At 47.3% G+C, this 282,835-nt stretch overlaps 12 protein-coding genes, 5 long non-coding RNA genes and 5 other non-coding genes across 48 annotated transcripts in view; 11 read left to right on the forward strand and 11 right to left on the reverse strand.

Moving 5' to 3' along the window:
- Nucleotides 1-2,430: 2,430 nt before the first annotated feature.
- Nucleotides 2,431-16,937, reverse strand: LOC125717103 (espin-like protein). The gene is made up of 10 exons (XM_048990082.1): nt 16,644-16,937; nt 16,377-16,567; nt 12,883-13,069; nt 12,145-12,327; nt 11,924-12,055; nt 5,980-6,129; nt 5,439-5,541; nt 5,189-5,298; nt 4,932-5,099; nt 2,431-4,762 (listed from the first exon to the last, which is right to left on the reverse strand). The coding sequence occupies exons 1-10, from the start codon at nt 16,935-16,937 to the stop codon at nt 3,176-3,178; spliced, it is 3,105 nt and encodes a 1,034-aa protein (XP_048846039.1). The 3' UTR covers nt 2,431-3,175.
- A 1,552-nt stretch (nt 16,938-18,489) lies between these two features.
- On the reverse strand, nt 18,490-67,212 carry LOC125716751 (kinesin-like protein KIF1A). Of its 12 annotated transcripts, none has more exons than XM_048989408.1 (49): nt 66,917-67,212; nt 64,379-64,547; nt 55,653-55,726; nt 55,234-55,413; nt 54,630-54,698; nt 54,349-54,527; nt 53,735-53,846; nt 51,861-51,938; nt 51,681-51,746; nt 51,261-51,278; nt 49,724-49,802; nt 49,518-49,596; nt 49,127-49,269; nt 48,589-48,627; nt 45,288-45,490; nt 44,772-44,851; nt 44,580-44,655; nt 43,655-43,734; nt 43,429-43,535; nt 42,782-42,865; nt 42,477-42,657; nt 42,257-42,329; nt 42,073-42,166; nt 41,777-41,925; nt 41,465-41,643; nt 41,075-41,212; nt 39,082-39,378; nt 35,653-35,771; nt 35,344-35,429; nt 35,113-35,248; nt 34,855-35,017; nt 34,473-34,563; nt 34,268-34,386; nt 34,114-34,169; nt 31,780-31,888; nt 31,228-31,294; nt 30,946-31,030; nt 30,733-30,838; nt 26,659-26,773; nt 26,445-26,578; nt 26,250-26,311; nt 26,018-26,163; nt 25,531-25,725; nt 25,371-25,442; nt 24,676-24,794; nt 24,416-24,559; nt 23,537-23,729; nt 22,485-22,603; nt 18,490-22,237 (listed from the first exon to the last, which is right to left on the reverse strand). In XM_048989408.1, exons 2-49 carry the CDS (start codon nt 64,482-64,484, stop codon nt 22,195-22,197), a joined length of 5,442 nt encoding a protein of 1,813 aa, XP_048845365.1. In that variant the 5' UTR covers nt 64,485-64,547; nt 66,917-67,212; the 3' UTR covers nt 18,490-22,194. The 12 variants fall into 12 exon arrangements, with proteins under 12 accessions (XP_048845365.1, XP_048845364.1, XP_048845375.1 ...); XM_048989407.1 differs by having other exon boundaries at nt 25,359-25,442; XM_048989418.1 differs by lacking the exon at nt 48,589-48,627.
- Nucleotides 67,213-73,614: 6,402 nt separating this feature from the next.
- LOC125716901 (alanine--glyoxylate aminotransferase-like) lies at nt 73,615-77,600 on the forward strand. The gene is made up of 11 exons (XM_048989729.1): nt 73,615-73,931; nt 74,399-74,591; nt 74,693-74,757; nt 75,201-75,301; nt 75,388-75,458; nt 75,565-75,649; nt 75,918-76,016; nt 76,098-76,167; nt 76,513-76,608; nt 76,893-77,021; nt 77,254-77,600. Exons 1-11 carry the CDS (start codon nt 73,680-73,682, stop codon nt 77,359-77,361), a joined length of 1,269 nt encoding a protein of 422 aa, XP_048845686.1. The 5' UTR covers nt 73,615-73,679; the 3' UTR covers nt 77,362-77,600.
- Nucleotides 77,601-77,842: 242 nt separating this feature from the next.
- On the forward strand, nt 77,843-80,616 carry dtymk (deoxythymidylate kinase (thymidylate kinase)). The gene is made up of 5 exons (XM_048989738.1): nt 77,843-78,285; nt 78,532-78,640; nt 79,053-79,143; nt 79,573-79,770; nt 80,090-80,616. Exons 1-5 carry the CDS (start codon nt 78,156-78,158, stop codon nt 80,219-80,221), a joined length of 660 nt encoding a protein of 219 aa, XP_048845695.1. The 5' UTR covers nt 77,843-78,155; the 3' UTR covers nt 80,222-80,616.
- LOC125716908 (uncharacterized) lies at nt 79,573-80,141 on the reverse strand. The gene is made up of 2 exons (XR_007384432.1): nt 80,006-80,141; nt 79,573-79,907 (listed from the first exon to the last, which is right to left on the reverse strand). It is a non-coding gene; the product is annotated as an uncharacterized LOC125716908 (long non-coding RNA).
- Nucleotides 80,617-81,117: 501 nt separating the features above from the next.
- On the reverse strand, nt 81,118-85,793 carry atg4b (autophagy related 4B, cysteine peptidase). 3 transcript variants are annotated; one of them, XM_048989734.1, is made up of 13 exons: nt 85,692-85,793; nt 84,640-84,741; nt 84,443-84,514; nt 84,103-84,201; nt 83,632-83,733; nt 83,433-83,505; nt 83,156-83,235; nt 82,793-83,025; nt 82,483-82,561; nt 82,267-82,412; nt 81,827-81,883; nt 81,531-81,624; nt 81,118-81,266 (listed from the first exon to the last, which is right to left on the reverse strand). In XM_048989734.1, the coding sequence occupies exons 1-13, from the start codon at nt 85,699-85,701 to the stop codon at nt 81,193-81,195; spliced, it is 1,221 nt and encodes a 406-aa protein (XP_048845691.1). In that variant the 5' UTR covers nt 85,702-85,793; the 3' UTR covers nt 81,118-81,192. The 3 variants fall into 3 exon arrangements, with proteins under 3 accessions (XP_048845691.1, XP_048845694.1, XP_048845693.1); XM_048989737.1 differs by having other exon boundaries at nt 82,793-82,998; nt 85,692-85,792; XM_048989736.1 differs by lacking the exon at nt 85,692-85,793 and adding an exon at nt 85,092-85,684.
- Nucleotides 85,794-86,528: 735 nt separating this feature from the next.
- On the forward strand, nt 86,529-90,574 carry thap4 (THAP domain containing 4). 4 transcript variants are annotated; one of them, XM_048989732.1, is made up of 7 exons: nt 86,531-86,730; nt 87,322-87,628; nt 87,731-88,025; nt 88,959-89,115; nt 89,212-89,321; nt 89,813-89,916; nt 89,999-90,574. In XM_048989732.1, exons 1-7 carry the CDS (start codon nt 86,654-86,656, stop codon nt 90,113-90,115), a joined length of 1,167 nt encoding a protein of 388 aa, XP_048845689.1. In that variant the 5' UTR covers nt 86,531-86,653; the 3' UTR covers nt 90,116-90,574. The 4 variants fall into 4 exon arrangements, with proteins under 4 accessions (XP_048845687.1, XP_048845688.1, XP_048845689.1 ...); XM_048989730.1 differs by having other exon boundaries at nt 86,529-86,730; nt 87,322-88,025; XM_048989731.1 differs by having other exon boundaries at nt 86,530-86,730; nt 87,415-88,025.
- On the reverse strand, nt 90,339-99,359 carry LOC125716906 (bcl-2-related ovarian killer protein homolog A-like). The gene is made up of 5 exons (XM_048989739.1): nt 98,965-99,359; nt 98,105-98,470; nt 96,673-96,801; nt 93,030-93,193; nt 90,339-91,463 (listed from the first exon to the last, which is right to left on the reverse strand). The coding sequence occupies exons 2-5, from the start codon at nt 98,325-98,327 to the stop codon at nt 91,338-91,340; spliced, it is 642 nt and encodes a 213-aa protein (XP_048845696.1). The 5' UTR covers nt 98,328-98,470; nt 98,965-99,359; the 3' UTR covers nt 90,339-91,337.
- Nucleotides 99,360-103,347: 3,988 nt separating this feature from the next.
- On the forward strand, nt 103,348-110,676 carry LOC125716900 (serine/threonine-protein kinase 25-like). The gene is made up of 11 exons (XM_048989728.1): nt 103,348-103,736; nt 107,569-107,799; nt 107,983-108,039; nt 108,240-108,348; nt 108,445-108,602; nt 108,795-108,980; nt 109,065-109,210; nt 109,313-109,421; nt 109,532-109,603; nt 110,123-110,259; nt 110,408-110,676. The coding sequence occupies exons 1-11, from the start codon at nt 103,707-103,709 to the stop codon at nt 110,445-110,447; spliced, it is 1,275 nt and encodes a 424-aa protein (XP_048845685.1). The 5' UTR covers nt 103,348-103,706; the 3' UTR covers nt 110,448-110,676.
- LOC125716907 (uncharacterized) lies at nt 103,377-104,089 on the reverse strand. Its single transcript, XR_007384431.1, has 2 exons — nt 103,915-104,089; nt 103,377-103,824 (listed from the first exon to the last, which is right to left on the reverse strand). It is a non-coding gene; the product is annotated as an uncharacterized LOC125716907 (long non-coding RNA).
- Nucleotides 110,677-110,725: 49 nt separating the features above from the next.
- farp2 (FERM, RhoGEF and pleckstrin domain protein 2) lies at nt 110,726-144,225 on the reverse strand. The gene is given in 30 exon segments (XM_048990086.1): nt 110,726-113,623; nt 113,732-113,883; nt 114,219-114,326; nt 116,078-116,241; nt 117,037-117,155; nt 117,267-117,349; nt 117,770-117,790; nt 118,719-118,808; nt 118,921-118,989; nt 119,131-119,261; nt 119,604-119,841; nt 120,020-120,101; nt 120,189-120,322; nt 120,421-120,510; nt 121,395-121,588; nt 128,305-128,461; nt 128,558-128,615; nt 128,719-128,787; nt 129,090-129,253; nt 129,328-129,423; nt 129,518-129,547; nt 129,549-129,673; nt 131,404-131,514; nt 131,834-131,931; nt 132,047-132,086; nt 132,089-132,124; nt 132,337-132,379; nt 132,711-132,815; nt 141,455-141,662; nt 144,110-144,225. Coding segments are annotated over 29 exon segments (3,081 nt in total). The 5' UTR covers nt 141,638-141,662; nt 144,110-144,225; the 3' UTR covers nt 110,726-113,532.
- Nucleotides 144,226-146,372: 2,147 nt separating this feature from the next.
- Nucleotides 146,373-156,969, reverse strand: septin2 (septin 2). 4 transcript variants are annotated; one of them, XM_048988426.1, is made up of 13 exons: nt 156,804-156,969; nt 155,323-155,362; nt 154,476-154,587; nt 153,435-153,521; nt 153,021-153,144; nt 151,888-152,022; nt 151,235-151,352; nt 150,341-150,442; nt 150,121-150,266; nt 149,841-149,963; nt 148,647-148,707; nt 148,221-148,316; nt 146,373-147,695 (listed from the first exon to the last, which is right to left on the reverse strand). In XM_048988426.1, the coding sequence occupies exons 2-12, from the start codon at nt 155,344-155,346 to the stop codon at nt 148,230-148,232; spliced, it is 1,119 nt and encodes a 372-aa protein (XP_048844383.1). In that variant the 5' UTR covers nt 155,347-155,362; nt 156,804-156,969; the 3' UTR covers nt 146,373-147,695; nt 148,221-148,229. The 4 variants fall into 4 exon arrangements, with proteins under 4 accessions (XP_048844383.1, XP_048844382.1, XP_048844385.1 ...); XM_048988425.1 differs by having other exon boundaries at nt 154,476-154,590; nt 156,804-156,968; XM_048988428.1 differs by having other exon boundaries at nt 149,880-149,963; nt 156,804-156,965.
- Nucleotides 156,970-159,240: 2,271 nt separating this feature from the next.
- On the forward strand, nt 159,241-173,406 carry hdlbpa (high density lipoprotein binding protein a). Its single transcript, XM_048988424.1, has 28 exons — nt 159,241-159,389; nt 161,436-161,506; nt 164,085-164,199; nt 164,309-164,466; nt 164,557-164,772; nt 165,459-165,665; nt 165,923-166,138; nt 166,271-166,477; nt 166,568-166,675; nt 166,749-166,853; nt 167,025-167,103; nt 167,238-167,377; nt 167,493-167,597; nt 167,688-167,801; nt 167,925-168,011; nt 168,093-168,224; nt 168,318-168,536; nt 168,632-168,853; nt 168,949-169,167; nt 169,267-169,405; nt 169,607-169,749; nt 169,862-169,966; nt 170,136-170,270; nt 170,552-170,695; nt 170,781-170,960; nt 171,325-171,441; nt 171,525-171,665; nt 172,328-173,406. Exons 3-28 carry the CDS (start codon nt 164,124-164,126, stop codon nt 172,415-172,417), a joined length of 3,804 nt encoding a protein of 1,267 aa, XP_048844381.1. The 5' UTR covers nt 159,241-159,389; nt 161,436-161,506; nt 164,085-164,123; the 3' UTR covers nt 172,418-173,406.
- Nucleotides 173,407-174,121: 715 nt separating this feature from the next.
- Nucleotides 174,122-175,958, forward strand: LOC125716298 (uncharacterized). The gene is made up of 2 exons (XR_007384310.1): nt 174,122-175,186; nt 175,729-175,958. It is a non-coding gene; the product is annotated as an uncharacterized LOC125716298 (long non-coding RNA).
- Nucleotides 175,959-176,508: 550 nt separating this feature from the next.
- On the forward strand, nt 176,509-176,580 carry trnag-ucc (transfer RNA glycine (anticodon UCC)). The gene has a single exon. It is a non-coding gene; the product is annotated as a tRNA-Gly (tRNA).
- An 87-nt stretch (nt 176,581-176,667) lies between these two features.
- On the forward strand, nt 176,668-176,739 carry trnap-ugg (transfer RNA proline (anticodon UGG)). Its single transcript has one exon. It is a non-coding gene; the product is annotated as a tRNA-Pro (tRNA).
- A 173-nt stretch (nt 176,740-176,912) lies between these two features.
- trnai-aau (transfer RNA isoleucine (anticodon AAU)) lies at nt 176,913-176,986 on the reverse strand. Its single transcript has one exon. It is a non-coding gene; the product is annotated as a tRNA-Ile (tRNA).
- A 265-nt stretch (nt 176,987-177,251) lies between these two features.
- On the forward strand, nt 177,252-177,323 carry trnap-agg (transfer RNA proline (anticodon AGG)). The gene has a single exon. It is a non-coding gene; the product is annotated as a tRNA-Pro (tRNA).
- A 2,078-nt stretch (nt 177,324-179,401) lies between these two features.
- LOC125716752 (kyphoscoliosis peptidase-like) lies at nt 179,402-184,775 on the forward strand. Of its 3 annotated transcripts, XM_048989421.1 has the most exons (13): nt 179,402-179,437; nt 179,736-179,843; nt 180,342-180,401; nt 180,717-180,968; nt 181,058-181,123; nt 181,294-181,335; nt 181,512-181,562; nt 181,659-181,741; nt 181,833-181,941; nt 182,030-182,147; nt 182,920-183,108; nt 183,371-183,561; nt 183,762-184,775. In XM_048989421.1, the coding sequence occupies exons 2-13, from the start codon at nt 179,753-179,755 to the stop codon at nt 184,667-184,669; spliced, it is 2,160 nt and encodes a 719-aa protein (XP_048845378.1). In that variant the 5' UTR covers nt 179,402-179,437; nt 179,736-179,752; the 3' UTR covers nt 184,670-184,775. The 3 variants fall into 3 exon arrangements, with proteins under 3 accessions (XP_048845378.1, XP_048845379.1, XP_048845377.1); XM_048989422.1 differs by lacking the exons at nt 179,402-179,437; nt 179,736-179,843 and having other exon boundaries at nt 180,169-180,401; nt 180,717-180,815; nt 180,918-180,968; XM_048989420.1 differs by lacking the exons at nt 179,402-179,437; nt 179,736-179,843 and having other exon boundaries at nt 180,169-180,401.
- Nucleotides 184,776-184,966: 191 nt separating this feature from the next.
- Nucleotides 184,967-185,048, reverse strand: trnal-aag (transfer RNA leucine (anticodon AAG)). Its single transcript has one exon. It is a non-coding gene; the product is annotated as a tRNA-Leu (tRNA).
- Nucleotides 185,049-273,330: 88,282 nt separating this feature from the next.
- LOC125717034 (uncharacterized) lies at nt 273,331-275,409 on the forward strand. 6 transcript variants are annotated; one of them, XR_007384458.1, is made up of 4 exons: nt 274,553-274,780; nt 274,812-275,059; nt 275,091-275,245; nt 275,277-275,409. It is a non-coding gene; the product is annotated as an uncharacterized LOC125717034 (long non-coding RNA). The 6 variants fall into 6 exon arrangements; XR_007384457.1 differs by lacking the exons at nt 274,553-274,780; nt 275,277-275,409 and adding an exon at nt 273,331-274,168 and having other exon boundaries at nt 275,091-275,215; XR_007384460.1 differs by lacking the exon at nt 275,091-275,245 and having other exon boundaries at nt 275,246-275,358.
- Nucleotides 275,410-275,605: 196 nt separating this feature from the next.
- Nucleotides 275,606-282,835, reverse strand: part of LOC125717035 (uncharacterized) — an 18,513-nt gene continuing 11,283 nt past the window's right edge. The window contains exons 2-3 of the long non-coding RNA XR_007384462.1: nt 279,791-279,993; nt 275,606-275,709 (exon numbers count right to left, since the gene is read on the reverse strand). This is a non-coding gene — a long non-coding RNA (uncharacterized LOC125717035). The remainder of the gene's footprint in view (nt 275,710-279,790; nt 279,994-282,835) is intronic.

The raw sequence follows: 282,835 nt of genomic DNA on the forward strand, positions 1-282,835 counted from the left end.
GGAGATATTGCGCTGCACTTAACTCCGTAAATAACATATTTTTGTAGCCTCTGCACCTACTCGGAAAAAAAGTTTATCAACAGCCAGCAAATTTGTCGTATATAGGAGAATGTAGTTGTAACTTCGATCAGGCACAAGGAATCTGTCATAGCTCGTGTAGAGCACGAGGTAGGGATACATCCTGAAACTAACGCTAGTCCATCGTAAGGCACAGTCAGGAGGTATGGGTAATCAATAAAATTCCTTTTGCATAACTTAATTTCTGTACGACAGTATTAAATAAGATTTCTGGAGAACATCTGTTCAACACAGATAGGTCGCTGACGTGGGGGGCTAATTTGGACAGGTGTAAAACGATTCCTTAAAAAGTGACGTGGTCGGTAAATAACTGACGTGGTTTCCAAAGTTTGTTTGCCATTGGTCGCAGGAGGCTTTTCCCATTGCACCCAGGAGGTTTGCTATTGGTCCGAGGAGGTTTGCTATTAGCCCCAGGAGGTTTGCTATTGGTCCGAGGAGTTTATTAGCCCCAGGAGGTTTGCTATTGGTCCGAGGAGGTTTGCTATTGGCCCCAGGCGGAGTCCTTGCTGTATCATGGAGTAAAGTGCGCTACTCCTCTGCATATCTAATGGTCGAAATGGGTGTAATTCCAAGTATCTTCAACAAAAATAACTCTTGTTAAAAGCGAATAAACCATAACTAACTAGAAACTAATCCATCTAATCCCTACTCCTCACACACTCCCCAACCTGTACTATTTGTAGAAGTACTGGATGGGTCAACTGGAAATGTGAAAGCCGGTAAGTGTGTTTTACCCAAATGCACCGAGTCCTTGTTGTGACACGAACTGCTGAAGCGACACCCATCCATTTATTGCAGATCCCAATATTCTAATTTGTGGAATCCTTCCCCACCATCCAGGTGGTTACGTTTATGTTTATTTTAATGTCTTACAATAAGACCTGTAACGGATACACTAATGGTGCTGCACTTGATAGCTTCTGTGACTGCCGCAGATTCTACCATGACCAAATGAATTGCCCATCTGGGTAATACAATAAACAACCGTCACTTAAACATTAAATTTGTACAGCGCCTGTCCCTGTGTCACTGATTCCTTTTCAGCAGGACATGCCCTGTGAGCAGTAAAACCCAACAGCTGCTGACAGGCCTGATCCTCTGCCTGTGCACTCATTGGCTGGAAATTCAGCACATTCCATTGGCTGGCACAACCAGCATAACATTTCCAGCCAATTGACTTGGCTGTTGCTACAGGATCGGGACTTACTTATGATCCTCATGAACTACAAATAGAAACATAAGAGATATTTCTGCTGTTTGAAACACTGTTATTACAGGCAGGCAGAACTCTGCTATTTCTTAGGAGGTGTTTAAAAAAAATCTTGGAGACCACAATAAAATAAAGAATTTAAAAGTGAAGGGAAGACGAGGACACTGCAGTGGAAACAACAGAATTTTCCCTGGAAGGTCTGAATCAGGGCGGCCCAGTTAAGACGGAAGCCCGCGTTTTCAGAGGAAGGACAGCTGGAATAGATGCCAAAAGATGAATGCAAAAGTGAAGATCTCCCTTTGTCGCTGGGTGGTCCTTCCAGCAGGTGCAGCTGCTCTCCATGTGCTCACCATGGCAGTGTTTGGCCCCTAGGGGGCAGCAAAATAAAAAACTGCATCCTTGGTAGTGTGCCTGAACCATGAAGAGAAAATCATGGGCCGACTTAGAGACAACTAATTCACTTATTTAAAAATTCTAAAAGAATAAATTCAACAAAAATGCTATGTAAGACACATGCTGCATACAGTACTTGAATTAAAAGTTACTGTTCTATAGATTTAATATTTTATAGTAGATGTTAAAGCCCCCCCCCCATGTGATTCTGAACAATCTGTTTTTATAAAGCAGCCAGCACTGCAAGACACCAAATACGGGTTCTCCTAAAGGCTGCTGACATAATTCTGGGTGGTTGCTATGGAAATAGAAGGTTAGCCCAACCGTTTCCATGGTGAACCAAGACCGGGCAGAGAAGTGTTCTGTCATTTCCTCCAGAGGGAACTGCAGGATGGCAGAACAGGGAAATATACAACCATCTCCTCTCTATTAAGCTTCCTGACAGTGAAACTGCTTGGATGAGCTTTTCTGTGACTCCCAGGGTCCACTGGGGTCTGTGAACAGGAGCCTGATTGTTTCTCGGACGGAGGGCGACAGCCTTCAAGCACCTGTAATTCACAGCCGGTTCCTAAAGGCCATGTAAATCATTTACAGTAAACATAAAATAAAGATACATTTTTCCACTTTTCAGCTGGTGCATATACATAGAAGCCCCCCCACAACATTATCCTCCTAACCCCCCCCCCAAAAAAAATGCAGTAAAGCAGTCATTTTTTGCAGAAGAACATTCAATGCTGCATTACACAATTTATTTGTAGTCATTTTCACATGTAACTTTCCCTAGTAAGTGATATATAAAATATTAACCTTGGTAGAATTTGGAGATAGATAAAAGGAAGCCGTGTTTAAGTGGCAAAGCAGCCAGAAAATGCTCATCACTACACCACAGATCTCCAGTGTTTCTGCTCGACGGCTGGAAATCACGCTTTTTGTGACAAACGGAAGGACGTCTACAATCCATCTATCACCTCCCCCAAGTCTGTTATCAATAATTCAGCTGCCATTGCTTTTAGTAGCATTTTACATGAGACTCGTGACGATTCAGAACATCTGCTTATCCTTCTCCTTATTCCGTCAGAATCTGCAGTTGAGCAAATTCCATTCTGACCCCAAAACAACCCATATATACACATATCTGCAGCAAATACATTTACTAAATACTCTGTTATTGTTGCGGCCTTATGTTTTGTCGTTCTTCCGGCCAGCTTGACTTCAATCACGCACATATCCAATCCCCACACGGGCACACGGCTGCAGACATATCATAAAAAAAGTGTAATAATAATGTGGTATCTACAGGCTCAGCTACAGTATTAGTATTGTTAAAACAGGTCGCTAAATGCTAAGCAAACCGGCACACAAACTCAAACCATATTCAAACTAGGCATCCTGTCGTTTCACCTGTGACACATTCAGTCAAGGTTTGCAAAGCACTGGAGAGGCTAAGTTATCATAAAAAAAATTATCAAAAAGACAGGAAGAGAAGTCAATCGACTACTGCTCAAAATCAAAGAGTTCTGCCTCTTTCTCCTTCCAGAAGGCAAAACTACGATCAATGTACTTGCAAATCTCATCATTGCTGAAACAAGAAATGTCTAAATGACTGCCTATCAGGTCATTCTCGTCTGGGGTGGCCGTCTGCACGATGACCTTGGGTAGCTCTCTTGGTTCTGGCAGTTCAGGTTTACTCGGCTCAGACAATAGCTCTAACTGTCTTGGCGCATTCCCGAAAAACGTGGCCTTGATGTCCTCAAAGCCGTCCCTCCACTCTCTCCTGCCAGCCTCGATATCTTGGAGGACCGCCCGATGGAACTCCCGCACTGTCTCCCAGCTGAACCGGCCAACGTGGTCGAAGACCTCAAAGCAGAGCAGATGCCTCATCTTCCTCTCCTCTGCCGACAACTCCTGCTCCAGGATGTGAAAGTAACCTAGCATGAAGAGGTCAAGGGTCAGGCTGTTGTAGTCCACAGGCATCCCACCCACACATGGCAGGAACTGCTCAGGAGAATAAGTGACTTTCTGCTGATGTAGGCGATGGAGCTGTCTGGATGGAACACTGGAGATAAGGCTCCTCCAGTTGCCAATCATCTTATTGATGGTGGTCCTTTGCCTGAAGAGGTGGCTCAAGGAGCCCTTCTCCATGGTTCTTGTGGGCTGTGGCTCTTGAGATGTTTGCTCTTTTTCGGTTTCCTCTGCCCCTTCCGTTGTGTCTTTACAAGTCAATCCCAGTTTTCCTCTGCTTCTCAGGCTAATGGCATATGCCGACTTTTTCCAGTGACCCAGGAACAAGAGTACAATCCGTTCTTTGCGCAAGCTGGTGGTCTCTATTACTGCCCCAGGGTCATCTGGATGTGTCTCCTCACTGCTTATCCCCGAATCGCTGGTACGGTCTGCTTCCTTGAGCTGGCCGACCTCTTCAACAGCCATGTGAGTCCAATTGTTTACATCGTTTTCCCGCTTTTCCGTACGCTTGTTAAAGCCATCCTCCTGGTTGGCCGTTTGGTTCCTAACTTGGTTCCTGTGTTTCTTTGACGTATGTGATTCATTATTAATGCTCCCCCCTAGCTGACTCTCAAAGTTGGACCTCAGGTTCCGTACTGAAACTCCAAACTGCTGAATCTCCTTTTCAATCTTTACCCTCTGTCCCCTAGAGGAATTAGGCCTTTCGAGCTTTTGGGAGAAAACAGATGCCAGCTCAGTGTTGGGCATTTTACCGATGGTCCCATCTTTCTCTTTGTCTGTGTGGTTAGTCAGGAGAAGAGTCATGCTTTTCACGATCCCTGAGATGCGGTTACACCACACAGGCAAAGGCACCTGGTCGCCCACGTCGGGTTGCCAGAACTGTGTGTTGACCGTAATGTTCACGATGGGCGCCGGAAGGATGGCTCTCAGTTCTTCGGCTAGACGAGCCAACTCCATCTCGTAGGCTTCACACCTCTTCTGCATGGAGACGTTCTCGATCTGCTTCTCCAGGTACACCAAATCGTCCTCGGTCAACAGCTCCCCAAATGGGCCAAGAATAGCATTAAGAGTCTGCGAGTATCTCCAGCTGTCCATCTCAGTACACTTGCTTCCATTTTCCTGGCGAATAAAAGAAGAATTTAGCGTTTCAAATTCCAAGTCCCAAAATCATTCAAAGCCATTTGTTAAATTGCCTCAATGCATAAAATGGATTCCTTTGATATTAAGGCTAAATTTTGTTGAGCTCTGATTGTTATGGTTGCATGAGCAAAAGCTTGGTAACAGATACCTTAATCCTCTGATCCTCTTCATCCTGCAGGCGAGCTTGCAGTTTTCGTACCATAACTTGTCGTTTCCATTCTGCAATGGGCTGGCCTTTCTCATCATGGGTCGGTACCAGGGAGTCAATATCGATCAGGTTGGTCTCCACTATGGGGAGAAGCCCCAGATTGTCCACCTTTTGTGAGGGTAAAGGGAACGGTCATCAGGAACAGGACCGCAACACCCCCCTCATTACACACGCCCCCATCTCAGCCGACCACTCACTGCTTGTCCTTTGAAGACTGCAGTCAATCCTGCATGTTTCAAAGACTTAATGGACAGCATTTGACTCTTCTCCTCCTCTGAAGACTTCATCACGTTTAAAGATGACATGACTGCAACACAAGATGAATAACAAACAAAAGAAAGACTATCAAAGACTATCAAAGACTATCAAAGACTATCAAAGACTATCAAAGACTATCAAAAATGCCAAAAACAGGTCACAACGCAGTCAAAATGTACTGAAACCCACCAGTAGATGCCAGTTGCAGATGCCGTGATGTTACTGCTGATTTCTGAAGCCGGGGAGAGGTTGAGGTCAAAGGTGAAGCTGGTGATGAAGGTAAAGACCGAGGCTGGGGGGGGACATATACATTTATTTATTCAGCAGCTGCTTTTTTCCCCAAAGCAACGTACAAGAGAGGGAGGCTTGGAGAAACGTCTGAGGATCACATTGGTCTTGATGACATCACTGCATTAATTAAAAGTAGCAAGGTGCAGAGATTTCTAAAGTACCCATCTTATTGTGTTTGCCTTCAATGAGGCTTGAACCAGCAATCTTCCAATCACAGGCAAAGAAGATTAGCCCACTGAACCATACACGGCTCCTACCATAATGACCGATGTAGTGATGTCATATGCTGATGACTGGTGATTGGTTAAAGAAGTGAGCAAGCCCTTCCCTTGTTGACCCAGGGACACATCGGACTTGACAAAATCAGAATGTCCAACCCTGATAATCTGCAAAAAGCTTTTTAAACATGGCAGGATGGATCAGGCAGTGTGCTGGTCACCTTGCCGATCTCCATGCTGCTACAGGGGTCCTGCTCGTCCAGGCAGTAGTCAGCAACGCTGGGACTCCAGGACACTTTTGGCTTCCTTTTCCTCCCTGCCTCAGTGGGGTGGAGCTCTGGTTGACTACTGTCCTTAGCAGACAGCTGGAACTGAGAGCAGAGCATCTTACTGTTCAATATGCAAACGCGGCATCTGGTAGGTTTATAGAGGAGATTGGAAAAGTGTTGCAGCTCACAGCATTTTTACGGAGGCATGTTGGTTAGGCCGAGTTTAGAAGCCAAGGAAGTGACGTTAAGATAGATGCGAAAGGAGCATCTTCAGAGGGAAGCACATGAAATCCTACAACTTACAGTTCGACACTTAATTCATCTGGAAGCAGTTCAGGTCACATCAGCGATGCTCAGCATCACTGCAGGGCTAAACTAATACTCACAGTGTTTGTTATCTCTTTTAAATAAGCACTAACAAGGCTAAATAGAACAAAGCCTTTCTTTTACATAACTGCTAATTTCTCGCAGGCTCATTTGTTCGTCGATGTTTAATTAGATCCAGCAAATGTGGGACATCTGGATTCCATTATCGCCCCTGCAATCACAGCCCTGGTCCTCAAGCTAAATAAAGTAACGAAGTGGAACACTGCGCCGTGGTCGAATGCTGTAATCTCTTTAAATGGCTGGACACTCTTCCAGCTGCGAAGGACCGCCCACGCTCCTGGGTGGCATGACCTCCAGTGAGACACATGACACTAGAATTTGATCAGTAGAGCAAAGTGCCTCATGGGTAGTCTGGTCAAGCCAGCTCAGAGAAACTGGAGTAGCCCTTAGCAAAAGGAAATTGTCTTGGCATAAAACAACAAAATTGAGACAGAGAGATCTCTGCTAGTCTGAATGTAGGACCCCGCTGAGTGTACCAGAGTAGAGAGGAAGTTTAACAGATTGTCACCTGATAGCGCAAGTCAGGTGGCACTAGCCTAAAGTTACGGATATTCACGTAATTCCCATTCAGGTCCTGCAGAGGAACCCAGAGTGGTTTTCTCCTTGGGGTAAATATCAGCACCCGTAAGATCGACGCGGAGGCGCTTCTGTAAGCTCCAAAGAAGAGTGAGGAAGCTCTTGATGCAGAAGAAAACAAGGTGTAGAAGGTGGTCCAGCAAAAACAAACCGAGTTCATTGGCTGCTTCAACTGAATTTGTTACAGGATGCCTAGCTGGAACGATCTAAGCTTAAGTGTGTGCAGATTAGCTATTAATACCGTCGTTAAGACTGGATACATCATGTTATTGTGGCATTGTTTTATGATGCGGCTCTTGTCGGGCTGTCTGTCACCCTGCCTTTTAGCCCTGTAATACCTGGCTCCAGTGATTGAGGTGATTCTGCAGCATTTACAGTCTCTGATCTCAGGCATTGTCCTTAGACCGTCAAAGACCCAGATACAATGTAAATGCAGTTTCCCTGCGTTACACACATCGGTAAACAGTGTAAAAGCCCACAAACTGACCAGTGCTGACCTATAAGAGACTCTGAGTGACCCGAGTAGCATCGTAAGTCTCACACCAGCATCCATGACACCAAGCACCAGTAAAATGTTCTCAGCAGACATGACGCAAGACCGGAAATATCTGCAGAAAAATCGACCCGTCAGACCCGATGGTGCTGCCACACAGAACTGAAATACTATCTTTATAATATATTTGTCTTCTACTGTATGGGCTTCATTTGCTGAGCACCTGTATTTGATCACATGCATGTCTTGGTAAATCAGCACAGTCAGAATTAAGGTACAATTTTCCATCAGACACAAATGACCGAGCATGTGCTTCTTCCCCCCATACAATTTTTCCTGAAACAAATCAAGAGAAGATTCGAACTTCTGAAGGCGAACAGAAGGTGACAAATCAGAAGGAGAAACAGAAAAGCGGGAAGATCAATTCATAGTCAAAAACTATGAATAAAGCCATAAAACGGCCCTTTCTGTCTATAAATTTCCCCCGGTGCTTTTCCTCAGCTTTATAAGCACTTTGCCTCCCGTTCAGTAACGCTGGCAGGAGATGGGATTCCCGGGGAAAGAGGAAAGATTTACTTACAGTGGCTACAGCAGTTGAGTCTCAGCGCATGTCCGCTGCTGGAGGTCTGTGCTTGTGAGGACCACAATGCGGGAACCTACCACTCTGCCTTTGCCACCCCGTCCGCATGCCAGCCCGAGGCTGCGAGCCCAAGGACCGGTAGACAATAAACAATAAGCTCAAATGGGGGCCTTCTCAGAAAGGTTTTAATAATTGAGGGAGGGGGATTGGGTTGCCGGTAATGGCGGAGCAGACCGATGTGGACGCGTGCACGCTTGTTGGGAGAAGCGCGGTGGGGAAGGGTGGGGGCTAGCTGCTGGGGGGTGTCCTTGTCAGGCCACATGGAAAGGGGACATGGTATCCTGCTCGCTCGGCTGCGCCCCTGTCCTCCAGCAATGAGCGCGGTGGCTAGCTAAAGTAACAGCGGATCCAGGTCTGTCCACCTGTAGTCATGAAGCAGACCTTGGCACCGTGACCTGGAAACAGATCTGCGCAGTCAAGCGGCACGAGCCCAACAAAAGGACAGGTACTCCTGTAACCCGGCGAAACTGATTTACACTGGGCGGACTCCTCGGCGGCACGGATAAGCAGCGTCTCCTGATTAACGGCTGCGGCCCAAGCCCGCATTGCGACATCCAGCCTGCGTGTTACTATGGTTTCAAGGTGTATAGCTGGCTTCCGTAACCCCCCGAGGACAGACAGGGGCAAGAGTCACATCATCATAAAGCAGCGAAGACAAAAGTTCCACCTTAGTTAACAGTCAGGGACCACAGTTCCACCTTAAACGAGGATTTTGGGAAGACCTTCCAGTTAGTCATGCTTGGAATATGGAACAGTGCGTGAGTCCACTGTCTTCCATTGGCTTTTCTTTTGATTTACAATGTTAAGTGTTGAGTGGTATTTAAGATCAATTAAGATCACGCATATCTACGATATCACAGTGAACTTTTCTATTAAATAGTAACGTTTACATATTTAAGGGCAGTTTCTGGCGCCATCTAGTGTTTACGTTCAAGTACAGCATGGTGTCTGGTTTCTGCACGGTAAAGAACACTGTCGCGCTGTTACCGCTACAGATAGCAACCACTTTTCAGCGGAGTAAACAATGTTCTTCTTTACATTTAAATATTTAAAACCACACAAGTCTGACATTCTCGCTCTAATATTTCCGTTCCGTTTTCCTCTCTCTTGCCTATATCGCGACAATTGTCACCAGTATTATGTACCAACTGCACACGTGTTGCTTTTGAAAGGGAAAAAAAATAATAATTAATTTGGATGGATTAATTAATTAATCCGTCATGTACTGAAATAAGCAAGTCGGTGGGAAGTTTAGTGAACCTCACAAACAATGTGTGCATTTTTGTCTACCACAGCTACATATGTGTTTATACATGTTTATATCATTCCTTATATAATATTATGTTAAATGTGTGTGACCGCAGGGGCAGCACGGAGGCGCGGTGCCTTCAATCCATATCTTTCAGGATAGACTCCAGAAACCTGTCATCCTGAATGGGACAAGTGATTACAGACGATGGAGAGATGTTTGACCACACTGAGCACTGCATGCATGCTCATAATACGAGTATATAAGCAATTTCAAATATGCTATATTTATCTTTCAGAAGCAGTTCATGCTCTGCACCCATTTAAAGCCCAAAAGCTGACTAAATGCATGCTAAAAAGACGATAGGAGAAGTGGTGTTAGGCTGATCAGTCTGCACTTTTTCCTGCTATATTGTTTATATGGACTGATCGGCTGGTCTTCCAATGCATCGTTATGTTAGCGGCTAGGTGCGGGACCCAGAATGCAATATTCAAAGACACATTTTTAAGAAGCTACTCTCAGCAAATATGTCCGAGCAGATTTTATGATTTTGATTACAGCATTTTCCTTGTTTAAAAGTTCATCGGACAGCTTGACTGCTCACAACAATCAAACCTCTGGGGGGGGGGGGGGGCTTTGCCAGCCCCAAAAAATGGAGCCGAAATCCCTTGAAGGTGTACATCTGAAAAACCGCCAACAAACGGCAACATGACACTAAACATACGGACCCAGTTTTAAGCTTCGGGTTTTTGACGGAACTGAGACACTTTTCCGAAAACATAGTTTCTGGAAAACTACTTTCGTAGTTGGAATCACGCGACCGATTGGGTCCAACTATGCAAGAAGTTCACATTAGCAACTGGCATAGTTGGAAATGTTCAGTTGCATGGTTCCAATTATGTAAATTGCTAACGCTGGTAGCAAATACGCTTTTGGGACAAGAATCCCTGGTCGGCTTTTCGGGCCTTTTGCTCCGGGGAGGGGGGGGGCTGAAGAATACCCCACAGCTAACTCTGAAACCCAAGCCAGGGGAGATGTGGCTGGCCGGGGCCCTACACTCCCGCTAATGACAGTTCCTCTCCAGCCCCCACCACCGGACTCCTCGTCGCCCCATGGCACCTAATTAGCCCCTTTTGTTGAGGGAGGGAAGGTCACACCCTGTCCACGGGGACACGGGCACCACCCCCTGACTTCGTTTACTCATAGCGCATTAAGCCGCCATCTTCTGTTACTGTCATGCTTACGGTGACTCGCAGACAATGAGCGCGACACGACCGCGTAATTAAAACAGCTGGTTATGACACGGAACTCATTAAGGAGTAAAATATTTACCAGCTCTGTACAAATCCACCACAAATCCACAATAGCTACTTCACGCTCTCTCACTTTTTTTACACCTGAACTGCCTGCCTAAAGCCGCCCCAGTGCTTAGTTATATATTCTATATAATCTGAAATTATCTACTCTGGATACAACTGACTTTGCCAGTCAGTCCTAAAGTATTTCAGCTCTTGGTGGGAGTTTGTCACTTTGTGTTGCACGTCTGTCTGGGAACTGTTAAGATTGTTATAACTTTCTCCGCAGGGTGACGTAGATTGAAAAGGAGCAAGAAATGCATCTTAAATTTAAGATGCTTCCTCAAAAATGGGACGTCAATCTATTTATGGGGAACATCACTGCACTTTCACACCTAAAAAGCTGCTCTCGTGATGCAGTCTACAAGTAAGTAAAATGAACTTGACTTTCAATTGGTGTATGTATGTATATATAAAACAGTTTCAATTCTGGCATTGTGCCTGGTCAGGAAATAATTTCCTTGGGGGGGGGGTCAAACTTCTCATTTTATTACGTGGCTACGTGCCTGATTCGGCTCTCCTGTCTAAAGAGTTCACCAGGACTTAATCCTCTCTCCTCTCACCTACCTGATCCAGTTTCTTAAAAGAGGGACTGGGGAACAGGTGATGGTCCTGAAATATTTATCTGGGGCCTTGGAACATCTTTGCCATGTGAGACACAAAGCAGGATCTCTCCAGTGAGCACAGGGGCCCAGCGGCCCCCTACCCACTGTCCATGACACGTGTGATTCCGGCACTTCCAGCCATAACCTGTCATGTCAGGAACATGTTTTCCAGCGGAACATGGGTCTAACATCTCTGCTGTGAATTTAAGTCGCCGACCCAATCCAACACATGCAATCAAGATCCAAAATATGGACGTACAGACATCGAGCTGCTTGTTAAGGTTACCATAAAATGCAGCCCTTTAATTACCCTACAGATGATAGATCATGGTAGAAGATCACCCAATGAGACGGACTGCCGTTTATGAGTAGAGCTCGTTACCTAGCAACGAATTCATGAATGAACAACGGCAGGAACACTCACCCCAGCTGAAAGCTGATTGGTCCCAGGAGTGTCCCGTTCCCTGCCATGCGCTAATTCAAAACATATTATTGGCTAATGATAAGGCTGGTCCCTGTGTATGAACTATTTCTGGCCCCTCCCATCCACAACGCTGCAGCATCAAATAGAATGTTTGGCCTTGGTCTTACGCATTCCTTGGCAGCCCGAAGGTATTTGGCGCAGTCATGGTGCCCGTTGTATTCTGCCAAATCCACCACCGTAAATCCATCTTTATCCCGGTCGTCGAGGCTCACTCCATGCGCCACCAGAAGCCGACAGCACTGGCGGCAACAGCAGGGGTCAAAGGTCAATCAGCGTACCCCTGACAACGCCAACACAGTCAAACTCCGATGGGCGAGGCGGCACGCACCTCCACCTCCCCGTTTTCAGCCGCGTTGTGCAGAGGGGTCCCGCCCAAGCCGTCCTTCAAGACCGTCGCCCCCATCCGCAATAGTCGCTCAAGGATGCGCTGGTGCCCCCCACTGGCAGCAAAATGCAGTGCAGTGGCCCCTTCCTTGTCTTGGCAGGAGATGTTAACATCTGTAAAGGAGGTCTGAAGAAGACGTGTGATGTTCAACTGCAGCACAGACTAACCCCTGATATTTCCCAGCATTCATACTCACTTAAAAGGTGCATGAGTTTTATTATTTATTTACATTTACTTTTAATTTTTTATCCAATGTGATGTACAACAGTCAGTCTCTGGAGCAACTGAGGATTAAAATTCTTGCTCAGGGGTCCAACAGTGAAGTTATTCAGCTGGCATTCGGACCAGTGACCCAATCACCAGCACAGCATCCTGATATGCTGAGCTACACACCGCCCCCTTCAGGTGGACATCAGCATTATTACTTATTATGTTAATCTGAACTGGTTCAGTCCTGGGATGTCTTCACCAGTAGACCATGGCTACCACAGTGGCAGAGCTGGCCCGAAACATAAGCAAAGTGCTGCTTGGGGTCCTGCGGCCACCAGAGGGCGCCCCATCTGATCAGGCTGTCAGAATGGCAACGCGACTCCCAGGTTAATCACATTCCACTTAGGACCCCGAAGAGGGCATAAACTGTACTATAATATAATGGAGTTTGGTGCTAAAATAGCTACCCACCAGCCAGACGACCAGCGCGTAGTGACCCATATGAGCCGCAGCTTGCAGGGCCGTCATGCCATCGTGGGCCCTCAGGTGGACGTCAGCCCCACAGTCCTTCACCAGATACTCCACCACGTGCAGGTGGCCCGCCTGACAGGCCAGGTAGAGGGGCGTGGCTCCCAGGCATGTCTGCCGGTTCACACACCTGTCCAGTAGGGGGCAGTGGACAGGGCACTGAAGCCACTTTAACAGATATGATTAGTTGGGACAAGATGACTAGAGCACACAGACCTCTGTACATGCAGCTGAAACTGGTGGCGGTCTCCTGAATGTTTTTTTTTTTAAATAAATGACAGTCTGTGAGTCAGTCTGCTTTTATTTGCTCTCACGGAATCGCAATGTGAGAGGAGCTGGCGGTGAGTGACCATCCTCAGCTCCTCCTACCCTCCACGGGGAACAGGCAGTGGGCAGGCGGGAGGGCATACGTAAAGGGGGGGGGGAACAAGGGGTCTAGGGACCAGTACGGCAGGTACGCTTCATTAGAAAAACCCGTGAAATTAAAGAAGTTTGAAAAAGAAACCACAGATCTATATGTAATTACGTTTTACTATACTTCAGAACAGAGCACCATAAAGTCTATTATAAATACCATGGTTCATATTTACGAATGCATGCACTACCTTGTGACACTCATGAAAACATCACGCAGCTTCAGCGGTTCATCAGCTCAAGGTTCAGCATAGTACTGCATGTAGGTACTATTACTATTACTCTGTCGTCATTGTTATTACATGCACTGTATTATTAATACTCTGTTGTTATAGTTATTACATGCAGTGCATTATTATTACTCTGTCGTTATTGTTATTATATGCACTTTATTATTATGAATACTCTGTCATTGTTATTACATGCACTGTATTATTAATACTCTGTTGTTATAGTTATTACATGCAGTGCATTATTATTACTCTGTCGTTATTGTTATATGCACTTTATTATTAATACTCTGTTGTTATAGTTATTACATGCAGTGCATTATTATTAGTCATTATTGTTATTACATGCACTTTATTATTATGAATACTCTGCTGTTATTGCTATTATATGCACTTTATTATTATTAATACTCTGTTGTTATTGTTATTACATGCACTGTATTATTATGAATACTCTGTCGTTATTGTTATTATATGCACTTTATTATTATGAATACTCTGTTGTTATTGTTATTACATGCACTGTATTATTATGAATACTCTGTCGTTATTGTTATTATATGCACTTTATTATTATGAATACTCTGTTGTTATTGTTATTACATGCACTGTATTATTATGAATACTCTGTCGTTATTGTTATTATATGCACTTTATTATTATGAATACTCTGTCGTTATTGTTATTATATGCACTTTATTATTAATACTCTGTCATTGTTATTACATGCACTGTATTATTAATACTCTGTTGTTATAGTTATTATATGCAGTGCATTATTATTACTCGGTCGTTATTCTTATTACATGCACTGTATTATTATTGTTCTGACTTACCTACAAGTTTGACATAAAGACAGACTTAGGTAACAGATGCTGTTCATACCGGAGCACAGCCTGTATCACGTTTAACCCATTAAAGTATACAATGAGGTTGTGGTCTAGCGGTAGATGGTAGTGACATCATTGTCCCCACATCAAGGCTGAAGCATAAAAAAGTACCAATGTAACAGGATTTTGGGTCCAGCGCAGGACACAAGCTGCATTTGCAGTGAATTTCTGACAGGCGGCACTAAGGGCACCCAGGGCCAGCTCAGGGGGGCCTGAACCTCATCTCCCTCACATGTGGCAGGCAGCATCCTCATCAATTATCCATGATGGCCCAAAGCCCCACCAGCGAGCTCATCTGACAACAGCCAGGCCTTTTCAGCTACAAGGAAAATGAAAATCTGCCAAGGGATGATGGCTCTGACACCTGCGCCCCGTCCGGCTTTTATCCACAGCTATCCAAGTGATTCCATCTCAGTTTCAATGTCCTGTATGAGGTTCCATTAAGACCTGGGAGTTTTAAACACACAGGGCCGGACAAATCCTGATGCTTATTGAAAGCCCGTTGTCTCTCTGTTTACCTCAAGCTCTCCTCTCTTATTCCAATGGGCACAAAACCTCTTATGCAGTGTCACCTGAACATGAGGTACATCTAAACATGAGAGATGTCACTGGTGAATGGTTTTTTAGTAGTAAGCTAAAACGTGTACTGGGACAGAATGACAGCCAGGGGGCGGTATTAACCTCATCGCCAGCGTATCCATGACGATCGATCACCAGCGCCAGGTTCACAAATCCATCAGCTAATGAATGCCAGCTGAGCAGCGTTTCGTTGAATCAGAGGTTTAAGCTGTTTAGCGGGAATGTTTGGGTTTGTCTTTTCTTTGTGCTGTCATGTTTAGTAATAAAGTCCTTACATCTCACTGTCCCGCCTCCCATCTTGCTCTGGGGCGCCGATCCACAACATCGCATGATAATAAATCAGCGTAACTGGAAAGGACAACATCATCCGCTGGACACAAACAAGCCTAGTCTGAGCCTCCCTGCACATAATGTACTTATAGAAATTATAGCGGGTTTTTATTTGAATCTTTTCCTAAACCAGGGACCCCCAAATGAAAAGAGAGCAGAGCCAGAGACCCCCCTCCAACCACTAATGTGTGATCACTTAAGTAGCTAGGAATTAAAGGGTGGGGGTAGCTTTAACATTTCATTCTCTGGTATTTTCCAATAATTTCCATTATGAGTGAATATTTCATATTTTGGGGGGGGGGGGGGGTTTACATAAATCGGATGATAATACCGGCATTTTGCCAATTTTTGGAACATCACAATGGACCCCCCAGCACAGCCGTGCTCTGAGTGCCATGGGGAGAGCGGGGTTATATCATTTACATTTTCTGTGTTTCTATACTGAGATATAATTTGCATTCTTGGCCATATTCAAAGAAAACACTGGAGGTTCATATTTTACCGAAAACCCCCAAAAATCTGGAAGAGTACAGGCTGTTGGCTGTTTGTAAACCTGACACTGGTGTCAGAACCGGCTCCCGGCTCCCTTTTACGTCATCCGGCATGTTTAGACACGCCTCCCTGGCTTCCTTGCTGTTTGTTATACCCAGAGAAGGTGTCATCCTACCGGATCTTCTTCACAGAAGGTGGTAAACTATGCACTGTAATCATACATTTCATCATCATAAGCGAGCAAATATTAATGGCAGACCTGAGGTCCTTTCAGTAGGTGCAACTAAGTGGCTTAACAAACTGCAAAAACAATTCTGAGGTGGATAGAAGCTTGTGGAATATTGTGAAATTTGTTTAGCAAAATTCATACAAGAAACATGAATTAAATTCTACAGATTTAATCAAAAGAAATGAATAGCCTTTGGATTTCATTTCAGGAAAGATCGAATTCAGTCATTTAGTCTATCCAGGAGACCTCAGAGGCTTGAGAAGGAGAACTTACTGTGGGGCCTGCTGGAGCAGCAGCTTCAGGCAGGTGAGGTCCCCCTTAGCCGCGGCGTAGTGAGCAGGCAGAGCCCCACAGGCCGTCTCCTGCTCTGCTCCATCCCCAGCCGATAGCAGCCACTGCACCACCGCCGCATGGCCGAAGCGAGCCGCCAGGTGGAGGGCGGTGGCCCCGGAGTCGTCCTGCTCCTGCAATGTGTGCACCTGCCCTCCATCACGTGCTCTCAGGCACCGTCCTGCTCCTCCGGAACCCCAGCCTACTGACCTTAGCATCGCAAACCCCGTGGTGCACCAGCCACTGCAGCTCCGCCACGTGTCCAGTGGCTGCGGCGTCGTGGGCCGGCGTGGCCCCATTCGCCGCCCGCGTGTCTCCGGCGAGACCAGCCTCGTCCACCAGGAAGTGGAGGCTGTCCAGTCTGCCGCACCGGGCGGCGTGATGCACGGCCGTGGCTCCCTGGGGGTCCGTGATCTCCTGGGTCAAGCAGCCTGCAGCCAGGAGCCCCCTCAGGGCTGTCAGGTCACCGTCGCGAGCTGCTTGGATAGCACTGTGCAGCACCATCGTCCCGCAGTGCGTCGGCTCAGTGTGGGAAGCGGCAGCGAGGCCCCGAGCGCTGAAAGGCGACACCCTCGCGGCTGCCGGTAGGTGCGGCTCCCCCAGAAACAGGGGGGAGGGGCAGGCAGGGGGGACAGAGCAGACCATATGGACAATAGAGGCATCAGGCAAGAATGGCCACCATTCAAAAGCCCCCCCCCCGCAATATTCCAAGAAACAGGCGCTGCCTGAGCACCTGCCAGGAGACCAGCGGACCTGTGGAGGGCCAAGTAATAGGAGAAGATATGTCTTAAAGATGAGATGTATAGCAGACAGACAGGGAATACAAGAGGCTCTTTGAAAGTAGGTATCACACGATCTTTAGTGTATTCCTTCAGGAGTATATGGTACAAAAAACAATCGCTTCACAGGATGCACACTGGATTTAGCCATTGTTCTGACCTCGTTGTTTGTATACACCCTTACCAAAGAGTTTCTGTAATCAAAGCAACGCTTCCCAAACTTCCACATTACTTGCGGCACAGATGTCAGCTTTCTAGTTCTGTATTAAAAGAGTTAATATGCTTTGATCTTCTTTGTGGACAGTTTAAAGAGACAGCTGGGAATTCATGCCATAAACAGTTTGTAACTTGCATTCGTTACACTTTAGACATCAATAAAATTACATGTGAGGGTAAATTTGCTTCAAAGAACACATGGAAAGAGACTGTCATTATGTACATCATAGTAAACAATAGGAATATCCTCCCTCAACAATGCACAAAGGACGAAACATTTCCCTTTGGTGATCTACATGAGAGAGCCAGTACGTCTGCGGTGAATGGGATGCATTATTCGTTATACATGCGGTCATTATCTAAAACAGCAGGCCGAAACTCCTTGGGTCCACTGGCCACAAAGTGTTCTGGGTTTAGTCGGATCTTTTGTCCCAGATCTCCGTTTGAAGCCACATCACCAAAGCTCTCCGTTCCGTTAGATATGACGTTTCATAACGGCGTTCTTTGGCCATGCGGAGTAACCTCACATTTCTGTTATTCTTTTATTAAAATTCCCCATCTTATTATACAGGGAGAAGTTTTTATGAAATAATGGGGTCAGAGGAAGTGATATGAGACATGAAACCTGTGCATCTGGTGCCTGTCATAACTGCGGCAAAATGTAACATGGGATTAACTGCAATAGTACAGAAAATAAAACTGACTGACTGGTGAAAGACAGAGAAAAAGTGTGTGTGGGCTTGTCTGGAGAGGATCTCAATCAGCAGGCGTGTATTTCATGTTTGGATGTCTTAGGAAGCTATGGAAAACGTGGCTCCTTAAAATGCTACATCCTTTTTTACGCCGGTCTATTATTGATTATCACAGGTTCGTTATCTTTTCAAGACCCTCAGATTATTAACTTCATGCCGACGCAAAATTCCTTGCGCTTGAGAAATATCCGTAATCACAGACTTCATCGATAGGCTTCGGAAGCGCCGCACAAACGATGGCATTTCTTAGATTGAATTGCGTAAATAAATACAACAGAGGCACACAGCTATGACACGGGAGGCTGGAGCGGTGTTGCATAAGTTTCACATTTATTTAATATCCGACAATGTGTTAAGTGTACACAACATCTGAAGACTCCAACACTCCAACACTCAAATAGTCTGAGACACGGAATAAACTACTGCCCATTCAGGATGGTAGAAACGGGTTAGAGCGATATAATACACAGTCCACAGCAATCATGTTTATATACAGAGCAAAATAAAAATTAAAAAATGAGAAAAATGATAGGAGTATGATGAAGATGCATTTAGTTTACAGAGTTAAGAGAGGAAGAAACCTGTGAGAGAGGCTCGTATAAGGGAGGCACAGAACTACGAGTGGGGCGAAGAGGAAGAGGGGATTTTAAAAAGTGCAGCATCGATACATCTACTGGGGTGCACTAGGACCGAGGCGGAGTCTTCCGGAAAAACCGGGGTGGGAGGGGGGATTGGAGAGCGGCGTCTATGTTGGCCCGACATGCCTGGCACCACCTCCGAGGGGCTCTGGCACCGCCGGAGGGGGGGCCCAACTAAAAAGCGAAACGTTTTCCCTCGAAAATACCTCAGATTGGTCTGAGGGACTATTTCTTACCCGGCTGCTTGAAAAAAGCACGGAACACAAATGGGCCCCATCGCGCCCCCTTTGGGCCACAAGCACTGAGATGCGGGGGGGGGGGAGGGTCGACTGTCCGTCAGGCGCGGCCGCACCCTGTCACGTGACACGCCCAAACAGTCCCCCACCCAAACCGAAGGAGACCACAAGTCTTAGCTCCAAAAAAATACACGCCTGAAAAGAAGCGAGGCCATGTCGTCGGGGTAGAAGGACGTTCCGGGGAGCTGCTCCGAATCCCAGTGTTCCTGACCGGTGCAACAGGTGTAGCTCATTAAATATTACAATCGTGACATAAGCCATCGCGCTTGCTGTAGCAGACCTACACCGGGGCGGGTACTGGCCTGCAAACTAAAACCACTTATTAAGTATTAAGTACTGCAGGTCTCACACCATGTCATTATTCACATAAGTACAGCGAGTCAACTTGAATGCTACCAGTCCATTAAATGAGCTTTTGTGACCATTTAAATACCCACAGCACGCTACTGTACATATATTTCAAAGCAAAAACAAACGTTCAGGCAAATTTGATCTTAAAAATGCGAAAGGTGAGCAGTCTTAACATGATGGTCCAACAACTGAAATCTACCTCTAAATCCAATGGCCTATCCTACCAACACACTGTCTCCCGGCAACTGTAAATTATACAAAAAACGTAAATAAAAACTTATGAATCCTCATCCTTTGGAGAGAAATTTCCCACCAAGTCTTCTGATCATTTCTTATCAATGAACGTCTAGTTTCACACAGGAAAGGTCTAGATAAACGTCCTCCACACATCTGACTGAATACCAGTTATGCTGACTTGGATATCCCATGGTGCAATGCTTTCGGACATCTCTCTAAACATGCTCTGTAGGTTGGCTGGCCCAAGGCATGTCCCAGTGCTGCATGACTCACAGCAGAAGACATCAGTGTCACTATGGAAACATACAGGTAGCAATCCTCAAGACATGCCGATGGTTGGTTGGCCAAGGGCATGTTTGCACAGTAGAATGCAGCCTGTATGCTTGTATGGCCCTTGGGATATCCAAATACACAACATTACTGTCCGAGCTTCCGGGTGAGATCTCGGAAGTCAACAAGATGGGAACGACAATGCCCTTAACCAGTCATTACTCTTTCTCTCAAAGCCCGAATGCTCTTCTAGACCTTCAGAATAAGCAGTTTCCAGTTCTCCTGCCCAGAAGTTCCTGTTGTAGTTTGGACAGGGTAGTCAGGTGATGAAAGGGGCAGACACTGCTAGTGGGTTCTGGTAGACGGCATCTTTCTGGGAAGCTTTCCAAAAAAATAACAAAAAAAAATGGTTCTAAGAACATTCAGCTGGAAGAAGACAACAGAAAAACTCTTCAACGCATTAAAAACTGAAATGGAAAACCAAGACAGACAGGCCACAGAGATTAAGGTGAAGGTGGGAAACATTCTCAGAAGTAAAAATGAGGCTGCGTACAGTACATGAGTTGATGTGTCCCTAGCGTAACACCAGTAAGTAGCTGTCTAGATTTGTAATTGATGCAAGTCACTTTAAGATACGCTAAAATTGCATTTGCAACTCAAAGACTCCAAAGAGGCACAGTTAGTGCATTACATCTACACTATATTTTACAGAAAAAAATGTGTATATTTCTCTATCAAAGAGAAGACAGGCAAGCAGTGGACATCACACCGGCAGAACTTGTAAGGTCCCAAAAGCAATGCTCATGGCGGTGACCAAAAGGGTTGGCGCTACCCAACGGATTTCATACGCAGGTACACTTTTACTCACAGGTTTTTACCAACCTAAATACCTCCATTGTATCTTGTTTTGTGCATGGGGAGAGTAAAGGATGCAACACCACACGATGCTAGTGATCAGTAACAATTACCTGGGGGGGGCCTTTAGTCCGAATAATCGTCGTTAATGTCTGTTTTATCCGAGGTCAAAGAAAGTCAAGCGTTTCAAAACTATTTCTCGGACTATGGACTCATAATTTTGTGAAACAGAACAGCACAATTTAGTTTATGTACTCAGCATAGCAGCCAAAATGATCTTCACTTATTCTACCCTTTTTTGGTTAAGTTAACTTACGGAAAGTCGTGACAGAAAGTGCTATATGCAGAAACCGCTTCATAGATCGATAAAAATATAAACAACTTTCTAAATAAATAAATGCTTATATAAATTAATGCGGTTAAATAAAAATCTGACAACACAAATGAGAGACCAGACTCACGAACGACATAAAGACAGGGGGTGTTGAATTTAACGGATCTTAAAAAAGCTACCATTAAGGATAACGGGATCACCGGAGGTGCTAACTGGTGTCATCATTCATCGGTAACGGAGTAATGAGACACTATTGTATACTAGTGAGCCCAAAAGCAGTTTTGTCAAAAGATACTGATCCTTATGCCTGAGTGAGTTGAGCTGGACAAAACAACACAGGTGTTTCCCAGGCAACGCAACATGTCAAGTACGAAGTCTAACGCCACATTGCCGCAGTGTACCGAGGCTCTTGGGAAATTCAACCGCAAATACTTGATGTTTACCGACTTCAACTTGACAAAAGCACCTATGAAGTTATACATTCTCATGGAGAGAGTGCTTCTGTTTGCACTCTTAAGGTAGCTGAGGTTCCGGTGGTGGGGAAAGACAATCAATTTATCTTAAATTCATCAAATTAACATACGTGCTATTGTGGGGTGAAAAGACACTGGGGCTCATGTCAATACATAATATGCAAAAGTGTGTATCAACTGTTGCACGAGTTCCATGTGGAAAAGACACATTCCATACCAACATCCTTTGCTCCCCTGACTCGGAAGTTTCCTTAACGTAGGGCCTTGAAATCTCCGTAAAGTACGTATAACTGGCCTATTAATGACAGCGCCAGAAGCAATGTACACAGCGAAGATGGAGGCCTTGCATTCAGTCTTGTTTTGACCATCATCAACTGAGCATGTGCGGGTACAGGCAGCTTATAGGTGTGTGTGGGGGAGGGTTGGCTTTGGGAACGTGGGAAGGCTGGGGGGCTGAGATAGCATGGTAATGGGTGTTTAGTCAGGTGATCTATATACATGGTTAGTCTTTATCAATCTGTTCGAGAAAACTCGCTGTGGGCTGATGAAGTAGAGTGACATCACATCCTCATCTGTCCAGATCTTCTTCTGGAAAGTTTTGATCTGGAAACGAAACAAAGAAAGAACATCGCAGTGAGCTGCAGTGACGCACGGGTGACTGTCGAATTTCAGCCATCGGTCGCAAAAATGTTTCTCACGCGAGCTCCAGTGGGATATAGCGACTTCGTACGGGAGAGAAAACATCTACTGTAATTTGAGGCCCATAATTCATAATTATAAAAGTCCATAATTAATGCAACACCATCACATTCTGCCATTCAAACGTCTCATGCAGTGCCGGGTTAATTACCTGATGGATCCGGCGAGGAGAGGGTTAAATGCGTACAACCAGTCATGCATTTCTTTATCGTTGCTGGCCTGAAGCAGTATCCCACGATGCTCGGTGCACACCGCAAATGTATTGGCCGTCTGCGAGAAAAGGCATGTGGTCTGAGTTTATAAGACAGGCACGGTGGTCTTTGTTGAAGCTCGACAAGCAGAAGACCTAACACCAGCACCAGAGGAACCTACGAATCTCTTATCTGGACTGCAAAGGGCAAAACTACCATCTCAGCACACAAGTTCAATGAGCTTCTTTACACTTACAGGCAGGAAGGTTGGAGTCCAGCCATTGACTAATGTCAGTTGTTCTCCTACTGATAAAGGGACCCACTGACCCAAATGGTAATATGGCTAAATCTCTCCAAAGACTTGACCTAGCTGCTCATCTCCTTTCAAGTCCTCTACATTTATTTGCCAGATGCTCTTGTCCAAAGTGCCATTCATGTGAAAGTGAGAATTGCTAACAAGCATTCCACTGTCAAGGAGCTTATTAGGCCAAACTTCCAATGAGTGACCAAGTGCAGAATAACTGAGGCAACAAGAAGCGCAATTTTCCGTGTGGCCGTCTGACAGGGCAGATGCATCAGAACCAGCGATTCTAAGAAGCTGAACATACTAATTAGGAAGCCTGGCACTGTGCTGGTAATGCTCTGGAGCTCCCCCTACAGGTGGCTGTGGAGAGCAGGATGCTGCACAAGCTCCTCAACATCATGGACAATATCGCACACACCCGACACAATCTGCTTTCAGTGTTTTCCTCCGGTTGCTGAACAATAGCACTACCTCCTGCACACATTCACATTTATTTTGCACTTTAAGAGATCGAGTTATACACTAAAGGTGTATCTCAGTCTAAGTTAGTATAGTAGTAGTATAGTAGATTTAGCATATTTGTACATATATAAGGCTGCTCTTGGCCATCCAGGGACTGAAACGAAGGAGAGCTGGTGGAGGCCAGTAGTAGGATGTGGTTAGCTGAGATGTTTCCAGGTGCGATAGGTGTATAATCGGCAAGCTCACCTTCAGCATGGCCTGCTGGTCCTCGCTGTACTCCACTTGTGCAGAGGACAGGTTAAGGATGGCCCTCTCCACGGTGTCCTTCTCCGTGTTGTAGATGTAGACGTAAGGTCGGCGGACCACAACGTAGCGCTTCACCCAGCCGTTCGTGTGGGGCTCCAGGAAGTGCAGGTAACCCTTCTTGGATACGATGGGGCTATGGATCACACAAGGGGTGTTCCTCAACACCAAGAATGCAAAGAGCCTACTTGTGGTATGGCAAGAGCGATCTTGCTAGATTGCCTCCCAAGAGCGAACTTGGGGCGCAATGAATCATGGGATCGGACTCGTTCGGCAAGGATGCAACTAATGCATCCTTGATATCTGAGGCGGGGGCCAAGAATGACATCCGGGGGTTTTTACTGCCCTCTGTACTTGTGTTCTTCAGTATTGGAACTAGTCTTCGGCGATGGAAGATGATGTAACACGGGTACACAAGAACACAAGTACGGACAAGTACGTATATTGGGAAACACCCAAGGCCTTGGTATGGACCAATAATCCCCAACAACCTCTATGAATCTCATTCAGAAAGCAAAAACCTGGAGCAACTTTACCAGAAAAATTCAGGGGAAGTTCCTTTGTAGCCATTATATTATGCTCACTGCGTTATATCCATCGCTTAAGAATACCACAAAAAACATTCACTTTTAGTCTATTTTTGGGTTCTTCTGAAAATCCTCATCTATTTCATTTTTAATTTAATTTGGCAATAAATTCCTGTCTCAAACTAATTAACTCCTTACAGTCTGGTTTTTATACAATGTAACTAAAATACCCATCAATCCACTTTTGTCAGTTTAACATGTTACTCTAAATCATCGCAATAAAAAGTCGCCCAACCTGACTCGGATCTCCTGGATGTCAGGGACAAATGTGCGAACTCTTGTTTTGGCCTCCAAACCACCACTGGGGGATTTCTTCAGATCTCCCTCCAGGAGTGGGTCGAATTCAGGGCTGATAGAACGGGAGTGCAGTTCTGGGGTTCTGGAGCACAGACCGGATCAGACAGCATCAGTACAGCAACCAGAATGACCTCCACACTAGGGCACTTCCACCAAGTGGACCTGCGACTGCACTTTGTCCTTTAGCAGATGACTGACCTGGGCTCAGCATTGCCATAGAGACCATCGACCAGTGACGGGCAGGTAGAGGAAGGCGTCATAGTGCTCAGGCCGGAGGCAGAGGAATCTCTCAGGAGTGTCACCGACATCTCAGACAGCTGAAGATACAAAAAGCATCCCGTCAGGCCTCAGACACGCCACCAGACACAGGCAGCTCAGGATGAGTAACACGTTTCAGTCTAGTTCAAGTATTTCCTAGAAATTTTAGGCAGTCAAACTTTCCATGGCCTGACGAGGCTGGTGACTGGAAGACAAACATTGATTGACAGGACGGTAAAGGTCCATCAAATTATCAGGCATAAATTTTAATATATATATGAGAAAATAAAAGCATGATTCAGCAAACATGAATGTTGAATTATTGGTTGAATGTTGGCTGCGTATTGGATGAATGTTGACTGAATGTTGCCCAAATGTTGGCAGAATGTTCCATGAACATGACCTAAACGATGACTGAACATTGCCTGAACATTGACTGAACATTGACTGAACACTGCCTGAACATTGACTGAATACTGCCTGAACATTGACTGAACACTGCCTGAACATTGACTGAACACTGACTGAACATTGACTGAACACTGACTGAACACTGCCTGAACATTGACTGAACACTGACTGAACATTGGCAGGATTATGCCCAAACAATGGCGTAACGGCACCTGCTGCATCACCTTGCTTTCGCTGGCGCTGACGCACACGTGACTGTAGTCGCGGTTGAAGGTGTGAGTGAGCAGCTTCAGACACTGCGGGGACAGGGGACGGCACAGAGAGGTCAAGGCTCCGCCCACACTGGCCGCATCAGCAGGCCAGGGAGCACCGGTGCACGCTTACCTTGGCGGCCAGCTCCAGCTGCCTCTCGCTGGGGGCGCTGGGAACCAAGCTGGGTCCGGACAAGCTGCTGTCGGCCGAGGACTGCGAGGAGTCGCTCAGGTCGTCACTGCCGCAGGACGACAGGGAGTCCTGGCCCAGCATCAGGCTGCTCTCAAGCTTCTCCCTCAGGAGTAGGTAGTGCCGGGTCTTCTCCACCTGGAACACAGACGCACCTCGCTGTGATCCGCCAGACACGCAAAGTCAGAGGATGAGCCCTTAGCTGTGTTGACATGTAATAATGTCCTTGACAAGCAGTGCTCATTCTAAGAGGGGCCACAATTCATTCAGAGGGGCCAACCTTACCATTAGCCAATAATATGTTTTGAGTCGCTGAGTGACAGGGGAGCGGGCCAATCATCTTTCAGCCTTGCCCTTGTTTACGCCCCTGTGCCTACATACACTGACATTACAGTACACAGAGTGTAACGCTAACGGTAACAGTAATAACCTCCTGCAGCAGACTGAGCTTCTCCAGCTCCCACTGATGGTCCAGGATGAGGCTGTCGCTGCGAGGCCGCCAGCCGGCCAGGTTCTCCTCCCCGCGGACGTAGGCCACAGATGTGTCGAGGACCCTCCTCCGCCTCCTCTGCATGCCTGAGGGAGAGACACAGCTGGTGAGGCAGGAGACGTCGCACCGCTTGCCAGGTGGAATGTGCCGCAGATGGCGTGGAGGTTATCACCTGGGCTCCCGGCATCTGCCAGGTGACACAGGCTGAGCTCGTATACCCCAGTGATACGGTTGCTAGAGGCAGGAATGACAGGAGACAGGTGCTCAGTTACTGGTTCCAGGCATAAAACCCACAAATCATGTATTTTGCACACAAGCTGTTAGGAGGCACGAGCACGTAATGGAGACTTGAATCGCAGGAGCCCACCTCTCAGATGCCTTCAGGCCGCCGCTGCCAAAGAGGTTGCGGATCGACCGAGACGAAGGAAGTTTAGCATCTCGGGAGTAATATACCATGCAGAAATCTTTGGTTACCACTGTGGGCTGGGTGCAGTTCTCCATCTGGATTGGGGAATGACAATCGCAATGTTAGCCAATAGCTGACCAGACAGCCTTCCCCTGACATCCGGCGCGTGAGTCACCTCAAGGTAAGCAGACAGGGTCATGTATATTTTCTCCCCGTAAGGAGTGACGCGGTTCAGCAGCAAGGAGTTGTGCATGGAACTGTCCCAGGCTGCCTCAAAGCGGTAGAAGGTCCTGCAGAACATTGCAAGGAGAGGCTCGTTACGGATGCATCACCGTGGCAACGCTGCCTCGCCAGTCGACCTCCAGTCAGATCCATGGCACATGCTTAGGGCCCGGAGTCACGCGATTCGTCGAGACACCGGTGTTAGAGTGAAGAATGTCACTGAGATTATGGGATAAAAAAATTAAAGATAGATATTTAGATACTATGGTTTTAGAGTATGCTTCGTGTCGCCACATTGAATCTGGCTACAATTTTTCACATGATGCAAACATTCGTTAGATGAGCAAATAAAACCGAATTCAATGTTTAACAGAAACAAAGCACTTCATTATGAGGATGTGAAATGGCCGTTTGCTCCAATTATGGCCGTCGGCAACAAAGCCGTCGCGCATGTCAGAGACACCAATTTCACCAGGAATTTGGACATTTGGTATTCGCTTGGCTAAGCACACCTTAATTAATTAAAAGCAATTACGAAACCTTAATTACCTGTCGAAAACTGCCCGGAATTGTCCGGAATCGAAATCAACAACCAGTCAATCAATTTCGGGAACTTTAAAGCTGCATCGTGGCTTGATTTTCATGAACAACATGCAGTTGTGACAACAGATGGCATGAAAACTGAAGCCGAGATGGCGGTAGCCAGCAGTCACATGCAAAGGCTGTCTACTGGATGACTCTACTGGCAAAAAAACAAAATGGGAAAGAGAGCGCTGCCGCACAAACAGAAGAACGAGGGGAGCGACTGCAGAGAGATGTGGAAGGGAAGGATAGTGATAGATACCTATGGTCAATTCCCAATGAGATGCTGTGGAAGAGAAAGAATCAGCATAAGAATCAAAGCTGAGAGTCAGGAAGTACGTTTGGCTGTAGATACAGTCCTACCGCGTGTACACTTTCTGTTCAAGGTGTCGAAGCACCCTGTGTAGCTCCACATCAGTGCTTCTCCGTCTCGTTCCCGCAGGACTCCCTGCCAGAATGTGTCAACCCTACCTTAATCAGGCTCAGATGGTGCTTAATAGGCTAGTAACGACTGTGCTGGTCTGACCGCAGTGTGGGTTGGAATCCTGGCATGGGGACCACCAGGAACAGGATTGACAAAGACTGGCTGGACATGGAGTGGTCTCCCCATCCTTCTCCCATGTCGCTCTGAGACATGGGAGGACTCACACCTCGCAAAAGATATCCCACACCTGACACGCCATTTATGAAGTGCGACGTCTTTAAACATTTAGCCAGGATCTTCTTGGTCTAAGAAGGTAACAAGGTAGGATTTGGTAATAATCACCATGATGGGTGACGAGGTGGTCAGGAGAACAAGCATCGCCCTGGAAGAACCTGGCTACAGGGATTCATCATCAGCTTCTGCCAGTGAAACACGGCTCTGTGAAGGCGCCCAAAACCCAGAGATCCCTGTACGGTCTGTATTCACCATATGCTCTTCAGATCTACGGCTTTTTCTGATCTTGATGTTACTCTGAGTGACACCATAGAAGCACCACTAGCAGAATGATGGTGACCTTGCACTTGGTGAATGTGCACTTACGTTAATGGAATCAAGACGTTAAGTTATTACATCCGGCAAAGCAGATTAAATAAACTGAAGTGATCTTTGCGCTTCTTAAGTAATTAACACTGTGTTCCACTGCCAAGGAAGTGGACAGTATTCTGTAAGGGATATATTGGAAGTAACGTTTTAGTAGTAAGGATTTATGATGTCTATGAGATTCCCACCAAATGTTCGTCTTTGCTGCAGAAAATAAGATTGTGAATATATAATGTAGTAAATTTTTGGTGAATAATGGCCGTACAGCAAAGGTGTGCTTCTTCATGACTGATCTCCTCCTTCTCTCAGTGCGAATCCCTACTGCTTCTCTGAAAGTAGCCACATGCTAGCCTACTGATGCTCTGCACCTCACATGAATATGACTTTGACTGCGTTCCAATATGCGCCGTGGTCAGATGAATGATAGATGCCACCTGGAATACATTTACATTCACATTTTCAGTGCGAATTAATTCCCAGCTACAGCTGCTGCTTCTCCGTGATGGAATGAGAAGGTCGGCTAGAGGAGCTTAATGAGGCTGGATGCCTACAAGAAAGCAGCCTAAGTGAAAGTGAAACTTTGTATACGTTCATACTAATATACAAGTGACTTAAATGCCCAGTTCGCTTAGCCATATTTCATAATCCATCATTTCAGTGAGATTTGAAGGGTTACAGTTTTAGAGGAAATGCTGTATGCCCACAAAGCTTTGAATATCTTAGGATAAATACTCTCTGCTTGGGTGCTTATAGTTAGATCCACCTTTCAAGTCCAAACAAACCCCAGCTAGTTAGGAAATACACAGGCCTCCTGCAGAAAAGAGCCAGCCAGACCCTCAGTGTACGAAGGCCAAGCACAGCATGCAAGTCAAGTGACCACATTGTGACACAAGTGACAACCAGGGTTCCTGCCCAGCGGTGACACACATCGTACAAAGCAAACATACACAGGCATCCCAAGTTACCGTGGTAAAAACAGTGCCGTGATACATTGAAGGCGATAAGCTAATGGGGGGGCTTAAAACTAAGGTACAAGGGTGGGGCCAAGCAAGAGAGGGAGGAGTGACCAAAGGACCCCAAAGACAGGCAAGAGGAAATGACTTCAGAACCAAAGGCATGGAGATGAAAATAATACCTAGGCGAATCCAAATCAAGAACCTGTCTGTAAAGACACAAAATGACAGTCTGTTAGTGGAAAAAGAGGGGGCATAGAACTGGCCATCTGCCATGGCGCAGGTCTGAGAGGGAACGCGCTCTCATATCCTTCTGGTCAGACGCTGTGACACAGTCTCATTGTTAGAGGCCAATGAGTGTCTGCATGTGGCGAGAGTACATCAGCCGGTCACCAGTGAGGGAGGGGGTGAAGCCGCACAGTAATGGAGGCCTTGGGGATGAGGAAGTCGGATGGACAGAGTGGATGGACCTCGGGAGGGGGTAGCTGTTTAACTAGTGTGTGTGTGTGTGTGTGTGTGTGTGTGTGTGTGTGTGTGTGTGTGGGGAGGGGGGACAGAGCTGACTGGGTAATGGCATCCCTGTTATAAACCTAAGCATAGGTGTCTCTCAACCTCCTAGCCCACACAGATATGCATACTTAGGGTTTGGGCTGCATGACACCACATCACGATATAATCGCGATTAGATGGCAAACGTGCAATAATCACTAGGGCTTTGGATGACAGCCGAAAAGCATTTCTCTGCATGCTGGCTTTTCGGTACTTACGAGCATTAGTAGTACGCCTAAACCATTCATGACAGGCGTATAAATTTAGTGTAACCTTATGTTTATTAAATCTGGTTAGCAGAACACGGCACACGCTACTGTTTCGGTCAATCGTGGAAGCAGTAAATCACGGAAGCTGAAGTGGCGGTGAAGAAAGGGACAGCTCTTTCGAAAGAGGAGATAAACGAGGTAAAAAGGCATCATGGTGTCGCGATACTTTTTGCAGTTTAAAGTCTGACACGTTTATTAAACATAACGATACGCTGAATTTATACCGATTATTAACTTTTGATAGTAACGTGATTTCATGCAGGCCAAGTTAGCATATAATTAATATGATGCTTCTGATTTCTACACAGTGACATGGCTAAAGCACACCACCTGGCTTCATGTCTCATATCCTGGATGAATTTATCAATTCCAATCCAAATCAGGAAGTGGACCTGGAGCTGGAATTTAAATGTCCTTGAAATTTGAATTCAGTTTCATAGTTTGTTGTCCGATCCCAACTGCAGATCCATTTCCTGATTTGGATCAGAACTGATGAATGCATTCCAGAATTCCCAACCCTGTCTGATCGCCATAAAAATGTATCATTCATACTGAGAAGCGTCAGCTTTTTGTAGAATGGCCACTAGATGGCAGCTTTCGAAATGCACTTTTGCATGACAGGCTTGAGGAAATGCGGGCGAGAAACGCACCTGTCATCCTGCTTGGGGCGGATGTAGCCAGCGGAGAGAATGTTGAGGGACAGAATGTTGGGGTCAATGATGGTCTCATCAGCCTCCGGAGTGTTGCGAATGCGTCCTGTGGGAGTGGGGGGGGGCAGATGTTATGGCATGTTTCCCAGAGGCACCAGAGGCACCAGAGGCACAGAGGCGATACATGGGGTGATTCTCCCAGACTCCACTCACCTACAACCAGTTCCCTGACCTCCTTCCACTCGATATCTCTGCCTGACTCATGGACGATGGTCACTGTGATCCTTCTCTGTATGCCCTGCGGGGCGACCAGTGAACAGCCCGTCACGCCTGCTGATCCCCTTTCAGGCTGATCGTTATCACTGGCCGTGTCAGGTTCACAGATAGGGGGCAGCAGTGAAGCACCCCGAGACTTCGCTATCATTAGTGCCTTTCTAGAACCAAGACATTTTCCGTTACCCAAGGCTCACATAAAGCTCCCCAGATCGGCCATACCTGGTGCAGGAGGAAAATGCCGTGGCAGGGCATGCCTGCCCTGTGGTCCACCATGGCGGGGATGTAGCTGAGGATATAACACGCACAGTCACTCACAGCCCAGGGGGCGTCACGCCCCGGTGCTCACACTAAACAGCGGCGCCGCCTCAGCAAGGGTCAGGAATACCACAGGCTGGGCAGGTCACATGGTTTGCACATTCTGATCACAGCTGGCCAGACAGATCACAAGATCCCCAAACACTGAATACTACAGGCTGGGAATATCACATGATTCACAAATACTGATTACTATAGGTTGGAAATATCACATGATTCCCAAACACTGAATACTACAGGCTGGGAATATCACATGATTCACAAATACTGATTACTACAGGTTGGAAATATCACATGATTCCCAAACACGGAATACTACAGGCTAAGAATATCACGTGGTTCCCAAATACTGATCACCACAAGCTGGGCAGATCACACGGTCCCCACACACTGATCACCTCAGGCCGATCACATGGTTCCACACACTGATCACCACATGCCGACGGGATCACTCACTCTCCGTTGGCCTCCAGCTCGCAGATCTCGAAGAACACCATGAGGTCATACTTGCAGTGGCAGGGCCCGGCCGTGGGGCGTGTCAGGTTGCTCAACTTCGTGGCTGGCACTGTGTACAGGGGGGGCATATTAGTGCTGTCATCCAATATCGGGGGGGGGGCTGTCTAAGATACTCTTCATGGGGCCAGTAGGAATCGCCCACAAGCCAGAAGACAGAGGAGACAGTAGAATGACTGGAAAAAACCCAGGACAAAGACCTGGCTTTGCCATTTATATAACAATAAAGCTCAGGGGTGGGCTGCAAGATGGGGGGGGTTGAATTGTTCCCATTAGCCTACATAACGATTCGGCGACAGCACCGTTTCTTCCAAGTACACATCAATCATAGGCTCTCCATTACGGGGGAGGGGCTCCCACTTGGGGGGGGGGGCACAGTAATTAAGACGAGTGCACAGCAACTGTATGACTCACACAGTAATTATTCTAATCACATGCAGCATTGCTGGGGGGGGGGGGGGCGGGCTGGGTATACGCTTAGTGAAAAGGGTCTGATTAAAAGCTGATTAAGCCCCCCCACACACACAAAAGAGGGGCGAAAATTAAATAATTAAATGAACAAACTAAATAGATGCATTTCATTTAGGAGGCTCAGTGGCTGAATGAGGGTCGACCTGAACCCATCCGCGGTGTGATTACAGTCAACCCCCCAGCAGAGAATGTGCATTCGCCTTAACATCGAGAGACTCCAGGTAAGCAGGCAGCGGGAAACGAAGGTGTGAGAGTCACAAGAGAGCAACCGAAACCAGTAACAAACCCCCAAAAAAGTCCACTTCAGAGGGATTCATTTCATGCTTCTAGGCGGAATTATGGGAAGGTTCACACTCAGAGCGCAAAGTTGATGTAAATCAGTCTGATTTCCAAACACAGAAAACTCAGAAGTCTGTAATTCAGCAACCAGAATGAAAAAGTACCATGGGGGTGATAAACCACAGTGCATCAGTAGTATATTATTAAAATATCCACAAATAGTGACAATAACACAACATTTGAATTCAGTTCATTAGCTGACACTTTCACTAGTGCATAAGAAAATATTCTGGCATATTTTGTAGGTTAAGAAGCTGAATTTTCATGGATTATACGGAGTTAATGTCCTTACGCACTTTGGCACCCTGTCGCTTACACCCATCGACGGCGATTAACTAATTATACCATCATTTAAGTGTGGATCATCTAGCTAACTGCACGGTACTTTTTCACACAGGTCCTTGCTCTGAATTTATCATCTGCAAGATGATCTGAGCAAACTCAGCGTGGAGGGGGCTCCTCCTGGTACCACACACAGGATTTACGAACCCGGCTTCTGCGCCTTAATAACCGCACACATAGTGGTGGAGGCGGGGGGCAGCGTGTTAGGCTCCTCCCCATCCAGAAGGAAGGAGACCGCCTTGCCAGCGGCGGACATGGCGCGGCCCGAGAGCGAGTCCATCAGGCGGCCGCTGAGCACGTCGGGCACCAGGAAGCGGATGAGCTCCATGGTCTTCTCGCGGTCGGAGACTGCTTCCGAGTCAGCTGGGTCACATCAACCGACAAAGACTGAGCACACAAAGCTGCAACGCGGCAGGTACCGGAGCGGCCGATGAGGTCGACAGATCACAAGCCAGTGGCTTCCACTGAGTGATAAACAGGGTCTCCAACTTTGATCAGCTGGCTGCAGTGAGATTTTCAAATCGAGACCAGTCTGCACAGGCACGCACACACATTTTGATGTATGTAGCAGTTTCTTTACCTTGTAAATAGCCTGCAAGGTTTGCGAACTACCCCAACGATTTTGACTTAGCTAATTTTATGTTTATTATGGTACAAAATAGATTTGTTGTATGATTTCTTCCGTGTGAGTCTAAAAGCGTGAGTGTCATGCCAGATGCGTGAGGGGTGACGACCTTGGATAAATGACATGCCCGTCGTAGGAAGATATTAACGATAAAGAAAACAGAACGGAAAAGGAAGTGCGTGTTGCACACACGTCCCATTCCTTTTTGCACTACTGCCACCCAGTGGCCATTCTTAGCACTGTGACCTACAACAGTGACTCTCAAACCTAGTGATTGAACACAAAACAGCCGCTGTTTGAAGACCCCAGGACACTGCACAGAACAATGGCGGTCCTATAGCCCCTAAAAAATGTCTCTTTCATTTACAGCAATGTCCCTAATATAGTAGAACTTGGGTTCACACAATGATTTTTACGTGTCAGAAAGATGTTAAATTTCCCCTGTCAAGGTGTAGCAATGTAGGTCAGATGAAGGCCTTCGTGATCCTGGAATAACATACCTGGTTTCGACAACGGCATCACTCTCGGAAACTGTCTCCTTGCTGGTCGCAACGGGCTGCAAAGCGAGAGAGACGGAGGAAAAGCTCAGGAACAAACTTCTTGCTAGGAAAAGAAGGAACGTTCTAATAAGGAGGAACTGAGGTTTGATCAAACCTTGAGGGATCCTTGCAGAGAGGCGGGAAAGGTTGCTTCTGGTAATGACCAAACACTTCAAATACGATGGGCTGGGTCTTGATGTACTCCACAAAAGATTTAGTCACTTCCACTGCAATCTGAAGGACAGAAAAATAACTCATTAGAGTCGAAGAAGACCAGCATCGTAAAATCAATGTTTGATACTTCAGACGACAGTACTTACATTCTGGACATGGTAGAACCCCAGCGGTGGCCCACGGCCCGTATTCTTCAGAGGTTCTGTGGAGAACGCTTCATCATGCCGGTGGATGAAACTGAAAGGAGTCGAGAGATCAGATATTAAATTCAAATTTGACACAACAGATGACACACAATAGACACACGATGAACTATCAAGAATAATAAATGGCTTATTAAGTCAGAATAACCTCACTGCACCACTTTCCTTGACTCGCCAAATTTGTTCCCACTTATTTTACCGTTACAGTTTGTCACCTCTGTCAGATCAAACCAAACTCTAAAAAAAGAATCCAGTCCTGAATACAGCAGCGCAGCCTGTCACTCATCCTGCCAGTTTAGTTAAAATGGCAGCACTGCACACTCACTTGAACTGGCAGAAGATGTCGGCATATTCAGCAGAGATACTGGACGCCTGCAGGACTGTCACTCTGAATGTGAAGACACTGCCAATTCTCAGGTGCTCCAGGAAACCATCTGCTGGTCCATCCTGGTTGGCCTTCATTGGACTCTCCAGCTCATCTTGGTTGGCTAAGGGGGGGGGGGCAGATTGGGATTGGTCACCTCAAGGCACCAGCAAACCTCAGATTCTTTTTAAAGGATGCTTTTGTAGCTTTTGACTTTACCAGCACACGTGTTGTTGTTGACCTCGTCTGCAGAAGGACCTATTTCCGATGCTTGTCCCTGTCCTTCTACAATGCGGAGCTCTTCCTGCGATGTCCCCGAGCGAGACAAGCCCAAGGGACAAGATTCTATCTGGAACTATCCAATAAACATACCTCGTCAGCTGGAACACAGTGATCACGGACCCGAATGCAGAACCGACCCATGGCATCTTCTAGCAATCCACATCCTACCTTCTCAAACTGCTGGTCTTCAAAGGAGATCTTGGCAGTCCCTGACTGCCTCACTCCTGAACCGTAGTCGGGAGCCTCCTCGTCAGCTGGGCGGGGGACACAGAACACAGATAAGGACCTTCTACTTCCTTTTCATTTCTAGCAAAAATAAAATGCACAGATGGGCACCAGTATTTCGTAAAGAGGTCAGTCCAACTTTTTGTGCCCATGTTTGGTGTTCCAAGTCATACCATCACTGGAAATACTCTGGATTTCCAGTACACTGGAATACACTGGAAAATGATAACATGGCCATGAAGGTCCTCTCACCTGAAATGGCCTGCACTGCAACCCTCAGGAAGCCTTTGATGTCTCCCTTCTCACTCACAATGGCTACCCGGTGTACCAAGGGCACGGGGTACAGCAGGTTGCTGAGATACACGAATGCCCTGCGGAGAGAGGTGGGGGAAGAGGCGGGGGTTGAGAGCACACAGAGAGGTCACGAACCGGGAGATGTTCAGGCGCACGGCACTGGACGACACAACACCAAACTGCCAAAGCAAACCAAGCAGAAGCACCATTAGCTCCAGCGGTAGCCTTTACGGTGGATCACATCGGTGCTCTTTTTAAAAACGAAAACAAAAAAAGGAAACAATATTCAATTTTCAAAGGGGGCAGACAAGGGGTGGGGGTGGTGTGGGGAAGCTCGGTGAGGCCAAGGAGCATGGGAACAGAGTAAAACTAACCCCCCCTCGCGAAGAACCATGGCTCATCCCAAGCCTGGACTTCAAAATCCACTCATTAGCCAAAGAATCTGAAATGCACCTTCCAGCAGCTGCAACCAGCTCATCGAGTGTGAGATCATCGTGCCTCAGAATACAATTTTAACAAGATCCACTCAGGAGAACAATGTGAAGCAAAATTTCAGGGAACCACTTCAGGGTTTAAATGTTTCCTGCCCGCATCAGGACTCCATAATTCACGATGTCCTGTTTAGAATATGTTAGAAAATCTAAACTAATTATTCTGTAACATGCTGGTCATCACCCCATTTTCCTATTTGCATGAGGTAAACCTATTAGGTTGTTTTTTTATCGGGCTTTGGCGGAGAGTGTAATAATCGATTCCCCAAAGCCAGAATCTGTGATGGAAGTTATAACAACAAAGCACAGATCTCAAAGTCAAGCTGGTCATTAAGTGAATATTGGGACACTACATTTCACATCTATGATACCTGAGTAATTTCAGTTAATGTTGTACATGTTTAATGATTTTCATTAGTTGCCTATTAAATTTCAATACTTCAGAAATGTTTTGCAGGCCAGATGACTCTTTGTGAGGTCAGTTTACAGTTTGGGTTCAAGATGAGAACTGCTTAAGAACTGAGATGTAAATTCACACAAACTTACACACATAAACAAAATGGCACAGACCCACACGCTACAAACACAAGAATAGAATACTGTACAGAGGTGCCTTCAAACCTTGGCAACAGAAGTGAATCGGAAATTTTGATAAAGTGGCCTAAAAATGGAAGATACCTAGATACTATGGACTGAGACCAAATCACTGCCGACAAGTAGTCAGGCGTGACGACCCCTGACCCCTGATGTCAGGGAGGGAGGATGGATCTGCTGTAACTCCCAGAAACTGGTCCCGAAGCAAAGCCCAGAGCTCTAAAGGTTATAAACCCACTCCTCAGCTCACTGCTGGATGCATGGAGAAGCAAGCAAAGCTGCGAAAGTCAACGTGACCATGAGAAGCAAGCGGGGGACATTAAACGCCTGTTGACGGCCGGCTCACATACGAGGCCAACGTCAAGCAGATAAAACACCTCACTGCGCATTTCCACCATTCTTCATATTCTTCTGTTTTCTTTCTTTTTTTTTTTTTTTAGCTAATTGGCTCTTTGCTTCCCAAGGTCACGGCTTTGGCAGCCCAGGACTACATTTCCCAGGAGCCACTGGGGTAGAAGGGGGGAGGGTAAAGGAGTGGCGGAAGAGGGAGGTAGCGGGAAGGAGCTTACGACAAGATTGGTGAGGTGCAAAAACGGCATGCTTAGAAGGAAATGTGAACGCAAAAAAACACCTCGCTGTGTAATTTTCGCTTGAATTCGGTCGGTTCAGAAATTAAACTGAAAGCAAATGAGGAAAAAAAAAAACTAAACAAACATACAGTACGGAAGCTCAGGCTAAGCCAACAGCGGCACCACCTAAAAATAAACGAAACTGCGAACAAAAGGGGCAACAAAAATGAATATAAGCACACCTGACAGGTCTAGACTCACAGCTGCGAAGTTTTTATGTGCAGGTAGGTGAGAGTGGGAAGCCAATCTAACAAATATATCCATGTGGAATTTGAAAAAAAAAATTAAATTAAACGAAATTAAAATGAGTCTGTGCTCCAGCATGCCTGTGAGAGACAGCTGTGGCAGAAACCAGCTCTTTCATCTTGAGACCCCGGGTCTCCCCAAACACTGCCAGCGTGTAGAGCGACTGGTTTACCGTGGTCGTTCAACGAGAGTCATTGGGATAAGAATGCTAAGGCCTTCAGTCTTCTGCAGTGCAAAGCGGACATTTTAAGAGGGCAGCTATCCAATGATGAGGCAATGAACAAACACCATTTATAATGCCATTCTTTACCACAGGAATAGTACAAATGTGGTCACATGGGCTCAATCAAAAGCACATGGAGCAGCTTTGACAAGAATGTGTACTTTGCAGCACTAGAAATTAAATTTACATGATGGATGACTTGGTTCCAGGAAATAAAATGTTACAAAACATGGACAGTCCTGGTTATCACCTTAAGACTTTTTTTCTGCAGAGATGTCAATTTTTACAACTTTCTCTTCTGTCCAGGGCGTGTTTAACAAGGTATTTTGAAGTAAAAGAAGATTAGTGGCTTAACTGCGGTGGATTGTAAAATGATGAAGTGGCACAAAACTAGTCTTGTCCCCATGGGTCAATATTTTTCATGGTATGAGTGATGCCAAACTAACCATGATTTGCTTTTGACTTGTGGAGATTATTGATGTCAGGCTTCTTCCCCAGAACCCAGAGAGCTGGCTGAGTGAGATAACATTGATTCTGAAACAGGAAGTGACCTCATGCCGAGTGCCAGAACAGACACGTAGCTTAAGGTCAGTCGAGGGACCGAAGAGAGTCCTGCTAGTTTGGTCGTTATCACTTAGCGTCACATCAGCAATTCAATTTGGATCGGACGTGTACGTCAGATTTAAATACTGCTGCGAGACGCATGTTTACTCATCTCGGTGTGACTGGCACTCTCGCAGACTCTCTGGTTCGTAAAAGTGGCACGGGAAATGGGCGGCTGGAAAAGTTAGCAACTCAGAGCACTTGGACAGTGGGAGGGAGCCAGGGAGAGGCATGAACGAGATGTGAGAGCACCTTAAGAAGCTTTGGCTAAAAAGCAGTGAAACTGAGGTCATTTATATGCGAATTTCTGCTGTTCACCAAGCTGCTAATGACTTTGATCATCATCTCTTGATGAAGCCGTTAAAGTAATGAACAACTCATGAAGTCATATTCTTACGCTATTAGATCTCAAACATGATGCTCTTGGGTCAACACCAAGATGGGTTTCCAACATGGCTGCCCACCTCCAGGCACGGTTGACGTTCTGGGTACAGTGTTTCATGGCTGGACGATGGTGTGCACCAGGTGGCCACGAAGGGGCCGTGTCTCAGCGTGAAAGAGCTAGTTTCCTCTGCCAGCATGCTCCTGAGACCTCACCAACCTTCCCACTACACTGAACAGAGGCGAGCGGTCGTAAAAGGGGTCCTGGCCTTCGCTGGAACCCCGGCAGTGCTCGCTCTCATCTGCCCCCAGCTCCGAGCACGGGTCGTCCAAAAAGATCTCATCGTCCAGGTCCTCCAACTGCTCCTCCTCCCCCTCCTCCTCCTCCTCCTCATCCGCCTTCCCATCATGCCGCTCGTCGGCGAGCTCGGTAATGTCAGAGTCGGGGTCGGAGAAGGTGGGGGAGGGGGTGAGATCGGTCATGCGCTCGCTCATGCACGTGTTGAAAATGGGGGTGCTAGTGCAGCCAGAAAGATGGGAACTGGGTTAGTACAACGAGATAAACAAACAGGTTATTCCTACGGACCAGCATCGCCGCACCACAGCACGAACCCAGGCAGCAGGAATCGCTCCGCACTGCTGCAGTGGTCTCAACCCTGAACCTCGGGCTCCAACCCCATACATTTTTACATCCTAAATGTAATTACCCATTTCTGGTGGGCGAGTGAAACACAGAGCAGTCCGTAGTGTTGTCATTAAAACATAATTTGGGATCGGATGTGTTCCGGTTAGCCTGAGATTGAACCAAAGCTACGTCAACATCCGAATGCTTTCAGCCGTTAATCACTCATGGCTGTGGTGAAGATGGTAATAGCCAGTGCTGGGCAGACGATGCCTCTGGTGCCCCTGAAATGGGTGATTATGAGCAGGGCATAAAACCTGCTTCAAAAGTGAACTTGGGGAGGGGGCAGCAATTTGTTTGCTGCTGATGTTTCACCATCCCATTTATCTAACAGGTTAATGCTGTGGGCAGCTGTCAGTGAGGTAGCAAGAGATTGAAGGTACAGACAATGCGAAAATCACAGAGCAGAAAACAGGGATTCGGCCTCCACCGCTGGCTGCCCCTGTTTACTCCTCTGCTTGCATAAGCTTTTTGGAATAAGGCTTAGATTCAGATTTGGAAAGGAATTACGATGAGGAACAGTTTATAATCTCTCATTTTTAATAGCTGAATTTGATTTACTTATAGTACTGAATGCAAAATGGCACCCCTGTGTGTACATAGAAAGTCATTTATTATTAATAGGATCATCTTATGTTCTTTATAATCTCATTTGCTGGATGTTTACTGATTTAATTATTCTGCGTCACAAAAGTACCATACTGTTGGTTTTAAAGGTTGGAAATGAATCCAGGAAGAGGTGGGAGGATAAAGACAGACCTAAAACCAGCTGAATGTCAGGGTGTCCCTGAGATTCAGGCAACAAAAATGCTGCTGCTATAGGAACCATGGATTAAATTTTAACAGCACTACTGTATGTAATAGGCAGTGCAGGTCGACCCAATAGGGGACTCAGGCAGCCGTCTTCTCAGGGGGGCGTCGACTAAGCAAGCCGATGTCACTTAGTGTTGGACACTGGGCACCACAAGGGTTTCAAACTTTACTGATAACAGGGGTCTGTGACTTATGAAGATTTATTAATACAGAATGGTTACACGTTTTGAAGAGGATGTCATCTATTCATAGCTTTTCGTCTTCATCTTTCCTTGCCACTGTCGCCTTTGGCTTTGCTCACTCGGGGCTTTGGGTGCGGATGCTGTAAAGCGCTTTGAGACGATGTAATGTTGTGATAATGCGCTATACAAAAATACATTTGTTGTTTGTTTGTCTTCATTATGGCACGATTTGCTTTAATAAACCTCACTAGTCAGGTAGCCTAGCCTAACTGCACTGTGAAAAAATGCACAAACAACATTAATGTATATACCCAATGGTACAAAAATGTTCTTCCGCGTCTATTTCTGTGCCTTAAAAGGTACATTAACCTACAACTAAGGGTACAATTGGCAGACCAGTGGGGGTGCAGCCCCAGTGACAAGAAATTGCACCCTCAAAGGTACTAATTGGTCCTTTATTTCTGACAGTGTAATTAAGTTAACAGTAAGTCTGTTGATTGGCTCCTCCTCTCTGGCATGTGCTACTGACCACTGACCTGCCCACCAGACGGAACCAGGGGAACCGGTCATAGAACGGGTCTCCGCCTGTCAGCACGTTGTCACAGTCCTCGATGGCGCTGCTGGGAACCTCGGCAGCTCTGTCGTACATCTCCCGCATCAGTTCCAACCTCTGCCTGCAGGGGGCGGTGTAAACCAGTTGTTAGTATCACAGAATTTCAATAGTCTAGAGCATAGAATTATGCTTTAAAATATGTTAAACATTATTTTTTAGTTAGCCAAAACGATCATCATTGTTTTGGATCAATGTTACCCAACCTGATCCTTGGGGACCCATGGGGGTCCGTGTTTTTGCCCCCACCCACCACCGTGGTAACACTGATTTAGATTATATCACAGTGCAGCCCAGACTGCTCTCCTTGGGGTACCTGAGCTTCTCCAAGGTCCAGTAATGAGTGGCACCGTTCTTCTGGTCCTGCACCTCCACCGCCACGATGGTGCGAGGAAAGGGGCGTTTCTCTCTGTCCTTAGCTGCGTCGGGGGGCAGGAGGTCAGGAGGGAGCGGTGAGTATAGCGTGTCTGTGAGCAGGACGAACTGGAACTGGACCTGTAAGGCGCACAAACACAGCATGGAAAGAATGAACGCATCATACTGTCACTCTTTATTACGCACTAAGGAGCAAGTGTGTTAGGAAAGGCGCTATATCGATGTGAACTGAAGAGGCTCCAAATGGAGTCACCTTCTTCTTCAGCTCCACGCTGATGGCATTGGCCTCCTTCAGGAAGATGGCGTTGCCCCACAGCAGATCCCTCAGGGACGTGAACTGGTAGCACTTCCATTTGCGGAAGGCCCAGAGCGCCAGCTCCGTCTCCCGCTCGGTCCATTGAACTGTGGGAGAAGTCGAGGGGAACCCAATCACACTCATCTGCCACATCATTTATTACCCAGGATCATCAACATCAGCCGAAAATAACACTCCCCCCTATATCACGTCAACCTTCCGTCCGCAGTGCACGGCCTTCCATGATTTTTCACCTTCCTCTTCCGGCTCCTCCTCTTCCTCTGTGGTTTCTGGGTAATAGCGCGAGTCCACTTGCTTCTGTAGGGCTTCTAGCTTACTCTCGTAATCCTTAGAAACCAAAACACATCATTGCTTCGTTCCCAATGCTAACACAGCATTTTTTTTATGTAAAATGGATGTCTTTGGGAAAGATCCTACCAGTCTTTGCTGCTCTAACAGATTATTGGCTTCTTCTCTTTCCCTCCGATATTGGTCTTCAAGCTCTTGTAGCCTGTAGAAATATAAATAATGGACATTATAAAGCATCATATAAAGGATGCTTTTAATCATTGTGAAATGGAGACCTCACAACAGCACTTAATAATCGAGTGGGAAAAATGCCTACAAAAGTTGTCTACAGACACATTGTGGGGCCTACCTCTGCTCCATCTCCTGCTTCATGTCGATGCCCTGCTTCTCCAGCAGTTCTCTCTGAGCGAAGGCCCAGTCGACCGGCTCCATCGGCGTCTCCGCGCACGGAGTGCGCTCTCGCTCCTGCCTCGCCTGCTCCGGGTGGTTGAAGCGGAAGACGTGGCTCTTCCCCATGATGATGCGATTTCCTGACAGGGGTACAAGGTTTGGCGTCAGACACCGGCCCAGTGTTTCCCGCTCTCCCAGTGAGGCGTGATCACGGGCAATACATTCACACGGAGGCCCCAGCACACAGCGATGCGACAAACCCACCTGATCGGAGCACAGTGGACTCGCTCACCCTCTTCCCATTGACGTATGTCTCTGCCCCATCGCAAGGCTCGAGAATGACTATTGCTGTGGAAGTAAACATTAAAAAGAGGCTGTATATACTAGAACTACAATATCAGGTAGCTAATTCATAGACAGCTGTTAAACCTGTTATTCTGCATTTGTAACTGGCTAGACATGATCTGCTAAGTCAAACTCTGTACTGTAACTGACTGATTTATGCATGGACCCATTCAGGGCTGCCAACTTTGGTCAGCTGGCCGGGGTGAGATTTTCAATTTGAGAAAGTCTACACACACACACACACACACACACACACAAACACACACATGTGTGCGTTTACATGAATGCAACCATTTCATTACCTTTTAAATAGCCTGTAGGGTTTGCAAACGACCTCGATGCTTTTGACAATTAAATTTAAGGTTATTGTGGGATAACACAGATTTGCCGTAAGAGCTCTTGCGCAAAGCGTGAGAGTCTGAAAGCGGGAGTGTCACCCCAGATGCGTGACAGTTGGCCGCCCTGTCGACTGGAGCTCATTAATTCATGAAGTTCATCCCATCTATGTAGGAGCTCTTAAATTCTGCGTGCTTCTAGTGACCCCTTGACCTGCGATGGATCCTCACCTTCTCCAGTAGGGCTGATGCTGCTGGTGAAGGTGCAATGCTCATCTTTAATAAAGTGTCCACTTAAGACAATGTCCTGGCGACTGGTGGCGTCCTCGCGTCCCACCCTGGACAGAGACAAAGCGTCATTTCACAAAAATTGGCTAAACCTTGGCCGGCTTTCATTGGTCTGTCCACCTAAAAACATGAAAGTTGCGGTAGAGCTGGTTTAACTCTTAATCCTCACCTGGTGATCCCATCTTTGATATAGTAGAGCAGACATTCCGACATCAGGGGGTCCTCGTTAAGGTTCACCAGGTGAGGCGTCTGGGACAGAGTGTGGACAACTAGTTTAGGTGACACAATATTGATAATTCACAAATTTCAAGCACTATCAGATACTCCACTTTAATCCTCAGAAAATACAGTAAGAAAGGAAAAACGTAGTGATGTAATTAAGAGGTTAACCAATCAATGGCAAGAGGAAGAATTTGTTGAAACACAGAGGGCAAACATTGTCAGCTATTCCTATGACTGTATGAGGTACAGAACAAACAGAACAGGGTCTTCCGAAAGCCTTTAGTCTTTGACGAATGCCTTTAATGTGTTTGTTCCTCTGCTGTGTCTAAATGCTAAACTCCTTTCTTTATATAACCCTAAATCCATCCACATTACATGCTTACCCAGTGTGTTAATGACTCTAAATGGAGCAAAGAACCAAGAATGAAGATATTTTGGAGATACCGAAGTGCTCCGATGTCTCAAACACAGTACGGAAAGCGTGCAGTACATCCGTCAAGAGAAACGGATCTTGAAATTCACGGCAAATCTGAGAGACATGCGTAGGGCATTGTAGTAAAGTGAGAATCTCACTACAATGATAGTGAAAGGTGCCACGGCACTGCCCACGAGGGCACACCCCACTGCGACACACCTCGTTGGGGGAAAAGAGCCCGACCGTGTCAATGAAGACCGGCTGGGGTTTGCGTGCCGGCGGCGGCGACTTCAAAACAAAGCAACGTGATCAGCGCTTCTGCGGCCGCGGCGGAACGTCCCCGACATCGTGTACCGGCGCTTCACATCCACGAGCGTGAATTTCCACTCCGCAGACACCTTATGTGTCAATATAAGGCCCCCTTCTTGGGGGAGGGAGGACCAGTGGCATCTCGTACCTTTTTAGGTGAAAAGACTCCCAGGGTACCTCCGTCTTCTCTCATGGCCACGCCCATCTCAGCCAGCAGCGCCTCCCTACAGCCGAACAGGTACACTTGTAGTGGCCATCAAGCTCCTGCGGGGGTCTGTAGCTAATCCCCGAGGGGACTTTAATGACCCCAGCTGCCCTCGGCTGGTCATGCCGGCCTCACCTCTCCATCCTGATGGCCTCGGTACGACGTAGCTTCTCCTCCCAGGTTTCATTGAGCTCTGCAATGATTTTTTCGGTTTCCTGTTGAAGAAATTTAGGTCAGACCATTACGGAAAACCAAGAATCTAAGAGGAGAAATAGAACAGTTGTGTGTTTTATGAGGTCTTATTTTTTTATATACAATCAGAAAGAGGAACGTGATGTTTATGTCGCCACTGTAAACAGTTACAGGATGTGAGAAGAACATGACATGTAGCCCAGAATCAAACAATTGGGTCTTCAGAGGCATCAAAGATGCCAAACCTCATCTTTCAGTCATTAAATGAAAGTTTATCTGCATATTCCTGAGAAGGATCCATTTAAAACCAGCAGACAGCAGAACTTCACTACACAATTCCATATTATTCCTTAACCTGAAACTCTAATTCCAGAGTGTTAATGACCAGCCAAATAGAGAGATGGTCATTCAGGATGAATGGTGGGTGTGAGTCTGAGGACTCAGGCCTCCAGCACCAACCTTGAGACGCTCGATGGCTTCCTCACTGCCTGGAGCAAACATGATGCGGTCGTGCAGGTTGCTGATGGATCCGGCTCGGCTGGACAGGGCGGAGAGTGAGGGGGAGGGGCTCATCCCCGTCATGGCATTGGTCACTGTGGAGAGATCACCCCTTTGATTGACAGCCCGGAGACTACTGTTTTGGTTCTTGTAACCGATCAAGTCTGTCAGAGGGACCATGGGGTGGGATGGGGTGGGGTGGGGTGGGGGGGGTAAGGGCGTGAGGTGGGAAGAACAAGGAGAGAGAGATGGAAAGAAGCAGAGAGCAAAGGACAAAGAGAGAAAGGGAGGAGCAGAAGAGAAGAATAGATAAAAATAAATCCCAGCACACGTATAATACAGACACAGACGTAAAGAGCCAAAGCTTTGGGTGCCGATCTGCATGGAAAGAGGCAGCAGAAGCAGACAGAAGCTTCAAAGCAAAGGGGACATTTTTCATGGTAATTAGTTAGAATTTAAAAAGGGCACATTAGAGACGCTCCCTCGCATTGCTGAGCCAAAGAAGGTGCCGGCAAACAGCTGCTCTGGTGCTATGGCTGAAATGCCTACATTCACTCCAGGTTTTATCGAGTCACGGGCAAAATGACCATATCGGCCGTAACATCTGCATTATCTCTATGAGATCAGCAGCAAGCCGTCAAGGGGGGGGCGATGCGGGTTTCCCGCAAGCCCCCGGCCCTTAGCAGAGACACTCCCCGCTGAGTCTCAGGGGACCTGCATCCCGCGCTACCCAAACGGAGAGCTGAGGGATGGAGGAGCGCTAGCTGTTACCCATGGCCCATGTGGGCGGGTCTGTCTACGTCACTGTTCCTCAACTGGCAAGTCGCGATCCAAAACTGCATGGTGGGACCATTTTCGCTGGGTCAAGGAGAATGTCATTTAAAAATTTCATTTGTTATTACCATTTTCTAACAGTGCCTGGAGGCATTGAGCTACTGCTGTTTGATTTACTCTTTACTATTACTGCACTATTTGTTTGTGAAATAAATTTAGTCAAAAAATTTGGGTCATGACTTAATGACCAAAGAGCCACAGCAATCCTGAAGCTGAACCAGTTGAAAAGCACAGAGAAACGCCATATATCTCGCTGAACAACCCAGCTTGGCTCAACAGACAGGCGTGCAAAACTGCAGGCAGACGCAGCGCTGGCTCTGACCGAGCAACAGCTCCTGGCCTCAACATTCAGCTGCGTCTCCAGGCTCCAGGTTCCTGAGTGCCCTCAGCCACTAATACAGGGATCATGTTGCAGCTAAATGGGCCGGATGTGGGGGTCTTTACAGCGTAACTCTAACAAACCCCATTACCATGCCGCGCACGTCCGTGGTGCTGAATGGAAACGCAGGACCCTCGAGTAGCACCATGTACACTATCCCTGCCGTTCATTCTCAAAAGGATTCATCAAATCAATATATCACACCCCCCCCCACACCCCACTACACTAGGCTATCTGCAAACACAACAGCCAAACTCTGTGTTCTCCAATTTTATGCCTCGACAGCAATGTAATGTCCGCAGTACCAAACTTGACACACATCTCAGCTCATTCGCTCCACATCCCAGAAAAGGAGAATGCTGCTATGGCAACCAGTAGCCGTGGTGACGCTCCCAGGCACTGCGCCAAAACATATGTCACGCTGCCGCGATTTCTGGGACCTTAAATGGCCAGCGTTTCCCCGATTGAACTCATCGGGCACGACGCGATGACACCTGATTGAGTCTCTTTCAGGATGTCTGTGTAACATCACAGAAACGGTATTTTAGCTCTCTGGCATTTATTAAGTCCGTTCTTGTTCATAAACAACAAACAGAAGCTATTACTCATGCCACAAATTCAGCTGAAATGACTTCTCCTCTGTTCCACCTGGTGGCTGCGTATGAGGTTTTAAGAGTTACCAGCCGGAGGCACTACAGCTGACTAGGAAAGGAGCTTTTTAATTGGCACCTTCTGTCCCAATCTGGTCCTTGGGGACCTGCGGACAGTTCACATTTTTGCTCCACCCAGCTGCCTGCCAGACAGTCCACATTTTTGCTCCTCCAAGCTCACTGCCCGACAGTCCACATTTTTGCTCCTCCCAGCTCCCTATCAGACAGTCCACATTTTTGCTCCTCCCAGCTCCCTGCCAGACAGTCCAAATTTTTGCTCCTCCCAGCTGCCTGCAAAACAGTCCACATTCTTGCTCCCTCCCAGCTCCCTATCAGACAGTCCACCTTTTTACTGGGAGCTGGGAGGGAACAAAAACATGAACTGCCTGCGGGTCCCTGAGGACCGGATTGGGAAACACTGATCTATGGAAATCGGGCCTCGCCGCCTCATCGGACAGCTTTTGCGTTGGGTTAAGCAGGGCAGCCCAGCCCAAGCAGACACCTGGAGGCTGGGTCAAATGGAAGCCCATTGGGGGGGGCGGGGGGGGGGGGCACAGCCTCACTGTCATCTGAACGAACAAATGTGGCACGCAGAAGCACGGATCAGTTACAGGTATCAATGTATTTTTTATCGAGGGCCTTTTATAAACAGGTCACCACATCCTTAGCAATTTACCAGGTAATATGATAGTAGTTTGCAGCTTCATATTAAATAAAATATTAATTTTATTTGATTAGAAGCTGGTTTTTGGCTTGATTTTGAAATGGTCAGTTCTGGATTTATACCCTGGGCAATGAAGTCTACTGATAATGAATGAAAACACTTGGTAGCTGTAACTGAACGCGGCTCTTTGTTTCGTTCCGGTCTTTAAAACAAACCACGCAGCTCTCTGAAGCTCTGCTGTGCTAGTGCCACATTCACAGCAAGCCGCACCAGCAGCTTAGCGGACAGCAGCCCCTTGCAGCACCAGAGTGGGCCTGGGGCTCGGCCCCCAAGAGTGGGCCCCTGGGGCTCGGCCCCCGAGAGCGGGCCCCAGGGAGGCCTGGACCCTGGCCACGATGTGATGCTTGCCCCTGCTGCCACCTCCAGGCTCGCCTGCTAATCTTAGCTTACCCATAAGTCCTTGCTTAGTGCTGTACAGCCTTGTTGGGTAGGGAAGGGTATCCTACTAAAGTATCATATCATCTTGTACATTTTCGTGGTGATTGTAATCGGCTCACACTATGGTTCTGCAGTTTCGTTTAACCCTAACAAACGATGACCATGTTCTCGCACACAGGGAGAGAACCAGACTGGGAGCACGTGGACGGCAGTGACTATTCTAGGACAGTCTTTGTTCTCTGGTGCTGCACAAAACGCAAATGAGCAGCGAAGCAGGGGAGAGCTAAAGATACACACGTTTCAGACCAGGGACCTCGGTGTCTGTGCCCCGATATGCTGAGAGAAAGAGACAGGGGACACCGTCAGACACAGACACAGACACAGACACGCACCCAGCACCATCCACAGTGATGAGGACACAGGCCACACCCACTAAGCCACACCCACTAAAGAGAGGGCGGGTGCTTATGAATCCCAGTGTGACCTTTGCCAGTTTCTTTACGCCTTCTCACATGGCTGAGTGCCCGCACGGGCGGGTGCAGTGTTTCTGGTGGCCCACTCAGAAATTTACTACGAGGCCTCCTGCACCCTCACCCAGTGCAGTGACTGCTTGCGGCCAGTAGGGGTGCCCACGTCTCAAGAGCGCCATGTATATGTTTGGTTATGTGGTAGCAAACACTACTGTTGTGTGCTCAATTGTGCAACGGAAGCGAATGCTCAGTCCAATGCACATTCCAAGTTGTGTGAGTGAGTGTGCAGTCTGGTAGCCTCATTCTCAACACCCATGCCCCGCCCCCCAACCCCACCCCCTCCAGCTCCCAGCAAATGAGCTCACTTTCAATGATGTCCCCAAGGCCTTGAGAATACAGCAGCTCCTTCAGCCTGGACACCTCCTCTTTGAGCTCGCGCACCAGCCGGTTGTTGGGGTCCTCATTGATGACGGCATTGCAGCGGATCTGCTTGGCCCGGTCAGCGTACCTGAAGGGGGGGAGATGAACCTACTCAGAGGCATGAGGCAGCTGCCAGTCCGCACACCCGAGCGGCATCAGCCATTTGTGTTGCTGGCATGAGATAGCATTTTGTGCACTGCACCAATACTGCACCGGATAAATTAGGTCAGGGGCTATTTTCAGCAGGTGGCTGACTGCCTTTACCCACTACGCCCACAAGGGGGAGACAGCAGCATTATGCCAGTATCTGCCGCCACTCTTAGGTGTCCCTCCTACCTCAGCGTGCTGAGAGTCTCGTCATAGTTGATGTCCGCGGGACTAAGGGCGGCCACCATTGCAGTTCGAGAGTTTCCCCCTGGGGGAGAGCAGCAGTGGAGGGGGGTGATGTTAACAGTGGAGGACCTCCTGGAGCATATTAAAGGTACACACCATAATTTGAGAATCACAGACCCATCGTAGGCACGGCGTTCCGAGGTCCGTACCTAAGTTCTCCCTGAGCAGCCAGGTCAGCACCGAGTCTCTGTACGGAATAAAACTCTCCACCTTCTTCTTCTTCTTGTTCTGAATATAAAATACATTCCTTTGCTTAAAAAGACTTTTAAAAAATCACATATTGTGGACTGAGCACAAGAGTCAAGATTTTATTTGTCATATTTTGGCATAGTAACCCTGGTACAATTTGCAGTGAAATGTAAATCTGGCTTCTCTTGCTTAAATTTGATTAAATGAGGGAGGAGGCTAAAAACAAAGACTAAATAGAAGATAATGTACAAACAGCAGAGTGCAACAGAGTGCAAACAGCATTACATACAGTGTGCATGGTAAGCAGCTTGCAAACGGCATTATATACAGTGTGCATGGTAAGCAGCTTGCAAACGGCATTATATACAGTGTGTATGGTAAGCAGTTTGCAAACGGCATTATATACAGTGTGTATGGTAAGCAGTTTGCAAACGGCATTATATACAGTGCGCATGGTAAGCAGTGTGCAAACGGCATTATATACAGTGCGCATGGTAAGCAGACTGCAAACGGCATTATATACAGTGTGTATGGTAAGCAGCTTGCAAACGGCATTATATACAGTGTGCATGGTAAGCAGACTGCAAACGGCATTATATACAGTGTGCATGGTAAGCAGAGTGCAAACAGCATTATATACAGTGTGCATGGTAAGCAGTGTGCAAACGGCATTATATACAGTGCGCATGGTAAGCAGACTGCAAACGGCATTATATACAGTGTGTATGGTAAGCAGTGTGCAAACTGAAATACGTAGTGTGCATGGTAAGCAGTGTGCAAACGGCATTATATACAGTGTGCATGGTAAGCAGACTGCAAACGGCATTATATACAGTGTGCATGGTAAGCAGAGTGCAAACAGCATTACATACACTGTGTATGGTAAGCAGTGTGCAAATGGCATTATATACAGTGTGCATGGTAAGCAGTGTGCAAACGGCATTATATACAGTGTGCATGGTAAGCAGACTGCAAACGGCATTATATACAGTGTGCATGGTAAGCAGTGTGCAAACAGCATTATATACAGTGTGCATGGTAAGCAGACTGCAAACGGCATTATATACAGTGTGCATGGTAAGCAGACTGCATACGGCATTACATACAGTGTGCATGGTAAGCAGTGTGCAAACGGCATTATATACAGTGTGTATGGTAAACAGTTTGCAAACGGCATTATATACAGTGTGTATGGTAAGCAGTGTGCAAACGGCATTATATACAGTGTGTATGGTAAGCAGTTTGCAAACGGCATTATATACAGTGTGTATGGTAAACAGTTTGCAAATGGCATTATATACAGTGTGTATGGTAAGCAGTGTGCAAACGGCATTATATACAGTGTGCATGGTAAGCAGTGTGCAAACGGCATTATATACAGTGTGCATGGTAAGCAGACTGCAAACGGCATTATATACAGTGTGCATGGTAAGCAGACTGCAAACGGCATTATATACAGTGTGTATGGCAAGCATGGTATAAACGGCAGCATCCTACCTTGTTTGGTCCTGAATCCTGAAAGGAAATAGGACAAAAGAGCTTTTGTACAGTTATCTGTTTTTTAATTGTGTTAGAAATAACAACCACAATGTATATATAGCTAAATATGCATGATAACATCAGCACTCTAAGATCATCTTACAAAAGTTGTTTGCCAAAGAATACTGAGAAGATGTGTGTTACAGTGAAAACATTTATCCTCGGGAAAAAACAGCGATTCCACAAAACAGAATCTATCGTCTTGAGTCAGACACCAAAGGTCTTTCAGTGGCATCCCAGAATCCGTTTCTGCCAGACTGCTGATGCCTTACACAGAGCTCAGTGACTGACAGACGGACCTGTACCTGACAGACGGATCTATACAGAGCACAGCACATGGATCACAGACTAATTCTGTGAGTGGAGGTGGAAGCTCACCACTTCAGCCAGTGCAGAGATAACTTTTCCCAAGGTAGTCAAGGATTTATTGATATTTGCTCCTTCCTGAAAAAGAGAACCGGAAGGGATGACACATATCAGTGTACATGCGTTCAGTTACCTGTGGTACCTGAACATCTGTATGGAGGTGCCCTTGACAGCAGGAGGAAATGAGCTCACCTTCAGCCGGGTCCCTTTGGCCCCTGTGGAGTCAGCTCTCTCACTCCCAGCCAGGTCCACCAAGCTGATTTTGCTGACCTGTAAGAGACAGTGATGATGCTCTTCACAGCGGTGTCAGGACAGGGCAGGCTGACACACATACACACACACACACACACACGCATGCACATGTCGGGTAAGCATATCTTTATGGGGACCGCTCATTCATTTCTATGGGAAAAAATGCTAACGCTAACTATGACAACCTTAACCCCTACCCAGCCCTAAGCAAAACCATAAGTAACGAAGTGAAATACATTTTTAGCTTTTTCATTGTACTCTCAGATTTTTATTAAATTGAGTTCTCCCTTATGGGGACCAGGTAAAAAAAAAAAAAAAACAGGCATTCATCACATTGTGGGGACATTGTGTCCCCATAAGGTAAGGTATACCCGCTCACACACACACACACACACACACACCTGCATTTCTATTCTTTCATATTTCATTGGCTGTCACTTAAAAGCAATCATCCCTCACCCCCCAAAAATCTCAAAAAATGAAAAATGATAAATAGTTCTGACACACTTAGATTCTCAGTAAAAGTAAATGGCTCAGGAACCCTATTTATTTAACACTTTATTTAAAGCAGTCGTCACAGTGCATTATGAAAACCTTCAAAATGCATTATAATGCATTCACAAAGTACAGTGGTACCTCAGAACTCAAACTTAATCCGTTCAGAACTTGGATTCGAATTATAAAAAGTTCCGATCGAAGTTTCCCCATGAGAAATAATTGAAAACCAATTAATTGGTTCCCAGCCCCCAAAAATTACACCTAAATATGTTTTTTTAGCACAAACATTTTAAACACGAAATCAACAGCATAAACCAAGAAGTGCATTTTTTTAATGGCTTCAAAGCGATAAAGAATGTACCCCAACCCTAACCCCAGTCCTGATTTGGGGATGGTCCGCTCAGCCCGTGTGCCACGCCCCCTCGTTAACCACGTGTGGAATCCCATGTGATCAGCTGTTTCTGGTTGTTGTCATTAGTCCTCTGTATTTAGCCCGCATTCAGTTTGTTTCCCCAGTCCGGTCATTGTAACGTCATTGTGTTGTTCTGCCTGTTCTCAGTTAAACCCCGTGTTTCCCGATCGCTTGAGTTCTGTCCCTGCTTCCCTGGTCCCGGCTCGGCAAATCGTGACAACCCCAAGCCATGCCCCAACACTGCGCCAACACTAGACTATGCGCCATGCGGTCCATTGTTTATTTTTAGTATTACTCTGTATTTGTTAATTTGTTCATAAATCGCAAACTGTTAGGTTGAAACATTTGCACAACTATTGCGTAACTTTTTGGTGAGCAGTGGCTACCAAAATGATATAAAGTGCAGTGTGTTACCTGATATTTTCAATAAAAAAGCCCTATCACCAACAAACGACGCTGTCACAGCGAACGCCAGGCTGAGACTGAAGCGTTACCCTTCGTTTCCGCTGAGAGATGTACCGCGTGACTCATTTTCCCGCGCATGCAAGTTATCTTAGGTCGGCGTTCACGGTTCGACTTCAGAGATTCAGATCGAGTTCTAGGTGGTTTTTTTTTTCTCAAACTGGTTGGTTTGACTTAAGAAATTCGAGTGCTAGTGAGTTCGAGAACTGAGGTACCACTGCGTTATAAACAAAACACATTATAGGCAGGGCCACCCTAACCCTAACCCTAACCAAAACTTGGTTAATCTAGTTCCTATTTGTCATCTCCCTTCCCATTCTGACAGGCTGATCTGATGGGAGCCCCCTGGTGGCCAATGGGCCCTAAGCAGCCGTTGGACCAGCCCCAGATACAGGCACGCTGGGGATGCCTTTCCGAAGCTCCGCGTCCGAGACGACCCTACCTTCTCACTGGTATTATCGGTCTCGGCATCATGTCTTCGCTGGGTGAAGATGATATTGAAGACCGCGTGGGAGCGACTGCTAGTCTCGTTCATGTTGGTGGCAGCCACCGTTCTGAGGGGAAAGAGGACTTCTGGGTCAGCATGTCCCCCTGTGGGCCCTTCGAAACACGTCCGATTTACTCTGGATAAGCATCTGCCTGAACACGAACCAGCCTTCCAACCACCGAATCAGTGTGGCATTAGCTATTAGCCCAGTAGGTTCCCATCGTATGTGATCTACTGTAACGTCCTTCACAGCTGAGCAGATGTTCTTTTCAAAGGGGAAAAAGAACACATGGAAATGATTCTGCCACGTGGGGGTTCCTCCATCAGCCCTGATTAGCCTCAGCTCAGTCCTTGAATTATTGTAACAACAATGAGAGAGTCCTAACTAGGGTGAGTATACAGGATAGTCTCTATACAATCTACCCATTAGGTGACATGGGCAGCAAGTCCAGTGTTAGACATCATCACTACACCTGGCTTATTCATGGACCAGGTTGTCTATACAGGCTATTACAGGCCCAATGGGTAGAGTCATGCTGCCAGATGTTAGCAAAACATTAGCCTGCTACCTGGCTTTGTTGCCGGAGTCCATCAGATCCTGGATGTCATTGTAAGAGGTGACAGCCAGCTTGGATAGGTCCTCCACATAGGGCCCCATCAGAGGGTGCTCCCGCACACGCAGGTTCCCCTTGTTCTTGGGGTTAAGCAGGTCCCGCACACGTTCGCAGTAGATCTCCATGTAGCTGACCTGGCGAAGAACAGAGGGCATCGCATTTTCCTGCCTGACAGTGCAGAGTCATGACATCACTTCCTGTGACAGCCTCAAGCGGGGTAAATGCTTTCTGCTCACCTCTACGGAGTAGGACATATTGTTGTCGTTATTGCTGTCATTGATCTTGGTAAAGAGGTCTTCACACAACTGGGCAAAGAGCAATGGAGATGGGTTAAATTGCACGTTTCCAGGATCCTGCAAAAAACTTTCTAGGCTTCCTAGGTGTATAAGCATCATGATCATCTATACCATGATGTACATTAATGTTTTTACACAAACCAGATGCAATAGTTGGTGTCAGGCTGGGTGGAACATGTACTGAGTGACTATACACATCACTTCATCCATCTATCCATCTATCTATCCATCTATCTATCTAATCTGCAACACATCTATCTATCTATCTATCTATCTATCTATCTATCTAATCTGCAGAGGTGGCAATTTCAGGTCCAGAAAGTAAAAATCCAGACCATGATTTACTTTCAACCAACCAGTCCTCTGTGACTGTGACTCTTTATGCTCAACTGGCTGGTTGAAAGTAAATCATGGTCTGGATTTTTACTTTCTGGACCTGAAATTTCCACCTCTGCTATTCTGCCACACATCCATCCATCCATCCATCCATCAAATCCCTCCCCCTGGATGTCTGCAGCCCAACATCTTCCCAGCGACTCCATACCAGCGGTATGATTCCCTGCTGTGCAGGCTCCTGCTTGCCCATCATGGTGTAGGACTTGCCGGCTCCCGTCTGGCCGTATGCGAAGATGCAGACGTTGTAGCCCTCAAATGCGTGAAGCAGCATCTCCTCACCGATGTCCCGGTACACCTGCTGCTGAGACGCATAGTTGATGTCTTCTGGCTGCAGGACGACAGGAGCGACATTGGATATGCAGTATCACACAAAATGTTTCTCATTATGTATCTCTTTATCTATCTGTACCCATGTTTCAGTGATCATTACTTTCTGTTTAATTGGTCGCCTTATTGTGCTTTTCTGTCTTCCAGGAACCCCAATGGGACAAAAGGACTCAGTTAAAACAGACATCAGATGGGTAACTGGACTACAGGCATGGAAAGATGCAGCTTGAGCCAACTCACCGAGGTATGAGACCAGTAGGAAAAATCAAAGTTGAAGCTCTTGTTTTCCTTGGGCTGCTTGGGGTTGATGATGGCTATAAGACAGGGAGGGGAGTTAGGAAGATGTTAAAGGCTGTGGGCCACAAGCAACAGAGCAGCTCAACAGAGACCTGTGCTAAGAGACCAGCGAGCCGGATCCATCTATGGGACACAAAATCCATCATCAACTGCCTTCACAACCAAGGCCAACATAAGTATTGCCATATATTCACAAATGGCCACATTAGGCATGACACCAGGCTGAAAATAATATATGAAAATCAATCAGTCAATCAATCAATCAATCAATCAAACCTTGATGAGACACTGAATTGTCTATTCAGGACAGATTACTTTGACATACGGGGCACTGCATACCGAAGTATAAAACACAACAGATTCTACCCTTGTTTCCTATGCATTTTTCCTCATTCTTCCACGAGTCAGGGCACTGGCAGAGAAGCCTCCAGAACACGATTCCCGGCAGCAAAAAAAATCAATGGCGGTGTAAATGGCAAGGCCAATTACATTTAGAGACGCGTCTGCAGACCCGCAGGGGGACTGAGGACATCTCGTCTTTATTAATGTTCTCTTCCTGGGGCCCGGACCACCTTCACCACTTTAAAGAGCAGCCGGCGTGATTTGTGAGTTACCCTTTCACATCCATGGATCTGAAGACACGAGCGTCCAAGAGGAGCTCTTTGCAATGCTGACTACAGATTTAACAGACGTGAGTTACAGCCACCCTGGAAATCAGACGAAGGCCCATCTGAGACACCTCAAAGAAGTAACGCTAACGCTGGTTTCCAAAGGTTTTGACAGGTTCTGAGTCTACAGGGACACTGAAGAACAAGGTCCAGAGAGAAGGTACAAGCAGACCTCCGCGTGTCCTTTAAATGGCTCCAAGGTCACTGCTCAATGAAATGACTTTAGGGCGATTCTACAATAACCGCAAATCCAGTGAACACCTCACTTCGAGCACCTGCTGGTCTACCTTCTCAGAAACCCTCCGCCCGGAGAATTCATTTCAAATTACTTTGATTCAGCTTAATTTGCTGCCGAGTGTGAATGACACTGACGCGTCGGCGTTTGGGGGAACTGAAAGGCGTTGAGGGAAAGGAGGGAGGCCGCTTAGCAGAGTCTCTGCGCTTCCAGGGAGGGGAAAAATATGGGGGCTTTTATAAGAGCTCTACAAATAAATCACTGGGGAGGAAATTAAACCAAAGACAACAGAGGCAGCTTCAGTCTGGCTGGCAATAAATACCGAAGTTGAAATATCGACGTGTGGTGCTTCCTCCTTTAAACAGTAGGTATTAAGTTAAGGTTTTATTAAGTTGCCTATCAAGGCAAAGGCCCAAATATCCTTGAGGCCTGTACCTTAGTTTATGGCACCCCAGACCACAGCGTCTCTAACAGCAAAACAAGAGTTTAATGGCGCTATTAAAGGGCTCAGCTGTCCTTATTGCAGGGTGACGTGTTAACCCAGTGTGGCTACATGCTAAGCGTCAAGGTCCCTTCAGGGTGTTATAGGCCCTTCCCATACATGAGCCATTAGTTCGCCTTTGATCCTTTTGCTAAATCAAAGAGATAAACAGCAGCCGAATTTATCGTGAACGACACTCCTCTAATTTTGGGGTGGGAGGGTGTGCAGTCAGCGTGTGGGGAGGGCGTACGCACCCCTAATCTGTCATGGTATGAACCTGCTGCTCGACCTAGACCTGCCACATCAAGGAGCTGCTGCGGAAATGGACCAGAACCGTCTTTGCGCACTTCCTGTTTCTTAGACATCCATGCGCACGAACACACACACACACACAGACACCCACACATACAGGAAGGTACAAGCATACGGTAGGACAGGCTGAGGAGTCCTGGCAGACAGGCTATACTCAGGAAGCCTGATTCCCCCCCCCCCCCCCCCCCCCCGTCACAAGGAGAGGTGACACTTGCTTCCATGGACATCCTGAATAAATGATGAACACTTCCTGCGGGGAGCTTCTGCTGTGCCTCCACATTCTGCTGAACCAGGCCGGGACACCAGGGTTCGCAGTGTAACGAAACTTACAGTCACCTCTAAAACAAGCTGAGGCTACCGTACGAGCAGAGATACCGGATACAACACAGCACTTCCTGTCCTTATTCGCAGGCAAAATGCATTTTACCTGCCGTGAATATAGATAGATAGATCAGTGTTTCCCCCAGGTTTACAGCTTTGGGGGGGGGACACCGACAGGATTAATGCTATTCATGTGTTTCTTTTAATGACAGCAGTCAAAAAAAATGCAGATATTTTTGTCCACTTTTCAGGTGGTTGACGCGACATATTTTACGAGGCGCGCACTCTGTCCGCTGGGGGGAGTGTCGTGTAAATAAGATAAATAACATGAGGCTATTTAGTTTGTTTGATTAAAGGAGAATGTATAGACCTGTTCTATAGGAAAGGTAACCTTACATGAGTTCTGTTGTGACCTGGCGCTATATAGAAAATAAATAAAATTAACTTGGCCTTCAAGGGAGGTGCCGTTGGGGGGGTGGGGCACCACCCTAATATAATAGTAAGGGAAACACTGTAGGACAGACTCACTGTGAGCACGTCCCGTGGAATCTGCCAGTGGGGGCCGGAAGGCCTCATCCCCAGTGCCCTGCATCCTACAACCTCAAGGTGGCCCCGGACTCTCAAACGGCACAGTGTGCAGCAGACGCGTAAAAATACACTTTCTCAGTTCTGAGAGTTCGACCCCTTGCAATGATTCAGGACACATGATCTAGGTCTTGTGTAAGGAGCCTAGAGTCCAACATCACAGACGCAAATCGAGACCATCATGCGGCGTTCAGGGATGATGCCCGTCTAAACGTCCTGCCAGACACATTCACGTTCTCTACGTTTCCCAGGATCGATCAGGAGCATAAACAGCTCTTGGGTGGTTATGATTAAGTGAAGTGAGACAGTTTCCTTCAACGATCTTCATGGCTTCTTGTGTTAAACCACCGATACTGATCCATCGCTGGAAACCAACATCTTTCCGTAGAAGATGCCTGTCGTTCACTCTGGCATGAAGAATGGCTTCATTGATTTAGACAGTAGAGCAGCAATATAAGCGTTATCAAAGCTTTCTCTCAAAATCTACTTTTTATTATCGTCCATTTAAACTGGGAAAATATATCACTGCGAAACTGACTGAATGCAGTTGCGCCGTATTCTTATCTAAACTGAAATCTATAAATTCCACTGAATTCTCTTACAATTAGCCGTATCCATTTTTATCCATGACAGGAAAGCTTCAATGCAGAAAAACCGCGAAAATGGAAACCTTATCGCATCTCAGGCTCATTAAGGCGGAGCCAGTTGTGGACAGAAACCAATGATTTAATAAACATCGAAGAAATGTCATTTTCCCTAAAACATTCCCGGCGATTCCACTAAAATGGTTATTGTCCTGGTTCACCTACGGGTTAGTCCAGTTTCCGTGAAAGCAGAACAGACAGCGATCTCATCGCCAAATCATACACGCCAAGAACAGACAAACGTTTTCCGGACCAGTCAGATGGAATCGAACACCCCCATAGAGAGCAAACCTCCTAAGATATTATACAGAAAATATACAAAATGACAAATTTCACTGTCTATATCTGTCTATATACCTGTAATGAGCATGATAAAATACGGCCTATATATGCACAAAATTACACATAAAAATAATAATATTCTGCAGTAATGTACACATATTAGCAAAACATCATTCCTTCGAGCATAAGCTTCCATATAATTGTAATTCAATATTGTAACATAAACTGCCTTGTCATACAGGAGCACTGTTGCTAGGAGACCAGGTCTTCCTATTGGCTGTGGGAACTGTGTGTGTGTGTGTGTGTGTGTGTGTGTGTGTGTGTGTGCGCGTGTGTGTGTGTGTGTGTGGGTGGGGAGGGGGGGGGTACATCAGGCAGCCTGCAGGCCTGTTTCCAGGGAAATCTGGGGGCTTTTTTCGATGGGACAAGGCTGTGTTTTCGAAAGAGGACAACATGGTGCCCAAAGCAGACGCGGAATGCACCATGACACCCCCACAGGCCTCTCTGCAAGGCTGCCAACTGCTGTTACCCTGCCCTCTTCTTTATAGCGCCCCCTTCCTGCAAGCCCACCCACTCCCCCAATAAAAAAAGCACATTACAGCTCTGGAAAATACGTGAAAGGCCAGGATGGGATTTCAGGCCGGGCCTGGGTCTCCCTCGATTCTCGTCGCCATGGCCACCCAATCTCCAAACTGGCCAATAGCGGCACGGCTCCTAATGCCCCTTGGCAAAGCTAGCCACTAACGGGAGAGTCTCTGGCTGAAGAGGGCTTTGACGAGAAAAACCGGGAAGAGCGACGCTATCCAGCATCACACGCGAGGCAAACAAACACGCAGTCAGCGTAATGACTGAATAAATAACCTTTTTATGTGCCTATAGAGAGGCACGGTCCACAGTTAACAGAGAGGTCTTCCATGTCACCTGCCCCGGTCCTGCTTTAACCCTTACATGTCCTACCCTCGCTGACCCGTCCTATCCTGATTGACCCGTCCTACCCGCATTGCCGTGCCCCCGCCCCAGTGATGTCAGCGACACACGGATGACTTGCTCCAGTCAATAGGAATTTTCTGGTCCATCAGCAGCTCCGACAGCAAAGATGAAACCTCACCCCCCCCCCACCCCGAACCACTAACACAAAGGAGCGGAGGAGCGACGCAGTAGGACTGAACCATGATGGGGCCCAGATGGGGGGGGGGGAGACTGGACAGCACCATCCAGATATTATTCCCGCAACTTTCTGACACCTGCTTCTATCTGCTACGAGTAGACACTGTTACCATGGCGATGCAATTGCTCAAACGCATCACAATTCGCAATATCTGATCAATTTGTTAAATAATCTTCTCTCCATATTTCCCAAGTGCCAAAAAAACAGCAACAAAGCCCAGGGGAAAGAACCAACCCAAATATCCACTGGGTGGCGCTACTGAGTCTCGCGTGCTACTTCCTATCAGGCATTCGCATTCCAGTGGAGGTTTCGCCTCTGGCACGGGGCAAAATAAACCCCTTTCAGGGCTCCCTCGCCTCCTTCCTGCGAACAGCCCGAGCCTGAGGCCCGTCAGCCAATCAGACCAGCGGCCCGCTCCTACCCCGCGATCCGTAACCCTTTCTGTGCCAGAGCCCAGCACAAAGCCGCACCACAGAGACAATGACGGCCTTTTTTTTTTTTTTTTTTAAATGCCCCCAGCTCTGCCCCCACAGCCGAGGCCACAAACATCATGACATCATCCATTCCTGAAAGGCCTGCCTCCCACTGGCCTGCTGCTCCTGTAAGCAGGCAAACAATCGACCATCCACGGAGCCGGGGCAGCTACGACACCGCAAGGCCCTTAATTCTTAAAGGGGAAGTACCGGCGCATCACAGAAATGCGAAGACAATGCCTTCGCTGTGCATGACGTAGTATCATTTAACTTAGTAATAACTTTAAATATTAAACTATGCAGGTAAAAAAGAACTGACCCTCGCATTGATCAAAAAAGGGGATAAATACATATTTTCTGGAAAAACTCCTCCGGACTACGCTGTGCTCCTTTTGTTTGTTTTCAAGCTATAAAGTGTTACTTCGAAGAGGACAGCTTCTGCGTTTCAGGTGGCCTGATGCGGCCCATTATTACCAAGCACCCCCACATTGGGGGCTTTATATCTTGCCCCACTGTCAGTGGGGAATTTGCCTGCTCTTCCCTTGTTGGGCAGATAATCCAGTTTCCTCCTGTCGTCTAATGACAGCTAACTGACATCTCTAAATTCCCCTTGTCCGGGGTGTCCCTCCACCGCGGGTCCCCTCCCATGACCCCCTCCGTGACCCCCGTCCACCGTAAGCGCGCCGAAGATGGATGGGTGTTCCCCTTTCACACTCGGGCATCCTCAGCAGACATGGGTATTTTTGTACACATGCGTGACGCACACTGACACGTCAACAATGCGTGTGGCATTTCACAGAGGGAAAGAAATAAGTGCGGCTTGATCACGGCGCCAAGCGTGAATGAAGGAATCCGTGTCACTGCTCATCATTACTGCAGGAGGAGAAAGGAAAATGGCGGGAACCAATCGGACGTCGATCTCCGTCTAAGGTTACTGGTGCTCGAGGCCCCGGCCGCTTCACTCCGCCATCGCGAGCTCCTCCACGGTGATGGGCGGTTGGCACCCGCTGGCACGGCGGGCAGAGCAGCTCTTTGTGATTTCGGAAGACCTGGCAGCCAAGCTGGAAGCCGTGGAGACCAGCACCAAGGAAGAATGGGGGGTGGGTGCCGCACATTCTGTGAATAAGGTCTGAGGGTCACATGGACTGAATGAGCCTTTCATTTCTTATTCTCCATGGAGTGGGAGAGCGATGTGGAACCACAGCGGAATGGGTGAACACGGCCGCCGGCACAGAACCAGCAAAAGACTTTTCTTCAGAAATTATTTCTGATGTGCGTTTTGTCTTTTTTGATTTTTCGCAGGTATCCGCCAGCGGTTGACAAGTTATCAGTTAGCATTCATCACCACCGAGTCTCGTTAGCGCAGCCTCCTTAACATCAACTTCTCAGGCTTAAGTCAGGCACTCAAAACGGGCCGATTTACTCCGGAAAAAAAAACTAGAAAGAGCCGAATCGAAGGAGACATCGAGGACGTCGAACTGAAAAGCATCAACGGAAAGAGACGCGTTCCATTCGTAACATGAGCTTAACTATGCAAAACACCTCCCGGATAAAGGCCCCTGAAGGAATCCAAGTCGCTGGAAGCTGTCTGGGGGAGGGGGGGGCGCCTAAACTGGGCTCAACGGTAAATATTTCAAAGGCCTCATCCATTATTGACAGAATGGTTTTACGCGTGTGCGGCAGACCAGAAACCAAGTGCCCCCCTCCCCAGTGGCCTCTCCCATGAGGACCCCCACCCAAACCTGCGCTCATGTAAGCCGTCCTTCACGCTGCCTGAAGCAGGCAAGAGGCCTGTCACACTTTCTTCACTCTCCAACTGATAAAAGGCACCGCAGATCCATTTCTCCAGCTGATGGAACGTTATTTCATGCAGACTGAAATCTCCTCACAAGGACACACTGTATACAGGCAGTAAGTGGTCGGTAATTCAATAAAATGGTCGACCAATCAGAAAGACCTCAGCTCAGCAAAGAGCAGACACATTTCCCCCGGGGAAACTTCGGGAGCTTCCAGCAGGCACTGGATTTTCTGGGGAACTGGCGCTGGGGAGATGCTGAGGTGTGGCTGACACATGGGCCAAAGCCAGGGGGCGCGATCGCAGCTGCCGACGCAGCTCACGGCCCGAGCTGCGACTCCCGAGGACAGACGCCAGAGAGGTTCACACTGTCCTTATGGGGACTGCACAGCAGTGATGTCAGAGAGGTTCACACTGTCCTTATGGGGACTGCATAGCAGTGATGTCAGAGAGGTTCACACTGTCCTTATGGGGACTGCACAGCAGTGATGTCAGAGAGGTTCACACTGTCCTTATGGGGACTGCACAGCAGTGATGTCAGAGAGGTTCACACTGTCCTTATGGGGACTGCACAGCAGTGATGTCAGAGAGGTTCACACTGTCCTTATGGGGACTGCACTGCAGTGATGTCAGAGAGGTTAACACTGTCCTTATGGGGACTGCACAGCAGTGATGTCAGAGAGGTTCACACTGTCCTTATGGGGACTGCACAGCAGTGATGTCAGAGAGGTTCACACTGTCCTTATGGGGACTGCACTGCAGTGATGTCAGAGAGTTTCACACTGTCCTTATGGGGACTGCACTGCAGCGATGTCAGATAACGGTGATAAAGATTCATAGCTCAACTTGCACCTGTGTTTCCACAGTGGTAGCAAGACAAACACATCCAGATGCATGAGGTTCATTATTCAGTTCAGTACTGCAGGTGGGAATGTGTACAGCCTGCACTGTACACCCTGAACAGCGACCCCTCCCCCCCTGGATTTGGTGAAGGTCACAGAGCCACATGGTCGGCAGGTTTTGCAGAAAAAGTCCATGCTGCACCAATCCTTACTGTCTAGACCAGGGCTGCCCAGTCCTACACCTGACGCAGATAACCAGGCCCTTAACTTATATCTCAGTATGAGAACCAGCTTAACTTCAACAAAGCCGACTCTAATACTGAGGTGATACTGAAGGACCTGATTATCTGCATCAGGCGTGTTAAATTAGGGCTGCACCTATAAGCTCTGCAGGGTAGTAGCTCTCCAGGGGCAGGACTGGGCAGCCCTGGTCTAGACCATTTCAACTGGGAGGGCAGGACTGGGCAGCCCTGGTCTAGACCATTTCAACTGGGAGGGCAGGACTGGGCAGCCCTGGTCTAGACCATTTCAACTGGGAGGGCAGGACTGGGCAGCCCTGGTCTAGACCATTTCAACTGGGAGGGCAGGACTGGGCAGCCCTGGTCCAGAATCTCTGTTCCTGTGTATCCGATGTACAGAAACACAAGTTCTTCTCCTCACATACAGCTACCCGATGAACCTTCTTTTGTTTTCTGGAATCATATCGATAGTAATACCATTTACTTTTAATATACTGCTTGTTTTCATTAACCCAAAACACTTGCACCATTTCACCAAAACTCCATTCACTTTTATTTAAGCCACAGTCCGGTCGACTCCTAATTAGCTCCAGCAGAGGAGATGTGACCGAGGTTGGTACTCACTGGTGGTGTTCCCCGTCATCTGGATGATGCATTTGCTCTCGCGCCCGATCTCCCGCGAGTTGAAGGGGCGCACGCGCACCGCCACCTTGACCGAGGCGCCTGCCATGGTGCCCCCGCTTTGCAGTCCAGGGGGGGCTGCTGATTGGACGAGGGCCGACGCTGTCGCAACCTGGAAGAGGAAATGGCAAGCCTGGGTCACGGCAAGACGAAATGCAAAACTGAGCCCCCAAGGAACTGAGACACCAATGGCTCCACATTTTACTGGTCAAATGCCCCGCAATGGTACCTTCCAGAATAAAAGTTAACAACTGCGTCATATGCCTGGAAATTTCCATATTAAAAAAATGCGACCAACAGAAATCCTACTCCAAACAGTAATCTATCATGGGGATATTTATGCATTGAAAATAATTTTCAGAGGCATGACTTTATATTTTATTGAATTTCAGTATTATTCTATTTAAGTTAAGAAGTGATGTATTAGGGATATTATATGAGGTGGACAGTGCTCTGACCCCCCTTTGTTCAGAGCCACTTGCCGATGGCTGCAAGGGCACCAAACCCAGGATGGGCGAGTCCAGAGGTGAAATGCCCCCCACCCCCCCCAAGACGCCACACGGCGATGTCCAGACAAGCGGCAACAAAGGAAGTGCAGCCGTGCTTCTGATGGGATCTGATTAGCCACTCCCATCAGGACCACGGAAAAGGCACCGTATCAACACCCCCCCCCCCCACCCCCCGCTTCACCAATTACCAGCCAAAGTTTTTCTGCTGTCACCTCTGCAATAAAACCGTGTTACACCGGCTGATCTGCATAAATGACCCTTGTGAGCCACACAGCTGCCGAGACAGGCTGTATGGGGAGGAGAACATCTCCGCCATCTTCTTTCAGCCACCACATATATTAAACATCAACTCGGCTCACATGACACTTAGAACTCCGCTGTGATTCAGCATCTGTCACAGATCAACAGGGGGGAGCACTAGCCCTTAAGGACACGGAGCCCTTACGTGCCAATCCACCCGAAACCACTAAAATCATTAAAACCAGTAACTTCAAGGCCCGCTGCTGCGGCCATGACACTCCCTGCTTCCTTTGCCCTCCCTGGGCCAAACTACGACTGCCCCACTCAGGCGTGAATCATCAGCCACGACCACAGATGACGTACGTTTCTCGTATTAGAAATTAATATCAAAATGATGCATGTCTTAACATGCGTGCTTTAATACGGTATTGACCAGGATCATTTATTTTGTTTTCTTTTGTTCCCTTCAGACATTTGCCACATTATTATTATTATTATTATTATTATTATTATTATTATTATTATTATTATCTTTAAAAGGATTCCCCTAGCTCTGTTTCGCTCTGCTCCTACCTTAAAATCGGCCGCCTTGTCTATCCGGTAAAATGGGCGACCGTCGCCTTTTTTGTTTTTAATGGCAGCAGACCAGTGCATTCGTATCGGTAGCTGGGAGGGACACGGTCGGCCAAATTCTGACGCCGATATTTCGCAAGTCACTGCCGTTATTTCAGCGGCAGCCGCGCGGACCCGCCCGGGAACGCGCACCGTATAATAAATAATGCACCGGCGGCGGTCATGCGCCTCGCAGCACGACCGCTCTGCGTGGAGATCGCGTCTCAGGGCTGAAACCTTGGGAGGACAACTCAGCATTTTCTGCCGTGATGCCAAACACCATTAAACCTATGTTTTAGTACACGACGATGTACACGAAGCCTGGAAAGACAGCCACAAATCTGAGCGGAAAGCCCCAGAATATCTGTTTATACGCCATTAAAACCCCCGTATTAGTTCCGTCGTTCACCTGCGTGTTACCTGACGCCCGGATCCATGTTTCCTACCGTGGTCAGCGCTTTGAAATCATAATAAATCCTACCAATCTACCTCTCCTATGAATAGGTTCAAGTGCTAAAATAAATGTTTTTTTTTTCTTCAAAAAATGATCAGTTTGTGTTTAGCATTATTTTAAATAAGATGTGTGTGATTTCAGCGTCACTTATTTATCATTGATCCCCGGGGGAATCCAGCAAAAAATGTTACTGCTTAAATTTATGTACACAATGTGTTTCATCATTAACATAATCTGAAGGGTATTATCTCTGTTATATCTATATCATATTTTTATATATTTGTATTTTAGCTACAATGCGGATGTTCCGTTGTCCAATGAAAACCTTCAGATAAGTATATTTGATTTCCCTTTGACATTGTCCCTGAATGACAACGCATTTCTCCAAAACCTCCTCGGATGCCGAAACATTATTCCAGTCTTACAGGAACAAAATAATAATTAAATAATAATTTCAAATAAGCAAAAGCCTTGAGATTCTTGTTTGCCACCCACCAGACAAGCTCTAAGACGTCAACAGCCTCACCCGCACCCCCCCCCCTCACCCCCCACCCATCATAAAAAGAACCATCTTTCATCTTCAGCAATACATTTTCACAAAGCCTAGTCAATACAAAGAGCAATTTTCAATTTTCCAGGGGACGCGGAGCTTGGGGAGCATCTTACCTTTTCGGTGTCGCGTTTCCTCTGTCCCTGCTGCCTCAGCCTCCGTTCAGTCTCCCCTGTTCCTCACGCCCGAGCAGCGGGGGGACCGGCTTACGAGTCGCTGGGAGCGGGTGCGGCCGGATGCGCTGTGGGGCCTGGTACCGACTGCCGTGTCCGAAAGGGGGAGGGGGTCGGGGAGCGGGGGCGACAGGGACCAGCCGCTGCGCTCAGTGATCCACAAGGCAAAATGGCTCTGTTGACCAGCCGAGGCTGAGATGCTAAGCAGCGAGGAGCTATGACATCACCAGCGAGGCAGACAGCAGCATCAATGCAGCACAGGGAGAGGAAGAGAGGGAGAGAAGGAGAGCGAGCGAGCGAGAGAGAGAGAGAGAGAGAAAGGAAAAGGGGAGGGCTGTGTATTTGTGGGGGGAGGTGGAGATGAGGAAGGGGCTAGCATCCCAGGGAGAGCTCCCCCCCCCCCCCCCCCTCAGAAAAAAACAGCCACTCGGTGTTAAGGTCCAAGAAATACTCCGCCTTAGCTTCATGCTACCTGCGAGAATTAGCTTATACATGACAATTCTTAGTCGTGCTTAATTTGGTGAATGGAGCATTTGTAGGTCATGCTGAAACATCCCTCTGTTAAACTGTGGGAAACAATGCAAGTTATTGTTCAGTTAAGCCGAGATGGTCGATTTACTGTCTGGTATTATCATGTATAATAACACTACACAGCACATGGGAGGGAGGGCATTTAGAATGAGCTAATTCTATAACTGCTTATTAAGTCCAAATCATTTGTAAACCATGATCCATAGGGTTGTATGAACTGGCTTCTTGTACTTTTCTCTGTTCCCAGATCAGCATGTCACCATATTCTGGGTGTAAATGTGCACGAAGTAGGATGGATATGCAGAAGCTGGTGTGGCTTTCAAGCCTATAGCTTTTCAATGATTCCTCAATGGACTATTATAACTGTATGGGCCGAGTATGTCAAGCTGCATCATGGTGGAATATGTGATGGACAAATTGGACCAACTACCCATAATGCAAGTGGTATTGTGTCAGCATCTTTAATGTTCACTACTCTGGCGCAAACCCAAGAATGTTTACTAGGCTCCAGCAGCAAGGAAGGATTAGTTACAATACAAAACAACATGTTTTTAAAGTTAATGGAAGGCAGCGAAGCTGATTCCTCGAAATCTCTTTCACTGTGAATGTACCCTCTCTCTGCACTGCCTATACAAACCGTACTGCCACATTCGCACTTGTAATAAGATTCTGAAAATATCACTCCACATGGAGGTGACTCTCGCTTGGCCAGCTTTCCTAGGGACTGGCAGATGTGCACAGATAAGGGCGACTTCCACCCCAAACATTCAGATCTGCATCTGCAAGTCTGGAGAGAAGATGGGTAAGAGTAGCCAGAGCGTCTCAGATTAGCCACCAAACCAGCACCTCTGAGGGGGCGCAGTGCATGCTGGGAGACGCACGGCTTCCTTGGCTGGTGACACTCATTAGACACGGTCATGTGACTCCCGTCATGTGACACGCAGCCGCCCTCTGACAGGGAAGTGTGCTCCGCAGAAGATACCTACTCTGCCTTTAATGCAACGTGACACCGAGGAAAGGGCGTGACAGCCAGCTCAGTATGAAAGATACATGAAGAGAATTACAATCACGCAAAAGGCAGGGAAACACATTCTACCACTGTAAGGTTTTATATTTAATGCAAAATAATACAAGATGAAGACAAAATTCAAATCTGATAGTGCCATATAAATGAAATGGCGCAATATAAAAAAACTATACATGCTGTATATATATATGCTGCATTAACATCAAGAACAAAAAACAGACATATTTCACATAATGAAATGCATTTATACAACACAAATCAGGCAGCTACTGAAATTTTTATTTCTTTCAGCTTCCCCCATTAGAACATTTTTTGGGGGAAACATTTCTCTTTGCGCTCTTTTATGACGTGAAACTCTAAAAAGGATCTCTTTGAGATCAGAATGCAGATGTTTAACCTAAAATGTCCCGAACGGAGTCACATCTGTACCCGGTGCCTGCCCCTTTAAAAAGGGGGTGGCACACAGCCCCCAGGGAATGGCTAAATGATGACACGCTGTCTGTGTAGTGAGATGGGTGGGGCAGCTGGAATCTATTGTTAATGTGGCTCCCTCACAATAGAGAGCACTGGATGGGTCTCGCCTACAGGCCTCCGGAATGTACCATGGTAACTGCAGGATGGGGACGGCTCGCTTTCTGTCCTGGGAAAGCGCAAGAAAACCGCGACCCCTGACCTTCACATAGACACATGGTTCCAGTCCAGCACTGCTGGAAATTGCCATTGTAAAGATTCACAGACAGCCTCACAGACAGCCTCACAGACGGCCTCACAGACGGCCTCACAGACAGCTTCACAGACGGCCTCACAGACAGCTTCACAGACAGCCTCACAGACAGCTTCACAGACAGTCTCACAGACGGCCTCACAGACAGCTTCACAGACGGCCTCACAGACAGCCTCACAGACGGCCTCACAGACGGCCTCACAGACAGCCTCACAGACGGCCTCACAGACAGCCTCACAGACAGCACCACTTCTTCCACTGAAGGGGAGCAGATACCCATAGGCAGGAATTCCGCTAATTCCAATCCAGCATGGCAAAGGGAAACTGGCACTGTGGTTCTGTCAGAAATGTTTGCACCTTCCTGAGTGATCCTGGGCTCAATACCTTCGGGGGGTGGGAACAGGAGGGGAGGGACTTTCTACCAAAGTCCTGTCACAGGATTCGGAGGAGACAGGTCGTCGTGACGTTTCTGTGAGTGGTCGGGCGGCCATCTTGTCTCCACTGAGTGGATCCGGTTGTGAATAATTCATCAGCAGCAAAGGGCACGGCGCCAAGGCCACCACGTTCGATGGGACGCCGCATGGCCCTCTTGTAGAGGACTAGTAAGGTCAGCAGAAGTGACCGACGGCAGACGCCCCCGGTCAGAGCAATCGGGACAGACCCTAGGACTCCTGAGGCAAAAGTGCGTGACACTCACGCCGTGCCAGTTCGCAAGACGATGACTCAGTTACTTCCTGTTTCTACATGATGAGCTTGAACAATTATAGCACCTTGAGGAACAATTATGTATTGTGAATTTATGCATTTTAAAAAGGAATTCAATTTAAACCATACATTGGCACAATCATGAAATATTTTGAGTTTGAACATAAATTTTTAAGGTCGTCAAAAATATCCCCCTTTTCAAAATTATTCTGTTCTTTGGGCTTGAATCTTTCCATTTAATGCAGATTCACTAAACGGACCACGTAGCGACAGTGCTGGGACAGGCATCCAGCCTCAAATCACGCCTCCTGAAAGCTAACTGGCAGCTGCCTCAAGCATTTTTGTGGTCTGAGTCTCTGCCTTCTTAGACCCCTTTTATTTCCAGCTCATTATGTCAGCTGCTCTTCCTGCCGGTTGAGCTGTTGTACATGAGTAGCATCCACCCAAGTGCACAAACAGCACTACTTAAGGTGTAAGAACGGGAGATTTTACATTTTGGTTCTGTGGAAAGAGAGATCAAGTGACAGAGGCCAGCCACTGGCCAGACAGCAGCGATCGAAGCATTCTGTGTGGCAATCACACCCTTCTGGGTTCTTCCCAGACCCAGGAAGAGAGTCGGGTGATGTTCACTTCTGCGATTGTAAAATGAACTCACCGCTCCCTCTGCTGGAAAGAAGCAGTAATAAATTTCACTGGAAAAGGCGGCCAAGCCTGAATTATAAAAAGAGCCATAAATCATTGCTGATTAGCCCTTGGCACCTTTACTCAGCAGCAATCGAACACCACAAGTCAAAGTCACGTGAGATACTAGGTTAATTTCAGAAAATAATAAACAGGACTGATTGGGTCATAACAGCACTTAATACATTCATACAGAGGAGAATCAATCCGTCCAACTTCCAAATGCATCTCCTGGTCATTGCTGCAGCAGAGCCTGGACCCTGAAGCCTGGCACAGGACTCAGGACTGGGGAACCTATGGATGCACTGCTCTACGACCCCAACCAGGATCAGCCGTTACAAGATGGATGATGAATTATTGGTTTTAAAGGGCTGGGCTCTGCACTGTGACGTTCTGCTCCTTTCCTGCTGCCGGTTCCCGTGGCTGATAATGTAAAGTTCTGCAAATCAGTTTGGAGCCATATGGCCTGCAGTTACATCAAAGCTTTTAAGGAGCGACGAGCTTCTATTTCACTTGAAGACAGCACAGATAAGACGATAAGCACCGTACCAAGCAAACCGTTTTCATGCCCTAAATTCAGTATCCAGTGCTATTTTTAAACATTAGCTGCCTCTGCATATTACCATATGTAAATGTGGAATTATGTATCTAAATTCCAAAGCGATTGAGTTTGCAGTACATAAAAAAACATCCTTTTGACATGAGGTAGATTGATTCATTTTAAATTGTACCCTGGTAGAGTAAGTATCCTACCCACAGGAGTGTAAATTAGGAGTGATTGGGGATTAAACTTTTGGGATTGGACCGCTGGAGTATCCACATATCCACGCTCCGAACACACCCTGAGAGTCGTTCACTATTAGGACACTGTCGTGCTGTGATTTCAGACCATTCAAACAAACCCCTTTTACTCTTTGCTAAGTGTTACCTCAGAGCTCATTATCCTTGCCACTGGAGATGCCAAATTTGGGCTTACCGTCGCGCTAACCGCTCTCAGTGGTAGGGGTCCGACTCCGCCACAGTACAAAGGCCAAGCTAAGGGGAATAACAGAGTCGCACATATTTACAGGACAGTCTAATTATTGACTGTCCAGCACCAGAGGTTAAGGAATCCGGCCAAAGTCCTTGCCCTGATGTGTGTCTTATACAGGAAAGAGCAGCTTTTTTCTGAACCGTGTGCTACTTCTATCACCAAACACTGCAATGCCAAGTCCTGCATTTCATTTGCATTTAAAGGCAAACTGCTATAAATATCTTAAATTCAGGTGTATATCACTGCTGAGCTGAAGGATTTCATTTGGTATTTATCGCTCTCATGAGGAAATATTTGCATTATTCCCACTGAGCCGCAAAGTGTAATATACAATATATTTGAACCTGTTTTCAATTGAATTACATTTCACTTGTAAATAGTTTGTATTCCATTTTAAAAGACGCAACATTGAAATAAATATTCCAGCTTCTACTCAATGTTTATGTCACAAACAGTACTTAAATTTAATAGGCTGGGAGTCAGACACGGCGATGTGGACAAAGAGGGAATCTGCTGAGTAGCGGTCTGCTAAAGACGCAATCGGCCATATCGAGTGCTGGCGAAGGCCGGGCGGCGAATGACGTCTTCGTGACGCCCTTCTGGACTCGGTCCAGAGCCTAGAGAGCAGTAATAAGGCTGTAATTTAGACTGAATGGACACAGCGAAGCATTTTGTTACGTAAAGCATCAGAATCAAATCATAACCAGTTTGTATTCATCTCCGGATGGACGTCAGAGAAGATGCTGGTTTCCAGCTCTGATGTGACACTGACAGTCTCCTTATCTCCAAAACAGTCAGTTCTCCCTGGACTGCTCATGGCACTGGACAGAGCAAACAGTGGGTTACACATTACCCCAAAGCTATGAGCTCCCCCATCCCTACATGCACGTTTGAACTTCAATTTCATAAATTGGGCGGCAGATGTCCCAGAAAAAAAAGAAACACTAAAATTAAACTCGAAATATTTGCCAAACGTCAATGTCAGCACATCCTGCAGTGACAAAAGGTCTCACATCAGAATATCTGGAAGAAAAAAGAGAAGTCAACTGGGCGCCGAGCACACGTGCGCACACACCTATAGCCAGCCAATCATGTGCCATTCAGAAGCACAGCCCCCACTCCACCTTCCCTAATACCATGGCGCAAATAAACAGCCCGGTTAGGAAATCGCCTGACCCCCTTGTAAACCACACCTCAGTTACACAGCATGCTGTCAAGGCAAGGACGACGTAAATCTGTCACAGTATTAACAGTGTGACACTGCAACAAGAAAAGCGTGGCAGTGAATAATGTAATAACTGAATGTTGTAAAACCTAACATTCAGCATGGATTTCATTTGTTGCGATAAGGTGATAATTAAGAGGCGCACTGAATCATTTCCGCCATCCATGTTTTGGGGATGAGGTGGCATACGAGTAACACTGACGTCCCACGTTCAAGTTCAAATGCAACATGTGTGCTAAAACCTAACCCTAACCCTAAAACTAATCCTAAACCTTAAGATAATCCTATAGCTTTAACCCTGAGCAAGGGCACGTTAAGGTGGCTGTCCTAATCAGGAGATACTTCTACTATAATTTGTTTTTATATGCCCAAATAAACACTGTGCTTGAAATATACTGTTTACCACATTTCACATCCACAAGTCAGATGGGAAAAAAGGAAATTGTGGGAATATTGTATAGATAAACACCTGCCTGGTTCCATTAATTATTAAAAAGGTTGGGAAAAGCGATTGGAATCAAATAAGATATTTTTTTCTCCTTATATATGTTTTTGTTTTACTATGTGTTTGAAAGACGTTAAGTTACATATATATTTTAATTCCTAAAGCATTTAACTTTTAAGCGTTTTTATATGCCCTTTAAAGACTGCTTCTAAGTGCAAGTGACGTAAATTAGAGGCTAGAGGTCAAAGACCTGCTGGATTTAAATGTTCACAAAAAGCCAATTTTGAAGGCAGTGCGTCCCCAGCTTTGCTACGCGCATCAGCGGGATCCCCAGGATGATGCAGAGGGCGTTAATGCGCAGGGGCGCGCTGGTCGCCCTGCAGGCGGTGGCGGACGGCGCCCTGCCGCCTGTCACCCTCCGCCGCTCCGTGTCCTCCCTCTCCGTCCCGCCGCCGACGTGCCTCCTCAAGCCCTTAGAGGCTCCCTATCGGTACCTCTTCGGACCGGGACCGTCCAACGTACCGCCGCGGGTGATGGCAGCGGGAGGGAGACCGATTATCGGTCACATGCATAAAGAAATGTTCGAGGTAATTTCTTTCTGTGCGTAACTTTAACTGTGAACCAGGGAGCATGAACTGAAGCCGATGAAATCCAGGTTAATAATTTCTGAAACGACATTAAATATGATCATATTTGCCTTATTCATTGATTCATTCAGTGTATGCTGTCTAGAAATAAATTTAATAACTGCCAAATTCAAGGGAAGATGTTACAGCGGCTGTAAACTTATTTGCAAGTACTTACATACAATACAATAGCACTTTCATTATGCATATTTAAAACTTTCATAATTACACCTTGATAAAGTTTGCCGCAGTGCAAAGGTGGCTAAGAAGGTCTGTGAGCTCCGAAACAACAATATATTATAAGCATGGGAAATGACAATGTATAGGCAGTAAATCTGCCTTATCCTTTCAGATCTAATCCCATTGCAGTTATGACATTTTAAAGGTATTTTATCATAGGTGCAGTGCTTCGTCTGTTCCTCCTTCAGATTATGGACGACATCAAGAAGGGGATCCAGTATGCTTTCCAGACACAAAACAACATGACGATCGCGGTGAGCGGCTCCGGTCACACTGCCATGGAGTGCGCCATCTTCAACACCGTGGAGCCGGGCGAGAGCGTTCTGATCGCCATTAACGGGATCTGGGGCGAGCGAGCGGCGGAGATCGCCGAGAGGATAGGTACGCCCTACTGGGGGGCGTCTGCGTTCATTCGGGGGATACGGCACTTCAACTAAAATCTACCTGCTCAGTGTAAAACGCAACCTGCTTCGCTCTAACAGGTGCTCGAGTTAACACTTTGGTAAAAGCTCCAGGCGGGTATTTCACCAATGAAGAAATTAAGCAGGTATTTGTTTTGTTATTGACATTACGAATGATAAATTATGATGTCTTGCTGCTCACCCCATAGTTACAAATCAAAATAATCCTCTTGATTACTCTGGGTGTGATCTATTGCAAACTGATCATCTGTTTTCGTCATACATTCTTTTTTTTCACCGCAAAATCCATCTGAACTCACTAAAAGCTCTCTGGAGAATTTAATAAAGTTCTTTTTTCAGATAAAATCAGGAAAAAGTAACTGGAATAAAGGGTAGCTCACCTAGAGATAACCAATCAGTGCTTGGTGAGACTGATATATTAATTTCTTAAAAAAGTGCTTCCGTTTTCTCAGTGGTTGGTCTGATTTGGTTGCTGTCTTGTAAAAAATGCGCACAGACTGTTACAGTAGCTCTACAGTAGCTGGTGACCTGCTGCATTTCAGTGTGATGGCGGTCCGTCTCTCCGCAGGCTCTGGCCAAACACAAGCCGATCCTCTTCTTCCTCACACACGGAGAGTCGTCCGCCGGGCTGGTCCATCCCATCGACGGAATCGGAGACCTGTGTCGGATGTGAGCCTCCCGTCTCGGCCAGCCCGATACCATCACTGCGGAAGCCACATCATCCCGATAACCCTGGATTTGTTCCTGCTTCTTAGGCACGGATGCCTCTTCTTAGTGGATTCTGTAGCGTCCTTGGGGGGAGCTCCTCTCTTCATGGATAAGCAGAGTGAGTTTGAGATGCCGTGTTCCTGTAACGGGGGGGGGGGGGATGACCTCGAATGTATGTCCTCCCAGTGGTTGGGAGCATGACCGCGTCTCGCTGTGTGTCACAGACATAGACATCCTGTACACCGGCTCACAGAAGGCTTTGAACGCCCCTCCTGGAACGGCACCCCTCTCCTTCAATGACAGAGCTTGGTGAGTGTTGGTCTCTGGCTCTGATTGGGCCATAAACTGCAAACGACTGGACTGTGACATAGACCTATATCAGGGCCACTTCGACCTGGAAGTAGGACTAAACAAGGCAGGCCTCAACAAGACACCTAACCAGTGCTTTTGCACAAGTACCCCTGATTTTCCCTGATTGGTTCGCATCTAACAGGAAGGTTTGTTGGCCTGAAGCTCACACAGATAGCAGGCCGGTGCCTGTCATTATCCTCCTGTCTTTATTCTTACTATCCCACAGCCAAAAGATGTCCAGCAGGAAGACGAAGCCGGTGTCCTACCTCCTGGACATGACATATCTGTCCAACTACTGGGGCTGCGATGGAAAGCCAGCCAGAATGTACGGCTCGCCAACGTCAACTTTTAAACGCAGAAACAGCAGCCCGGCCTAAACAATAAAGCCGCTTTTGTCTGGTTCCAGATACCACCACACTGGCCCTGTGTCTGGCTTCTTTGCACTGAGAGAGAGCCTGGCCATCCTAGCAGAAATGGTGAGAAGACCACTGCGTTTGGGGCTTTCATTGGCCTCATCCTGGACCAACAAGGAATAGTGGGCATTAGATTAATACATATAAATGCATAAATGATGGGTTGGCACCCGTTGCTTCCAGAATGGGCTCCGGACTCTGCAACTCTGCACAGGACAAGCGGGAACAGAAAATAGACGTATGGATGGATTGATGAATGGATGAAAATGCTCTCTGAAATGTGCATATTAGAAGAGACAAACAGAAAACAGAGTAATGAGCGCTAGATTTAACTCGGCACGGTTTCCTTGTACGAATGCGGTGCTTCTGACCGGAGTGCAGCGTGAGCCTGCTGCTTGTGTTCCTCAGGGCCTGGAGAACTCGTGGAGGCTTCACAAGGATGTTTCTGAGTATCTGTACGAGGGTCTGGAAGCCCTGGGCCTCAAGCTCTTTGTGAAAGACAAGGTGAGGATCGAAGCGAAAGAAACAGCCCAGGAACAGATGAAGGGAAGCGGGCACAGGGGGCAGTGACACGCAGGAAGCGTCACTGCGGCTCCCTGCTGAGGAGCATCACCATCAGTCTGTAGGAATTCAGACGCAGAGTCCCGGGCTATATTGTATCCCAGCCTTGTGTACAGCCCGCCCCTCCCCTTCAGTGGCATTTCCCAGCATCCCCCTCACCCTCCTCCATTCCCCAACCGTGGCCCCTGTTGACTGGCATCCACACATGTCTCCAATCTGTCACTCAGAATCTGAGGCTGCCTCCAGTGACCACCATTGCTATTCCTTCGGGGTATGACTGGAGGGACATCACAAACTACGTCATGAAGCACCACCAGATGGAGATCACTGGGGGGCTGGGGCCATCCGTGGGCATGGTGAGTTTTCATGCTGACACCCACATGCAAGATGTACTTAGGCTGGACCTCCATGAGGGGCTCTCTCAGCCAATCAGAAGACAGCTCCAGGAGACTTGTATGTTGACAGCCCAATGAGGAGGATTGATGCTAATTACCCAGAAAACGTCGGTATTCGTACACAGCTGCTCTAGAGTTAAATATGGTAAGGTATGGCAAGAAATCGTAGCAGCATTTTTGTGCCCTTCCCTAGGTACTGCGCGTGGGTCTGATGGGATACAACTGCAGCAAAGGTAACGCTGATAAGGTGTTCGCAGCCCTGGCGGATGCACTGAAGCACTGCCCCAAGAGCAAGGCGTAGCGGTCCTGCGACGCGTCCCCGCACCACCTGCTCCATCAGCCCAATCGAAGAACCGCAGTCTTGGCTGACACTGCACTGCCCAAACCGGACAGAAAGATCAATATAAATGAGCGTGACGCCTGTTCACCGGCACTGACGTATTTAAATTACATGATTAAACAATGAAACTAATTGCAGTCGCCTTGTAAAGAATATGCTTAATGTGTTACAAAAATAAATAAATGAATATGGCTACACAATGTTTCTATCTATTTTCATAGGAAAAAATGAACGTGGACATTCATTTAGGTAACGCTTATAAATATATGGATTAATTAAATATTCTATTGAAATTCTGATGACAACAGATGGCACAGTACGGTGAAGTAAGGCGACACCATTGAACGGCAGATGGCGCATGCGAGTAACAAAAAAATGTATACGTGGAACTGATTTTCCTAACTGAAATCAGGAAATCACTAGGTGCAAACACTGTAGTTTAAAAACGCATCACTCATACAAAACCCTGTAATGCCTGTAAGCTATAGTACCGTTTTAGAACTGTTAAGCTTAAACAACACATCTTATCTTATACTTACACAACACATGAGTAGAAATATTTTATGCGCATATAAAGCCGCATTTACGGCTCGCATACGTCCTTCGTAGGCCGGAGCCCCTCCTCGACGTAACGATGCGACCGACGTTCATCCTATAGCCGTCCTACGTCCGTTATAGAAAAGGCGCGCAATATTAATAGCGCCCAGCTGCCTGAGCAAAGAAAACGAGAGAAAGTGAGTATTTAAACAATAAGAATGACGGGCAGAAGAGGGGCTCTCATCATACTGGAAGGGGTTGACAGGGCTGGCAAAACTACGCAGTGCAAAAAGCTGGTCGAGGCGCTGCAGAAAAATGGTCGGCCGGCTGAAATGATGAGATTTCCAGGTAATTTTTCTCTTTTTGCGTTACCTGTTTTCACTCGCTGTTGCAGGCACCGCTGGCTTAAGGTAGGTGGGCGAGTAGGAGTTTGAAAAGTTAGACGATCGACTCTAATTCAGATAAATAACGCTGCACGTAAATATCAAGATGCAAATGCATGGCGTTAGCTGGGATTTTGTGTTGCCTGTATGGTATGCGGTATTTTACCATTGCAGATGGATGTTTATTTTTTGTACCGTTTGCTTTGCTCAGACCGAACAACTACGATCGGCCAGATGATTAGCTCCTACCTTGAGAAGAAGACCAACCTGGAGGACCACACAGTGCACTTGCTTTTTTCTGCCAACCGCTGGGAACTGGCGTAAGTGTCCGGCTGATGTTCGCTTCTCCTCGCCCAGTGTCCGCTGTGATTTAATACATTACTCCAGTGTGAGCAGATCACATGCATCTTTATGCAGATTGGCTGTTTGGAGAATTACCACTGAGGTAAATGCTTGGCGAATGTAGAAAGGGAAAATACGTACTGCATTTAGTAGGCTACAAAGGTCCTAGTGACTTTATCCTGTTAGTAATGTGGTCACGGTTGCTGTCTGCTGAGATCTCCATAGCTGTTCCCCTGGTAGAGTTTATACATTAAGGTGATTTAGCCTCATTTGAAGGTTAGCGATTTGAGCAAAGCTTCCATTTTGTGCATCGTTGTCGGTGTGAATTAAGTCCGTTGCAGGACTGTCCGAATGCTCCGCACGTCTGACCCCTTTCTCGCAACTTTTAAGGCCTCTGATGAAGGAGAAGCTGCAGCAGGGTGTGAGTCTCGTGGTGGACAGATATGCCTTCTCGGGTGTGGCCTTCACCAGCGCCAAGCCAGTATGTCCAGTCCTCCTCGTGCCATTCATTTGGATTTGAGTCAGATTACCAGGACAGCACTGCCAGGCCTGCAGGACCAGGGCAAAGCCCATGGCTCACCCAGGCCACAGACTTATCCGGTGGCTGCATTCAGCCTCCGTAGCCGTAAAGCCACAATTCTGAAACGTCACTCGTACTGCATTTGCACTTTACACCAATGCTGTGCACACTTCATTACACTCCTACAATCATATGTATTTTATTGCCTTTTCTAATTTTTTTTAAAGGTTATTCCCTTAACTTTTTCCCTGAACAGTGACATTTCACTGTACTGTAGTTGTGCATGAGACAAAAATCTTGAATGTTGGAAATGAAACTATCCACCTGTTTGCTCTGCTATTTCTTAATGGTGTCCGTGGTGATCGAGTCGGGGTCCTTGTTCATCTGCAGGGGTTCTGCTTGGAGTGGTGCAGGAACCCGGATGTGGGGCTGCCCAAACCGGACCTGGTGCTGTTCTTAAAGTTGAGCCCGGACGAGGCAGCAAGTAGGGGTCAGTTTGGGGCCGAGCGCTACGAGACCAGCGACTTCCAGCAAGCTGTGCAGGACAGGTTTAAACAGCTGATGAAGGATCCATCCTTGAACTGGCAGGTGGGGGGGTCTCGCTAATCTGTCCCTTAACTGGCAGGTGGGAGAGGGGTCTCTCTCAGAACGTAAAGACCTGGGTGCCACAGCCCTACCCTGGATTTACCAGCATTCTGAGTTCAATTTAAATGTAGCATGACCTCCTGTAAAGGCGAAAAAGAAAAGCTTAAAGCAAAGGTAATCGGACGATACTGATTCAGCACTCGCAGAAATGGTGACGCTACTGTTGCCCGAATCCTACCTCTTGAGACAAATGTACGGCTGCACGAAAGGCAGCGGGGGGCTTGTGGGGGGGTGTCAGGCCCTTTGCTTGGTTCTTTTTCAGGAGATGAATGCCGCCAAGGACGTGGAGGATTTGCACCAGGAGATCCTGAAGCGGAGCAAAGCTGCGATCGCAGAGGCCGAAAACCAGCCGATTAAAGAGCTGTGGAAGGAAGGAAGTACTGTGCCCTGCTGACTGGCCCTCCAGTCAGGCAGCTGCTACGGTACACAGCTGGACGTGATCCCAAGCTGCACCCCACTGCACAAACGGCTCACTGGCATCTGTCTGGTTGGACACTGCTGATGTTGGGATGAAGATGAGAACCTGAAGCTATTTCTTATAACATATCACCTGCCATAGCACCTCAGAAAAGAACATTTTTGCAGTTCTAGTCTGAAATATATATTTATTACCTATTAGACACAATACATCTGCTATGTTTGTCATTACCCACAAAGTGCGAACCTCAAAACTTTTGATTTTAATGAGTTTTAACTTTATTTCATTTTATGACATTCCTGCAGTATGTTTATACTGCCGGGGTTGCGTTTTAAGTGGCATCCCATAATAAACACAACGGCCGAAGGTAACTACGTACGTTTCAGTGACTGCAATAAGGCTTCTGAACATCGTTTTAGTATTTCTAAAGAGTTTGTGAAGTAGACCTCGCGTTATCCCATCGTATGACTCCGGAGTCAAAGCAAAGAAGCGACACGTCGTCCATGAGTCACTGCGCCGAAGCGACGAGCCAGTTCAGCATCCCCGAGTGCCTGGCCGTGTTGCCAGGCAACGCCAGGACCCCTGAGATTCCACCCTCACTGCCAAGGCCCCGTCTCCATGGCACAGAGCTGCAGCCGGTTGCTTTATGGGGGGACAGTTATGCTGCTGCCTGTCAGTCACAAAAGCTGCACTTTTTTTTGTTTTCTCATTTTATATACAAAATAAATTACTAGGATTTAGTGGCAAACTGTAAACAAAAAAGAAATAAACCAATGATTCTAGTGCCTCTGTAACTGACGTCTTGGGAGCTGAACGTAAGTCTGTAGCTGGTTACAAAGCTGAGCTGACCAGAGGGGCCGGTCCGATTTCTACCCCCCCCCCCAAATCCCTCCCCCACTGCGCCACCCACAAGGTCTCTCCGTACTCGAGTATGGAAACACGCTGCTTCACAGAGACAGGATCTCGAATTCCTCATCCTCGGAGTCAAAGAACCGCTCCAGCCGGTCTGAGTCAGAGAAATCTGTGGGGGGGGGGGGGGGGGGGGGGAGAGAAGGAGGAGGAGGAACGCCATCAGCGGGTCTAGTCTGGGTCAGGGGGCTCCTACACTTAAAGAGGGTGACTCATTTCTAAATGCACACTGAAAAGGCGTGTATGCGAGCTGCAACGTGCGCGGAGGCAGGGCGAGGCCTGGATGCCTCTGTGTTGTGGCTTTCGTTAAGATGTTTGCCGTTTGTGAATATGAAGTATGAGAATGTGAATCTGGGTTGGGGGGAGGAGCACTGACCTGGGGTTAGGTTGAGCACGTCAGCACTGGCATAATGTGATGGCTGACTGTCGACCAGCTCAAACATGGGGAGGGCCTCTCTGCTGCAGGACATCTGGAAGAATCGGGAGCCCTTAGTGCATATACATGGCCAGTGTTTATGAGACATGCAGTCAGTACACCGGGGGAGGGAGCTCACCCAACCCCGCACATACACAATGTGGGGCTACCTCCACCTAGATGGGTGGTAATACTGTTGTACGTTCCCATGCATGACATTAATGTCCAGTGTGACTGACTGGAACCCCCCAGCCTACCTTTCGGATGCGCATACACCAGTCATCAAAGTCCTCCTCCGTCTGACAGAAGAAGCCCTGTTGGGTCCAAACGGAAAAGGAAGCTTTCGGATTCTGGGATGTCCTACTAAACAATCTGCCAAAGTGTGTTTCGCTCATGGTCGACGTTAGCTACAATTAACCATCTCAAATTACATCTGTTATTTCCAGACATTCACAAAATGCTGCTGATTGACTTTGAAAGGGTGATTAACGGCTGTCATGATGTGAAAAAGATGCTTGACTTATACAGTAAGTGAATAGCCAGTTACTCCCACAGGAAGAAGCCTGACTGAATACATGCTTGTGTTTGTATAGATTTTCTCAGCGGCCATATTTACATATAAAGACTAATATGGAGGATAGAAAGTTCTGGTGTCGTCAGCTCAGTCCGGGGCTGGGCAGATGGGGCTTCGGCATACCACTGCGATGGAGGGGTCCAGCTCCCGGATGTTCATCCTACACGGCGGATGCTGACAGTGATAGGTGTCGTCCGGCACCTGACCATCATGGGATGGCTCCACAGCAACCTGGGTGGTGTGGGGGTCCAGGTAGATGAGCTCCTCACCTGGGGGAGGAGGGGTCAGGTCCAGCTCTGGTCGAACCCCCAAGCGGCCCACCCAGGCAGCAGAACTCACCCACAAAGCCGATGAAGTAGTGAGCGCTGTTGGGTTTCCCTCCTATGACGCCAAGAGCCTGAGGCAGCATGAAGCACTGCTGCTCCCAGGAAGACAGGTGTCAGTACTGCGCGGAGCGGTACGGTCCGTCACCAGCTTCGATGATGATCGCGAAGCTCCAACACCCATCATGCTTCTATGTGTACGAATCCATGTGCCTTGAGTTTATTAATAGCTGTCCTAGTAGCTTGCGAACACGGGATGCGTCCATCGATGGGTGAAATATCAGGCGAAAGACGCCAGTCGCGGTGCGGGGGGGACGGAGGCCTACCTTCAGCGTCTCCATGTAGGCCTCGTTGATGTCGCTGAGGCCCAGGCGTAGCGGGATCAGCAGTACCAGTGGCTTCCACAGCACCATCTCCTCCACGGCCATGGCGCATGCCCCCTCCAGGCAGCCGTTGAGCCCCCGCTGCGGGTCAGGTTCCGGCTCGGAGCAGGCGGCCCCCGCATAGTCCAACCAAGGCATACACAGCCTCTCTGAGACAGGACGATGCGGGACACGGTCTGCACTCCATTACCCACGTACCAAAACCGTCTTTCCTGTCCGATTTCCTTTAAGGTCATGCGCATTTATATCTTACGCTAAGTGCTAGCTAAAAGCATAATGTGTGCGGGCGTCGCTCCAGGCACTCACTTATCTCCTCGATGACCACAGTGTTATCCATGGCTACATGAACAGCCAATCGGCTCCAAGAATCGAAAATGGACAGCTTCCTGATAGGGAGGGAGACACACGTGACCTTGATTCCGGATCTCGGTGACGTAGGAAAGTCACGACATGTAGACGTCAGAGTGCCACGAGTAACGGGGCCCTCGAATGAAGATTAAAATGCTCTGCTCGTAATTTTGACGCGTCCTCCACGATACAGAAACGCCACTGCGTCTATATTACAGGTACGATCGACACTCACTTGAGAACCTGCGCCACTGTGTTGGGTCCATACCACTGGCCGATAGATTTCCCCTCTCCGACGCCCATCTGGGCTACAGGAAGTGAGCGCAGGGGAGGAGATGGCTCAGAGAAAGGGACTGTTCACTCTGCTGCGTTTCACACATGCAACACAGACTGGACAAGGAACAGCAAGAAATGAGCCAGAAATCTTGGCTTACCAATCTGATGTATAGAGTAATAGCAGTCTTTCTTGTCGATAAAAGCACTGAGGATGCTGACATACTCCTCTCTCTGACGCTGGCCCCGATGCCACCTCCAGTCTGCGAAGGACAAATTTACCACCATCTCAGCATGTCGCACAGAGCCAGTCAGTCCCCTGTCTGCCACCAACGCAACAAGCCAAGCTGCTTGACCCAAATGCCTTCAGTTATTAATGGAAAGAATTCTGTGCCACTCTTCTTTCACTCAATACAACCGCAGGCACTAAATATTTAGAACATTCTAGAACAATCTGGTTAGAAGGATCATTTTAAATGAGGTACTTTTGTCTCCCTTAATGGATGAGTAAAATTTTATATTTAACCTTGGTTATGGGGTTAAAAAATTACTACTTCCTGTTGATCTAAGGGGGAAAAAAAACAATTAAGGATTCTTTATAACCATTGTAACGGCTGACTGAGCAGAAATACCTCGGCCTAGATGCCTGCAGACCAGGGCCTCAGCTAAGATCATCTGCCCGCACCGAAGCATGCAACCCCAGCCAGTATCTGACGTGGGGCCCGTTCCTCCTGCACCAAGCAGATAAGTCAGTCGTTTATGTCACACTTAATGTTATCATAGTCCATTTTAGAATGTTAGGCTGAGCTGACTTAATACCGCAGCGTTATTTCAGTTCAAATACTTTCCACACATCACATCAAAGTAGCATGTATATAGCGCAGTTCTGCATAAACTGATGACTATAGCACTTCTTTTTTTCCCAAAAATTTAATTTCAGATTTTGTAGATTACTACTTAAAGGACACTCACCAATTGGTTGGAAGTTTTTCCTGTACGTGAACCACAGACGCGAAGAAACATCAGAGAGGATCTCGTCCTTTTCTGCAACGTTAATAAAGGTCAAAGCGTACACGTACACTAAAAGATAAATGCAGCTTTGCCCCCACGGTAATTTTAATGTTGTGTATAATAATGACCGTATATATAGCATGCATTGCCGTTAATACCTGTTAGTGCGCTGAAGTGTCTCCCTAAAATCCACACGGGCTCCGCGGTCTCCGGAAATTCTTCAAACTCACCGAAGCGCAGTGTGTCGTACGTAAGGGTAGCTATGGCACCGGTGCCATTCCGATACACGAGTTCAAGACAGCAAAGGAAGGAGTTCACATCACAATCATATTAAATTCTATATAAATCACTTTCAATAAAACTGCATTTTTATTTTGCACAATAATGGTTTAGATTTAAAAAAGTTCACAGCATATTTCCAATCATTTTACAAGTCCCGTTTTCTGACTGTCTAACTCAAGACAGTGAAATAACATTCTGCAGATACAGTTGCAGCGTCATAGTATATACAGTACAAAAGAAAATCGTCTTTTATGCTGTCTATCTTGGTAACACAACATAAAAGCGACTAGAAACGGCTGGGAAAAATCGGTTGTACCGACTGGCTCACCGTTAAGCATTTATAGGGCTATAGGTACTTCCCAGAGTCTCGTCCGGATGTCACATTTCACAGCACTAAACCCAACCACCGATTCATGTAAAGTCGCAGTCAAACTAACGACTCTTAAATCAGTGTAGATTATTAACGTGTGGTGCAACAGAAGTCTTTATGTCTTTGGCTGAAGTATGACAGCACATCATCATCATCATCATCATCACAATAGCAAGTGACCAAAGAAATGATCAATCGGGACAGGGACAGTGAGGACACACCTATTCGCGTCAAGGACAGATGTCACATAACGAGCCTCAACGTGCCCACAAACCACAGAGCAGAGAGGCGATTTTCAAGATTTGGGCAAAATATATAAAACAACTGGCTACGTACTGGGTCATGAAAACCAAATGAGCCATCTTTTTGTAGCTACATGCACAAGAAACGTGTCGAACTAAAAAATGATCAAAACAAAAAAAGCTAAACCACTTGCTACCCTTCTTTTTAAACGCCAGTCATCGCTACAGGGAGTGAGGTTTTTATTGTTGTTCTACTATGATTAACATGTTGGCAACACAAAATCTGCATTATTGTTTTCTCGTAACGCCGCCTTACCTGCATCCATCCCGTCAATGACTCACCCTACCTTGATGGGCGACCAGGCGTCATGTGGTTGATCGGCAGTAACGGTTTACACCGATTCGTTAAAGGTAAGGAAGAGGGCGGGCCTTATATTGATGCTATCCAATCAAATTGCTAAATTCCCGGAACTTCCACATTTAGTCCAATAAACACGCCAGAATGCATGACGTCGAGGATGAAAACAAATGAGACTTTCGTAAACAGGAAGCTTCCGAGGGTACAGACGTGTCCTGTGATTTGGGTGTCTGTTTATTATAATTCAATATGTATTGCAAAACTTTTTAGGCATCTGCACCGTGAAAATTTGGACGTACTCTAATGTAACTAGCTAAATACAGATATTAAGTTCAAAGGGGAGTTTCATCTTAAAGTACTTAAAGAAATTTCTGCCATGCATGTGTTCGTGCCGTGGAAATTCTATACATTAATAGTTCCTGTGTTTTTCTGACTGTCTTAACATTTTGTACGTTTTCCTTTGGATTGTTATTTTCGCATTGATTTTTTTAATTGGGCAACTATAATTTACACTACATACAGACCTCTTGTATAGTCAATAACATCCGGTCAATAAAATATAGTAGAGAATAAATGTCTGAGGATATTTCAATAGTTCACATCTAGCTTATTAACTTACGAAAAAAATCTCATTAAAATACACGAATTACTAACTTAATATACACGGAACAGTAATAAAAACTACAATAAATGGTAAGTTCCAGTGCGATCAGACATTAAGTTAAAAGAAGCGACATCAGTAATAAATGTGCAAACAAAAACAAACGCCATTGTGCTGTACGTCACAGAGAAACTTGGCTTCATAAAACGTGCAGTGCTCCGCCATTTTCCTGTACGGCCGTGGGACCTCTCTTGGTTAATATCTATTGTAGTGTGGAAATTAGTTATTGCAAGTACCCATTCCATTTTAGCGAGGTAAGATGGTAATCTCATGCGCTGCCGTAAACTGCACTAATCGTCAAGGCAAAGTGGATAAAACCGAGGTGTCATTTCATAGGTAAGGTCAGCATTACCCAAAGCGACGGACGTGGACATTTGGCTTTTAACAATAATGTGTCACTAGGGTGTCATTTAACATACTATAGGAACTGAAGTAGCTATTATCAGCACCTGTCATTAAAGCAGCACTAAAATTGTAGTTAAGTCGTATCCTTGCTAGTTTTACGGACTAAGCAACTTCTACCCGATTTTTGGTGACACGTTTCATGAGGTGGCGTGATGCGCATTCGGTACAGCAGGGGGCAGTATTACATTTCTAATTTCGTCAAGACGGTCTGGAAGCACATCGTGTTCTGCTAGCACAGAATATGTTGAGAGGTGGTTAAAAACGTGATTTGGCTACCAAATGGACAACGTAGTAGTTTGTAATATATACTACACGTTAATTTAAATACATTTGATATTACATAACTGTATTTACGATGTTTTCCTTTGACACCACATTTAAACTATATGAACATCTTTTACTTCTTTTGACACCAGAATTTCTCTTTCACTGGCCCATTATTTCCGTGGCGTTATTGAATCTTTAATATCTTTGTATCTAGAGGATTAAAAGAACAACAAATCTGTCTGCCTACGTTTCCAGGTTCCCCATAAAAAATGCAAGCCGTTTAGCCAAATGGAAACGGGCAGTGAGGCGGGAGAACTGGATGCCCAACAAGTACTCTTTCCTGTGCAGCCAACACTTCACCCCAGACAGCTTCCTGCCGGGCTGTGAGGACCAACACAGGCAGCTCAAGGCCGGGGCTGTGCCGAGCATCTTTGACTTCAGCCCCGTGGACAAGGGCACAAGGGGCAGCCTCCGCAAGAAAATGCTGAGTGCACAGGAGCCAGAGGATGAGGAGGAAGAGGCCTATAAAAGGCCTACGCAGAGTCACAGAGGGCAATCAAAGGCAATAAGAATTTCCTCATTACCGGGTTATAGCAGTCACGCCGGCGCTGTCATCTCTGGTCCTGATACTAACCCAATGGCTCCTGGTGGCCTGCCTCCACAGCCCCTGAGTCAGCAGACTGTAGGAGAGTGGTCTCTGGATGGAGAGCAGGAGGTCTTCAAGCCCTCATCCTGCGACCTCATCGATGCCTTGCACTCTTACAGCAGCACCTCCCGCCAGGAACGAGGCCGCTGCAGGCATTGGGGCAGCCCTGGCAGGGAGGCGTGTGCCAAACCGGGGGAAAGGGCACCCCTCACGGCCAGACCAACAGGGCCACGTTACAGGGCCGTGACACAACGGCGTCACCGGGCAGTATTACAGATACGACGGTTCAGGAGACGTTTGGGATTGCCCACAGGTGACCTGGCTGTGGTGTGGATGGTGCACCTTCCAGAGCTCAGATGAGCCAAAACGATTTAGGCCACAAAAGGCCTCTCATTTAAGTTTCATGTCACTCTGCTGTGCTAACAAAAAGAAAAGTCCACTTGTTTTTAATTTATAAAGATTCTTTATCACACCCACTAAAATGCTAAAAAGTAGTTTACTGGGAGAGCTGGGTTTAATTTATTTATAATACTTTTAGTACAAGATTTAAATTCTGACGTATTACTGATAGAAATGAATGGAAATATAACCACTTTTCAGGAAATGCGCTGAATTATTTGTACCTCATACTGCCACGACAGAGAGCAGAAAACAACGATGCCACGTCATTTCTGCGATCTACTGAGCCAAAGACTACATGTTCCATCATGCCTAGGGGCAGATGGGTGCAATGTAATGACGTAAGAGCAAATTTGTCCTCTGAAGTACGTTCAGATGCGTCGTTACCTTGTCGGCTAGTATATACACATATATCTTTTCACATTTTATTTTGAATTGCGTTTCAATAATGACCTGTCCATTTCAGCACACATCAGGTAATGTTTATCGAAATTCAGATTACAAGCTGTAAAATGACTTTCACTTCTGGCGAGGTAGATGTGTGCTTTATTTTAACATACATATAATAATGTTTGTTTTCGCTTCCAAATGTAATGATTTCCAGCTGATTAGATGGGTAGTTAGTGTCGACCGCGGGCCGTATCGTTGGCTATATAAAATGTATTTTTAATAATCCATGCACTTTTTTCCTTTAAGTGTGATAGCAGTCGAGTGATTTTTAAAAAAAAAAAATTTACTGCTTAATGAAAATTGTGTCATGCGTTGATTTACAGCGAAGCAGGGTTTTAACTGGCAGACACTTGCGGTATAATACGTGTTTTTCCACGCTTCTATCGTGTCCTTGCAGAGGCCCCTGTAAACCCAGCAATCGCGCCCCTCGACTGGCTGCTGGGATCCTGGGAGTCGGACGAGCCGGGGGAGGGCTCCTTCCCCACCATCGCGCCCTTTCGCTACACCGAGACGCTGCACTTCAGCCAGGTCGGCCAGCCCGTGATCAACTTCATGTAAGAGCGCCGCCGCGCATACACGCGATGAATCGAGCGCCACCTACCGGCACCGCGGCAGCCTGTGACGCGAATTCGCCTCCTGTGTCCATGCAGGTTCAATGCCTACCACGCAGAGAGTAAAAAGCCACTGCACAGAGAGTGCGGCTTCATTAGGATTCAGCCTGGGACCAACAGAGTGGCTTTCATCATCGCCCAGAACTCAGGTACTCAAAAAAAAAAAACCTCTCAGTCCAGACATCCCATCTTTGGGATATTGATTTCGGGTAGGCAGATGAGGGGCAACCAGGAGGGTGGGGATGCTGGTGGGGTTTGGTAATACCGTATGTATGTTGCCGACAGGGGTGGGTGGACAGGCAAGGTTTGCTGACTGGGGCTAGAGCGTGGTGCAAAAATTTGTGTTGAGGATGCAGAGGTTAACTTCTTGCCGGCTAATTTTACCACCACTGAATAGCGGAATGACAGGTTTCCGGGACATTGTGTATCATTTGTGGGAGTCAGGGAACTGCTGTTGATTTGTGGGAGACTCCTGGAACTTCCGGGAGAAGTGGGATGTCTGTCAATCCAAATTCTTCCATCAGTTTCTTAAATACTATATAATGTCTAAATATTGACATCTTCCAAGCAGATTGGTAGTAGCTTACATCCATGTCCAGAACTGCCATTGAGCTAAATGCTGAGGGTGGGGTCTCCCCAGGCCTGGTGGAGATCGAGGAAGGTGAGCTCGCCGGCCAGCTGCTCTCCCTGCAGAGCCAGGCCCTCGCCAGGACCTCCTTCGCCAAGGAGCCTCATGTCCAGCAGGTAAAGTCTGGAAACGCCGGTCCTGATTGGCCCAGCCCCTTTCCCACTAATGTGCTCTCACTCCTGCCCGTTCGTATCTCAGATCTCCAGGCTCTTCCAGCTGAGGGCAGACGGCAAACTGGAGCAGACGGTCTCCATGATGACGGGGGACCAGCCACTGACGCAGCACTTACACATTACGTACCGGCGGTCTTCCTGATGAGCTGGGCCCACGGCGCCCCCTCCAGGCACAGGGTTTAGTTGTAATATATATTCACTTTACTCAGGACAAACTGACAATAGTGGCAACCTTGAAAATCCACGTCATGATGGAATGGCACTATATACATTGTCAAATACCATGTTTTATATACTGTTTTACTGCAGTGCCAAACTCTGATCGCTACACTTGGGTTTTATTAAAAAAAACACACACACACCTCTTAGATATCAGCCATTAATTCGGCGGAAACTCTTTACTGGCCCGATTTCAGATCGTACAGCATTTATTTGACTGCATTTTTTTTCTTATTGAAATGATTCTGGAGGGGTTTGTGTAATCACTTGTTTGTACTGGTAGCTGGTGCTTTGTATTAAGTCTTCGGACACTAGTGATTTGTGAAGTTAGTATGAAAGTACGTGTGAACGACAAGGCTCATTAAACAGATGTCCAAAATGACATGAAGTGTACGGTGGTCTGTCACAGATCGACGCTTTGGTATGTTTTTAAAAAGGCAGTTTTATTGGAGCCAGAAATGTGTATCTGGTATCGGTACCAGAAATGTGTGATAAATTAAAAGTCATTCACAAAATAAAAAGAATTAAAGGAGAAAGGAAAAAAACACAATTAATCCATGTGCCAAGGGGGGGGTGTGTGAATATTTAATGCTTGGCCCAGTCGCCTCTAAAACAGGCATTAATGGTGTTTTGTGGCCAAAAGCCTCAGATCTCATTTTTTTGGGGGGGGGGGGTCAAGTTCCAGGCCTCTACCGTGTTTTGCGAGTAGTTTTCAGACTTGAGCTGATTTAAGTATTTAAGTATTACAACCAGTCCACACATGCTGCTTTTGGAAGAGCTGGAAGCACATCAGGATGTCTGAGACCAGGCATTTGGACCACCTACACCCCCCACCCCCAAGGGATCTACTGACTCACAGAAAACCAGACAGAGATAGGAGGCCTGTCCATAATACTATGGGGAGGAGCTGGACTTGTTTGTTACGCCTGGAAGGTCTGTTGAAGCTGGGAAGAATAAACCCATATTGGAGGGGGCGGGGGGGGGGGGGGGAGCTGAATAGTGACGACGACATTGTGCTTGAAAGACGAGCTTCTGTGATGCTGGTAACAGGCATAGGAGCAGGGCGATCCACAGAGTCGCGCTGGTGGCAGAGCCTCTGTCAGCCTCCTGTGGCTGTGCCCACGCCCCTCCCAGTGGTCCTGCGCTCACCGCTCCCGGAGCAGGTAGAAGACGACAGCTTTCAGGAAGTGGCCGCAAGTGCAGGCAGCAGACACCAGCCAATGGGAGCGGAAGCTGGGGTCAGAGTTCACCACGCATTTTGTGATGTCCGTCTGGGGGAGGGACGAGAGAGCAGACTGTCATTTGATGTCATTCCTGGACCTCTGCAGGCTGCCAGACACAAGACACTGTGATGTCTCCATCCCCAATTCCCTAAACGCCCCCCCCCCCCCTGCCAGCACTTTCTTCGGCCCCCGCTCTTACTGGCAGCATTAGACTTGCATAAGAAGGGGAAGTGGGCTTGTTGATGGCATGCGAGCACGTGGCTTTGCCAGTGTGACAAGCAGCTCCGTTATCTTCAGCGTACATGTCAGCGTACATGTCGACACCTTCAGCCAACCTCTGCTTAAGATGGCAGCCATGAGGATTTCCCCGACAAGCCCTGCCAGATGGCCAGGGAAGTCACTCTGTTTTTGCCACTGGCCGTCTAAACGCTCGCCCTGAGGATGGGTACAAACTTGCTGGCACTTCAGAAGAAAGTTCCGCTTTCAGATGAAAAAGCTAAAGCATCAAACAGGTCGATGTGCGTGTTGCGAGCTGCAGACAGCTCACACATGGTTATGCAACAGGAACTCTACTGGAGTAGATAGGATATTTTCACGGCAAAGGCTATTTATTACAACACCGTTTACTAACGAACATAAGGGCACCATACATGGGCCTAGGAATGGTTGATCATCCATCTTAATTATGCGGCCCGGTTGCAGGACACAAACAGGACATACCACCCCCATCTCTAAAATCTCTGTTAGCCGGTGGTCTTGGTCCCCCGAATTCAGTGCTCTGCCAGACCCCAGTTCCTCTGAGCCTCAGGCTATGAGTGGACGTATGAGGAACAATATTACCCCATGACCATCTCCACCAAATGTGCCGTAGATGGGGCAGGGAGACGTGGGATCCACAGGTTGTTTGCGACTAGTGCGCACTAAACCGAAACAGGCAACCTACAGTCATGAATCATTCAATGAGGCATAACAAGCCAAGCCACAGTTACAAGTAAAGACGAGTTCAGTTCACCTGCCGGTACAGGGCCTCCGACTTGTAAATGCATGAGCCTCCCATTTCTGCAGAACTGTAAACCATTACAAAGTGTCATGACAACCCAAATCCAGTATTTCAGTAAGCACTACCAGAACACGCTCAGGATTCATACATATTTCCCAAGAAGGCCTAGTCTGGATTCGTACATATTTCTTCAGTAAGCATGCTCAGAATCCGTATGAACTTCCTGCCTAAGCATGCTCAGGATTTGTATGTACTTCCTATAGATCTGCCCAGAACTTGTACAGAGTTCCTGTAGGCCTGTTTGGGATTCATTTGCATTTCCTGTAGGCCTGCTCCGGACTTGTACACACTTCCTGTTGGCCTGTTTGGGATTCATTCGCATTTCCTGTAGGCCTGCTCCGGACTTGTACACACTTCCTGTAGGCCTGCTCGGGATTCATTCTCACTTCCTGTAGGCCTGCTCGGGATTCATTCACACTTCCTGTAGGCCTGCTCGGGATTCATTCTCACTTCCTGTAGGCCTGCTTAGCTGTTGCCCCACACCCCATCAGCTACAGCTCTGTCCAACAGGACCCAGGTATCGCAGGATAGTGTTGGGATTGACAATGACTTACCCAGCCTCCTCTCCTCTTCAGCCACAATGTCAGGCTCTTGCGGACAAACTCTCCCAGGCAGTCGACGATAGTGTGAACCATGGCGGGCTGCCCATGTCGCACGCAGTCCACGGCCAGGGCTCCGGCCACGGCGTACAGCGACACCACCTTGCCCCACGTGATGCCTGCAAGAGTCGGGTACGGTCACGTAACGGCACCGTTTGTCTCACACCCCCCATCTGCGGCTCACGCAGACAGCAGAAGATGCGGAGGCGTCCATGCCAATGAAGCAGCCTCTTTACACATTGCGACTGCATGCTCATTCGGATGAGCTGCTGGAGTCACAGGCCTCCTGCTGTTCATAAAACACAGCTTGCAATGGGCTGTACGCATTCAAAACTGGTTTAGCTTTCGCGTCCAGGTCGCATTCGATGCAATGTGATGGAATTACAGAGCCATGCGAGTACACCAGCCAAGAGCCTCGGGACGTGAGAGGCTACATCTCACGTAAACAGGATGTGCTTCTCAAGCTTACGTACAGCAGAAGGGTCCAACCCATGATAATAGGATTTGTTCTCCTACAGTTAAATGATGGCAGTCCAATTTGACTTCTCAAGGTCAGTACCGGTCAAAGCCCATATGGTTCCCTAGGTAAGCTCCACCCACGGCGCCCTCAGTCCAACACACAGTGAAACTGGCGGCGAAATCGGCACCCCCTGACTCTGCCACATAATGGTTATTGGCTCCATACAAGGCTACAAATTGTACCTCTTCACCACTTCTTGTACAAACCAGAATCTTAGCTGAGGTTTTCCTGAAACTTTGAGCCAGGTCACCCAGGTTAAATGGTCAGGGGCTGCTGGATTTAAAATACCCTAAGAGTTCAGAACAGACTGATCTCCTCTCAAAGAATATCCAAATGCTCCACCAGTAAACCAATTAAGAACAAAGTTGTGCCTGGGTTTCTACATCGTTAGAGGGAATGTCTTGAGTTTCCCAGAGTTGGGCAACCAAATGCAGGCATTTCTCTGTAACCTCACTCAATAGTTTGGAGGGAGAGTGGTTTGGGGGGGAGGGGGGGGGCGACGACACATAATACGTCAGGCAGGCAAGACTCTGACATGCCAGCGTAAAATCTATCCATATTTGGGTAGAGGAGGTCTACCCAACCTTACATCAACTTTTAATGCTTGCTTGACTTTTTTTTTTTAAATATACAGCAAGCTGTCTAGACACAAGGAAAGACTTTTCATTTTTTGTTAAACATTCACCGGAAGAAATGTGTCTTTTATTTGAAGCTTCCTTTAGCTCTGAATTGCAGGTTTCCCCTCTTTGAATGGAAAAGGCTGTATGTAACCGTCTCTGAGGAAAAAAATGGCGTGACCCTACAGCTGAAAGCCATACTGCTAAATATAGGGGCCGATTTAGCGAAACGACAATCAAATTCCTCAAAGACTAACAAGACTCAGACTTACTGGCTAGAACCAAGATTATTCTAAGCTCTATTGTGTTTTTACTCAAGTCAGCTTAGGCATTAGCCTGAATGCTGATGTTCACTAAATTTTCACTGTGGTTTAATTGTACATTTCACGTGAAAGATGTTTTGGTGATTGGCTGATAAAGCTGTAATTAAAATAGACTAAAAAAATTGACTAAAACAATATGGATTTTTCTAAAAACGAATAGTACAAAATACAATCGAATTCCTTATATTTGCTGAAAAAATGTCTCATTTCACATTCAACATTTCAAATGACTAACTAAAAACACGTTTTTCTAAGAGCCAATCAAACCTAATTAATCATAAAGAAACAGTAGATTTTCTTTGGCTCCTTGACAGACAAGGACCACGCAAAACAACAACTACAGAGCTTTAAACTTCATTTCCTGGTTCCTTTCAGCAACTATCGCCTTCTGCCCGGGGAGGTCCTCCCATGGCTGTGCGAGAGGGCAGCCCTAGGATGGAGCAGGGAGGTCCTCCCATGGCCGCCAGCTATTGCAGGAAGTGATGTCACTGACCTTTGACCTGCCTCTATGGAATCCAGGTTACACATCCAGTTAGGCCCTGGGCCTCAATCTAAAGCCTTAAAAAGAAAGCCAGGCACAATACTGTAGCCGTTACAACGTCCTCGGAGATCCACTTCAGGAGATTCTGGGAAGTCGCTGAAGCTCTGCAGTTTCTAAGGGGGCTTTCTCACTAGGGGAGGTTCTAATGCAAGGGAAGATCCGGGGCTGAGTTCAAGATTTAAAAGAAGAAAATTCTGTCCATCTGTTCCATCCCAAACGCATTAGTTCTGTACCCTTCGCGGCTCTGAATTCGGCATTACCCGACCCTGGCATCACCACTGTTCCTCATACTCTTTTTAAAATGTGCCTGCCGGAAGGGTGGTGGACCACATGACTGACTGTCAATCCACAACCACAATGCGGTAAGAGGGACCAGGAACAGAGCAGCAATGCGGTAAGAGGGACCAGGAACAGAGCAGCAATGCGGTAAGAGGGACCAGGAACAGAGCAGCAATGCAGCAGAAGCTCAGACGGCAGCACTGACTGCGGCGGCCCTGCGTGTCTGCGCATCCGCGCGAATGGTTAGCGCAGATAGCATGTCGTAGCGGCTAACAAGCAGTCATCCAGCTGTTAGGCACTTCTTACGACATCATACATTTTGCTCCATTAGCGTCTCTGGCAGTCTGGAAAAGTCAAAGCTGCTTTGGCAAAATGTAAGCGAGAGAGAGAGAGAGACTGCTGCATGTCTACACATGTTACGTGTTTGTTTGGTATGTTTTCTGGTAACTGGGGCTCCTGGCACACCCATCGATTGCTAACGGTTGAGCAAAAGCCTAAGGGAAAGGAATGATCTTTTGGCATGTAATGGCTCTCCACCCCTCCCTACAACACATACCTACCTGCAGGACTGACCACAATCTGCAATCCTTACTCAGCCCTTTCATGCACAGATAAAAGCTACAAATGTGCTTCCTTCGCATCATAGGACTGTTAGCAACCTTTTCATACTCAAAGCAGTGAATGTCCTCCCAAGGTGACAACAGGGACCTTCTGACAATCATTCATCCTAAACCAGCAGAGGAGCACATACCAGGTCAGCAGAGCCCTCCTCCCCGCACAAAAGAAAAAAAAAGCGTTCAGGATACCAAAAGCACTCTTTTTCCCAAGGTGTGCTGAGATTTTGTTTACATGGCAGACGCCCCATGTTCTCCCCAGAGCCCTTCCTGACGTTAACCAGAATAAGAGGTTTGTCCTAAAGACGGACTTTAAAATCGCCACGGCTTAAGCTATTTTTAAAAAGTCTCTACTAAGTGAGGCCAAGCCCCTGCACGAAGCGTTTACAATAAGTGTGACAAATCGGCCTGTTCTCGGCGCACTTGGATTCCCTGTGGCAACAGGCAAGCATTTGCATTGAAATGTCTCGCCTGTAGAAAAGGGGAGCGACTACAGCATGACTACGCACGATCTGCACACCCTAGCGACTCCTAGAATGCTCGAGGCGGTGGTAGGAAGGAAGAAACAAAACAAGAAACATTTTAGAAATCCGCAAAGCCTTTGTGACGTTGTGGAATGATTGCTGGAGGTTCCCCAGCCCTGGTCTCAGCAATGCCACCCCCCCCCCCCCGCCCCCCCCCCCTGCCCCGCAGCAGAAACTTACCTGAGGTGAAGATCTCCTCGGCAACAGCCAGGTAGGCGTCCGACACCGCGGTTTCAGAGGCCACGGTGATGTTCAGCTGCCGCGCCACATTACGGTAAACACTGGGCCGCAGATACTCCAACTCATCACCTGCACCAGGGGAGTTAAACAAATCACTTTGCGTGGCACTATGTGTGCGTGTGTGTTATGTATATATTACATCGCAGGGACCAAATGTCCCCACAGTGTCGTAAAAACCTGTCATTTACATGTTGTGGGGACTATCGTTTCAGCACCCACAAGGAGAAATTCAACCTGTAAAAATCTTAGTTTGTAAAAAAAAAAAAAAAAAAAAAAACTAAAAATGCCCAAAGTCTTGTATTTTGTTTGGTTACTTATGGTTAAGTTTAGGGCTGGGTGGGGGTTAGCTTGTCATTGTTGGGATTAGGGTTTTCCCCATGGAAATGAATGGACAGACTCCAATTCCCACAAAAACATGAATACAAACTTGTGTGAGATAGTGTGCCACTGCCAATCAGTAAAAAAGAATCTCTCTGAGAACAGGCCAGGCCTACTTATACACATTAAATTATGTTGAGCGAAAACGCAACTTAAACTTATTTTAAAATATCTTAAGAAGAAGTCAGGCTACTATACACAACCCTACTCAAGAGATTATAGCCCTAAAGCGGCGACAGGTTAGTAAAATGCTTCTACACTCTCTAAAGGTGACTTAACTCCGTAACAGCAAGTTGAAGTACAGATATCTTTCACATAACACCTGTATGTCGCGCGTTTTGTGCAGCATGCCTGAGGTTTGCACAATAACCGGGTGACCGTGAGCGTTTGCTTTACTGCGCACAGGTGCAGCACGTGCTTTCATACTCCACATACAGACATTTTGGAAATAATTTCACAGATGGGAAATAAATCAAGAGAGAGAAAATGCAGAAGAGCCCGGCGCTGTGTGTGGCAGAGGGAAACCGCAGAGGGAGCGAGATCTGCGTCTGTCAGACCTCAGTGGGGTTGAAGCAACTGTCAGAGTTTGCCAGGCTTGTTTGGTGGAACCATTGCAAAATGGCTGGTGGGACCAGCGCGATCAGTCGTATTGCCCCCGCCTTTAGGAAGTTCCTGGGAAGCGCTTCGGTTCATCCTGGGAGACCGCAGCCCCGGCAGTCGGGCTTCATACGTGCGAGCTTCGGGGCTGACATCTGAGCAATGACCTAAGGCTGCCAGACCAAACGCCTTACATTCACAGTTTATAAAACTGCCTGAGACTTTCTCACAAACTGATATTGATTCATTGTTAAATCTGTCCGTTTTAGACGGCTGGTAACTGCTTAAAACTGGCATCGCGAATTCAAAAGGGCAAACGCGCAGGTAATCAGGACAGTGGATCAAAATGCAAAGTCCGACCGGTGCCCAGTCAAAGCGATCGCGGCGCCGCACTTACCCAACCAGAGAAGAACCGAGGAGACCTCTGCCAGCGCGCCTCCCGACGCCGAAAGGCTCTGCTCGGGTTTGGACCAGCCAATCCCCGCCCGGTTCAGCCTGGAATGGATGTAGTCTCTGCACAGTGCCTTCGCCTGGGAGACCAGCTCCTTGTCCGTGGGAGAGCGATCGAAGACCTCCATCACCTCAGCCGCAAATACCGAGGAGCGCCGCAGCATTTCCATGCCCCCCCACGGGCGCTCGGGTCCGAATGGAGCGCAAATCTCGACGCGCCGGTTCTCCTCTTCTTTGTAACTTCGCCCTTTTCCAGTACCACCACCTCCCCAAAGACAGGGCACGTCTTGGGACTAAACAGCGGAGTGCCCTTCTAGAAAGTTACAAAAGGCTGTTACATTGCTAGGGATGAATAATAAAAACAGGACGCAGGAGAAAGGGAGGAGTGTCATTCTCTCCGTATTCCGCAGCAAACAGACTGACAGTGTGCATAGGAGACGCACTCATCTCTGCAAAAGGCGTTACCATTGCCGTGTTAAAAAAAATGCATATATAATAGCCCAACTGCTTGAAAGAGGTTCCCCTCGATAGCTATGGGTAGGAGATTGGTATCTCTCCCCCCCAATGCATATAGTCTCTTCCTGTCGGTGACGATGTATTGTATCTCCCCTATAACAGTTTTTATTTGCCCCAATATCAGGATCACTTAGTTAAACTTGTTTAAATATGCACACTAAAATCAAGCAAAGTTCTCTCTCAATAATGTCAACGCATGACACAAACTTGTGTAGTTTAGATGTGTTGTGCAGTTTAGATGTAATCACATTCAGTATTGGAAGTGCATTGAAGCACGAAAATAAAACCTACCTGTAATTCGTTGTTAATTGACAAGGTGTCGCTCCGAGGCAAACAATTTCATGCAGTCTATATGCTCTTCATTCATTTCATACTCGGTTTTCGCCATCAAAATGTAAAATTACTGGACATTTTATAAAAGCAGCTAGCCTCCAAGCCTGAAATGTGCAGAAGAGTGCGCTACAGTAAAATATTTTTCATTTGCGATGAGACTCACAGCCTGTGTTAAATTCTTTGGCAAAGTGCATCTTCACCGCATTTTTAGTGAGAAAGCCGCTTGATGTGCTGTTTGGCCAGCTGGTCCACCTGTACAAAGCGGATAACTGTTGTTGGACAGAGAAAGCAATTCCTTTGAAATGCGTCGTCTTTGCGACGGCAGTCATGTTTTGTTATATGTGATTCTGTTTTTTCTCATATAGGCGGAGTAAAGGGAGATTACATTCCGGGGCTCCACCTCCCCGATCCTTATCTCAGTCATGGCTTTGCAGGAGTTTCCTCGAGGTTTGGAGGGGAAACCGCTGTGTTTGTCTGAAAACCACACTGAAATGGCTTTACAGTGGTGTCAAAGATGCGTTTCCAACGGTATAACAAATATATATTACACACACACACACATATATATATATAGCTTATGTATATTAAATGTGTGTGTTACATTTTTGGAACGTACCGAACATAATACACGTATTTGTCTGTCAAGTTGAAACATTGCCATTTTTATAGTAAAAATAGAGGTCAGGACCACAAACACACCGGCTGCAGTTATTTCTGCTTAAAACTTATGTTTACTGTGGGCCGATTCAAGTTTCACCTCAGTTGTTTCGCAATTTTTTTTTATTAAAGTTCAGGCATTATGCAATCACTGCTAATTTAGGCGTTATCTCACCCTCCGTGATCTTCCATCTTCTCGCAACGTTGGGAGGGCTTGTGGATAATGGCGTGCAGAGGCAGGAGGGGAAACGTAGGCGAGTTCGCCCTCTGTTTAGGATACAAACTTGATCTTCGCAGATGCCAAATTAGGTAAAGCAATGTCCGAATGCTGCTTGAACTACCAACACTGGTGACGTCCAGTGCAGGGGGGGGGTCGTCCTCAAAATTCCTTAAAGCTCATGACGCTCTCAAGAGTTAATCGTTTAGTGTCGTGCGCTGTATGCTTACAATATAAATTGTCTGCACCCAGCGCTAAACACCAGTCCAAGTTAGCAGTAAAAAAAAAGTTATCTTGGGTTATTGAGCTGATGTGTCCATTTGTGTGGGAAGTAACAGCAGCTGATCTTTTTTTAGATGTAAGCCATTTATTTGCCCATATTAGGACAATTATCTATAACAGATCTCACGTAATGAGAAGGACTCAAAGAGATGCCCATGGAAGTAATTTGGAGACTGCTTATAACATTTTAACCATCAAAGCTTTGTTAAGTATCTTGGTTGTAGCGCCTACAATTTTAACACACCAGCGTAAAGAAGGATGGTAAATTACGGCCAGCTTCTACGTGCGGACTTCGCCGATGCCTTATTTATAAAAAGAAAAACTACCTTCCTTAACAGCCTGATCCTTGATGTCACTGTCACTTTTCGTTTAGTCATTAGTCGTACTTGTAGCTCTGTGACAAGTGTTGACGTCTGGTTATGTTATCGAAACGGAAGCCGAGTTTCCTAAAACACAACTCCAAGCCATCACAGAAGCTCAGACGAACTTATCCCAAGCTGACAGAATGTAACTTTTTTTTCATCTCCACAAGTTTTGGAACATTAGTTTACGATAACGTGGGGCAATGGAGCTAGTCACGTGATTGATTTTAGAAATTATAACCACAGACATAAATTGACCTGAAATGTAATATTGTGCTTTGTTAAACTGAACAATGTTTAAGGAAACTTATGATCGTTACAATCGCATGTGTCCCTATAACTGGCTATAATTATATAGAATTTTCAAAATCCTCTGCCCTTGATAGGCTAAGCATAGCCCTTCATCTGTACATTAGAAAAGTTCATTTAAACGGCACTTTCCCAGTGCTATTTGGTGACAGTGTGTTGCCATATCACCGATCGTTGCAGCATAATGTTACATTCTCGGCAAGATTAGATTAAATAAAACAAAACTTAATTCGGTAACACTTTGCTTGGCGGAGCACAGATAATACAGTATTATACTATTAGTTACATATTAATTAACTACAAATGAAGTCTTAGTTACATACTGATCTCATGTTAATTCATCATTAATGAATCATGATGCATCCTTCATACCAAGCAGTTACTATATTTATTACAATATCTGTTAATTCTGTAAACCGTCGTGAACTACTGAAGGAACAACTGTCATGAATAACACAAGTGAAATACTGATCTCATGTTTCTTCATCATTAACGAATCGTGACGCATTTTTGCTCTCAAGTAGCAGCTATGTTTGCTCATGATTTGTCCATAATTTGTACTTGAGTAGTAACTGAGTTATTACTCAGTCAGAGTAGAGTATTTATGCTTCATCAAGTAATGTATTGCCCCTAATTCCATGTAACCCGTAGATATAAGTGACCAACATTTTTCAGTGACTTTATCCTACATGTTTTGAAGGCAAAATAATTTCTTGTTTATTTATAATCAACAGAGCCCTTGTGTTGCAGTTCATGTGTTTTTTTTTTCTAAATGAATTCCTGGCCTAGAGGCCTGACTGTTTCATAAACAGTTGAGAGGAAAATACACTCTTTCATACTTGGTTACATTTAATGCTCACCTGGAGCACCACCCAAACCAGCAATGCACATTGTTTGCAATACTAAAGACAAACGTTCGGGCACTGGGGAGCCTGCAGACAACATGCTGTCGCTGTTGTTGAAATGAAATATGCCTGTTACTGACACTCTGCGTGATCATACACCCTAACACTCAAGAAGAGCAAAAAGACACCTTTTAGCATCCCGTAGCCAATGACGCAGGAGAAAGTATAATATTTAGGTGGGGGCGGGCTTTGCTTCTGTCTGCAGCAATGATGGCTTTCGGGGGCTTTTTTTTAAGGAATAAAATCTATAAAGCAGACTATGTGCATATATAATTGATGTAGGTTGTGAAACGTGTTATTTAACGAAAGTTGTTTGGATAGTAATGGTTACCTCAGCTAGGTTGTCTAACCACTGACCTTTTGTCATCTTTTGCTATGCCTTAACTGGACTTTTGTGTGTCCCAGATACTTGTGTATCGAGTTGTCATCGAGTTGAATAGCTGTCCTTTCTCATTCCCAGCATGTGCATTTTGTGATGTATCGTATAGCTCTGGTTCTGACAATTAGGTGCATGTGTTACTGCAAGCTGGCTCACTGACAGACGCACGCTTTCCTGTCTCCTTCGCTTGCACGTCATGGATAAAATTAAGCACCTGCTAAATAAATAAATGTAAACGTAAAGCATAATGTAATATTTTCAGGGCACCTCTGTGGAGAAATAACGCCTCGGGCACACGCTGACATTTCAGTAGAAGAAGGAGCCGCCTGAACTTGTCGAAAGAATTCCTGCCCCCACCCTCCGCTCTGGCCAGGGGTGTCCTCTCTCTCTCTCTCTCGCTCTTCCCTGTCTCTTGTTCTCCCTTATCGGTCCTGTCCTGGCACTTCCGAGGAAAGCATTTGAATGTTCTCACTCTGATACATTTGCTGGGTTTATTGACACAAAATGTTCAGGTGTAGAAAGTTTTATGTCCATTAAATAATTACTATAAAAGTTTTTACACCATTTGGGTATATTAAAAGGCTGATTAGTACTCATCACTGTATTTTTTTGCCGAATTCATTTTCGTTAATTGAGCTCTGCTGCTACCTAGTGGTGGCATCAGTAATTATAATTAAAGCAACGTGCACAGATCGAAGGACATACCAAAACACTGGATTCGTTCGGATTATTTCTCCAAGTTAAAAGCAGAAGTGGATAAATACTTCTATTGGTAATGTGAGAAAAAAAATCATGAATATATTCTAGTGTCATAAAATGTTCACATTGAGATTTTAAAATGGATTTTTAATTAAATTGTGAAAAAATAAATGAGAACATGTACTTCGTGTACTGTCGTACTGGTATTCCCAGTCAAATTATTTCTTTTGCGCTGTCCAAGCTGCATCTAGAATGCTCCTAATGTTGTTGCCAATAGGACACAGAACGGAGTGTTCCCGAAAAACAGAAGCTTAGTGTTAGTAATATTAATGCATGCGATGAAGCGTCTGTGCTATTACCGTCCAAATCTTGTAACAGTCTTTAGTGTCTTTCTTGTAGTGTAATTTTATATTGTACAATTGACGAAAATTAAAAACGAACAGGACAGCAGCATACAACTTCAGAAACCGAGAAAACGAAAGGCGCAATCGGGTAAAAATACAACTCCCATAATGCAACGCCTTCCTACGGCGCCGACCCGCGCATGCGTTATTACGCAATTATTTTGTCCCTCTTCAAGCAGTAAATGAAGACCAGGCGGACTCTCCTTTGATCGGAATTAAAAAATAATACGCAAAGTCGAAATTCCTTCTTCATCTGCCTTGCAGATAGATGGAGTTGAACAATACCTAACATCTCTGGCCTGGCCGCGGGCTCCGCGAGTGGCTGATCCGAGCCCGAAAACGCCGTGGAGTGACAGATCGGAGGCTGTTTAGAGAGGGTCTCAGAAGAGGAGGAAGAAAAAAAACACTGAAGAAATAACAGACAATCGCCTTTTCCAGGCGGAAAGGGCTGCGGCTGCCCTCACCTCCGAGCAGACTGCCGACAGGATGGCTCACCTCCGAGACCTGCGGAACCAGGTAAAGGTGTAGCAGACGGTGCCCGTTTGGAGGTTAAATACACGCCAGCGCTGGGCTCCGTGCACTTCGCCGTGGGCTCGGCGTATCGCTGGATCCCCGCAATGGAAGACAAGGGAAATATTAGTAATAATAACCATTATCATTAGTCACCTGGAACTCCTCCGCTCGCCGTTCCAACCTCTCAAGCCGCCCTTTCAGCCGGTTAATGTTGCGGGTGGTGCGGCGTAAGGCACCATGGGCAGGTCGCCGGAGCGACAGGGAAGCGGGGAAAGGTGTGAGGCGCACCCGGCGGCTGAGGTGCCGTGACAGCTGGCCGGCGATCGGCCGAGAGGCCGCCTGATTGCCGTCCCTCCTCAGCTGGGAAGGCGCACTGGCCATCGCCTCAGCCTGGCCGCTGCTTTCCCTTTATTTAAGCCAAAGAAAGGAGGGGAAAACAACTAGCCGCTTGCTCCCTGATTGTGATATATTGTTATTATTCAATTCATAATTAGATTTTCAGCCTGTTGTTTTTTTACAGCCGAAGATTATCATAAAATGTTTATTTAGTTTAGGCATTTGTTACATTGGAATGGGTTAAGGCAGCATTAATTACTGTGGTAACAAACGAAGTGTTTTTATAAATGCAAACATTTGATTATACTTGGGTCTATGTGGTATGTAAATGACTAATACTGATACCACCAGGCATAATTTTTAGATCTACTTTAAAGCATTTTTAATATTGATAAAAAAAATAGTACGTTCTTAATTTAATTAAATTTTGCTTAAAGGTTAATCTAACTGCATTGTTTGAGTAATAGAGACTTGTGAGGTGACGGGTACTTGTTACCTCCCGCGATGTACGAGGGGCCTCTTTGAAACACAGGTCAGGTTTTATTACATGAAAGGAAATTGTATTTAAAAAAACATTTCCTCTGCTAAAGGTGATAAAGGCCACACAGGTGGAGCATTTCCCAAATGACAGTAATGTTCTTGGGACGGCATCCTGAAGATGCACTTTGTCCGCATGCTTGGCACGCCACCAGCCACTAAATGCTAATAGTTTGTGTGGAAGGAGAGTCCAGTCTGCTGGAAAAGCAAATTGCTGTCAATGGATCATTTGGTCACTGGGGCGAATATCGGCCTGTCTCTGTGAACTTTACCAGCGGCGTAATTAATTAGTTTTTATTTCGAATGCACTCTCTCCCTCAGCCCTTGAGTGTTCTTCCTAAATTTATCTTGTTGACTGTAAGTTTGAGGTGAATCTTGACCTCAGTCTGACAGCTGAGTCGATGTCTGTTTCTCGGGATCGAGCACGGAGGGGGATCCGGATAGTGAGTGACGGCATGATGGCTTCCACTCACGATATCCCCGGCTACCTGAGGCTGCGGAGACGGCCAAGAGCCGGAGCTCGTTGGTGATGCCAGTCTGCTTGCATGTCTCCTTGCTTCAAGAAGATAGCAGCGTGCGTGACGTTTCCTCAAAGCCCACAAACCTCCAGGGCTGTCTGTGCCACACTCGTACTTCTGCGATTATGGAAACACAGTGGAACCGACCAGATCTCGTGCCTTTACTGGTCCCATCACTGGCTCCTTATGGTTTGAGATGTTTTCCATTGCCTGGCAAGTTGTTGCACGGGGCAGGTAGATGTAGAGATGTCCTCTGCTGGTAGAACGTCTGTAGAGGTTTTGCTATTTTCAGCTATGTGACATTTTGCCTGTAGTCTAGTGAAAGTTGGGACTCAATAAGACCAACAGATACTCTTGGGTTGACAATGAAGGAACCGTTACCACAGATTTCCTACCATCCAGCTCACTGGACCACACATTCATTCTAAAAATTGTGGACTCGTAGAGGTTCAGACACAGTACTGAAGTGTCATTGCAGTGGAAGAGTCACTAAACAGGAAGACTGAGGACTCGGGGCAACGAAATTATGACATTTTAAACCCAAAAGTATTTTGATTTTGTGCTTTCCTGGGTGTTAAGCAGTGCTGAGTCATGCCTTTGAGAAAGACGAGTTTATGTTCTGCTTTTGCCATGGACAGTCGCAGCTATTAAACTGACCAAAACCATTAGAAATGTATTTTTTTAAGATGTTCTCTGCTAGCCCTACATTTATCTATATTTGGGCATAATTCCAGACTCCCTACCTTTTAATTTACATTTTCTCGGCCATGGTTTGTTTGTTAGGTATTTATACGTCCTGCACCCACAGTCTGATACTGAGGCCTTACTGGAGCTTAAAGTTGTATATCAAGCAGCAATATGGGGCCTTGAGCCACACTGACCTTTTCAGATGACCCCTTGACCCTCACTGTTGCATTCACAGGATGTACAGAAGCATGGGGGAATAAGGGATGTTGAGGCCAAGAGCTTTTGCCCTGGGGGTTACGGCGTCTTCGGGGGTTAAGGAGAGGGAGCAGAGGTGTCGCTACTGTAGCCAGCTCGTAATTTTGATGAAGTCGGAGCATTCCGCATCCGACTTTCATCTGTGTGAATTTCATAGCAAGGGTCCGGTGTGGCCCCTCTCACCAACATTCCTCATTAACTTGCCCCCTCTTGGCCCAGGTGGATCGCTGGACAGCCCACGACCTTTGCGTCAGCAGCTCCGTTGCGTAAGAGATCAAAATCTCATCGGCGGCAGCAGATCTGTATTTAGCTGGACGTCTTTCTTTCCGTCCCGAAGATAAAAATGTCAGGGGGAGCATAAAACGATCTGATGTAACAATGTGTGAGTGTTGGGGGGCACCGGCCCCAGCGTGGCCAGATGGCAGTGACGGCATCTAGCTCCTCTCGTCCGTCCCCGAGTCATAGTGATGCTCCAGACCGCTCCTCTGTGCCCTTCGGCCCCAAAAGCATGCTGATCTTGGGTCAGCGAGTGGCTGGCCGTGCGGTTTCCGGCTTTCTGAGCACTGACCTGGGATCAGAGCAGCAGAAAGGAGCGTAGTCAGTGCCCAGCACACGCATCATAAAGCTCCAGCTCGTCACGGCAACAGCTGGGACTGTGCCAATGAAGCGGTTCCTTGTTTAATGGCAATTTCACTTGACTCATGCCAGCTGTGATGAGATGGCGGGGAAAAGACGACAAGGATTTGAAGCTGAGGAATAAGGAAACCTTTCCCCCTCACGCCACCTCTTTTGTGGGAGCTCGCACATGAAAGCGGTTTAACCCTTGAGCTTGCAAACGAGATGCCAGATTCACAGTGGCGGCACATTATATGCTAGTTGCCTGGCAACAGAAAGTCGCTGTGGAACAAACGCATGTCCAGCCGCGGAGCGTCACATTTGGCACTGGTGCTGGCATGGTGCCTCCCCAGCAAAACAGGAAGGGCAGTGTGCTGGGCATCCTTGGGAAAACCCCCTTTGTTAGGGAGGGGCCCACTGGACCTTGCCTTCATGACGGGGTCACTGAGTTTCCAGCCCTCCTTTAGTAAACACAAGGCTGGAATGATGGAGATGGCAGTGGGATGCGGAGCCGTGCAAGACGGCGCCACACTGGCTGCTCGCGTTCTTCCCCAAAATGCATCGTTTTGTTACACATACTTTTGGTTTATGGTTCTCATAACCAGCCTTATCTCAGCATAAACTACCCTAATTTAGAAATGTCAGAAGTGTCATGTTCAGCATTTAAAACAATATTCATGTTGGCTTTGTCTGCTTCCTCTCCAAAAAAAAAAAAATGTCAATACGACTTGACATTTATAAACGAATGTCGGTATTGACACCCAAATAAAGCTTCAGCCAAATAAAATGTCAAGCAGACCACTTAAAATATGCCAAAAACAGCCATTACGATGCCAAAGGAGTTCTCTGAACACAGTCCGCCCGTATGTCCCTCTGTCTGCGTACAGAACTCCCGCTTGGACCCCGAGGAGTACTTCACCAAGCTCGATCGCATTGGAAAAGGCTCCTTCGGCGAGGTCTACAAGGGCATTAATAATCGCACCAAGGAGGTGGTGGCCATCAAGATCATCGACCTGGAGGAGGCAGAGGATGAGATAGAGGACATCCAACAGGAAATCACTGTGCTCAGCCAGTGTGACAGCCCTTTTGTCACCAAGTACTTTGGCTCCTACCTCAAGGTGCTGATGACATTAATTTAGATACGCTTTTCATTTCCAGGAACTAGTGACATAGTAGCTTCTTTAACTGCATGAATCTTAAATGACAATGTGAATGAGGCCATTTGCTTTTACTTTTTTTCCCACCTTATAAAGAACAAGAGCTGAAAACTTCAGATTTATGAAACCATTGTTTCTTCACAGGGGACCAAGCTTTGGATCATCATGGAGTATCTGGGAGGAGGCTCTGCCCTGGATCTGGTAACTGTTTATGCCGTCTTGCTCTGGCAGTTGGATCTATTCTCTCACAATTAAATACAAGCAGATTGTTTTTGAGACCATTTCTCTTATTTCTTCGCCAAACGCCTCGTACATTCTTCTCCGAAGATATTGTGTGTTGCTTCAGCGAAAACATCTCTCTCCTGTTCGAATACGAGCATCTGCGTATCCTCCCTTTGCAGCTGAAGCCAGGTCCCCTGGAAGAGACCTACATTGCTACAATCTTGAGGGAAATCCTGAAAGGTCTGGACTACCTGCATTCAGAGAGGAAAATCCATCGAGATATTAAAGGTGGGCTCTCACTTCTGCCCTAAACAAGATTTAAACACCGATCCCACTGCTTACCCTTTGTCGATTTTGTGATTCTACGCTTTGTGTCACTTGTAGCTGCCAACGTGCTGCTGTCAGAGCAAGGTGACGTCAAGCTGGCTGACTTTGGTGTGGCTGGCCAACTGACAGACACCCAGATCAAAAGGAACACCTTTGTGGGGACTCCCTTCTGGATGGCACCAGAGGTCATCAAGCAGTCAGCGTACGACTTCAAGGTGAGAACTAATCAGCAGGTGTGACCTCCATACAGTCCTATCATTTGTTTACTTATTCTGAAAAGTACTGCAAGTACAAATTCCAAAACATCTCCTCTGATGTAGGCTATCAACGAATGGGAGGTGACAGAGGTTGCAGAGTGGTGTTTCAGTATGAGATTTCTTTGCCATTTCTGCATATATTTCAAACAGGCAGACATCTGGTCCCTGGGGATTACAGCCATAGAGCTGGCCAAAGGAGAGCCACCAAACTCAGACTTGCATCCCATGAGGGTCCTCTTCCTCATCCCCAAGAACAACCCACCAACTCTGGAAGGCCCCTACAGCAAGCCCTTTAAAGAATTCGTAGAGGCCTGCCTCAATAAGGACCCCCGTTTTGTGAGCGATTTTCTTTGTTAACACCTGTTAGTGTGCTGAAGCCAGTAGGATCCACAAGCTCACCCTCCAGCTGTCGTTCTACAGCGGCCTACTGCCAAGGAGCTGCTGAAGCACAAGTTCATCACGCGATACACCAAGAAAACCCCCTATCTGACAGAGCTCATCGACCGATACCGCCGCTGGAAGTCCGAGGGCCATGGCGATGAGTCCAGCTCCGATGACTCGGACATGTACGTGACTCCAGCTGCCACAAGCCTCACGGGCATCACAGTGCACCTGCGCTCTCCTGTCGGGTGTTAGTTAATGGTTGACTCACTGGAGTATTTGTTCAGGGATGGCGACGGCGATGACAGAGACCAGTGTCCCATGTGGACTTTCCCCACCGTGCGGCCGAGCTCCCTTGGCAAGCTCCAGAAGAACTTCAGTGGTGGAGACACAGAGGTGAGTGGAGTGTCCTAGCTTTCTCTCGAGAGGGACTGGTGCTTTTTCCCCTAAGTGGCTTTTGGGTTTTAGCATGACCCTCAGACATTTCCCGCGTTGTCTTTCCTTAGACGACAGAGGCAGTGAAGAGGCAGCCCAAGTCGCAGTGTCTTTCTGCGCTCGTGACACCCATCTTCAGAGAGGTAAGTGATCCAAGGCGAGGAGGCCAGCCCTGACCTTCAGAGACCCAGATCTGCTCTCGCCGATCCTATGTTGGGTGTGGTGAGCTTTGAACTGCCGAGTTCCTCAGGTTCTCCAAATCGCAGCTTGACCCCAAGAACAATCCTGACTGGCCAGTTCCAGTTCTCATAGTTTCGGTTCCTCTCACAGATAGCTGTTGGTGGGGGGTGGAGGGGGTTACTGACCACACATGGCTTGATAACATCTTCCAGCATTTAAAGATCTACAAGGCCGACACTCGCTTAAGACTGTTACGGTAGGGTGGGCCTGCTATTTGTCGTAACACCTCACACTTGCAGATGTATGATTTCTGGTGGGTATAAAAACATCAAATATGCTACAACCAGTTCCGACATGCCGTTGGGGGTCTGATAGACCCACGCTTGTCACGGCAGTTTATGTTCTGGAGAATTTCAAGCGAAACGTATTATTCAGCACCGCAGGTGTAACCTGGGGCCGATTCGCTCCCTCCCGTCTCTCAGCTCAAGGAGAAGAAGCGAGCGGCGGGGGGAGGAGTGGGTGCCATCGAGGAACTGGAGAATGCCTTCAGTCTGGCTGAGGAATCCTGCCCGGGCATATCCGACCGCTTGGTCAGCAACATGATGGAAAGGGTGCGGAGGTGAGTGAACGACTGTTCATGATGGACTGTGAAGGGACATAAGGGGGAGAGGAGTCAAACTGTGTAGTTAAACAGTGTAGCTATATGCAGGATTGCTGATGTGTAGAAGTTGGATGGAGATCCTAACCGAAGCTGTTACCTCCCGTAGGTTTTCCCTCAATGGGAACACCACCCCATCCTCACGGTAAGACGGCCCAGACGCTGCTCCGCCCACCCCCCGCTCCCCGCGAGCCTTCCGGGCCCAACCAGCTCATGCCCCGCCCCCCCCCCCCCCCAGAGATCTTTTAGAGGTTCATTCAATATTTTTACAGTTTTCTTTATAGAAAGTTTAGAAAAAGAAAAAGGTAAAGTCAGAAGCTCTGTGTATAACAACTGTATTAGGTCATGTCATATATAATAAAGTTTTTCAAAAGCGTTGAGATGGGTTGGGTAGTTTGTGTGGACAGCCGACAGTGACCAGGCCCCCTCCTTTAAGCAAGTGGGATTTTATTTCACTGTAAATGAGCAAAAACAACTACATGCAGGGTTAACAGGAGTACAACTCCAGCGACATGCTAAACAATAAATAGGCACGATATAAAACGGGTGAGGGTTGGATGGGAACAAACGGATGGGCGTGTCAGGGGAAAAAAAAGCCCCGCGGCCTGCAGTGAGAGGCTTTTACGCGGAAAGCCAGACAGGTTGTCAAGACCAGCTCGTTTAAAGGGTGGATGCTCTTACACTCGTGCATATACCGTGCGAAACGCCGAGCACGTCGCACCACCGGTTTGCTCCAGAAGTCTGTTCTATACAAAGCAAGAAAGGAGCCAAAAAAACATGAAACAACATCCAGTTAAAGTTCTTTTGCAAGTCTGGCACTAATCAAATTCTGGACCATTAAATAACTTCAGTTCACTGTATTCAGTCTTGCTTTGACAACCACCTTCCCCAAAGGGGGGAGAGAGGAAAAAAAAAAAAAACACTGGCCTTTGGCTGAAGATATCAGGAAATAGAAATATCTTAAGTCCAGACAGGAACATGGAACATTACAAGAGCGATGTCATATCCTGTGTTCCCTTTTGGGCAGTGGGGGAAGAGAGACGCCGCTTCTGAAAGCCAGCGCTGGAAGAGGTACAAGCCAGAGCAGGAATCAGACAGGCCTGTACTTATAGCTACTTGTATTAATGCCCCAGGCCTCCATGAAGTCAGAACTTTAGCCCAAATTCCATCCAGTAGCACTCAGAAATCCCCCCCCCCCCTCCAGGAACCGTGAAATTCCACAATTGAACGTGATACAGTCCTTTGATTTAGAATGACCAGCCTTGAAAGTCGAGGTAATAAAATGAGAAATAAAATGGTAAATACTAAACCAAAAGAATTACAGGAAAAGGAAATTAATATTTTACATACAGAAGTGCGGTTTACTACTGCCGAGAGCCTGAAAGCTCAGACGTGGGCATTTTCCAGTTCACAGGTGCTTTGGTCAATTTTTGTCATTGTTAATCTACAGCCCTATCCTGACATTGGGCAGTATTTCACACTGCATATTTGTCGCCCTGGGTTAACACATCACATCAGGCCTAACTGTCCATGTTGCCCTTTCAGCACTGACCATAGTCTGACCAATCCAAGCCGGCGTTCAACTCAAGCCCAAGATTGGCAAGTTAATTCCCTACATAATCATTTTAAACATGTCCTGTGGTAAGAGGCAGCAACTGCGTCAAAGCTGCATGTGACGCTCATGCTGTCCTCCCAGAGAAGCACGCACAACTTCAGTCCTTCAGCGGAGATAAAAGACCTTGGACTGAAGCACGAGGACCAGAGCTGCTGCCCAGGAAGAAAGCAAGATCTCAACAAGACAGCAGCTGTTTCCATAGTCCCAGAGTAGCACTGGGGATGCAGGTTTAATGTCTAGGCAGAGCGAGAGAGCACTAATACAGCCTAGTTCACTGACAGTCGCCCTTTGCATTATTCCTTTACCCAGCCAATCCACTGGAAATAATTAACATGCAAGATCAATCAGAATAATAATGTACACATATATAATATTTAACTTGCACCTTATGGAACAGCCATATTTCCTAAAACCCCCAACACGAACAGCTAGATACAAAACTCAAAGAAATATAAAATCATTACAGGGTTCTTTCAGGAACACCGAGTGTCTTCCAAAGGCAGCCATCTCAATCAGCCAGGGTTAAGGTGAGCCGTACGTACGCTTTAACGGTTCTGGATTGGCAAACCCATCACATTCCTGTTCAAGAAAAAAATGACACCAGTCATTCACATGCCTCAAAGTAATATGGCACCTCTAAAGACCAAGACGGGGCCCTACCCTCGCCTGCGAGACAAACCGCAACCCATCACTTGATGGTTTCACAGTGAGCTTCATCCCTTCCGCACTTCCGGATACCCTCCTCAACATGACTCCCTGTACACTTTCCTTCCTACAGCCGTCTTCTGCCAGGCATGTGTGGATCGGCATCTACTTATCCGAGATGCGTGACCTAGGTTTCAGAGTCTCTGCATCTCACTACGTACAAGCCTGGCCTTTAAACCTTCGATGCACTCGTCCCACCAAAATCGCAATATGAACCTTTCGCTCAACTCCCTATTCAGTATGTGACCATCCACAGACTTACAACAAGTTAAATTATGTCTGCCCATCTGTGTAAGATTTTGGTCTGGAGTGCAATGCATTCTTTCGACAGGAAAGGAAACGATCATTTTAATTCCCCTGTCATCCAGAAAGCCTTTCTATCCATTGGGCGCTAAAAGTGACGTCACATGACAGCAATGGGGTGTGGCTGATACCGCAGAGTATCCCATGAATCCATTGCAAGGTGGCACCGGCCAGCAGCAGAAAAGCCCTTTGCGATCAACAGGGTGGTTTTAGTGAGACGCACTACGATGCTTGAGGAGGACCTGTTTAAAATCGCACGCAAACGTCCCGCCTTTGTGTTCAGTACTCGTATCTGTTCCAACACATGGATGGGCGTCGGTGCGTCTTTAGTGACGCTTTATTTCCCAGAAGCTGGGGGGGGGGGCAGGGGGGGGTTGAGCGGGCTCACAACGCACAAACGAAAGGAGCCCTTTCATGGTAGCACCTGTGAGTCATATCCCATTCTTTAGAGTCGCTGAGAATCCCCGTGGCAACAAGAGCAGAGTCTCAGGTGACATGGGGGTGGGGGGTTAAAAAAAAAAAAAATAAAATAAAATAACAACAACAATTCACACACGGACAAGCTTCCCCACCCACCCCTGCAGCTCCAAGAAGTCCGACCATCCAGGTGCTCAGTTGCCATTGATCTCAGGCGCATCCTTGGGGACAAGTAGGCTCATCCTGCCCGGGACACTGGCTGCACTCTTGATCACTTCCATCCACCTGTAGGGGGCCACAGGAGCAGATGAACGGGGTCACAATTGCACCCAAACTAAGCTTCACCTCGTGTACACGTGGTTCACGCGTGTGGACGCGAGACGGCCATCTCACCTGGAAAACGTGTACTCGCTCTCTGCCCGGAAGTAGTACACGTGGGATTTGAACTGTAGCTTGAAGACATACTCCTTGTGGATGCCGTCAAACTCGCCCGGCGTGCTGACTGTGTAGCCCAGCAGGGGGAGACTGGCCAGAGGAAAATCATCCTGCACACAAGTGGAACACAAATCACACTCAGGCATGGGTGGAGTACAATTTGACCAAAAATGAACAGACCCCCACTTGTTCTCCACGGCTGAAAGGAATTTGCAAATCTGGGAGCTGAGCATTTAATAATCATCCCGCTTTTGGGTCAAAGGGAACAGTAATGCTTGCCACTGAAGTACCGAAAGAGGTGCACGCTGAACGCCACGGCCCCTTGCTGGGGTGCTCTTTCAGAGGAGCTGCGAGCATCGGACGTCTGGCAGCCTCCCTAAATCTCGAGACCCACTATGACCGCGGGAGCAGGTGACTGGTGGACCTGCCACCTTGGTCCAGCTACCTGGTGCGTCTTGTAGAAGAAGAGGCAGAAGTTTGTAAAGACCACCCACAGCTTCTGCCAGCCGTTGCTGTTCTTGAACTTTCTGAGAAGGTATCCGGAGAGCTGATTCTGGGGAAGAGAGGTTGGGGACAGGGGTCAGACTGCATACTGCATCCTCGCTTAAATCTGGCTCCGTTTTGCCCACTCAAGCATTTGCGCAAAGTCTTCCCCCCTTTATCCGAGTGGTGCCTCTACCACTGGACACAGATGCCAACTGCCTGCAGAGTCTTGGGCGAGAAGCCAGCAACAAGACAGAAGGTGGCACAGGGCAACGGATTAAACCCTTCTGATCTGGCTAAAAGGAAAGTGCCGGTCTTTAAAGGAGTTAGCCTGTCAAATTACTGCTTCCTGGTCACGTTACATTTAAGGTGGACAGGGGTTGAGCAACTTTGATTGTATTAATGAAAAAAAAAAGTCAGCTTTAACCACTAGTGTGTTTATGTGTGGGTTGAAGCAGATTGAAAGGGCATCAGATGAGGTTAGTGGAACTAAGCGGTAAACCGCCAAGCCTGAGGTGAATGCACAATGCAGTCCTTCAACAGGCTAATAAATGCGTACAGCATACTTTCATTACAATGTTACTCACTGACGGAATTTTAATGAGCTGATTCCGGAACTCTCATGATGAGCCCAGTTATGTGATATTTACTCCCATTGGAAATGTGTGGGGCCCCCCCTTCACGCCGGACAGCATCACAGTGGCTAGATCGCACGCAACTATACAAGTCTAGGGGGTCTACAGTTCCCGCAGTACCTGATTCATGCGCAGGTAATCGGACAGAGAGAGGTTCTGGTTACGGTACCAGCACACGTGTGTGATGGTGTTGGACCTCTGACCCTGACCCAGGAGGTACCGAGGTGGAAGCTCCGGAGATACGGCCGGAGAGAAGACTGAGTGGCAGGAGGGGAAGCATGGAGAGAGGATAGCGGAGAGAGATTGTTAGTGCTCATTTAGGGATGGGCTTAGGACGAACATCTCCCAGGACCCGATGGCTCAGCTGTTAGGTCAAAAAGGAAAGTGGTTAGTCTTAGAAGAGAAGGCCGGTAAGCAGGGGGAAGGCGACCTCATCCGTCTCGCATGAGGCTCCGGGCGTCTCCCTTTGTGTGAAACGCTTCCCAGAAGCTTCACTCTAAACAGGGCCAAGCCGCCACCAGAGGAATCCCCCGAGAAGGCCATGGGTGCCGATTAAAAGGGAAGAAGAGAGGCACTTCTCTGCGAGACGGACCAGCAGAGCGACGAGAGAGACGGGGCAAAGCTGAAACCAGAAGCGTGACGCGTGAAAGACGTGGGTGAGCAGAGGGAGCCAGGTGACGGCGGCGGCCATGGAGCGGTTAGCGGCGACACTGAGGCGATAGGAGTGAAGAAACGGTGAGGAACCTTGGTTTGATGTGGCCTACACAACGTGCTGGCTTCGGCTCTACCTGCTTCGTTATAGAAGGATCAGCATAAATGCAAGTTAAGAGGGCAGCCATTGTGGTCCATTAAAGGAAGAGGGTGCCCGACCCCAGAACACCTCCTCCCCACACACACACCGCACATCTGTCAGATGACACCCTATGCTTAGCAGAAGTTGTCCGACTGCTTAAACACAGTGCTAACGCAGCAGTAAGATCTCCTGCAGGAACCTGCAGCTCCAGTAGGTGGCACTGCAGAGAAGTACTGATTCTAACAAATACCACAAGCCTTCCTTAGATCTCACGTCTGGAAAATCTAGTCCTTACAAGGACTTGGCCGGCCGTGCTTGAAAATACACTTGAGCCTGGCAAGGACTACAAGGGAGGCTGTGTGCACTGGGGCGGACGTATCTGGACAGGGGTACCTCCACGGAGAGGCTGTGGTCAGACATGGAGACGCTGGTGTTTCGGTGCCAGCACACATGCATGGTGGTGTTGGCGCGGTGGTGAGTCTGCCTGTCCAGCGAGCTACGGGATGAGTGCGTTTCGTCCTCGGACTCCTGCTCCAGGGACACCTCGTCAGAGGACCCTGCCGGGGACGAGGGGAGGTGAAGGCTTCAGTGTTAATTACACAAGGAAAATTCATTCCCCCCCCCCTCACCAGCACCTTGGGAAGTAAAAAGTCAGGAAGAAACATCAGACCTTAAGGTGTCATGCACCTGAAAGGCAACAAAGATGTGGCTTCTGCAAGCAGACTGAACGTAAATTGTAAACCAGTGTTTCTCAACCCAGTCTTCAGGGACCCCCGAGACAGTCACCTGTAAGTGACTGGCTGCCAGCTGGGGCAGGGGACTGGGGGTGGCAAAAACGTGCCCCCATCTGAGAAACTGCACTAAACAGACCCCCCACTTTGGTTTTTTTCCAACAGGAAGGCCACGCCAGTCACCCAAATTCACATGCACTCAATGAAATGTTTTCGTCGTCAAACCTAGTTGTGACCTTCCTGTCGGCAGCCAGCAGAAACACAATTACCAGCTGCAGGGGAGCAAGTATCTCCAGGAGGTGCCAAAGAAGAGAGAGACACACCCTTCCGGCCATCTCATCCTTCCGGTGTGCTGGCACTTTGGCCACTTTCATCAGATAATTAATTTCAGGCAGAGTGGTGCCACGCCCGGTCTCAGCACAGTCCGCCAGTGGATCCCAGCCAAGCTTAGAGACATAACTTTGTAAAGGTCTTTTTGTGGGTGTTTTAAAATCCACTTGCTCACCCTGCTTACTAAACTGCAAAAGAAAAGGCAACTTCAAATGAATGTCTTCGGAAGTGGCTCCTGCCCTGTTCGAGCCGCGCGTTTGGCAGCTGCACAGAGCAGGAGGGGGGTCTTACTGTTTGAACGATCGCACTGTCCCGGGTCCAGGAAAAGCCCCGATTTCTCCTGGGATTTCTTGGCCAGGTCGATCGCCTGGTTCAGGTCCTCTATCCACTTGCCCATCTCCACCTTAGAGCTGAGAAGAATGGAAATAAAATGCCCAAGTTAACAGCTACACCTGCTTTTCTAATGAGATCCTAGGCATCAGGAGTGCAGGAACATGAGATGAACTGGCCAACCGACTGACCTAGCAGCCACCACGATGGTCCTCTGCACGGAGTAGATGGTGAAGCAGTGGGGAACGTTCCACTCGTTCTCGCTCTCCTCAACCTGCACAAGAGCAGGAGGAGGATACAGGGAGTTGAGAATTTGACAGAATGTGGGGCAGTGGAGGGACAGGCAGACAGGATCCCTTATAGCATATTACACATACTACCATATTACTACCATACTACTCTTCTGAAGACCACCATGGTCTTTCTATAGCTGCTGCTCTAAAACGAACAATTCTAGGATATTTTATGCAGGGCAAAAGAAAAAGGGGGGGGGCATAATTCATACAGAGGGGTCAACCTTGTCATTAGCCAATGACATGTGTTGAATCACTGAGTGTCGGGAGGGAGAATTCCAGGGGCCAATCAGCTTACAGCTGAGGCCAGTGTCCTTGTAGCCCCGCCCCTATCTGTCAGCATAAGCCTGCTGCCTAACCATTAACAGGTGGCTGTCTGCCAGGAGGCCACCATTACTCACCGGTACATCCAGCAGTATGATCTGCAGGTGGGGGGGGCGAAGCAGAGACAGGCAGGTTATCACAGGCCATAACCCACCCTGAACACCCAGGGGCGTCAGTTACCAATGCAGACGAACGAGAGCTTTGTAGGGTAAATCCTTACAAGCTGCTTCCAGAAGATCGGCGCCACCTGATCATTACAGTTATTTAAGATCTGGTCCATGAATAGTCCAGTTAGGTTCTTGCTTTGTTGGAAGATGTTGTGTAGCTCCTGCTCCAATATCAATTACACTCATGCTGCTCATGGGCTTTCATTGGACGATCAGCCTTGCCGTACTTTTGCCTAGTCGACTCCTTGAATGTTTACCATGTGCCATTTTCCTGACTTGTGAATCACTTTGGACAAAAGCGTCTGCTAAATGTGTAAACTGTAAACGTTTGACCACGAGCAAGCGGAGAGCGGAGTGCACTCGTCTCAACACCCGAGCCGTGCTGAGGGACACCATGGAGCCGATGCCAACTGGAGCAGCCCGGGCCCCCAGTGCCCGGCTGCATAGCGAAACGTCACAAAGCCCCTCATCTCCAAGGGCCGCATAGCGAAACGTCACAAAGCCCCTCATCTCCAAGGGCCGCATAACGAAACGTCACAAAGCCCCTCATCTCCAAGGGCCGCATAGCGAAACGTCACAAAGCCCCTCATCTCCAAGGGCCGCATAGCGAAACGTCACAAAGCCCCTCATTTCCAAGGGCCGCATAGCGAAACGTCACAAAGCCCCTCATTTCCAAGGGCCGCACACTTTAAATGCAGACAGAGAGCAGCCACACCAGGATGCTTATAAACATAAACTGTACTGGCCTGTAACCATGACGTTTATTAGATCAATAAATAAATAAATAAATAAACTGGATATAACCGATATGACTGATGGGGAGGTCAAGGCGAATGGTTCGACGGCCTTTCACACTCACGATCATGCCGTGGAGCGGCAGCTGGCCGTGCACTTTGAACTGGTTTGTGGCCGTCACCCCTTTGCTGGTGTACAGGAGCATGTCGGAAAACTGCAGACGGGAGAGCAGGGTTACGCGAATGAGCAGCAAATCCCATGTTTTCTGCCAAGTTTAACTTTAACTCGGGATAGGTTATAAAGCAGACAGCTCTTGGACTACCCACCAAGAAGAACATCCTCTGCTGCAGTCCCTTCTTGGTGAGCTTGTACAGACAGCCCTCTCGGATGAACTCCTACCAGCAAGATGGAACACCATAGCACAGAGAGCTATGAAATACGACTGGGCGTCACGTGCCTCGTCCTTAGAGCTACGTTAAGTCTCATTCTCCGATACGCACAGCCGTCCGCAGACCTGGACGCACTCCCTCACTCACCCTGCCAGGAGTGATGAGACTCTCCATGCCAATGAGGTCCCTCTGCAGCTCCGTGAGCTTCTGGAAGTTCTCCAGCCGGATGAGGCTGCTCTGCAGCTGGGCAGCCATCCCAGTCACCTCCTTCAAGGCCCCTGCGGGTCGGTCCATGGTCACAGGGTTTGGGGGAGAAAGAGGTGGGATCAGTCCCTCAAACAGCACCACATGCAGAACTGAAGCAGAGAGCAAGAACTGACTCGGTGTTACAGCCGGTAAAAGAGCTCCGTTTCCTGCTGAGTTTAAACCCCGAAAGGCCATGCTCAAGCGAACATGATGTCCTTTGGCTTTTATCTCAGGCAACGCTGCATGCAAACGCTGGTAGAGTCAGAATGGCAAGCGAGTTGGGAACGGCCAGAGGAACCAAACTGAGGTCTAGAAAGATCTCAGATCCTCATTCCCTACACCCTGGTGGACCTTCCGGCCCATGGAGGCCTCACCCTTGCAGTCCTCGTAGTCGCGGTGTTCCGGTGTGTAGTGCTTGCACAGACGCTCCAGGATCAGTTTGTAGTGCATCAGCCGCTGGATCGGCTTCAGCAGGAAGGTATTGAGCGGCAGGTAGCACACTTTCTGCAGCTCGAACTCCTTGTAGACCGTCTCCAGCTTCTTCAGGCGCTTGGTGGCCTTCTCCAGCTCCGTCAGCACCTCGTCGTGCTTCTGCAGGTAGCTGGTGAACTCCTGTAGAAGGAACGGCAAGCCGGGGGATCAGCGCGTTCGACCACCGCCGTCTAACTGAACCCAGCAGATCTGCGAGCACGTCGATATGAGAGCAGCTGGCAGAGCCCGGGGTCCAGATGTTTTGAAGGACAACGTGAAATGAGGCCAATGGCGTCGTGAGGTCCATGAGCAGCGTCACCTTCAGAGCGCACATGTTCTTCAGCATCACGTCGCCGATGTGCTGGTAGTCCCCCTTAACATGGGCGTTGGATCGACCCTCCCTGGGGGTGACAGTGACACCCATTTATTTAAAACCACACACATGCCCCTGACCACACACCAACACACACGGGACCTGGAACACGGACCAGAGAGCCAGCCTCTGGTCGACCTCTTTGAGGAACCCTCGGTGGAACTCGTAAACGGGGTCGATGTTGGAGAAGAGGAGGGTCATGAGACCTTCGGGCATGGCGCCCTCCTTGATGACGGCACTGCGGAACCACTGGAAGGCACAGAGGCGACAGCCGAGGGTGAGCCTACCGCACACGTGGGCCCTAGCCAAGCAGTGGTGCGTTGTGGGTAGGGATCAGTACAGCTTACCACTGTGATAACCTCCAGGTCCTTCAGATAGGTCCTCTCTGTGGTCAGAATCTCTTTGGCAATGAAGTACGCCTTGTCAGTGGGATACCTCTGAAGCAGTCAAACACAAAATCAGCACACGTCAGCCGCACTTAATCGAGGTCTTTGCGATTTATTTGGCCACTATCTGGGGCATGCATGATAAGCGGGAGCAAAATATTTACAAAAAAAAAAATAATAATAATAAACTGCGGCAAAAACAGAATAACTAAGCAAATGTGACTTAAGAGGGCGACGTGGCCCGGAGACTTTTTGGCAGGAGTGAGCAGACAGTCTGCAGAACTTATTTCAGAGTTTCACTCGTCTGCAAGTTTGCAGCACTTTTAAAAGTTACTCGGTTTGCTTTGGAGTGAAACAGCCTCGATGAAAGAGGAAGGGGGGGGGGGAGAGAGAGGTGGGACTATTGCCCGAGGAGGCTTTTAAAACACACACACACACACACACACACACACACACACACACACACACACACACACACACACACACACACACACACACACACACACACACACACCCGGCACTGATTCGGGTGATAAGTATGTAGAGTAATTTAGGAGCAGAAAATGGCAGGCAGGCATGCAGGCAGGCAGGCTGGTCGTCCAAGCAAGAAAGTAGAGTTTGGGAACAGAACAATCTACTGGAAAAACATTTAAAGACTCACCTACTACACGGACTAAGCCAAGCCACACAATAGGACACTCGCGACAGACACGAGCAGGACCGCCGTGTGCAATCACGACCAGTTAAACGCTAGCTTCTGACTGGAGGCTATAACCACTGATAGCATAACTAGGACCGCAACACAGCATAACACGCCACCATGAGGTCAACAGCGGGACTGCAGTGAGAAGCAGATTTTGCATGACAGAGTTGTCGGTTAGTGATGCCGACAAGGCACCGGACAGTGGGGCTGGGGTGGGATATGGGGAGTGTACCTTCCTCCTAACCCCCTCATCATCCTCCTCCTCCAGCCGGACACTGCCCACCTCACTCAGGATGGGGCTCTGCAGGGGGGAGGGAGCCTGCCCTGGGAGGCTGAGGGTGGACATCTGGAAGGAGGGGGAGAGGCAGAGGGGGCTCTCCGGAACCAGGGAAGGTGGCGAGGCTTGCGGGCTGTCGGGGGGAGCTTCTGTAAGGGAGAGAGAAAGATCAGCGTGAGAATGACGGTGCACATGACCCACCAGGCTGTCCCCCCCCCCCCCCCCCACCCCCCATAGCCCCCATCTGATGTGTCATACAGACCCAAAGCGCCACGACTACAACATAACCATCTAACACAATGTTCCACAGCTGTCGTAATTAATTCCTTAACACACAGTGCAACTCTGAAGCAGGGGGCTGAATGAGGTGGGGGGGGGTATTTACTGAGGCCCCGAGTGGTGCGGCTTTCACACGCACATGTGCAGACAGCGTCACGGCCTGATGGCGTGGAGCGTGAACTGTGGAAGGTTCGAAGGAAATGCACAAGGGCACCTTATTCGCACGGTAATTTAATATCAATGAGACGAAAAGCACAAAAAAAGAAAAGTTAATGTAACATGCTGGAATATTTTACTTAATTGCATGATATCGATGACAAGGATCTGAAATGACTCTCTGCAGAAGGAGAGAGGAGCCACAGAAACCCGCAGGAGGCCCAGTCACGCTCCTTACACCTCCCCGCTAGCGGTTCCCCGCATGTCAGACTCAAACACTCATTAACCCTGATGGAAAAACACCCCGTCTGCAGCTGCGCAGGCCGCCGTCTGCAGCTGCGCAGGCCGCCGTCTGCAGCTGCGCAGGCCGCCGTCTGCAGCTGCGCAGGCCGCCGTCTGCAGCTGCGCAGTTTACAGCCGGCTTCCTGCAGCCGGCCTGATAAAGGGCAACGCAGAGCAGACGGTCTGGCTTCTCACATTGCTGTGATTTACCACTGGAAGCCAGTTCTGGGACCTCCTCACTGGTAAATGGGAGGGGCAGTCTGCCAGAGCCCTGCGCACAATGGAAAAAGCACAGCTGTTTCTCTATTACGCAGTAAATGGGGGGGGTGGTGGAGAGAGCAGGACAAACCAAAAAGGAGACGAGAGGCAGTTTCATGACCCGGAACTAATCCCTGGCGTCAGGAATGTCGCAGGCCCGGCTGCTGGGGAACATTTGGTTTACAATTTAACCACCGCACCCTGGATGGGGGGGGGGCAAAGGTAGCGGTGTAATGCCTTGGGCAGCGGCCTAAGCAAACATGGCTCCTCAGGCAGGAATGTGACTCTGGAATCTTCCGCCGCACCCATGATAAGTGGCGGGTCTCTGGGGGGACAGGGCCGGGGGACGAGCCCCTTTATTTACCCGCAGATTTGCCAGGGGACGTCCCAAGACAGGACAAGGAGACCGAAGGGAAGAAGCGGTCCGCCCTGGTGGGAGGGCGTCCCTCAGAACGCCAATCCCAAACTACTTATAGGATAGGGAAACGATTAAGAGACAGGAAAATCTGGGTCAAAAAGTACAAGAAACATGACCGGACTGGGTTATTCTCTAACTCTGCATACTTTTGTAAAGGAGCAAAGACTATAATATCTTACTGAGCCACTGGAATAAACATGCACTTCAGATCTGTTTATTAAAGAAAAAGAAATTAAAAAAAACTGGCTGCTTGTCATTCCCTCCAACAGTCTGGAAATCCGCTGCCCACGCAGCTGGGGAAAGAGAGAATTCCGACTCCTCCCCTCAGCCACAGAGACCTGACTCCCCACCAGCCCGGGGAGAAAAGGCGATCTTAGCCCGTCTCCCAAGGCCCTCACGCTTGGGCGCTATGCTAAACGTGTCCACTAGGCTCTCTCCAGGAGTGAGCTCGTTACCATGGCGCCGCCCCCGCACCCAAGGCTGGACTCCCGGGAGAGCGAGCGGAGGCATAATGGCAGCTAAAATTCAAAGAAGCTCCAGCCGGTCGATCTCCCAGCAGGGACGCTAAATCGTCAAAGATCAGCTTCAATTACAAGAAGCTAAAAAGGAGAACTAAATATATGTATATACACACACATATATATATATATATGATTAAAATAACTGGAATATAAAACACATCTGAAGTTATGAAAATGATTTTATTTTAAGAAAAACTCATAAGTACACTGATTTATACCAGCACCATACAATGATAAACTAGTTGAAATGTTTTTTCCTTAAACAAAAAAAATAAAAAATAAAAAGATTCGCAGTTTAAGACACTGACATCCAGCATTGGACTGACTGGGCCGAGCTGTCGACGGCACAGGGCAGACATACATGAAGCTGGGGCGAGCGGGTCGAACTGCTGACTGAAACCAAAGCAAGGTGTGTCGTCAAAGCACTCCCAAAGGACAGCCGCCTGTCCGGCTGGATCGCTGGGACATTTTCAGAAGCTCTCAAACCTGCCTGAACCAAACCCAGCAGCTGACACGCCACAAAGGCTCACGTCAAGTGTTGAGGGGTTCACCCAATATTAAAACAAAAAGTTTTACGTTGGTTAAAAAACAAAAAGGAAGTCTATCGATTGAAAAACACGCATCCGATATGAAGAGAGCTGACTCTCCCCTCATTCCTTTGGCCAATCAGCAAAATCAGCAATGGGGAGGGGGCTGTGCACATCTGCCTGATGACCAAAAACTACATGCCTGTCCCGCTGGACACGGGGGGGGGGGGGGGGAATCTAAAACAGGCAGAAAAGTACCTGGTGTGCAGCCTTTAAAAAACAGGAGGTTGAGTGTTAAAAAAAATAAAATTAAATCCCTTTGCCCCCTTTAGAAATGCTTTCAGACCACCTTGCTTTGCTCTCTACAAGGCACTTCAGAAGAGGGAACAAAAAAAGAAAACAGGAAACCGAGGCACGCAGAGCGATTAGCACCCCCTAAAATTACCTTCTCACAGTCCGAGTATGCATCACTCCACACAGACAATTTCAAAAACACAACTGTTAAGGCTCAGGGCTTGGGGCATGTGGCAACACTGGAGCCCCCCCGCGACCTTCCTGTGCTGAGGGACCCTCCGTGGCCAAGGCACACAAGTACAAAACAAACATTCTCTGCTGGGAAGACTCCTCCAATTTCAGGGAATAACAGCAACATGTGAGCGTTGGAATGTGCAGCATCTGACTGTCCGTTGCTGGCTCTTCCTACAGGACATTCACGTCATCCTCCTCCTTCAGTAAAGTGTGTGACTTCAAACACAGGAATATTAATAAAAAAAAAAAAAAAAAAAAAAAAAACATAAAGGCACCTAAGCCTTTTGCATGTCGTCTGAGCTTTCAGCCACACCCCCCGGACAAGGGACCCAGGTTAGATGGGGATGATGAGGAGGAAGATGAGGGGTGCTGCATTTCCGGCTCAGGGCGTCACAGCTCTGCGTTGGGCGACGGGACGTGATGGCAGTCCCGGGTGGGGGGACAGCTTAGTGTCCCAAACAGAGCAGCTGGGGCAGAAAGATGTGCCAGGGACACTGCCAGAAGCAGACTGCAGGGCGGCGCTGTACGGCCTACTGCAATGCTAGAGTGTGCTTTCCTACTATATTCATTCAACATTCATATCGATGGGGGGGGGTGTACATGAATAATATATGAAGGGAGTGTAGTGAATGAAAGTTTAGAGGGAAAAGAAATAAGGATGACAGTGTTCCAGGCCAAGAAGAGAGAGACCCCCCAAGGGAAAAAGGACCCAGTAGAGTCCAAGGGGGTTGGGACACCCAACAGAAGTAAGACTACCTTGAGCATGCTGTCAGAAGGGGCACCAACTTCACAACCGTAACAGTAGATGGGGGGGGCTTTGGCGCGGAGGGGGGAACACGCACCAGATATCAGTGTTCCTCTGCTCCTCAGCCCACCCCCTCTCCCCACACCCCCCAAATAAAATATATCAGCATAGAGAAAAAAAAAAAAAAAAAAAAAAAAGATATGAAATGGAAAATCCATTCATCATGGCGGGGGGGGGGGGGGGCTTCTAATTTTACCCATAAGCCCGAGCAAATACTTTGGAAAGAGCCCCAAAGTGCAACTTGTAAGCTAGCTTTAAGTGCTACAGAGACTGCTTGGAAGGATGAAGGATGGACTGAGCAGTATCCACAGACCGGGCTCTCCTACACAGAAAGACCAGCAGACAGCACGTCATGGGAGAACCAGGAGCGCTGCCCACGTGCACTTAGAGAGCAAAGCCGGCACTGAGCCTGGAGAAAAGGGCCGAACGCAAAACAGAGGAAGTCCAAACCCACAGCTGACATCATCTGCAGAAACTGCAAGCATTTCACCCAACTCCACAGCTACCAGCATCTGTCAGAAGCGAAATCGCAATAACTCCATTGCATATACTTCAGTATTTATCTTGTTAAACTCAGTATAAAATGTTTCAATTACATCAATTTCTAAATTAAGCTGTAAAACTTTTGGCACAAGCTAATAATCTGGGGAAAAAAAAAGAAAATACTTCAAAGTGTAAAAATGCATGAGGTCACTTAAACTCAGTACGTTATGCAATCTGCCACAACACCTACTAGTCCTATATACATCCATGGTGTAATTTTATCACCCAGCATAACATAGATCACCAATTATCAGGCCACTTCCCAGCAGGGGGCAGTGTGTCGCAAAAGCTTCAACATACCGATACAGACGTTCTAAAAGCATGGATCCGGCCGAGAAGCAAAATACTATAACCTTATGGTGTGACGGATTTTCTTCCAAGTTGAAATTATAAAGACAGCTTAGAAGATAGCTCAGCTATGAGAGATCAGTGAGCTTGAAGGAAGAGGTCTCGATTTCCGTACACACCAAAAACAATGACATGAAACTGGCATTTAAACCACGAACAACAGACAAACCTCGCCGCAGTCGCTGGCAGTGATTTTTAAAGTCAAACTGTACCTTTCAGCCAGCCACGCTTAAAAAATTCTTTTTAAAAAAAGGGTCCAAGTCTACTATCATACTTTTGATAATTAATGTACATCTATAATATGCATGTATGCTTTATAAATAATGTTTAAGATACAAAAGCCTGGCGCAAAAACGCGCTATAAATGAAGCCTCGAAGCATAAATTTCATATTTCCGGTGACGACAGATCAGGATAGGTAACGGACCCAGTCTGCAACTTTTGGGCATCCTAGGAGGCGCTGAAAAGGTCCAATGCGCACCCAGGCAGTTTAAATCCATGCAAGAAAAAAAAAAAAAAAAAAACCCATTAAGTTCCTTTACATGGGAATAACAACGGCCAAAATAAATATGAAGAAACCGCACGACAATGACTAGAGTGATACGTCAAGAAGGATAACAGTAAAGGTGTGTTAGGTTTCATTGAGATTAATAGCAATTATGAAATTATGAGTTGGACTGTAGACCAACAATGGCCGTGACTAAGCACTAGAAACCATAGTAATCATAGAAACCAGCACTGAGCAACCAATTAAAATTCAATTTCGCAACATGCTGACGACTTTTCAGAAGCAGCCGGCTTCCGCATAATTTCCTGCTTGAGCAGCCTGACGGCTCCCGCCATGTGGACAGGTGGCGGACCCAGGGCCGGCACAGCTGGGCTCCACCATCGCCGACTTGACCGACAAACGACAGAAAGCCAGTACCACACAAAACAGGCGTCCGGCGTGACTTACGGGCGGCTGCGGAACCACAGGCAGGGCGCACGCGCTCCCTCACTGCCCCGTCCTACCACAACACGCCCTACAACCAGCCTCGTACCACGGCCAAGCCGCCCCACCGCGCTCCCCATGGCGTATCAACAGCCGAGTACCACTCACACAGACCCACAAAGGCCAAAGCGGGAGTGCGTGGAGGGGGAGGGGCACCAAGCAAACCCCAATTGAAAAGTTGAGAAAAGAAAATCTGCTGAAGGAAAACGGACAGCAAGTGGTCCCATGTGAATATATACCGGTCATCGAACAGGATTGTGAAGCTCATAGGGCGAAGCAAGAAGTCAGATAAAAATAAGTATATTTTGGTAAAAAAAAGGGGGGGGGGGGAGACGGCTCTACATTTTGACATGGGCGCCTGCAGGAGCATCCCCGAGGCCCAGTGCCTGCAGGTTGTGGCACTCCAGCAGGAAGCTATCCACACCGGGCACGCCTGTCAACGGACTGCTAAAGAAGAGGCTCTGCCCGCCATCGTAGCCCCAGTCTGAGTCGCAGTCGGAGCTGGCAGCACTGGAGCCCTCGGCGCCAGTGACCGGGCCGCTCAGCTGCTCCAACTGCTCTGCCAGGTCCCCGAACTGGGCCGCCGAGCTGGCCTCTGACCGCACCGAGTACGCCGGGAAGTTGACCATGGAGCTGGCCTCTGACGGGGCCTCGGAGCCGCCCAGGCCCAGCGATAGCGAGTCGGGCACCGAGCTGCACACCGACCGGTCGATCAGGAGGGAGCTGGTCTCCACGTGGCGCACCCCGTCGTCAGCGAAAAAGCCAGGCCTGTCAGAGAACTCCATCAGCTCAGAGCCGTAGGCCTCGCAGTCGCTGCCGTCCTCCCCCTCCTCCTCCACCTCCTCGCATGCAGCCTCCAAACCACCATCCGCACCCTCAAACCGCAGGCCATACGCGTCAACCGCCCCCGCAAAAAACGAGATGTCGCTGGGGTCGTCGTCTATGTACTCCTCAATGAGCTGCAGCTGGGGGCTGCCGAGGGGGGAGGCTGGAGCCGGCCGGAGGGGCGGGGGGTCGCACCCGAAATCCAGAGTTGCGGGCAACCCCTTCAGCCCCCGCGCACCTCCCCAGATGTGCCCTCCCTTCATGACTCTCCCCCTCGGATCACCAACGTTGCTGCCGTTCTGCGGGGGCCATGGGTGGGAGGGACTACTCTCTACGCGCACGAAGGGGGGGCTACAGTCTCCCGCTTCCCAGTTACTAAGGGCACCTGGAAACGCGAGGCGCGGCGGGGAGCTGGTGGCAGCTTGGGAGGTTTCCTCCTTCAGGGAGATGGGCGGACCGGCCAATGACGGTGTGTGGGGGGCGGGGCTTCCGGTACGGAGCGAATGGAAGGACACGGTGGCTGAAGAGGGCGTCGCCGGCACCTACAAGAGAATAACATACCCGTCAGCCGAGGGCTCAGCAGCGGGTCATGTCTGGATACAAACTAGACGGCCTGCGCGACGCTCCGGTCACCTGACCTGTTTGGGCACATCAGAAGCCACGGAGCGACCCGAAATGCGGCTCTTGCTGTTCCTCCTGCGAAAAGGATGACACGCAAGTGAGTGGGGGAGGGCAGGTCGCGTGACACTAGACACCAGAAGTGCGTCAAGAAAAGTGGGCGTGGCATCAAGCCACTCACCTTTGGTAGGGTGTCCTCTTCGCACCGCTGTCCCGGACGTACTCCACCAGCTGCTTCTGCGTTCTCCCACTGAAAATGCAGATCAGAGCAGCCCGTCACTACACTGGAGCACAGCTGAAAACCAAAGGGATCGTCAAAGCACCATCAGGGCACCAAGACGTCATCGAGAACCACCCACTCTCCACACCCATCTGCAGCCCTTCGATATTTATGGTCTTTCAAGACACAGGCATGGGATTATTCACATCCAAGATCATAAAATGAGGAATACACGGAATTCATAAACATTACCAAACATTCATGTGTGGATTTATGACTCCTTAACATCAAAAGATCTTCCTTTGGAACCCAAGTAGGCAGAGAAATCCTACCTGTATCTAAAAGAAGAACCTCTGCTGAAGAGAATGGCTTTGGACTTGGGCTTTGGCTGGTCAAGCAAGCGGAAGAATGTGTGGTGCTCGACACAGTTCTTCCAGAACACCTTGCACTGGTCCCGACTGGCCATCAAGAACTCCAGCGTGTCCTCATGGGGACCCTGAGCAAAGAGGAACATGATGGTCATAACAATGGCAGGATTAAAAAGTTACACAGCTGCCCTGTGATACCCACATGGACCTCTGGGTGGAGCTTGACTAGAAATCTCTTCCTCTTGAAGCTCAGCTTGCGGATCTTGGACCAGTTGAAGGTGTTGATTTTTGTATTACCCTGGGGAGATACCACACACACAGATTCAGGACACCCACAGACCTGCTATACCCCCCACCTATGTTAGGTACAAGTCTTGAAGACCCCCCCCCACCTGGAAGACCTGCAGACCCATGTGGGCCACCCGCCAGGTTGATCTTGGTACCCTCGCGGTCTGCCGCAGGGTGGAACCGCACGCCGTACAGTTCTAGCTTGCGGGCGATCTCCAGCACTTGAAAATCGGAGTCAGCCGGAGTCTGCCCTCTGGTGTTATTGGGAAAAGCCAAAAGTGTCAGTCTGTGATTGGTTCATGCACACGTCACAGAGCCACAGTGAACAGCTTTGCAACATGTGGACACGTAAAGAGAAGCATGTAAAGACACAAAAGTTGCGTTTCGCTGGAAATTGGATGCCATTCTGGCATCCCCAGCCTCCCGTTACTCGTGCTGAAATGTCTCAGCCAAACCCCAACAGATACGCCCAGCCCTCAGCAGTCCTGATTGGCCCAAGTTGTCGGTGAATTAAATTCGTCAAATGAACAAAACTGGGGTCACAAGGAGTCGTTTGCCTCTGAAGACGCATAACGCCGAACGCTCGCCAACCGTCGCGGCAACAACACTGTGGCTGTGACTACATAAAATTCACAGTTTGGTACAATTTCGGTACAGTGGGAAGACAATGTTTTTAAATTTATCATCAAATATGTAAAGACAATTGACATGTGTAACAAAACAGGCTTATTTTCTTATTGTAAAAAAATCAACAATATAATTACAATGAATTGAATTCTTGTACTCTACTACTGAACCTTACTACTATGGTTGCATATCTGTAACAATACTAACGCTATTATGGATGCATATCTGTAACCCCTATTGCCATAATTTTTTTTTTTTTTTTTTTAGGGCACTTTCCCAACACACTTTCGCTTTTCCAAAACTTAAGCAGGACTACAGGAAAGTGAAGCATCATAATGACATGTTTGAATTCAGCAAAAGAAATACCGCACCGCGCTTTGTGATGATGTCAGTCAGGGGCGGTCACTGATGATGTCATTCGGCACCGGTACCAGTTTTTATGCCAGTGGAAAACCGACATAAAAGTAGTACCCCGACTTTTTGTACTTTATGAAGTACTGAAAGTACAGTACCTAGTGCGGTGGGAAAGCGCCCTTAAATGCCCCTGGAACACTAACTTGCAGAGGTGGTTTCCTCCTTGCCTCGGTGGTACACATTCAGATGATAATCTCCAATGATTTAGCACACGGGGTGTGTTTCCAACACCACGGCCCACAGAAAGTCTGTCTTATCAGCTACTCACACTCTGGTGTATTTTATCAGGAAATCAAGAAGTTCCAAAAACCGCTATTGATGACCGACTGTAACCAGGATTAGCATTAGCCGTTACCAGCTCGGTCACAATTAGCATAATGTTTTCCGTGTTGAAAATATATTCATTTGTTTCACTGTGTGTATGACAGCACTAATCGACAGGCTCTAATTTTGTTCATCCTTTAAGCACCAAAAACCCCTCAAAGCCCCAGTTGGTCTCTGTATGGCCGATGCGTCTGTCTGAGTTGGGGAGGGGGATTAGAGGGGCAGCAAGATCAGCAGACGCCCTGCGAGCTTATAGAGATGAGTTCACGTCCTCCCCCGTCGAGAGAGACGGACCACATCTACGGGCTCTGTGATCAAATCCCCGGAAACAGCCTGCTGCCTTACACCTTAAACATGGTGACTAATGTGCATCTTTAAATAGCTCAGTCAGTAACAAGGAGTCAGCCAAGCATGTGAACTGGTTATCCTAATGAAGAATACTTCAGCTACGAGCTGTGTCTCTGAGCAACTGCCTGGAGTCCCGGGAAGGGGAGGGGAGGGAGCGGGGGGGGCGTCCTCATAATTGTCAGACTAGCCAAGCTGAAGGCACTCAGTGAAGCAGCCAGGAACGCCACCCCCAAACCCCCCACTGGACCCCAGGGGCCAGGGCAAAGACTCACAAGTGGCCGACGGTGGAACTCCAAGATCTTCTCCTGAACAGCGTCCTGATTGGGCAAGAGCTTGTTCAGCTTCAGGAAGTCCCGGTCAGCCAGGTCGTCGTAGTCGCCCATCTCCGCTGTGGATCGATTGGCAAGTGCTTATTGGATGGGCAAAGAAGAAAACGCGATCGACCCCCTCCCAACCCCCCAAAAAAATATTTAAAACTGCCAGCCACCCACTCCCTGACCCACTCTCTCATTGCACACCCAGCTGTTAGCCCTGTAAAAGGATTTTCCACTGTACTGTTGACTGTGGCTGCTGAGTGAAGCACAGGACCCAAAACTTACCCAAGAAAACACTGACAGATAACGGCTCAAGATTGACTCATTCATGATACCCACACGTGCTCACGGCGTGAGCCTCACGCACAGACCTTGCACGGCATGTATACCCACACTGCACTAAGTGAGAAGCCAGAAGGGCGCCGGTATTCTCAGAGCAGTGAAGCCTGCCCTCAGTCAGGTCCCTCTTCATCTGCAGGGCAAACAGGTACCTAAAGGTACGATAAAGGGGTGCAGTTGGCACGAATTAAAAGCTCCCAGCTGGCTCTGCCATGGCAGGTTATCCAATAGCAGCTCGATTCTGGCAGTAGGGTTCCCGGGTCGCACCTGGTGAACTCCTCCTGCAGCTGGCCAGGGTCTGGGGGAAGAACTTCACCGAGAGCCTGAAGAGCGTGTTCTTGGGCCCTGGAACACAGACTTGGTATCACTTCTCCAGCAGAAGACTCTGCATGCATGCTGTGCAGCACGTCGTACTTATTTATGCAAAGATATAGCGTGGCACAGGCAGTTAAGCCGGTTCATGTCCATCTGTCCACCAAGCAACGAGTCAAATCATAAATAACCAGATTTGAATGAAGGTTTTACAGCACAGCCTGAGGTAGAAAAACTCTACTTACTCCTTACTTGTTTCACTATGAGTTTCAACGGTTCCAACCATGTCTGTGTTAAAGAGGCAAAAACGAGAGCAGCTGAGTGTTTTAAACCCACATTAGAACCCAAGACAAACTCAACCCCCCCCCCCCCCCCCCCCCACGCCCACTGGAGAATTCTTCTCCAGAAAAGCAACAGATAAGAAACTGTACAGACATGCTTCTGAGGTCTGTTAACGTGGAGGAATTCATGCTTAGAGTTAGACTAAAAAGTTCTGCTGTGTGTGTGTGTGTGTGTGTGTGTGTGTGTGTGCGGGACAGAGAGAGACAGACACACACTTGCAGGATTTGTAACACTGGTGACTTCCAGTTTTTGTTACTCGGGTTCTTTCAAAACCCACCCAGTTCATGTGCACGTTGTGAAATTCCAGGCCAAAGTAGTCCGACTCGATGAGATTGAGCCTCCGGTACACCTCATTCAGGAGAGCCTGACCATCTGCCTTCGTCTGGGAGGGGAAGCAGGAGACAAGTGAGTGAGAGATCGAGTTGGAAATAACATTCACTCTAATATACCGGGATTGCATAACATGTCTAAAAAATACCAATGTCGCTTCTTGCCAGAGAGCCCCCAGCTGAGGAGAAGCACATCAGCTCCCAAGTTCCTAAAATTAATTTGGGAGACTAACAAGGGCCCGCAAGTCCGAGTCCGGATCCCAGAACAGGTTTTACGGAGACGAGGTGGCCAGCCGCACTCCAGCAGGTCGGAACCACGCGGTTCGCCGGGTCACTAATGACTATTTACAGAAAGGACATGGCACTGCGGAGACATGAAACCTGAGACCACATCTTTTTATAAGAAAATTACAGGGGAAACATCTGGATGCAATATGGGCGGAGGAAAGGAGCCGGTCTGGTTGGTGTTGGCAGCGCAAACCTCCGCAACGGGGCAGAAAGGAAGGAGCCGCTGAAACAAAAGCTGACTTAGGCACCACCATCTCCGGCTGTCCGGTCTGGCAAGCAGCAGGCTGAATAATTAACCGTACAGAGAGATGGGCAGTCAGCGTTAACGTGGGCATGAGGGTACCCGCCCCCATCACACAGACTGCATCCTCATCACTGGCACTGCATGCCCCGTTCTTCATTCGAGAACTCCAATGGAAACAGACGGGAATAACAGGCTGCTGCCCCAGGTCCCTAGAGGGGCCTCCCCTCTGCAGAACCCCCCCCCCCCCCCCCCCCCCCCCCCAGAGCATGCTCTGCCAACTCTGGCGTTCGAGTGAAGCCATTTAAGATGTTACAGGTGGAGTCGTGGGAAACAATCTCGCTACATCAAGCTGCATTTCTGGGAGCAGACTTCATAGTCATTACAGGAAGGGGAGCCCGCAAGGAACAGGCAGGTGGTGGTGGTTGGGGGGGGCGTACAAATAAACAAGAAAACAATGAAATCATCAATGTAATGAAACCCTGTCACTTTACTGACTGACAAGGTTATGCCACACTGACATTACTGATATGTCAATGTAATCAAGTCACCGTCACACTTTAGAAAAGGGCATCTTTTCAATATGAACATTTACTTAGACGCATCATCAGCAGGGAGGATAAAACCCCAAGGCTCAGTCACTCGGCATTTCGGGAAGTACATGGTCATCCTAATTCACTGAAACGTGCTTGAATGACTGACACCAGGACCTGTAACTGATGTTAAAACAGGACTAACCCAAACTGGCCGGCCTCCCCCCCCCCCCCCCCGCTGCCCGTAAACCACCTCTAACCCGCAACAGCCCACCTACGAGGCTGCCAATGTTTACATTTCATTCTCCAGGGCGTCGGATGAGCCTCGCACGGACTGCGTCAGCAAGCCACCACGCCTGAGCGCTCCCTCCTCACCTTCCCCCCGGAGGACAGACCTGTCCGGCGTCCTGATTACTCACCAGACACTCACCTGACGGGAAAAGGTCACGGCGTCTGGCTTAGCCTAGCGCATTAAATAAGCGGTATGGCAATTACGTCTAACACTGACTGACACAACTTTACTCCTGAATCACCAACCATAAGTGCTGGAGCATGTCCGGGTCTACGTGCCCTGCGATGCCACTCTCAGTGTACCCAGATGATGGGCCCAGTGCTGCCCATGAAGAGACACCTTTCCTCATGTGCTTCTCTTCCAAAGTTACTGGCCTCAAATCAGCATAAGAATCAACGTGTGGCAAATGACGCAAGCGGATCTTACTGGGAAGGAAATCATATCAGGAAAAACGAAGGGAACCATGGCGACTCAGATAACGCCGAGGGCCTCAGCCAGCTGCCTGCGTAAGGCTTTGCAGGAGATAACGCTGAGCTTAATCCCACTCAGGATCTGGGGTTTAGGTCATGCCGGCAGGCTCTGGCATGACCGAGAACGCCCCATCCTGCCTCTCGTGACACGTGTGGGGCTACCCTACTCTATGTGATTAAGCCATGCGCTCTCATGATGACACATCTCCTTCCAGATCTAGCCCACACTAGCAAGACACTTTCAGCCCATTCAATTCAATTCAAATTCAAAAAAACTTTATTTGTCCCAGAGGGGCAATTAAAGGCACACAGGGCAATTGAACAAAGGACACAATGATGATCGGCTGTAATTGTAGGGCACCAATATTTACAGTATTTAGCAGATTCTGTGCAAAATCTGTGTCAATCCAGTAGATGAGAAATGAATAAATATTTAAACAGGAGGGGTTGGGATGGGAAGGGCTAGGGTTGGGGGTTTAATTATTCCCGATTCAAGTTGCCATGTTGAGAGCATGGACACTGCAGCTGGGGGGGGGGGGATGTCTTTTCTGTGTCACACCCCCAGCCCAAACAAACACGGGCCCTTGTCAAGCAGACTGCATGCAAATCTAGCGGTTTGGGGGGGGGGGGTCAGGAGAATTACAGCCGATCATCAGTACAGCACATTTGCTGCAATAGTTATTCGGAACCTTGAGTCTTCACCCCACCCCCCCTCAAAACAGAGTTTAAAAAAAAAATTGAATACGACACAGCTGTAATTATACAGAGAAATGCCACTATAATGACAAAGGCATAAAACTTCTGACCACAGGAGAACATCAAATTACACAGCGCGTATTCCAAACACACACCAGAAAAAAAATATGCATCTGCTTACTTAACAAAACTCATATCTGTCGGGGGGGGGGGGGGGGGGGGTGCAGGCCCTGCCAGCTTCAGCAGAGTGAGGCGAGAAGCTAAGTCGTTACAGTAAAGGCTCAGAAATAAGCAGGGGAGTCGCAGGACATGCACTTCAAAAACTGCAACAAACCAGCCCTTCGAACCTTTGCTCATAAAACAAACGTCATTTAAATTCACATTACAACTGGATCCAAACCAGGACCTGAAGGGGGTGATGGGTATTTTCTGCTTTACAGTGCCGCTTAACTATTTTTCTCAGTTCCTTGCCTTAGGGGGTTAAAAGTTTAAGAGGCCAGTTGTTAAAATTCCTTGGCGAAACTTCCTCCGGGCTCTGGTGGACGACCTCCCTCTCTCCTTCCAGAGCGGCGTCCCGGACACAAGAGATCCTTTAAAATCAGGAAGGTTCCCTACCAGCCCCCGCCAACCCCGCAGTTTCACTGCTCGTTCTCTGGGAGTCTGCCCCCACAAACTCCGCCTGGGGGCTGTTATGCAGGCCAGTTCTACAAGCCCCCCCCCCATGAGGCTGTGAGCTCGAGGGCCCATCAGGGCCTGCCGCTCACTCCGGATAAAAGGAGCCAGTGTCTCCATGACTCTCTCCCCCCGGGCCAGACACCATAAGGCTGGCCTTTCTCCTCCAGGGGTGGGGGGCGGGAAGCCCCATGAAAAACATCCTGCACTGAGGCCGAGTCCGAGGCAGCCCTTGACCTTGAGGGTGCCCAGGCACACCTGGCGCACAAAAATGACAATTACTGCCTCTTTCGACTAAAACACCTTCAGTTTCAACGAAACTGGTCTCTGGAAACCATGTGGGGGCCTAGAGTGCCGACAACAGGACCATAAAACCATCCATCACATTATAACAGTCCAAGATGCCCAAACTACACGGGAATCTAAATTAAATTGACAAGCAAAACTGGCACCAGTTTGTGTGAACTGCACAAACCAGGAAGCGCAGCAACTTGCAAATCATCCGATACTTTTCATATTAAATTTCAGATTGCAGAGATGATAGAAGGCAGTGCGTCTGCCATGCAGAGCCAGTAATAACTCGTCTGCCACCTTATTTGCTACGTTGTGTAGCATTGAAATCTCGCTGTTAAAAACGGGAGGTTTGCTGGGCTGCAGGAGGCAGCGAGCCGCGCGGTTTGCCCGGATGCCCGGAGCCCCCGTCAGCGGAGCTGATGACCGACTCCCTCCATCAAGCAGCCTCTTGACAAATTGCTTCCGACATTTTGGCCACTTCTCTGCGGGAATGCTCGCCGTTTGGCTGACCGACTCGAACACAGCTGCTGAGGCATGGCGTTTGCTGGCTCCGAAACGCCCCCCCATCTTCCCATGGGGCTGTCTGTTCTGGCGAGGCCCAAATACTCCTTTACTGGGGGCCCATTTTTATGCCAAAATGAAATACTTTACATGCTGCTGACATGTGACAGCATCACATTCTTTCGCTGGCACGTCTTCAAGGGAAACTAATCAGGTATGAAATGGACTTAAAGGGGTTAGAGAACCAATTCTGTGATCAACAGGTTCAGGTTTCTGTAGGGCACTACTGCCAGGAAACAAGCATTTAAGCCTGGAGAACAAAATATATAGAGCAAATCTTACGATGACAAAATGCTGAGGTTACGTATTAGCCCACCTGATATCAGATACATTATCAACTGGTTCAAATACGAACTCGTCACAAATTCACACACCAAAAATGAATTCTGGGGCATACTGGTGTCAATATTCCAAAGCTTTGCAAAGTGGAGAGTTTCTATTGGTTCCGCAGGTGTCTGCATTAGGTCCGCCCAAAAGATGGCAGAGCAGAAAGTGCCTGAAGCAGTGAGACGAATGACCTTCTCATCCAAGAAATAAGCCCCCCCCAATCTTCATTTCTGCACCATCGCGCAAGGCATTTCCACAGTCAAAATATCACACCACAGTGACACTTAACACGTCTGATGGCAGAAGTTCCTGCCGGCTGTAAGGTTTATCTAACGCCCAAAGAACTCCACACGACCACCGTATGCAGAGAACACAGCAAACTTTAATAAGGACGGGTCTGACTACGCCACATTTCACCCAAACCACAAGCACCCAAAGAATTACCTGGTCAACGAAACATTTACCAAACACCGGTCCCAGGAAGGCTGATTCCCAGTCAGGAAATTCCCAGAAAGAAACTAGGGGGAGAAACTTTTACCAGGTTGATGAAAGTCATTCACCAAGCCAGGCGAGAACACTAAAAACCGCACAGAAAAGGAACGTCCCGACTCCTTCACACAATTCTTGGGGGGGATCTGAGAGAGTCATTTCCATTTACATTCATGTGTAAACTCCGCAACGATGCGGAGGAGGCTGCGAGTCCTCGTTCACTTCCTGATATAGCTCAACTAATTAAAAAAAATAAAAAATAACACACACAATGGTCCCATGCACACGTGAGCACGCCTAGCACACTCTGAATTGCCATGGCGGAATTCAGATGTCATAGTGTCTCCCATATGGTTGTAATTAAAATGCATGAAAAGGCAACTTTCTCCAAGGCTATTTAAGCACAAAGGCTACAGAGGTCCCTGACTTGCAGCGTATGGGACAGACACATCCAGCCTGGTAATAATACATTCTAGCCGACTTGCTTCCCTTGATTTGCAGCCGGTGTGATGACATGTTAACAAAACCAGAGCCAGTCATGAACAAATGTCCAGCCCACGACTCGGTACTGGCATCTGGTTCAGGAAGGCCTGTCTGGTCAGACCAGAGACGGAGCCAGGAATCAGCACGCCGAGGAACGGCAGGCAAACCTTCCCAGATCACATCCAATAGACCTCAGTGTTAACGCAAAGGGATGAATTACACATCAAACGCCACACACCCGGAGCCCCACATACTTCTCGCATTAACTCAAGCTGACTGACTGCAATCAACCATTTACCCACAAGTCTGGCTCTGGAGCCGCTTTTCACAGCTAGACCAGCACTCGTGAAGAAACAGCATGCAACGTTCTTTTGGACACCAGCTGCTTCAAAGTCCCCAAAAGAGACATGGACACCCAGCCTGTTAGGTATTTTTAGATGAAAACTAAAAGGGAAAAAAAAATAAATAAATAAAATCACAGGGTGGCTAAATGGGTTTAAAAAGACAAAGCATATACTTTAACAAAATACTGTAGTTAAATACCACCAAAGTGAAATAAATGGCAGCGTGCAGAACAGGCATTAAATTTAGCAATGTTCCGAAAGCAGCAGCCAGCTGTACAGACCACAATCTAATGGCCTTAGCATACACTCTCCCTGAACTGCGGACAAGGGACTCGAAAATGGACGGGACTGGCAGGAAACCTCAAAGGGACGTCAACCTCCATGGATACCCGTCTCACCAGGACGTGAGCAGTGGCTGGACACTATGAAACTAACCGGCTACAACAAAAGGACGATCAACTCGCTCATTTCTACGAGAATGTTTCCCATACAGACACACAAGCAACTGTTACGCAAAAACGCCCCTGGTTTCACCTCATTAGGGGGAAATTTCAGCAAGGAAGAAAGTTTACGGTCGAATATAAAGAACGTCTAAAATTAGCACAAGCCGTTGCCTCCACTAATAGACATTTCTAACATGAGGTAAGACAATAAGACTGCATTTCAGCTCCGGTCCCTGGCGCTACGTTATAAGCTCAGGTTCGAGGTGTATGCTAAACAACACAGATCTCTGTCGCCATAAAATCAGAAAAGGGGGGGGGGAGGGATGGTCTCAAGCAACAACACCGCTAACACTGGACTGGGCTAGCATGTTAAACAGTCACTAACGCCCCCACTGAATGTAAACAGGACCGGGAGCTATATAAAGCACATCGCCTTGTGACGTTCAGCAACCCAATACCAAAGAGTGGCAACGGGGCATGTGTGAAGCAGGGGAGAGACCAGTAACTGGAAGAAAGGCTGCCGACACGCTGAACTCCTGCCACCGTAACAAAAACAAAAGTGGCCACACAACTTCCCAAGTTCATGTTGCGCTGAAAACGTCACAACAAAGTGTTAAAAACAGCTCATAAACACAGTTCATAAATCATCCATCGTCTAACAGCTTGTCCTATTCAGGGTTGAGAGGGGGGGTCTGGAGCTCATCCTGGAAGCTACGGGTGCAAGGCAGGTAACGACCCAGGAGTGGGCGCCCTGAAAAACACCATTCACTCACACCTATGGACAATGTGGTAACTGCAATTAACCTCAGCATGTTTTTGGACTGTGGTGGGGGGGATACAGGAGTACCCGGAGGAAATCCTACAGCGACACGGGAAGGACACGCAAACCCCACACGCACAGCAACGGCGAAGACTCAAACCCTCGTCCCAGAAGCGTGAAACATCAGCACTAACCACTGCACCACCGTGCACCCCAAGTTGTTAAATCAGTATATTGAGCATTAGAACCTTTCAACACCACTGTAACCCCAAAGGCAGAAATCGTTCCAGACAAATCTTCACAAAAACAAGAGAATAACTTAAGTCGTCAGTCAGAAGATGTGTAGCACTCCACTCTAACAAACCAATCGGCAGGACCAGCACCGCCCACACTTTTGTAAATGATTTCATGGAAAAGCCTCCACACTTCCAAGGACTCAGTTATATATGGCTATCGGTTTCCCCAATTTATTGGGTGCAGGACGAATCCAATCCCTCTCTTAATGATATGTGCTATGAGAAAGGCCATTACCTCCACGGTAACACAGCGCCCTAAAAATGGAATGGGGTAACTAGTACCCAGCCAACCGCAATCCCTGGCACTTTTCCCAGAAAACCATTAACAACAGTTTTGGTATCGTGGTGCCACGACGCCCAGCAGCGGTAACAGAAGACCGGGGTGCGTGACGGGGCTGCTGCCTTGTAAGCGCTAGACACCGTTTTGAGATCTAGATTTGCATAAACTGCCTTCATCATTCATCAGTCAGCAAAAGTCAAATTAGCCATTTAAACAAACAGCGTACAGGGACAATATGGGCCTTCGGCGGGACATGGTGGAGATGAGGGCCAGTGGGTCTGTCAAACTCCTTTCTCAGTACCAATGGCTGCTGATGGTTCCACTGCAAATACCGAAGAGGGGTCGGCATCCCCTTCTGTCAGGCTGCCACAAGCACAGCCATCAATCTACAAGGGTTTTTAATTACTTATCTGCAGATACCGTATAATCATGACCAGAGCAAAGTTGGAGCATTAAATCTTACCACAGTGCTACTAAATAAAGCAGTCGCATTGTAATAAACACACAAATATGTGGACAGATAATCCCTCTTGGCACTGGAGGACACTCAGACGGGAAAGGAGAGGATCCACAAGAGTCATCCTGTTTAGAAACTAGTCTTGTATACAACCGTTTGCCTGCAGCAAGCCGATTTCAAGATACTGCCGACCTCTGAGCCCGGAGTTGGGCGGGGCTTAAGTTCCATGTGCTACCAGTCAGCTTTCCAATTTCAGGATGCCTTCTACAAATAAGATCTGTATCCTGAAGCAAGATCAGCGCCCTGTGCTACTCCAGAGCAGCAGGATACATGCCTGACGAGGGTTGTGCCAGGATAAAAAGTAATTATCCCTCTAGGGAGAAAAGTTAATTTGTATAGTGACAATTACAGAACAGGAGCTGTTCAGTGCTGTGGATTTGAGACAAAAAAAAAAAACACAACCGCCACCGTGAAAGATCGCCACAGCCGGCCCGGTGCAGGACGCCCACCGTGAAAGATCGCCACAGCCGGCCCGGTGCAAGACGCCCACCGTGAAAGATCGCCACAGCCGGCCCGGTGCAAGACGCCCACCGTGAAAGATCGCCACAGCCGGCCCGGTGCAAGACGCCCACCGTGAAAGATCGCCACAGCCGGCCCGGTGCAAGACGCCCACCGTGAAAGATCGCCACAGCCGGCCCAGTGCAGGATGCCCACCGTGAAAGATCAGAGTCAGCGGCGTATAAGACACTCCTGCCACAGTACTCACCTCCATGTCGTAAAAATCCTGTGTGCCATCCAGCCCTTGAACCCGCAGTGGCAGCGCCTTGCCCTGGCTCTTTGAGTTGAGGCTCTGGCCTTGCTCCAGGGTACTAATGCCAGCATTAGTCTGGGTGCCCAGACGGGTCCCGGGGGTCGGCAGAGCGCGGTACGAGCCCTCGATCTCTCCCATTGCTCACCTACGGCACTCCGGCACCCTAAAAAGGCACAAGGAACACAAAGGAAACAAGTCGCACCATGGACAAATGACAAGTGAACGACAAAAGCATACAAGACTATAATCAATTTTCAACTTCCCTATCACACAATCAAAAAGCAATGCAAAGAAACAAGATGTTTTATGGGAAACGAAATTTTAGTATTGACAGATGCGATTATCCACATAGACAGCAGGTCTAGCTGCCTTCCAAGGCTATCTGCCTTCCTCTACCGTAAGTGTCCAGTTGTCAGTGAAATTACTTGTATTAGGGTTTAGAAATAGACAGAGGTTATTATATGAAGGTATTCACGTTGAGTGACTGAATTAAAAAGGGCAATTTCCTTGGAATCAGAATAGCAGATGCACCTTTGCACTAAGTTACCAATTCATTACCGGTGAGTAATTCAAAGGCCGGCTCCAAACAGGTCAGCCGCAATGATTCATATCGCCACACCACAGATAGAAAGAGTTCTCTCTCTCTCTAGAGCCAGTGCTCTATGGTCTCCCTCTTAAGGTACACAACTTAGTGTCCGAGTGTCAACAACGTCATCTGACAGTAACCTATTACCGTATCCCGACATTCCGTCGTTCTAGAAGAATACAGGAATCCCGCGACTTCAAGTGGGGAAAAAAAATGCCAGATAATGCCGGCTTTCATATACCAAACAATCGATAGACTGCATGCGGTGCTCTTTGTTCTGGACAGGCCGGGGTCCGCCTACCACGTGAACTGCAATATGCTGTTATCAGTACAACATAGAAACAAAGAGCTGATAACAATGAGCCTTTCACAGGTTAACAGATTCTTACTTTGTCAAAGAGAGGACTTCAACTGGAAGAATTCACCAGAGGTTTGAGTAAATTACTAAACATCACAGCAGGCTCATTCCTCAAAAAAAAAGATAGCAGAAAAACTGGCAATTTAGGTAAAGGGACAAAATTGTTAAAAATCTATCATACTGGCAGACTGAATAATGAAGTTTACTCATAGAACCACGTTGCATTTTCACATCACTCCCATGGACAAAAACACCAGTGTGTTAAAATGGTCTCCAAATTCTGACATGCTTAAAATACCAAGCAACCTAATCGCTAACAGCATGTGTAATCTGACATGAGAACCTAGGTATAAGTACATTAGTTATTTGGGAAGCCATCTGATACGTAAATTTGATTATAGGAGCCAGTTAAATGTAAGCCCTTTCATGAGTGACAGGCTGGAGTTATGTTGTAAACATTCAATCTAGGTTTGGGGCAACCAAAGCATGGAAATAATAATCAACTCGTGCCACTCAAAAAAGCACTGGTAATTCATAATGGCCAGACGATACGAAATACGATTCATCCGATCCATTAGAAAATAATTCTGCTTCGACGTTTGGAATTCTAAGCATATCCGAGCAGAACAGTGAAGCAACACTAAAAAGAGCAAACCACGTTTATTTTTAATTACATTAGAAACACACAAAAAGGCTGCATCAAGGCGACTAACAATGCACACAGTGAATCAACGCAGGATGCACAGAACAGCCAGATTTATGACCCCCCCCCCCAAAAAAAAAAAGCATGTGGAGACGAGACCCCGACTCCACACAAACTTGCAGCTTGTTCGCATGGCTACGCAAGATGGAGACCCACGCATCTCGTCTGGAGCTCTGCATTGGACTCGGATCCATATGCTTATTTACTCACTTTTCCCGACTCAGAACACAGTCATGCAGATCCGCCTCATTTATCCCCCCTGCAAGTTTTTAGTGCCGACTGAAACCTTGTAAATTCATTTAAAAAAATGCATGGGACGCCCCCACCCCCACCCTTAAAATTTCAAGCTGCATTTACAAAGTTTTGCATTATAATATACCAGAGTTCCACATTAACACGAAAAGTGAGCAGGAAATACAATGCTGGCCAATAAAAGGTACTTCAGTATCAGAAATATAAATGCAGTAATATAACTGCACAAAACAAATTTCCCTCGTTTACATTTTAGGCATACGTTTTTAAAAACTACACAGGAAATTTCCTTTGTCAACCTGACACCAATTAATTCAAGCTCTTATTTCCATTTGGCCATTTTTACCTTCAGCTGAAAGTTAAACTTCGGCGAGTAGAACTGTGCTCACCAGGCGTACAAACGGCGAAAGTATTTAGTTAAGCATAAGCGTGTCATTCCGTAGTTTCTTCCCGAGTTCTTATTTAAATACTCGACATTAAAAATAAACGATAACGATAAGGGCTACTTTGTTATTCTAGTCGGACGGAATATAACACCGAACAAAGTTTGCTGAACTAATCCTATTTAAACGGGATTTTTCTTCTTTTCTCACGTCGGCAAGCTTCAGTTAACCCAAAGTGCGTACTGAGTGAAACGACGACATTTTCACAGTAAAACGACTTAATACCAGCTTAATAGCCGTACAATGACTAATTAAGAGAAGTTCATACCTGATTTTTCTTTTCGTTTTATTCCGACACTCTCTACAGCAGCCCGCAGACGGCCATCCCAAAACCGTACCGAGGGAATGGAGAATGCTGATTGGACACATCCCACGATATTTCCTATTCTGATTGGTTTACAAATTAAAACAGTTGGTAACCATTGGCGGATGGTGTTACCTGTGGGTGATAACTGATTGGTTGCATAAAAGGAACAAGTCGTTGATAGTGATTCGTCAGTTTTCCAGCTAATGTCGACTACTCAAAACAGTGTTTATATCGAGAGGTGTTGTCTCAGCCTGTAAGAGTTTTGTTTAAATTATAGCAGTTGAAGTGCAGAGTGTACCTTAATTAAAGCCTCTGTCCCACTCATTCCCACAGTAATTTGTCAGTGTGATCTGTTTGCATACAGCACCTAACCCACTGTCAAGCCTGAACTTGTTCATACAGTCCTTGCCCACTTTCAATCTGCGAACTGGTCACATGATGTGACAGATCTGTCATCTGGAGCTTCTCCAAAACTCTGCCTTCCACCTTCCCTAAGGGGGTTCACCATTTTAGACCGCAGCAACAAAGGACCTCTGTTGCAGCACACGTCTGCCCAACAAATAAGAAAAGAAAATTAATTAAACCATGACTTCCCCAGCTTATATAGCTGGAGCACGGCTGACGAGAAGGTGGGCTGGTTGGGGATTTGTAGAGGGAGAATTGTATTTATGACATTCTGGCATAAATGCTCACTGTTCCCAATAACTGACACCATAGTACACGGCTCTATAAGTCACATATCACGGGGCCCAGAGACTGAAATACTTGATTACTTTATGGTACCTGTTAATGAGTTCTTTCAAGATTACAGTGAGCCAAGTGTTTTCAAGCCTCTGATAGCCCTACAGCTATAAAGCATACACATACTAAAACGGAGTATAAGTTCATGAAGTTCACGTAAAAGAAAAAAAACTTCATTCAAACATATGAGCGTATATAATCTGATTTCATTGTAACATTTTCATAAGATATCGTGCACAGTGGGCAATGTCAATGGTGCTGTCTTTCACCTGCGAGCAGCTGCACAATGGAATCTGTTGTGAAACCCAGCTGGCAGCCATATGAGACGGGCATCACTGTTCCTGTGACAAGACACGGCCTTTACTCCACGCTCCACACCCACAGCTGCCGCGTTTCAACCCTCGACTCAAGGCAGCCATAATTCCATTTTGCCCCCTAGTGTTCACTGCCTGTCACTGCAGTTACTAGTATCATCAGTAACGTTCATCTATAGAGAGGTAGACAAGGGCAAAAACCTGAGTTAGCAAATTAACCTTATGTTAATGTCATGATGGTGCATATTTACTATATATATATATATACTACGATTTCTGAAGACAAGGTATCAGGTGTCATAAACCTGCGAGCGCAACCGATGACACCCACAGGTATTATTCGAACGTGAGAAAAAAAACTAACATAGGCATGAGTCGGGAAATAAATACAAATCAAACTGTCCAACTAGCATAAAGATATAGAGGACTATATCTTTGCCAGATCAGACAGCATTGCTGGCACCTGCATCGAATTCACATCCAGTAAAGAGAATAAATTTGGAGGGCTCTCTTTGGGGCAGCCTGAATTACGTGTGTATCTGCAAAAGTGCTGATATCCCTGCAAGGACAGCCCAGAATGAAGATTACCCTTATTACATTTAAATGCAGCCACCGAAATTTTAATCTCAGGTGATTTTCATTTCTACAGCAGTTTTTGAATTAAGTACAGGGTCCCTGGCGGTATTTGATCGAAGATACCTTCACACAGCAAGTCGATGGGCCCACTGCTATGTTGTCTACCGCCTACTTGGACCTGCTGCAGTTTTGCCACAATAACCAGCTGTTGTTCACGTCTCACTCTGAAAAGCTCAGCTCTCTTCAATCCTGCTGGAATATGAATTGTGAATGTTTTTAACTTCACATTTGCTGTTCGGTTTGAAGCCAACCCCCCTTACCCATGGTTCTGCAAAGCTTTTAGGAATGGAGAACAGATGTGTTAAATCACTGTATTTACAGTGCAGCTAACCACGCTTCTAAACAGTGCAAGTACATCCTTCAGGACAGCCGAACGCTGCGACACAAAGCCACTGCTCACACACGCAGAAATGCTTTAAGGGATGCATTTAATGTCCCACTTCAGTAAAAGATTTCATTTTACCATGTGCTTACTATCATTTGACATCAACCAAGACTCAATATAACGCAGAAAAATACGTCTACAACAGAAATTAAGAGATCAGAGTGTGGATTTAATAGAAATTTTATTACAAGACAAAATCCATGTCTTTTTTGGTTATTGAAAGTGATTGAATAACAGAACAAACAAAGATATTTGCCTCAGTTATATACTGGGATACGACTGTGGTGGCAGACTGGCACCCCACAACCCTGATTACAGTTTGACGGTCAGGCTGAGGCATGAGCTTCCATGCTTAGAGAAATTAGTCATTATCCAGAAACTCGCATCAGGAGCGGGAGGAAGCGAAACACGCAGCCAATGCTGCCGCTGGCTACAGCTGAATGTGGGGTAAAGGTTTCCGGGGGGGGCGGGGGGGGGGGGGGGGCACTCATTCATAAGATTTTCTTTTCTCCTCCCTAGGACGGAGGGGTTCAAAGTTCACAGGTCACAATATAACTGGCATTTTGGCACGAGCCGCCGTGCACCGAAAATCTGCAAAACCGTGGCAACGACGGTGACAGCATACAGTTCAATGACAGCGCTGCTGAACGCACTGCAACCTGAACACGTCTCAAAGGTACAGTTTATTTCATTGCTTAGGAATGTGTTATGTAATAATGACGTGCAAACACAGCTTTAAAATCACAACACGGGAAATACCTTAGGATGCCAAGGGCGCGAGGATACGAGTTAGTTCAAAACAAAGAAAATAAGTTGCAGAGCTTTAATACTATGAGTTCAAAATCTCTCAACTGTGATATAAAAAAATAAGCTGAAAATAGCCTAGTGGTCCTGTATTCCCTGCTACAGATATTGTTGATATTAAGCATAGAATTCCGCAGCAGAAGAGCAAATTCACAGGCTTGGCAGCCTTCATTGGCTGCCCCTTCACATTGCAAGCTGCTGGTGACCTGCACTGCAGACCTCAGCGGAGGGGTGGCAGAGTGCAAGGTAATGTCGATCAAGGTGGACGGAGGCCTAAAACGGGAATCCCCCGACTTTAAGGCTATTTTTTTTTGGGGGGGGGGGGGGGGGATAGTGGAGAGACACACCAAGCAGGAACTCACTACTTCAGAACAGTAGCAGCATTTGGCTTTCTCAGCATAAGAAAAAAAAATAAAACACAATGACTGCATTAAAAAAACTGTGCCCCATATTCACGGATACTTTTCTTACTGGTAACTAGAACAGCCTAATATCACAGCTCAGTTAAATAAAATTAAGACAAAGAGTTTAAATGGAAAACATGTGACAGTATTGCTCATACAAGACGAAGTTTCTAAAAGGCGTGGGATATGAGGCATAGTGGCAAGCTGCTCCAGTAACACATGAACTGGTCCACCGTCAGGCTCCCGAAGCAGCAGAAGTGGACCTAGGCGCAGATGAGAGAGATGATGAGACAAAGGCTGGGAAGAGTCATCGCTGCAAAGCCCCAGGGCCGACCGGTCGAATCCAGCCCTGGGAGCGGTAACGTGTTTTCACGAGCGCGACACGCCGGTTTCCTGCCGCTTTCTCGTGTCCCCTCCCACAATCCAGAGGCTCTTCCTCGTCCTGCGTGTGTTTCCCGGGAGACTTTCCCTGCGACGGACCAGCTTTGGCCCAAGCTGCACCCTACATTACACCATGTACTCCCCCCCAGCACTGAAAACCAGAGCCGAATAAGCACTTGCTAAAAATGGAGAAACGGCATACAAACGGTTAAACTCATTTCCTCCAGATAAATTCCCAATACTATCAACTGCAAAACGCAGAAGAGAAGAAAACTCTTTGGAAAACCATAATGAACAGTCATCATATCACTTTCGAAGGGTCACGGACTCTAATTGCCGGTACTTATTGCTAAATACTAGGTACTACGTTTTCGTTCAGGATGTGGGACAGATGGGCGGAGTCTCACCAGGGCCCTTCACATGTGCTGACCGTCCCCGTCTCCATCTCCCTGCTTCTGCATCTGTGCTTGCATCTTGGCGATCATCTCCTGCATGCGCCGCAGCTGCAATCCAACGAGGTTAAACTCATTCCGTGAGCTGCGTGCCTCGCTTCCCAGAAAGCCAAGGAGCTTGACGGTTCTTTAACCAGAATCTTACATTCATTCTTAATCATTTATCTGAGGCTCTAAACCAAAGTGGTTCACATTAGATGGAAGGGTTATTATAATAGTTTGTGTCCTGCCCAGGATTTTAACCCACAACCTTCACATTGTTAGCAAAATGCTTGTCGAGCTACGGGAGCTGAAGAAGGTAACCCTGGAGAGCCAGGCTGAGCGAGCAGGCCTGGAACAGGAAGGGCAGGTGTGGTGGAGAAGGACATGCATATTTCTTACCTCTGCCTCCTTCTCCTGGAGGATTATGTCCTTGTCCATCTCCTCAGGCTCTGGACCCTTCCTGAAACAGACTCAGAGTGAGACGGGCTGAGGACTATCTGTGCTTACTGAAGCTGAGCCGACTCTGGGCCATCACATGAGCGTGATACAACAGTACTTGCATGATTTAAAGCCCATAAATGTGACAATATGCTCAATATAAGCGAGCGGTCGAGGGGCTCTGTGAAGAACTCCTGGGTATATACAGGAAGGAAGGGCAGAGAGTGAGTGAATGCGGAGCGGAGGAGCGTAGTGGAGAGCGGAGGAGCGAAGCGGAGAGCGGAGGAGGCAAAGCAGCAAAAGCTGTTAAACAGAAAAGCTGGGGGGGGGTTGAGTCAGGAGGTGCCCCCCTACCCCCCACCAGTGGTACCTTCACCCCCTGCCTCCCCGGTGGGCAGCTCCCCGGCCCCGTGGTCAAAGACCTGCTGATTCACAGGATCAGTGAACGTCGGGGATTCAAAGACGATCTAAGAGTGTGCGCTGGGCACCTGATAGCTGCACGACGCTCCCGCAACTCCAGGCACTGTCAACTGTATACAAGTGCATTTTTAAAAAAGTTCATTCTTAGAACTGAGGGACAGTTATACCACAGTATTTTTGTGTTAAAAGATAAACATCTGTTTTTGGGGTTCCTGAGAACAGGCTGACATCTGACACTAAAATATCAGAGCAAAAAGAGGTGGAGTACAAAGCCGCTTTCAGACTAAAACCGTAACTGAAACTCCTGCTTTGGCACTAAACTTAAACTCTGTCACAGTGGGACAGCTATCTCCCCCACTTAGTGCAGGTGAGAAACCAGACCCACCTCGCACAATTACTAGCTAGCTGTTGCTTTACGCGCATGAAAATCGCATAACGTGACCCCCGTTAAGCCCAAACTTTCGCCGACTGTTTAATAGAACGGCTTTGTTTCAGCTTTGCCGTTAGAATGCATCACAAACTCGAAGCAGGGAGGACGAGATCCCTGCGGATGTCGACCATGGACACCTTCCAGGAAAATATCAGATGGCTAAGAACTGGTCTGGAATCCGGTTCCTTGGAATTGGCCCCCATTTATGGGGAGGGTGTGGGCCCCCTCTGGGCCTGACGATGGCACTTTGCCCCAGGGAGGACAATGGGGGTGCAGAAAGGACAGGCAGAGAGAGAGGTACGTACGCAGGCGAGAGAGGAAGAATGTAACCATGTGAGGACAACCTGCCGCCTCGCTTGAGGCGCTCGGAGCGGAAGTTCTCGTAGTGCAGGTCCTGAGTCACTTCCTGGAGGTCCTGCATGTGGGTGCTGGAGAGACAGGGGGCCGGATCTATCAGTCAAAATTCCGATATTGCATGTCCTACCTCATAAACACACATTCCACATTGTAGAAGCTGCTAAATAAAATCAGATAACTGCAGTCTTGATTTGTGGAGATTATGCACGACATCGGTGTAACACTTACATTAACATGGTGCGCAGCTTGAGGAAATCGTTGTGTTCGGGGTTCTCCACCTCCACCACGCCCCAGGGGTACAGCCGGCCCCGCACCTTCTTGCCTTTGGCCTCTATCTGCTGGTTGGATCCCACCACGGCGAATGGGATGCTGGTCTGGAGGGACAGAGCAGGTTGCGCTCAAACGGGCGTCAGATTCGACCTGCAAGGTGTCTGTGAACGTGGCGTACCTTCAGAACTCTCGTCTGTTCCTTGAAATCCTCATCTTCATCGGACTCGGCATCGGGGAGATGGTAGATCTTGATGCCGTGCTCGTCGATCTCGTCTAAAATCTGCAACCAGAGGAAAGAGAGTAGGTCAGTGTCTGGTTTAGGGAAGTGACAGGAACTATTTCAAAACAAACAAATAAACCAGCAAACTAATAACCAAACCACTAGCTTCTGCTGCAATACTGTTAATGGCTTAATCCCAATGACGTACACACTACTACATGTGGCGGGTGCATTCACACGCTTAATGCAAGTGTCCAAGGGTGTCCCATTCCTCAGATAAATCAAGTGCAGTGTGCTTAATGTGCACCTTATCCACACTTTTGCAAATACTACATGGTAGTGGTCTTTGGTTAGTATATAGACTACAATGCACCGCATCAGTGATGACTAATGTTTATATCGACGACGAGGAAGTACATCGCGCTTCCTAAAAATACTCAAGTGTGCAAAGTTGTATAACCTAGTTATAAAAGTTTTATAACCTAGTTATAAAAGTTGTATAAATGTTTACATAGCCTGGACAACATTGAACGACCTCAAACACAACCAACACAAATAACACGGCTGTAGCGGGTCTCTTATTCACCTCGTTAGATATCAAGTGTGCCCACTGCTTTTGAGAAATCCCTGTGCCCTTGAGCCCTTCACATGCACTTGCATACTTTGCATACGTCACCGAAGTGTGCAGTGTCTCAGTGCGCTTGCCCTTAAGTGGAGTTATTGGGTGGCACATCCGCATTCCTGGTTACCTCCAAGCTGGTATGTGAAGTCTTAATAGCATACGGGCAGTGTGCCACAGAACCCTTAACGGGAGAAAGGACATGGCACTGATGCCTGGGGAGGGGCACCTACCCTGCGCTTGAGCCTCTCGCGCTCTTTCAGCGTGAGGGTGTCGGCTTTAGCGATGACAGGCACCACGTTGACCTTGTTGTGAATCGCCTTCATGAACTGAACGTCCAGAGGCTTCAGGCTGCGGGGCAAAAGTGCCGCAAAGTCATGCTTTATTGTCGGAGGGAGACACCGAACCATTTCATTGTTTTATGTCTCAATTTTCTGCTTGAGTTTCCAAGGAGCCTGATGCCGCTAAACCATCAGGGATAAATGACAGGTTCTGACTGCGGACCTTCACTCTTTCGCTTTGTATCTCCTGACAAATTTTATTACTATTCGGTAACGTTTCTGTTTTATTTATCTGCACAGTAAATGTACTGCATGCCAAGAATCCTGGATCTCAATTCGCAAGAGACATCTGCTGTATCGCTAAGGATACCAAAAAATATCAAGAAAGACAGTAATGCCTGTATTATAAGATGCATATGCGAATTAATAAATGTAAGACTGGAAATGCTAAAGATTTTAATTAAAGAGATAAATGCTGCAGTGTAACAATTCACCATGCCTGATTACATCACAGGCAAACTTAACCAATGGTTAAGCCAAAAAGGAAACCACGAAGTTCTCATGGGGGAAAAACTGCCACCAGGTGGCACCGGTGAGACACTCACCCATGTCCCAGAGGGGATATGAAATAGAAACAGCAGTGCACACGGTTGTCCACAATGTGTCGGCGATTGAGGCCGCTCTCGTCGTGAAGGTAGCGCTCAAATTGGTCATCAATATAGGAAATTATGGTGCTGAAACTGCAATTGGGTCAGAAGAAGACAAAAGTAAATTAATGTCTTCAAAGCGTGCTGTCCCAGATTGACAAATGTGACCACTAAAAACCCCCCGACACAAGCAGGAATGGTATGGCCCTTTGAAGAAGAAAAAAAAAAAAAAAAGAGTGGTAATGTGAGAAAGACAGATTTCTGACTAGTCTGCAGATGCTTCCTGTGCAGCCTCAACATGAAACACCTCTGAGAAAAGGAGTGGAAGTGTGAGCCACCGAAATCCCTCTCGGAGCTGCAATGAACTACTGGAGGCCAGTCACTGCTTAATCGCTCTTCGCTGCTGAAGGGTCCAGTCAGTGAGGCTCACAGGGGCGCCCCCCCCTCCGCCCAGGCCTGATCGTTTACATTTACATTACATAGCAGACGTTTTTGCGCAAGCGAGGCACATCGCAAGCACACATGCAGCTGACAAGTGGACTAGGCATGAGCGCAGCTAGGCGAGCTTCCGGTGAGTGCCCAGGTACGAGTGTGACCGGCATCGGAGCAGAAGCTACACAACAACTTCCAAACAAAGCAGGAAGCTAGTGAGACAACTTGAGCGCGAATTGCATATTTGACTCGCAGACACTGAAAAAAAAAAATGGCCTGGGGTGTGCATCTTGCACATCACGTGTGGCTCCATTAGCCGGCCTGAATTATATCAGACTGGAGGCAAAGGGGTTAGAGGAAGCGCTTCCTGACGCGTGGCCTGGCTTTTCCCGAGCAGAATCAGCCACGACACGCTGCAGGAAAGGGGAACATGCCCTCCATGACTCTTCTCAAGTGACTCAGCACGGCAGACCTCTTCTAAAGCAACATACACCTTAACACCCTTCCATACTGTGCTCAGTATGAGCGGATGTGTTCATGCAAAGCAAAGCAGACCGTCTTAGTCTGATTTCAGTTTGAAACACTGGGAGCAAGTCGCAGACATGGGGGTGTAAACTAGCCCAGCTGCGTACAAAGAGACAGATAAAGGGCTGGGATACCAGTCTTGGCTGTTGATGGCGTCTCCGTATCCGGGGGTGTCCACCACGGTCAGGCGCAGCTTGACCCCCCGCTCCTCAATCTCCACCGTGGAAGCCTCGATCTGCACCGTTCGCTCTATTTTCTCTGCATATAGAAAAAAAAAAAGACATTGCGTCTTTGTCCCCCACACTGGAATCCCAAATGGTGCTACCCAGCAGAGGTACACTCCTGTTCTATACAGGAACCAGGAAAACCATGCGCTCTTCTGGCCTTTGGCGGTCAAATTATTTTTAGAACAAATAAAACAGGAACTCCATACATTTTCTGCAGGACAACTTCTCTTTGCAAATAAATAGATGCCCACAGAATACTCTGATTATTAATAGCATCAAGAGCAAAAACGATGATGTGACATTTTGCTGAAAGCCCCTTGCCTGCTGCTCCTGGAATTACTCTTTCGGGGTAGAGATCCGTGAGGAACAGGCTGTTTATCAGAGTTGACTTGCCCAGTCCAGACTCCCCTAGTAGGGAAAAGAACGACAGGCATTACACGTCTTGGTCTGTCGGGTGACCACCGTAACCCAGACAACTTAGGCTGCAAAGAGCGAATCAACAGCAGTCTGGATGAAAAATGTTAAGTGATTTAAAACACCCCCATTAGAATAATGACGCAGACTTCACAGAAATTTGCTAACATGAAAACAAAATCTGTGTGCCGAGTTTTCTGTGCAAGGCATGTTTACTGAGGTTATTAAAACATCCTTACATACAGTGTTTGGCAAGAGATCAGAGACATTTTTCTTAAAATTAAATAAAAATAAATTAAGATCAAAGTGAATTAGAAGCAGACAGCAAAATTTTGCAGCGTTTTGGTTAAAAGAGGAGGATGACTACACACAATGGTTATATTCTGAGGGCCGGTCCCTCCCCAGCCCTACAGATCCTCTTGGGAACAAATCCTGTTTTAAACAACAGCCATCACTGTATATAGCAACAGTGTGCAGCTGGACTGAGGGAAACGGCACATCTGACACCAGATGCAGAGCCCAGATGAATCTCAAGTATTGCAGGGGCCACAGCGAGGCCTTAACGAAGAACTTTCAGAAAATGCAGACTGCTTCACTTCTTAAATGTTTTTATGTACCGGTCGAGGGTGAAAAGCAACAGGAGCATCATGTGAGGTCACATGTTTCACCCTGCTCATGCTCACACAGTATACAAACCTCAAGATGCTCAAGATGGAAACCGGGGGTAGAAAGAGTAAACGGTTTCCACAGATAAACTAATATGCATCTGGAATATAATATGCATCGTGCCTATATATCTGGAATTCCTAAATCATCATCAAGCAACCATTCAATAATCAAACAGGGCAATAAACAAATATAATAAAAGACAGCTTAGCAAGGCCTGAAAGCCTGTCCCCCACTTACTCCACTGAGAATTTGTGTGCCAGAGGTCAGACCACAACTTACCGACTACCATGAGGGTGAACTCAAAGCCCTTTTTTACAGACTTGCGGTGGACTTGGTTTGGCAGATTGGCAAAGCCAACATATCCTGGAGTCTCTGGATTGGTGAACTGACCCTGCTGAAAGACGAGTCAGAATGGAAACTGGTGGCAGCAGAGGCACAGAACGGCAATCGAAAACAAAACCATGCTTCTAATTCCTCTTACATCCTGACCACATTCCACAAAGGCTATGTTTGTTTTACAGACAAGGAACATCTACATTATGTTGCAAGGGATTATGGGAGGGGGGGGTGGATTTTATACTCCACAATTAATCATCCTTTAGTTGCATATTCAGGAGAATGTAAACTGCCCATTATCCAAAAACAAACATGAAGTATTATTCCGGTACCAACAAAATGATTAATCAACAAGCAAAGTATAATAGATTAACTTCCCAGCTCCAGGAATGTCAGATCACCCCCCCCCCAGTCCCCCAGCCCCCCAGTCCAGACCCCACCCCAGTGCTTTCTCACTAGGAAGCCTGGGTCAAAGGCCATCTTAAATTCAGCCCACTCAGGCATGTCAGAAAGCAGGAAGGCTCACTGCTGGACAAATCCTTCCTCGAGCAGAGAGGCAAAATGGAAGGACTATTTTAAAAACAGCTGCTCCTGGCTTGTCATTTCAATTTCCTAGAGTACTTCTCCAAAATAGGCAAGCTAGCAAAAACAGGGTGCATGCAGATGCGACGAGTCTGACGGTAAAAACCAGTATCGTTTGTCTTAATTCTTCTAAACAAGTGACATACATTAAAGCAAAATATCCATCTGACATCACTAATGAATGAAGGGAAATGCAGTGGTAACATACCTTGAGTTTTTCGGCCTGCGACATTTTGAGCAATCGGAACCTAGGAAATAAAAAACGCAAATGGTCACAGCAGCCAAAAAAAAATCAAGTGTTTAAAAATTGCACCTAGGATCTGTAAACCTAGCCCTGAATAAAATGGTGATTCAAAGAGAAAAGGCAGCTACGACATATCACAATTACGGCTTCTGAAAAAACGACCATAGAAGGAAGTGTCCCTGCTTGTGCTTAGCCGCCAAGCCACATCCGCCTGTCTATGCAGCAGTACTTTCACTTCCAACCGGTAATGGAACCTTACCGGTAGAAGGCCAGGTTCAATTAAAAGCCCGGACTGCTGCACTTAAACTCACTCTACAAAGGTTTGAGAAACGTTTTCTTTAGCGATGACCTGCTATGGCACAAAAACAGCCAGATGATTTTTTTTTTGTTTTGGGGTCCAGGAGAACTTAGTGTCAAGAACTCACAAAATGTGCTATAAGTGTCAAGAACTCACAAAATGTGCTATAATGCAGTCTGCCAATCAGACTTGTAACACCGCATGGTGGTGACTGTCACTACCACAGCCAGGTACTTCTCAAGGAGACTTAGGAGTAACACTGACTGTTATATCCATTCAAGCACAGTATTTTGCAAAATTTAGAGAATTAAAAACAAGATCTTAAGCATCCTAAATTCAGCTGTACACTGGTGGAGACATTTTTTGAATCCCACAAATGCATCATTTAAAGCATATAATAAAAGGACACGTCTGTGTCGATAAAATGTTTAATTACAAAAGAGTACGGGAAGAGCGACAGAGAATCAAGTGAAGAATTACTGAGCAGACTTCGGACGTGGCCCGTATTTTCTGAATATGGGGCGTGGATTTATAGCGGACGTAGTCAAAAAACAGCAGCTTAAAGGGTTATTAAAATCTTCACGTTCTGCCTACATTTTTGCAAAACAAAAGCAATCATCTGGTTACAATACAGGAAATAAGTACTTAAAAGTTAACGCTAGCAGTCAGACGCTTTTATTTCGAATTTCAGGTTGACTATTCCGCTAAAGAAGCGATACAATTATGGAAAACTGCCCGTCGATAAAACGAAGGCGTCAATAACGAAAATTTCAGTGATAATTCGGGCATAGCCGTCGAACTGTATAATGCTCCATTAGACGCGCATCCCCTGACATCATTTTGAAACGGGTGCCACAGATAATGGGATCCCGTTATACACGTATAAGTACCAAAACGAGAGAAAATTAAAACTTTTATCCTAAGGACAAAAAAATAAAAATAAAAATCAGCCATCGGGAAAAACGTTAACAAGATGTTTGGAGCTTACTGGTCGTTTAACTACTAACAGGTAAAATAACGCTTTGGAGGCGGCAGCCGCTTAGCTACCGCCTGCAGCCAGATATTACCGCGGCCGGAAAAACAAGCCGAACAGCAGAAAACGACATGACCGCTAAATATAAAATTAAAGGACCAGCAAAATGGTTACCTTAAATAGAGGCGACCACGGTGTTCCGGATTAAAGCTTTTTCTCCTCTCTTATTTTATTAAAATATCTGTACAGAAGGGTCCAGCGAACCGTTGAATTCCAGAGATTCCGGAGCTACTCGCGCACGCCCCACAATGCACCGGCAGCCTCCTCCGAGGACCCACAATGCAGCGCGCTTAGCACGCTGCTCAGGCTGGGAACTGTTACTGCTGCACTGGGGGAGAATCACGTTTTATCAGTACGGAGGTTTAATCCTTTATGTCATAATACGAGACACTGAAATTACAATATTACCTTTATTTATAATTATGGCCTTATATCCGCAATTAAAGCAAATGTTGATTTATTCCCCCTCCTATACATATTAATTGTGTCCTCCTTTAAGTGTCAATTCTAACTATTGATGTATGGCAACCATGATAATGTATGATGCTGTTTCAGAGACTTATTGACTTGTCTATTTTAGGCAAAGTTGTGGCTCAGAGGCAAGGGATCTGTGCTAATAACCAAAAGGTTGCTGGTTCAAATCCTGTGAATCCCAGCAGTGATCCTACTTTGTTTGGCCCTTAACCTGCAATTGCTTTGTTCTGGCTATGATGTTAATATACACCCAGTCCTGCAAAGAGGTTCTCCAATTTACAAGTGAATATTGGGGTTGGTGGCAGGATTGGCACTACAGCCACTGGAAAAAAAAACTCACTGGTCAATTTGGATTAGTGGTATTGAGGTATCACCTGCCACATGGCTGTACTCAGGTTCTCATCCAAGAGGTGGTATGATGGGAGTAACAGTAAGGCAGTAACACACTGTTAGTGCATGCACCTTACCTCCTCCTATCTTAAGTCTTATTTAATATCTGAGAAAGACATTATCTTAGGTAGCAGCAGGAGCATTAATAGCTATTAAAAAAATTGGGGGCTAAGACAAGTTTACCCAGGGATTAACTTTTTTTTGAAGGAAGACTGGCATCAGGGGTTAAATACTTGGGACTAGCTTTAAAATACTCCGGGCTATAGCTATAGCCCCAAGTGATGAGACCTAATGAGGCTCACGGGCAGCACTGAGGGCAGACTGCAGAGCATCTTGAGGCTGTCTCCCATTGTGGAGCCATCTAAGATAAGGTGATGTTTAATCCAGGTAGAATTGAGCACCCGCTCTATGGCGACTCTCAGAGGAAAGTCCGGAGCAGGTGAGCCAAACACAAAGCATCGGTTTTCGATTCAGCTGTAGATAAGGAAATGAGAGCTGATGTGAAACGCTCATGTTTTCCATCTGTTCAACTGACCGAGGCAATAAGTAGTAAAGAATGCACACCATTGGCAGTGTTACAGAAGAAGAAATGGTGAACTTAATGACTCTGCCTGATAAGTAAAAAAAAAAAAAAACAAATCCTGACAATGTCACTTAAATGAAGAGAAATCCAAGAGGTTACAGAAAATTTGTTGTGTAAGTACATCAGTATGATTAACTTAACAATTATAGTACGAAATGGCTACAATTTTTACACTAAACCTTTTAACAGTTAAAGGCCTCACCCAAACTGACGAGATACCTTTTTTTCTGTATGGAACGCAGTGCAATATCTCCTCCTTGTGGTAACTGTAAAACTAAAACTATTACAGCGAAATAAAAACATTTTCTTCATACAAATCACCTAAACCACAAAATATAAATGGAAATAGCAGATTTCACAAGTTTTATCCTAGATTGCAGGATGATCGTAATTTATCCTTATTTTTAATATATATTCACTTATCTTATAGGATGATTAGCTTATAATAACTACAATAGGTTTCATTATTATAGTTGCAAACGAGGACTCGCAAAAACTTTGTTCACGGCAGGGCGTTGGCTGAGTCGGTGCGACATTTATACAGAGAAATGTAAATAATGCGAGTTTCCTGCAATGCACGTCAGATGTTGCCGGTGAAGTATTCACATTAGGAATGAATAACACACTTATATATAGACAGTAGATACAAGTTGGAAGTGATCGTTTGCGGTATATGACACGACAGACTGGAATTGAATGTCTTGAAGGGTCGTTTTTGAGATTTTTTTTGGCATCATAATTGAGACCATTGCCCACTCAATCTAAACTACGTCTTTCGTTAAAAAAATATCATAAAATTAGTCATCTACGTGTCATCGAAGAAAGCGATTTATCTCATTTAATGACAGATATGTGTAATCGTTGACATTCTGCCAATACTTCTTTAGCAGTGTATTCTCAGATGAAAGAGGCACTTTGAAACAGATGCCCCATCAGAGACACCACAGGCGTAAAGCATTTAACGAGTGCCCGAGAAAGAACGGCGCGACACAACGTTTCATCATAAGCTACAACCAGCATGCACAAATACGTGAACTGCATGTACTACGGCTCCCCACCACTGTTTAGAGAGCCCTTTCCTTTTTTGCCCCCTTTGAAAATATGTGGTGAGCGAGTCAAGGCTTTGACGTGGCTGCATGCGATTGGAGGCCCAGGGTCAATATAAATAGAGCAAGACCGTGGGCAGCGCTTTCACTCCTGAGTTACATTATCTGCTTCTGCACCATACCGGGCAGACGGGAACACCAACAGAAGTAAGTAGAAAAATGAACGTCCAAATCTGATACACTACAGTGTGTAAAATGTAGCATGACGGACCGGCCTCCGTGCAGTGTTACCCACCGGAAGGGAGCTGTAACAATTCAGCGACCGATCCTCATACTGTTTTTTCCCCCGTGGTGAGGCGAAAAAAAATGTGCATAGGCTCGACTCCATGTCAATTTCTCCGGACTGCTTAGCCTACTGCCTACGTGGACGTTCTGCAGACCCGGAGAGGTTGTGTATGCCAGTAAGGCAATAAGAAGCGGATACATTGTGTTTCGATAGGCGAGACGCTTCGCGATCATGAGTTTAAGAGGCCATTTTCTCGTCGGTCGCTGCTTTTTTCAGATTTTCTTACGTTTAAGTTTCCAAATGGAGTCTCGCCTGAGCAGGTCGGATCTACGTGTCACAGCCGCGCAGGCGCAAGTGGAAGTTTTATTAAAGTTTACGAAAGTTGCGGAAAGGTTACCATTTGCCTTCCCATTTATGTATTTTTTTGTATTACGTTTTTAAATTGTTATACTGGTTTAAATTTTTAGATTATTTTAGACATCCCTAGTTGTGTTGGTCACTTGTAGTACAATCCGGGACATCCAGCTGTGGGGGAAAAGTGTTTTTTTTTTTTTTTTTCCACATTTTTGCCTTTTAAAAGCAGTGTTATGTATGTGATTTAAAGCTTTTGGTCGACGCCTGCTTACGGAAACGGTTTTTTCGGGCTGATGTTGAGGTTGCTCCTCCGATCCCAGCCTGAGACGTGATGAGGTGGCAGTCTGTGTCCGGTACATTGGTCGGGTCACGTTTTTTGGACTCGGTCTTACCAAGGAATGCTTACTTCATCGTAACTTACTACAGCCCATTTTTCGCCTACATTCAGCACCAATTTCCTCCGCCTTCCCCGTCCTGCTATTGACAATAGTTTAGGCGATTAAAGAAATTAAGTAGCGAATTGGACCTTTGAATTGAGAGCTGTTTTACTGCATTTCCTGTGTGTTTAAGTTCTAAGGAATGCGACTGCGTAAACATGGAGGACCTTTGGAGTATCACGGCACTTAAAACTATCCTTACTGGTATATCTGAGTAGTCTGTGTGCGGGGGTCAGTACCTCATGTGGGTGACTTCCTGAAATCTTTTTCAGAGGGGTGATTACCTTGGCGGGTGACCGTTAGTATTTGCTCCTTATGCATGTTTTTGTGGTTATAGCTGACTGATTTCCTTGACAGTAGTACCCTGAATCTATAACTAGGTATTGAACCCTAAAGTTGTAGTCAACCTAAAATGAGAGTAGAACATATGGTTAGGTGCCTTCATATGAGAGTCCAATTATGGCCACGTCACACAGCCTTAGTCATTGTCTGCCCGATGTGTTGGACCCTGAAGTCTGAATTACAGACTTGGGCTTCTGTCATTCATATGCATGCGTGTTTGGGCTCCTATAACTCTAATGTGATTTATACATCATGTGGTTATCGCTTATGAAATGCGATGTGGCAGCCCCCACCATGACTTGCATGCATGGTGACTCTTTGGCTGTGCCTGGGGCACAGTGACATTGTGTAAATGTTTGCCCCCAAGTGGGGTTGGCTGTAACACCATGTTTCTGGGTAAACAGACTAAAAATGTTGTTGAAGCCTTCCAGCAATCCGTACCTTGTGGACCGTATTTGCCCCGTTCTGATTGCTGTGTAACTTGGCAAAAAAACGATCACTGCTCTCTTTCTGCTTCTAGGGCTGCTCTTGAGGGATATGGCGCTAGCTGTGTCTGATCAATGCCTTATTCAAGTTTTTTTTTTTTTTTTTTTTTTCCCCGATGGACTATTGCTTACACTAATAGTTAAAATCATCCACGGATGTGATCACCTCCTTAACTCTCCTTGCTGTGTTAGACTTTACCAGGACTGTTATTACTAATGGTAGCACCTAGATGCCAGATCTGTGTAGCAAGAACATCAACCACTCCTCTGCAACCCTGGCCTTTGCGATGCGGCGAGTAAGAGAAGGCAAGCGGTCGCATGAATCTAACGGCCATGATTTTATTTTCAGGCAAAAGCTGGCAGGCTGACGTGACAAACAGCTTAACAGGACGGATTATCTGGTAACTGACCATTTAGCTGGTAAGAAATGACTCCTTTGGGTGTTTGTCTTTTGATGCCGTATTCAAAGTCTTCACTAACCAGGTTTTTTTCCTTATTGTGTGATAATCTAATGGTGGAGTTTGCACTACCAGTCCACTATTTTGCACGCAGATTTTCTGCATTTGGATGTTACACACTTAATATTTACGTTCTACTAAATACACTCAATATTCTTTGCTAACAAATACATTTACAGTATGTTCACCATTTCACTACCTTTTATTAGCAGTGGTGGCTTAATGGTTAGGGAAGTGCACTTGTAATTGAAAGGTTGCTGGTTCGAATCCCCAACCAGCAAGGAACCATTGAAGTACCCTGAGCAAGGTACCACCACATGCACTGCTCCCCAGGTGCTGAATTAGCTGCCCCCTGCTATGTCACATATGGGTTAAATGCAGAGGACACATGTCGTTGTGTGCTGTGGTGTGTCAATGACAATCACTAAATGAAAAAGATTCTAGCAGTTGTAATAACAGAGAAAAGGGATTCTTTCTACAAGGGACATTAAATACTGCTTTGTTTTGTGAGATGAAACTGTTAACTAGTGCAGTTAGTTAAAGCACAGCCTAGAATTTGACTCTGCCATCACCACACAACCAGTTAATGGGACATCAGACATGCTGCTACGTTCTCTTTTCATGTTATAAAGGAAACTCATTTTATTGGACTTAAATTTTCATTTAAAGTTGTTCACTCAAACTTCCAATGCTTAACAAGAATTTTTTAAAAATCTGCAGTTTATGAAAATGAATGTGGGGGGGGGGGGGGGGGACTTTTCACTGATACTGTACCTCAAATGCTTGTGCCCCAATGCTGCTGAACTAGACCACAAAATGTGTGGGAGGAAGGGGCTGGTGTTTGGAAACATTGCAAAAGCCCCAGTAAGCAACTGGAATTCAGGTGGCTGCTGTTTGCCAGGCCCAGCAGGAGGGTAGGCCTGCGCTCCCAGTGAAGGTTGCAAAAAGGGAATCGGCACATTCCTGATTTTAAAGGTCTGGCTTGTACCCGGAGCTCTGTGGGTAGGGCAGTCTAGAGCTGTGTCAGCCTTCATGCATTGTGGCTATTAGTTAAAAGTATTCAGTGCTTTTTCAGTTGTGTAGGTAGTTTTAAGTTGTGCCACTGAGAAGGTGATGCCCGTCCAAATTGGTTAATGCAGGTTATGGTTGCTTTACAGTACGGGGGGAGGGGCACCACCACACTTGGTTTGTACTGCGTCATAGCAACTTGGTTTTGGTTTTGGTACCCACGGGACCATAGTCGGCATCAGCGATACTTACTGTTAATGTGTGGTGGTCTGTGGCTTCCTGTAGTTGGAGCAATGGCAGTTCTTGTTGTTCTGCAGGCTCTGGAGAGCACCTAAATAGAGAACTGGGGTTAATGAACGAATCCTCTTAAGTTGTAAAGCTGCACGGTAATCTTTAGAGGTGTCTCTAGCTGTACAAACCAAAGCGTGCCGCACCCACTTTGGGGTCCCCCTGTTTTTGGGAGCTTTTCCATCACGCCAGGTACCGTACTTTTTCATATGGTACTTCTGGTACTTTCCCTTCATTGACTTCCAGATGAGTACTAGTACCAAAAGTGCCGATCTAGCTGGGGTACTACTTTGTATTGGGGGTGGGACTTTCTTTGTCGATTTTTGGTTGTGCAAAGAGCCTGTCTCTGAAACATGATACAACCATTATTGTTAAAAAAAATAGTTACGGACTCAGAACGACAATAAACAAAGTAAAAAGACATTAATTGTGATCTGGTCAGAAGAGTGGATACCAAACAAGATCAAGGGATGGAACGACAGGGAATTTATAAAGTGTTGTGCTTAATATTCTAGGGCCGCATGCATATAGTGTGCTGTCCTAGTGATGTCAGTTTGTAAGAATCTTGGGGATATGTATAACACAAGAAGAACTTACATTTCTTACAAACCCATCTAGGAATGATTTAAACTTCAAGGAGGGAAAATGATCGATCGCTGCGTGCGTTCTCCAAAACACTTGTGAAAACGCAGTGGATTTTTAAATCGGTTCAATAATCTATAAAGGGTATAAAGTTAGAGGTAGCTAAGGGTTTTTTTTTTTTTTTTCTTTTTTCTTTCTATAACGGTAAAGACGTTTAAGTGAAACTTCAGTTGCAGACCTGAAAGCAAGAAAAAGCCTGATGTTAGTCTGAATAGCATGAACTGCATGTGCAGAACATGTGATGTCAGTAGTAATATCCCACATTGTCCAGCCCTATAATAGACCCCAGTTTTTCAAATTCGGTACAAAATACCCCGTCTTGCATCGTGGTGTCACTTTGCACTGCTACCAGCTTTTACGCCATTGGAAAGGAAGTACCAAAAGCACGGTACCTGGTGCGGTGGAAACGCTCTAACTTGGCTGCTGAGTTGTACCCAGTCCAGCATTTCGGCATCAACTTAATCACTGAGCCGTACAAGAAATTCACCTGAACAAAGTATAACAGACTGAGTTGGGATTGAAGGGCCGGTTTCGTGATTTTTGGTTGGGTGGTCCTTTGTGGTGTTACCGTCATGTCGATCGCCCGTTTGCCCTATCCCCAGTGACACACTCGGACTCCGTGTAAAAGTGGGATTTCGACCATGAGCTCCGTCGCCGTACTTACGCAGGAAAGCTTCAACGAGCACCGCAATGGTCTCCTGCCTGAGCAGGTCAGCGGTAAGTATGACCTCCTTGTGTCTTGCGGACAAGAGAACTTGCCTTTTGGCATTCCCGTGCTTTCGGCTGGGCACTCCTGAGGTTGAAGGCTACTGCCCTGTCCCCACAGTTGCGGGGTCTAGTGAGACCGAGGGTGATGACGCATGGCCTACCTACAGAGATGCCTTTCCCCCTCTGCCTGAGAAGGCCACTTCACCCGAGGGAGTTCAGGAGCCAGGCAGTGCTTGGACAAAGATTCGTCCTCTGAAATCCTCCGTCATCACCCAGGCAAGTTTTTATATGCTGTCAGATTTAGCTGCTGGGGGGTTTTGGGACCTTAGCCAGCGGGCATTCATTTTTATTTTTATTAAATCCAAGGTTTTCCACGTGCCCCTGGAAGAGCGTAAGTACAAGGACATCAACCAGTTTGGCGAAGGCGACCAGGCCAAGATCTGTGTGGACATCATGCACAAGACTGGCGCCCACCTGGAGCTCTCCATGGCCAAGGATCAGGGCCTCTCCATCATGGTGTCGGGGAAGTTGGATGCAGTCATGAAGGCGCGGAAGGAGATTGTATCTCGACTGCAGACTCAGGTTGGCCCATAAAAATTTCTTACGATAAGGATCTCTGCTTATTGGTCCAAAGGTTCATAAACGCACCATTACAATGTTCGTCTCTCTTGGTATGATTCTCGGTCAACAATTGGGGAAACCGAATGCTGTACATCTTAGTTGACATAATTCTTGTAATTTGAACATTAGTTCATGTATGTACTAAGTGAGTCAGTTTTTACTCTTGAATGTCTCTAGTGTGATGTGTCAACGGAGTGGCTTCAGTCCTTGAGTGGTTGCACATGAGTCTCCATTGAGGAACCAGTCTCTGTGTAGGAATAAGCTTCCCCGCGTCCAAAATGCCTGAGTACTGTACTTATTGAATTGTTAGCTGACTTCTCGGCCAGATTCCTTAGTGGAACGGTTCTGCTACTGGCCTGCTGTGAAACTCCCACCCGAATCTTCTGGTTGGGTGCCAGCATGACAAAATTTACATTTTAGGGTGCTTGGGGGAAATTAAGCGGCTAGTATGAATGCTCAGAGGTTTCTTTTGACTGCAAGATGCAGAAGCTATTTCTGAAATTTGAGTTTAGAATGGAGGCATCAGTTATAACTAATCTGCTGTTTTTCTGTGTCTTCTTGAAAACTGGGTATTTCTGTGACTCCGGAAATTTCAGTGCGAGATTTTAAATGTGTGCTGGAAATGAGCAGCTGATCGTGTCCTACAGGCCACTGCCACCGTGGCGATCCCGAAAGAGCACCACCGCTTCGTCATCGGCAAGAATGGGGAGAAGCTGCAGGAGCTGGAGCTGAAGACCGCCACCAAGATCCAGATTCCTCGGCCAGAAGACCCCAGCAACCACATCAAGATTTCTGGTACCAAAGAGGGCCTGGAGAAGGCCAAGCATGAGATCCTGCTCATCTCTGCTGAGCAGGTACCACATCTTCTGGGACCTGCTAATGAAGACTGTTCTAGAAATCTGCTGGCTTTTTGGCTGTGTAAATCCATGGGCTATAATCCAGAGTGATTCAAGTTTATGTTCTACATGAATGAGTATTTAAGTAGGACCAAATTGACACTAATGCCAAGGCCATATCTTGATAATATACCCTTATGGCTGATGGCCCATGTCCTCAACATTCAACTTGCTCCAACTAAATATTAACATTTAGCTGGTGTTTTCCCCCCTAGGATAAGCGTGCTGTGGAACGTATCAACATTGACAAGGTGTATCACCCCTTCATAACTGGTGCCTTCAACAAGGTCGTGAATGAAATGATGCAAGAAACGAGCACTCGTATCAACGTTCCTCCACCCAGCGTGAACAAGACGGAGATTGTGATAACTGGGGAGAAGGAGCAGGTGGCCCAGGCCGTGACCATGATCAAAAAGATCTTTGAAGAAAAGGTTAGCACATCAATTGGGTGCCACATCCATAGTGTATTTATTCAGCAGCCTTAAGGATTTAATGTAACACCATGAGTCTACCAGGTGCTTGATATCGTGTAACACCGACTTCATTAAATTCTTTGAATGCAGAAGAAGAATGCTACCACCATTGCTGTAGAAGTGAAGAAATCTCAGCACAAGTATGTCATCGGCCCGAAGGGAAACACTTTGCAGGAAATCTTGGAGAAGACTGGCGTTTCTGTTGAGATCCCACCTTCCGATAGCAGCTCTGAAACAGTCATCCTCCGTGGAGAGCCGGACCGGCTGGGCCAGGCCCTCACTGAGGTTTATGCTAAGGTACCTGGAGTCTCCCTTAAGTCCCTCATGTTATGGTGTGTTCCAAAAACGGATCCGAAGTTCGATTCTAACGTTTGTGTCGATGGGCAGGCCAACAGCTACACTGTGTCCTCGGTCTCGGCTCCTTCCTGGCTTCATCGGTTCATCATTGGCAAAAAGGGGCAGAATCTGGCCAAAATTACTCAGGCAATGCCAAAGGTCAGTCTCCTCTCCCCAAGTTCTCGCCTTTCAGTGTAGCAGAAGCAGTTCATCAAGCTGGTCTTGTTTGTAGGTGCATATTGAGTTTACCGAAGGGGAGGATAAGATCATTCTGGAGGGACCTACAAAGGACGTACGGCAGATGCAGACCCAGATTGAAGCCATTGTTACGGATCTGGTGAGTAAACTGGGATTTAATTATTATAATTTTTTTTTTAACCCCCCCCTCACCAGACGGCGTCGTTTCACTTACTATGCTCCGTTTGAAGTCGCCAACATCTACTTTTTAGACGTCGAAGTTTCAGTTTAAGTGGTCGGACCTTTTTGAACGTAAGTCATCGTTTGGCAGGTGAGCCGCATGGACTATGCGGAGATCAGCGTGGATCCCAAGTTCCACAGACATCTGATTGGGAAAGGTGGTGCTAACAGTAAGTATGGGGGCGCAGTGCGTGTTGCTGGCGTGGAAGTGTGTTTTGGTGATGCCTGAAATGACGGGGGGTGGGTGGGGGACACTTGAACATCTGTGGTTGGACCTGCAGACCTTTTTTTTTCCCCCCATCAGTTAATCGAATCAAGGAGCAACACAAGGTGTCTGTCCGGATCCCCCCTGATAATGAGAAGAGTAACCTGATCCGCATCGAGGGAGACCCAAAAGGAGTACAGGAGGCCAAGAAGGAGCTTCTGGAGCTAGCATCGCGCATGGTGGGCGGAGCTTCGCGTTTCCCATCCATGTTGACCAAGTACAAGCGGCTGCCAGTGCCCATGCCACGAATGTGCCCGGCCTTCTGATATTTTTGCTTCCTGTCCCCCACCACAGGAGAACGAGCGTACAAAGGACTTGATTATCGAACAGCGTTTTCATAGAGCCATTATTGGACAGAAAGGAGAGAAGATTAAAGAAGTTCGGGACAAGTTCCCAGAGGTAATTTGTTAGGTGGATTATTTCAGTCGAATCTCACAAGGTTCCTCCCAGTGAAGCAGGGGAATGTGACAGCCGTCTTATTCTTTGAAGGTCATCATTAACTTCCCCGACCCTGCTCAGAAGAGTGACATCGTTCAGCTGCGAGGTCCTCGGAATGAGGTTGAAAAATGTTCCAAATTTATGCAGAAGATGGTGAATGAAATGGTAAGGATCTAAGCACAGACTCTCGTACTAATTCGTTCTGTTGGGTTGATTTCATGACTTGATGGGCATTAACAGCTCAGTTTTGATTCAGCCCAAACACGGAATGTCCACCTCTCGTCCTAGATGGAGAACAGCTTCTCCGTTTCCGTCCCGATCTTCAAACAGTTCCATAAGAACATTATTGGCAAAGGCGGAGCGAATATTAAGAAGGTGAGAGATTAATTTGGCTTGAACGGAATATGGCAGGGTTGGCTTTGGGTTCTTATCCTGCCGGGACCTGCCGTTTTTCAGATTCGTGAAGAGACCGGCACGAAGATCGACTTGCCCGCAGAAAACAGCAACTCTGAAATGATCATCATCACCGGGAAGAAGGCGAATTGTGAGGCAGCGAGAAACCGCATCCTCGCTATCCAGAAGGAGCTGGTTGGTGCTTCTGAAACGCAGATCTATGCCTTGGAGCCTCATCTACAGCAACTACCGAACGGCAAGGTTCTGAGATTGTCTTTTGCGTTTTAGGCTAATATCACGGAGCTGGAGGTTTCAATCCCTTCAAAACTGCACAACTCCCTCATTGGATCAAAGGGTCGCTTTGTGCGTTCCATCATGGAAGAGTGTGGAGGCGTGCACATTCACTTCCCAACAGAGGGCTCTGGCATCGACACCGTCACCATTCGTGGGCCGGTGGAGGATGTGGAGAAAGCAAAGCGGCAGCTGCTGTCTCTCGCCGAGGAGAAGGTGTGAGGTTCACTAATGGTTCCGGTTGGCTATGGGTTCTAAAGCTTCTTCGCCTCATTACAGTGCACTCATTGTTCTGTTTTTTTTTTTTCCAGCAAACAAAAAGCCACACAGTAGAATTGCGTGCCAAGCCCGAATACCACAAGTTCCTCATTGGTAAGGGTGGTGGTAACATCCGGAAGGTGCGGGACAATACCGGAGCTCGTATCATTTTTCCGACGCTGGATGACAAGGACCAGGAGCTGATCATTGTAGTGGGGACAGAAGAGGCTGTGCGAGATGCACAGAAGGAGCTTCAGAACCTGATTAAGAGCTTGGTAATGTGCTACACCCTCTCCATTAATTTCTAGCCAATATCTTTGTGGTTTTAGTACCTTTTCAAATTGCCTCTGATTTCCTGCGTCGCCATTAGGATAATGTGGTAGAGGACTTCATGACTGTGGATCCAAAGCACCATCGCTACTTCGTGGCCCGCCGTGGCCAGGTCCTGAGGGACATCGCCGATGAGTATGGGGGCGTGATGGTGAGCTTCCCTCGTACTGCATCCCAAAGCGACAAGGTGACCCTTAAAGGAGCTAAGGACTGCGTTGCAGCTGCTATGAAGCGCATGCAGGAGATTATCGAGGACCTGGTGAGTCGGACCGTACTGGGCCTTGTGCACTGGGGGTACGTGCAGCCTTTCCTGCATGCTCAGGGCTTTAGGATTTATGGAGAGTTTTGTGTGTTCCAGGATGCTCAGGTGACCATGGAGTGTGTGATCCCTCAAAAGTTCCACCGCTCCATAATGGGTCCCAAGGGGTCCCGTATCCAGCAGATCACCAGAGATCACAATGTGCAGATAAAGTTCCCCGAGAGGGAGGATCTCCAGGGTGAGACGGTCTTTTGGTTCTGTGTTCTGATTCTTGACCTAATTCCAGCAGCATTCTGTGGGTACTGTTGCAGTCTGGTGTTAATGTGACCGTTGGACCTGTTGGACAAGGCTAGTAGTAGTGAGCTGTATCATCATAATGTGTCTCCAAGCCCCTACTTTCTCTCAAGCTGATTTTAAGAAGCGTTTTCCCGTCTTCCAGCTCCTGCCACTGAGCCTCACATCCAGGAAAATGGGGACGCCCGGGATAAGGGTGTTACTGACCCTGCCACTCCCAAGAAGTGTGACGTCATCGTACTCTCTGGCCGTAAGGAACGCTGTGAGGCAGCTGTGGAGGCTCTTAAGGTTTGTGTTTAGTTTCAACGTGGCTATATTTGCTTCCTCGCCAGACTTGGCTTTGCGGAGTCATCGTGTTGGCTAATGCCAAAGTTGTCCTAACCTTGATTGTTTGACACAGGCTTTAGTTCCTCTGACTATTGAGGTAGAAGTTCCATACGAACTTCATCGCTACATCATCGGCCAGAAGGGCAGTGGAATTCGCAAGATGATGGATGAATATGAGGTAAGCGTTCACTGTAGGCGTATCCAGCCTGGCAAAGGCGGGGCTGATTCTTTTCACTCGAATTCCAGCGGAAGTTCTTGGTCTCTGTGCTGTGAACCATTACCTGTCTGGTTGCATAACTTTGAAATTCCGAAACGGCAGTCTGAGAGCCTGGAATGTTCTCCCTCAGGTAAACATTCAAGTGCCTGCGCCTGATCTGCAGTCTGACATCATCGCCATCACTGGCCTGGCAAATCATCTAGACCGCGCCAAAGAAGGTCTCCTGGAACGCGTGAAGGAGCTGCAAGCGGAGCAAGAGGAGCGGGTACGTACTGTAGCTCCACACGTTTCCTGTGTGAGGTAATAAATTGTAATGCTGCTTAGGGATAATCAGCCTATAGTCTTCTTCTCCCACCATCTACAGAACTGAACAGGTGTTCAGGAAAATCCCCTTCCCTCCGATTTTTGGTGTAACTATATTTTCACAGTGTGAGTTGTGTGGAGTTCAGTCACTGATTGTTTCATACCCTGCTGCCAGTTGGAGAGGTGAGAATCAAATTTTCCAGTCCCTTGGAGCTTAACCGAGTGTTTTTAATTTCGTTTTAGGCTCTCCGGAGTTTTAAGCTAACCATAAGCGTGGATCCAAAGTATCACCCCAAGATCATCGGCCGCAAGGGCGCCATCATCACTCAGATCCGCAACGAACACGATGTTAATATCCAGTTCCCTGAAAAGAATGACGAGAATCAGGTATTGGTAGGGGTTTTGGGTTGTGGTCACGTTTGGCCATCACAAGCTGTATGTGCTGCGTTACCCAGCGCTCCCCTTGCCTCAGGACCAGATCACCATCACGGGGTACGAGAGGAATACAATCTCCGCACGTGGTGCTATTCAGGCCATTGTGGACGAGCTGGAAGAAATGATTTCAGAGTGCATCACCCTCGACTGCAGAGTGCACGCCCGCATCATTGGGGCCCGTGGAAAGGGCATCCGCAAGATCATGGATGAGTTTAAGGTAGGCCTTTGGAAAGGTTCCTGTAAACTAATGTGCTATTTCTGGGTTTGGCTGAAACTCCGGATTCTCTTGTAATTTGGACTTGGACAACCCTAAGGATTAACACAAGGTCATGTTTCTCAACCCGCTCCATAGAGACCCTCAGACGCTCCATGTTTTTGTTTCCTCCCAGTTCTCTGCCAGAACGTGCACATTTTCACTCCTTGCCATGAGCTGGGAGGGAGCAAAAACAGACTGTCTGGATGTTCCTGAGGAACGGGTTGGGGGGGGGGGTCTGGTCTAGATATTTGTTGGATTTGTATTGGCAGTCTGTTTGCCGTTAAGTGCTTAGGACATCTCGCTCAAAACTGTCATCCTGCTTCAGGTGGACTTAAAGTTCCCTCAAAGTGGTGCTGCAGATCCCAATGCTGTCATCGTCACTGGGCACCCAGAGAATGTCGATGAGGCCATCGATCACCTCCTGAACCTGGAGGAGGAATATGTAAGGCTCATTCTGTGCCCCTGCTCCTCCTCGTGCTCCTCCTCCTCTTACCAAGGCTTTTCCCATGAACCTTCTCACTACAGATGGCAGATGTGGTTGAAAATGAATCCAAGCAGGCCTACATGAAGACGCGTGCTGGTGCAGCTGCTACTACCACAGGGGATGAACCCAGGGGCCCATCGAAAGGGTTTGTGGTGAGGGAGGCACCGTGGGCCACCAATGAGGTGAGCTGTAGCACCTAAAACAGGGCAACTCCTCCAATCATTAAACAGCCAGATCACCCCAAAAATGAGGAAAAGATGTATTAGGGGGTTCAGTGCTATTCTAGGTTGTTCTGTTGGGAGTTGCCTAGTTTTAAGGATGTTGGGCTTCTCTCAAATTAAATGGGAATTAATGGCATTCTTCCTGTGATTTAAAGCACCGAAACACATCTGAGAAATTCAACAGCATTGTCTTTTGCAAGAGATCAAGATCCAGTTAAGATAATCCTCAGACTTTGTAGTGTGCAGTTTAGTGTAAGAACTGTGTTCTACCAAGCTCCACAGCAGGCATATCATATAGGACGGTCGTGCTCGTATCTTCTGCTCAGTGATATGATTGGTGTCACTACAAAGTCTGTAGATTAACTGGGTCATTTCTGGTAAGAGAGGTTGCTGTTGAATTTTTTTCTTTTTAACATTTTATGGTGCTTCAACCACCACAATGAATGCCATTTGCTCCCACTATATTAGTTATCTCCAAAACTAGGCACTCCCAACAGAACGACCCACATGGGTAGTGCCAAGGCCCCTCTAAAATGCATCTTTTTCAGTTTTTTGGCATGAACTCCCACCTTTTATACTACAGTGTGGGTTTTGAGGTCCACCTTCCATTTCTGCTCTCCCAGGCACCGGATATGAGCAGCTCTGAGGAATTCCCAAGCTTTGGGGCTCCGGTGACCCCGAAGTCTTCTCCATGGGGCCCAAAGCGTTTCTGAGAAGAGAATTGAAGGACGTGTTCCACAAATCCTGCCCCCCCCCCCCAACATGCACACAAGCTGGACTAACTGCAGACACTGACCCTCATGCATATGTACACCCCCACCTGAAACCATCGCAAATGTCACCTGGCCACAGCAAATCAGAGGTAGTCCTTATTGTTGTCTAGTTATTTCATACTTTGGTCTTAACTCCATTTCATTTAGTTTCTTTTCAATTTTAATTTCAAACTAATTGGATCACAGTAAATCTTAAGCTTTAGTCCTGCACAACAGGTCAATGCTTTTTGTTCTCTACTTGACAATAATTGCTCTTGGGGAACATGGATGTTGTTGTCAGTTTCCAATAGCATGGAGACCAAGCAGTTCAATATCCTATCATTGTGTTTGAACTTGTGTGCAGTCTATGACAATGGTGAAACTGTGCTTCTTAATTCAAAGCTGTTGCCAAGGTGATGGGAGAAAGCTGTCAGGGTTGACTAGACTGCCCCTATCTGAGTTGCCTTGGAAACAAGTTGTTACCTCTGAGATGTGAAACCTTCCTTCGATTTGCACTTTTATGGAAGTGAAACTTACAGCTGGGCACCTGTCAAAGGCGGTGTCTGACCTGGAGCCATATAGAATCTGCCTTCTCAGCTACTGGCATTGCTGGGGGGCAGCGCTTTTGGGTTGGGGTGGTTTTGTCTTTAAGCAGGGCTTGAATGCGAATACTGGCTCTTGAACTTGTATGCAGCTTTAAAGGTATCGAAACTTATCTTGTCATACACTACAGGAATGTGCTTAACTTAAGCTGTACCTTAAGTTCCAGAACAGCCAGGTTGTCTCAAGTACACTAACTGCACATGTCTCATCCCCACCCAAAAAGGAAAGAAAACAAACTGAGAAACCTCTTTTGTTCATTTTGTGTTTGGTCGTCCTTCTACTGAAGATGTTTAGTGGCGTCTCCTGATCACTGTTACCGGGTCAGTGTCCTACTCCTTGTCTTCCAGTTGCTGGGGAGACTCTCTGGTTCCCATGGCAACAACCCTTCTGTCAGCCTTAAGAAATTATGCAAGAACAAAAGTTTAAATATCACATGGATAACACTGGAATTTTAAATGTCCAAAAAAAAAATTAAAAAAAAAAAAAACAGGAAATACTTTGGTCTTTTTTTCCCTTATGTGACAAATTTTGTGTTCTTGGTTATGACGCATGTCAGCATTGGGGGGGACTCGTGGTCAGCTATTTCCCCTTTGACAGGTATGAGGTTTGGTTCTTTGGACTGCTGTCAGTTCCACTAGCAAGTTGTCATACATTCATTTGCGAGTCATTTACGCTCTTCCATCCATTTTCCAAACCGCTTATCCTACTGGGTCGCGGGGGGTCCGGAGCCTAACCCGGAATCAATGGGCACGAGGCAGGGAACAACCCAGGATGGGGGGCCAGCCCATTGCAGGGCACACTCACACACCATTCACTCACACATGCACACCTATGGGAATTTTTAGCAACTCCAATTAGCCTCAGCATGTTTTTGGACTGTGGGGGGAAACCGGAGCACCCGGAGGAAACCCCACGACAACATGGGGAGAACATGCAAACTCCGCACACAGGTGACCCAGTCGGAGACTCGAACCCGGGTCCCAGAGGTGTGAGGCAACAGTGCTAACCACTGCACCACCATGCCGCCCCCGTCATTTACGCTCTTCAAAAAAAAAAAATAAAAAAAAAAAAATACAACTGTTTTCTATACCCGGGTGCAGTGTGCAATTCAGCAAAACGCACGCGTCTCTGGGTGGCAGCATAAAACACACCAGTCATTTTCCCGAAGGGTCCTTAGCATGGTGCACTTACCTGGGTTTCTGCCTGCTCACGTATGTCAGGTTAAAGTTTGAATTACTTTGCCTTTCACGTTTGCTGTCTTGGTTAGCTTACTGGGCCTTTGTGTGGGTCCTGCACGACATGGAGAAGAGCAGACACTGTTAATTTTAATGTTTTTTTTTTAATAGGTCATGTCAAAAGAAGTCAATTATTAAGCCCATTTTATATAACCTGATACTAGAGCATTTTGAGGATGCAATGAGGTTGGTGCAGGGAACTGGGACCACGAGCTTTGAGGATTTTACTGCTGTATGCCGAGTTTATTTCTCTTATTGGGTGGGGAACGGAATGACGCTTTAAAACGGCAGTTAAGATCTTCCCAGAGGGTAGAAGCTAAATGAGCAGACCTGCGAATCAACCCTTTGCATCTTTTACGCATTGAAAATTGGCGACAGTATTTAGCAGTGAGTTTTGTCTCATTGCTGTATTGGCATCAGGAAGGACTGTAAATATGAGTTTATACTAAGACGTATAAACTTCAGCGTAGTCATACTTCAGTTGTGTGCGGTATTACACTTATTTGTTATGCTGCACATTTTAAAAGTTAGCGCAGTAACTAATGCATTTGTAAATGATTTTATACCGGCATATGCAAGGTTAAAAAGGAACTTGCACCTCCCCGTCCCGCGGGCCGCGTGGAACCCCAGAATAGTTAAGCTTAACTTCCCTTAACTTTTCTCATTCATTTTCAATGGCAGCGCTTAATAGTGCGGATATAATATTCTTTTGGCCACTGGGTGGTTTTTGGCGCTGTTTCGACGCTTCCGAAAACCTTAACTTAGTACCGACGGCACACGACTGGACACTGATTTCGGAAATCAGAATAATAACTGGGACTAGTATTACAATGAATCTGGTGATTCACCTAAAAACCCGGCACTGATGGAACAGAAAGGACAGCTCTCCAAGGTAAACTGCACAGTAATCGTACACCGTAATATTTCAGAAAATCATCTTAACGTTGCTAAATATAACTTGGTTGCCTGTCACTCGCTAACTTGTTAGCAAGTTAATAAGCGACGTTTCACGGAATTACTTATTGATCCATTTATTAATCTAGACGGTGTCGATTTATGGACACGAGCGATTTGTAGTTAAACGAGGACACAAAATAGCATGAGTCTAGGCATATTATGGAATAAACGGGATTACTGTTTATAAACTAATGTTATGTTAATGTTGCACTTTAATGTGCAAGATACTCTGACGTTAACTTGCCTGTCGGTGAATTTGACTACAACTTATTTATTTTACTTATCTTGTTTGCTTGCCTTATTAACTTAGATATTAAGAATTCCTCACAAGTAATAAACCCACTAAAGCACACTTTATTTCGGTTTAAAGCTATTACTTTACTACCTAATAATATAGCTACTAGATACACGTCAGTTTACAGAAGTCCTGCTCATAACTCCACGCCCTCATGTGTTTCTTTACTCCTGTCACTGTAGATGAAAAAGTTCTTCCCTGGGAAGGTTACGTTGTGCTTCCGAAGAGAAGATGCGGTGTTGGTTAGCGGAGGAGCCAAATAAAAACGTTACCTGCTACTTCAAGAGCAGTGCTAATTGTAAACATTGTATTTTTACATATCCACTCTGTCCAGTTTATTAGGAACACTTGTGTGGTTGTGAGACGTCTGTAGTATCTCCACCTTGCAAAATAAAGACTCAATTTCATTGGCTGACAGTCTGCTGTGGCTGTATACGGGGGCGGGGCGGGTATACTAAACACTACATTAACGAGGATGTATACATTAAAAGAAGTTCTCCGGGTAACTGAAGGAAGTAACTCTGAGTTATAATGTATGGTAGGCTGTGGGGATAATATTGTAATAGTGGGTCGCTGAGCCATGTTCTCCATAATTAAACGGGAGACACAGTTTGAGGTTCAATCAGCAGATTGGGTTCATTACACCCGTACCACAGCAATCACACACCCTCGCACTGCCCAACGTGCTCATCGACTCGTTTACTCCACACACACAATAAACATTAACCACTATACATGACATAACGCACAGCACATTTATAACAAGACATGGGATTACTGAGAACTATTTACAATCTGGCATCAGTTTGACATGCCGCGCTGCCTGCCGGTACCTCTGCGCTACAATATGTCTGTTCACGGTAACTATTTCCAGAGTAATCAATTGGATAGATGAACAATTGTAGCCAGGAGATTAGTGACCAGTAGTTTCTTCAGGTCTCGTGGACGATTTCTTTGCGGGAGCGTTGGTGGTATAGTGGTTAGCATAGCTGCCTTCCAAGCAGTTGACCCGGGTTCGATTCCCGGCCAACGCAAGTTAGTTTTTCAACCTAAACCTTGAACATTTAGTTTGATTTTTCAGGTAATGCTTTATACAGCTTAGAAAAGATGCAATCACAAGTGGCTCGTTGGTCTAGGGGTATGATTCTCGCTTTGGGTGCGAGAGGTCCCGGGTTCAAATCCCGGACGAGCCCATCTCTTTATATTTCCCTCAGGAACACTTTCTATAATGAAATGGAATGCGATCCAAAACAATTCATTACTAAAAATGCATCAACTGCAATGACGCAGAAGTTTAACTTTTCTCCTATGTTATATTACATATTACACATATGTTACATGCGTGGGGTCGAAGGATAAAACCACATGGCCCGTACGGGGATCGAACCCGCGACCTTGGCGTTATTAGCACCACGCTCTAACCAACTGAGCTAACCGGCCACAGTACACAGTTATTGCCAGAACCGAAGGTCAATTAGTGTCACTAGATGGCGGTAAAGTTCTGTATTTGCAGAGTGTTTTGCATCTCACATATACATTCGAGTAAAAGCAGCATAGGAATTGATACGGAATCAGCTAGTTAAAGTGCAGGGAAGGTAAAATTAAGTGCTCTTTTGCTTCTCAGTCTTGTTACTTACTCCCGATAAATAATTTTTGATCTCGTCATTTTTCATTTGCAGCGTCTACAGAAACGCAAGTTCTGTGTGGCTCGTTGGTCTAGGGGTATGATTCTCGCTTAGGGTGCGAGAGGTCCCGGGTTCAAATCCCGGACGAGCCCTGGTTTTAATCTATCACGTGTTATTTTTTTTCCGGAAGATTATACCATGATTATCATCACCTTCCGTGGCTGATGCGTTTTTACAAAAAGAATAAAGGACTATGTCACCTATCTATCTTCCAGCTGCTTATCCTAGTCGTCGGGGAGAAATAGATCTGATTGAAAAGTTGAAAATCTTTTAAAATTAGAGTGATCATTAATAAATAATGATGCTCTTTTCACCCCAAACAGTTACTATATTTTTACTATATCTGGTAATTCTGTAAAGATTTGTGAATTACTTAAGGGACTGTTTAAGAGACAAGTAACTCAAGTGAAGTACTGATTTCATGTTTATTTATCATTAATAAATTCTGACGCATCTTTTATCTCAAGTTCATAATTTGAAGTTCAGTAGTAACTGAGTATCTGTGCCCCATCAAGTAAAGTGTTCAAAGTGACCTTGTAACCTTTAGAGAATGCAGACGAATTACTGCTGTGCGCAATGTGACATAATACAAGTATGAATTAGCACCTTCTGTTGGCTTAGAAGTTTCTGTATCTGTTAGCTTTGATGTATGAATATGTACTTTATTAGTGTTGCAGCTTATCACAATGTTGAAGGACAAATATATTATTAACCCTCTAGCCAGACAAGTTAAGGAGCTGCCAAGGTTTGCTACAGAAGGGAATTTGTCTGAATTCACCAAAAGTTCACGGCTGGGTATTGAAAAAAACTGAGTAGAGATGGTCACACCACCATTATGTTCAGCCAAGGCACCAAACAATAAAAGAGATGTTTTACATGCTTATCATCTAGGGGTGTGGATCAAGGGAGAAAACAACAATGGAGAATGGTTGAAGGAATGATGATGAGATATTGTTGCACAGTAAGAAAATTTATAAAGATTGGTGTAAAACCGTATTGGACACACTTTAAGTGTCTGGCCTTGGTTGTAACTTCATTGTTGCAATAAAGGCTGAATCTGAAGATCTACTCAAGCGGCTTCTGACTCCTGATTGGCGGAGAAGGAAAAAAAACTACATTACCAAAGTGACATTTAACTGGTTGAGTTATAACTTTAATATCTTCAGCTTCCAGAGTGTGAGCAGACATACTTTTAAGTCTGGCCATAATTTCCTTTTTACGTTCTGCAGTTACTCCCACTGCTTTCCACTTTGGTTTGCTGCGATCACTGCGCACTTTCTTAGGGACCACGATTGCTGCGTCAATAAATGTACTGTAGATAAAGCACAAAAAATTCACACTGAACACAGGAACACAGCTTCCGCACATCAGACTCGGTCAACAGGTACTGCGAGACTGAACGGTTCATAGGCATCAGCATCCTAGTAGGCCCGTTTGCCTTTGCGTTGGTCCATCAGAGATGAGTCCCGATCCGTACAAGTGTTAGCAGGCCCGTTTTGGTTTGTCCTGTTTCGAGTTTTCGGTCGAGTTGTGGTTAGATTTTTCTCTATCGACAGTTTGAGGTCCAAATTGGTAGAGTTGAACGCATCACGACCCATCACGAAGATTTAGAAGGAACGGTCGAGTTTCAAGATTTACGTCGAGGCACAAGTCGAAAAAAATTCAACAGACCCGTTCGATGTCCGGGTTGGTCAAGTTAACAGGCTTTCGAGTTCCAAGGTCCCACTGTGTATCAACTTCCTTAGAGGAATTAAGGAACATTTATGGGAATTGCTGGGTTAGCTCCTTATCTCCTAACCCCTTTCACCTTTGCTACTGCCCAAGCAACCCCCACCTAGTTTAAAAAAAAAAAAAACTGAAGACAAATGTAAACTTTACTAGGACAGACCTTGTCATGTCACCCCCGGTTGGTGTTCAGCTAAGGAACAGTCGCCTTAACACTTTTAAAGTGCATATTTACAAATAGTGGATATGACAGTTCACTCCGTCCTGGTGTCTGAGCAAAGTCCATCTGCTCTAATGATATAATCTTGATGTGTCGATATGTCCATAGCCACCTGCGAATGCCTGCTCTAAGGCTGATTTCTGTTGACACAAGGTGGTTTCCTGGAAACATTCATAAAGCATTTAACCTGCTCCTCCCGCACACCACAGAAAAACGTTCAGCTAACATACGGTGACCCGGGACAACTTCTGAGCATCGCATGTAAGTTACCAATGGCCATTTTTCGCTCTCCCTCTGAAGACGAGGTTTTTGCTCTGAGGATATATATCGTGAGAGTTAATAGAGATTTAAACACAAGTTCTTTAATGATAAAATGCCATAAATGCTCCGTCCGTTTGTAGGTAGGCTCATGTTAAATTAACCGTTTTACACCAACCCAACTGTGCTTATGACAGGACTGAGAATCCCATTAGCTATGATTTTCCCTTCAAGTCAGCGGCTGTCATTTAAGGCTGATGTACTGTCACTTAACTAACCTAATGGATTTCATTCATTTCAGGTTGTCTTGCAACAAAAATGGCCTGGCTTGATCGCCTCTCTCGTACTCAAAAAATAATACTAGCTGTCTTGTGTTTTCCTCTGCTCCCGTTCTACCTGTGCTATGTGTGTAAGTAACCTGATTATTACTTTGAGATTAAAGAGGATCTGACTTAGTAAGCTTAAGGGCTGTAACAGAAACGAAAAGAGTAGCTTAAGATGCTCTATGTTTTGTCTTAGTTCCCCTTAAAAATTTAAATTCTAAATCCATTTAACAACTTGTCACATTTTTTCATATACATTTCATAGCCTTCCCCCGCGCTCACGCAAATTTTATTATGGGTGATGTCCTGTACGTCTTTGAATGTGGCAACCCTACAGGTCAAATCCTAGAATCTCCTCTGCATATAGTGATTGGTCCCAGCCAACCACTTAGAGTGGCGTTACATCTGTGCCAGGATATTCCTGCGCCTGTGACCTTCCATTGCTCTTTTGTGTTTGTGTGTGTGACTCTTAGAGAACTGTATGTTGTTCTTGCGGGTGTCTGGCCAGTATCGTGACACAAATGCTCATTATGTGTGGTGTTCCTGCGTCGGTTATATTCCTGCTGATGAACCCTTGATCTCAGGCTGCTGTTCCTCTGATGAAGATGGTGGAGAGGCCAAGGAGAGTCAGAAAGGTGACCTAAGTAAGTGAAGTGGGGGTGACTGTTTAACTTTAGACAGACAGCAGGAGGGGACTTCTGATTGGTCGAAATGCACGGTGATCCCGGTGTTCTGCGCATGGATTATCTGAAGGAAAAAGCCTACGTTCTATATATTATTCATTATTAGCAGTGTCGCACACTGCGACCGTGATTCCCGATAACACGGAACTCGACTTTGCGTCACTGTCATTCTTCTAACCCCGTAGCGCATTTACGGAGCCGTCCGGAGCCGGAACCGTGCTGTATCTAGTCTTGGCTTCGCTTTATGACAGCACTCTATGCTTGGGCGGGTCACAGGTCGAGTGGAAGGGGCCAGAAACGACGCAGTGAATGTTCATGGGGTCAGAGGTCAGCCAAGCCCAAGAACTCTGCCAAGGAGCACTACCACTCAAAGAGGTGATTCTGTGACCCAGGACCAAAAACCAGCAACTACAAAGCATGACAGCTCCATAAGCACATCTGTGGATGACAATCAGATGTTTCACGTTTGTGTCCTAGAACAGAGAGACAAGAGTTCGGAGAGTAATGTAAACGGGAACAGCGAAGTGGGTGAGGAAAGTACTTCATTATTTAGCCCTTTTGACCTATCAGTGGTAGCCGTTGCATTGAAATAACACCAAATTCTGAACTATTTGCAGTAACGGTTGAGATTCATCCAAAGAAAAGCACGGCTAACTTGGTGAAGAAGTTTTCTTTCGGAAAAGGTGAGAAGAAACGTGTAATTATCCCAAAAAGAGAGCAAAAAGAACGGCCCACTACTGTGTGTGCATGCAGTGATGAAGGTGTTCCGGAAAACTCTGCCTGCAATGTAGCGTTAAACAGATGATCGTTATTAGTCATTAACTGCAATTAATTTGAATATTTTCTTTAACAGGAAAAGTAACCAGGACAAATGAAGCCGTTTATGACAATGAGGGTAAACATATAATTCTTTTTGCACAATGCAAATTTGAGATTATGGCTTAATTTTACTGTATCCCCTTAAATCCCCTTTAAATGTTTCCCCTTATCATTAACTATATTTGAACAGCACGTTTAACACAACTGCAGTTGACCAAATTGCTGTACAATTTATGAAAATATTAATCACAGGCTATGTCAATGACCAGAATGGAGCCAAAGTGAGCAATGCAATACTATTTGGTAAGTAGTATTCGGAAAGTATTTGCAGTGTATATCTATGAATTTGCCAATTATAGATGGTATTTGATGATTCATAGGTATTTTTTCACGCCATAGCTTATCCATGGGATGGGTCTGCGCTTAAGTCAATGCGGATTGATTTAAATCAGTTTAAACAGCTTGATGCTTATGCAAGTAAGGTAAGTGTGGTGTGATTCGGAGAAGCAGCATTCAAGAAGAGTTATAAATGCCGTAATAAATGCATTTGGTGGCATTTCTCTTGGTTTGAAGGTGAAGGCTAGCGGCAGTGTGGAGGCTCTGGTCCAAAACCTTCTCAGAAGCACCGGCAGTGATATCGAGAAGCTGAGGGCGATTTGGATGTGGGTGACGCACCACATCGGTGAGCGGGTGGTCACTGGAGATGTGCATTTCTACGTGTGAACCAGACGGGATGACCGGACCTGTTCCGCTGACGCTTGCCTTCGCAGCGTATGATGTGGACGGCTACCAGAATCCCACTCTACGGTCGGCCTCCCCTGATGACGTCTTACGCGCCGGAAGGGCCGTGTGTGCGGGATACTCCCAGCTGGTTCAACGGATGTGCAGGTACACGCCACCCAGCTCGGGAAAATGAGCGGCTAATTAAAAGCCCCCCCGGAAGCTGTAATCGGCCAATGGGTTTATATATTTAAGGTATGGTCACACCTTGAGTAAATCTTCCTACTCATCGCGCAGTGTCTCCCGGTGCCACTATGACAATAATTATCATTGCGTCACACATTATAGTGAATGACATGACTGGGTATCAATGCAGATCATATTCTGCACTCAGACATTTCCCTATTGTTGTCTGTCACTTATTCGCTTGGTCCACAAGGGGGCAGACTTTAGCCTTGTTAACACTTATCTATAGCTGCCGCCGAAAAAATAGAAAACGTATATATTCCCTCCAGGACAAATTAACTTCGAACCAGCTAGATCAAAAAGCTTTGACAAGGTATATGTTCTCCCAAAAGTGGTGATTAATGATTGCTTCATCCACATTATCTGTAATCACTCAAAACTTATAAGACCATCCCTTTAGACATGGTAAATGACTAATTGGCTCCTGATTGCAAAAAGCACTAATCAATTCTCCTTTTATGATATAGAAATTATTATTATTAACAAAACGCTAGAATTCAGACCGGTATCATTGAAAATTCTATTTTTGAAAAAGTCCATTTCTTAAAATTCTAGGTTTGAACTTCCTTAGCGCCATGCGATTTGCGTCACAGTCATTGACTCCAGAATCCATCAACTTTTGCTCACTGGTTCACCTTCATGGGGACCCTGTAGCCCATTACTGATGTTGTAAAACGTGCGTGATGTTGCTCAGTCTTGCAGGTGTAGAGTGTAAGGAGCTGTCTGGATATTCCAAGGGTGCAGGGTACGAGTTGGGAAAACGATTCCGTGGGGAGTCGGATCATGCCTGGAATGCCGTGCGACTGGCCGGGAGTTGGCACCTTCTGGATGCTACCTGGGGAGCTGGACATGTGTCCGATAATGTTTCTCAGTTTATATTCAAGTGAGCACAATTTTGAGCACTTTTTTTGCATTGTGGAAGACAATAAATTGAGTTATAAAGATGTTTTTCAAGACCAGACAAAAGCATCATATTCTTATATCAAAAATAACCATTCAACCAACACTGCAACTGACCTGGTAATCACACTAACAAGCAGAAGTATACTTTAGTTGGCATTTGTATCAGAACTCAGTTGCAGTGAAATGAATGCAGTCTGAGGTCTTGGCACTGCTGTTTAGGGTCTTTCTCATTTTGCATTCAGGTATAATGAGTTTTACTTCTTGACTCACCCTGCCCTTTTTGTGGGAGATCATTTCCCTCTGGAGGGTCAGTGGCAGCTCCTGAGACCACAGGTCTCGCTTACGCAGTTTGAGGATGCATCTTTACGGAAAAGCGGCTTTTATAATTCTGGCCTGCTGTCCTCGCAACCAGAGTCTTGGCTCATCCATTCAGGTCCGTTCTTTCCATAATGAGTCGTTATGTCAAAACATTTGAATCGGTCTGTGATTCCGGATTTGCTATAAGTGACTTCACTGCTGCTTTCACGATCACAGACAGAACATTCGTCCTGAAGAATATAATGTGTATTTCTTTGAAATTACTTCATTACTGAATTATGTTCCATTTGCCTCCCTTTCTCCTATGTAATACAGATCAAAAGACAACCATCACCATGAAGAGTTCATCACCTAAGCTCTTCATGCAAACGCTCAACGACAAAGAGAACTATGGCATCTTAACCCTGAAGCCAGACGGGATGAAGTTGGATGTCTATCCTCCGGAAATCGGAAAGCATTCCTTGAAAATCTATTGCAAGGACCCAGATTCTACAGAAAAGACGTACAACTCAGTGTCGCATTACGAGATCCGGTGCAAGGCCGTCGACAGGGGGCTGAACTTGCCTGAAGACCTGAAGAACCCCATGGGGCCCAGCTGGCTGTCTGAGCAGAGTGGCCTCCATGACCCCTCCCAGCGTGACCCTCTGGTCCACACTGCTGACGGTCGCTGCTCCTTCAGCTTCCGGGCGGACAGTCACTGGGAATTCTTCGGCATGCTGAGCACAGGGGCCTTTTGCATGACAGATGATAAGCAGCGCAGGCACACATTCATGTCTAGAACCGTGGAACGTGTTAAATTCCAAGTGCAGTTACCAAGACCTGGGCTATATCAGCTCTGTATCTATGGCAAAGAGAAAACAATGGCAGGGAGTTTCAGCAATGTCTGTAATTATCTGATCTCCTGCACCAACGCCAAGGTGAGCTGGCCGGTCTTCCCTTTGAAATACGCTTCCTGGCAAGAACACTGTGAGCTGGTTGAGCCTCTTTCCGGTGTCCTCCCAGCCAACCGGACCATCCGGTTCAGGATGAGGGTCCCTGGGGTATCCCAGGTGTCAGTGCAAGGCAAGGCAACACAGGATCTGTGCCTGGATTCGGATGGATTCTGGAATGGTCTCTGCAGCACTGCGGGATGTGTGGATCTGTCGGTCATGATCAGAGAGAATCCGGATGACATCACTCGCTCCTTTATACTTAACTATCAAGTGGAGGGTAAAAGTGACTAGTAACAGAAGTCTGCCTTGAATTCGACAGTTTCTTCAATAAAAAAAGAAAGTACCATACATGTATGACAGAAGGTAGTGATTTCCCAAAAACCTTGAAACCACAAACTTGAAATTAAAGAATCATAACGAAAACGGTCTGTTGACTAAGACGTTTCTTTCATATGTAGGAATGTCGGATATTAAGATGACTTTCATATACATATTTTTGTGTTATTGTGGTTTTTTAAACCATAGCTATAATCCTAATTTTTAATAAACAATTAAAATACGTAATAACACGTCGATCAAAAGGTGTCTTGGCAGCGGTGGGATTCGAACCCACGCCCCCGAAGAGACTGGAGCCTTAATCCAGCGCCTTAGACCGCTCGGCCACGCTACCTTGAGTACACCATGCAGGAAATATTTTCAGCTGTCAACATTTTCAAAAAATTACTACTTTTTTATTGCGACTGCATGGGGTTTATATATCATATATGAAAAATGACTAGCAACGTTTTAACTTACCGACAAGATGTATATTCGACTATAAATTGTAGCTCACTACATGCTAACAAGCTAACACGGCTAACCGAACGACCATAAAACTGTACAGAGAAACCAATCCACAAGGATGTTTTTTACGTATATAAAGTTTATATGTATGTGTTTATGCATATCCGTATGCATGTTATTTGCATTATATATTAGAAATAAATATTAGACAAGATTTGAGGCACATGCTGTTTGGTGAACTGTAATGAGGATTTACAACCAGCAGATGGGGCATTGTCATTGTGTCTTTATGCACGTGGGGATTTGTAAAAGAGGGACGTTTAATTATATAGTTATATTATATAGTCGAGTTATTACTGATAGATAAAAGCAAAATTAGTTAAAAGCAAAATAACTTGTCCCTCCTTTTAATATATCACCGCGACAATTAATTATTGTTTTTTTTTTGTGCGTGTGTTTTTTTACATAATCTAATTCCCATTTTTTTACGTAGGCTAATTGCCGGATAGTCATAAAAACAAACACACAGCTAATGCAGCATCGTTAAGGCTCCCCAGACCCCTGCGTAGTTCGGACTTTGCTCGACAATGATTCCCATTGTGGTTGACAAGGGATTAATATGGGCTTCGTGACTGTCCTGGCGGGGGGACCCTTGAGAAGCCGGTGCATGGCAGCTTCTTACATTAAAAGGTAACAGCCTGAACCTTCTCTAGCCAGATCCCCCTCTGCATACTCTCCACCTTAGGGCGGAAACACATTGTCTAGGTGCCCCCAACAACATATCTGTACCTTTCATTTTTGTACACTCGTCGCTCCACAGTTTACAGCCGTCTACATTCGGGGCCACCTTAAATGCACCTGGGTTTTAGTAGTAGACGGAAAAAAGACTATTTTTACCATTGAGAGACGGCAAGAAAGAATCGTTAAGCCTGTCCCCAAGGCTGATAAAGCGCAGTACTTGTGGGCGCCAGGCTCAGCTCAGTGTAGGGGAAGAGAGGCCTCAGCCTTCTATAGGTATTACAGTTATTGTCCTGCCATTGAGCGATAGTTGGGAGGCTTTGGGTGCAGCAAATTACCTCAGAGAAGAGAGATTAATGTCAGAAAATTACATGGTGCTGCACAGCGAGGAATGCAGACTCGGAGAACACGGTCAAGCGGGCAGATAAGAGGCTTGGTGTGTGGAGGCTTCGCCGTGAAACGCTGTGAACGGTTTAGTTTTTCCTCGGTTACAAACCAGGCTGGAAAATATACATGAGTGTAAATGTCTGGGCTAACCGTATTTGCTTATTGCTTACTTCTACAGTAAAGTATTATTCAGCTTTAAAATAAGATTTCATTGTTTGGTCTGAAGTGCTCCCTGCTTCTGTGTGCTGTCATGCATTTTTTAAAATGATATTTCTTAAGTCATAACAGAAGTACGTCATATTTAAGCAGAAATCCGGAGCCAGCACTGTCACTGGTTTTATCCACTTTTTCCATTGCTGTTTCGCCCTTATTAATACACACATTCCATGTGAAATAGCTTGACCAGATTTGAGAAGTTCTAATGAAGCTCTGAGGGACGGAGGTTTTGGGAAATAGGAACGATGGGATTGATTTTGGTGTGAATGGGGGGAGAGTGGGTGGGATTAGTTGCTGGAGATTCCTCCCGTCCACGTGACAGGTTGATCATGAGCTTACCTGCTCGGCCCAGACCCTGTCCCCGAGCAGAGAGGAAGCCCAGCAGCCGCGGATCATTTCACGGCTCTCAGTGGAGCCAATCCATTCTGCTCTGTGTGACGTGGCCGGCTATGCAAAGACGGGAGGGGCAGAGGGGGTGGTGGGCCAGAGCGGGTCTCAAAGCTTGGCCCCAGCCCGGACCCCCCCCCCCCCGAGTTGCCGGCAAACCAGTTGTGCGCGGGGGATTCTAGAACTTTCTCTGCTTACCTTTAAAGGAGCAGTACCTTCCTCTTTTGCATCTCAGAGGCGTAATTATCTCACAATTAAGATAATTTTAGGATGACAGCTGGTGGGGAGAGAAGCAATTTTCACGCTTCCTAATCGAGTCTGGCTGTCAGATTAAGATAGAGGGTTGATTTGAGGGAAATTGTCTTGACTGACTCCTTGGAGCCGAGCCCAGGTGGCCGCAGGTAGCTCTGGGTCCGTTTTTTTCCCCCCCTTGTGCTGCCTGGGAGGAAATTTGGTTTTAATTTGCCACACCAAAGAGATCACACGAATGCGGGGCTGCCCGTCTGTCTTGGGGGATTGTCGATTTATTGCCAAAGCAGCTGCCTGGTGTCACTCCACTCCCATCCGTCGGCTCTTGAGTTTCCTCCATCTTTCTCTCTGCCTGCCCATCTTTAGCCCCCCCGCCCCTCCACCATCTCATATCATATCATGTAGTTATAGGGTGTGGTCCCACAGACAAACCACAGCCAGCTCAGGTCTCTGAATTGCGCTGGAGCTTCTGCAAAACATCCAGCTTAGAATTAAAATGGCAGGTAGGCAATGATAATTGCAGTGGAAAGGAACTTAATGCCTCACTCTCCATTAGGGTCTGCTAGCAGTGTGCTTCCTGCAAAACTGGCCTCATCTCTGGTGCCTACATCTTGTGTTATCTCATTTTAGTTAAATGGGAAAATGAGGGCCCACACTTTACCGGCTCTGGTACCACTTCTTCATTGTGACCAGTGACATGGAACTCCTCTCCAAGGTAATTTGAGCTCTACAGCCTGGCGGTAACCACGCGCCAGTGAGATTCCTCCATCTGGCCACTAGATGGCAGTGACTGCACTGAGTGGACACAATCCCTCTCTTTTTCCTGCTCAGTCCTATCACCTGGGTTGATGTCAATGTCTCAGGCCTTTCGCATTGCCCGGGACCTGAAATAAGCAATAATTTACAGACGCTGCACACAAGGTAAAAAGGTCGACTCATTACCGATGGATAAAGGATGGTTTCAATGGATAATTTCACTGAAGCAGCCTGTACAGTGAATTACAGTCAAAGTTCGGTGTCCCTAATTGAAACAGAAAATGTTCTGCGAGGAAACCAGGAAGTGTACCACTCGCATAAGAGGCACCAACAAAAGGCATTTTAGCTATATCAGTTACTCCTGTGGCAATGACAGAGAGCTTTATTTGATGCAATGCCACTTTACGATAATGTACTCTTAAATGATAGACCCAAGGTGAGGCCTAAGTCAGTACCGCTGCGATCCGACTCGCCCCCTCAGCTATGTCGGTGAAATTATCTGGTTCTGATTTCTGACCCACAGTCCATTTCTCTCATCCTTTCAGCGGCCGATGGAATATCTGCATTTTAGCTCGCACTGCAATGAATGGATGTTTGTAAGCTACAATTTCAGTCACATTAATATGCAAGGATGCATCAAGAGGGAAATGACTAAAAACACCTGTGATGAAAGTGCTTTCTTTTGGCATGCACAGATGTCTAAAAACATGCCCCAACATGACGGCTGTCTCCCTCCCTCTTTTTCCAGCCAGTGCGCGGAATGCAGACCTAGTGACACCCAGACATCCGCTGTAGAGTCGCCCACAACCTCTCGGAGTCTATTGGCCTTTCCCCGAATTGCCACAGGTCAGAAAATCAAAGGGAAATATTGGTCTGGAGAGTTTTGCTGACGTTTGCCTCTGCAAGGAAAAGTAAAGTAATTGCTAGCCACGTTGGGCATCACCATCCGTCTGGACGCTTGCACTTGTGGATGGTCACAAGGATTAGATGCAGGTTCCCTAGTTCAGCTTTAATGCCTAAAATAGATCTTTAGGACTGTTGCCTGAACTTAGGTCACCAGGCCATGCAGAGGGATTTTTTTAATGTTTTGACCCTGCTTTGTGTCAGTAGCGGTCAAAGCCCATTTGCCACCCCTGACAAGCTTTACCACCAACGCCCCCTGTCTGAGACAACGAGAAACTGACTGGCTAAGTTGGTGCCCGGTCAGAATAGGGCCCCGAGGCGGCTGCCTGGGCTGACTCAGCAGTACATTGGTTTAGCATGTGTGTCTGTGCACATGCACGTAACATTTTGCTCAAGGCCACAGCTCTTGTGTCAAGCGCCATCAGAAATTTCCGGAAGCCACGTGAGCCCCGTGCTTCTCGTAGCTCTTCACCCCAACCTGCGGTACGCATGCGAGAGGTGGGAGTCAGGGAAGTGAACTTGCCACTCGGATATGGTTTTCGAACCGTAAAGCCCCAGCGTAGGGCCCGGAAGAATAAGATGTCTGCAATGAAAACGGTAGCAGTAAGAGATTTTAAGCTTCTCCAGTCACCTCAGATTAACATATGTGTTAAATAACCAAGAGTGAAAGGTCAGTGAGCCTAGATAGTGGCTCTCTGCAGATCCCTTATTAATACTGACAGGATTAGTGTCAGTGTGGGCTGCTATATTCTCTGAATTCAAGCTGGGTCAGAAAGGAGCAAGCCCCTGTTTGTGTTGCCTTTATTCTCGGCCTGTCTGTTCTGTGACCTCCCGTTGTCTGCCTCTCCTGTTCCTACTTGTACTTGGAGGAACAGTAATTTTTCTGCGCCGAGACATGTGAAGGTCATTCTAGACAATCCGGAGGAATATAAACAGCGACTGGGCTGGTTGTATAAAACCTACCCGCATTCCCCGCTTCTGCCACAGCTGGTATCTTTTACGTGAACCATTTTAATGGAACGGTGCTGTTGCTGGGAGTCTTCATGCAGCCTGAGTTTCAGGATTCCTTACGGACAACGAGCACGTGCCAGGCTTAGGCACGTAATCGGCCATGAGTGAATTACCATGTAATTAGTGCATTTGAGTATCTTATGATCTTACGATGGTTGGATAACCATTAAAGAATTAAGTGCAACATGGTTTTGATGGCTTGGAAGAGAATTGTGTGGAAGATTCGAAGATACTTTGGTGAAGTCCGTCCCTCATGTTAATAGCGGGGTTTTCCCCCCATCTGTGTTGTCTAGACAGCTATTCCATCTTATATATACAATATATTCATCGCGGTGACCTGCTGTTGTGCTCCTTCTCGTTGACTTGCCGCAGGCATCCTTCACTTCCTCAATCACCGCAAGCACTCTAACGTCCGGATGAACTTTCAAGTTTGACAAGAAACAATGTGTCCTCCTGGGTTCTCTTGACAAAGGGTATATTCCCTCTTGACGTCCTTTAAGAGTGGAGGAACGACATCAGACACTTCATTCACTTCAGGTGCCTGTGGCCCCAACACAATGGGCGATGGGAAGTGGACGTGCAGCTCAGCATCTGCAAAGAGGTTTAATGAAACATTAATGAGAGAAGCACATCATAAAAGGAAGTATATATATCGAGCTCAATCTACAGCTCTGTGCCATACAAAATACAGGTTGAACAATGGAGACAATGGCTCGCGGAACTAGATGTTGCTTTCAGTCATTACAATGAAAAAGCAAGAGATTGGGGTCAGATACGCGGCCTCGATGAATGGCACCTATATTCCTCCGACAACAAGAGTGAGAGTAATACAACAGCTATTTACTGCATTTTCTGCTCCATGCCCGTCTGCGTTGGGCATTGTCTCCCATGAAAAGTCCCAGAGTCCCTGAAGTAAAAAAAAGAAAAATGCAATCGACAAATTGTGCATTTGGTCCTTGTTTGAAGCCTATTGTGACTTTATTCCCCAGCCAGGTACTGTAACACAAGAACGGCCCTTTTCTTACGAGCTCAGTTGATCCACAATATTGGCAACTGGTCCTTAATTCCTTTCACTGTGAGATAACTCTCCAGCTCGAAGCAATGCGGGCTCCTTTCTTTTCATACTGAATAGAGGGTTCTTTCTGTTAAACCAAAAGGATTCAATAGATGCCTGTGATTTATTCAAGTGAAACATTAAAACTTTGCTATGAGTCCCATACAGCCAATCTTCTCTGAAGGACGCGTGTTAGTTCCTCTGTGGAGAAATGGGGAGGGGGGCGGCACTGGGGAGGGGGTGTTGATAACAATTGCGATCTGTTCATGCTTTTAAAAAGAAATCTAATTGATAACAGAGGAGAATGAATGAGATGTTTTTCTGTTTAGAGAAATGCGACTTCTGTGCCCCCCCCCGACCCCCACATAAAACCGAAGTGTTATGTCAAGCCGTGGCGATCTCGCCGAGGACATCTTCCGGAATCCGCGGAAATCGGCATGCTTTTGTCTCGGTTTAAAGCTCCTGTCAGGAAAGTTTGTCCTTTTCTGTCTCGGCAATGCCGGAATTCTTTATGTGCCGAAATACATACATATATATTTTTTATCAGAGTGACAGTCCTTCGTACTCGCAACACACTGAGGGATGCTCATCATTTTTTGGTGCGCCGGCTTGCTAGAACATCAACTTTTCATCACCCACCATTCCATCTTTCATCTATTTTGCTCGTGCCGAAGGTACACCTCCCTCACCCCCACCGGCATCACCTGCCCCCACCCCCCCCATCCCCCCCATCCTTTGGTTCCCAGTGACCTTCTGTACTCAAATTGCTTGGCTTGTGTTATTCACAGTCCGAGATTTACTGGGAATAATATTTCTCCGCTGAATTCACCACACTCTTAGGTACGCAGTAACTCATATGCTGATAAACACACCGACTCTCGACCCCCTTTTCTCAGGGCTCGCCGGTATCTGACAGCCCGGCGCCATAAAGCGGCCTTTCGCGGCCGGCAGACTGTGAAATTAACTAATTTCTTCAAACACTAAATTAATAAGGTGCGGCTGGGATAACACTCGCAGACTATGTTGAACAGCAGCGGCCCCCAGAATTAGCCATTTGGTGCTAGCTATGTGTCGGTCTTATCAGAGATACGCCCCCCCACCACCATTTTTTTTTCCTGGGCTAAACGCTTAAGTGAGCAGTTTTATGGGTCTATGGGCCCAGACACCTGCGGAGGCTGAACTTAATCACGCGACGTATTATATGTATTATAAGGGTAATTATTTTAATTATATAACATTATCAATTATAGCTGCGACCTGTGGCCTGAGATCAGTGAGCTCTTGTTTTTAATAGCCGGATAAGCATGGAGACACTCCTCATTTGCAGGGACGGCCTTCTGCTCTTCCTGCGAGCTAATTGGCCGAGTGGCTCCGTCTCGTTTTTGGGGACATAATGTCACCGGGGGCTCTGGGAGCGGCGGAAACATCGGCACCATTTAGAAAAAGCTGCGGGTGCCGGGCATTTTCCGGAGAAGCTTTAATCTTTTCCCATTATTTTTCCATTATGGATAAACACCCCCCGAATGCGTGCCGCCAGCCCCACCCCCCCGCCGAGAATAAATAAAACATGCGGATCCATGGCTGTGGCCCCTTTGCTCCCCGCGGCCTTTTCACCTGCCGCTTTCATCTTTCACAGAGGGCAGACAAATAAAGGAGCCAGCTAAGTGTGTCCCACTCACAGACGGAGAGAGGATGATGGTGATTAGTGGGTGCTGAGCACAGGGGGCACGAGGGGCACAAAGGTGTGGGCACACGCACACACACACACACACACATGTAGGGTATACCTATCCTTATGGGGCCCGCTCATTCACTTCTATGGGAAAAATGCTAACGCTAACTATGACAACCTTAACCCCCACCCTGCCCTAACCATAACCATAAGTAACCAAGCAAAATACAAGAGTTTTTTTTGCATTTTTAGTTTTTTCACAGCAGTCACTGATTTTTATAAAATAGAGTTTTCCCAGGAAACCGGTCCCCATAAGGGAAAAAAAAACGTGCGATATTTATCACGTTATGGGGACATTGTGTCCCGATAAGGATAGGTATGCGTGTATGCGTGCACACACACATGCACATACACACACAAAGACACACATGAGCCCGCACGTACACACACATGTACACACACATGCGCACACACACACACACACACACAGATACGGGTAAACGGCCAGCCTGCCCCTGAACCCGCACTCGATAAACACATTTACGGACAGCTTGTCAGGGTTTGTGCTTGTCGCCGTGGCAAATATGACCCAGAGATCATGTGACATTCAGAGCAAAAAGCAGTGGGTCAGTAGGCTAAGCTTCTGTGCCTGTGATCAAGTCACCAGTTCAAGCCCGGCTTTGGCAGCTCTGCAGGTCCTAGACCCCTAACCCCCAGCTCTCTGGGTGCTGCTATGGGTGGCTGTTCTTCATAGCCAGCCTGTTCTCACCTACAGAGGCGTAAATAGAATTTCCCCACAAGGATCAATGAAGTATCAAATATTATCATATATTGGTTAAACAGTGAGGGCGGCATGGTGGTACAGTGGTTAGCACTGTCGCCTCACACCTCTGGGACCCGGGTTCGAGTCTCCACCTGGGTTACATGTGTGTGGAGTTTGCATGTTCTCCCCATGTCATTGGGGGTTTCCTCCGGGTTTTTCCCCACAGTCCAAAAATATGCTGAGGCTAATTGTAGTTGCTAAATTACCCGTAGGTGTGCATGCGTGAGTGAATGGTGTGTGAGTGTGCCCTTCGATGGGCTGGCCCCTCATCCTGGATTGTTCCCTGCCTCGTGCCCATTGCTTCCGGGATAGGCTCCGGACCCCCCGCGACCCAGTAGGATAACCGGTTTGGAATTTGGATGGATGGATGGTTAAACAGTAGCCAGAGTGGGTCCGCAGTGACGAGCACCCAGATGAGTGGATCATCCTGATCAGGACCGTAACCTGCATGGCGCTTTGCTGTTAGCGGTCTCTGCTCAGGATGAACTCCAGGATGAACTCCGCCAGTCCCCAGTCTAGATGGCTGGTATTTCTTCCCCCTTTTAGCCAAACTGAAGTTGGTTTTTTTTTTTTTGGGGGGGGGGGGGGGCAAAGGTGAATTTTGAAATTCCAGCAGACCCCCTTGATATTCTGCACACCGGATTTGTTCACAAGTGCTTCCAGCCGCTCCAGCGCCCCCAGTCTGCGGCAAAAGGAAATTCAGCCGCACACCCAAGATGACAGTACGCCTTACTGAGTGTAATGGGCTCTGGTACCTCCTCCCATGTCCGCTGGGTGCCGTCTCAATTACCTCTCAAAATAGACTTTACCTGACACTCTGCCTTTACATAGCAGTGTTCAAAGCAAAAAAAAAACCTGAAAAAATCGACCTGCAGGAGATGAGCATTCTGTGCCGGGCGACACAACACCTGGCTCTTTGTTTTCAATGCCTCAACCCCGATGTTTGATTTTTCGCATAAAAGCTGCCAGGTTTTGACAAACAAAAAATATATAAAAATCTTATTTACCTTATCATACATACATTTTTCCTAACATTAGAGCCTTTATCGGCCTCGGCGTTTGTCTTCACATCTCTGTGAACCTCGTATCATGTTTACATTTTTTCCCACAGATGGAAAACTTTTAAATTCACGCCAGCTATCCGCAGCGCGCTAGCAATGTAAATAGCATGCCAGTTGGTGCGCCCACACTCCCCCCCCCCGAGATCCACGGGGCAGATTTACGGCCGCTAAGTTAAACTGAAAAACCTGCCGTTTCAGTTCGGGTTAAGCCCGGTTATTGTAAATGCTGAGCTTTGGCCCCCGCTCATGGATGGTCTTGGCCTATAGAAATAGACTTTGCGTCACTCAGTACAAACCCCCGCGCACAGCAAGTGGAAATTGCAGGTTTGAGTCTCTTTGGGTCCTTGTCCTGTGACCAGCATCTTTATTAAAACATAAATAGGGCCCATCCTGCCTGTCTGATTACTATAATCGCCTTGATCCCAGGACCAGGAGGCTGGAATTGATTGGAATTGGTTGGATTCTTATGCAGCATAGTAGCTTCAAGAGTCTTTGTTGTTAAGAAGAATTCCACCTTCCCCAGCTTTAATTTCTGCCTCTAACCCCACAGCCCCCCCCCCCAAACTCCCACCCTGACAACACACCCAAGTCCTCAGAAATGAGGAAGACCTACGATGCGCGCACGCCAGCGCGAGATTAGATTCATATTTCTGTGTGTACAGTGAATAGGCTGAACTTTATTTGGACCGAAATATGTCAGAAGCTGAATTTCTGCCTGGGTCAGCAGTATTATCTCATGTCATTCAGCTCTGCCGAGTTTCAGCTGTTGTTTGTTATCTTCCCGGAACACGAGCGTTCCAGGCGGTCCCGAAGAGCTCCATGAAGGGGGGAAAAAAAAAGGGAAAAAAAAAACTAATTTTTTTCCCTTGGAAAAAAAAAAAAAAGATGGGTTCGTCTGCCTCCCCGAGTTGCAAATCCAACAACTTCCACGAAAGACGGAAAGGGTGAATTGTATGTAAAGATGAATAAGGAGAGAGTGAACAGAATGAAAGATGAAGTGTGGCAAAAGAGGGAGAGTTTATGGATTAAGAAAGCATTCAGGGTGTGTGTGTGTGTGTGGGGGGCGCGGCTCTCGGGACCTAATCTTTTGCTCTAAGTGCAGCTCTGCTAAGCCCCGGTTCAGATGACAGGTCCTCCACCTGGACAAGTTTGGACAACCTCAGCACAATGGCTCATTTCCGGGGAACAAGTGGGGCCCACGTCGTTAATCAAGGCCGGAACCAAAGGCACCTGCCCCGCCGCCGCCGCTGCCGCCGCCGCTGCCGCCGTGTGCACGGGAATCTTTAAAGAGGCTAAACCTCACTTTCATGCTTGTCTTTTATTCCCGGTAAGTGCTTATCGAACCCTTGCTGTTGCCACTGCCCCCCGTTCCCTCCCACGAGCTCAGAGGATGCTTGACGTAAGTACAGCCAATCTGGGTAAATACCAATCTCTCCTCGCTGTCACTGCTGCCATATTATGGCCCTGAGGGAACATCCTTTTCATAATATCATAAGCTGCTTAACAGTGTGCTTCTATTTAAGGCATACATATTAATAGCTATAAGGAAATCATATTTAAACCTTTTCCTTGCAATCAACGTCTTTAGGATTCCTGTTCTACTTTGTATAAGAAGATACTAATAAGCAAAGGCACTTACAGAAGGCTATGGAATCCCTGTGCGATAAAGGCTCGCTCTGGAACCCGAGACGCGGCGTCACAGGCCCGGATGCTCCGGCTGAGTTCTCAAGATCAGAAGCCGAGTCCGTTGGCTTTCCCACTTCCTTTCTCTTGGAAGATCTCGCCTTTACTGCCACCCCCCAAAACATCCCTTGGAAAACTGAACAGAACAATATCTTACATCAGTGGCCTGGCCACATCCTGGATATGATACAGCAGCATTCGAGAAGCCTGTATTCCCTCAAGCGCGCGTCTCTCGACCCATAATTTGCAACGGAAGTGTTGAAAATGGCCAGATGAACCCGTTGATGAAAATAGACAGTGGTGTTCATTCTGTGGACTTCACAGTACTTGATTTTGACTGCCAACTTTTCAGGACTTCCCAGAAAGCACTCGATCCCTTATCTCTGCCCAGTATGAACGCAGTGTTTCTGAAGCGTCACATTCACAGGTTCTGGGACTGGCAAGAGCCAGATACTTAGTGTATATAAGTCCATAAAGAACCAGCACCTCAGCCTGGGTCGGGGGAACTGATCCAGTGCCTTTGCTACTCTTCCTCTGGTAACTGGATCACCTATCCACAGCCATCTCAGTCTTAATGGCAACGAGGCCCAGAAAGTCAGATAGCATTTTTTAAAATCATTTTTGTTGTCCCCTGTATTACAAAGGCTGGCTTGAGCAAATCTAAAGTATTAAATTACATTTAATTGACTGGTTGACTCAGATCTTGCGCTTCACTTGAGTGGGGGGGTGGAGGCATGCGATTTGGGTGCAGTCTTAGATGTTAAGCGGCACGTTCAGAGCGTTTCGGAGCGTAAACCACATTAATCACCAAGCACAATGGTCCATCCCGCCAGAGCATCTTTAACGAGACTGTGGAGAAGTTTAGTCCATGTGAGCCAGACCACACTGCCACGCCGGTGGGGGGGGGGGGGATCCATCCGGGGACCAGGATACGAGGTCCGGCATGTCAAAGAACCTGTGCTGTTATCGTGTGGGCAGTGTTTAATTTTTTTATTGCCGAGACAAAGCCTAACTGCACCCCCCCCCCCCCCCCCCCCTTTGTAGCACAGGGGCAGGAATGCGCAGTTGCGCTTTTGTTCACATGAAAGCTGCGGTCTCGTCATGCTGGCATCTCCTCAGCCCTCCGACATGGCGTATAGCTAAAGATGGGGCTGCCCGTAAATGCCGGGATTACCCCTGCCCTCCGTGGGGTAGCTTTCTGCTCCAGGAACTGTGACCGGCTCGGCAGAGGAGGGCAGATGCAATAAAGCCCAGACACATACAGGAAGTTATGATCACTTCCCTGGATAATGTCGTAAGCCTATTAAAAAAAAAACGTCTGAGTCAGCGAGGATACAAATGAGTGACTCCTCCGTCACCTGAGTAAAGGCGTGAATGACTCCTCTCATAATGCGGTCCGTAATTTCCAAATACATGACTCTAGCCTCATTTTATTCTTCGGTGACACATTTTATGTAGCTGCCAGGAGAATTTATCTCTTTAGGGTGACTGTCTTGCTATGTTAACAGATGCCACTCCGAGCCGGTGACAGACGATAGTGCCCTCCTCGGCCAGCAGGGTGCGCTGGGCCACAGTGGTAGGCGCTAATGAGCCGCAGGCTCTGCTAAAACGCGAGGCTTGCGACGGAAGCCCGTCTCTCTGAGCTGAGATGAGTGCCTCAATTGTGTGGATATGTTCCTCTAAGCCCCTGGTTGACAGCAACACAGTGCCCTTTTTATAGCGATTCCAAACACGTCTTGTCTGACAAGTTTTAAATCCTACTTAACACCCCGTAACAGCCGTGAGTTTACTGTCAGAATTAGAGAGCGCAATTCCCAACGGGGGTGAAATTATCACTTTCATTTTGCTCGGCTCTGTTCAGTTAAAAGGACATGGCAGGGATGTTTACCTAGGGATGAATATATTATTACCAATTTGCAACACAAGGCTTTTCTTTTGCACAGAAAAGGCTGCTGTTTACCTGGTGTTTTAATTGCGCCTGTTATGGATCAAGGCGTGAAAAAAGCCTCGAGTCGCGGCGGAGGAATATGGCCGGCTCGCGCGGCTCGCGGGCTGCCACGGCGACGTCTGTGAGATCAAAACCCATCCGTGCTGGGATTTACCGCGGTCTCGGGCCCCCGCCCTCCCCGAACGGGCTTTCCTGTGTAATTAGCACATCTTCCCTCTTTCCTAAGCGCAGGTTTTATTGCACTAAAGCGCCAATGGCAGAGAAAGGATGAAAGGTAAAGCTAAACAAATAAATAACCGAACAAAACCGAGTTTTCTTCCGAGGAACCATGAGTGAAACCGACTCGTCTCATTAGTATCTTCGGCATTCGTTATGACTGCAGACCCGGGGAGGGCAGGACTGAGGGTCCTACCTGTGGTTTACCCACAGACGCCTCGACTGGCTAGAAAAATAAATGAAAAAGATATGGAAACACAAGGAGGAGCTTTATTGACATGTCAAGGCCGCGGCAAGGCCATATTCCGACGGTGCTATGAAGCTACCTCCACAAAAGACTACTGCTCCCTTCTCTGCTGTTTTATTTTGTGTTTTATCAGACCGGAGAAGCGAAAACAAACCGCCAAATGTAACAGTCTTTGCCCCGTCTTCATCCCGATTGCATGTGAGGATGTGAGGAGATAAGCTCTCGGGAACGTGTTTGCTGTGTGAAAGATGCCTTTTATCAGCTCATACCTGCGATTTCTGCTTAGTCTAGTCGGCCCGAAAATACGGAGGAAATCTGATAGGGGGATCGCCGCATCGCTACCGCGGTGTGAGCTCACGCCCATAGCATCGCTGTTTACGTTTTGTCTTGGCCTTCCCTGCCGGAAACTTAAAATCTCAATCCAGAGGCGCGCGTAGAATGCTCGCCCCGCCGCGCCTGCCACTCAGATACGAGCGCCCGCTGCAGTGCATTCTGGGATGGCAATACTGTATTAGTTGCATAGGTCCGAGAACAAAGGCGCGTGCTGGTGAGCAAAGGGGCGTCTATTTCACACAAAGCACATGATATTTATTTACTTGTCAGAATTTATAGCGCTTATTTTTTTTTAGCACGAAGTATTAATGAAATAGCATATACTTATAGGCTTTTTAAAAAACGTGCAATAGTTTCAAGTGTATGAAAGTAATGCTAGGCAAGTCTAAATTTATTGCACTTAGATATTTTGTTTATTGCAAATTTTAAATTAAATGGTATTTACGAATAGACTTTTAAAATGTAAAATGTGCACTGTGCCGTAGTTTGAAGGTGTGGAAAGGGTTACTTCCATAGCAGCCCTTGACCGTGGTGTGCTTTGGGTATCGGGGTGCACTGTGGGTCGGCCCTTTGAGTGCCTGTTGAACTCTGTGACTCCAGAGAGCCACGTGTGTCAGTCTCCTTACAGGCCCTGTATCCCCATCCTGGCATCTGCTCCGTTATCGCAGCTCAGTGCTGCCGCCTCTCTGCTGATCGCCGGCCATGTTTTCTGTCAGAGCTGCCAAGCCGCTGCTGAAAGCTCTCCTTTGAACAGTCGTCGCTCTTTGAATGAGAGTCCGGCAGCCTCCATGGCCTGGTGTCTGTGCTGTCAGAGATCTGTGGCAGATTTAGGCCATAGGATGTGCCAGCGCCGCCCTGCAGGGGGGAGTATGTATTTTATTTGTTATTTTTTTTACCCAGGCCCCTCAGAAGATAGCAGGCAGCTGGGCAGGGGCGTTGGCAAAAGGGCACCGCGTCGTCATTGACTAGGGAGTAGAATGTTATTACATGGGTGGAGTCTCTGAGGAGGGTGTTGGAAGTAGCACATAAAAAGAGGATTTGGCTCTTTTCTGGCCTCAAGACAATATTTTAAATGCACGGTGCTATAAAAGCACAGGAAGCAGTTGATTTCAGATTTCTTTTTCATTCCGTTCTCTTCTGGTGTTAAAGATGTCTTTTCTCAGTTTGAACATGCCAAACACAATAAAGAAGCATGTTAATGAGATCAGATAAGTATCTCCTAGGTCAAAACACAAACCACTCATCTGCTTAGCATCCATTCCACTTGTCTGAGCCTCTCCCCATGCCGCTGTGTGCAGCTGTGAGCTCCGCTGAGCTCCGGCAGCCAGGCCCCTGTTCTCAGAAAGGCCTGCGCGCACGGCAGTGGAAATATCTGCAGAGCAAATTAAGGGTAATTAAAATGCAAGCCCTCAAACAGCCAATGAAATTATTCACAAGAACACGAGAAGTGATGGGAATGGAGGTCTACAGCACATCCGGTATCAGTCATTCTACGGAAGAGATCACAAGATCGGGCCTCGGTAACTCATCAGTGTCTGAGTATTTGGGCAACTCGCTGATATTTACACTTTATTTATATAGCGGATGTTTATATAGCAGCGTACCTCAGGGGAACGTAAATGGTGCCTCTGGACCGTGTGATCGATCCGGTGAAATTTACTGAAGAGACCCCACCCACCAGTTGGCAAAACCTACCTAGGGCAACCTCCCCCCTTTGGACTTTGGCTCTGTATGGCTAATGAAATTTGTACCTTGGGGAAAATGGAGTACTCCTGACTACGATGAGGTTTTTAACCATGGGCACGGTGTCCTAATGCACTCAACCACACCTCGAAATTCTCAGCAGCAGTGGGGGGTGGGGGGGGGTGGTTGGGGATGGTAGGAATTCAAAAATCTAAGCGGTAATTGTTCTTAACATCAGGAAACTGCTGACTGTCGCATCCTGTTGAATTTGCTCACGCTAACGGAATGACGGAAAAGCGGGTGGTATTCTGAGGCTTGGGGGGGGGGGACTGGGTTTAAACGTAAACTGGAGTGAATACAAAGATGGGTGGGTAAAAAAAATGTAATTTGACTTGTGTTATCGGTATGGCCCGAGGTCCATCTCTCCCCTGAAGAGTTGCCTCCCCGGGGACCTGAATGGGTCGCTCTCGTTTTGCTGGTGCCCTGCTCTTGTCAAGAAGTTACCCACGCTACCTTGTGGTCACTCGACTCGCTCTGGGCCAGCCGTGTCGGGGGGGTTCGGGGGGGGGGGGGGGGGGTTTGGGAGGCGTGCTTGTATCTGGAGACCGGTCATTTTCATCGCACGGACACATCTGACCAAACAAAAAAAATATGTACGCATTTGATGGCTGTTTGATGGGATGACCACAAAAAGCTCATTTGACGAATTTCTTTTTGGGGGGGAAGCCCGGGGCGATGAAATGCATGTGTGGAAAGCCCCACGTTTTTCCTAGAGATAAGCCCGTGCCCCCACCAGGCTGCCTCTCTGCGGTCTACCCCCGCATTATCGAGGCTGCGGCCCCCGGCTCTATCTCCCCTCAGCCGCTACCGCGCGCCTTTGATTCGCACGTCCTGCCACCGTATCTAGCCGACAGTGGGAGGTCTTTCAGAGAGCGCGGGGAGCCCGGACAGCCGCTAGAGGCCGGCAAAGCCATTAACTGTATCTTTTTTTTCTGGGGGTGGGGGGTGTCTGTCAGCTGAGTCTTTGAAGGTAATGCCACGTGGTGCCAATGAGGGCATCTGAAGGGCGGGAGGGAGCAGATGCCACCCCCAGCAAATGTGGGCGCATTTTCCACGTACAATGGCCCAGAATGAAGCCTGGACCCATTGCTTAATGTCTGATTTGTATCTAAGGGGGCTTTGTCAATACTGTTTCTGAACACAACATTGTTATCAGGAGATATACATATCCATCCAACCACCAGTTTGCGTTTTTGTCGCATGAGGGCTGGCGCTATCTCCTCGATCGCCTTCCCCATAAAAGACATTCTTTCCCACCGCGTGTGGAGAAGCATGTCCCGCCCCCACTTTGAGTCCTGCCTTTAAGGTCGTCCCTGGAATCCGGGGCACGAACGCCACCTCTGAAGTTCCGAGTCCAGCGGTACAGAGAGGTCCTCCTTGGGCATCCGGCCCTCGTTTGCCGTTGGGGGAGGGGCCGCTTTGGATATTCAGAAAGGCCCATGTTGTTGGTTCAAATTGCAGCCAGGCTTGGAGAACATCAGCTCATCACAGAGTTATTTAATCCCATGAACCTTACACTAGAGAGAGAAGAGGTGCAGATGAAACCTAGCCAGGATGGGAGGTGGCCTTCAAGGTTTTGAGCCAACCCAACCCTGTGGTACTATGGGGAGTCCATCTGCCATGAGGGTGGGGCTGAGGATGTACAGAAAACACATGAGTCAGAACACACTGGCTGACTCATTGACTACATCTCAAAAATCTCTCGTTGATGTGGGCATACAGTGAGCCACTGTTCTGACTGCGAACACTCATATCATGACTGCATGCTTTCTGAAGTCTCTCTGGATTCCTGACCTCAGTGTGATACCTTTCTACAGCCATGGCGAGGGAAGAGAAAAAAACAGGGAGAAGCTACGCCTCTACCTGTCACATGCGGTAAAATGAAGTGCACTGCACGGTAAAATGAAGTGCACTGCACGGACAAAATAAAGTGCACTGCACGGACAAAATGAAGTGCACTGCGCGGTAAAATGAAGTGCACTGCACAGACAAAATGAAGTGCACTGCGCGGTAATATTGCCTTCGTAGCAGCTCTATTTAGTTTCAAGCCAAAGTATGTACACTGCTAAAAGATAAACGATTTTTGTACCTCTTTATGGTCTGAGCATCCTGCACACAGACCCACATACAGAAATGCAGACAGCCTTGAACACAGCGTTTACAGACAAAATCACTGACTTAAATACACAAATCAGTGACATTTTAACATATACCTGCAGTCAAATACCTAACATATACCACCTAACATATACCTTCAGTTTGTAATCTCTACCATTATACCACACAATCCCACTCTCACTTGATTTCACATTCAGATGAGTCCACGGTGGAGAGTTTTAGCGATCATTCAGGAGTGAGGATCAGTGGCACTGCTAACAGTTTTGGGTTTGCTTAATCCCGTAACAATGTTGCAGATTTTGTAGTCACTGGCTCCCAATTTACTTTTTGAAAAGATGTTACTAATTAAAAAGCACCCAATAAGTCCAGTTGTCAATGAACTTTTTAACTCAAAACAGCTTTTAGAGCGATAAATTTGGTTTCAGTTTATTACTATTTGAAATTAATGTTGTACTTAAACCTGCTGATTATTTCTAATGTGATATATTATTTGTCAACAAAAGAATAAAGTAACGCAATGTTTTTACTGAATTAAGGAAGCATCCCAAGACTTTCTGTGACCAATACATTTTCTCTCTATTTTTTTTTAAGTATGGGGTGAGTAATGAGGGGAGGTGGGGGGTAAGAGAATATGGTGATTCGATAGAGTATTGAGCATGGGGGAGGGATTAATAAGTATGTACATACTTCCTCCTACTCCATTTCCGACATGATGATTTTTTCTCATTTTATGTGTATGCATGTCTATACGTATGTGTATATATTGGTTTGTTGTATATGTTCTAAATAAAAGGTTATCATCATCATCATGTTCCAAATTTTTACGGCCCTGTCACTCACCCTTGTCTTGACGTGATCTTTTCACAGAACGTTTAATTAATCAGAATGTTCTCCAGTAAAATGCAACCAGTCCCCCTGCAGAGGACCAAACTCTCAGCTCTACCAGCAGCGGCACCTAAAACCTCTGCAGATCTTACAGTCTGAAATAAAACACAGTTATTTGTTGCGTTTAAAGTGAAACATTTGCTTAGAGTAAATCTTTCGCTCATGTCCCCAGCTGTGTGGAACGCCTGACGTTCCTCCTGAACGCTGAAATGCATGTTTGCTCTTGACTTGCGTTAACGTGCAGTTGCATATATGCATTGTACAGAATGCCTCTGCTAGCATTTATTGCTGCCTTCCCTAAGAACAAAAGCATTCACTATCTATGCATCAAAATATCCATCAAACTGCCTATAATCATACACAACAAACCAAAGTTGCCAAACTCTTTACAAAAGCCTATAGGTAACTTACTAGACTATGTGGCTTTTTTCTATGTGCTATTCAGTACCTCCCCCCAATAGCCCGGGGGGCCTAATGAATGGCCTCTAGAACCAGAAATTGTGGGTTCAAATCCCTTATTTGTAATGTGTAGCACTGTTAAATTAATAATGTGCAATTTTCTTTGCTTGTACTTCATTTGGGACATAAATGTCTGCTAAAAGTATTAAATGTAAGTCTGAGTTAGTGCTATACAGTAGGTATGCTAAGATGTGCTGAATGTACCAAAAGCATGATCAATGGTAGCGTGGCCAAGTGGGCTGAGGTCCTGGGTAAAGGTTCTGTGGTGGAGCCTGTAGTTTCTATGGGGGTGTTGGATTTGAATCCCACTACTGTTAACAGTGATCAGATGTTCACTGGTTCAAATCCCGTGACCGGCAAACAACTGCCACATGTTTGTGCATCTCACGGAGAGCAAGATGGTATCAGCGGAGGTGAAATTATGACTATTCTGCATGGCGCTCTAATTTTCCGAGGGATCCGACTTCATGCTCGCACATGCAAACTGCCGCTTGTTGTGAGGGTCTGATGATACCAGCTTTCAGATACCATCTGTGCATAAAACTGCACAGGCAGTTTTTAGTCAAGGGTACCAGTGTGCATATTCCACTGGGTGGTAACGTAGCTAGGGGGCACCCTTGCGCCCCCTTATGGCGAGGCTCCTGGGTCTGAGCCACGCATGTCACCAATCACGCGGAGATCTGCTGATGGGTGGTCTGTTGCCGTGGAGACCTGGGGGGAGGCTGCCCCGTTCATTGACTCCCTAACAGTGGTTTGACCCGTAACCACCTGATTCTCTCTTGAGGTCCTGGGAAGCCCAATGCTCAGAACAGAGGGTAACAATCCAGAGTTAGGTCTCATATTATTACTGTGGTGGAGCCTGTGACTGGCCTGTGAGCGGACACACTCCTGTCCATCTGACGGGCCGAACGTGTGATGGCAGCTGGCCGTGAAAAGGACGACAGAAAGGTCAGCGGGGCACGAAGCCCCCTTTTGTCGGCAGTCCGCCACTGGCCGATGCAGGCGGCTCCGGACCGCGGCCCGGCCAGGAGCGATTATTCCCACTCGGCAGGCCAGGTGCAATGAGGATCATGGCAGGCAGCAGGGCCGTAGCACAATGGGCCCGCGGAGCCGCGATAAGGATCTGCAGCGCCAGTGCGGGCCCTGGGTGAAATGCGATTTTTTTTTCTTCCTTCTGCCGTTCTCTGTCCGGCCGCTGCGTTTGTCCTCCCGGCTCTGAAAGTGATGGATAGCAGTTTTGTTGCGTGTAATTGCGAGGGCCAGAGGACCTGATTAATTTCCTCTATGAATAATACATCGGCGGGATGTTTCTGTGCTGTTTATCGGGCTGTGCAGCCAAATTCTTTGTTTGCCCTGTTCAACTTCCCAGCTCCTCACTTCGGGGCTCCTGAATGGATGCCGCCAATGAAAGGGGGTGTGATTCAGAAGCACAGTGTGCTGACCATGCCGTCACTTTGGCCCCAAGTGCCGGGGGCGGGGCGGTGGGGGGGGGGGCAGCATTTGCTGTCCTGTCCACAGAGGAGCCCTAAAATAATAATAATTATAATAATAAAATCCCAGACGGAAAATCCCCGCCATGCGAATGCAGCCAGATTCGTTAGACCCGTGGCCACATCTTTTATGATCAGTTTATATATGTTATTTTTAAATGTTTATTGAACGATGTACTTAAGTCTCTAAGCATTCTGGGAAAAGTTACATTGTATCTGGAGAGGGTCGGCAACCCACCGTGGGTTATTCCCTGCCTTGTGCCCATTGCTTCTAGGATACGTTCCCGACCCCTAAGACCCTGCATAGGACAAGCAGTAATGGAAAACGGATGGATGGATACATCTGGCCAGTTTGGGAGCGGCTGATCAGTTGCAGTGGCATTCTGGGTAATTTGTATGAGTCTCAATGAGATGTGCTTGTATGTCGGACACGCCTTAGGTGTGTTGTGTACGTGGAGGAGAAGCAGAGGCTTACACACTGTGCCTAATACCGTAACGCACTGGCCCTAATACCGTAACGCACTGGCCTTATTACCGTAACACACTGGCCCTAATACCGTAACGCACTGGCCCTAATACAGTAACGCACTGGCCCTAATACCGTAACGCACTGGCCCTACACTCTTCGCGACCCTGTTAGAGAAGCTGGATAGATGGGTGGATGTATGGAGGCCCACATGCCGATCACATGTGTACTGGAAACATGGGGATATCATTTAGAGATGTTTTCTTTTTTTGATTTTTGCTTACTTTTTGAGTCTCACTATAGTGTTAAATCTAATTATGGTCAAGGGATTAATTATTTGATTAATTAATGATTACCTACTATTTCCTAGTCCCTTCACAAATAAGTAACTGCGTTACTGGTTAATCTTAATTAAGCCAAATGCTGATTTGAATTGTTTTGCTTTAGGGGACAAAAATGAACCAAATCAAATTTAAAAATTATGTTTCACTTTTCTTTTTTCTTTCTTTCGTGGGATCTGTTTAACTTGCAATCATGAATAGATATTACATCTAGATCAGCATTTTGTATCAGGTTTGGAAATGGAAAAGGGCTCCTGTGTGAAACTGAGTGGGACTGATTGATAGGAGGCTCGTTCAGTGGCCGGTTGGGCTCCTTTGCCGTGCTTCTAAACTGATTTATGTATTTCCATATAAAACTGTGAGGCAGAAGTTTAACACCATGGAAGATGCTGCAAGAAATAACAGCGCAGAACCAAGTGAAAGGTACACAGTAAAACAGCCACCAGTGATGAGAAATAGTTTAATGGTGAGTAACAATAATTAACAGGTAAATGTAACATGTACCCAGCCTCCATTCTACTCCCTATGGGGCAAAAAGCTCAGAAATGTCACAATCTATCCATCACTAATGCTCATCTGTTATGAGGATATTGTCTGATTGTGTGCATTTCATCGTAAATTTCATCATTAATCGCAGTTGCCACCTGTTTGGGTCCAAAGCAGTTTGAAGGGCCGCGGCTGCCACACAGGGAAGGCCCACATGTGCGGAGTCTCGATTCAGTCTTTGCTGGATGATCCGCCGTTAATCCCGCGGGCTGTTTACGACGTCTGTCTACAAGGACGTTTTTAACAGAAGGTCTGTGGTTTTGTCCCAGGCTGAATCTCTGCATCGTCTGCACAGGACAACCTTCTTTTAAGGTCCTCTGAATGTAGCCACAATAAACATTCCCATCTCGCCTTTCGATCTATCTCAGCGTGGAGATCTCAGCCCCGAAGTGGGCCGGAGGAAGGGAAATGTTCCGGAACCTCTTTACCAACACCCAGTCCTGCCCGCGGACCGTGACGAGCGGTGGGGCCTTAATCGCCGCGCGGGGTCCCACCCGACACCGCCGTTGCCGTAATGCTAATGAATGGTCACATGGTCCTAATGTGGACACCGTGGACGTTTTCAGTGGGGTTGGAAAAAGCGATGGAAGCGCTAAATGGAACCGTGTATGAATACGGGGGCCAGCGAGGGACATGTGAAAAAAAGCCTGAATGAGTTTTGTACCAATTGACAGTGTTTAAGGCGTAGCTGTGCTAAGACCTGTCTTTCTTCCTCTCTTTTTCTCGGCACGTAAACAAGCATTAGCTTCAGAGTCCTTTCATTAACATAGCTGTTCTGGCCGCAGAGCTGCTCGTGTGCTAATGATTTCAGTGAAAGCACTGGCCCTGATAGTTGCTTAGGGACCTTGCCTCCTCGCTACCATCTGCGTGCAACGGGGCAGATAACTCTGGAAGGGGGGGGGGGTGGGCGTTTCCCCCACCTTGAAGTGTACCGTAACTACTTGAGGATGGAATCGGTGTAATAAGATTCCTGTGTACTACACTGAGCAGAATGCTGAATTTAATTATGACGCCGGAATGATGAATAAATGCGCTGCAGATAAACTGGCACACACAATTATTGCTTTGCTCTTTTGGTCTCGTTTGATGAGCACTGACTTTGTCAGGTGGATCGCAGTTAGGAAACAAGCTGTACTTCACCCGCTTGGCCACTATATGGCGCTAGTGGCACTTTGAGAAATGTTATGCAGCTCTGTGTCATATTTGCCGGTTCCGTTGGCTGCTGTCATAATTCACGCGATAGTGTCTCTTACCTTGAGAGGAGCTCCCAAAAATTTACACGTCTGTAAGTAAAGGTTTAGTATTGGCATTAGCCCTAAGAGAGCTCCAGAGTTGGAAGGTTTGCAAAAACATTTCACACAAGTTCTTCCAGTACCACGGAAATAACAGAACTAGCTTCCCTAACACTGAAATATATATTTATTTGACCTTTTTATAAACAAGTTTAAATAAGGTTAAAAAAAACCTGAGAGGAAAACAATAAATAAATAAGTACATAAAGGGTAGTACTTTTCATTAACTGCACCTTCATAATGCATTCATAGAACATTCAGTGCACCTTCGTGATGCATTTATAATGCATTCGTAGAACAGTCAGTGCACCTTCGTGATGCATTTATAATGCATTCGTAGAACATTCAGTGCACCTTCGTGATGCATTTATAATGCATTCGTAGAACATTCAGTGCACCTTCATGATTCTTCTAATTCTTCTAAAATCAAACTCAGATTAAAACACACAGACTCTCAGGCAACTGGTAATACTATGACAGTGTTATACCAATTGCAGCATATGAGGACATGTTACTCACTGCTACTAAAGTTGTTAATAATAAAAATGACAACAATAAGTAACTGGTTCATTGACTGAAAATAAAACTTACACCTCAGCCTAATTAGACCCATTATACCTACTAATATAGAACCTTCTCCCCAGGGTACCCTAAAATAATATCGTTATTATACTGCTGCATTTGCAGATACGGGGGGGGGGGGGGGGGGCAGCTGAAATATCTGTTCTTCAGTATAACAACTAATAAGCTGCATTGTTTGCTCGTTTATCTCCTGCTGTCGAATGCTGCACAGAAACACGGGGGAGTCGGCATGGTAACCAAGGTTAAGCAAGCCGTATGTGTCAGGAGATCTCCAGGCTTCAACTTTGTAGACAGGATCCGGTTCTTTTCAAAGCTGCAGAGATTAGGGCTGGCTGGAGTAAACACCTGGAGACCATTCTCCTGCACGTTCAGAAGCTCACCTGGTGAACTGCTTCGCTTCCTTTCTATCGCTGGGGCTCCTGTGTGGGTCGGGTGAGTCCTGAGTCAGATAATCCGGCCACATCCTATTATTTTCAAAATCTCTACGGGCCTAATCTCCGTTTGCTCCTCCTCTCGTTCTTATTGTAATTCCAGGAAGTTGTTTCTAAATAGCAACATGTGTTGCAACGTATTTTCTGTTATTACTATTGTAGTATAATATGAAAATTCATTGGTTCTTCCTTGACGCTGAGAGACGGTGGCCTTGGTCAGGTCTGGGAAGCGCAGCTGTTGCTGGCATGGACTCGCGCACATTTGGCATCCGAGGGCTCGGCACGACGCGGCTGAATGTTCTACTCAAGGCACGATTAACTCGTCTGTTTTGCCAGTGGGCACACTGGCAGCATGTGGCATCCAAACAACCAGTTGGGCTCGTGGTTCTGTGTAATCCTTCCTGTCTGGCGAAGGGGCTTCTCTTGATCGCTGTCTTTTATAATATCCGAAAAAAACCGAGATCCGTATTTATAACGGACGCGATGTTATTCTAACATTGATCCTGTGATTCCTTCACCCATCTTCGAACCGTTTATCCTGGTCAATGCAAATTTCCAGAGCCGGCCGAACATTCAGGTGTAGGATATACAATTATGAGCTGGTCTTTTGCCACATGAAAGAGTCCTTCATTAAGTGCCCCTCATTTACTAAATACGATCTGTAATTGCTCTCCTGTTCTCTCTTTGCACAAACGGATCCTGTTCCTTCCTGCCTCTCCATCTGGTCACATGTAATATAAATATCCATCCAGCTAGAGCACTGTTACTGTAATGCAGAGTTTCCCAACCCGGTCCTCAGGGAACCCACAGCCGGTCCATTTTTTTCTTCCCTCCCAGCTCCCTGCCAGGCAGTCCACAATTCTGTACAAAAACACGGACCGGCTGTGGGTCCACGAGGACCGGACTGAGAGACACTGCTGTGGTGTATGATCCCGAGGACCGGGTGCTTGTTTGCTCAGCATTAATAGACGGTTCACTGATCACACCAGCTGCAGTTAATAACGTAAAGAGGAGTCTGATGACAACATAGAGGGAATCATGTCATAATTCTGGGACTGGTTCTCGAGTGGTTTGGAGAGTAGGGTTCAGATCATGAACATTGTGCCAAAGCAGACGCTCGCACACTGGTACCTTCAGAGCAGTCTGGCCTTCCCAGTCACTAATAGCTCTATTTGGCATTATAAGGTAGCCAGTTGTTTTATTTTTCTTAGCTTAAAGCACACTGGCACTGCACCATATCAGCAGAAGGGAGCCTGAATTAATCGGTTAACATGGCCGCTTAATTCCATAATCCCACCAAAAGGATCCAGAATGGATATCTCAGAAATGTCACCCAATCCTCAGGATCATAAACACTACAGTAATAGTACTCCGATTTATCAGGGAGCTGCAGTGAAGGTTACACTAGAATGGACCCTACCTGTCAGTGAGGGTTTAAGTGAGGTGTACTGTTGCATGGTAGGTTTTAAGTGGACTTAGCCAACATGAAATCCCTGTATGAAACAACCTTTTGTGAGAGCGCTAGCAAATTTGGGAATGTTTCCTGACCTTGCTTTTCAGGCATCTGCTCAGGCTAGAATTACAACAAAACAGCAAATCCTGAAACCAGCCAATCACCGAGCCGTACACAAGATGCTTGGCCAATTAATATTTACTATAGTCGTCGTTGCTGTTTTAATAAACATCGGTTCAGCCAATCATGAAATATCTGCTCAGTTGCAGTCTTTTATCATGATGATGTCTTTGAATGCACCAAACTTGTGGAGGCTTAGACGGTGATGGAGGAATAGAGCAGTGGCTCTCAACCCCATCTGTGGGGACCCCTACATAGGCCACATTTGTGCTCTCTGCCAGCTCACCATAATTATGGGCTGTCCGGCAAGGAGCCGGGGGGGGGACCAAAAATGTGAACCGTCTGGGGGTCCCAGAGGACCGGGCTGGGAAATACTGGAATAGAAGATAACCGGGCTCACACCTGACTTCACCCCCCCCCCCCAGGAGGTCAACACCCAATTTAACAGGAAATAAAATTATCCTCCTTAATGGTGATTTAATCACCATATCTGTCAGATAGCATTCTGTCCATCGCTTCCACGTATTTTACACATTTTAAACAAGTACGTTTGCTTTGATATGAAATTGATCAACAACAAATTCCAGAATCTAGCAGTAATGAAGTATCCGGGACAGCGTTCGCCCAGAGGCAGGATTAGAACTTCGGCCGCGGATTAATTCACACTTAAATCCTGTCATTTATGAAATCCTTACGCTGTGAATCCGTCAAACCGAAAAACAGCCAGGTTTGTAAAATGGGAAAACAAGATGAAGATTTACGAAGAACTGCTAATGGCCACTTCCTGCCTTTATCTGCCAATTATTTGACACTGTTTATAATAGAAAATAATATATTATAATATAATAAAATAAATAAATAAATAAATAAAAATGTGTCATGTCAAAATGCAGATGTTAGTATATCTGATTTCAAATGCAAACATATAGATTGGACACCAGTATGTATTTTAGAATTTATCATCAGTTTTGGGTGATTCTACATTTATTGCCTATGATTTCTTTTCCAAAACTGCAGATGCTGTTAATCGATTTTCAGAATTAAGTGCAAACAGTTTTAACATCTATAAATATAAACCAACACACCCCAGTTAATAACTTATTCAGCCTCTACGCACTGATTATATAGGTGCGCAGTGTGACAGCCCCCAGGGCCGCGTATCATTGGCCGTTTACCAAAATACCTTAAATTCTTAGATTGATTCTGAGCAATTTGTATGCAGGAGTGTAGGGCAGCGATGGAGTAATTTCCCCTCTTAGATGGACTGATGGCTGGAATGATGCTGAGAGGCCCAGCAAATACTCCAGCCTGCCTGTTTAATTAGCACAATGTGCAAAAGATATCCTGCATTCGTAGGAATCGGAATCAGGCACAAGTTTAAGCTGACATAGAAACTCATATTAAGGAGACAGTTAAAGCTCCCGGTTCTAGAACCTGGAAGTGATGGCGTGAACCAGGAAGCTCTTCCTGGGAGAGACTTTGGGCTCCTCCTGCCCCTGTATTGGATGAATAGTTATGGAGATGGATGGATGGATGGATGGATGGATGGAATGTGGTCAAAGGACTCAGACCTCAATCCGAGAGCGACATGTAATGGGCTGCATTGCTGTACCGTGTGCAAAGAACAAATGATCTCGCTGAAAACATGGAACCGCCCCAAATGAAAAGGGATGACGGGACCAGCCCAGCCCAGTCTTGGTCATGTGACCCGACGTGAAGTTCACCCTGCTGCCTAGTCACTGCCGCGGGCAGGAGAACGGAGGACCGCTGTCAAGGGGACCTTGCGAGGAGGATGGAAATGTTCTCTCTGTACCCATAGGGTGTAAAAAAAGCTATTTAGAATGACAGGAGAGGCTCCCGCCTTTCTCGCAGCCCGGAGACGGTTTTTTCATTTTCAGACGGGCCCTCGCTCTAAAATAGCTTCCCCGAGCATTAAATAAGGCTCAGCTCTGGGATACGGCTCTTCTCGCCTCAACAGGCAGCCGGCTAATGACTGGAGGCTGAGGGCACGCGGCGCGCTCATATCCCGGCCTTCTCACATCACGGACTCTGCCAGAGTACATCAACACCGACATAAGCCGGTGGGGCCCCCGTCCGAATCGATGTGAACGAGTCAGTGTAGCGTGTGTGTCTCCTAGCACTGAGGATTCTGGGAAATGGACAGCGTTGGTGCTGGAGAGCAAAGTGGGCCGGACGTTAAACAATGGCAGTGCGGTAATGGAGTGTCCATGCTTGTAACTTTAGAGGAGCTGCCTGATGAGAAAATTAAGGGCAGCTATTTGCCGTGGTTCCACAGATGGTTAAAAATATACTTTTGCTGATATTTCTGCCCCGCGACCCCGTAGGATAAGCGGTTTGGAAAATGGATGGATGGATGATATTTCTGTAATCAAAGTTCGGAATAGTTAGCTATTTATCTCACAGTCACTCGTTAAGGTCCCAGTGCCCTTCAAACCTCCGGTGATTATTTTACGTCTTATCGGACGGGTCCCGAGTGAATGCGATAAAGCCGACAGAGGCTGGACTTCTCTCTTCCACCCAGTTTTTTAATTTTTTTTGGTGTACTTCAGCAAGAGCACCTGTGACAAGTGTGCATCGCAAACAAGGGGGCTGCACGGGTGGACGGCAGGCAAGGGGAACCAACTCGCACCGATCCGACAGGCCAGAGATGGGGAGGTGGGACCTGAGGGTTCCCAGATTATCTGCCACACCAAAGGCCCTCCTCGGATAGCTCCCTGCAAATCGGGAACGTCGGACGCAGCAGTGCCTCCGTCGTGAGGCGGAGTCCGTCTTTGTGAGGGAGTCATTCGTCTGGCACAAACAGAGATGCACATTTGTACTCATTCCGAACCTGGAGGTCGGACCCCTGGCTCTGCTCAGCCGGATTCACAAGCCGCAACGACTCGAGTGTAATTTAACCTCGCCGCCTTCATTTAGCGACGCCGTCCGATTATTTAGGGGAGGGGGCGGAGGGTGGGGAGCAACAAGAAAAGGAAACTAGTTTATCGAAAAAGTATTTGTGTCATAGCTAACAACACTCCAGAATCCACAAGTTAAGAGGTATAATAAGATTTAAGATTTTCTTTTCTGCTGCGATGAATTACAGGGCCGCGAGCTCTCCGCTCCACAAATCCAGAAGGGGAGGGGCGGGTGCTGAGGGGGCAGAGAGAATGGAGCAATTTTTTTAAACATGATTTACATTCTCAATGTAATGCATTAAAACGTTGACAGGGCAAAAGGGAATCACTAGATGCTGCATTAGAAGCTCAATTTCTGTGATGAATTGCCTGCAGCCACTGAATCAAAAATGCCCCCCCCCAACCCATCCTTGGCTCAGAAGTTTTTTTTTTGTCCAAATCTTCTTAAACCTTTCCCCTAATCTGTTGGATGTGAGGGTGAATGGATTTCCCACACTAAAACGCTATTTGTTCCTCGTCTTGTTGTGGCTTTGCGTTTGTAACTGCTGGGTCAGTAATATTTACAAAAAATGACTTTGCCCCCCTACCCTCCCACACACGTGCCTCCTTCTCCTCCTCCTCCTCCTCCTCCTCCTCCTCACTCTGGTCCCTCTACTCACTCCCTGTACATCTCACGTGCATCTCCTCAATGCTCTAAGACACAGCACCGCCCCCGTTATGTTTGCGCCACCCCTGAAGGTAAAGGGGCCCCAGCAGGGTCGATGTCAAGTCCGCCTCACACAAAAGGGATGATCTGAAAAAGGGGCCTTCAGATGCGCGGAGGTGTGTTTGTGGGTCAGAGAGTGACAGGCAGTGGCAGGAGGAAGGGCCAATAAAGAGAGAGGGAGACGGTTAAATAAAAATGGCGGGAAAACGATGACTCACACAGTGAACAGCCGAGAACCGCCATCGGTGATCGGCTATCGATGTCTTCCGGCGTTCCATCACGTGTGGTTTTGCTTCGGCTGACATTACTTCAGAACGTTCCCCACCTCCCGCTCCATGCTCCCCTGGGTGATGCAAGGGGAGTCCTCGGGGGGGGGCTGGCTGACGGATGGGAGCGGAGCGGCTGGGCGGGGCCATGGCCGTTGGGAGAGGCGCGTCAACCTGGCCCACGACAAGGGTAATCCAAACAAAAAAGGGGGGAAGCAAACCCGATTTCGACACTTCATTTTCAGAAAAGGCCCTGCATTATAGGGGACTCAAATATTCCAGCATTACGAGGGGATGATGATGTAAAATCAACTTAATATCAGCACAATGCAGTGGGTGACAGTTTGCTATAATGCACCCTGGAAGGATTAAGCGTTCATTAAACAGGTTTGCCATGCAAAGCCACTGTCAGAAGTATGTCAGCTGGAGAAGGAGGGGAAGATGGAGCAGCCGTGGAATCCGGTTCCGGCTAGAGAACTGGAAGGGCGGCCGCGTCAGTTACAAGAGGAACAGGAAAAAAATGCAAACCTATCTGTCGGTCATCATTACAACTTCCGTTCTACAGCACATTTTTCAGAAGGACATTGGTTGCAGAATAGAATTTTATTAATCTCAAAGTTATTGTCGTAATTATATTGTTGGCCAATCGTAACTATTTTGTTTTGTTTTTTTCCCTGTAACAAAATCCTTTTTCTGGTTTAATATGTGATAAACAAGATTTATGAAAAGCAACAGAAAAACTCGTCACTTCGTGACGTTACGCGACATTGCTCTTCCCAGCACATTTTACAGCAATTAGACAGGCTTCTTCAATAATGCGGGATGTCGTGAAACAGGGAAAGGATTTTCGTAAAGTAACTTGTCAAATTTCATGAGATGCCACCGAATGTTGCCAACGTTAGGCTTGAGAAATGGCGGCCTTGTTTACGGGAGATAACTAGCTGACAAGACGTTCGCGCTGCCTTGGCATCAGTGAGTTCGCTGTAGGGACAAAGCGTATTGTTGTTGAGACAGGTTGTGTGTTCATTCTGACAAGGGTTTCTCACAAGATAACTCTACAGGCGTCTTGAACCGTTGTCAAGTGGAGTGTTAACATCTATACAGATTCAGAAATGTATTAATATTCTTTATGGTGGATCAATTAACAAATTACATATATCTTTCTAATACTGTGCAATGTTCCACATTCAGCGCTCTCATAAACCACATTAATTTATACACATTTGGACCTTTGAGGAAGACACTGTGCACAGGCCCCTTTATGCAGTGCCTCAGTCTTCTACCTGGTTATCAGCAAATCAAAATGGTGCAGCTCCCTCTTGTGGTTGCCAGTGAGCAGAGCAGACAGATTCTGCACTAAGCGCAGATGTAAACTGGAGTCTGCAGGCTACTGTACTCTGTGTTCTCTCCAGCTGTCCTAGTGAATATGTTTTGCCGCACAGGACACTTGGAAAAAATATAGCCCCCCAGCATCTAAGCAGGTAAGGCCTTGTGTCAAGAGCTGTTCACTCTGCCCCCCCCCCCCCCCCCCCATTTCTCTCCGTCTGCACTGCAGGCTACATATTACCATGGATAATATTTTCTTGTGCCGATGTGTATTAATTTTTTGTCCTCATCGTGTTTGCCTGTAGATTCTTCCAGAAGCAGTTCCTGTTCCAGTTTCCAGCTCGGCACGTTTTGGTGTCGGGCACGAGCAGCTTATCTAAACCGAATTCATCTTTGGGAAATGTCTCCGTTCCCCCCGCAAGTCATCAACATGTCTGTCTTACACTGGAATTGATACAAGCAATATTTTTGACGGCTGTAGAGGAGAATATTCAAGAATGCACAAGACTCGATAGCTAATTTCTTCGAATTCATCCAAGTAAAAAATATTTTTGTTTGCAAGCTGATTTGATCTTAATCCTGGCAATTTACTCAGCCGGGTGGCTTTCAGAGGCCTGTAAATGGTCTTGTTTTGTCAGAATAATAACACCAGAGCTTGTTATTAAAGCCTTCATTTGCCGTGAATGTGAGAACATGGCGATACTCCCATCCAACCCTCAAGCTGCATGCAAAGGAGCAGATCTGCCCATGTTAATTCTAAAGATTATTAACACACTTCAGGTCTATTGACATCAATTCTCAGCAAGATGCCTGCATTTACGAGACACCCCAAGTAATTATGAAAGGGCTGTCATCACCGAACGGCAGCTGAAAAGCTCAATCCGCTTGACGTCGGGAGCCACCGCCCATCCTTTGCCGAAAGGACCAGCTGCAATTGGCCGTAAATTAAAAAAAAGAATCGTGTTTGCTGTTTTTCGTGTGTATGTCGTTTATAATTTTGAAGTCATGACTACTTTGGAGAGGATGTTCAGCCGGCCTCTTCAGGGAAGGTCACGTCTATATTATTCTTTCTTCTGTGGTTTCTGCCAATGTGTCTCTTTGCTGAAAAGCTTTAATCTGCGCTGCTGCTGGACCATGTGGGACCAGGCTTCACTTCGCCGTTCCCCGGGGAGCCCTCCGACCCCCACCTGCCCCGTGTAAACATCATTGTACATTCCTGCCACTCAACATTATCAGCGTGAGGGCGAAACAGGCAGCCGGCAACATGGAACACGAATTCGCCCTCATGCTTTTATTCCCGTACCATCTTAGCATTAGCAAATGACCTGGAAACGTGCATTTTTAATTTGCTAAGAAAATGAGTTACTCGAGTAATATAAGTGAAATATGCAGTCGGAGTAACGGAAAATTAGGCGACTGATGGGGCTCATTATCAGGCAGGGAAACGAGGAACTCGATGTGTGACGTCAGAGGAGAGCTGTCGCGTCTTCCTTAAAGGAACGTCTTACGGCGTGACGCCCGTGACTGTAATGTTCTTTTAACCACCGTCATTGTCTTAATGGCATTAGCATGGACAGAAAAACCCTGTGGGACGGACTCGGCCATTAAACGCTTTCAGCACAATTATCTCCTCCCTGTTCTCTCCGTAAAATTGGGGGGATTCCCCTGACATTCACGCCCACGCCAGAACCATATTAAACCTAATGGAGGACATTAGGTTCTTGTCTCAACTATGACCCCCCCCTGTGACTTTCAACCACCCGGAGCGGTCAGCTTCGACAACCATGTTTCCAAAACAATTTGTGTCTGGTTGGGGAGGGATGGGGGGGGCTGGACTGTTTATGGGGCTTTGAAACCAATCTGGCGGGCCTTTTAGGGGGCCTAAGGGGGTGGACAGGCAGAGCAGCCAAGCGCATCTTTAACAGGAAGTTATTGATTCGGGCCCCAGGGGGAAATGGGGGGGGGCATCCCCCCCCCCTCAGTGTGAGGATGGTCCAAGCGATCGCTCGGGGAGGCCTTGCCATAAAACGACCATCGAGCCTGGTATGCAGCAGCCATAATTGTTGTTGAGGGAAAACATCCATCCGTCTGGCCCCCCCCCCCCCCCCCGTTCCCCCAGTGACACAGCAAAGGGAGCATCGGGTGGCAAGCTGGAGCCACGCGTGCCGCCGACACAATTCATTTCCACCTGGGCCGCGCCGGGGGTGGGGGGGGGGGGCAGCCTCTCAGGCGTGACAGATCGCCTGCCCGTCACCCTGCCTGCCCGGATTTGTCCACCTGTCTCTCCTCCGCCGGTAGTGGCTGCATCGGGTCGCCCCTGCCCCCCCCTCCCCCAGCGGAAGGCAAGGTGAGAGATCTTCACAATATGCTATCCCTTCTTTTAATACCTCTGCTTCTCAAGGCCAACAGTAATTAGCGGGAGGTGACTTCCATGTAGGAAATTTAATTGGAAAGATTGGGCGAGTTTTAACTTCTGAATTGCAGAAGTTGCCTCCAGATGTGCTGTTTCCCTTTGGAGGGGATGCGCTCTTATTTTCGTTGCTTTTATTTACCTAACAGAGGTGAGAAAAGGGTTTAAATAAGATAAAGACCATAAGTATAGAAATGTCAAGCTCTTTTTCCAACTGGCTATTTCAGGGGTTTTTAAATTTCCACTTGGCCCGAGAATCCCGGTTTCCTAATGCCATTGTACTGTGCTGGGATTACTGGGATTACTGGGAAAGTAAGTGGCCAGGAACCTGCTGGAGTTACTGAGCTGTGGAGACTGAATCAGAAAGGAGGTTCTGTCGAGCGCGGTCAAGGATCCCCGATTCCTTGAAGGTTGGCTCGGGGTCCGACCAGCCTCCGCCCAGTGTCAGCAGCTCCCCAGGTACCCTCTGGGGTCCTGAACTCTGGGTTCCGAACTCTGGGTTCACACAATAACACCCATCAAATCAAGACAGGTGCACAGTATATCTAGACTGGAATCAATTTTTTTTTTTTAAATGGCAATAAAGACGGATGTGAATCGCAAAGACGGGTAAGACAGAGGTTCGAATGGGAGGCTGCTCACTTACAGGGACGGTGCCGCGACTGGGGCCTCTCCGAAACGCTGTCCTGTCATTTGCAATTACGAGCTGAAGGGTCTTCAGCCATTCATGCTCACAAAAGCAGCCCCACCAACAGGCAATTAGAAAGAGGAATGCAGTGAATAAAAGGAACCTATTTTTGTGTGCTCCGCTACATAGAACATGTATGATGCGTTCCAAAAAGAAAGATTATCATTTGAAATGGACTCAGCTGTTGTCTGCTAATTAAATGTCCTTGAAAGGGAATGGCAGCAGTTGTTCCCATGCGACAATGGAGCCCCTGTTCCGCGGCTCCTGCGGCCTTGCCGTTTGGCTGTTCCCCGTAAGGCTCCATCAGATTGATGGATCAGCCCGCCTCGACATTCCCCCAATCTTTCCCGACCCTCCTACTGCACCTGTGAGCCGTCCGACCAGATGGAGTCGCTCCGACGACGAACGGCATCACATCGTATCGCTCCTCCCGCTTCCAGATACAATGGGCTTTGGTTTCTGTCTTCCGTCTCGTTTCCCGAAAATCACCGACCTACCTAGGCTTGTGGTCCATCATGGTTTTTCACGAGGGAGCCTTAAAGCCAAATCTCCCCAGACAAAGTTACCCATTCGAAAACCCTGAGTTTGCCATACAGGTCTATATAGAAATGGACGCTGCTGCAGTTTTACATGTGCACGGGGATTGCGCTGTGTGCAGTGCATCAAGGGCCTTGCTTCCACCACAGATACCCGAAGGTCGTACGCTACCAGCTTTTTGTATGATATAATTAGTCACCTAGGGGTTTAGTTAGGCCTCTGGGACCACCTTTCTTCCTCTGACAATCAGAAAAATTGATAACTGCGTGCCAAGGTGCTTTCGTGTGATTTGTCTAATAAGGTGAGAATGTGAAAATTTAGATGAGATTTACTTTTTATTGAAACCTGAATGACACTGGCGAGGTGTTGGCGTGGCGAGAATTCCTTTTCAAGCGCTTCTTTGAAACTGCTTTTCAGTGGCACTAATATTTACCAAAAAATTACATAGCATAACGCGTTTCCTTTCACACAGTTAGAGAATGGGGTTAAAATGATATATGTTTTTCATTTTCTGTATTTGCGAGTCGGGGGTTAAGAGGTTAATGAGAATTCCTGTCCTGGTGGGAAAGAAAATAATTTCAGTTTTATTGACGCTGGTCGGGTTTATTGTGAATAAGAGCAGTTGTACAGAGAGCATAATCAGCCACTGGATGGAGAAGTTTAATCACTTTGCAGCATATGCCCTCTCAGGAAAAAGGAGTAATTAATGAATGGGTTTCTCACACAGGAGAGTGAATCCACAATTTATTCGTCCTCTGCTCCAGGAGTCGCAGATTCAAGATGGCAGTAACCTCCACACTGATGGGTTCTGCATGGCTGAAAAAACACCTGTTTCCACCCTTGATTCGGAACCACGGGAAGCCTTGGGAGAAGCAATGAGTCTGGAGGGGGGGGGGGCGTCCATGGGGGTGGGGGGGAGTCCACAGTATGCCAGCACCCACTCGAACCACAGGTGCGGACACAACCGGTACAGACGGCGGAGGAAACTCAGCCTCCCTCGGCACTCGGCGTTTGGTGCCAGTGATGTTTCTGTGTCTTTCTGAGATTAAATTCCTTTTGTGCCAGGCGTGCGTGGGGGTGGGCATCCCCCAAACACACTTTTGCCCCTTCGACAACCATCTGCACCCTTAGGAATTATTCAGAAAATTCCGGCAAGTGTCCAGGTAGGCGGGAGCTCCCCTTCAGGGACCATCTGTTTCCCTGCTTTATTTATCTGTCCATTAGAGGACCCCAGATTAGATTATATACTTTGCAATCAATTTATATATATATATCTGCCTAATTCCATGAATACTCGGCAAAAAGAAGTCCAAAATTGGATTTTTGATAAGGAGAACTACCATCGAAAATATGTCAGATAAACAGCTCCCCAAAATATATATATATTTTTTTGCAAACAATTTGGGTTGTTTGGGGAAAAACTCCACAAACACGTCAAAGTTCCCGGTGGCTGCCGACTGTCTGATGCTGGCTCATTCTCACCCACCCCCCACCAATGTCTCATCCTTCGCGGTTAGGGGCCGCTCACCGCCGCTCGCGTACATTAGACGGTTCAATCAGGTGTGTCTCGTGGCTGCTGACCCAAGCGGGCCTTGTTTTAATGTCCTAATGAGCGCCGGTGTCCCTGGGCCACATGAAACAGGCGCTATCGGTGCTAATCAAACCCATTAGGATTTAGAGAGGGATCAAAGGAGCCTGTCTCTTTCTCTCCCCCCGCCTCGTTCCCCCTTGAAGTCCAACCCCATCTCATCCGGCCGATGGTTTTAATAGCCGATGACAGAGCGCCAGCCTGCCAGGGCGAGTGTAATCATTTAAAAGAGAGTGATCTGATAGTTAATGTTTCAGTCACATGCAGGCGTCGCAGCGGACGTTTTCACCGCCTACAAGCAAAGTGACCCCTCCAGGGTTCTACGCACACATGCGGTTTTCTGATCTGCAAATGCAGGTTTAGAGCCTACAGGGTTAAGGAAGCAAGGCCCAGTAAATGACTCCCCTGTAAGATTTCTGGCCAGACACTCAAGGCCGGGCAGCTGATCCTCAGGGTAGGACGTTGGACATCTCTGAGTCCAAACTCACGCCCGGGAGGGAAAAATAAAACAGCGGCTTTTTTTTCAGTTCCTACCTCAACTCCAGCACCAAAAAGCAGATAGAGAGTCTTTTGGGGGGGGGGGGGGGTCCGAAAGGAGAGTCTAATGCGGGGTGAGGAGCCCCACGATTCAGTCTGATGTTTCCCCCCTTGAAGAGCCACCCACCCCAGCCCAGTCGGGGAAAAAGGGCCAAGAATATTAAATAAACATGGTCCCCTAAGAGGAGGAGGGGGCACAGGAAAGCGGGGGCTCTTTCAGGCCGCTAAGGACGACCGGGGTGTTCGGTTTCATCCATGCCTCTTTTGTCAACACAAAGGAGTCACCCAGCAAGGCGAGGAGAAGCCGCAGCTGAAAGGCGTACAAGGGCTGAGACAATGGCAGCCTGCAGATAAACTCTCCGCTTTATTCTCTTCTGATACTTTGTTTTTTTACCCGGCTTGAATCCTCCCCCCCCCCCCCCCCCGCACCTCCTCACACCAGGGAATAAACAAGCATGGCCACGCTGATGCTCGTAGGGGACGTGATTGATATCGATTAGGAAAAGCGAGAAGCTCGCAAACGGCCCGCGCTGACCGCCCACCCCACCTGCGAAACATTTTAATTAAGCGCTAACGCATGGGATCTAACGAGGGAGAGGGCCGTCCGCCCGGTCCCAAGGAAAGGAGAGGGCTCCCTCTCGCCCTCAGTCTCCCTCTCACTCTTTCTCTCCCCCACTTCTCTCTCTCCTTTTTTTTTCCCAAACGGGGCCTGCAACTTCAAGCAGTTTTTTAATCAGCTAAAAAACATATGTGGCTTTGCCGCTAAGACAGTGTGCCCGAACGCTGATAAATGCCTATCACTCATTTACATACGGTAAAAGCTACCCTTTAATCAGAACCTTTAATCCCTGACGGTATTAATGATTTTTTTTTTCCCCGTACAGTATCATGTTTGCTAATTCCAAAGTGATCAGCTTTTTGTGCGCACCTCGTTTTTTGTGCTGGCATAATGGTCGAGTTGAGAACTTCTGTTATCCTACTTTGGCACATAATTAGGGCTACAAAGAGGGACAAATCACTCTGAATGAGCCTTACAAAGAACAGCTTCTGTTTTATATTCTTTCTTTCCACCGGGCCCCTCGTTAACAGTTGTCTCGTTCAACAAGAAGCGAGGGGGGGGGAAATTGGGGGGTGGCTGCCTGATGAAACCCCTTGCGTTGCCCGTGCCTTCGTACGTGTAGCGGGTGGAGGGGGGAATGGGGAAATCCAGCGTGTAATTTAAATGTCCATCACGGCGGTGCCGCCGTTATTGGGGTGCGGCGTCTTCGCAAAACGATTCCCGAAGTCGTAAAGCACCAGTTAATACCACAATCACCAAGAACATCCATTCCTGCCTCTTCTCCATGCACTTAACGTGTCATAAATATGTCCCCCCCCCCCCAGCTCCATAAAAAAGAACAGCAAATGGGATGCAGTGGTCTGTCCGACGCTGATCACCAATCACGTGACTCCTTGTGAGACATTTTTGGAGCACTCCCTTCTTGTTGTGAAAGACAGGAACAAAATCGGTATTTAAATAAGGGGCAGAGAGAGTTTGAGTTCAGGGCAGGAGTTAGTGTGTTCAAGCAAAAAGAGGGAAGGAATGGGGGCGGGGGAGGGTGGTGGGGGGGGCAGGGGGGTGGTGCGGATGTGGGGGCAGAACACCATCAAGGTATACAGAGCGACTGATTTATACAATTCATTTGGGCCATTACTTTTCATTAAAGATCAAATAAAATGGGTACTTACTTACTAAGAGGCCTTCGGGGAGCTGAATTGCGGAGAAGAAAGAAGATTAAACTTTACATTCAGCCCCAAATTTAATTCAGAAGTAATCAATCGCACAATGGGCCCGCCACTGTGGCTGGGTGATTGAAATGAAATTACCATATTTTTAATCTTAATTTTCCACACTGTTTATCTGACACTGTCAATATAAAATACAAACAGATAATGAAATAGCATTATATTGACACTACAATCATCTCTCCAGCAGCCCACGGTGATTAAGCTGCTGGAATGTTTGATTACATTTTGTTGGCTGACATTACAAATGACACGGCTGCTTTGCTGAGACTGGCTGGCGGCTGCAAAATGAGCCTATCCATCACCGGGCCCTGGCAGCTTCCTCCTTCCAGTCGATAGCTACCGCTAGTGGTCTGGGCACCCTTCTGTCAAGCCGTTTAGCAGAGTCCGTGGTGGGGGGGTGTGTGCAAGAAGAAGAGACAGAAGGGAAGTGATTCACGACCCCTTTGCTCCGGTAATGATAGGAATGCGAAATAGTGCCAAAAGCTGGGGGTGAGGGTAGGGTGCATTGTGGGACATTTCAGCCGTCATCGGCAGATACCGTGTCTGTAAGTGTCTGTTTGGTTGAAGTTCGTCCGAATTTGACGAACTCAACTGAACTCAACTCCAGTGACGAGGCTACTGGTCTTGGGGTCAGGTGACGGATGGGGCATCGCGGTCTCAAGCCAGTCAGAGAAAGAGAGCCAAAGCTGAAGGTCTCCTGGATGTTCAGCGGTGTCTACAAATTGGGGGGGGGGGGGCTTCTGGATGCATGAGATGGATAATGAACTGGTGGCATAGTGGTCTGGAGGTTGGAGGTGGTCTGGGGCCGAAAGACTTCAGCATTTCCAAAGGACAGCAGAAGACCACCTGGTTTCTCTGAATCAAGAACCTCGCACTTCTGGTAAATGTCCAACCAGACACGGAGGTGGTGCTGCAGTATTCCTCAGTGCGGTAAACCTCGGTTCATATTTAGGCAAAAGGTCAAAGAGGAATGACATACTGGTGAGTCATGCGGCAGATTAACAGGCGGGGGACACGGGATTAACAATCTTGATGAAGTGCCTGCCCCCGCAAACAGATGTACACATTAAATCAGCAACATCTACGGCCTGAAGGTCAACCTCATAAACCCCAAGTGACGCGTTTAGATCTGGCCTTGGGTCTCTGGAGTCAATCACACCGGCGGCCGGGGCACCCCAACGTGAGCCAGGAACCCACGCCGTGAGCATACGTTCTCAGTATTACAAGTCATCGCGGTGCTTGTTTTAGGTCCACAACCCCTTCAAACCCAGAACATTCTGAAACAAGCAGCGTTGTGTTGAATGATTCTGATTTTCTAAAACGAATCACACTTGGATACTCGTGCGAGTTCTGGATTCTTCCACCATACTCTCTCTTCTTCCTTCATGTTCTTTCACCCTGTGACTCTGTTCTCCAGCCAGATCGCACGCCAGGAAGCCTGCTGTGGCTTCCTCACAGTGTTTGCGAGGCCCCATGCCCTCCTGCCATTCCTTCCCCGCTGTAAACTCCCTCTCGAGGGCTTCCTCAAAGCAACAAGCTGCATATTTCATCCACCCGGTGGGAGGAGAGTATGGGATCCGAGCGGAACCCAAAAGCTCACCGACGCCGTTCACACAAGAAGCCCAATAGTGGGCTCCACAAGCCACATGCTTTATGGCAAAATAAACGAAAAGTAAATCACCCAACTGGAAATAAAACCAACTGGGAGCCTTTTAACTCTGCCCGGGTGCACAAAGAGAGAGAGATACAGGCTGCAGATAGGACGACATTTACTGGAGCTGTAAAAATCTAATTTGTCAAGAGTTTGGTGGCTGGTTACACCCGGGGCCTGCAGTATCTGCCGCTCCCTGGGTACTGCACAGTGGCTGCGGGGGAACGGAGGTCTCAGTAGAGAGTGCAAACGGTCTCCTTTGGGCTGGAAAAATCACTGCAGCTTTCTGGGAGACCTTAGTGGTCCTATTCAACAGTTTTGCAAGTCTAAGAACAAGCAGAAATTGACATAAACAATCACTGCCTCGATGGGACTGTCAGCTTATAATTGGGACAAAGGGACATAGTTAATGAAGGACTCTCAGGGTCATTATCTTGAAGGAACAGCTCATGTTTAATATGTAATTCAGATTATTATAAATAAAAAAATCCTCGGAATAAATAACTCCACAGCAAGATATTCTGTAGTGCTGTTATCAGGACATTATACTATTAAAACTTATTTGCTTCCCCGAGAAGAGCTCCGTGGCGGATAGCATGTGCGTTAATGTGAAACGATGGCTTGCTGTGACTCACTAATAGACTCGCTCGTTAATTTGGCCCCTGATGCATCACCCTGCAGCCTTAACGCACCATGCCTGAGTCTTTATGAATATGCTTTTCTTGCTTAGTGAAAATTAAACTGAACTGTCCAAGTTGATTTTTGGATGTCGAGTTCCCCATACAGCCACTGCTCATAATTGCTCATCACGTCCTTATTCAGTATCATAAAACCTTATTTTGCCTGGGAAGAATCTCCTGATGCTAAATCAAGGCTTTCATTTAACAGAGAGATGTTTAATTTCTGCGCACAGATTAGAAGCCTCAGAGGGTTTCTCTGCCACCAGCATGTGTCCTTAAAAGTCCAGATGACTCGATGGCACTTGTTTGTTTGTCTGGTCTTGTCAGAAGTTCTTCATTCAAAAATGTCACTTCGTCATGCTGCACACCTGCTGCTAGAAGCATGGTTTTCCCGTCCAAGCCCTCCTGGTCCTGTAGAGCTTGGATTCACGGTAAAATTGCATTCTTTCTTCCCGACATGGGAAGGTTCTCGCGCCTCACAAATGATCTCCAGCTCAGCAGATGTCCTCTTATAGAGAACGACAGGCCTCTCCACCGTGTCACCAGAGCATCTCCCCCCTGCCCCCCCCCCCCCCCCAATCTCGGGCAGCTGTTTTAACCGGGTTCGCTGGCGTTCAGCATTGGGCTTCCGCGAGTGAGGTTATCAAAGACCAAGGGAGGAATTGCCTTGGCTCCGTTGTTGTTCTGATTGCATTATCGGCGATGTCAGGGAGGCTGTCAATAAAAGAAGACCCCTGGGAGTGCTGCGGTGCCAGCGGACGGTGGGGCCTCCCGATAAATCAGCCACACTTGGCAGGCATCCCCACCCCCCCCCGCCAAACCACGCCACAGTTCAGGGCTCCTGGCACAGTGCTCCAAAGCTGGCTGCCTCTCCCTGGCCAGCTCGACTGTCCTTGTCAAGGTTTGTTTACTTGCTATTTTTTCCACCATCTACCCATTTAAACGCTGCTTGTTTCCACTGCTCCATACTGCAGTCTCATTTTAAACAATCCGTACAAAATTCAGCTGAAAGGGACTTGGCATCGTCGGCAAGTATCTATCGAGTTTCCTGCCATTCGGCCTTTCTGCGGCCCCCGTCCTCATTGCGATACCCTTTGCCCTTGTTTGTAATTTCTCTTTAATTCACAAGGTCACAAAAAAATCATTTACCAATGTATCCTGATTAAAAAATCTTTTATTTTTAATCCTCAGAATCCTAAATTATCCACCCAGGAGTGAGAAGTATGACGCTGTAAGGATTTGTCGTAAATTTGAGAACACTTCTGCCCCAATTGGATATTCCGCTTTATTATCCCTAATAAAAGTGCTGATTTGTGGTGCCGCATCGTCCGCTCGATAAAGGCTGAAGCAAATGTGTCGACATAAAGTTTCCACTCTCTCTGGATTCCCCCCCCCCCCCCCCCCCCCCCCTCCCATCGCTTTGAAGTGCACATATAAATGGGGGGCCTTACAGATTTATGGATGTATAATGACAGGAAAGGTGGAATAATTATAAGTTGAATGAAATAGAGATGGTGTGGCATTAGGGACAAAGAGGAGAAAAATAATTAAATTCTTCTTGCCATTTTTGTTACCCCAGGTGCTGGGGTTAATACCAGCGCTGGCTGCCCCCATCCCTGTCACCGCCCTAAGTGTGTAATTATACATACTTAAAAGAGCAGGAGCAGAACCCCTCTGCCACGTTGTTAAATTCAAGCCGTGATTAATCTTCTGCACGGTGTCATCATCCTTCATCTAGTTCTTGTTTGTCTCACGGCCGCTGTGTATGGAGGGGGGGGGGGTAGGTGGACTGAGTTTGCTGGGTCCAGATGAACTTTTCCGAAGAGAAACACACGTACAGGGAAGAGTGACCTTTGGGCCCGACGGCCTCCGCGCATTGCTGGGGGGTTAGGGGCCTTGCTGGAGGACCCAAAGGTCATGTGACTATTCTGCCAAGCATGGGATTTGAACCAGCAACCTACCGATCCCTGGCACTGAGGCCTAACCTGAGATTGTTTGCTGATCCAGGAACAATATAAGTAATCGTTAAGTGACATTTTAAGCTTTAAAAAAACGAAACAACAATTATTAGTGTTGTCAGAAATGTCATCAATATCATATTGTGCAAAATGTATCTATATCTGGTTTTTATGTATATATATATCAATGTATTTTTCTTTGGTACTAATGATTTCATAAAGTGTCATTCTTACTGCTTTAAAAATAAATGCCCACCTGGGAAGGTGGTTTCGATAGGGAGGGGTGCTCTGTCCACTTTCCCTGTCACATGTCTCAGGAAGCTCTGCGGCTTTGACAGAGTGTGCCGTACGGCTGCAGCACTGCACACGTACTTCACGGGGCAGCCATTGCCCTCTCAGGAGTCAGGAACCAAAAAGAAAAGCCTGTCAGCTTTCAAATGGAGTTAAAGGAGGTGCGCGTCTGATTCAGCGGGGAAAGCCACAGTCGAGAGACAGCGCTCGCCCCGTCCGTGGTGGCAGGAATGACAGAGGAGTTTGATCACTCACCGTCTCCCAAACCGCTTTTCCAAAGGAGCCTGGGGCCCCGAATTTGAGCGAATTTTGGTGTGAGCCCTACGCTTCCCCCCAAAGCATCCGAAATCCTTCTGTGACCCTACAGATGATCTCACCACAAGCCCCGCGATTGGGCCGAAGGAGATGGGCTCGACGCCCCAGCGCCGACCCGCCAGGTCCATAAGAACAAAGGCACTTTGGCTGTCCGCCTGGCGGGCTGCGGCCCGTGGTCCCGCTGTGTGGCGTGTGTCCGCGGCCCGTCCAGGCTGCTCACTCAGCTCTGACGGCACAGGGTACATTATTCAGCGTGTAGATCCTGTCGTCCTGGCAGCACTGTTCCCCTGGTATTTTAAAATGCTACTAATCGCCTCTTAGCAAATATTTAACACCTGCATTTCAAACATGTTTTTTTTATCTTTTTGGCAATAGTCAAACACACTTAATAATCTGATATTGACCTGAGAGTTATTTAATTAAGCCTGCTGACATGACCAATCTTAGGGTGAACACCCTGCGAGTAGGGGGAGGGTCTATGGCTTATGGGTGGCTAAGGAGGGAGAGTCAGGTGACCACGGTCGATTGTGTTGATTGGTTCCACCTTGTTCTTGACATAATGTATAAATTGCTGTGCTCTTCTGTCTGCAGATAATCCGATGTGATGCCTGTCTGCTGCTTCCTCTGCATCCAGTCTTTCCTTTACTTTTCATTTCTTATGTGTATTGTGGGTCGTTCTCTCCCTACCTCTTTGCAGACCCCCGTAACTCTTCAAACCCCGTACCCAGTAACCTTGCCGTTCCCTGGTTTGATTCGTCATGTTTACCTGTCGGATCCTGCGTGCCTGTCCCTCTGCTCTGCAGTGCTCATGGTCACTGACAAAATCCGTCACACTACATACGGGCACGAGAATCACTAACAGAGAAAAGAAAGTATTTTTAAAGCATTTAATATTTTTATTTTCTCATTTAATGAGATGTAATAACTGTTTGATGACGCTATAATATCATTTTGATTGTTTTATCTATAAAAATGTGCAACATTGGAGGAAAGTGATCTGTCTATCTATCTCTATCTATCTATCGTTCATGCAAAGCACACACTATCCTGACTAAACTGCTATTTTACTTTCTAAGCCATTCATTCTCTACTTCTGTAGACGTCACTCCAGTGTAAATAAAATCACGTCTTTTACAGACAGTAGTATTTCACTACCAAAGCAGTCAGGGAATCCACAGCTGCTCTTACGCCTTAAGACTCCGCAGCCCCTTTAATTATTGCTCCACCACCTACCTTACGCTTTATTCTCAGAAAGCAAATAAAAACTAACAAAACTAATAACAGTTTAATGCTGGAATGAGAGCCAGAGCCGTCATTAAAAATGCATCATTAAAAAAAGCTCAAACCGGCACGTATCCTGTCACTGTCGCGTTGAAGTCCAGCGAAAACACTGCGGCTCCCGTCAATCGCGGTTAATTAGGGCAGCGATTGAGATCGAAGGCCACAGACATTAGAAAGTAATTTGAGTATTGTAACCAAACTTCGGGGAGCAATCCAATCAATTACAGTCACACTGCTCCCCCCCAGCCAGCTGTCACCATTGATGAACAATCTGTGTCTGGCGGGAACTTTGCAGGAACAGCTGAACCGGCGCCGTCCATAAATCTGAATGCCCCTGTTTTTATATCCTCTGCAATGTTATTCTTTGCAGACGGAACAACATTTCAGTATATTACAAACACATACATGCAACCTATTTTTTTATTTGGTTGTTTACACGAGTATAATATTTTAAGTAAGGCTTAAAGGGTTTTAGAATTACTTCAAAAAATGTCTTATTGCTCTAATTCCAACAAGACAACACGGAAGCGTGTTGAAAAACACGACTCATTATCAAAGAGAGCACTTTGATTAAGAAAAGAAATGAAAGAAGCTGCTCCGCTCCAGATTTGCTGCTGCCCATATTAGGAAGTCCGGCCCCGCTTGTCTATGCACTCGTCTATTCTCACATCAAAGGTATGTCTATCTGGGTCATAGAACATATATATTATAGCTACTGAAAAGATTTTGAACGGCACGGAATTTATGAAGAAGAAAGAAAATTATATATGTGGAAGTTCTTTGGGAGAAATGAGTTTAAATGGAAATATACGCGATGTGTTGATAAGTACCTTTTGTGTCGTATCCGGAAGCCTATAAGTTAATTTGGATATATAGCGGTTTTATTTCCCGGGAATGTGAGCGATTAGCTGCTAGCCATTAGCCGCTAGCGATTGGGGCCTGGGTTACTGTGTGCCGACACCTTTGACGCTGTAGGCTGGAGGTGTGGCGAATGGCCTCTTTTGCGTCTTCGGTCTTCACCGTTCTTTTTCCGCTTAATTGCAATGCGCTCGGCCCAGCGGTGAGCTGAATTCCCACATCGGCAGCAGGAGGGCGCCCCGCACGCCGCGTCGGGTCAGCCTCCTAACCTGTCGCCAGACCTCCATCGTGACCTGCAACCTGTTTGGTCCCAGTGGGAGTGTAACGTCAACAGATGACCGGAGCCCCCCCCCCCCCCGACCCCGTTTAACTAACATTAGACACGAGCCAGTGACCATAGCCTCTCCACCCCCACCATAGCCTCCCACCCCCTAACTGCCCCCCAATCCGCCCCCTCCATGGCCTGCGAGCAAAACACCCAGAGAGGCCCAGCCCCCACCCTGGTGGTCCCCCCGCAAAGGAGGGGCGAGTGGGGGCATGCGCCATGGTGACGGTTCCCGGGAGGCACGGTGGAGGTTAATGATATCACAGCCAGCCCAAATGAATAAATCACTCCCCAGTCACCGGTCGGCATAAATCTTCACGTGGGGGCCGTGATTTGCCAGGCCGAGCACCACCAGTTGCTAATGATTGCATTTCGTGATTGCCCGGGGGGGTGCGGCTCGGCCATGGATAAGTGCCCCCCCCGATCCACTTCCCTCCCTCCCATTTTCCCCCCTCTGTGTCCCCCCCCCCCTCCCCCCCTGTAATTCACTGCTTGTTTTGTCAGGTGATATTAGGAGCTGATGGGCAGGCTGAGGCGCTGGGATTTGGCAGGAATGGGTGGGGGGAGCTTCTGATAGACATCTGTAGTGACAGAGGTAGTTGTTTCTCATTTGGCTGGAGCAGATTATAACAGACAGGCAGCAGGGAGGCGCTGGGCAGGGTGGGGGTCGGGTCTGACGTGACTCCCAGGTTATTATCTACTCCCAGTACCTCACTCTACAAACCCAGTTTCCTCTAAACTACGTGCAGTTTCCTGCTCACCATTCCCTACTGACATAGCATCACTTCCTGTTTTGCTTTATGCACAATACCAGTCTGTCATCGGCTACACATACTTCGGTGCTAGGTGTGGGACATTGTGTCCGGGAGGTTGTTGGTTCCAGTCCCAAATCGTGACTTTTTAAATCGTTCTTCATCGAGGTACTTCATCAGAATCCCGCCTGTGTAAATGGGTGGGTGACTTATGGGGAAAACATAAAGTCACAACAAACACATAATACTAACGCTGAAACACACACATCGTCATACATACTTGCATCGTCTGTAATAAAACAAAAAAGTGGTCACTTGACTTCTGGCCCTGCCCCCTCCTGGGGGTTACCTGACTTTGCGATGGGCCTAACCAGCCAGGCCTCCTGGTTTAGACACAAACTAGTGACTAATCGTTCCCCAACATGGCTACTCTCCCGTAATAATAAATAACGAGGCAAGTGAGAGGGGCAGTCGGCATCCAAAAGTTACTTTCTAGAATGGTTTTGTCCAGACGACTTAACAGTTGTACATCTCTGCCTAAAGAACGCCATGATACAGTGAGATTAATGCCCAACATTTGGGCTGTTTGGAAGTATGCAAGGACATTGTTATCTGGGGCGATCAGGAAGAAGCCGCCATACACCCCAAAATGTGTGCCAGGCCCGGAATAAGATTTATGTTCCTTTTTATTAATTGAGCGATATGCACATTTTTTAATGATTTATGATCTCAGGTGCCGTGTCTGGACTGGTGAGAGAAGAATTAGGAATGGGGAGTCAATTTATCAGGCTGTGTGGGTAATGACTCCGTAACAATGAGTCTGAGATCCCGGGCTTCACAATCTGCCAGGTTGTGCCTAGTTAATTACCGACCGTGAGAGCGGGTGACTGAGTCGCATAAATGTTTGTGCCCGCATCATTTTGCGGGGACCCGGCCACCCAGTTTTAATTTGTTCGGCTCGCGGCTTCGCACTTGTAATTGCAGCTGGGTCCATCGCCGTGCCAACGCTGGCCCCCACGTCTCCCGTGGAAGTGTCACGGCAATGCGCTGGACCAGATGCCATCGTGTGCTGGCAATGCAACCAAAAAAAGGAAAACAGTGAGGTTCGTGTCGGGGGGGGGGGGGGGGGGGGTTTGTCACGGATGCCACACATGAAGGTGAAATAAAAAGGCAGAGTTTTTATATATATATATATATATATATCAGTCACTGATCCAATCTTAAATATAGAAAGCGGGGAAGACAGAGGCACAAAGTGACTAAGCAAAGTCATTACTGCACCTCAGTTCAGAGACACATTCCTTTTCTTTTATCCCGAGCTGACAAAAAAAAAAAAAACAGAGAAGAGAAGGGAGAAGGGAGAAATAACAAAAAAAGGCTAGAGAGTAGCTGTGCGGCGGCTTTTCTTTTCTTTAAAATGCTGCAATAGGTCTTTTCCCGCAGTCAGTTTTGATAGTTCAAAGCTGCCAGTTCAATAAATAGCTGGAACTGGCACATCTCTGTTCTTGCAAAAAGAAATCAATGTTAATCCTATTACCGGCAGTTATCACCTAGCCCAGAAACGGTGGCAAGTGGGGGGGGGGGGGGGAGCCTGAGATGTCAGAGCGGGGAAGGGGGGGGGGGGGGGCTTCATTCACTTTCAAACACAGTTTTGATAATTTACTTCCTTGTGGAAAGCAGACGGAGGGCACAGCCGGGGAGGGGCGCTTGAGGATTGGTGGTTGTAGTGTGTGTGTGTGTGTGTGTGGTGGGGGGGGGGCTGTCTGGTATTGGAAAAAGGCAAATGGATTGGGGGGGGGGGGCGGTTAGCGACTGATGCATTCGTACATAATGCTTGGATCAGACTCTGCTGCTGTAAGCAAGATGTTTGAGGTACAAAAACACCATTTTCCAGAATGTTCACACCGATCACTGCTTACCTCTGTGCTCCATCCCGGCGGCTTCTGCATGCATGTCCCTCCATGCGGCCTCCATGCGGCCTCATCTTCCCAGCAGCTCTGAATGCACCAGGGTCAGATATCAGCTGTGCCAGGATGCGGGATGTCAAGATGTTAGTGTTGTGTGTGTGTGTGTGTGTGTGTGGGAAATACTGCTTCAGCAGCCACCGCTTTCTGGCCAGTGAATATAGCATTTCTGGAACTTTCTTTTTGTCTTCTGAAGAACATGCATTTTTCTAAAGACTGTTGAAGGTTTTTTTTTCACAGTCCAAATTTTGTTTACTCTAAAACAATAAATACATTTTTCCAGTGTTGAAACAGATCCTGAGGGATGTATTAACTCTTATCTAAGTTAAGGGTGTCTTGGACTGATAGAGTACTGCACCCCATCCGAATCATTTAAGGAGGCATTTTCGCTAAGCTTTATATGGATGACCCCCCTACATCCAGTGTGCTGTGAATAATTATATTTCCATTTGTTCAACTGTGTCCATACAGAAGAGATGGGAAGGAATTTTCCAAATGAATAGAAACAATTGGTTTCAAATTCCATTTCAGGCTCTGGGACATTTTGACAAATAGCACGTGAATCTGTTGCGGTTTTGTTTATTGCATTTGAATATAGAGGAATGAAATGACATCATACATCATTTGACCGATTGTGCAGACAGTTGTTGTGATGGTTGAAAAGGTGTTGGTAACCAAGGTGACACATTAGGAAATAATTCACATCTATTACATTTCGGCGCCATGAGAAGTAGGAATAATTCTCCACACTTTACTTAACTGGCGGAGTGAAAAAAAAACACGAACGGTTTCTAATGACCCTGTGGAGGACATCGCCGTACCCTCACAGTGCTGTCTGGATGGCCGTGGCTGTTACGGCCTTCGACACATCATAGCGCGATGCTAAAAGGAATCGGAAATGCTTAAGTGGCGTTTTCTCGCACAGGCCGCCACGAGGAGCCGCACTGAGTAGACGGAGACATAAACGTGAGACACCTGACCGGTGCTGCCGTCTGCGTTAGCGTGGCGTGGGCCTGGAGTGCGGGCTAATCAGTATCTACAGGAGGTAGGGGAAAGTGGAGGATCAGTACCGGATTAACTTATCGGCGACCATTGTTGTTTACGGCGTCGGGAAATAATTACACCCGAGTCAGTTCACTCAAAGCCGACGCAGCAATCGGCCACGTTGCAACCTTTTAACACAGTTTTGAACTGTCGTTCATGGAAATAAATTAAACAGGCACAATAAACAACAAAACCAGAGAGAGAGAGAGAGAGAGAGAGAGAGAGAGAGCTGAAAAGGGCTGCAGACCTATTAGGGTTCAGAGAAATAAATAGTTTTGTGTAAAAAAAAAAACAAAAAAAAAAAACAAATTGCTGATATAGTTTCACCTTGACCTGACTGATTTATACACACACACACACCGACTTGCACTCACACACACACACACACACCGACTTTCACACATGCACATACAGGCGCACGACTCCTTGCTCTGAGGACAAAAGTGACCCCATTGCAATCCAACCCATTTGATATTCCTAGAATAAATTAGAGGGCATGGAAAAGGCCCTGAAATGTAAAATAGGTGTGACACGCTAAATAATGAGGCAGCTTGGAATTACGTGGCGGCCCGCTGGACTCTGGGGTATTTCCCATTCGCGCCTGGCACCTGTGTTTCTGCAGAGCCCACTGTTTTTTTTTGTGCTGTGCTGGGGGGGGGGGAGTGAATATGGAAATAACATTAATATAGCAATGCCCCAAAGCTAGATTACAGTGTGTGTGTCCCCCTGGTCCAGTGCTGCGGTGTAGGTGGATGAGCAGCGACGGACAGGGGGAAATTATTTATCTGGGAGCCTGTTCCGTTTATTGCTCCCCGGAGCGTGTCATCGCCCGGCGCCATACATGGCAAACGTCTCTGCCCCGTTAACGCACTTGCTTTCTCTTTCGCCACGACCCCGTCAAGGTGACGTGCGGGGTGGAGGGTGTTGGCGGATAGACGTTCCCCATGACACGGAGATGGAGGCATCACCGAAGATGAGGATCGGCCTTCCGGGTGACGGGGGGGGGGACGCTGTCGCCGTGGCGGAGATGAGGTCGCATTAGCGCATAATTACAGACAAGTCCTTTTTGGGGGCTTTTACCTGACATTGCATTTTCCCGAAAGTCCTTAACAACGATTATTACACAGCAATAAGCTTTCGATCACCAAATAATAAGTTAAAATACCATATCAGTGACGGGCTGAACGTTAGAGCGACAGATATCACTGCTTTGCATTGCTTATCGTAAAAAATAAACAGCTAAAACAGCTAAAATGGGATGACAAGGCTTGAATAAGGGCTTGAACCAGCAGAAGGCCACTGCGGAAGCGGACTCGAATTCAACCACCCTGATAAGGAAACCAGATCCATTTTACTTTAAAAAGGGGGTTAGCTGTGCCCTACTGAGGTGAGAAGTAACCTTTTTTAAAATGTTACCGATAATGGGTAAAAAATGGTATCATAGCAATGGTGTCAAATAAATTCTGCTATCATGCACTCAGAGTGATTATCATCTGCATTTTATGGTTCTGTTTTTAATCTATATGAATAAATCTCTTTTAAACCCGCAATAAGTGATGTACTTTATGTACACTGTGTTGCTGGATTAAATTTTTAACGGCTGTATCTATAACATGGGGGCCTCGTAAAAATGCACAGGGATGATGCGAGATGGGGAAATCAGGAGTGCGGCTTTGGGTGGGAGGGGGACCGGTTATGCAGGTGCGCCCCACCCGCGATTTCATTTCCCCGCGTGTCATATCGCGGAGGGGGCACAAACCTCATAAAATACAGGAGGTAAGACACACATCCGCGGAAAACAAATAGGAGACGTGATGTTGTCGGTGGCGGTGGCTTTGGGAGGGGGGGGGAATAAAGAGGCCAGATAATGACAGTGGAAAGATGACAGGCCGCTACGGGTGTGGGGTTAGTGCTTAAGGTCCACATGCATTATGATCGCTGATTGTCAGGGATGATTGACACGCGCCTCCCCCCTCCCCCCCCCGCTCCCCACATCGTAAAGGGGATCGGCGGCGCTGCGCTCCTCGTAAACAACTCTGTCATTTTAACTAAGCATCGCTCTGCTTAGCCGGCACCTTCCCCCGCTAGCCGCACCTAATTTAGCGCCTTTTAAATCTTTTTTCGCCGTGTTGTGGGGAGAAACGCCAGGTTGCAAACGTCTTTTATTGAGTGCTGACTTCGTAGTATTACCGGCTTGCAGATACTGGCCGTATAACGTGTGCCGAGCTTTATCTTGTAATGGTAAAGAGTATTAATTTTTCTGGACCGGCAAAGTGTAAGAGTGGGTCTGAAGTGACAGACTTTAGGATTGAGGCGGCGGCTGCAGTTCCAAGCCCATTTCACACAGATGAACGGCCAGGTCGGAGAAAAAACAGCTTTGCCTCTACAAAATATCACTTGCACAAAATACCGATTTATCAAAATCCATCGTGAAATACAAAAATCTGTGGGATTTTTATTTCCCTGCGAATTTTTGCTTAATGTACTTGGGGGAAGTGGCAGAAATGTCGAGACATCTTTTATTTGAGTTTATTTGCGCGTTTTCTTTAAGCGGTGTCGCATTGCGGGACATTTTCCTTTAAGTTTAAAGTGTAATTGAGGATCACATTGATTTCTGAACAGCTTGGAGAATGCCATTGATTTTTTGTTGTTGTTGCATCTCTTACTCACCTGTACTTAAGGACTTAACACTAAATTGTTTAGGGAACATTTGTACTAAAATGTTTAATTCCATCGTGCAATGAAAACTTTATCAGTGAGAAGTTAAGTAGGTAACTTTTTAACTGAAGCCTCGAGTCATTCCGTTTTTATATCACAAACCGTCACCTGCCTTATCAGGCTGTTCCTTAAGTATAACAATTTTGACGTATATGCAGTATGAGCCTTACTTGCGGAACCTTTTGCATGAAAACGTTTTCAAGGATGGATTTGATCTGCTTGTTTTTGGAGCTTCCTGACATAATGGTCAGAGAATTAATATTTAATATTAATTGATCGCTGTGTCAGAGTCCTTCTGGCTGCCTGAGCGAGACCTCGTACCGGAGCTGCTGGTTCAGGACCACAGCGTGTCACACTCTGTCCTAGCAAAGAGCCTGAGAGGGAAATAAATATGAGTGCCAGTTCCCTCCAGGCTGCCGCCGGAGCGCTGTCCTGATAACGCAGCCCTGCCGGCCGCTCCCCGTGTCCCCACGAGTGCTTGTGCGTCGCACGACACTTAAGTGTGATTAATAAGGCAGAAACAGGAGTGCAGATAAAAACCAGGGGGCGGGCGGGCGGCTTCTTCCTTTTCTGACAGGCAGGTGGCCTGGCGGCGCCCCAGCAAGGCCCGATCCCATGGAACGTTCCGGAAGGGGCGGTTTTATTTATTTTTTTTGTAAATCGAGCCCGGGGTACTGAGACCACCGGAGGCTCCTGCGATGGAGGGAAACTGCCAAGCGTAAAACAGCCACAATACCCGTACTCAACAACGCCCCCCTCCCCGTCCCCCCTCACCGCCCCCCCGACTCTCCTGTCCCTATGTTTATCAGGTTCGGGGGACTGTATTTTGATGTCAATAAGCAATTTTTCTTTCCTGGTCTCCTGGGCTGACCCCTTTAATCCATCAATATATTATTAGAGATAAAGTTTTGAGGAGGCCGGCTGCAGTCACAAGATAAATGACATCTCTGAAGTCACACATTAAAGACTAGATTAAGGCCTCGCAACTGTGTCTTCACTGCTCATCTGCGCGCCTCTGTCCGACCTATCACACCGAGTGACAAGAAAGAAAAATAATGAACTGAGGCAGGAAAAGCAAAGAAATATTTCTTACAAACTGCATCTGTCTTCTGCCAAGATTAGTCGGCATTAGGGCTGTGTTGCGACGGGGAAAGCCGAGCAGGAAGTGACTGTGGGCGTCAGCGACGGGCGGGAGGGGGGATTTTTTTTTGGGAACGGGGGCTGTTTTTGGGGCCGAAATTTGAGCATGTGTCCGTCAGAGTTGATTTGACCATATCGTGTCAGAGCACCCCCTGAAAATCTGGCAATTACTGTATTGAGAAAGTATTTTTTTTGCATGCGATGGTCACATTAATAGTTTAATTTAAGCTCAGTTTGTTTGATGACCATCCTCAGCATTTACCTACAGCGTGCATTTACTGTGTTTTAATTTACTGTTTACCCTGGGAGCTTCAGATTCTATAGATTGGCTATTGATGATTTTTTTTCTGTTTCATTTTATTTGATTTGTTCTCCAATTTTAATAAGATGTCCTGAGCATGGTGTCTAAATTAACATAAGTAAAGATCTGTAAGGTGTGAGATTTGCTGCTTTGCCCTCTTCTCAGACAGCCCTCACTGAGCGTGTGACGTACGACATCCACACCCTGTAAACGCAACTCAGTCCGGTCTGTTAATGGACCGTAATGAACGACTTCAGTCGGCATTGTCCAATTTTGTAACCGTCAGGATAAAATACACCATTCAGAAATCACCTTCCATATGCATCATAGCAGGAAAAACGTTAAATTATTTTTTTCTAAATATTTATGTCTTCCCGTACAAATTAAATAAAAAATGATAGTTAATGATCAGTTTGCGATTGATATTTATGTAAGTTTTATTTTAGCCTTTCTGTTTTAAGTGTGCTTGATGAGGATCTAATTTATTCCATTTTGGTCTGTTCTAAGTGATTTTGTGTGAAATGACGTACGAGTGACAAGGAGCGTCAGCTTCCTGTTGCCGTTTCCGGGAAATCCACCAACATTGAGCTGAAGCCTAGTGTTTGGCGTGCTGTCCAACGTTCCGGTCTTTTGTCCATGGGGCAGAATACGGGGCTGGGCCACTCATTTCTAAAATATAAGTTGCGCCTGAACACGCCATGTGTGGCTTTTTTTTGTCGCTTTAACAAAAATGAGTAACTTACTCAGATTCCCTTCAGAATAGTTAACTTTCAGCTCCTTTAATTTCACCCCAGAAAGAAACTGAAAGCAGTTTGTTGTTTTAAAAGTTATTAATTGCTGTTACTAGAGCAAGCCAATCTTTTTCTAGATCATATAAATATTATTCTTTGAAGTTGTGTTGTGAGATAAATAACTGAAACTCTGTGATTTATTTTTTCACCATCTTTAATATCATTGTTATGTTAATTTATCAAATTTTCTGTATATAGATTTATGTACGTTCGGTAATGTACATAATTACTACATAAATTGTGAATGCAGATTATGGGTACTGACCAGCTGTGGGTACTAAGGATATTTTTTCCCTTCATCCATCCGTCCATACATCCATCCATCTGTCCACACATCCATCTATTTTCTGTGACACGGGAAGGTCCACAGGAAGCCCGAGGACACACTGGGCAGCCAGGCAGTTCTTCAAAGAGCATCATAACTAGCTAAATAGCCAAATAATTAGGGGGCCCACCAAGCGGACTTTACTGTACTGCGCGACGGCAAAATGGGTTTCAGCATTTCGCTCGACGTTCCTTGCAAGTTGCTCCAAGCGATATTTTTTCATTATGTATTATCGCTGGTATTTTACCCCAGTGTCAGTTAAACTAGCTAACCAAAGCTCCTTCAGCTAACAGCACTTCCCCCCCCCCCCCCCGTTGGCTACTGATCGTGTAACTGTTATCTGTAAGAGTCTCTCAGGTTTGATGCAGAGGCCTGGTTTGCTCAGTAGTAATCAGCAACTGAAACTGTGATCCACAGTAATATCTATTATATATCTATAGTAATGCCTAATATTATATATATATCTATGTCATTTTCCTTCAGAGGGCAGTGTAGTGCGATACTGTGCTGCTTCACGAATCTCAGACTGGTACATCAAACTGGTACAAACCCGAAATAATTGGTCACACCTACCCAGGCAAAAGACGAAGATGGTGAATAAGTAAGTGTGGGTGGCGCCCTCTATCTTCCTGGTGGCGTAAACTGAGGTCGCCATGTTGGAATACCCAGGAGAAAATTCTTTCGCTGTGGATTAAAATCACATCCCATTCCTCCTGAGGGGATGTTACCTTTTAAGTGTGCGCTGATTGAGTCAGTGCTACAGGGGTGTTATTCCAAAAAGCAGCACTTCAAAGATGGGAGGTAGCCTGCGAGAGTGTGGGGGGGGGGCGCTGTGGGAAACTGGCTCAGGTCAAGGACAGAACCGGGTGGCACCAGGATCTGGGTTTTCTTTGAGAATTTTCTCTCTTTGCGGGCCATTGGCCGGGAGAGATCAACAGATGGACAAATTTTGCGATTTCCGATTTCAGGAAACTTCCGCAGAACCGTACTGCTGGGGACGGGGCTTCTCCGCCTCCCCGTGGTGTTCGTTGCCGCTGCCTTCCCAGCGATGCGCTGCCTGGATTGTATTCTGCAAGGAAGTATTAACAGACAATTATGAGAGTGTGAACTCATTCTGTGAGACACCATCAGTCAATTAATTTTAGTCTGTCTCCAGTTATTAAATTCTGAAGGGTTATCCTTTCTCTTTTAAAATGATTTGAATTTTGCCCCTCATTCAGACTGAAAGAAATTGAATTTTTCTAATTACAGGCCATGTTACAATTAAATTCATTAGACCGATTGTACAAGGCTGTTACTGGTACACACAGAGAAGTGTTTTATATTTCTGCATATAAATAAATAAATATATATATATCCAACAAAGCTTTTGGTTCAACCTCTGCTACAGTGGCAGTATTTTAATATTACAAAATGGATGCTTTTAGACATTACCTTCACACACATACTGCAGTCCATTCTTTGAGTGAAAAAATATAAATGACAATGATATAATTGTATAGATTTCAAGAAGATTGACCCAATTGCATATTCATATAATTCTCAGCAGACATTTTGGATAAAACGAGTTCATTGATTAAATATCACGATCTGTTTTAAGTCATCGTGGTGCAATGGATATATGAAAATGGTGTCCAGACAGATCCTCCTCAATGATAAGTGCTATTCCACTACAAAGTTTAATAATTGAAATTGTCTGTAACTCCCTATATCAGTAGGGTCATCCCTTGGAGTAACTCAGACATACTTTTTCCTCCAAAGATTAAACAAATAAAATGTGTTGTGGTTGATATTTAAATTATGGATTTGTAGATATTTAACCTCTTTGCTCGGTTACTGGAATATCAAATCGCGTGTGTTTTGACTATCACGGTTTGCTTTGAGAATCTCCAGAAGCAGTAACTGTCGAAGTCGCTCGGTCAGGTGTTTTCTCCCACAATGCATTGCCAAATAGATTTGCATCCTCCTATTCTGCCTTCCCAGGGAGCAGAGGTGACTTTGGGTTTTCACCGCTTCAGTGCTCAGGCTCATCCTGGCTCTGAGTAAGCCATACCTTTGCATTTCACTTTAGCCGGGTAACAAAATGAAACATATCCCAACCCAGGCTTCCACTTCCCTGTTCTTCTGTCAAAGAAAAGCTTGTTTTTGTTGCAGGACGGCCGTATGGGAGCCCTTGAGGGTCAAGCTGCACCTAGCAGAAAAAAAAGAGTAATCAGCCTTAATTAAATTTTCTGTTATTCCTTCCTCCGACTCTTCGGTAGAATCACAGCCCCCTAAGAGGCTTCCTGCGATGATTAAATACCAGCCCGTTTATTAATACAGTCTGCATCTTCGAAGACTGGAGGCTCTGTTTACTCTTTGCTGTTTTACACGACAATAAACAAATGATTTCAGGCAAAGAGCCACATCTTGCAGTGCACCGTGGTCAGTACAGCTATGACATAAAAATGACTATTTCTGAAAATGTGAAATAAATAAGAGAAAATTCATTTATGTTATTACCTTCAAGGCTGCTGGTATGACGATGGTCGGACAATGAGGGTGAGTTATTGTTCTGATATCAAAATGGATATTTTTATATTGGCTTATTTGTCTATTTTGTGGCAGTTTCCACACCGTGAGCAATTATTTTGCATTCTTGTGGCTGTTGTCTGCATTTGAATGCAGTCGTCAGTTGTTAGCTATTTAATTATTCATTTGGACTCAGTGTAATGAGCTAATTGGAATTTGCACATCTTAATCCAGACTCCCAGTTTCTTTAGTGTGAATCCGGATCCGACATCCAGCCTGGGACTTCCAGCCTGCTGGGCTCAGCTCTCCAACCTGAATATTGAGGTCACCTGTCCCTAATCAGTCACCGCATACATGCAGCCCCTTCCTGCCTCCGAATTTGTGGCAGGTCTCGTATCTCTATTGCTGCTCCATGGTGTTGCTTGTCTTCCTGTCCACTAACCTTTTTCCGTTAACCGAGTTCTGTTTTTCTTTAGAAGCCATTCCTTCGCTCCCTGCTTACGGAAACGTTTCTGCGTTCTCTGCTTTTCCCCCTCGTCCTCTGGATTTTAAACCACATTTTTTTTTCTGGATTTTAATCATTCGTGGATTGTTTCAGAATTCAGCTGTTTAACTGCGCAGCAAGCGTTTACCGAATGGATGGTTATAAAGACGTGATAGGTTTGTAGGGCGCTAGTCGATCTTGAGCGTGGTCAGTGTGGCCTGCGTCTGGTGTCCAGTTTCTTTGAGAAATATAATTTTTGAGGGGGTGGGGGCTTACCCCCTGAAAGGCTCGCCACCTGCCTCGGTGCGTAATGAATCGTTGCTGATCGGTTGAATCCAACACACAGGTGATAAACGAAGACGTCCCGTCATGCATTAATCACGCCCGGTCCATGGAGAGATGAATGGAAGTGGCTGCGTTCTACACAAATGATAAAGTGCGAACCATTTAGCGGCAGACAAGGCGAGTGAGGGAAATTACACTCTGAGCTTCATGCATGATTACTATGGATATTAATATTTCACTCGGCGCTACGGCATTGAGAGACGTAATCAAAATTCATTACCAGCCAACCAACATGATTAAACATAACAGAGAGGGGCCACGGAGAGACCGCGGGGGCCCCGTCTGCCATGGTGCGGTTGGCTCGGCCCCGCCGGAGCCGGCCCGGGAGTCCGAGATCGTCGCCTGCCTCCGCTAATATCAAAACCCCTCGGTTTTTATGGGTCACGAGATCCGCGCGACGTCCAGATTAAGTCTTACCGAAACGCCGCACTCTACCCCCCCCCCCCCCCCCCCCCCCCCGATGATGAGTACTGTTGGTTCATGCAGCACAATGATATGAATAATAATCATGCCCACACTCGGATAGCTTGCGTTTTTTTATTGCTTGTGATCCACTGTGGTTGTAGCGCAGACATTTTAGTTCCTGGCCTTCATCAGAAATTACGTTTAAGAACATAAGACATCCAAGTTCGGCCCGTATCTAACACTCTGAAATGTTTCTCCTACTCGTCCACCTTCTCTATGATCCTTTCATACCCTCTCTGCTCATCTACTCATGGGCGTAAATTATGGGGGGGGGGGTTCTAACCCCCCCCCCTCCTCCCAATCAAAACCGGCCAATGCAATCCCCTGGAGCCCTAAAATAAGTGAAGACCTCAATCACCCGAATGCTCAACCCAAAGTTATGACCTTGCACCTACAACTCGCAGTGCCTCGCTCATCACTCACTGCTTGTGCTAACTATTGGTTTCTGTGCTTGTTACTTTCTCACTGTTCTCTGTGTTATTGAATAATTTCAGCATCAATGAGTTTTAAAGGTTCAGTATGAATCTACTGTGTTTTATTATTATCATTAATATTCATAATAATAATATAATACGACCCCCCCTGAATGGTTCTTTCATATTTTCTCATGCACGCAAAAAACCATAAAAATATCGAGAGTTGATGATTGTTTTCTCCCAAAATGCTGGTCTATTTTTGGACGTAGCATAACAGACGTTCTGTCGAGCCCTTCCGTGTGTCGCGTGTATTAGCCTGGGAAAGCTGCGGTGAGAAGGTAGCTTCCCAGACGCCAGAGAACCGACCAGGAATCCTGTTCTGCTAGCAGGGAAGGTTTGCTGAGTCATGAGCGCTGCGACGTAGACATGCTCACACCAGGAAACACAGCCCGGGCGTCTCTGCAAACACGGGGGTCATTTATTACGACGCCATTACGCATCCGCGTATCCTGGAGAACATTGCTGACTTGTCAACCCGCATCATTATCCTGCTTCTGCTGCCGTGCAGCCGATTCAAACCAGGTGTCCATAGCAACCTGGCTGTGATAAGCGAGTCACATCATATTCCGCTGTTTATTATTTTAACATCTGTGCTTGGTGTCAAATATTAGTCTAAAGTGTCTGTATTGTTCTCTGCGATGAGGTATCTGCGTTCCTCCAGATGATGTCATTCTCCTCGTGGCATTTTTTGACACATACTTTTGTTGTCTGGTTTTCGTCACTCCTACCAGGAAGAGCGGCGTTCCTGCGCTATTGCTGATCTGTGCGAGGCCTCCCTGATCTTCCTATGCCATGGGATGGTCTCCTAAATCCGAAAGCCTGCCCCCAATGTAATACTGTTCTCTTTCTGTTTTCCTTGTGCTTGGAAACTTAAGATTACAGTCTGATTCTTTTGAGAAGTTGCTAAAATGTTTTGATTAGCATCGTTAAGGGGGCTTGAGAGATGCAGATTGTTCTAGCCATCTCGGTGCCTTCAGCGGTTCCCGTAGACCACTGTTTCTAACCCAGAGACAGTCCGCGTTTTTGCTCCCTCCCAGCTCCCTGCCAGGCAGTCCGCGTTTTTGCTCCCTCCCAGCTCCCTGCCAGGCAGTTCGCGTTTTTGCTCCCTCCCAGCTCCCTGCCAGGCAGTCCACATTTTTGCTCCCTCCCAGCTCCCTGCCAGGCAGTCCGCGTTTTTGCTCCCTCCCAGCTCCCTGCCAGGCAGTCCGCGTTTTTGCTCCCTCCCAGCTCCCTGCCAGGCAGTCCACATTTTTGCTCCCTCCCAGCTCCCTGCCAGGCAGTCCGCGTTTTTGCTCCCGCAAAAACACAAATAGTCTGCAGGTCCCTGAGAGTTGTTTTGGGAAACGCCGCTGTAGACTTACGGATCGCCGTTCCTTTGAGAGACTTACGGCAGGCCAGTGCTCATAAGGAATAGAGGATTGTGTCTTTCACTGGGGATACGTAAACAGGTATAGACATTTCCCTACTGTACATGAGCTCGCGTGTGCAGTGGGACTTTGTAAACAGAGAAAACAAAGGAGTCTGACCCGCTGCCTTACCTCTAGTTGCCTGGCGGTTGGAAGAAGACTTGGCATTGGCTTGTCATCTTCCCTGCTTTCCTGTTATTTCCCAAATCTTATGATTGGGACAATGTGACTTGACTCTTATTTGACTATCCCTGCCGGCCCCTGGAGGATGGGCTCCCCCTTTGAGTCTGGTCCCTCCCAAGGTTTCTTCCTTCTTGGGAGTTTTTCCTTGCCACTGTCGCCTTCGGCTTTGCTCACTGGGGGCTTTGGGCACGGATGCTGTAAAGTGCTTTGAGACGATGTAATGTTGTGATAATGCGCTATGCAAAAATGAATTTGTTTGTTTGTTTGTTGTGATGTGTGCACACCAGTGACATGATCAGCCCCCCACCCAGCGACATGCACACGCGTGTGTGGGGAGCAGGCCGGGCGTTCCGACTCCCGAACGCTCTGCCTGTGAGCCACTCCCTCTATCCCCTCTGGATCCATCTGGCCTTTCCTGTCCGCTGTAATGAATCCCAGCATCCACTGGGAAGTGATCTTGGCCCCGGTGTGGGTGTTGGCGCTGCTGGGGGGGGGGAACCTATGGGCCAGACGGGACAGGGCAGCACTCTGCCCCTTTGACCCCCTCCAGGGTACAATAATCGCCTTTATCACAAAAGACTTCAGGATCCCCCGCCTCTCCTCTCTTCTTCCTCCTTCCGTTCTTCTCTCTTTCTTTTTTCCCGTTCTGTACATTCTTGCATGCATGCACTCCCATGAGGCCATGCGACGGGAAACGGGAGGATATGATATTTTTTGTGTCTGTCATTTCGCTCTCCATCTCCCATATGACTTCTTAATCCATCTGAATGCGCAGAAGATAATGTTTTGGGTGAAATAACATAAGAGGAAAGATAGACTCCCAAGGACCAATATCTTTATTGCTCAGAGGATAAACGGATTATGTCGGCCGTTTTCTGCTGCTGACAGCTTTTCTTATTAACCGATTTTATTTTTAATCTGGCGAGGAAGAAATGTGGTTTTATGTCACAATAAAACGCTGGTCACATCTAATGCTGCCCTCAAACAAACAGATTTCTGAAAGCCTTGCTGAGGAATTTGAAATAACTTTAAAGAGGGCCTTTTTAGGCGAGGGAGGAGGATAAAGTCTTTATCCACAAGCTTGTTCAACTAAGGAGTAAAAGATTTTAAAAGTCCTTCGCAGTTGTATTTTCTGTTTCTATGGTCCTGTTTTTTCCCCCTTTTATTTAGCTGATACCTGCCAGGAAAAAAAAAAAAAAAACTCTCCTTTCGTAGAAAAAAAAAAGTCAGACTGAAGTAGTTCGTTGACGCGGTGCGAGTTTGGAAGATGGTGGGAAATCTGTCTGTGGAGACTGGTTTTAATGGTGGGGTGGGGTGGGGGGCTGCTGCGGGACAGGAGGTAATAAGAACCAGCCCTTCTCTCACGCAGTGCATTTCTCGGGCCGCGGGGGACAGTCCCGGCTGGAAATGGACTCGAGGAATGGGGGGGGGCTGGATGAGGCCACCATTATTAACCCCCCCCTGCTGGGGGCACATACCCTTCCTGCGTATTTCATGCTCCCAATCCACGGGTCCGGCTGCCTAATCAGACACTGTGCCGGACGACTTGGAGCCATATTGTACCCCCCAGGTGTGAAGACTGTACCTGTGTCAGACTGTAGGAGAGCTGCTTCTCAGCCACGCAGCATCCGTCCGGCGTTTTCCCAGTGACGCTCTCCAGAGTGTAACTGGGAAACTTCCGTGTGTACCTCCTCCAGGGTTTCCAGTGACAGAACCCACTGGCCCTATTGCCAAAGTAACAGGTTCCCTGTGGGATGGGGGGGGGTTGGATTGTTTAATATGTTTGTGTTGTTCTTCTGAAAAGTAGTTCTGCAGTTTAACAATGCTGACATGCGGCGAACTTCAGGATCCACGTCTAAATACATACCCTGAATTAATCCAGTTACCTACGAATTCAAGATTTTTAAAAGGTAACACCCAATACATAACAAGAAATGTGATTTTAAAACAACATAGAAATGTAATTTTTCTGCATCCCCAGTTTTGCGAAGAAAAACAAAAATGTTTTACTTTATAGGTTTACTTTTTTCCCTGCCTGTATATAGAGGTGTTTATATGTGCGTGTGGGCATTTTAAGGTACATCGCATTTCTCTCTTTGCTAGTAGTCGAGGGTTAAATTCCCATACATGATCTAGGTCATGCTTATCATTTTCTGCTTCTTGCAGCTAAATTGTATATTTGTATTTCCATTTTCAAAGAAAACCGACTGGAATTGCCTGGCAAACCTCGCTATCTCTATGTCAGGTGGAAACACATATCTTAAGCCAGGCAATCCGCAAAAGGTCCGTCTCAAAGCAAGCTATCGCTGGTATCTTTTTGTGTGCGGCCGGTGCGCGGTTGCCAGGCCGGGCCGGTATCTCGCCGCTGTTTCCGGAAAGAAAAATAAATAAACAAAAGGGTTTGCTAGGGCGAGTCGCGGCCACTGTGACTTCATTAGCGCATGCGGCTCTCGTGGGGCGGGGGCCCGGGAAGCAAACTGAGGCTGGGGGAGAGGGGTGATGCACACAGCACAGGGCCCCTAACCCCATGCAGCAGCACCTCAGCCCAGATTTGGTTGGTGCAGATGGCACCGCCCCCATGTACCTTGAATAATAATAATAATGATCGATACTTTATTGATCCCCGTGGGGAAATTGTCTTTACGCCTCCCTCAACTTGCGCTTTGTAGAGTAAGCTGTCCACGAAGAGGGGGCGGCTCAGGGAAAGCAGGGCATCTCTGGGTGCCACCGCTGGTCCGCAAGAGGGGGAACATTCCAGCAGTACCTGCAGACTGGTAAAAACCCCAGCAGAAGTCACATGGAGCTCCAGCTCAGAAGGAAAGTTCTCACACCAGATGATAGCACCCCCCCCCACACACACACACACCCATGACCTTAAATATGGGAAATAAAAATGCAAATATGGGTTCAGTTCCGGTACAGAGTGTAGCCTATCCACGCGGAGGAAATTAAATTATGGAAATGTTCTGCACAGGTGGACCAGGAGTGCAGAAGAAGTACTTCTCACTCTTAGAAACTTCACATATAATAATATCAAACAGGACACAAAGGATGAGAGCGGGGTGGACGGACATGTCCGACGCCACAGTGTGGCCATCGCATTGCAGACTGGATCTCCGTAAGGACTGGGATGGGTTATTACAGCACCTGAAGGGTGTGGCGCTCAGTCCTGCAGCAACATCAGCAGGCTGTAAGAGCTGCTACAGCTTTATTACATGGTTCAGGCTAGGTAGCTTCTCCTGGGATTCATGGATGAATATTTTAAAGAAAAGTGCAACAGATACTGTAGCTTTTTGAAGAGCAAAACCTGCAAAAGTAGTGATATTTACTGTGTACTAAACAAAAAAAATTGTCTGTAAATTACTAGGATGGTGTAAAGATAGTTTAAAAAGAATATGAGAATTATGCTCATTATTACCCTGATAATGAACCTAAATTTAATGAAAAGATACATTAAGACATCTCCATTAAAATCAAGGTCTAGAACAGAATAGGATCTTTGCTCTCACTATTCATAGAGCAATGAAAATTTGATCTTGCACAGTGTTGAACTGTTTGATGATGCAAAACTGAAATATACAAAGCATCAGTTTTGGGACCTACATCGTAACCTCATGTGACCTGACGTAACCCAACATAAACAGCACTTTTGAGGGTTTCTTTGTTTGTTGATCATAGTTCTAGATCCGTGGTGCGGTCCAGGCCATCTCAGCCAATCACAGCAGCCCGAGAGTCAACGCGAGTGCCTTGCTTCATCTCGTCAAGCAGATGGTGCTCGACGGAGAAGGGCACGTCCTTGGTCATTCCCAAACATTTCTCGAGTGTGTTGACCTTGTAACATGAAGAGAATTTCATGTCAGGGCCTGGTCTTTGTGCGGCGTGGGGCATTGTTCATCGCCCGGGATGTACATCTCCAGCGAAAGGACAAAGGCCAGGAGGATTTCACTCTGTGTCCCTCTCAAAGCCTCAAAGTAAACCGGAAAGACCCACTGCACTCTTATGAAATCAAGGTGTGACTTTTGACCCCATGCTGATCGTTTGCTAGTAATTGTCAGTGCTGGGATTATTCTTGCTGGGTGGAGGTCGTGTCAAACGTACACGACATATGCTTTATTAACAGACGTATCGAGGTTACTGTGACATTATGTCCCCAGTGGTTTGATGAAAAATGATGAAAAATGAGCAGGAATCCGTGATGAAATCACATCATGTTTATTAGAGAAGTTTTCACTGAAAGGATTTGGTTGCAACTGAATCTGTTTATAGAGGAATCGTTCTGTACCTGTTGCTGGGGGGGGGGGCATGTTAAGGTAGTGCAGGCATTTTGTTGACCTTTATCTGAGGGTTATAAAATACTGTGAGCCATGGTGGCTGTCTGTTTGGGAAGCGTAATCCCTTCTGAAAAGTGCCTCCAAGTATCCTGGATAATTAGTCACATTCAGCTGACTGAAAGCGAAGTGTATTTACATATTCGGGATTAGTTAGCGGTGAACGAGATGCGAGAGCCTCCTCACGTTCAGCGTGTGACTGTGACGTGCCAGTTAAGGACATTTTTAAATTTTCGACAGGAAATGTAATTTGCCTCCCAGCTGGGGGGGGGGGGGGGGGGGCGGCAGAAGTTAAACGACGATTTGGGTTCCAGTCTCTGGACAGACAATGAGCCAAAAAACGAACTTCCTACTTTTCTTCGAAATACAACTTAGTTCTGCCGACTCGAGTTTGTATTAAGTGTTTTTTTTTTTTTCTTTTTACCTCTTGCTGGACCCGGGGGATTTTTAAAAAAGGTATATTCATACGGGAGGAGAAGAGAAAACATTTCTTCCTTCAATTACCTTCATCCAACTTCTCCATCATCTCTCGGTCGGTGCCCCTGGGGGGTGCAGCTTGTTTTTCACTAGCTGAACTGTCTGCCCCCCACCCCACCATTGCCTTCCCATCATGCCTGCTGCCACTTTATGCATGAAACACACAAGTAGATTGAAAGCATTCAGTCCACATTCACATACTGAAGAAAGGAGACCCTCGGAGCTTTATTAGATATGAAGATCTACAATAAAAATCAATTTCTGGCCTCTTTATGTGGTTTAAATGACAAAGCGTCCACCCATTCAGCGTCCATTGTGTGAGGGAAAGTAATTCGGCAGGCCCGGCGAGACAAGAGTGAGGCGTACTTCCTGACCCAGCACTGCTGATTCTAATATGATACAGACCTTCTGAGATAATGACAGGCACTTAATATCTGTGGAAAAGAAGAAAAAAGTTATCTGATATCATTCGGGGGTTAAACAGCGGCATGGGCAGAATTTTAAGCAGACTCTCTCAGACGGGCGATGATTTTCTCGCGCCGTTTCCTGGCCGATCTAAATGAGCGTGGAGAATTTTAAGTCTTTAGGAACTGAAGTAAGTGGAAAAGGTGGGAAAATGTCATAATGTCAGGCTGCACCTGCATGGTGGCAATGAAACTGTGAAATGCGCCGACGCCCAAACCTATTCCGCTCCTCATCCTGCCAGGATATGCTTAGCTTTCTTTGTTACGGACTGCGATCCGAATTCCGGCGTGTCGCGTGTCCGTTTGGCGTGAATCTGACATGGTCATTGATTATCCGATTACTGCCATCCGCCATTATCGCCGCTATGCTCACAGACGGGCAATTGCGGGTCCGCGATCCGGGCACATCACGGGATCGCTGGCCGTCCGGACTGGACAGTCACCGAGGTCCCTGGCAGGGAAACCTGCACAGCTCTGAAGCTCCTTATCAGGTGTAGGAGAGCCGTCCTCTACCTCTAATAGCGTAATTCGGCTGGCGGAGGGCCAGTTCCGTTGTGCCGAGGAGGTAATCTGCTCGAATTTAGCGAGAAATTAAAGGCAGGAGCGCGGCCCTGTTAGCTTTCCGTGCTGCCAGAACAGGGTTTGAACCAGAAGCCCGATAAGCACTAAAGACCTCGTATAAAGCGTCTTTCCTTTTTAATCTCGGGCCCTTTTCTCAAAGTAGTGCAGCTATCAAATACAATGGAAATCTTATCGAATTCGGAGTAGGAAAAGGATGTTCAAGGAAGAAAGTGTCCAGTCAAAGGGCAAAATTCCCATTTTAATTATATATGGCGTATGTATGAATGTCATGGATGTGTGTGTCTAACATTTGCAGTATTGCTGCTCATTGATTAAAGACCCTAGAATTGAAGGTGTGGCTGTTTGAAACTAAGCAGCCACATATTTTATGGTCCTTTGCAGTTCTGGACCATTTATAAGAGGCACGGAGGGAGAGATTTGGGAGGCTGATTCCACACACTGTTTGTTTTATACGTTTTGCCACATTGTCCGGGCCCCTCACTCACAGGGCGCGGGGGTGGCGGGATCGGTGGGCGGCCACACTGTCCGGGCCCCTCACTCGCAGGGCGCGGGGTGGCGGGATCGGTGGGCGGCCACACTGTCCGGGCCCCTCACTCACAGGGCGCGGGGTGATGGGATCGGTGGGCGGCCACACTGTCCGGGCCCCTCACTCACAGGGCGCGGGGGTGGCGGGATCGGTGGGCGGCCACACTGTCCGGGCCCCTCACTCGCAGGGCGCGGGGTGGCGGGATCGGTGGGCGGCCACACTGTCCGGGCCCCTCACTCACAGGGCGCGGGGTGGCGGGATCGGTGGACGGCCACACTGTCCGGGCCCCTCACTCATGTACTGGTGTCAAAATGAGTCCTGAATGAAATTCTGAGCCAGGAGGGCGAATCTGCAGCAGCTGTGATGGCGGCATTAAGTTTTCATGATCCTCCCTTGAATGCTTCAATTTGTTAGTTTGTTGAGGGTGGAGGCTGTAGCTGTAATTCAGAGGGCTGGGATGGGTGGAGGATCTCCATGGGGGGGGGGGGTGGCCTTCGTGGGACATCCACAGCACAAGCCCAGGTCATGGAGAATGGCCTCGAATGAAGCAGCACTGGGTGCATATACTGTCATACGTCTGGAAAAAGCCAGGATCATCTGAAGAACGGCAAACACTAGTAAACAACAGCCCCCCCCCCACCCCGCGTCCCCCTCACCACCATCGGCAGCTCGAGGGACTCGTCCATGCGTGGTATTTGTTCAAAACAACACAGAAAAAATAAAAACTTATTAGCTAGCAGTGGCTTTATCGGCGTCTGCACTGCACACCCCTTGACAATACCGTCGAGTCGATGTCTTTTTATTTTGGGGGCCCTTATTTATTTATTATTGCATTTCTTTTCTTTTTTGGAGGGCAAAAAAAAAATCAAAAGAAAGGGAGGGGGGGGAGGAAATCACCAAAAATTGACACTAAAAGGATTACGGTGTTTAGGATTGCCGGCAGTAACGGCCGAGAGGCAGAGAGAATGAAGGCTGGATAATGGCAAGCAGACGGTGTGCGGGACGGGGGGGGCGGTGGGAGTGGGGGGGGGGGCTGCGAGGCCAAGAGGGACTTAAGAAGATCCACACAGGACTCTGCTTATCACCTGCACCGCTCAGCAGCACGAAGATCATGTTCCCAGCCATACATGTACACAGACATACAGCGGATATGAAGCAGTTCAGAACCATTTACATACAAACATATACAGATATAACATTATATAGCTCTGTGATCCTGACTGGGATTTAGCAGTTAGACGCTGGATGGATGGATATTGCAGTCATATTTGTAGCTATTATATCTTTACCTATATACGTTTGTGATATAGCTATCGATAGCTACATGTATGTAGATATATAAATTATATGTAGCTTAATTATAAGAATATATTTGCATGCACTATTTGGTATTTGTGTGGTAATATTATGTATTCAATATATGCATGTGTACATATCACTAGTCGAGTAAGATGTATATAAATATGTGTGTGTGTGTGTGTGTGTGTGTGTGTTTGTGTGTTTTCCCCTGTACTCACACAGGAAATCTGAGCATCAGAACCGGGGGAGACGCTTGAGTCGGACGGGTAATCCGACTTAAAGGAGAAAGTTGGGATCGTATCGAATGAGAAACTCTTAGCATGCAGATCCCCTCGCCGGAGCTGCCACCACCTCGCTTCCCGGCCCCTTTTCGGGGAAAAATAAATCAAAGCGGGTATTAGGCGAGAGGGTTATCCCCACCGCAACGCCGGAGGCTGCGGCTAATCTGAGAGCGAAGGAGAGGCGAGGTTAGTTAAGCATTTTAATGGCCTTAGTCCTGTGATAATTAGTCTGGCCCTGAAGGGAGTTTCGTCAAGCCGCTGGGGGCCCTGAAACGGAGCCGGGGAAGACTAGCCACCGCTAATCCCCGACACACAATGAGGCCCAACTAATGCGCTGAGTAAACATTTTCTGCCATCACTGCCCGGCCTCTTTCTTTCAAGTCTTTAAAGGTCCGTTCTCTGCTCCGCTACCTTCTCTCTCCTCCTCAGAGAGCCTCGGAGGCCTCGTCTTCCCTGCCGAGGTCTTGTGTCTTCTCTTCTTCTGGGATGTATGTCATAGACACCAACGGTCTCACTAAGAGACCCACGTCCCACTCTGCTGGTTTGGGGTTTAACCCACCCCCTGATAAAAGCCGTTTTGTGGGCTTTTCTTCCAGAAATTACACCCTCTGTGCATCTCTCTTGCTGTATTCCGGCATATTCCATCCGGATTCAGGTTGCGATCAGTTGATCGCGATGTGATTGGTGGTGATTTGAGGCTAAACGCTAATAGGTCGGACGCAGCCGTACTCTGCCTGTGACGAGCATCCTGGAAGGTTCTGAACTCTTCGGTTTGATGAGCCCCTGGGGGGGGAGGGGGCCCTTATCCTCGTGCGTCTGCCAATCAGTGGGCGGGGCCCCGCCCTCTGCGGGTTTCCAAGGGCTCGCAGCACACGAGGGGCCTCAGGGGTCCCGGGCCATTGTCCCCCGCCACAAAAGGAAGCCGTCGCATTAAAACTGCACCGTATCTTCTTGAACTTGCATTAGTCATACTCCATAGATGAAAAAAGGGAACAACTCTAATAATTCAAGGACTAACAAAATACAAGATAAATGCTCGACAGCCTCATAAAGAACTGAAAGAAATCTCCGGAATAATTAGAGCTTTAATGTGAATGCAAGCTCCATGGCTATATCAAATTCCGAAGGCACTGCTTCCTTTTTTTCGACGGCAATTTAAACTCCACTAAGACAGGATTTTTAGAAAGAGGCTTAAGTCACATTTTGAAACACAGTAATAACGATACATAAATGCATGTCAGGATTTGATGAGTATGGGCTCTAACGCCTATTTTCCACCTCGACTTGTCAGGCGACTTAAACAGTTTTAGGCTGGCTTTGTCATTAGGGGCGCTCCCTTTCTCGGGCTGTCGCTCGGCATTCTGGGAAGGCCTGTTTGTCACCGAGCGCTGCGGTCAGTGGCGTGGTAAAGGTCATGTTGGGGAGGGGGGTGGTCCACATACGGAGGCCATGCTGGCCTTGGATCCAGATCTCCCAGGGCTAACACTTGGTTGGCCCGCATCTCCATTGTCCAGAGTCCGTCCCTCTCGCTGTTGCTCTGCTAAACTCCAAAAACAAAGTACAGTAACTGTGCGTTTTTGCAAAATTGACAATAAACTCTGTTTTATCTTAGCTTAACTATGTCCGGCTTTGAAGAAGGCACTATCATACATCTGCGGGTGGACAATCAAAAAACTCTGAAGCCCTTTGGCACTATTTCAGTGTCAGTGCCTTAGTAACCCTGTGTCCGGTTTTGCAGGAAGCTGGGCTGTGATGCGTGTGAGCATGTGATCCTGGCAGGAATACGAAAGCTGTGGCCCAGTAGGCAGGTGTAGGGTGTGCAATACGCTTTACAGACACCCGGATGAAATTCAAGATTCACAGAGTGGAGCCATCAGCCCCCTGTCTATTAGTGTGTGCTAACTGCACAGTGACTGTTCAACCTAGCAGCAGCGGTGTGATTAGGGAGAAAACAGTGTTTCAACTTATCACCGGCGTGCAGTTCGACATTGAAGGAGCAGCCCGATTATGTAACAGGACACGGCATGAGTGAGTGAAGCCAGTGTCATATTTCATTTGCAGGCAATTGGAGGTATTCGCTGTCGGGTGTCATCGCAGGTAGGGCCGCTCATTTATCGGATATCTCCTGCCAAGCGAGACGTGTCCTGTTGGTCGTTAAGATAAGGCTCGGGTTCCACTTAACATTCTGTCCCTCTCTGGCACGCGGCAGCCAACATCAGCTACGTGTTTGGAATGGGCTGTCCGATCAGAACATGCATTACTCTCCTAATGAGTTAAGGGGCTAATTGGCAGGACTTGCACTCTGCATCGCGTGATACCAAGCTGCACACAAAGCGTGTCCCTTGAGGGCCCTAAAGCAGGCGCCAAATGGCTCCACGAGCGGCTCCAAGGGGGCCCCAAAGCAGGCCCCAAGAGGGCCCTAAAGGAGGCCCCAAATGGCCCTAAGAGCGGCTCCAAGGGGGCCCCAAAGTGGGCCCCAAGAGCAGCCCAAGTGGGCCCCAAGAGCAGCCTTAATCAGTTGGCCAAACTTGCACACAATATTGTAGGTGGGGTCTTACCAAGGAATTATATAATCGTAGCATCACCTCCCTTGACTCCACACCCCTCGAGATGTAACCCAACATCCTATTGGCCTTTTTTATTGCTTTCCCACACTGTCAAGAGTGGGTCATGAAAACATCAGCATACACACCGAGATTGTTCTCGTAATCAGCTACCTTTATTTCAGTGGAACCCATAAAATATCTGTATTTTATTTCTGCTCCCTGCATGGATTACCTAGCATTTATTTATGCTAAATTTCATCTGCCAGGTTTCAGCCCAGTCGCTAACTAAATCAAGATCCTGTTGTAGTCTCTGTGCTGCTAGTTTAGTATCTGCTACACCACCCACCTTGGTGTCGTCTGCAAATTTAACCAGTTTACTGTATATATTGGTGTCAATATCATTAATGTACATTAGGAACAATATTGGTCGTAAAACTGAACCCTGCGGTACCCCACTATAAACGCAGGCCCACTGTGACATTGTGCCTCTAATAACTACTCACTGTTTCCTAGTCTGGCTGCTTGATGTCACCCAGGATTTTTTTTATTATTCAGGGGGGTGACGCTTCGACCGAGCTTAAGCAAGAACTTTAAATTATTCCGTTAATATTCTGATATCACTAGATATCAGTGGGGCTGGAATGTGGGTTTGGTCCCATGGCCTGTGATCAGAAGGTCGGCAGTTCAGATCCCAGGCCCCTAAACGCCAGCTGCTCCAGGGACTGCCTGACCCTGCCTTTTCAGAAATGTACTTTGATTTGGGTAAAGGTGTCTGTTAAATACATGTAAATGAGGAGCGATGTTCCCTCAGATCTTCGGAATCACAGACGTGACACCACACGTGTTTGCATGTCCTTCTGTTGTTCTGTTGGACGTTTCCTCCGGGGACTCCAGCTTCCTTCCACAGTGCACTGCTTCGGAATGCATGTGATAAAGCCCCCCCCCCCCCCCCCCCCCTCATGTAAGAGGACTGTGCTTTCCACACTGCTCCAGTAGGGGGCAAGCTCCAGATCACTGCAACCCTGCCATGGATAAGAATTGGCTGAAGTGAAGTGGAGGACAGTGATAGAAGCAGCCATAGTTTTGCCAGTGTTCCACGTGTAAGTGGGTTGTTTTGACCCGTTGATGGGATCGCGGGTCCTAGACTCCGCGAGCGACCGGCTAGCAGCAGCCGGAGCGGGTCCCCGGGACTGTGCCTGGGATCTGGATTAACTCTGGGACTTGATAAAGGGGTCAGAGGGACACAGTGATTATGTGTGTGTATTTGACAGTGGTGGTCCATCGGTGCCCCGCGGTCAGAAGGGTGTATGTTCACGTCTGTATGTGTGTGTGTGTGTGTGTGTGTGTGTGTGTGAAGGGTTAAAAGGGTTTGGGGGGTGCTGTAGATGTGAGGGCAAATTGGAATTGATGGATAAGGTTAGTCATGCTATCAGACAGGAACATCACTATCAAGCCGTCAGCTCAATGCTCCTCCCGCTCACTGCACCCCCCCCTTTTTTTTGATAAACAGAAGGATGGGATTACAATTTGGACAGGTCTGGGGCCAGAGAGGAAACCTGCCCAACTGGCCCGCTATTGGCCCATGCCCGGGGAATGCAGCAGTAAATATGGGGCGCAAATCTGCCACGGAGAAGTTACCGCCTGGCGCCAGGGGTCCCGGTGGGGGGAAGGCCACCTCTAACGTCAGCCTCGTCTCGTCTTGCCTCACCTGGGAGCCTTGGACATCGAAACCCGCCGATTTATAATCCACTTCAGCGGCAAGGCCTTCCCGGAGATGCTGCACGGCGTGGCGCGCTGACCTCCAAACACCGACTTATTAAAGTTAAAAACCAGCCAGTAAAAGACTCACAGACGAGTGTGATTTAACAATGGGTGGCGTCAGCGAGTGACTCGCCACAGCCGTGCTACTGGAAAATTCCCGTTTGAAGCAAGGCACTCAGCAGCATGCGCCGTATCGCGTGGCGGCAAGTCCAAGTACACTCAACACGAAGCCCTCATATGGAAACGCTCAAGCCAGACTGGACAATAAGATGTTTCAGCTACCCGAGGAGTGTGAGAGCGCCCCCCGGAGCATTGGAGGGGCAGCGCGGCGTGTCGGCCCGCTGGTGGAGGGCCCCTCTGCAGAGACCTGTTATCCCATTATTTCCAGGAAGGAGGCACTGATGGCTGGGGGGGTTCTCCTCCACAGTCCCTGTTAAAACCCCCCACCCTGTAAGTGCCCCATCAGGTAGAAAGGAAAGCCAGTTCAGCGCAGGCCCTGGTGGCGGCAGTGACTGACCCCCATCCCCGCCCTCATCTCCATGTGCATAATTTTCCAGCGTCTGCCGAGAGCGGCTCCGGGAAACATTAATCATCCGTCCCGCCGTGTCCCCGCAGCCTGGCCGGCGCGTGTCACACTTCGGGTTCACCACAGCCGGAGGTGCAGGGTGCTGGCGTTGGGTGTCAGGCAGGGAGCGGCTTCTGTTGGTCTGTGATGGAGGAAGCGAACGCAAAACTTGGAGACTAGCCCTGGACGTCCTGCAGCGTTATTCCCTGTAGCGTTTTGTTTCGCGCTGAATCGACCAAAGAGACGACGCTGCGCAGAGGCAGAAGGTCGCCGCCCGACACGGACGTCACACCCGGAAAGCCGGCCCGCCTGTTGACAGCCCACCCCTCCGGCGTTCCTCTCTCCTGTGGAATGAGAGCGGCTTCCAACAAAGCGGGCCAGGATTTAGCCCCAGGAAGCGCGCAGCCAGACGTGGAGAGCCAGGCGAGCAGCTGACGGCCTCCCCGTCCAGCTGGATCCCGCCACTGGCACAGAGCAGCCTCCTGCGTGCCACTTTCTTACAAGGCCCGGTTCTGTCGAGGCGCCCAAAGGGACCCTGGCCCGGCTCCAAAGCCCAGGCTCGGCCACTGGGGTCTGGGCAAGGATCTGGATGGCAGTAGCTGCACAGAGTCTTTTACTGACCGCTTTGACATTGACCTCCCATATGGAAAAGTTTTTTAAATATAACATCTGACTCTTATGCGTTTTGCCAAAATCTCTTTATATGACATTCAAAATAAATATACACTCCATATTAAATGTATGTGTCATTAGTCATATATGTCCTTTATTCCTGTAAAGTATTTTAATTTAATTAATGTTTTGTCAAACACCATGCATGTTAAATGAATGTTTTTCTCAGTTTCATGCATCATTCTTTTAATGAACTAAGTTGATTCATGGGCGGCCAGTATCTCACCAGGAGCCTCCTAACAAGGTAAATTACCTGAAATGCTTTTGATTAAATATCTATAGATGAAAAAGTTTGGGAAATTATCAGGTTAAGCAATAAAAAAGAAAACAATTGTTAGACTATCTCGCTAGAGGGCTATGTATACATTCTTATAATAGCAAAAGCATTTCCAAAACCTTTCGACATAAACTCTTAAGAGGATTTTAATAGCTCTGCTAACATCTTTAATATCGCATTATCTAAATGATAGATTTCCTGCAGTCTGAAGCCTTTTTTCCTTGTCGCAGGAAATGTGCCCCTGCACTGGAGCTGCGCTGGTGACTGTCCATTAGGATCTGCCTAGAGGCCACGGGGTCGCATGGACGCTGTGGCTGGGGCCCCCTAAAGTCCCCAAGGACACTCGAGGGGTGATGAGCGGGGCATTCTGCGAGCACGCAGCGAGGACAGGCTGCCATCGCATTCCGTCCCCATTGTCACGCAGGGATGGATGAAAGGAAGCGTCAAGCGGGAAGAGACCTCCGTTTTGACAGGCCCTCAATTGGCACATTATCTCACCACGAGAGCAGAGCGAGAAAGCAATCAACTTCACGGCACTCTCCGCCCCACCCCCTCTCCGAAATGCCCTAGCACTGATAACATCGGCCTCCCCGGTCTGCCGGGCTCCCCGGCCTGCCCTCCTTCAGACCGGGCTGGGACAGAGCGCAGGACGACTCGTGCTAGAGGGCCCGGTGACCCCTGATTATCACAAAATAATGGCCGCCTTTCCCCATTCAGTCGTGCGCCTATTGTGGGCGTTTAAATGAGAATCGCCGTGGCAACAAGATACCCCATCGCAGCTCGAGGGGGAATCATGAACTCTGAAGATCACGAACTCAAGGTGGATGCTAAGCTAATTCAACGTGCCAAAGACCCGAAACGTCTAATCATTTAATTACCAAAATAATTTATTCATAATTTTACTTCATAGCCACAGATAAATGCCACGTCGTCCTTCTCTGTGACATCGTGTTTTCTAACGCGGCGGCAGTGTGGCCCCTCGTTTGCCGTTGTCTCCTGTCACGGACGGTTAGTCCTCTGGGAGACGTGAATGTGGAGGAGGTGAAAGGCCTCTAGAGAGAATGGTGTTTAACTTGTCAGGTGTCGCAATGACTGCAGTCTTTAAGTAAGCTTGTGCACAAGGGAGGTGGCTGTAGGTCGTCCAGGGGGGGCATGAGTTAGCCCCGTGTTAGGCAGATGTGACCGACCTGGGGCCTGTCCTGGAGTGACTGCGGTCATCGGCGTGGCGTTCCCACTCCGAGATGGACAACTCCACCGACCTGGGGCCTGTCCTGGAGTGACTGCGATCATCGGCGTGGCGTTCCCACTCCGAGACGGACAACTCCACCGACCTGGGGCCTGTCCTGGAGTGACTGCGATCATCAGCGTGGCGTTCCCACTCCGAGACGGACAACTCCACCGACCTGGGGCCTGTCCTGGAGTGACTGCGATCATCGGCGTGGCGTTCCCGCTTGGAGACGGAGGGGTCACCGCAGTCAGCATGCGTCTCAGAAATGTAGTTTTTGCTCTTCAGTGAGAAATTTGCCCTATGGAGGGGTGTGTGGATCGGGGCAGTCCTTAGATGCATGGCGGGGGGGGTGAAGGCTTGAGAAGGGCAATGGAGGGGGGGGTTTGCAAGTTGCTCGACCTTCCGATTTTGTTGATTTTCGTGGGATGCTGTCCTCCTGGCCACTCGTCCTATGTACCCCCCCCCCCCCCCCCATGGCCCCTCCTCGTCGGGATAAATAGCACCTCCGCCACTTAATAGCCTCAGACCCAAACAGTGGCCGATGATAAATACAGGGAACTTTCTATTTATCTCCATGAGAGAGGTGTTCCTATTACAGTCCCCCATTGCCACAGGCGCGCCCCCCCCCCCCACCTAAAAACCACCATCCCTGAGCAATTCTTAGATAGCCTGGTTTGTTCAAGGTTCAGTGCAGTGCTAACCAGGACAATTACACACCCTGATGCCCCCCCCCCAATAATACGCCCCACCTCCCCCCCTTACACCCACATAGAAGGAGATGCTACACAGGATGTGGTCAAAGGGGAATAATGAAGGAGGGGGGGGGGTATAATGGTCTTCTGAGAGGCACAGTGTCATTGCGTTGTGCCTGGAGTCAAAAACTGATACTAATGTGAAGAATCCCCCCCCCACCTGCCTGGCTAAACAATTATCATATAAATGCTGCAGAGTGAGCTGGGAAAATAAGAAAATCTGGCATGCGTCTTTCACTGGTCCCTTTGCTTCGACTTTATCCCTTTATTTTCAATCGGCTGAGGAGATGAGTCGTCTCTTCCTGCTTTTTTATCTCTTTATGATAAACACTGCATAGATTATTGCAAGGAGCCTAAAACTCCATAAAAATAGTAGTGATTTTTGTGTAGCGCCTCCCTCGGTGGGGCTAGGAACTGCAGGCCAGGTCATTGGGTGATGAGGTGCCATTTCCACTGGTCCTAAGCGTCCCCCAGTGCCGGAGGAGAAGGCTTGGAGGAAGTGATGGCGGAGCTGATCCTTCAGGCGTTTTGTTGGGTGCACATGGTGGGCATCCGTGAAGCTGGTGGGCCCTTCGCTCGCAGATTTGCCGTCTGACTCGTCTTGGCTGAATCCTGGCAGCGCTAATATCCGGGGGCGGGTTCTGTGCACATGCTAACAAAGGCTCCTTCCATCATGCCAAGGAGAACGTCCCCCCTGCCTGGCACTGGAACATGGACCCGGAACCAGTGATGTGAGTGATGGTGAGGAGGAGGGGGAACAAACGACTGAAAAGGAAAGCCGACCCGCGCCCGGGGACTCGGGGAAGACGCGCTGATCCGGGATCAGGAGAGGAATCTCCAGTTTTTGTGCGTTTGAGAGCCTCTCCTTAATGGTCCGTCTCGGCGAGGATAACCGGGCTCTGATCCGCGTCGCTGGATGGCGCCGCTGCAGACGGACGGGGCCTGCAGCTGGACGCTGGGGAGAGGCTGAGAATCTCGTCGTGTGGACAATGAACGGGCGAGTCCGCCGTGAGGACTGCCGCCAAGAGGCTTTCAAAGACGCTTAGTCTTGAGCTGTTTAAGCAAGCAGACGCGCGGGCGAGCGTGGGGGCCGTCCGGAGAATAAGGCCTCCTCCAGCCTGAATTGGTTTTCAGATCGCGAGCAATCGGATGATGCCGTGATCCTAATTCAAGGCTGTGTTTCTTACAGCGATCTTCTGCCTATTGTATGAGGTCCCCCCACCCCTCCCCCGCCTCTGGCCCGCTAACAAAACCCTACTGCGAAAATCTGAAAGCTTGTTTGCCGTGTATTTCGTAAGCCTCTCGTACTTTACGTGGCTTAAGATTTACCTCTTTGGAAGCATGTTGTCCTGGCAGCAGAACGCGTCCGAGCGACACTGTACGGCTGCCGTAGAGAGGGTGTATCCCTGCGTGTAAGCAAGGGAGGAGGTTTGACCGTGTGTGTGCGTGTGGGTCTGGACCTTCTCATGGGCTGGTGCTGTGTCCCAGGTCTGCAGGGGCTCCCTCCCCATGGGCCCCCTGTGACAGACTCCTGACTCGCAGGCCGCCGCCCTGCTTTGGGTACACAGTTCTGGGGAAATGGAATAGTTGGATTATGTCAGGAAGTCAGGCTTTGGAGGAGGACTGAGGACGAGCACTCAGGGTCTCGCACAAATGGTCACCTTGCTTGTTTTTGTAATATGAGCCCACAGTTATCGGAAATCTTCCGGCACCTTCGTGAACTTCGCCATGTGCCTGTGCAGGACCAGGTGCTTCGCTGTGTCCACTCCCCGTGTGTTGGAGGGGGGGCTGAGAATCCCCGTCGAGCAGGTTTTGTAGATAATGGGTCCGTGAATCGCACCGGCAGGTTCTGCCCTCAGTCCCGCTCTGGCAGAAGGGGGGAGGGACATGGGGGGGGCTGGAGAGAAAGGAAAAGGGCAGGAGGGAATTGACACGGATCTTGGCAGCGAGCCTGGCGCCCAGCCCCCCCCCCACCCCCGCCGAATCACATGGAGGGGGGATTTATTAAAACAGTGAGAAGAGAGGACGGCTTCACAGTGCTGGATTAATTCCGCTTTTTTATTCGGAAAATAAAGAGACTTTGAATTATTAAGAGATAGCGGGATTAGAGGCCTCTCTCCACAGCCCCAATCTGCGCTCACTTTTAATTTCCACTTCATTAGAATTCTTTTTGAAGTATTTTAATGTGGACAAAGGGGGGAGTGAAAAAGCAGAAAATATTAAATATCATTTAAACTGTATTAAACAGAGGCTCGCGCCCCATTTATATATATTTTTTTTATCGTCATATTGATCCTTCTCACCACTCAATTATCAAGCTGTAGGCACTGGGGCCCATCTGCAGGCAGCCCGTCGGCTGTCCTCCATCCTCCCCAAGGCTGCTGACTGCCTCGGCCCCTTTCTCCCTCTCCCTCTCTCTCTCCCTCTCCCTCTTTCTTCACAGGAAACTCACAGCAAATCCTTAGATAGGTCACGGGCCCCATCCCGGAGAGGTACAGGCCCGTCGTTCACTGTCCTGGAGTTTCGCGTTTGGACAAAGATGAGATCTGAGGGGTCAGAAGGCACCGAGATGCAGCTCGCCGGGGGGCTGCACACCTGTGCTTTTCATAACGGCTTAACATTTCATGTGCTTGGATTTTCCTAAAACCCTTGTGTACATTGGTTGGCATATTGATTTTGCACATATTTTGGGAGCTGGACATTTTTTTTTCAGGTTTAGAAATCCTTTAGAATCCACACCGCTTCTCTGACCAGTTTGGCGCCCAAAGACCCTTGCGTATATGTTTGCAAGGTGGAAACACTAAAAACGACTAAGGTGGAAGTTACGGACTCGCTCTCGTAACCTGTACACTGGTTAATATCTCTAGCTGGACCCTGATTTTAGTCCCTGGGTGTTCAGCCTGGATGTCGCTGTGGCAGAAATCAGTATTAGTTCCGAGCCCACTAATATTCCTTAGATTTAATCAATTAAGGACTACCTGGATATTTCAGGCATTAAGTATATAAAGTACTGTACAGTACTTTAATCCATTAATCGCTATACTTACTTCTTTAAGTACTATAATTTACCCATTAATTACTACATGTCATCAGTTACATTTAGACCGTTCGATCCTACATCCAGTCATTTAAGTCCTATATTTAGTGCATTAAGTTGTAGTTGAAGTGAATTCAGTCCTAAGTTTACTGTATTAAGCACTGCGCTTTCCTTTTGTCGTCTCGTCCTTGGCCAGTGAACACTGGAGATGGAGGCTGCTTTCTGAGGCTGCTTAACGGCACTGAGAACCGGTGTGCATCTAGTCCCCGATCTGCCAGTAACTCACCGCCGCCTCGAAGGCATGAAGGCCCAGCCCAGGCGAAGCCACGTTCAGTATAAGCAAGCGGATCGAGGTTTAGTGAGGCGTTACATAATGAGGGAGTGGCTTGTTTGAACGGGGAGCTTATGTAACACTCTGCCGTCGTGGATTAGCCGTGTAAACTACAGATCAATCGCCGATTTTCCGGCAAATGTTTGCACACGTAAAGAGAGACCCGGGGGGGTGCCTGGGGGCTGCCTTCCCCAAGGACGCCTCACGCCGCCAACGCAAACAGGGCCGCATGTCACATGCCATCGCATTACAACTATTCCTGCTGTAGTCCTTGTTTTCTGAATGGAAATCAATGGCCAATTAGCTGAGCGTCCCCACTAACGGGTGACAGAGAGATACCTGACAGGAAGACAGAGGGCAGCCAGTACCATACCCAAGCATGGCTGCCCCCCTCCCCCTTCCCACACCCCCAGCTGGCCTGTGCTCACATTGCACTTAACCATCCCGGCCTGAACATGAGTTCATCATCAACGTGCTAATTTTTGTGTTGAAGAAAACATAGGAAATAAAGCGCGGAGTCGTTTTGGGTACGATGACACACACAGATTCATCATGTACGCAACGCAGCGATTTTTATTTATTCTGCTCCAGTAAGAAGACAGTCCCGCATTTCACCAGATGTCTCAGAGATTGTGCAGACTAGTGTTACACGGGATACTGGTACTGGAAAGAGTACCGTGGTACCGCATTTTTGAAAGCCGTTACGTTTCTTTAATACCGGTACTAATTACACTATTGCAGAACCTCGCTAATGCTAATCATCCAGTCAGAACCAAGGACTCAATATGTGTGAACCACTGCCGAAGCGGAATTATATCCTGTCAGAATTGCACCCATCAGACTTTAAAGAGGACAGAGGAGAGTTGGATTAGCACTATGTGACTGACTAGTTAAATGTGATCTGTGCAGCTTCAAGTCAGTGCTCTATGTAAGGGGTCTTATAATACAGCAAGATCTTATAATATAGTAGACAGGCTATGTTAACATTATCACACTACGCTGTGATCACACTAGTCAAACGAACTGGACTTTAGGGGTGAAACGTGCTTGACGGTCCGGATCGCCGGGTGCACAGACACCCCAAGAGCAGCTTCAGAACAGCATGTCGGCCAATCATAAGTGTGCATGCGCTCTGTTAGGGGCCAAGGGGTTGGATGTCAAGTCTGATTATTATATATATTTTTTTGTTTTCACAATAAATCAGTCCCACCCCCACCCCTAACCCTGTCCCCATCAATACTAGAATCTCTAGAAACTCACCAGATTGTTATGGTAATGACCAGAGAGCATTGACCCCCCCCCCTCCAGGAGGCCCCTCCCCCCCGTGTGTTTTTGTCAAACGTGCAGAAGGGGTGGGGGTGGTTGAGGGACAGGGGGGGTCAAGCCCCTTTAAAGACCCTGATAAAACACACAGGAAACATTTGTGCATGACCGTAAAGAACAGTCCAGTCATGGAAGGCTGGTGTCAGAGTGATGGGAGGTGTTAGTACGGGGGGGGGGGGGGGGGTCATCGTTTGGCTGACATAGGCACCTCAGGGTGTGTAGTTCAGTGCCCCCTCAATGCCATACAATAGGGATTAGCAGGAAGACAGCATGGAGGCTGAAATAACAGGACCTGTATGTGAAGCAGAAATTCATGTCCCTGAATTTTTATATTCATTATAGAGCGTAACCGAGTGGTTCGGACGGTCAGGGCGGCCGAGTACGTTTTTATTTTCCTGTCACCAGCGGTTACGTCCGGAGGCTTGTCATACGTATGGTCGCCGTTATCATCCTGTAATACTGTGTATCACCTGACAACCGTAACCAAAGCAACGACCGGTCCGCAGCGACCTGCAGGGGGGTGGGGCCGGATCATTCCTTCACTCCGTTCACTTTGTGCGGCTCGTTGCCTCTGATGGAATATAACCCCCCCTCCCATACACACACACACACACTTTCACGAAAATATATTTATACATCAAATAGATTGTCAGGCACTGATATGTTCAGTCCCCACCAATGAGTGCGGGAAAATGGAACGGGGCCCAGGGACTAATTAAAAAAACGCCTTGTCGTTTTAGCAAGAGCTTTAAGAAGGCCAGTGGCGTTCCTGAAAGCGACGGACTGAGTAAACAAATGGCAGAACGGCAGGGAGGGAGGGAGATGAGGGGGATACAGAACAATGTCAGGCTGCACGTTGGAAGAATCACTGATAAAAATCATCTATTTAGACAAACCCAATGCTTGACTGCTTGTCGTGGCTGCATTTCATAAATAAAATATGTTCAGTCACTGATAGTGTCCTTATCTTGAGAAAGAGGCGAGGTGAATGTATGGCGTCATGTGTTGCCTGGGACTGTTTGCAGGGGCTGATAGCTGGTTGGACCCCAAGATGGACACCAGATTGCATTTGTCTGTCAACCAGGCAGACGGGAACCTCAAGGGGAGAATGGATATGGCTGGGGCAAGGGGGGCGGGGTGAGGGGCGGAGTGGGGGTGCGGGGTGGTGTCAGTAGGTCACCTGTAAGAGGACCTTCAAAGAAGCTGTGGTGGTTGGATGCCCTCGGGGGCCATCTTGGAGTTGGGGGTCCGTGAGCTTAAATACAGACACCGACAAGGACCTTACTTAGTATTTAAAGAACACCATCGTGTGAGCTGTATTGTATGGGCCAACCAGATTCAGTATTGTGCATCACATGACCCCTTCATGTGAGAAGTACTGCGGCACGTGTGCAGTAGGTGGCTAAGAGCGTGTGACTGAGAGAACACGACTGTTCAATAAAGTTTAGTAAAAAAGCATTAATGGTTTACATACACATTGTATATAAACCCGTGTGTCTGACCCCCTCTGTTTCGCACTGTCCTGTGTTTTGCACTGCAAATCCTCCCATCGTCACTGGCTGTTCGTATGTTGCATCTGGGGGAATGTTATTTTTTGCGAGTGGATGGTATGACAGTGCAGCCCACCTGACATGACTTGGCTTGATTTGACTTGACTTCGCTTGAATTGACGCTCCCCCCTGGACCAGACAGTACCGTCCAAGCTGTCCGGTATGTGAAGTGCAAGAAGCCGGCCTCAGCCTCTGTGTCTTTAATACCTCACACCAACAAAGCAGGAAGGTGGCCCGTAATCTATCTTAACAATCAACAGATGTATTTTGCATCTGCCGGACGCAGCCCCGCCTCTCTCTTTCAATCTCGCACATCCAATTTTTCTCCCTCTCTCTTTCCATTTCTCTCACTCTCCTCCCCTCTGATCTCTGATTGTTTGATGTAGGTCTGCCTCCCGCAAACGTGTGTGTGTGTGTGTGTGTGTGTGTGAGGGAACCTCCCTACCTGCCTGCCTCAATTGGGCCGAATATTTAAACAGGATTATCAGTCTGAATGAGGGGTGTGATACAATCCATGCAGATGCTCCAGAGCAGAAAAAAATCCCATTTGTCAGATTGTCGGGCCTCATGAATACCAAGGAAGGTGCAGATGGGCTTCCAGATTCCCCAAACCAATTAAAGTCAAAGTCGGAGAAAGCGGAATAAACAAATTCCGGGAACATAATACTTATCCCTGCTAGAAGAAGAAGAAAAAAAGGAATTCCGGGTATATTTGTGATCCCATTTTTTCTAGAAGCAGGCAAGCCATGACTTTCACACGCGCCGACTCGCGTGCAGAAATGTCAGCCAGTACGGGGTTGCTGGGCAGACAGGTTAAACGATGAGGTTAAACATCGAGCGGCCGAGAAGAATCGTCTGGATAAATCATCGCTCCTAGAGGCGGAGGTACAGAGGAGTCACCAAGTCGCCGTAGAAACGGTCCGCCTCTCCGCACGGCACAGGCTCCGCCCCTGCCAGTGGAATTGGGCCTTGGGGTCCTCAGTACGCCCTTAATGGGGAAATAATAAGCTGATAAGTTCCTTGTCGGGCACAAGTGGGTTGTCATCTCTCATCCAGGTAGTCTCGGGCCCCTTGTACTGGGGATTGGCTGCTTTTTGCAGCCCCCCCCCCTCCCCCCCACATACACACAAACACCAACCTGGCCCCCAGTTCCGATGCCTCATCATGACATCAAAGGCAGGTCTCGTTTTCTCCATTTCAGACCATGTGCCTCGGGACACAAATTCAGCGGAAAACCCAAAAGTACTCTGCTCCGTTTTGGGTGTGGATTCATCATGTCCCGTTTTCATCGAGGAAAATAAAATGCGTAAAGCATAAACAAATGAACTGAATTCTCTTTTTAGACGACACGCATGTCAGCATGAAACAAATATCATCCATCTTGAAACTTTGGCACGAGGCAGAAGGATCCCAGTTATGTTCTTATGTTCCAGGTCCTTGGTCAACTTCTGAGCTTAAAGTGAGTTTTAGCGCAGCTTACATTTCTCAAAACTCTTGCCCTGACATTCCCGCTTCGGCCGGTTTAGTCTGCATCATCACGACACAACGGGGGGGGGGGGGGGTGCCGCAAAGATAATTCGGATCAGATAAGCGCTCGAAGAAACACCTGTCTTCTCAAATCGATACACCTCTCCGTCTCTGCCGTAATTATTTTTCAGATTAATATTGATTATTATTAAGGGCTCTCTCTCAACAAACTGCTTTGAATGTTTAAAAAGGAACCTGAAGATGTAAAAAAGAGGCCATCTTTTCTAAGCTCAGCATTAACCCCTCACTGGTTTTCAAGTACAGGTGAGCTGCCTGAAAACATCCTTGGGGTGGAATGGAGAGAAGGAGTCTGGCCAGGAATAACAATCAAATGGCCTCAGATTGTGTTTATATTTGCATTAATATACGCTGAGCAATGGACGAGTAATAAAAGGCCATATCTTAGAAAGGAAAATTATACAAAATCCTGAACTTTCAGCAGGACCTGTTTAAGGAAGATGTGTAGGAGACTTCTAATCACTTGATGGGTTGGGACCAACAAGGTAAATTCATCTGCGACAAAATGAAAATATACCTAGCCTCTCACCATGAGGTTACGTTCCGACAAACCTATTGTAAAAATGCATTTTAAATACAGTACACTTTACCTAACAAACATCATAGCCTAGCCTAGCCTACCTTAAACATGCCTGGCACACATACATTAGCCTACAGTTGGGCAAAATCATTACCACAAAGTATAATTTATTTTAAAAAAGCTCAATATTTCATGTAATTCATTGGACAATGTACTGGAAGTGAAAAACATTTGCATATCGTAAAGTTGAAATATCGCAACACGGACCATGATAACCCGGTGAGTGCCTGTATATTTTTGCATCTTGTTGTAAATAGACACATCTAAAGGACAACCTGCTTCTTTTAATGAATGACTGCAGAGTAATGATTTCCGATAATCTGCTGCCAACACCAGAGGGCCAAGGCTTGGTGGTCGGCAGCATAGCAGGGGCGACAGCTGGGGATGGAGGAGGGGGGGGTACCGGGGGTGGCAGGGCCACGTAGGACCCAGGCCAAGCTTCACTACCGGCACCGTTCCCTGGTACGTCTCCGAACGGCGTAGCGAGCTCTGGGAGGTGGGGTGCCAGGAAGCAGACCGGCGTCTTCTGTGCTGAAATGGTTTGTAAAGTGCAATTCCGGTCCTTAATCTTGGTCGGGAATGCCAGCCCCAGTGGCAGGAAAAGCTGCAGGATCAGGCCGTTACAAGTGGGTGATACAGCGTCCTCACCTCAGCACACTGCCGGCGAGGATGCAAAGATTACTCACATCGGGGTCTTTAAAAGGGGCAAATTTAAGTCTTTCTTCAGAGTCGGTGATAAGGTGAAAATGAAGGGAGTCACCTTATCAGCTCAGCGTGCTCCATAAATCACAACTGCCTGCTGCCTGCGTGCTGCCTGTGTGCCCCGGGGGCTCCTGCGGGAGTCCCTCTGCCACAAAGAGGTCTAAAATTCCTCACCCGACAGACTGCTCCGGGGGCGGGACTTCCTGTTTCAGCTGGAGACAGACAGCAGAAGAAGAGGAAGATCTCCGAATGTCGTTTAGCCCCCAGATAATTAATAATTAGCATTAGCAAATTTGTATTAACGCATGTACTGGTGAAGGCAGCGTCATCTTATTTCACTAGTGAATCCTGTGGAATGAGTGTAAAATAAAACCTCGTATGTGTCAATAAGGTGAATCATTCAGGATTCCAGATTTTATTTTTCACAGGCACAGTTACAGTGGCACAATTCGCAAATGTGAATTTTGCATGCTCCTGCCGCAGTGCGCATGGTATGCAGTGTGCAGACGGCAGTATATGCAGTCATAAAAAGGCAAACAAGTCTCATATGATGCAGTGAAGCAGCGTAAATCAGCGACAGCCAAGTGCTGGGCAAGGTGCTCCATAAACATTTTGCCTTTTAATCTCTGGAAGTATGAAGCCACATTTGGCCCCATGTTCTGGGCAGTTGGCGCTATGAGGAAGGAGGTGGATTGTGGATGAGGAAGGAGGTGGATTGTGGATGAGGAAGGAGGTGGATTGTGGGCTGAAGCGGTGTGGCCACAGCCAGAGGAGGAGAGCGGACGGGGACCAGGGGAAATCGCACAGGGTCTCACTGCTGCTGTGGACAAGTGACTGGCTGCAGTTGTTATTCCTCAGCCAGGGCATTGGAACAAGGGGCTTAAGATGCTATCAGACCATCCAGAGCCTGCAGGCTGCGAGAAGATTATTAGTCCAAAAGAAAAAAATGTTGACAAACATTCTAGGCCTCATTAATCTTTAATCATATGTAAAGCTGCCAGTTCCTCTGACCTGCAAATACTGGGCTTATGTGAACTGTGGGACTTAGCCTTCTTATCAAGGTCAGAACCTTAACTCCGATTCTGCTCCACTCAGAGGTGCCTGAATGGGGGGCATTGTGAGTCCGGCGGTGTCCTTCGAGCCTCTGGATGGCGCCGTGCTTTCGGTAAACCTTGTGCTTCAGGCTCCGAACCAGCAGTTCATTAGCGATTTGATAGATTTAAAATATGCACTTCACACCAAGTCAAAGGGACCGTGTGTCGTTCAGCAGTTTGGGACGCTTGTCTAGGATCAGAAGGTTGTCGGTTCAAATCCTACAGTTAGTAGAGTGATTTCACTATTTCGCCCCCTAGCAAGACCCTTAACCTGAAATTGCTCAAGGGACTGAGCTTTCTCAATTGTACAATGCTGTGAACAAAAGCTAAATATGCTAAATGTACATACAGTTCTGTGTGGACCCTAACCCTAACCCTACTGCAATAGTTTGATAACAGTAGGCAAATTGTACTGGTTAGTTTTCTCACTGCATTAAATTTTCGCACTGCATTAAATGAAATTACCAGCTGCCTAAGAATGAAAAAACATGTTAAGAGAAAGACACTGGTTGAGTGTTTCCCAAACCCAGTCCTCAGCGACCTGCAGACGGTCTGCGTTTTTTGCTCCCCCCCCCCCCCCAGCTCACTGTCAGACAGTCCACTGTCTGTGGGTCCCAGAGGACCGGGTTGGGAAACACTGCATCAGGCCAGCCATGAGAAAAACTGCTTTTTAAAGAGCCGTGAGCTTCGCTCGGGTGCCTGGCCGCTGCTTCATTAGCGCCATTAGACTTCATTTCCTGAGGAGTTTCTGCTGCGGCATTTCAACCGCAGGCTCGTTCACCAAAATGGAAATTAAATATATAAACTCCCGCCGGAAACACAGTCCCTCTGACATTCTGGGAGTTTCTTGTCGAAGAACGCCGCCCCCCCCTTCCCCGGCAAACCGGCACCCCGTGTTGGAGTCGCCGGCCACGGGAAGCCATGGCGGAATGAACCGGCGGTTCTTATTGTCCCATGGTATCTTTAATTGCGATGCGAAGGATTATGTAGATTTTTGTAAGCCCTCCTGTCAGGACACATTCTGAAGTGGACAGGCAATGTGCTAGGAAGGCGTCTGAGTGTGGAGCTTAGTGTAATGTTCCTCCATAATAGGGTAATCACGGGGGCTCACCGCGGTACATCCACCGCTGCCAAGAAGATACGCTCACCCCGCCGGCCTCGGCAGCGGTCCGCGTCCGGCGGCTAAACACCGATCCCGTGTGCCAGCAGAGCTCCGGGACAGACACCAAATGGGCCTCATCTTCCCCTGTCACCAGGGCGGCGCTGGAGAGCTCCTGAGTCACATGGTGAGCGGCTAGACACTCTAACTGCACACCAGTATGCCTCACCAGTGAACCCGGATACCCATAAATAACAACTGGGGGCTGCCTGTGTGCCCCCAGGGCTTCTGCGTGAGTCCCTCTGCCACAAAACGGGCTAATTCCTCACCCGACAGTGAGTTCTGGGGGCGGGACTTCCTCTTTAAGCTGGAGACAGACAGCTGGTGGCATGAGTGCTGGAATTCCTCATCAGTAGTTCAGGATGTATTTTGTGTAAGTTACTAAGCTAAGCGATCATTTTGCACTAGCGTATCATATTTGTTTAGCTGTGGGCGGCGGGGGGGCGGGCGCGGGGGGTGCTTGTGGTTAAGAGTCACTATCTGCTACTTCTCATCATATAGCATGTGGGCATCACTTCGCACCCATACGTTGATGCAGTAGCGTGATATTTTACTACCTTTTTTTTGGGGGGGCAGGGGGGTGGGGGGGAGAGAATCACAAAGTGGACGTCAAACCTGATAAAAGTGAAAGAGTGTCCAAGGATTTCTCCTTGTCTGCGGTATGAAAGGAGGCTCAAAGCCAGGTATGAAAAGGAGGCAGCGTGTATTTTTAAAAAGAATAAACAAAGACTCAAACTAATTACTGGTGGAGGTCAGAGCACCAAATGCATATTCAAAAGCTCAGGGCATTGCAAGGAACTCATGACTGTCACACTTATTTAGAAGCCCAAATAGGCAATTTCGCACTGAATCAGAACAGAAAGAAAACGTAAAAAGTTTCAAATTATTGATGACGGGCTTCTGCGAGGGTGAAAAAAAAGAGAAATTGACCATGAAAACTGGGTTTGGAATTAAATTGGCTGGAAAAGAAATAAAAAAAAACTGTTTGTGGTACAACTCTTAAAATGCGCCTTTGTAGGAATGCCAAGGTTAATTTGCACGTCAGTTAAATAGGTGATTAAATCTGAAAGGGGCTGAGGGAAGTAGCTTGACTGTATACATTTGAATCGGGGTAAATCTTGCGCATTCCTGCCCATGTAGTTCAGCTGTATTCAACACTGTATCTGAAATGCATTTAATGGCTCCACAGAGAGGCCCGGGGGCAGAAGGAAGGGCAACCCCCTCCCAATGCTATTGACCAAAAGACAAGGTGGCTTGAGGTCAGTGATAGATGCTGGGTGGTGGATTGAAGTCTGTGGTAGACGCTGGATGGTGGCTTGAGGTATGTGGTAGATGTTGGGTGGTGGCTTGAGATATGTGGTAGATGCTGGGTGGTGGCTTGAGGTCTGTGGTAGATGTTGGATGTAGCTTGAGGTATGTGGTAGATGCTGGGTGGTGGCTTGAGGTCTGTGGTAGATGTTGGGTGGTGGTTTGAGGTCTGTGGTAGATGTTGGATGTAGCTTGAGGTCTGTGGTAGATGTTGGGTGGTGTCTTCAGATATGTGGTAGATGCTGGGTGATGGATTGAGATCTGTGGTAGATGTTGGATGGTGGCTTGAGGTTTGGTAGATGCTGGGTGGTGGCTTAAGGTCGGTGGTAGATGTTGGGTGGTGGCTTGAGATATGTGGTAGATGCTGGGTGATGGATTGAGATCTGTGGTAGATGTTGGGTGCTGGTTTAAGGTCTGTGGTAGACGCTGGATGGTGGCTTGAGGTTTGGTAGATGCTGGGTGGTGGCTTAAGGTCGGTGGTAGATGTTGGATGGTGGCTTGAGGTTTGGTAGATGCTGGGTGGTGGCTTAAGGTCGGTGGTAGATGTTGGGTGGTGGCTTGAGGTCTGTGGTAGATGTTGGATGGTGGCTTGAAGTCTGTGGTAGATGTTGGATGGTGGCTTGAGGTCTGTGGTAGATGTTGGGTGGTGGCTTGAGGTCTGTGGTAGATGTTGGATGGTGGCTTGAGGTCTGTGGTAGATGTTGAGTGGTGGCTTGAGGTCTGTGGTAGATGTTGGGTGGTGGCTTGAGGTCTGTGGTAGATGTTGGGTGGTGGCTTGAGGTCTGTGGTAGATGTTGGGTGGTGGCTTGAGGTCTGTGGTAGATGTTGGATGGTGGCTTGAGGTCTGTGGTAGATGTTGGGTGGTGGCTTGAGGTCTGTGGTAGATGTTGGGTGGTGGTTTGAGGTCTGTGGTAGATGTTTGGTGGTGGCTTGAGGTCTGTGGTAGATGTTGAATGGTGGCTTGAGATCTGTGGTAGATGTTGGGTGGTGGTTTGAGGTCTGTGGTAGATGTTGGATGGTGGCTTGAGATCTGTGGTAGATGTTGGGTGGTGGTTTGAGGTCTGTGGTAGATGTTGGATGGTGGCTTGAGGTCTGTGGTAGATGTTGGATGGTGGCTTGAGGTCTGTGGTAGATGTTGAATGGTGGCTTGAGGGATTAGGTAGATGGTTGGAGCATGACGTTGAGCTTCCCATAGATCATTCCTCATGTCTGTAATTATTTTCTTTCCATGTATTAAAAGACCTGTGATCATGAGATCCCCATACATTTTTAGTTCTGTTTATGAAAGAAGTACATAGATAGTAAAGTTTCTGAAATTAATCTATAGGGTGACTTTGGACAGTTGCAAGTCCAGGCAAACCTGTCCACCATCCACATCCAGGTGGAATTGTCCACCATCCACATCCAGATGGACCTGTCCACCATCTACAAACAGGTTGACCTATCCAACATCCATGTGCAGCAGTCGCCCCCCTCTGTCAGTCGATCGGCTGAAAATCTCCAAATCGCCGTGGCGAGGAAACCTGTAGGGCGAAACAGTTGCAGGCTTTTACTTTGCAGAAAACGGCCATCCGTGAAGAAAAGCTTGCTTAACACCCCTAAAGATGCCTAATGAGGGCCAGCAGAGGGGCAATGAGGGAGGGAGAAGGGAACATGGGAAACATATATTTTTTCCCACACATTTGCTGTGCAGTTTTATGGCCCCTAGCAACAGAATGTGCCTCCCCCCCCCCTAACCAGTTACAATAAAAAAAAATAAACCAGGCCTCTCAATGGCTGTTATTTCCCTCTGGATAATTTGAATACCAAGCAGGAAAAGGCAAAGAACATTCAACCATTAAAATACATTCACCAAAGCCAATTGTGGGATATTAGCTTGGGACTGGCTGGTGGGAGGGGGCAACTCTGAGTTTACCACCCCTCCACACCCCCTCCCCATGAAATTCAGGCACTCGGCAACTACAGAGAAACTGTCCTGCCTGGATAGAGGCCCAAGAAGAGGAGAAGAGGTCAAGTTCAGCCGACGTCTGTCGCCGACGGGCGCGGAGGGCTCGCACTGCAGCTCGGGGCGCCGCTCAAACTGGGCTGATAGATATTTTAGCCTCCATGTTGACTGTTGACTGCTAATTAATTCCCCCCAAAGTAATGTGTCCCTCTTTCTCTGCCACTTTTTCATCACTCTTCTTTCACCCCTTTCATTTTCTCCCTCAATCTCTCCTCTTCTTCTTTTTTCTGGGGGGTGGGGGGGGGTGGGCTGATATTTCTCATGAATGATTTATATGTGTCCCGTTATCGGCACCGATTTCTATAGACCCCGCCGCATTCAGCGAGACATTTGTGGCATAATTGTTAATTTTAATGCCATAATAGTTTCAGATGGAGGCCCTGATTAGACATTTATTGTACAATTAAATGAAACATACTTAAGAATCACAAAAGGCTTCCGTAATTATTTCAGGCCATTAATAAAATGGGCATTAAATTATATTGGACACAAAAGAGAAGTGAAATAGATTTCCATTAGAGTAGCAGGAGCAGTGTGCAGTAATAGATCCTGGCTCAATTCACTCTGAAATTAATTGTTGCCCAGATTCTCTCCACACAGTGGAATAAATGAATGAGAAAAGAGAGGAGGAAAAAAAAGGTGGTGGCCACGGTATGGAGGAGAGGGGGCTGGAGGGGTGGGGGGGGTTACATTAAGAGTCTGATAAAAAAGCTTTTGTGTGACGACCTACAATAGCGTCCTAAAATTTCAAAAAACGGCACATTGATTTCTAATGGCCTGTAAAGTGGGGAGGTAGAGGCCATGGCAGGGAGTCCCTCCCCCCCCCCCCCCACTTCCTGTTTTTGTTTCCGATCTTTTAAATGGTCGGATGTGCCGACCCCACAGGTCCGGGAGATGTCAGATCGTCTTATGGAGGGACTGGGAAACTCGAGAACTTCAGAAGGTTCGCCGATAACAAGCAGGCCTTTGCTGCCGGAGTTTACCAGACCTTCTGTGGCTACCGCTGAACTTTCTTTTTAAGTCTTTCTGATCTGAGGAGCGGTGCTGAGGGATGGCAGGACTGGGGGGGAAGCTGTGGCCAGGACAGGCAGTAACACGGGTGACCGTGGGAACAGAGAGCCAACGTCGGTTTACGCCACAAGTGGTGAGGAGCGTCCATTAGAATGAGCGGAGGTCCTTACAAACCTTCCCGAACTGAGGACTGGTGTCTGATATCCAGACACGGCTTCTATTAATGGATCGTTTGGAACTGTTCCCTTGGTCTCCTTGTCGGTCGTGGTGGTCAGTCTGTAGGGCTGGGAACTGGGATTCTGATAAACACCATGAAATCATTTGTAATGTTTTTCTGTTGGTTTGCTTGGCTGTGGATGGTGTGTATGCAGACCTTGAAACAGAGACACAGGAAAGTTCTGGAAACTGGCCAGTGCTGCAGCACCAGCATCATCTGGGTCTGACTCAACTTCCAGATCAATGTCTCAACTAAATACAACTACATTAAAGTTTACAAGAGATCCCTATTTAAAACAAACACACACACACACACACACACACACACAGGTTTGTAATCATATCTTTGTGGGGACTCTCCACTCATTCCTATGGGGAAAACTCAAATCGTGACGACCTTAACCCCCCACCCAGCCCTAAACCTTAACCCCCCACCCAGCCCTAACCTTAACCCCCCACCCAGCCCTAACCTTAACCATAAGTAACCAAACAAAATACAAGACTTTTGGCATTTTTAGTTTGTTTATTGCAGTCACAGAATTTTATAAAATTGGGTTTCTCCTTGTGAGGACCAAAAAAAAATGGTCCACACAATGTAAAAATGACAGGATATTTGGTCCCCACAATGTAAAATATACATGACCCCCCCCCCCCCCCACACACACACACACACACATACCTCACTGGAAAAATGGAGAAAAAAAAAGGAGAGTTCGAGGCTACCTGGCTGTATCATGAGATACAATCAGACGATTGGCCAGTTTTCCTTCACCTTTGACCATGTGACCTCCTGTCTGCAGGGGTGTGCAGGGATGACGCATATTTTACATGAAACAAGTCAGCATCTTTATCTAGGTATTTCAATCTGTGTCACACAGTGACATGCAGTAGCGATGTGATTGCATCAAGGGTGCAGATTTGAGTATGGACAGCAGGGGCGGGACACTATCAGTACTGTGTGTGTACTGTTCGCGTTTGGGGGGGGGAGATTGGGGCAGATTTGATCCCTACCAACTCTCCAACCAAACCTACGCCCTTGCATGACATTATTATAACATCTGTGTCCCACACAGCGCGGCGCATTGAACGAAAATTCCATAAGAATCATTTAACGGCACCGACACAGCAGCCTGTGAACGTGAGCTGACTGCACTGGTGCCGGTGCCGCGACCTCTGTGCCCGAGAGGTGAGCGTCAAACCCAAGAACGCTGTCCTCTCACCTCGTCCCATTGGAGAAAGAGATTCCTTCAGAAAAGCCTGTTTTGGCCTCTAAATCCAAAGCTGACAAAGCAGGGTTTACAAGCCACCCATTTGGTCCTCCGGCGGTAAGAATCACGTTAAGGTGCTGTTGGATTACAATCAGACATGAACGCGATTCACAGAACGCTGCCAATACTACTGCTGAGGCTCCAATTTTAAATTGCGAATAAGAGACTCTTATCATAATTGTTATGAAATGATATTTTGAAGGGAGGAAAAATGCTTTCTCCTCAAGCGTTTCGACAGCACGAGCGGATGGGATTGATTTTTTTTTTCTCCCTGTTTACCTACATATTATTCTAAAAGGAAAGACGGACTAAAGAAATGAGAAATGGTCGCAAAATGGCCTCGTTCGTGGGGATTAGTGGCAAAATGCAGACACATTTGTGTATTCCCAGTGTGGCATTTTGGCGGGGGGGGGGGGGCTTGGAAAATGTCCAGGTCAAAGGGTCGCTTTTTTGCAAAGTTTCGCTAAAATCTTCTCGTTTTGGTGTTTGGTTATATTTTAAAAACAGTCGCGTTAGGTTCAAAAAAATGAATTTTGTAATCTGTGAAAGAGCTTTATTTTACTTAACGAAACAGGAGAAGATCTTTAAAAGTAATTCTGGTGCCTTGGTACAGTAAAAACGGTAAAAACCTTATTAAAACATGGTGAGGACCCATCATCCTCTCTGTTATGCTGCTGGAGCGATCAGCACTTTACGAACAGCTGCGAGCTACATTTCAAAAAGGCCTGTGCCTGACAGTCAATCAGAGCATTGTAAGTTCAACGCACCAAAAAGCAAACACTGAACACAAAGCTGGAAAAGTTCCCCTTGAAACTCAATAGGTCGGCCATAGTATCAAGGCAGAGGCCCCAAGCAGACGCCCTGCCAACTCTGCGCGTACTTTCAGCCTCTTAATGAAGGTCAACAGAGGGTCACGTTCTCCCCCCTCCTCTGTGATAATTTATCGCTATCTTCCGTTATCGCCGCCCGTGCGTCTCTAATCCTAATTGTATTGTATAATTGTGTGATGCATGCAGTTCGTCCCTGATGCATTGCCCTTAGCCCTCCGATATAAAGCGATGCCTGACATCCATCTCGGCCTCCGCTCTCCCTTCTCTGACTTACCTGCTTTTCCTCGGTGGGGCCCATCAGTTTGGAGACTTTTGTTCTTGCCGGAAAGCGCTGTCGTAGCACGGCGCCTGTTCCGCTCTGCCGTGACGTGCGGCTTCCCATCTCATTACCATCCGATTGGCTATTTTAAGCACCAATGCCCATCCATCCGAGCAGCCGAGGTGCCCAGTCCACGGCCTTCCTTCCGAGGGCCCGCACTGTCCCCACATGGAATACATTATATTCATTACTTTGTTCGTTCCTGCAGCTTCTTATGGGTCGTGAGCTAATGACATTCCCCCCGATTGCATTTTTGTAAATATATTTCCGCGGAGGTTCAAAAGCCGCCACTGTGACAGCTGACTAAAATCAATTTCCGAGCAGTGAATGAAGTTCTCCAGCCAGAACAAACACTAAAATTTGAATGTATGAAATACAATGGGAAACTGTGGGATGGGGGGGGGGGGGGCTGTTGGGCTGGGCGGGGGGCGGGGGTGTAGGAGAGGGTGCCTAGGAGCCTGTCTCTTCAGCCCAGCAGGGCAGCCCTAACCCTCATCACGCTTATTTTGCATGAAGTCAGACATTAGATAAACACCTGTGACTGGAATGCTGCTGGTGCGCGGTTCTGATCCGCACCTCTGAATGGGCCGACTTTCAGGCCACACTCCTCCTCTGCCTCCCATCTGCGCTGTCCCATTCACAGGCGCTGGGCAGGTTAGGGCGTCTCTGTGACAGCCGCCTCCAGCTAGCAACTAAATAATACCCAGGGCCTATTTTGTTATATTTCGCTAATAACAGCAAATGGGAAGTGATTTCGTAATAAATTTGGAAACTATTCTCACCGTGGGGCCTTATATATTTCCGGCCTTTTCCAGCCAGGACTCCCTGAAAGAGAGTTGCATGTGTAAGTCATTTTGAATCTCTGCGATCTCGTGCTCTTAGTGCCGGAACAGGCTTCCCAAATACGGGAGCTGCTTTCCCAGGATGCCGAAAGACGGCGACTGGGCTGAATGGCCGTATCTGCGGGGCGGAGTGTCCGTGGTTAACAGCATCGGCCCCAGGCAGGACAGTAAATAAAGAATTTAATAAATCAGCCTGTAAATAAAGGAAGATCTGAGATTATCGGGAGCAGCTGTCAACCTGCTGAAACAGTACCCAGAGAACGAAACATACCATGAATGAGACCAGAGGAACTCTGGTCCCCTTTGTAATTATGAGTGTGTTCCTCAATTAATTATCTTTAAGTAATCATCTATCAAGAAATCATCAAGAATGCCACGAAGAGTTAAAGCTAGCTAGTAAATATATGAATAAAATTCATTTTCAAGTATTGCCTTTCTGTCCTTTATGGAATAACATTTTAGGGGCAAGATGAAAACGGCCTACGATTTCTGTCGAATCAATGGGCTTTTAAAATGCTATAGAAACGCGTATTTAGGGCAAAAATGGCAAATGATTTAAAGTGTCAAACTGTGATTTTGTGGTTAATGATCATTTACACCTAAATGTAAAGCTTCCTTCGCTGCTAAACTGTTTAAACAGTTTAAACTCGGAAATTAAAATAAATGCCACTTACATTTTTCCCAGAGGTATCCCCGCCAGCCTAAAATCGGCTCATAAGTCAGCTACAATTAGCGCAGCTCGTGGCTTCAGCACCACGGACAGCGACAGCGGAGACGTTCCAGCCGGGCGGAAGCATATTCTCAACGCTAATGAGCCAATTAGATCTGCTGCGGAAAAGTATATTATTCTTGTAATGACGTTTACATTTCGCTCATATTCTAAATAAACCATAGAAATAATAACTAGACAAAAATTTAATTTAATCTAATAGTAAAATAGCATCGTGTTTATAAAAAAGGTTTACGTTTGTGTAGGCCTGCGTGCAATTATTTTATTAATTAGAATACGGACAGTTTCCCAAAAAATTTCGGGAAATTAAAAATAAATGTTTTAAGTAACAAATCAGAACTGTCTGGCATCTACTAAGACGAGGGCTGTTTGGTTATTTTACTTTTCTATTAGACGCTGTGAAGAATCATTTTGTGATTTTGCCAGTACTGTAATTTTTTATTATTATTAGGGAACGTTGTAAGAAATTACCTTGAATATCGGCCTAGTAAAACTTTTCTTCCTGAACAAACAATTATGTTGAACGTCCACTTGTACATCTTTTTTTAAAAATAACGCTCATTGAAGCAGGTAAAGCCGGTAGAGACGCCAAACTTTTTGCAATTGACTTTCGCGCTGCGGAGAAAATACGAATAACGCAACATCGTTTAAAAAGGCGTAGGTGGGATATAATCTTACAATCACAGCCCGAAACACTCAATTATACTTCCTACAAAAAAATGCAAGCTTTGCCATTGACTCCTCAGGAGCCAAGTGTAGGCAATTTGCAAAATTACACATTTGATCAAAGTTGACGTAACAAGCAGTTACTTTAAAATAGTTCTAGTGAAAGTGAATATATTAATGAAAGTAAAAACGTGTCCCCCAGCATTAATTGACTGGAGCTTTTTAATACTAATTAATTCCTACCCCTGTCGCGCTTGCTTTAATCGATTTAAAATACCTTTGTACTCATGCCGATGCTCAGGTGCTGCGGCCAGAGACGGTCTGCTAAACGTACCTCCAGCATTATATCGGTGCCGCTATTCAAGCTTTAATGAAATATGCTTTAGAGGATTGCAACGTACAGAAACACTATTATAAACCAAAAAAAAATACACACATTACCCCGCGGCGCTGCTCTAATCACCGATGACTCTATTTAAAACGACTAGGACTCGAAAACTAAGTGGAGAGATTTAAGCTGCCTGTACCGATGATTTATAAAATAGAAACGCACCTTACCGCTTTACACCGGCACGTATTGAATGGGTTAAATATTACATATCAACAATCATCGGTTATTGTCACGTGGAGATTGCTGTGCCTTAATTGAAGGGGAATAAAGCTGGAAATTCCTTTAGTGAAGCTTAGACTAAGTACCCATATTTTTATGTAGCACGTGCAGGGGATCGCCGGGCGTCTAGGCTGCGGTGATCTTTAGCGGTG

This window comes from Brienomyrus brachyistius, chromosome 21 (genome assembly GCF_023856365.1).
Source record: "Brienomyrus brachyistius isolate T26 chromosome 21, BBRACH_0.4, whole genome shotgun sequence".
Classification (NCBI taxonomy): Eukaryota; Metazoa; Chordata; class Actinopteri; order Osteoglossiformes; family Mormyridae; genus Brienomyrus; species Brienomyrus brachyistius.

Coding starts and splice junctions, on each gene's coding strand:
- LOC125717103 (XM_048990082.1), bottom strand. CDS start 16,937: ATGGTGCTGCACAGTGCTATCCAAGCAGCTCGCGACGGTGACCTGACA. Junction 16,568..16,643: donor ACGGGGTTTGCGATGCTAAG/GTCAGTAGGCTG, acceptor CACACATTGCAG/GAGCAGGACGACTCCGGGGC. Junction 6,130..11,923: donor TTCGGGCTGCCAAGGAATGC/GTAAGACCAAGG, acceptor CTCTGCTCTCAG/TTCCAGCTGTCTGCTAAGGA.
- LOC125716751 (XM_048989407.1), bottom strand. CDS start 64,484: ATGGCAGGCGCCTCGGTCAAGGTGGCGGTGCGCGTGCGCCCCTTCAAC. Junction 54,528..54,629: donor ATATGTCCTACTCCGTAGAG/GTGAGCAGAAAG, acceptor GTTCTTCGCCAG/GTCAGCTACATGGAGATCTA. Junction 34,170..34,267: donor CTCTGCAAGGATCCCTCAAG/GTTTGATCAAAC, acceptor CTCGCTTTGCAG/CCCGTTGCGACCAGCAAGGA.
- LOC125716901 (XM_048989729.1), top strand. CDS start 73,680: ATGATGCAGAGGGCGTTAATGCGCAGGGGCGCGCTGGTCGCCCTGCAG. Junction 75,459..75,564: donor TCTCTTCATGGATAAGCAGA/GTGAGTTTGAGA, acceptor TGTGTGTCACAG/ACATAGACATCCTGTACACC. Junction 77,022..77,253: donor TGGGGCCATCCGTGGGCATG/GTGAGTTTTCAT, acceptor GCCCTTCCCTAG/GTACTGCGCGTGGGTCTGAT.
- dtymk (XM_048989738.1), top strand. CDS start 78,156: ATGACGGGCAGAAGAGGGGCTCTCATCATACTGGAAGGGGTTGACAGG. Junction 78,641..79,052: donor GCCAACCGCTGGGAACTGGC/GTAAGTGTCCGG, acceptor GCAACTTTTAAG/GCCTCTGATGAAGGAGAAGC. Junction 79,771..80,089: donor ATCCATCCTTGAACTGGCAG/GTGGGGGGGTCT, acceptor GTTCTTTTTCAG/GAGATGAATGCCGCCAAGGA.
- atg4b (XM_048989734.1), bottom strand. Junction 83,506..83,631: donor TTACTCTATACATCAGATTG/GTAAGCCAAGAT, acceptor CACTTCCTGTAG/CCCAGATGGGCGTCGGAGAG. Junction 83,236..83,432: donor ACAGTGGCGCAGGTTCTCAA/GTGAGTGTCGAT, acceptor CCTCCCTATCAG/GAAGCTGTCCATTTTCGATT.
- thap4 (XM_048989730.1), top strand. CDS start 86,654: ATGGTAATCTCATGCGCTGCCGTAAACTGCACTAATCGTCAAGGCAAA. Junction 86,731..87,321: donor ACCGAGGTGTCATTTCATAG/GTAAGGTCAGCA, acceptor CTACGTTTCCAG/GTTCCCCATAAAAAATGCAA. Junction 89,116..89,211: donor CAGCCCGTGATCAACTTCAT/GTAAGAGCGCCG, acceptor GTGTCCATGCAG/GTTCAATGCCTACCACGCAG.
- LOC125716906 (XM_048989739.1), bottom strand. CDS start 98,327: ATGGAAATGCTGCGGCGCTCCTCGGTATTTGCGGCTGAGGTGATGGAG. Junction 96,802..98,104: donor CTCGGTTCTTCTCTGGTTGG/GTAAGTGCGGCG, acceptor CCCCTGGTGCAG/GTGATGAGTTGGAGTATCTG. Junction 91,464..93,029: donor TGAAGAGGAGAGGAGGCTGG/GTAAGTCATTGT, acceptor TCCCTCCCCCAG/ACGGACATCACAAAATGCGT.
- LOC125716900 (XM_048989728.1), top strand. CDS start 103,707: ATGGCTCACCTCCGAGACCTGCGGAACCAG. Junction 103,737..107,568: donor TCCGAGACCTGCGGAACCAG/GTAAAGGTGTAG, acceptor GTCTGCGTACAG/AACTCCCGCTTGGACCCCGA. Junction 108,981..109,064: donor TCAATAAGGACCCCCGTTTT/GTGAGCGATTTT, acceptor GTCGTTCTACAG/CGGCCTACTGCCAAGGAGCT.
- septin2 (XM_048988425.1), bottom strand. CDS start 155,346: ATGTCGCAGGCCGAAAAACTCAAG. Junction 149,964..150,120: donor AAGCTGCGCACCATGTTAAT/GTAAGTGTTACA, acceptor CTGTCTCTCCAG/CACCCACATGCAGGACCTCC. Junction 148,317..148,646: donor TCCAGGAGAAGGAGGCAGAG/GTAAGAAATATG, acceptor GTTGGATTGCAG/CTGCGGCGCATGCAGGAGAT.
- hdlbpa (XM_048988424.1), top strand. CDS start 164,124: ATGAGCTCCGTCGCCGTACTTACGCAGGAAAGCTTCAACGAGCACCGC. Junction 164,773..165,458: donor TATCTCGACTGCAGACTCAG/GTTGGCCCATAA, acceptor CGTGTCCTACAG/GCCACTGCCACCGTGGCGAT. Junction 167,378..167,492: donor TGGAGCTAGCATCGCGCATG/GTGGGCGGAGCT, acceptor CCCCCACCACAG/GAGAACGAGCGTACAAAGGA.
- LOC125716752 (XM_048989420.1), top strand. CDS start 180,239: ATGTTGTTCTTGCGGGTGTCTGGCCAGTATCGTGACACAAATGCTCAT. Junction 181,124..181,293: donor GAAGTTTTCTTTCGGAAAAG/GTGAGAAGAAAC, acceptor TTTCTTTAACAG/GAAAAGTAACCAGGACAAAT. Junction 181,742..181,832: donor TTGATGCTTATGCAAGTAAG/GTAAGTGTGGTG, acceptor CTTGGTTTGAAG/GTGAAGGCTAGCGGCAGTGT.